Raw genomic sequence first — 222,905 nt, forward strand, 5'->3', positions numbered from 1 at the left:
AAGTAAATATCCATTCAGGGATAAAATGTAATGGTTTAGATCAAAGCATAATCATTTAGTAAAATGGTCCAGTTAAAAACCCACATTTGGCAAGACTTGAAAAGTGTTGTTCATATCCCGTCTTCATCCGTTCTGACTGAGCTTGAGATGTTTATGCCAGCAAAAAAGAAAAGAAAAATTGGGATGCATTTCAATCTACACTAAGTCAAATCTGACACAAACTCACCGTTTAACATTTTCAGCTTTAACTGCAGCAAAAGGTACTGTAGTTGTATAGAACATGAAGATAAATGCATGCCACAACATTCAGGTAAAGAAGTTTTGCAAAAAAAAATCTTTTACTTCATTTAATGCAACGATCTGTGTTGACCGGTCATAAAAAAAAATAAAATAAAAATCCCAATAAAATACACAGAACTATATGAATGTAACATGACAACATACGGAAACATTTACCCTAATGCTTACAAATACTTGTTATTATGAATAGCTTTGCAAGATATTGATTGATGGCTCATTAAATTTAAAATAATTCATTCTTTTTTATAAGCTGCTAGTAGCAGGACTTCAAACCCCATAAATCAGGTGAAAAATAAAATGATAAAATTAATGGAGTGGGGGGGAAGGCCCTTTGATTAAATAGCAATACATTTCTCTGACACAACTTTATGCCAAAACTATATAAACTATAGGAAATTTACAAGCTGAGAAAGCAAAGAGAGGAAATTAGAGCCAGCATGTTACATGTTGGGATCCTGATGGACAGCCCTGCTGTGGTGTAATTGCATGCCTGCTGCCAAAATGTCTCTGCCTTTATTCTGGTAATGAGGCCAGACAGCAGGAACACACCATTTTCTACGCAGCTTTTTTGACAGCCCATGGAGAGCAATGGATTTATTACAGCTTAAAATTGACACATTAATTACAAAGTGCTAATGAAGCACTAATATCAGACTTTGATGTGGCTATAACCCAAGGTGCCACCTTCTGCCAAGAATTTTTACCAGCGGGATCAAGTGAAATCACGAGGCTTTACAGCACAAAGTCAAAACAGTTTAAGAAAGTTGAAGTCTGTCCCAGGTTTCACCAAGGCGGAGACAGGATGCACACACTACAGACAGTCCTTCAGAAACCGAGCCTGGACTTTTCTGAGCAATTAACAGCGTATTTGCTGTAGATAAACTCTCTTGATGTGATTTGGTAAAAACAGAATCTTCTGGTTAGTGAAAGCTGGAGCCTTACAGTATTCGTTTATTCATCTATTTGTGACACCAAATTGTGTCCATTTTATTTTTGATGTTTGTTTTTCACATTTTTATTTTGCTTCTGTTCGAAATTCAAGAAAATGAGCAGAGACTTTCACAAAGATCTGGAGTTTTAAAAAAACACACAGTCATAGCATGACTGTGTGCTCTGTGACAGTAGCTGTAAATAAGTAGGATGTACATAAAGAAGTTAATTTTAATGCAATTTTCTGACTGTGCTAAGTGACCAGCTGTTCCACACAGGATTCTGAAGCACTTTGATCCAGATGGACATTTTACCTCAGAATATTACTTTCAAGATGTGAAAGTAATGTTGATCTTTTTACACCAAATTATTTTTCAAATTTTTAAAAAGGAAAAAAAACTTCTGATAAATTATTTAATAATAATAATAATAATAATAATAATAATAATAATAATAATAATAATAAAAACCCCGTAGACCCTTCAATTCATCAGAGACCAACTCTATCAGTCTCCAGAGGATGAGAACCAGGCAGGATTTAAACTCTATGCTCCACAGCTCTGGAATCAATTCCCTGAAAACTTGAGCTCTACAGAAATATTTGTTTCCTTTGAATCCAAACTGAAAACATCACTGTTTTCACGAACATTTCCATAAAGATTAAAAGATAGTGTTATGGGTTCGTTTTTATCATCACTTATTCCTGCCTTCACCTTTCATAATTAAATTAACGTTTCAGAGTGTGAAGCTCTAAACGTTAGGCTTCATGCTGCAGGGGTTAAACACTAGCTGCTGTTCATGGATCCTCCACATGGATTCCAGCGCCTGTGTGATCTCCTGTAGCCTTGGGCCCGCTCCAGTCAAGCTGGCCTACTCATCCTTTAGAGGTGGACTCCAAATAAAACAGCGCGGCTCGGCCAAGCAAAACCCACTACAGAGCTATTTTCCACCGTCTGTGTGGCCAGGCAAAACACGAGGAGACCGTTTTACCCCGCTCCTTCCCCAGATCAAAAAATACTAGATCAGTGAGACTGACAAAAAGGTCCAATCAACACACTGTCGGGCCTTTCCTAAAGCCTCCCACTTCCTCCGTGGCTGTAGGTGAGGAGCTTTACCCAGTCCTGCTCCTCTCTGAGCGAGACCGCCTCGGCGCAGACAGGGTGTGTCGGGTGCGAGCCGCCCGAACTGAAAACATTTGCTTTTCAGCTCGTGTATTTTATTTCTTCCCACCGTCTCAGTCGGACACATTTCCTCCATATTGACAACATCCTGTGTTCCCACATGGTGTCAAGACGTTCCGAGGAACTTGCCAGACGTTCTCCTTCGCTCTGGCGCTGCACTGACCTGTTGCCAGTATCGCACAGGGGCCTCTACTGCTCATCCAGGGTGACTTTTTAAACGAGGACATCTTGGTAGCGGGGTCCTCAGGGCCTCATGGAGGGTCTCAACTTGACTATCTTCTTTCAGAGAGGACTGAAGGAGGCGGCCGATGACCCTCACCCAGCTGCTGGCACTCAAAACCCCACACCAGCTGGGTGCTGTGAGAGCACAGGAAAGCCGTGGATTAAAACACCGGCAGTGCAGAGTTCTCTGTGACTTTCAGGCCACCTATGCTGAAAGAAGAACTCCTCCGCAAAAAAGTGGCATAATGATGAACTTTATGTAATATAAAGAACATACTGTATTTTAAACCCCTGGGTCACCCCATAAACAATAACCAGAAACATCTATTTGTACAACATAGTGGATTATTATAATGTGAAAGAAAAAATATAGCAGTTTATTTAAACTTATGTGGGGCATAACAAGTAGCGAAGTAATTCAGATTTACCTCAAAATCACAATAAAATTTTTCATTACACTTTATATTAAAACATTACAGCAGGCTCAGTTCACTAAAAGACTTGCTGCCTGAAAGCTGCAGTATGTAACTTTTATAAAACAAAATGTTTTTTTTACATATTTGTTGAAACTATCACTGTGTTGTGACAGTATGAGACAGACGGTCTGTGAAAAAAGAAAATCTAACTCCTGTCCCTATACGGTCCTGCTGTCATCTGGGCAAATACACTGCTCTGTCAGAAACAACCAATCAGAGCCAGGAGGAGGGTCTTATCGCTATCATTCAACCTTGTGTATATGCTGCTCCCTCCCTCCCCTTTGCACTTTGGTACTCTGCAGCTGGTCCACTACAATGGAACTTGTCATGAATGCTCAGGCAAGTTAGCATGGCCACCTGTAATAAAGAGAGCTTCATTACTGGGACTATTTTTACTTAAGTCACTGTATCGCACTTTAAAAGCACTTTTTGCACTTTTTTCATGGATCTTTTATAAAGTGCTTTATTAACAAGCACTTTATTTAGCACTGCACTTCAAGCAGAGATTTGCACATAAATAACAATTTGCACACGAGAAGTCTTAATTGTATTTATTGAGTATTTTAGTAATTAGCATGTAGTCTTTTGTTCTGGGTTCAGCACAGCTGCTCCTCATTGAGAAGTGAGGTGGTTGCCTGTGAAGGGAGGATAATTGTTACTCAGAGCAATGAGCTACTGGTGGGTAAGATGGAGCAAATGTTTGTGCATAATCTGTTAGGTGTGGAGTGCTGATATGAAGTGACTCACTTGTCTTTTCTGTGTCCTCTCCAGGGTGTTTGGACAAATAACACCCCGGGGGTCCAGACACCATTTATAGGTTCCGGGAGAGGCCATTGAAAGTGGGGCGGGGAGAATTGTTTATGGGTTTTTGTGGTGTTTCATTTGGTGTAAGATAGAACATAAAATATTTATAAAAAGTAAATTTAAATGTTTACATTTAGTAAAATGTATTTATTTAAATAGGTGGCGATTGGTTAAGTGAGATCCCCCTGTGAATTGGAGGTAGTTGGGTCCATCACAACTGGGACTCTTTAAGCCTGCAGTTTCACCTGTGAAATGTGATTGTGTGTGTGTTGCTGCTGTGAGAAGAATAAACCCACTGCTGTTTCCACCTGACTCTGCCTCAACTAGTCTTCCTCACTGTAAAATCCAGCCGCAAAAGGCTGCCTTGTTACACCGCCGATGACGGTGGATAAATGCTAAGTTATTTCTCCACTAGGGCTGAAACGATTCCTCGAGTGATTCGAGTACCTCGATTATTAAAATTCCTAGAGGAAAATTGACCTGCCTCGAAGCTTCGTTAATTTATGTTTTATCATTTAGCGCACCGTGTTTCAGCCGGAACATTATTTGCGTTGCGCGAAGCTCTGACTTCCGCCTCTGAGTTGTTGACGGAAGCTACGTGTTAGCGGCACAACGTCCAATCTTCAAGTTCGGCCCGCGGGGATTTTACTGATTGGTGATAATTGCGGGTTTTCATCGTTTTTGTGGGACCAATAAACATCCTTAAAATGACCGGCGCGATGCCGGGAGTTCGGCAGCCTTTCTGCTCCGGAGCTGCTGGTTGAACGGCGGGAAGAAGCTGAGGAGTATTTATACAAGTGAGCGGAGAGACTGAACACGGCGGGCGGCTGAGGGTTGATGCTTACAGGGTAAGAGCAGCTTTACGGACGAACCGCACAATAAACTTGTATCATCCCGGTCTGAACAAACGGGAGGCGGAACATGGCTGGTAGATGAGTTTCTGAACGGAGGAGCCGTAAATATCCCGTATTGCTCCCCCGGTCTACAAAAAAGTAACTGGTAGGGAAGCACAAATGTGGAAAAAATAGACTGATGTTGATATCCGATAGTAACACTGGTGTTATGGAAGATTTACCAATATTTTATTTCATAATTGTTTTTATCCGATTACTCGATTAATCGTAAGAAAAATCTATAGATTACTCGATTACTAAAATAATCGTTTAGAACAGCCCTATTCTCCACTATCAGCACATTGATCAGTGGGTACATGAGACAGTGCTAAGACCCTCCTTCTGGTTTTGGTTGGTTGTTTTTTGACCGGGAGTGATGCATTTCTGTAGACGGCAAGAGTAGCTCACTGAGGATGCAGAGGAGCTTTATTATTTTTTATTCATTTATTTTTTGGTCACAAATTATGTCTCAAATATGTAAAAAAAAAAAAAAATTGATATTTTTGTAAAAGTTTGACGCTACAGCTTTAATGCTATTTCTTGAAGGCAAACTTAATAAAAAGTGTTTGTTCATCATCTTCCGGACCTAATTTAAAAATCAGATTTGGACTTGTAAACAGAAAACTTGAACAACCTGTTTTAGAGCAAGGCATTTTCATGTGTCAAAACGGCCCAGTCCACAGTTGCTCAAAATTTATTCTGATTTACCTTGAGCTATTCTGGAAAGAAGAATGGGAAACACCTGCAGCCTGGATGCGCCCAGTTGGTAGAGACTCGCCTTTAAAGACTTGAAGCTGTAAATGAACAGCAATACACAACATACCTCCAGATGTTTTTAACAGCTCTAAAAGTTGTCCCTATTCCTTGTAGTATTTCACAATTGTAGTGTTTATTAAATCCCGATTAAAATACGTGCCGTTTAATAAATTGTTGACTTGCATTGTACTTCCACATGTGGTCTCAGACTTTCAGTCTTTGCTTAGATTTCAAAACAGCCACACAAACCCAAGACTGAGCAGAGGAGTCTTTCAGAGCATATTCTGCTGTTCAGTGGCAAATGTTATTCAGAGTTTCATTCTGGAAATTCTTTCCACGCTATATTTTCATTCAGGCATGGCGGGTACGGCTCTGCCTTAAAAACTCATGCAGGCCCCGCTCCACTGCCCCAGTGTGTGCAATGAAAAGAGTCTTTATGTGCCACTGACGCTGACTCATTCTTGAGAACGTCAGCAACACCCAAACAAACAAACAATTTTAAATGTGTGTGTACATTATCCACCACAAAAGATGCCTTTTTTATCTTTCTTTTTCTTTTTTTTTTTTTTTTTGGTTTTCCATCTTCCTGTCATTCTGGTGGAGTGTGCAGCAGATTCCACAGAGGCAGTAAATTTCTTTAGAGATTCCATTTAATTTTCCTCACTAATAAACACACCTTGAACATAAATCACTTTTCTACTTTTCTTCCTGAAGCAATGGGGCTCTTAATGAATCAAGGGCCTGGCAACATCTCTGGGGCTTGATAGCGGTACGGTGAAATGACGCATTGTTCTGACTTGCACCTCAAAATGCCCCACAGTCATTTACTAATCCAAATGCATGAACTTTGAGGTGTGCAGGAAGCAGGAGTTGGCAAACAGTGCAACCGCAGCAGGGTGCATAATTTGGTTGCAAAGCGAGTCCAGCTATGGAGTGAAATAGTACAAATCGCTCCACAAAGTGCAGAACTGTGACTCTCTGTGACCGCACATCTGCTAGCTGAGGTGTTTGATGAGGGAAATTACGCTGACAAACGTGGCATGCATGAAATATACTGCAAACAGTTGATGGAGGGAGAAACTGGAGTTGGGGAGGGCTGTGTAAACTAAACTGGTGTTGGCTCTCCAGTCAGCGAGAGGGTGACAAGCCTTCTGAGGGAATAGTAAGGGGCAAAAATAACAATATATACTGACACAGGTTCCACTGCAAGAACAGAAACTGGAGAAGGAGCGCAAGTCTGAGTTGACGTTTAACAACCCTACTTCAAAAACTATTCAAATAAAATTATTTCTCAGAAATTGGCATGATGAAAGGATATCAAAATTGACCAAATTGGAGATGTTTAAATCGTATAACATATTTATTTGTTTATTTTCAAATGTGTATTTTAAAGGGGAAGTATCGTGCATTTTCCTGGCACATAGTGCCATTTTAAACACAATCAAGGAACTGTGTTAGTGTCAGTTATATAAATGCTCTATATATCAAATATGATGTAAAAGAAATTTGACTTCATAATTTAACACCTGGAAATTTGGCATCTGTCTCTTTAAGAAAGTCTGGCTATTTCTGACATTCCACCTCTAGGAAGACGTCACAACATGGCTCCTCTATTAACCCTTTAACATTTTTACCAGCATTTCTCTGAGAAGTAGCTCCTAATGAGCTCAGCAGATGTGCAGTTCCACCAGGTGTTTGCTAATTGCTGCTGGCTAGTCTGAAGGAGCTGAGTGTGAGTCATGGGTTCTCTGTGAGGTGGAAGCTTGAAAGCTGCAGCTCCCAGGAGGAGCTGTGCCTTGAAGGCGGAGCTAGATCCAACCAGGCGTTTTGCACAGCTGAATGGTTACCATGGAGATTAAAAGATTTCTCTAACGTAAATGAAAGAATCAAGGCAACACTCCAGGTATGTTTTTGATGAGGGAATAACATTATAGCATGATGTAAAGCTCAAAAAGAGTCAACTTTACAAAACACAGCCCCACTAGAACAAGTTAAGGAGAAATTTTAAAGAGAAATTTTGTCATTGTTTGCGGTAATGTTTGCCCTAAATGTTGTTGGAGGTTTTCAGAAAAAAACAATTTGTGGTACAGATTTTACACGGGGCTACCCATACTATATTTTTCAACTGCAATCTCCAGATTTTTCTAGACTCAGGATGACTTGAGCTCAGACACAAACAGCGGAAATTAGTAGAAACAATAAATTATGACTGCTGAAATAAATAAGTAGAAGTATTGTTTTGTGCAAATCGTTGTTCTCTTGTTGTTGTTGTTGTCACTTCATTCAATTGTACAGACCACTGGTCAACATCTGATGGTTTTGTGCACATGAATGCATTGACATCGACGAGTGAAACTGACAAATTGGTAAGAAAAAAAATTTGATTTAAAAAAAATATTAAATTTGCCCTTGAAGGGAATTTAAAAGTTGACTGAAAGGTTGCTCCCTCATCTTCCCTCTCATTTTCCACTCTGCCTTTTGTGTGAACCTGCCTCAGTTAATACACAAAAAAGCTGAATTAGCTGAGAAAATTAATCACACGCAGTAGTGAAAGCAACATTTGTTTCTTATTTCATAATATAGCCCAAACTAGAAGTTGTTTTTGCACACTGCACCAGAAACGTCTGTGAGCATCTGCTTTGTGGATGTTATGGACCGAGGCTGACAGACTGATTCCTTGTCTTTCCACTCTATATGCCAAATTATGCAAACCAAGAGCTTGATTCAGCGAACAGATTTTACAGTGTAGCTCTCTTCAAATAAATCTTGGCCTAATTTAATTATATGTATCCTTCCCCGTGTCTATCACCACCTCTTTGGGGAGTTGGAGTCAAAAATCTTAGCCTAAAGTAAAATAGGGCATTAGGAATATTAGACCCTTCTTTCAAATGCACTTGTTAGATGAGATGCGTTTATTGTCTTGGATTTCTCTCCTTCTCCCTCCCCATCCAAATATTTTTTTGATGCCACCAAAAGAATTTGTCAATGTTTGTAAAAGAAGTGGAGCGCTCCTACTCAATGAGCAGGATCGCTATTTTCTCCCTCTGGCAGATTCGTCACGCTCAGTCAATCATTTCCCTGCTCCTAATCCCACCAGTAATCACTAAGAACTCTGGGAGATTCACTCCTGGTGGTTTAATGTTACGCACGCCTCGCTGGACAACATGAAGGCACAAAAGGTAGCATAAAGACATATAAATAATTTAAAACAGCTCCATGATTAATGAGAAACAGGAGTTTAGTGTTATTTAGTGTTCTGCGTTCACCTGCTGGTGGGCTTGAATTTTCAAACAGAGACAGAAATCATTCAGACTGCAAAGGTGTGAAGTGTATAATCTCAGAGTCGTAAAAAGCCCACACAGAAGTTCAGTATACCTCTTAATTCAAACTTGAAGTGGAAGATGTTCGGTTTCTAAATGAGAGAAGTAACCGGAGAAAGGCAGCCACGGGGCATGATGCCGTCATCGCCGTGCCGATCTTTTGAAAATGCTCGGTGTTGCTTTTGTGTGTGACTTTCCCTGAAGGATTAAGCTTCGGTTTCGTCAGACGAAAACACATTCTCTCATTAAGGTTTCAAAGATTTTAGCAAAGCCTAAATGTTTTGCTTGGAAGAAAAGGGTTTTGTCTCGTAAACCTTACTCGTCCGTGGAGGGTAAACAAGAAACGTCAAGTTAAAATGTAACCAGCATTTAACTGAAATGGCCAGAAATTCCTGCAGCCTTTTCAGTGTTGGTCTCTCAGCCTCTTGGCAGCAGGCCTGACCAACTTCCGTCATCAACGATGAAGGACTTTCCAGTTCTTAATTACTCTGCCCTAATCTCTCCACTCATTCTCATTGACTGTCTTTATTATGCCATACAGTCTACAGTCATGTGAAAAACTTTGAATACTCCAATCAAACATTCAGTGTTCTCAAAAGAAATGTTCACATGTCAACGACTAATCTTTATTTATCCTTTTAGGGGGGAGGAGGGACTGATTTATTCGTAGATAAACACAAAAACGTAACCTGGATTTTTCTTTATTAAGCAAAAGATACCAATGAAAATGTATATTTTTAACTGACACTTTACTCTTGTTTGGTTGAAACAACTTCAGAAAGTTGTTACTTGCAGCCATGAACCAGTCTGAGGAAAGTTGGTCCACCTTCTTACTTTTAGCTTTGAGAAGTCTCTGACTCGGCCAAGGAATTTACTTCTTTTTTTTTTTAATGCTTAGCCATTTGTGGATTTCTTTATGCCTATTTCTTCTTCAGCTCAATTTTTTTCACAGTTCCTCTCACATTTTCTTCAAGCTCCCTCTGAAAAAGGACCAGCTCTTTGTTGCAGAAAAAGAAAAAAAAATCCCCAAATCATGACACTTCCACCTCAATGATTCACTGTTGTTAAGAAGTTCCTTCCCAGAATGCTGTAGTAGGTTCATTCCAAACACGTCTTCTGTTTTTGTGTCCAAATACTTCAGTTTTACACCGATCTGTCCAAAAAAAATAAAACAACATTCAAAATGTCCCGACCTTTGGACACATTTTCTGTCGACATTCTTTCTGTCAAACTTTATGGCCATTTAGTTGAGCCTATGATGTCCTGCGGCTTCTCAGAGAAAGAGAAGAAGAAAATAACTAAAAATAAATAAATGATTATAGAAAAACACAGATATTGTTTAAGTGACTGAAAGTACTTTCACTGTTCTGCATTTGATTCATATGCTTTTAGTAATCTCTGCTTCAACATTCATTGTTTGTTTTAATTGACTTTCTTCAGCACTTTTCTACTTGTAAAATTGGATTGTTTAATTCCTCTCAGATGTAGCTCAGATATTTCCATTTTTTCCCGCACACCAAGTCAGTCTCCGAACCAGCAGAGACAGAAAGGACACATCTGCAGCAGACATGCAGACGCAGAGCTGATGATTACAGCAAGTAAAATCACTTATTACTGTGCTGAAAATGTGCAGCTGCAGCAGGGACAACAGTATTTTACCAGGACGTGTTCTTTCTTTTTTTTTTTTTTTTCCTGTGACTGGAACTGTCCAAACGTTTCTCCAGGTCAGCATATTGATTGTTCTTTATGCAAAAAAAATACACAACTGGCACTTTTGGTCTAAGTCTGCAAAATGTAACAAGCTTCACTTTTCGGTAAACCGCTTTTTGACCAAAAAACAAATAAAAAAGGTGTCTGTCCTAGAGAGTTTCCAACTAAGCCAACCTCTTTAAATGAGGTATTTACCTTTCACTCTAAAAACAGGGGGGGTGGGGAAACTGGGGAAAAAACAAGCCCAACACCCGCCTGTTTGCTCTGCAGCTGTTTAGTCAGGTGCATAAGCTCTAATTAGGTCTTTTTCTGCTTAGTCTGTGTGTTATTTGTACTATAATAGAGCTATAAACTGTTTAAAGCTGTAGGAATATCACACTGCCTGTGCTCCCAACAAGAAAAAGATGTGACTTCAAATTGGATGCCAACTAATTTGCAAAGCTGACTGGTGGTCTGACGGATTTTGAAAAGATGCAGAGTCAGAATCTTCTCTTAATAATTAAAGCTCCCTAATCAACTGGTTGCCATAAAGACTTTTAATGAACCACTTTACAGTAATTTCACTTTACAAGTTTGCCTCAATGAGCAGAGATGTCGAGACAGGCCTACCCGTCCGGTCACGGGAAAAAAATCCCGCAGAAATAAAGGCACGTTTTATGAGAACAAGCTGAGTCTTAACAGGCGAGCTGTCAGGGACGTTTCCCACCCAACGCACGAAGCAAAACTCACAATGAGCATCGCGACAGCTGGTAGAGTTTTTGGAGGCCAGCAGCAATTTATTCATATGTTAAAAGACAGAAATTTCGACTGGAGATCAGAGGGGGGACATGCTCTCAGTGCAGAGGGCAGACGTGGGGGAGAGACAGTCGGGAAGCCACCTTTTAATATTTGAGGTCCCGGCGGATCAGAGAAGCAGCGGCAACTTGTAAAAAAAAAAAAAAAAACATTTTACATGCTGGTGCAAAAGTTGTTTTTGAACTGAAAGGCACCATTAGTTCATTCACAAATCTCTTGCTGAGAGAAAAAAACAAAGCCAGCACTGAGACGGCCTGAGTCACAGCAAGCGGACTGGTTACAGTCCCTCTCTGGCTCCAGGACTGATGTTCAGAGAGATGCTGCGTTCAGAGATGCTGCTGCAGACTGACCAACACGACCTTCTCTCTCTCATTTGATCTTCTCCAGACTCACAGGCTTGACAGCAACGCCCGGGTGTTTCTTGCTGGGGTCTGGAAGCCATCAAGAGCAGTTCTGTTTGGGTTACCTTCTGCATTTGCCTTTCTTGTGATCCTGTATAAAACCACGGGAAATAAAAAGTTCAATCTAATTCTGTAACGAAACACTCATAGGTGCACAGCCTATATTGGGACAAAGTTGTGCACAGACAGAAAACGTGTAATATTATTTGTCTGTCATCTTAAGGTCCCTTGCAGAAGTGTTAATGGCTCTTGAATTATTTCACCACAAACGTCAAAGTATTTCAATAGAATTTTATGTTACGGACTAATACAAAGGAATTATTAACTGTGAAGTGGAAAAGAAAAATGGATTTTAAGTTTGTGCTTTTGTAATCAATCTCTTGCACTCTGATTCCCCTAAATAAAATCCACTGCAACCAACTGACCTTATTAAAGTCACGTAATTAGATTGAAGTGCCATTAAGGACACAGTTGGACTAACCTTACAGATGTTTCCTACTGGTCACAAGAAGACGTGCGACTGGGGTGGAAATTCAACTTTTCAGCAGAACAACAACTCTTAACATCCAACCAGAGCTTCAAAAGTGTTGTTATTTTTCAATAAATGGTGGACAAGATGTAATTTTGTAGAGGCTCAAAAGCCATGCAGCTGAAGTTGCATTGCAAGGTGTTTTTTTTTTTCCGTGAAGTTTTTGATCATAATGAAACAGAGGATTTTAAAAAGTACAAAGGGCATGGACATGTTTGGAAGTTACTGTACTGTTTGCATTGAAACGCTTCTTTTCATCAACTATGAAGCGAGATAATTTTGCTAATTCAGCACCAGCCTCCACATCACGCAGAAACAAAGCATTCCAGGGCTCAGCTCCAGCCTCACAGGGGTTTTCTGCTACGTCTGTCAGATCTTAAGTTGCTTTTACCCACTTTGCTCTGGAAGAACATACTTCCAAGCAAGTTGATTCTTGTTGGTTGAGCAACAAACACTTTCTTTTATTTTCATAATTATTTTCCCTTTGTGCCCTGCCAAGCAGGCCTAATGAGTCACTCAGGAAACAACACCTGCCATTTGGCTGCGGCTTGCTTCCCTTTGAACGAGTCCCCAAACGGCTGATTCACACAAACGCTTTAATGAACCTTCAAAAGTAATGGCTGAACCTATGAACAGTTCGACACAAAGAGGCCAATAAAATATCTTGCCGCAGCGTTGGCTTTAATGCAGTCCTTGTTCAGACTCGGGTAATAGCGAACACGGACAGCTATGTAAAATATAAACAGAAATGTAATAATTTATAGATTTTTTTTTTTTACAGCTTTCATAGTATGAATTGTGCGAGGGTTTTTGTGTGCCAAATGAAAGTTGCTCAGTTGGTCATGGGGGAGCTTTATTCTTAACTAGATGCTTATTTTTTGTGTGTGTGTGTGTGTGTGTGTGTGCGTGTGTGTGTGTGTGTGTGCGTGTGTGTGTGTGTGTGTGAGAATACAAATTGGGAAGGTGTTGCCTTTACTGCTCTCTGCAGTTTTCTTTCTCCCCTGTATGTTTGTCCAGGTGCACACGAGGTGTACGTGTTAAAGCCACTTTTATGACTCAACCAGTTTCGGTTCTTGGCTCACCAGCGCTGCCGCCTCTGTGCTGAGCAGAAAAAGTTTGGAACGGAAAACAAACCAAAAAAAAGGGTTCTGAGCAGCAAACTGAGTCAGTGAGAAACTCAAACGATGGTTTTCAGCTCGACTGGAGTGTTACTAAGTAACTGTGCCATGTGTTGCAACATCGAAACATCATTTCATTTAGAGCATATAATTGAATTTGCAGCAGATGTTTTGCTGTTTTAATTTGTGGAGTGAACTAATTACTACTTGATAACAACAATTACAGTGTCTTGCAAAATAACTAATACTTTGCATTGTATATTTTACACAACCACAGACTTCACTGAATTTTTGTGAGATTTTAACTCTTTAACCCTTAGACTGAGGCAAACGTAGAGGACTGTGACTAATGATAAAAGTTTTATGGGTGTGGGGTCAGTTGGACCCCATTTCTAAACACAAGAGTTAAGGGATGCAACAGCTTAAAGACCGTCAGATGAGATGGAGTGCTTTTGTGAACAGCCATTTTCAAGTCTTGACCCAGGTTGAGCTGAACTTTGACTGGGCCATTAATGATGATCATGCATTGATCTAAACCATTTCACCCCCCACAGCATGGTGCTTCTACTACCATGTTTCACTGTAGAAATGGTATGTTCAGAGCAAAAAAGTATATATATATATATATATATATATATATATATATATATATTATTTTTTTTGCCACACATAGATCTCTGAAAGTTCAGCTTTAGTTTCATCAGACCAGATTGTCATCTTTCACATGGTTGCTGTGTCTCTAAACAGCTCATGGTAAACTACAATCTGAGCTGTACATGGCTTTCTTTGCAAGACTAATGTCTCAGCAACAGATTCTCTCACTTGGGTTGTAGATATTTGTTGCCCTTGACAAAGTTATGAGCATCCTGTCTGAATATTTGTCAGACGTTCTTTCCCGTTTAAGGCGAGTAAACAGTCTTTTGCAAAGTGTTCAATCCTTGGGATATTGTTTTATAACCTAATACTGCTTTGTGTATTTCTTGGTTGGTTCGTTATTGTTCTCTGCCAAACAGTTATACGGTTTGGGTTTGCAGTTGGATCAAAGTACAGACAAAAAGTTGGAATTATCATTGAACACATATTTAATAGAAATGAGGAACGTGGAGCTGCAGCAAACAGGCCAAATGATGGATGGAAATCACAGAGTAGATCACTGAATACCATGGAGAATAATCCAAACGGAAGAGCTTACATAGTGTGGGAGAGGTTGAAGTGACAAAGGAACCAGAAGAGCTAATTATAGGTGAGTAGGGGCAGCTGGGGAAGATAACAGGCAGAGCGAAATTGGGAGATATAGACCAGGTAAGAAAGCAGGCTAACTGGTGAAGATAGAGGAATGAGAGTAATGAGCATAAAAGATCTGAAACTAACAAACTAGAACTAGAAGGAACAGCAATAAAAGGAACCAAGAATCAACCAAATACAGAAAAGAACTGATCTAAGAGAAATCTTGAAACTTTAGCATTATAGCACTCTCATAGAAAAAAAATTATAAAATTTCTTACACCTTTTAATTAAGGCAGCTGGTCGCACTATAGATTTCATTTTAAGGTGTCTCTGTTAAGCGGGCTGACTGGAAATGCATATACTTTTCAGATTTATTGATAACACGCATTGATAATTTGCGTCTGTAACGTGACCAAAAAATAAATAAAAAACACAATCTGAAAAAGTTGGGGTGTTTTGTCAAAACGCAAGAAATGCTGACAGAAACCATCGGGTTGGTGACTGTCTGCGTGAACGGGTCTGGTGAGAAGGTGAACAGAGGCGGCCTCTCAGGAGGGTAATAAAACCCGACCTGTGGGCCCAGCTGGGGAGCCTCTGTGCCAATCCAAACATATTCACTTCTAGAAGTGTGTCAGCAGGTTTGTAGGACACCTTCGCTACGCCGCATTCCTGTTGTAAACGAGCTTAAAGCTGAGGATGTCGACTTATCTTGTAAATTTTAAGTATAATATTGTCAGCAGGTAATGATTTTTTTTTTTATTGTTTATATTTCAATAAAGTTGTACACAGGGGATATCCGAGCATGCCAACCCAAACACCAACCAGCGGAGCTCCTGTTTTAGTAAAGGTCTACTGGAGAAAGCAGAACATGGTTTCAAGAGTAAACATAATTAAATCTGAAGCCTCCGAGACGAGACTACGAGGACAGGAGGCGAGAAACGAGGAGGAGAAACTTAAACTGACTCCTAGAGGTCAGAGCAACATGCAGGAGGTGCACACATCTTTTGCAAGTTTAATTAATTTAATTTCTTTGTTCTGTGGTGACTGGAGTTCAAGCGATGAATCCAAACTGGCCACTAGATGTCTCCTGTCACTGCTGACTTCCACAGAAAGAAACGCTTGATAATTCTGCCAAGACTTAAAGTGCCCCAAAGTGCAGTTTGACAGACGAATGAGAGACAGAGATGCATGCAAAACTTAGAAAGGCTTGAAAAAAGGCAAAAAAATAAAGAAACAAAGAAATTATCCTAAAATTATGAAGTAAATTCTTTTAAATTTGTGGGGAAAATAAAACGTCTGCTTTTCCTAAATTAACAAAACAGCCATGGTCTTCAAAAGACTTTCCATATCTCTTTGTGCAGTTGTTTCCAAACTGTTGATTGGTTTGAACTGTTGTTATGTGCAGCACCACATTCATCCTTCATCTAATTACATTTTGATAGTCACATAAAATATGAAACATGGCAGAAAAACCAGAGAGCCTACAGCAAATAAAAATAAATATATATATATATTTTTGTACTATTCTTCTGTGTGGTATAAAGCTGAGATTTTATTTTTGTCCATATGTCAGTTAAATGAGTGTTTTTGTATGACTGCATGAGTTTATATTTAAAAAATCATTTGTTGTAGGCGTATGCCGCTGATACTGACAGACGTGACCAAATGTAGCAGAAAAGTACAAAAACAACAGTTTTGTTTGACAAGTTCAGACCAGTTAGCAGCATTTCTCTATCCAACCCCACCAGTCCTCTTATTGACAGTTTTTAATCAGGATTGTGCTTTGTGTGACAATCGAAATAATGAATTGAATGTCTTTCTCATGTCCTCTTGTCCCGTTCTTTCTTTTAGTGCTGCTCTGCGCAGCCATGTATAGTAAAAAGCCATCTTTTTCACTGCAGCCAATCCTTCTACTCGTTCCGCTGCCAGGTCTTAAACAAAGTTAAGGAAATACCAAAACCTCCAGCTCTGCCAGTCGGGATTCTGTTTCATGCCTATCCAGTTATTCCTGAGTACATTTCTGTGCAAATGTCACTGGCAAACACAAACTCACAGGAGTCAGTTCATATTTTGATGTCTGACCCACTCAGACACAAGCCAGGTGAGGTGACTTTCAGAAACGAGTCCGGGCCGTGATCCACCTCCCCCCTCCTTCTGGACGGAAAATGTCAGGGCGTGGTGTGAGAACCTGTCGTCCTGCCAGCCTGCAGCCGCTTTGCACGGCTCCTACATCTTAATGGTCTAAATTACAGCTCCGTGCCTCATGCCTGCTTTAGCAGATGAGGGCAGGGTGGCCTTAGACACCTGAGGGAGGCTGATTACTCCTGGCTGCAGTTAAACCGCTGGGTAGAGAAACAATCCTTCTTCTTTCGGGGGACTGCTTTGTTCACAAATACCAGCACCGCTGTCATCTCTGGAACCGGGCCAAGCATTTAGGGTGTGGACTTGTTTTCATGGCACTAAATAGCTTTATTCTGACAATCTGGCATGTCTACCCTAAACAAAGATGGCGATGAGCTCATAAAATGGTTGGTGAGGGGCGGTGGGGGGGTGCTAGGTTTTTAGTTACCTCCCTTTAGGCAACGAGTAAAGTCATCAGACTTCTAGATCAGGGTGGTAGTGACACTGGGTGGTGAGTAGAGGTGGTTTTTACATTAGTGGTGCTGTGGGCAAACCACTTGTTCTTCAACCCCCCCCCCCCCCCCCTCACCTCAAGGAAGCCCCACCCTCTGCCGACCCACGCATAACCAAACACACACACACTCCATTGACAAAGTGTGTTTTGAAATAAAAACTGTTTTTTTGCATTTATGAGTAACTCACCAGGGACATTAAGAGACCAGACAGAGAGACAGGCCAACGACTCACTCCATCGATTAGTCAATTAGTCAACCTGGTCGTACCTCGGCCTCAGTCGGCGCTTGTCCAGTCTAAGAATTTTTGATTTTGAAACAGACGTGATTAAAAATACTCAAAATTATTTTAGAAGAGTAATAACCCCCTGTTTAAGTGGATCATATCCTAACCTCATTGTGTAGAGCCAAATAAAGTACTAAATCGGATAGACATCCACTCCCTATTGACTCAACAGCATGACTTGAAAATGACTTCTTTTTTTTTTTTCGAGCGCTCTTGGTCTCCCTCCATGCTGTGCTGCCTTGGGTGAAGAGCCTTATGACGCACCACAAGCCACCAATTTTGTTAGTACATTTTGTGTATCTGTCAACACATTTGGGTAACATCAAGATCATGAATGCAGTCAAAGGGCTGCCTTGAAACAGAATGTATTGACAAAACTACCCATTAAAATCCTGTTAAAATATGAATAAAAAGCTGTCTGCATTTGGTGAGTACTTCTTGAAATTAGATATTGAACATCTTTCCATATTGAAGTAATTTGGCAGCATACAGAAAAATATCCCTCTTCATTTATTTAAGTTTATTTGATAGGGACATAGACAAACTGAACAGAACAGCAGCTCCATGTTTGGTCATAGTGCTTATGGCAACAGCTAATTGTCCCTAGATGAGCTTTTAAACTGACTAATAAAACCATATTTAAGCACACAGATGTTATCTTGTTACATGTTCCTCTAGAGTCTAGAGGGCCACATAAAAAGCTATGATGGGGCCGGATTTGGCCCTCGGGCCTTGAGTTTGACATCTCATGTAATGGGTCGGTGGAATAGATTTTTTTTTGTTTGTTTGTTTGTTTGAGTAAGTGGTACTGCTTCAGCCTTTAACAAAGGGTTAGGGTTAGTAAACCCTCCTCATGAATGAATAAAATAAAAATAAAATGCATATTTCTCATGCCTGGTTGTATTTTACTGACCTTGTTCAGCATCCTTGACCATTTCCCACAAACACGTGATGAAAACACCTGGAAAAGACGACACTGCCTGTGATGTGGATAAAAAGAGGGTTGAAACGTTTTGGGCCCAGACAATATGTATGTTTAGACTAAATCTGTTCAGGACGCGTGTATTGCTCTCAAATCTCATCATCACCCCAGTCTTTTGGTTCAGCATTTATATGAGTTCAATCTGGAAGACACTCCAAATTCTTTGTCTAAATTAGGTTTTGCATGTCGCGACAGCTACTCCTTCTGTAGTCCTGCAGCAGATGGCCATCTGCACCGTCCCACATGCAAGATGCCCAGGAAAATTGGCAGCAGCTGTTCAGATCCTCACCAATCTGGAGCAGATCTCACACACTGACTGGGTTTTATTTTTTGTTTTGTTTTTGGTGTTTCAGTAGTCATTGCTCAATTTGTCTTTAAACATGATCTGTCTCTTCGTCACTGCGTCACTTTGGAGAGGAATACGGACGACTGGTGTGGCTTAAAGATTGCATGTTGGACCACAAGCAGGCCTTCTTCCTGCCTCTTACAGGATGTTGGTTGTCCTGTGTGGAAGCAGCTGAGAGGGGTGCTGGGCTTCAAAGGCAGGGGGAAGAGGCGAGGGGATGGACAGAAGTCAGCAGGACGGGAGGGGGCTCACCAGACTCTAGAACGAACGGCCTTTCTGACATATCAAACCCTGTAAGGCCTATAGATGCTAATGAATCATTTTTCACAGACCTCTGCAGACAGGAGTAAAAAAAGATTGTAATTTCAGAAATTCAATGGACATGCACAAAGGGCAATTCTTTACTCTTCTGAATGTCGAGTGGGTTCAGTCTCCTCCCTACAGAGCGTTGTTCTGTTCACAAGGGTGGGAGCTGAGAGACATTTGCAAATCTTGACTTGAGAAGTATGTGCAGTTGTTTGTGGGAGACGTCCCCTGTTCCGCTGGCATCTGAGTCACGGCATAGTGAGGGGCAAATGTGTCAAGAGGCATGCATGCAGCACACACGCGCTCACGCAACGAGCACCCAGACAAAGAAGCCAAACAGATCGAGCCAAATAGACGGGGAGATTAAACAGCTCAAAGTCAAGCGTGCATCTGTGTGAAAGTAAAAGAAAAGTTCAGAGAGGAGAAACCTGGTAATTATTGCTTCAGAAGAAAAGACGTCTTTGCATGTAGTGCAGGAAAGTCCTTTCCTGTCGTCCACATGTGTTTGACATTAGCCACCCTGTTGCTAACGTTGGTGGAGACTTTCAGAGACCACTTTTGGGGCCTTGTTGAAAGAAGCTCGAGGCACAAGAAAGTCTATTTATAGACCCCGGATCACAGCAGGCTGCTGCTTATTAGTTGGGTTCATTATGAGAGGGACAACATGAGAGGAGGACACGGTGCTCTAAAGTAAAACCACCCACACTTTCTGTTCACGCGAAGGGCTCCAGTCTAAGTTAGGCACAGCAACCTGGTTAAAAATGATTTTATTAATTAGGCAGATTTTTGTTTTAACATGTTACTCTTGCTTTCTAGCCATAAACGATTGAAATTAAAGTTGATTTTGGTGCTGTAAAGTTTGTTGCTAAGTTTTGTATGATCAATGGAGATATTTTAAAATGATCGGTATCATCTCTGACTAAACTTCTCGATTCCTGCTTGTCATTTTGCCGTACGTGCCTCAAACTGTGGAGTTGCAATTTGCAATGTAAATATTGCCTGCCTTTTGTGACCACTACGGTTTGCAAAATTGTATTGTAGTTGGTGCACATTGTTTTGTTCAGCTAACAACTCTTCTTGTGGGAGAGAAACACAGCAGATGTGGTTTTTTATTCTAAAAACCACATCTAATTTATCTCTCACATAACATTAGAAATCACCCAACATCATTCTGGAATAAAAATATCCACTGTAATTCAATACCTTTCAAATAATTTTTGATAATAGTACATGCATATTCATATAGTTGAGTGAATAAATGACTGGTGTAATTTGTATGAGTGTAATACAGTACAGATGCATTATCACAGCAAACAGGATTTTCTAGATTAACCTGAACTATATGATCATAGTAATAGCTAACAGATACTTTTCAAACATTTATTGCTCTAATAAAGCTAAACAGGCTATATCAGCCATGTCAGCTGTAAGTTAATATTTAAAATAAGCTAAAGAAGAATGTGTTGTGGGGATTAAGGTGCTAAATAGTCTGCCATGAATCGGTCTGTACAATGCCAGATTAAAATATGCAGTAATAACATGTAATACGTTTTTGTGATTTCAGATCCAAAATTTACCGATGTGATGTGGTGTAGCTGAAATATTTGAACTGTAATTTGTCTGTGGCTCCAACATGGAGGAATACTCTTTCCAGCAAAAACCAAAGAATAACAAAATGCTCCTGGTGTCAGAATCTCCTCGCAATCTAGATCCTTCAAGGATGTCAATATGGCTCACAAAAATGTGCTGAGCTCCGCTCTGGCCAATGAAAGTGGAGGGAGGAGGGTGGATGTGTCTATGTGTGGTGAAACATTTTCTGTGTGAACATGTTTCCATCTGTGGGAATCTCTATCTGTGTCACAGTGGGGGCTTAGGATGAGTCAGTGAGGCCAGAATGTGAAGAAAGGTTGGAGACAAAACAGGAAGAGTTCAGTCTGAGCAGGCTTTCCCCAGGAAGCATATAAGTCTGTTATATTTTCATTCAGGGCTGCAGGATTTATCTGCCTACTCATGCAGCAAAATGAGACCATTTTAAGCCGTTATATTTGCTCTGCTTTGTGCAGGTCACCCATCAGTCCGCCTTAGGGTTAGGGTTAGGGTGACTGTGTAATATTTCCTCTGGATCAAAATAAATGCATTTATTTGCATTATGTAAATCACTTCTGAGTCCTGTCCCTGAGACCTGGGAGTGGAGATTAATAACCCCAGTTTGGTTTTGCAGGTTTTACTCAGAGCAGCAGTAGTTCCTGCCCAAGGTTTCTCCAAAACCAGAAATGTACCAAAACAAAGAAAGTACAACAAATAAACCCCCAATAACTCCAATTAGAGAACTCACCATACCTAGGTACAGCCAAGTTGCTATTACTGAGGAAAAAAGTCTCAAATTAAGCTTTAAATAGCTGCTTAAACATTTTCAACAACATGTCAAAACATGATAAGAGACTGAGAGAGAATCTGACCTTCAGAGGATAACAGAAAGGCTAATAGTGTTACTGCAGAGCTATCATAGAGGTCCTGTATTTAAGAATATTGGGAAAATTTTAAATGGAAAATGGCCTTTACTTGAAAAGCCCTCTATCAAGTCCAGAGGACTCCAAAGCACTTTACCCATTCACACACATATTCACACTCCAGGAGTTTTATATCTAACTGTAATAATTGCTAACATCAAAGATAGTTTCACATTTCAACTCTGTAATCATTTTGCCCTTTTTCTTACAGAAGTAAAATCCTATTTTACAGCATTGACTGTATTTTACTTTGTGACATCATTCTGCTTATTGTAAAAAAAATTTGAATTGCTAGAGCAATGTTTTGCATGCTGTTCTTAAAAAAGAATCAAGGTCCTCTGCCTTCTCATTATGGACCTGCTCTACCAGAAACAACCAATCAGAGCCAGGACGAGAGTCCTGTCAGTCATCTTTGTGTACAAGCTGTTCACACTCTCCCTCTTGCACTCTGCTATGCTATCGTTAGACCTACACAATGGAGTGTGTCATGTCTTCTCAGGCTAGCTAGCATGGGCAGTGATCACTGAGGATAAGCAGTTTTCCTGAAATGGTAAGTTGTTTCCTTGTTGCTGAAAGGTGCTATACAAATGAAGTTTGATTGATTCTCTGCCATTAGCACATTTTGCAGCACATACACGATATGATTGACAACTGCTAAGACTCTCCTCCTGGAGGAGGTTGTTTCTGGTTGTTTCTGACCAGGCACGATGCATTTCTTCAGTCAGCAATAGTAGTACTGGAAGGAGGAGCTCGACCTTTTCACAGATTATCTGTCTCATATTAAACTGTCACAACCTGATGACAGTTTTAACAAATATGTAAAACAACATATTTTTCTAAAAGTTACATTGTGCAGCTTTAGAATTAAAGAGGAATCTGCTATGATGCTTCAAAACAGACATGGATCTCTACCAAAAACCACATCAACCTTCACCTGTAGGGAGGCTGATGAGGTAAACTCTACAGCCATAATGCCCCATTGCAACGACAACAGAAAAATGTTGACTTTTTCAGTAAGAGAAAAAAAACTTGTTTGCGTGTAATTCTTAACGCTCACCGATGCTCATAGCATGTCCGTCTCATTAAATGTCAAGGAGCTTTCATTCACGCGGAAATACAAGACAAGGTCAGTTTTTGTCTCAAGAGGAAAAAAGAAAAAAAAAAAACAGCAACTGCAATCAGGGATGCTGCCGAAAGACACAAAGACGGATTCACGGGACGAACGGGAACATGTGCGCAACACATGGTGGAGCTTGAACAAAGTGAGAGCCACGGGCTGGAGAGGCCCACTGAGACTTGGCTACAAACAACCACCACACATCACTTACATACAAGCACACCAGGTTCCTTGTATTCTCGCCCCAACCCTTCGAAGATTCACACTATAATTTTTTACAGGTGCTCCTCGATGCGCACCCCTGATTGAGTGCATGTGCCTGATGTGGTGATAAGGTATATCCGGCGCCTGCGTGTGAAAGTGCCTGCAGAACACCCAGAGAGCTCAGAGGACCCATTACAGCTAATTGCCTAAATAAAGCACAAACAACAGGAACTGCATAGCTGTCATTCAAAGACAGCAAACACGGAAACGACTCTTTCTGCGCGGCAGCCTCGCTCCGCTCCCTCCTTGCACCTCATTCTTTGTTCCTCTCTGATCGCTCAAATGTTTAAAAAGGCTTTCTCTGGATCTCTGGGCTCCTTGTAAGATGACAGAGAGACTGTTGGAGTTGATTTAAGCTGGCCTGAAGTCAGACTGCTGAGGCTGCTTTTTTCAGCTGCAGGGTTTCCCCTCCACCCCGGCTCTTGCTGTGGTATTGATGGAATCTTAAAGATGCTTAGAGCCAGATGTCTCAAACACAGATGGGAAGAAAGCAGAGAGGAAAAGGCAGACTGAAGGCCCACACAGGGCCTTTAACATGCTTCAGCTCTCTTCAGGCTCGCAAAGCTGGGACGCATGTGTCCTGCTTATCAGGGAGCTGAAGCTGAGCTCAGGTCCATCCAGGCAAGAAAGAAAATCTGGATGTTGTAGAGCCTAAATCTGGCATTTTGCAGTTTGGGATACAGTGATTTAGTTAACACACTCACACACACACAAAAAAAAAATCAGTGTTTGTTTTGTTTACTTGCAGGGTTTGCAAAGGCTTTCCATAAGGTACCAAAAGGCTTTTTATATTTTCATTGGAGTTTGAATGTAGGAAATCAATTTAAACTAGTTTATATATGTGAAGTGGAAGTGAAGTGGGACTTGGTTTTGATTCCCCCCCAAAAAAATAACTCACAAAAAAAATAATAAAAAAAAGTTAAAGTGTGGTATGTAATTATTGCATGCCTGTTACTCTGATACCCTTAAATAAAATCCAGAGCAACCAACTCCCTTACACATCACATAGTTAACAAATGGAGTCCACCTGTGTGTGACATAATCTCAATATGAATCCAGCTGTTGAGGCATCAGAGGTTTGTTAGAGAACATCAGAGAACAAACGCCACCATAAAAACAGGAAAACAGCGAACCCGTCAGGAATAAAGTTGAGGAGTTGCTAGGCTGTGAAAAGAATGTCCAAAGTTAGTATTAAATCTATAACCTGAAAATGGAAAATGAATGGCATTACTGCAAACCTACTGAAAAACCAGCCTTCCTCCTGCACTGACAGACCTGGCAAGGGAAGCATTTGTCTGAGAAGAAGCCAAAAGAAAATCATGTTAAATGCAGAGGAGGTGGACCAGACACGTGTAAGCTGTGCTCCTTAAAAATCTGATCTTTATAGACAGGAAGCAAGATGAAAACTATTGCTGGATAAAAAAAATAAATAATAATAAAAAAAAACATTTTTGGAGTTTGCCAGAAAACATGCAGGTGAAAGAAAAATCGTGTAGAAGAAGATGCTCCTTTAAAATTAGACAAAAATGTTGCTTTTCGGCTTCCAAACATGTTGTGTGTTTCAGAAAGCAACATTCATTGAGATTCTTTTCTTCAGCAGGAACAAAGAAGCTGGTCAAAGTAGATGAGTTGGGTTGGAGCTCCATGCATGGCAATCCTGGATGAAAATATGTTAGAGGATAAGAAATGTAAGAGTGTCACCTGCAAGGCAATGACTCTAAATATGCAAACAGAGCTACATTTTTCTGACAAGTATTTGATGGGCTACATTGGCCTAGTCAAAGTCCAGATCAAAATCCAAGTGAGAATCTGTGACACAACTTGAAAACTGAATTCTAAGACAAGCAAAACTGATTCTACAAAATGCAGACTGAACACACATGTAGACCAATAAAACCTTAAAATCCTTTTAAGTTTCCATCTACATTAAGAATATGCACTACTTTGTGTTTGTCCACCACATAAAATCCTATTATAACACATTTTGCACTTGCAGTTCATTTCAAGTAGAAGTCTAATCTTCCTGCTCACCCAAATCTTTCCCAGTGTCTGAAAATGTTCATAACATAATCTGGATATTTTAAGGTTTTAAGGGAGCAAAAACACAATCCAAGTAAAACACAAGATTTTTTGTTGTCTTCTGAGACTACACCTTCTGAGTCTCCTCTGATCTTTTCCTCCCTACTTTTCCTTTTCCTCCCTGCTTTGATTGTACAGGAAGTGCAGCTTTCTTCGGATTGGCCTAACATGAAGGTGTTTATTGTCCTAACCTTAAAAGAATCAGCATTGTAGACACTGAGGAGGACAAAGTCCAGGGCGTCGGACCTAGGGGACATGGGAAGCAAAACAGAACCGGAGTGGGTTGTATATTTGTTTAGTGTGGGATGTAAGGCTGCAGAACGAGACGATCAGACGGGCTGAAGGGAAGGAGACTGGTTCCAGTGGACGGATGGTCCTCCACTCATGCCTGGGCACCTCATCATGCTTCTCCCAACACTAGACTTCCTCCCCTAATTTAGGAAGTATCTGGCTGGGGTTTTGCGCAGGCATTCCAATGGCTTTCACACACAATGCAACATAAAATCTGCTCAGTGCTAAATTCTCTGAATTGCTTCGCCATATGTGTAAAATCAGTTGGCACGCAGAATGAAAAGAGCCCGCACATGGCACCTTCCTTGCTTTCGTACTGGAGCAATAAAAAGGAAAGTTAACAGCAAATAGTGTGTGTTCCTCTTCTGTAAAATATCTTGCAGGGCTGTTAAAGTTCTCTTCCTCCTCCGCGGCAGCGGGGAGCAGAGGGCTGCAGGAATGTGCTCTGTGCACACACAGGCACAGAAAGGAAAACTCAGACGCATGCAAAAATATAATAAAAGAAAAAGCTCAATATTTTAATTACATTTTTGTGCACAGACAACACATTTGTACATTTATGTTCTCAGAAATGAGAGTGCACCTGCCAAGATACACTGTGCTGCTTTTGACCACAGTTTAAAACAGCAACCTACATGCAGACTGTGATAGTTTGTATTATCTCTGTAAAACTTGCGCTTACTTGGGCTTTTTGAGCAATAAATCTAAATTCTTCAATCTAAATTCTTAGTGATATTTATCTTATACTAAGCGCTCTTATTTCTTACATCTCAGCTTTCAATAATTAAAAACCCTGCAAATAAAAACAATGAATTTCACATTTTTGCATGCCAGCCAATGTGCAATTAAATGTATGCAATCACAGTTTGCATAAACATCTGAATATCATTGTATAATGTTATATTTTGAGTGCATCATATGACTCAGGTTGTGCTGTTTACGCTTGCTTTGTTAAAGTTGCATGGAGTCAGATGTGCTGCACAGAAAGAGCGGATACGTGGAGGATGTTGAATGAGGTGAAGTTGAGGGGAAGTGTGGTGTTGGGTGACGAAGACCCTGCCGACGTCTCGTGTTACTCAGAGCGCTTTGATGCAGAGTAATATTTGGTCTGTAAGGAATTTGCTCATTTGTCTTTCGTTACTGTTTTAATTGCTGTGCCTCACAGGCTTTGTGTAGCATGTATCAGGACAGTGTAACGCCAGTCTGCAGGCTTTCCTACAGCAACAGCAGACAGTCAACTGACAGAGGAAACAGATTTGGAAACAAGAACAACAAACGGGATTGATCAGATCTTAATATAGCAAGATTCATGTGTGAGTGAAGGATGGAACTTGTCTCAGACAGAACTAGCGCTGATGACGTCAGGTCTAGTTTTCTAAGGTGTTCCACAAGGATCTGTTCTTCAGCCCTATATATTAAACAGTTATTTCCATTTTTATGCTGTTGGCATTTCATGTACTCCATTTTATCTACACATAGTCATGCACTTTGTCAGATCTAACAATCTTTTATCAATGTTTAAACCCTTGGACGTTATTAAGATAACCACTCTTTATTGTTTTCCAACTCAAAATTAAAGTCTTTGCGTCTCCCATCTGTAATTGTTTGTCGATGACACAATAAAATACACACCGTTCTTTTAACTGTGTAATTTTTTTTGTGTTGTATTTGTTGATACCTCTGTTAAAATAAAGGATGAAAAGGAAGTTAGAGCAATTGATTTTCACAAAATGACCTAATGATACCAAAGATGCATCATTTACCTTCTGGTGTTGAAATATTGAAACTGAAAGGGAAACTCATGGCTTCACTTACTTTCTAAGTAATACAGCTGATAATTCACTTGAAGGCTCTCATAGAATATTGAAATTTAATTCGGAGATAATTCACAGATTTTACAGAGTGGATCTTTTCATACAAAGTAAATAAATCACTGCAGAACTTTGTGAGTTGAACACCGCTGACGTCAAGATAGCTGCACTATTCAGAGTAAAAGCCCATCAGAAGTGATGCACACACTCCAAAGACAGGACAAACATTGATGTTCTGAAATAATCCTCCTTCCATTCTCCACATCAAAGCTTTGGCATCCACAGTAGTTTGGAAAGATGCACTGTCATACAATTGCACATCTGTTTTGCAGAAAAGTGACAATGGCTGTAAAGCAACTCGTTCTGAAATCAGCTCAACACGGCCAGAACTGAGCAGGTGAAATCTCATTATCTGAGAAGGATTTTTTTTGTTGTTTTTTGTGCAAAAAAAAAAAAAAAAAAAAACGATCCTTACTTGTTTAAAAGAAAGCATAGTAGGATCCCCTTTAATTAAAATAAATGAAATTCAAACCCACTCTGTAAATAAAAGCGCTGTGCTGAGTCGCTGCAGGTGGAATTAATTGTAATTATTTTGAGACCATATTCAGCCCGAGCTAAGGAATGATCTGTCTCATTAAGCGCATAAAGGCCTCACTTAGTGACCGAGTACAGTAACGACTTGAAAGAAAGAAAAAAACCTCAATGGACCGAGCTCCTGTGTTGCTCTCCTGCTTTTCTCTCAAATTAAAGCCATTTGTCTTCCTGAAGAGAACCAGAGTAAGATTGACAGAGCTGAGTGTTGGAACAACAGCCGTGCCCAGATTTGTTTCGCAGGCCACGGCCAAAAAGAGAGTTAGACTTTTAATGGGAAAATTCTCCCTGTTAAATTGAAGTGGATTACAAGTGAAGCCAATGGGATAATGACTCTTTAATATATTTATCGTCCATGTCCAGAATAAGATGGAAAAGGGGAACATAAATAAATGGATTTACGAGGTGAATTAAAAAGTCTCAACAGTGCTCCGCCGTGAACATGTGTTTTGGTCAGCGTCGAAGGAAACGGGGCACATAAATTCCCCCGGGCTGCTGTCCAACTCAGATATAAACTGACGATTCATGCGTTTGCCTCCAAAGTTGCTCTAAACACAAGCAGGGCTACAAAACACGAGCACAATCAAACTTCAGGAAGAGAAAGCTCGCTGTGTGGCACTGACGGAGACTCGCTGCTCGAAGATTAGAGCCGTGGCCGCTGATGAGGAGCACAGCGAGGGGAGCCATGCATGACGAATCCTGAAAGCAAGGAAGATGGACAACCAGGAGGATTTAGCTGCTCTGGAGCAAAACAGTCTGAGAGGAAAGAGGTGGGCGGGAGGGGACTTCACAATCCACTCACTTCTGTTACATTAATCAGGAAGATCTTGAATTTCAGAACTTGAGCTCAAGCCACGGCCTTTCTGATGAGGTAAACCAAGGTGAGGATTTAATTAGACCTGGGACTGACAGTAGGAATGACAGACTTCTCCAGATAAAGGACCTTTTACTCCCTCTATCTGATCAATCAGTCCATGTTGCTACATGAGCTTGTGTGAGTTTCCAGCTTTCGACCCGGCTGCCCCACCGCTCTCAAATCTCTACTGAATTCGGGCTCCGGATTGAGCTGACGTTTCTCGAAGCTTTCATGTCGGAGCTTGGAGACCGCAGTGGAAGTATTAAAGCTATTCAAAACATGACCCCAATTTATTATAAGTCATCTGTTTCCTATAAGAGCGAGGTAATTAATGGCTGTAGCTGGGGGAAATGAGAGGCTGAGCAGATGAGAGGCAGAGAGAAAACGGGGAAAGCGGAGAAGCGTTAGTGCGGCTTAGGCAATTAGAGGCTGGAAGGGAAGGAATACCTACTGGGACTTGTTTCACATGGGATTACCGCTCTAATCAGATAAGGCAGCCGCCTTCGAAAATCGTTTGCACTTTCGCGATGTTTTGCATTTAGATCAATTTGTGGCATTTGTTTGGTGACGGGGACGAGAGGGAGCTCTCTCTGTGTTTACTGCAACCTGGGAAGAAGAGCATGTGTCTGTGTGCCTCTTATGACGGTAATTTTCCTCAATCTCTGCGAGATGCATGGAAATGATTAAAGGAAAACTGGCCTCTGTGGTAGCAATCAGCAGGAGGAGGTCTCAACTTTCTTCGCCTGACATTTTTTCTGGCACCTGGTGCATTTTGGGAGCAATTTTAGACAACAAAGATGTGCAGTGAGGGACATGTGCAGCACTCCGTCTTTATTCGTATATTTTGTACATACATGTTTAAGCTGAACATGAAGATAAAGAGGAAATACAGTGGCTTCGAAAGTACTTGTTGAGTTTCTAATTAGAGATGGAAGATGTTTTAGAAAATGTAAATCTGAAAAGTGTGGCACGGTCAGACAGGATTAGCCTATTTCTTTTTTAGTAAATTATTTGTTTGTAAAATAGTATTTTGCTTTGTTTTCTTCTTTTTTTCTGTAATGTTGTTAATTTACTAGAATATAATTAATCTGACGTAAGATGGTTTTCTGCCAGAGTTTCACATGCAGGCCAATAACTTCAATTTTGGTCTCATCGTGTCAAAAACCTTCCATGTTGGCTTAACTGCGACCAAGATGTTTTGTGACTTCTTCGGGGAATGTTTCTAAAAACAATAAATAGTCTTTCTTCCAATTCGCTACTTTGTATTACATTGTGTTACTATTTCACGTAGAAGTGCAAACCTTAAGAACTTTAAGAAGCTCAAGGGCTATTAAGATATTTGCAAATCACAAGAGCTGAATCCAATTATGCAAAGAAAAGTGTGTCATACCTGGAGACTTTGGTTCAGCAAACAATCCGCCAGCTCTCTGGAGGAAGTCTTTATTCTCCAACGATTTGTTCACCAGCTAGAGTTCAGAGGAGCTCATAATCAGTAGAGAGCGTTAGGGAGCAAAAAGAAAATTATCTAATCTTTGTCCACGTTTTCCTCAACAGACCTTTAAAAACCCACAAGCTGCACAGCTTTTCGCAGCTGCAGCTTTGTCAGCTATGAATGCTGCCTTCCAGGTACTGCAGCCAGTCTTTGGTTGTGGCGAACAAAGAGGCCGACATCCCAGATGACGACTGATTTACCGACCGAACAGCCAAACATCCGTTTTTACAGCTGGATCGGACAGAGGTGGAAAACTACAATAAATTTGGATGTTTGGTGAAACTGTTTATTAAAGAAGTCTGAGGGCGTTCTTGCTAAAATAACATCAAAGTTCTTTGAAGTTTTGATGATTTCTTACGTCCCCCGCCAGATGATTTATTATTCTTGATGTCAGACTTAGTAAATTTCCACTGAAGAGCAGAAAGTTAATGCTGCTGCCTTGATGCATGATGTGGTAACGTATCTGAAAGTCAGTGCACTTATCAAGAGGTACAATTTCAAATTTTCAATTTGTCGTAAATTTTTTAAACTTTCTAGACTCTATTTGAAATATATCTACGTTATTAAAAAAAAGTATCCTCATTTGAAAAACATGCTTTGTAATCTGATAGTCTGGGCATTTTTATGGCAGTTCACTATGAATGAATATATGGTGTACAGCAAAAGTATTCAAACCCCTCAAATTTGACACAAACTATGCAGAAGACTTTGCAACTTGTGGACGTCAGTACTCTGGTCAGACCTGACCAGAAACATAACACTTTTGGCATAGATGCAAAACACTATGTGTGGTGGTGGGAAACCAACAATAAAAATCACCCACAGTGAAACACGGTGGTGGAAAAAAAACAGGATTTGGGAATGTTTATGGGAAGTTTTGTCCATTCTTCCAGAAGCACATTTGTGAGGTCAGACACCGATGTTGGATGAGAAGACCCGGCTCAAAGTCTTTGCTCTAAATTATCTCAAAAGCTGTTCAGTTTGGATAACAGTCAGCCCAGTCAAGTTATTTCTCTGCAAACTCTCTCATCCATGCTTCTCCATTTTATGTCGAGGTTTGAATGCTGCTGCTCTGCCATGGAAACCCATTCCACACCCGACAGGAAACAGGAAATTTTGTTTGTGAGATATGTGTCCTATAAGGAAGAAACATTTAAATATAAAGATTTCTTCCAGTTTCTGTCAGGAGCAATTAGTCTCACCGAACGCAGGACGTCTCATGTCCGGGTTGTTGGTTTCAATGCAACCACAGAAAACTTGAGTGTGACGTATCCATCCATCCATTTTCTTGACACCCTTGTCCCTCAGTGCGGTCTGGAGGGTTGCTGGTGCCCATCTCCAGCTAACGTTGACATATCACATGTTTAAATCAATTTAATATTTCAACACATCCAATATAGAATGTGTTTTTGGAACTACTCTGCAATAAATAAATAAATAAATAAATAAATAAATATGAAGGTCAATTAAAGTTGGAAGCATGAAGTAAAGCTCTGCTTTTATAAATTCACTGGTGCATTTTAACTATATTTATTTATTTATTGGGCCATTTATATATTTCTGTCAGTTTTGGTCCTCCATATCCACATGCTTTAATGCTTCAGCATAGACTTTTTTTTGTCATTTAAAACATATTTAAAAAGCCAAAGTTTTACACTCTCATTTCAGTAAATCCCACATGTCAGTTCCAATTCTTTTTTTTAATATTTAAAAAATTTTTGGACATCAAAAATACAAAAAAGATCACTTTGGTATCAATTGTCTTCACTAGAAATCAAAAACAGGCATATTTAAGAGCTGCTGAAGCTGTCAGGGTTGGGTTAGTTTGTTTATTTCGTCACACACAGATTCAAGGTCACAGTGAGATTCGGTTTCTCTAACAGTCGACACTGTTGATAAGAAATCTGGGAAATGCAAACAGAGTTTCACTCCTACCCTCACCTTTTAGTCACATATACACAGAAACCCTCACACCTCAACAGCAGCACTACCACCACAGCCGCCACTATACACTGTTTCTACAAGTTAGATGAGCTGTGAAATTGTTATGAGGTTTGATTTATTGTCTGTGTAAATGGCGGATTCCCATGTTTGCTCAGAGCTCCAGAGTCTCTTATCGCAGAACGGAGGCGGTTACACATCCGTACCCACCCAAAACACAAAGTCACGCTTATAGCAACCCGCTGCCCCCTCTCACGCCGCGTGTGTAAAGTATTTTTGGTGAGAGCCTCTGGGTTTACAGTTGATGCACATGCAGGATATTTTTTGCACAGGTTCCCCGTCGGGATTTTTTGTTTTGAGCCTCTGGCACCAGCATGTGCCAGTCAGTCTCTGGCTCTCTGGTGTCTGTTGCTTTTGGTTTGGCTGCACCCACTGACAGCCACATGGGTGTGGTAATAAAAGTCCAAAATTCACGGCAGACTGGGAGCTAATTTTAGCCCTCTCGAGTTGGCAACCAGTAGGGAGGCCCAGCAACAAACATATAGAAGGAAATGAACGTTACAAAGCAAGCCAGCATTTGTCTCGTGTGTGATAGACACTGTGTTAACACTTCCTCGCAAAAGCATTTTGCGATTGTGGCGGCCATCTTTAACATGTTCACATTTTGATCCGTGTCAACTATTTGATGTAATTGAACAAAACAAAGTGGTGCTTAATTGTGAAATGGGAAAAGAGAAAGGAGATACAATTTTTGAAAGATTTTTTTACAAGTCAAGAGCTAAAAGGTGTTTTCAAACCCCTTTAAAGTGACACTCCTAAATAAATAGCACATTCATTTGCTTTTAAATGTCACCTAATTTGTAAGTAAAGTACACCTGCGACTATATAAACTTTTCTTCAGATTGTTAGCAACACTGATGAACAAACTCTGGAGAAATCGACCAGGCAAACTAGTAATCATGGATTCACAGATCTGCCCTTTATGGAAGAAAGCAGAAAGTTTTTAGAAGCTACATTAGCCATGGAGGTGGATCAGACAATGCGACTAAAAGATGCTCTGAGACCATTTGGGTTGAACTCTACATGCAAAAGATTATGTTGGATGGAAAGTTAATGTTCCTCATCCTGAGCACACCACGTACAGGAAGAAACATGGTGGTGGTAGCATCATGCTGTGGGGCATGCTGTTCCTCATCAGGAACAGGGAATCTGGTTAAAGTTGATCTGAAGATGGATGGAGCAAAAATCAAGTGAATAGTGGAAGTTGGTTTTTCAAAATGTGTGCCCAAAGCTACATTAGATGCATTAGGTTTAAATTTAAGTTTATGCATGTGTTTGTATGTCCTAGTTAAAGTCCACACTTAAATCCAGTCATTTATCTGTGGCAAGACAGATACAAATTGGATTTGTCTGTCTTCTCTGAGTGTCCATTCATAGTCAGACATTATGCATCCAATGTGACAGAGCTTGAGATATTTTGTAGAAATAATTTTTTTATTTTTTTCAAAAATGGCTTCCAGTTGTAACTTCAGAAAAATGTGCTTTTGCAAAATTATTGACTCACAGAGGCTGAAAACAAATGCGCACCCCACATTTCAGAACTTACTTGTTAAAAATGTTGAAAACTTCAATATTTTCTTTGCACATGGTGTGTCACTGTGAGTTTCACTGTGAGTTGTTCGATCTCATAAAATCTCAATAAAACACACAAATATTGGTGGTTGCAAAGAAAACTGGGGGGGAAATTTATCAGGAAGAGACATGCAACAAAATCCATTCATCCATTTTCTTTTACCCTTGTCCCTCAGTGGGGTTGGGAGTGGTGCTGGTGCCTATCTCCAGCTGGCGTGCTGGGCGAGAGGCGGGGTCACCCTGGACAGGTCTCCAGTCTGTCACAGAGCAACACAGAGACACACAGGACACACAACCATGCACACGCACACACACACACACACACACCTAGGGGCAATTTGGAGAGGCCTATTAACCTGACAGTCATGTTTTTGGACTGTGGGAGGAAACCGGAGTACCCGGAGAAAACCCACGCATGCACAGGGAGAACATGCAAACTCCATGCAGAAAGACTGGGGCCGGGAATCGAACCCAGAACCTTCTTGCTGCAAGGCAACAACTCTACCAACTGCGCCACTGTGCAGCCCATGCAACAAAATACTTCAAACATTTCCAGCTTTATTTACAGCAAAGTGTAGTTGCAATAAAGTTGTTCCAGAAAGTATTGACTCTATTTTGGACACCATGGTTCTGATGGTATCACAGTGCATATCTTCAACAAAATGCTAAAAATGTTAATTTTACTGCACAATAGAGATAAATATTAGCCTGTTTGAGTTCAAAGTCTGCCGTTTTCTTTCATTTTACCAGGGTAGCTTCACGTTTTGGTTTCTGTATCTGTGTTAGACTGCAGTCAATCTCCCAACTGTGATCTAGAATTGGACAGCCCAATGTCTGCTGACTGCCATGTTGATCCCATTTCGTCTCAGTGGGAGTTGCTTTAGCAATTTTAGCGGTGACTAAACTTTCACTGACTTACATTTAGCACCCCTCTTCTGGTATTTTGACACCAGATAACACGGATCGGTCTGAACAAACTTTGTACTCCTTAACGTCTTTTGATAATCTGTTGCAGGTTTGCAGCTTTCAGCGTTTCTGTCCATCTTCCATTAACACGTCAGTCGCTTGATCAAAGAAACTTGCGCTGAAAGTGCAGCAATCTCTTCGCATGTATGAGTGGCAGAGGCTCATTTCTGGTGGCTTATAGGCGCCAGTCCTACAGCCACGTGCAAACCGTTAAGATTTTCTCCCCCTGCAGCAGCCTAACCCAAGCTCGTGCGGTGAAAAAGCCGAGAGCCAATATTTAATAACAAGTTATGTACAGAGATGGAATAAATACAATTTTGAGATTTAGCTCCAGAAACCATCATGGCCCCGAAACGAAGCATTCCTCTCACTGTTTTGGTTTGTGGGCTGTCAGCGGCGGTGGGGATCGGAGCTCTCTGGTGAAGCCCACTGATTCCCATGATGCATAGCAGTGGTGAGGATGTTTACAAAGCTGGTGTTTCTCTTTCCTTACCCCTTTTCTTTTCAATATCTCTGTGTCACACTCTTTCACTTTCTTCCTATCGTCTACCACCCCCACACACCCTCCCTCCATTTCTCTATCGTTGAGCTGACAGAATGCAAAGTCTCTGCCTCTGACTTTGCGGTTCTGCTCTGAAACCCAACACTGGCACCAGGTGTCACTTTCCACATGGCTCCAGTGCCCACCAACATCTCTGAGCCGTGCAGTCACGGGGCCGGGGTGAGTCGGGAGGTCAGGGTTTGATGGCAGAGCTGTAGCTGGGGGCCGTGAGGTGGACCCCCCACTCGTGATGCTTACATAACTTAAGAGATTGTAAGTACAAACTGGAAGTGGTTGACGTATCCCAGGGCAGGCGATCAAAAGGCGTCTCATTCTGTTTGATCAGGGTTTGGTCTGTCAGGTGAACCCTATCATGAACCGACGTGACCTCCTTCGAGCCCTGCTCTCCAACTCCCCGCTGCAAGGATTCGATTTCAGAGAAGCCCCTGGTGTCGATTCGTGTTAAACACACAGGGGCCTATTAGAGAAACGGTGGGGGACCTGGGAGGGGGAGGAATGGCAGCAACGAAGGACTGCATGAGTGAGAAGAGAGGGAGTAAAACGATGTCAATCAGGGGACGAAGTGAGTGTGAAGATGCCATTCAGTCCGCGTGCTGCTCCTTGTTGGAGCTACAGATCAAAAAAAGTGATATTCTTATGGTTAATATGTTGAAAGCTGATCTTGCAACAAGATACAGATCCATATAAGGTAATGCATAAAGCCTTCACCTGTCAGAGAGATGCCCTCATGATAGAGCCGAGCTGCAGGTGGTTAAATAAAATATCTTCAGAAAATACACAGAAAACTGTGAGTACTTCAACAGTGGTATTCTGTTGTGATTCTAGCCATTTCTACGCTGTTTTTTAGTATAACAAAAAAGTTACTCTACCAGCAGAATCGGCTCAATCGAGCATGTTAATGTGAGCTAAACAATCACAGTAGTTTCACCAAGCTGAACCAGAAAAATGCTCCCAAATGTAGCTCGGATAAAAGTTGTTTGATTCCAGCTTCCTCCTGTCACATGTTGATGTGCCTCCAGGCAAGGTAATTCACCCCAAGTCACCTATCTGTCTCTGTTCTGCAAACACTGACTAAAGGGGACTAAATATGCACATTGCTGAATGTTTTTGTAAGAAAAAAAAAAAACCTCCAACTTCTAAATTATTGACCGGTATGTTGTTTTGGTTAATGTCATGTAATCCAAATATAATATATTAAACTTGCGGTTGTGTGGTGACAAAATATGGAAAGGTTCAAGGCGCATAAATGCTTTAAACAAACACAGATCATACATAACCCACTGTTTAAAACTTCAAAATACATAAATAGTCAAACTGTGAGGAATAAACAGAGTGTACACTTGCACATTTAGATGAACAGACACATGAGAAGAAAGAGAGGCCTCCTTGCTTGGAGTCCCAGAGTGCCAGGGTGTTGAAATGCTTTGCTAAACCCGGCTAATAGCAGACTGGTCTGAGCAGCAGTCTGTCCTCAGCTTGGAGCTGCTGCACTGCTGCTCACTTCTTACCACCACCAACATTTTGGAGCCAGTGGGAAATTTCTCACATCGTACGAAGCGCATATGTATAAAGGACGGAAGAAGACAAAATCATACAATAAATACTGTATCTTTATAGGCTCTTGTCCATTTACAACAGGTCTTACCCACACTTTCACAAAAGGAAAATCAATTGCCATTGTGATGCTTTCAATTGAGTTTGTTCTCTTGACAGAAAAAAATGTTTGGAAAGCCTTCAGAAGGCCTTCATTGCTCAAAGATCCTGTTGAAGTCCAGACAGTGACGTTGTTAAAACAAAGGTGAGGTGGAGTGATATTGGTGAGATTGCAGTCAAAACGTTGAAAGTAGGTGAAAAAAGTGTCTTTTTATTTAAGAGGTGTGAGTCCGCTATAAAACATTGATACATAATGTAGCAATGCAGTCTCTGACACTTTTGTCAACCAATCTTTTTGCTTTTTCTTTAATTTTCTACTTGTTTAATTAGTTATTATTTGTTTAGTGTATTTAGCAGTGAAAAAATGCAGTAATTATTTTGTGGTTTTAGAAATGTTTTGGGCCTTTGAGAACTTTTGACGTGATGACGTTGACCGACATGCCAAAAAGCTTGAACACCACTGGTCTGGTGTGTCCTCTGCTGCAGGTAACAGTGAAAATATGCATCATCAAGATCATCCAATGAACAGACTGCAAGGATTGACATTACTCAACAGGGTTGCACAATTACTAACACAGCCCAGGGGAAGAATACAAAGAACGTCAACAACCTGCTCAGCGTTTACTTCATAGGAATTGTTTTTGTTGGGAAGAGTAATGATTAAATGATCCAATGCTACTGCAGCAGTTCATCAAACCCGATAGAGAGAGGCCTCTCCTTCTTCAAAAGAGAAGAAAGATAATGTATTTCAAAAAGAAAAGATAAGGTTCTGATGTCTTGTCTGTGGAGCTTCCAGTCTGGCAATTACAGAACAGAACAGCCGGTTCAACCAGTAATATGTTTTATCTCACTTTTCTCAGATCAAAAGAAAAAATTTACTTTTTCCTCTGGGTTTGAAAAAGTTATCAAAATAAATGGAATGACTTACAAACTTTTTCTGATCTGAGTTTTTTTGTCCTTAATATGGATCAGAGTGACTTAAGGCAAGACATTTGTGGATGAAAGTCTTGTTCAAATGTTTAATTGTTGATGTCAATGGACAATTGAAACCATGAATTAAAGAGACATGTAAACTTTTTGTCTCTCTGGTTTGATAATAAATCACAACGATCATTTCTGGGTTTAGGTCAGGGGTGGGCAACTCCAGGCCTCGAGGGCCGGTCTTTTGCAACTTTTAGATGTGTCTCAACTTCAACACACCCAAGTCAAATAATAAGGTTGTTAGCAGGACTCTGGAGAACTTGACTGCACGTAGGAGGTGATTCAAGTGTGTTGGACCAGGGAGATGACTAAGAGTTGCAGGACACCGACCCTCGAAGACCAGGATTGCCCACCCCTGGTCTAGGTTCTGCGTTATTATAACCAACCTTATTTAAATTTTCTATTTGGATCCCAGTGTTGAAAAAGTTCAGAACGGCGGCTTCATGTTTGTGTATATCTGAGCCACGTATTTTGTGAAACACAGACATCGCGTAACCTGCATGGGCCTCACTGTCACAAATGACAAACATGGCACCGTTCTGTGTTGTTTGTGGGGGTTTTGAGTCGTTCTGCAGGTTGGCAGAGTTACAGAGCCACCAACTGGCCCAGTTTATCTTCCACAGCGTTTTATGTGGTGTTGCATCCTGTTGCGTTGATGCACAAAAATGTGCAAAAATCGATTACAAAAATGTACCATGTCTGTCTCTGCGTGGGCGTGGCTTCAGTGTCTCACCTGTTAATGAATGCACCTGTAATTCCAGTAATCAACCTCCTCAGCATAAATGCTACTTTTCCTCAGTCATTGTCAGAGTAGCTGACAACTCATGCTCCTCTCATGATTTCTTGTTTTTAGCAAGTTTTTGGTTTTCCTCTTTTCAGGGAAAACTGCCTTGTTTTTCTTGGACGACCACAGATTAAAGACGACTATGATTCTAACTGGGTGGTACATTTACGTGTTGTGAAGTGTTTTTACTGACCTATAGACATTTTTCCCTTTTTAATCTCAAGCAACTGAAAGCCACAGGCTGTTTTTCTCCCTCAACATAGACTCGAATCCAGAGGAATATCATGTCCGATGGTTCATTTGAGGCAACGTGGCAAGACAACAGCAGCATATGACATGTGCTATTAAACCTATGGCTTGGATCCAAATTTTCTGAATAACTATGTTTCAGAAAGGTGATAACAGTTGCGCCCCCCAGCATCAGGAGTGACACCCCCCTCCACCCCCCACGCTCAGCAGTGCTAGTTGTGTCGGCAAAGTTCACCTCCCCTCAACTCCAAACACAGCAGCCACATCAAAGCAGCCGGGCCGGGCCACTGCGGCCCCGTGTGCTGGTTTGTTATTCTCCTCCTAAGGTTAATTACAGCTGGGACTCAGGGGCTGCCCGACCATCTGCAGGGAGTTTGAAAGCTAAAGTTTAAAATTCCTGCCAGGCAAAATGAAAAAATAAACAGACCAATCAATCAGCGCGCTGCTAAATTACACATCCCTGTGGTGTGGTTTGCCGAGGCCAAAGGTGAGTTAATGTCTTCCCCAGAAACTAGCCTGACTCCGTCAAGGAGCGCCTCCGACGCACCTCCAGACTCCAACCTGGCCACGCTTTTTTTTTTTTTGTTTAACGCCATAAGGTTATGCAAGGCCAATTTCACTGTATGCATGGAGAAATGCCGCAGCATATATCTTCGTCACCTATTATTTTGACTTTGCAGATCTGATGGATGGTGAAGAGATTTACTTTACAGGGTAGAGAAAAGCAGGAGAAGAAAAGGACTGAGCCGTTTAGTAAAAAGATTTTAAAAAGCACTCAATGAGAAGGTGTGACAAAGAAGGAAAAGACGGAGAATGGAGGGGGTATGGAGGAATGCGCTTTACCTCCCAGGCTTGCTTTCTATACCCTGAGTCGTGCCATTAGTCTGCAAGTGGCGACAGCGCTAGGTTTGGTGTCTGTGGAGGCTCTCATTGGGGCTAAGAATAGACTGCTATTTGTGTTTGTGTAACTGAACTGCAGACCTTTTTTTTGGGCGGGGGGTCTGTTTACCAAGGATGGGACTTATGGTGAGAGCACAAATAAATAGCACAAGTAAATAATATTCACTGCCACTGCTAGGTTGAGTTATTTCTTCAAACATGTCTTTGTCCGCCCTTCCCCTTAAATCCTCTGTTAAACAAAATGCAGCATTTCGTCGTTCTGGTGCCCCATACATACATTACCTTCGCCATCTGAAATCTCCAATGAAATATCTTCTCCCGGTTTGGCGCTCTTGTACTGTATAAAACTCAAGCTGTTTTGGAGTTAAACCAACCACAAGAAGTGTGTGTGTTGTGTGTGTGTGTGTGTGTGGGGGGGGGGGGGTGGTTTGCATGTGTGTGTGCATGCGTGAATCACTCTGAAGCTTGTGGGTCTGTGTGCCACTCTTCAACTTTCCCAAACCACCTCTGTTTATTCTAATAAGGCACAGCGAACCAAAAGAGAAGCATTAACAGGGTACAGCGCTGAAGTACCCCTCAGTCTGTATTTATCGTTCCAATATGGAGAACAGGCGTGTCTAATTGCTTGAACAGCTATGTGTGTGTGCGTGTGTGTATGTTCCCGTCTTGGGTCTGTGAGTACACTGGCTGAATTGAGAAGCGAGTCCCTTGCAGAGCACCAAAACCAGCCTCACATGGTTTTAATGCTTCCTGCTTGTTGTTTTATGTGTCTGCAATAAATGGAGCCATATGCTATCACTAGACCTGTATGCATGTGAAGAAAGTATTTGTCCCCCCGATCAAGCTGGGCTTATTTGGATTGACTCACGACCAGAAAGATCAGTTAATGAATCAGTGGAAACAGAGGCATCATCCCTGCAGCCACTGGACCTCCTGGGAGCCTCGTTGGACCAAAAGGTCTCTCGGCGCCTTCAGGAGTTTGGGACCAGGATTCACTTCGAGTCTTGACGTCAGAAGCGGAGTGTTTCTTTGGGGGGGGTTTTCTGACGCAAAACGGGGAGTGCCTCGGTGACACTGGCTGCTGCAGGTGTCACGGTAGCATCGTGAGTCACAGTCTGCGTCCTTTTCCAGTTAGACTCCCAAAACCCTGCGGCTCAGCTGGGCTGTGTTTGTGTGTCGAGCTCCCGTCAACAGGCATCAGGCTCGCTGAGTTGCCAAAACTCCCTCTGTTCTTGTGCAGACATGTTTAATTTTGCATACTAAGAGTGCATTCACACCAGCCCCGATTAGTCCGCTTTAATCAAACACTGGTTTTGTTTGTTTGGGGAGGTGTGAATGTGTCATCAAACTCTCGTACGCCTACAAATCTAGGTCTCGGAGACAAAAAGCAGGACTCTCTTACGAGGTATTCTGGGTAAATATGACCAAAACAAATGAGTGAGTCTAGAGCAGGAGAAACGGCTCATAGTCTTTTACCAACGACAAAAGAGAAATCCTACAATCGCGAAAATTTGTCTCACCTGTACTCAGTGTCTTCTTCAGAGGTTTTTATGTTGCTTCCTTCAGTGGTTCTTAGTGCAGCGCCTCCACAGGCCAGGGGGGAAACAGGTTTTCAAACCGAACCAGCTGAAACTGTAACAAATCTTGCAACTTTGGTCCCCAATCAAACTACTTGGTGTGAAAACTCTCTATAGTACCTTCAAATATCTGCACAGACAACCCATCCAACTGAACCACCAACAGTAAAGGAAATCATAAATAACTGGAAGAAACACATTTAGAGAATAGACGCTGTGTGACGGTTCTCTCCGGGTACTCCGGTTTCCTCCCACAGTCCAAAAACATGACTGTCAGGTTGATTGGCCTCTCCAAATTGCCCCTATGTGTGAGTGTGTGTGTGTGTGTGTGTGTGTGTGTGTGTGCGTGTGTGCGTGTGTGAGTGTGTGTGTGTGTGTGTGTGTGTGTGCGTGTGTGTGTGTGTGTGTGTGCGTGTGTGTGTGTGTGTGCGTGTGTGTGTGTGTGTGTGTGTGTGTGTGTGTGTGTGTGTGTGTGTGTGTGTGCATGATTGTGTGTCTCTGTGTTGCCCTGTGACAGACTGTGACCTGTCCAGGGTGAACCCCGCCTTTTGCCTGGAACGTTAGCTGGAGATAGACACCAGCACCCCTCCCGTCCCATTTAAGGGGCGAGGGTGTAAAGAAAATGGATGGATGGATGTTGTGTGACTGCCTAAAACTGAAGGGATGGATTTAAATCGGCTGAAGTGAATCAGATATATTTTCAAGTTTTTACTGTAAAATATTGAGAAGAAGAAGAAATAGTTTGCTTTCATCAAGACTTCGAGTTATTTAAAATCGTCCATCGCTAATTTATACCCTACAAGAATGATTGCATAAAGTTTCCCGTTTTAAAAAGAAGGTGTACAACTCATGTTTTAAAATCTGAAGTCGTAGCTGTCATGTGAAAGCTGAAAAAGCTAGCCATTTGTAATTTTAGAGTGGATGAACTAGCACAAAGAATTATTTTATTTTATTTTTCAGAGTGCAAGGCAGCTACTTCCACGGGTCTTTGGTTGACTTCTCTTACACAAGGCGCTCCTGCTACTCCCGCTTTTCAGAAAAAAAAAAACTTTGATTTGTCCTGACAAGTTTATTATGGTCTGATACTTTTGCTAAATGCTTTTGGGACCAGTCGTTTCATGCATGTAAGCGCTTCGCAGTATGGTATTCTACTGATTGCAAGAGTTGTGTACCAAGAACGATAAGATAAATCTGTGGCAGACAGTCGTTCTGCTCTCTGTGGACCCTTCGTCAATCATCGCGTTGTGGGCTCAGTTCAGATGAATCACCACACACCCGCACGCACGCACATACACACACACGCACGCACACACACGACATCCGACTCACTCAGCTGCACCCCAAGGAAGAGACTCCAGTGTCTTGGCAACAGCAGAGTGATGGCTTTAAATATATCCATCAGTAGCATCAGTAGTAAATTCTCATCATGTTTATTGCCTGTGAGTGTCGAAGGAGCAGACAGCTAAGAATGCGTCTTTCGAAACTCCTTGACTCATCAGTTTCCCACCACGTTGCTCTCCTGCTCTGCCAAAAACTAATAAAAGTTGAAGTAAAATAAAACACCGACCTGTGTCACCTGAAGGCTTGGGAGCCGCTCTTCTCGTGGTTGTTTTATGTGACGATGAATTACGGCGCTTTTCAGTATTTAAACCCCTTGAAATTTATCACATTTCAAACTGATTGTATTTTATTGGGTTTTTGCATGACAAGGACTGCAAAGTGGGAAGTAGATGGTGGTCAACACATTTTACAAAGAACCTGAAAGGTGTGGCATGTGCTTACTTTTAGCCCCATTTACTCTGACACTCCCAAATACAATCCATTGCAACAGTGTGTGTATAATATCCTCATAAACAGAGCTGCTGTAAAGGCTTCACACTGATGACTTTTGGCATTAATGTACACCATTAAACGTAGCAGGTGTGAAGGCCGCGTAGTTATGCTTATGAAATGTTATGTCTCGTCATAAAATATATTTTTCTGTTTGTCTCGAATTTATAAAAAATCAATCTGAAGAATTATTTTATTAATTATTTTAAAATCCCCTAAGTCCTAATTAGATTTAGAACCAAAATGGGAAGTGATACTCTTTGCAGAAGAATGAGCAAAATAAACATTACAAAGTGTCATTTAAAACTGAATTGATTTGAATTTATTTCTAATAATATTACATTTCAATGATAAACTACTGTATGTAACAAAACAAAAAGTAAAATAAAAACCCCAAACATAAAACTTAAGGCTAAATTATGAAGGGAATAGAATGAATTTTCAGTAATAGCTGATTCTGGTTGCTTTCTCTGAACCAGCTTAAGCTTCTGATTCTTGTTGTGCCATTTGTCTCTCGTTCTTTGGCTGCCTGGATCGTCCATTTCAACTTCAGTGCATGTTCTTGTCTGCCTGGAGACACTGGAGTCTGCAGAGTTTTAACATCTTGGTGATTCAGAGCCAGAGGAACAATTTCACTGGATAAACTGGAGTCTGGTCTCTGTTGCAAGTGTAGAAAGGCAAAACCAGCTTAGCTGTTTTGCTTGCTGAGAGTTGCAGTGAAGTGGCTGTTAAGCATGAGCAGAGAAAGGAGATGACTGTAGTTGCTTAGCTAGAGAAGCCAGTAACGTGTGTGTGTGTATGTGTATGTGTGTGTGTATGTGTGTGTGTGTGTGTGTGTGTGTGTGTGTGTGTGTGTGTGTGTGTGTGTGTGTGTGTGTGTGTGTGTGTGTGTGTGTGTGTGTGTGTGTGCGTGTGTGTGTGTGTGGCAGCGACTCTTTTTGGGGAATCTGTAATCCAAAGATTCTGTCTGCAGAATTTCAAGGGTCAAGGCTTATTCTGCTGGAACACAATGACCGATTTTCCAGACGGTCTACTGATTGCAAGACCGACTATTTCCTTTGGATCCAGGGGTTCTTCAAAGATGCAGTACCTCACTTCTCTGGGGGACAAAGGTGGTCCCTTCTTCGTCTAATGTCATTCCAAAGAATTTTTCCACAGTGTTGGTCAGAGAAAATTAATAAATGTGCATACATGTGCATTTGTACCCAGGTGAAAAAAAAGTACACCTTCGTATACTTCAAACATACTTAAATTTGTGAAAGGACACTTTAAGTATACTAAATATTAAGTGTACTACCTATAAGTATATCTGAAGTATACTAAAAATACACTTGTACCAATTTCGAAATTAGAACTTTAAACATACTTAAAGATAATTGTACCAAAATACACTTTTAATATATTAAATAAAAGTATACTTTAAGTGAACAAAATATGAATGAATATGTATGAATTTTTAAGTGCCTTAATAATCTTTTACTATTTATTAAAATTGCATACAATAAAAAAGGATAATCATGATGTAATTTTTAAGAAAGTACCCAATCAATTTTCAGATATATGTAATACCTTATAATCAACGGCATTAGCTCCAGTTCATACTCCAGACCAGATGGTGGCGGTATTGCACACTTTCATTTATTTAAAAAAAACGCCACAAAGAGAAGAACAAACTTGAAGCAGGGAAGATAACAGACGTTGTTCAAATTCGCCATTTTTACTCGCATGATATTGCCTTAAAAGTAGAGAAGGCCTTGACAATAGTTACTAATTTTGGTAAATTCAAGCTGGTGACGTCCTAGTCCGAGTTAGACGACAACACAACGGGACAACAACCGATGGAAATGGAATGTGTGTCACAAAAGGAGCCCGAAGGAACGAAGGCTGCTAAGTGTTGCTAGCTGGTGGTAAGTTTGCTTATTAATTATCTTCATTTAATTATAAACAGTGCAGTAAAGATATATAACTTACGCTGGTTTCTTAAATAATTATTTTATTGTGACTTGTATGATTATTACAATAGGAATCATTCAGTTTCATGTTATTACTGCATGGAGGTTGTTTATTGCGACTTATACTTTAATTCATAAACTAGCCTGGTTTTAATTAAGCTCCATAAGACAAAGAGGTGGGGTGAGGTGGTTGTTGTTCTAACTCGTTCATCAATGATTTTATCTTCAACATATGTTTGCAGTCTAACTAAGCAAATGAAGATGAAAGAGGAAGCCAGGGAAATCAGGTGTTAGGAAACCTAAAGACTTTCCTGTCTCAGAAGAAGCTCTGACTCCACCAGCTCACCAACCAGCTCTAAGAATGAACCTTCACATCATCTTCATGATGTAAGTTTGTTTTTGTTTTTTCAATGAGGAGCTAGCTACATTTTCAACAACAAAAACTGGTGTTATCAACACCAAGTGCTTAATAAACATGATTTGATTTAAAGGTAACTGGAAAGAATTTTTCTCTTCTTGTTGATCTAACATTTATCTTTCTTTTTTTTTTATTTGTTGTTGACTTTCAGGGCCCTGTGATGGACTGGTGACCTGTCCAGGGTGAACCCTGCCTCTCATCTGATGGCTGCTGGAGATGGGCACCACCAGCCCCCCTCACCATCCTGCAAGGATCAGTGTGTTCAGATTATGGATGGAAAGATTTTAAGGTAGTTTGTCTCCTTAAGTCCACACTTAAAACAGCTTCATAGTTAATGCCAACATCAACTGATTCTATGACATTGCTGACATTTTTTTTCTACTTCTACTTGTAATATAAACAGGCAAAGAAGACGCCCAGAAATGTTTTTCCACCCCAGGCATCTGGTCCCAATGATCATCAGTTCTTATGATGTCACATACATGGCGAGTACACAATGTTTTAAAATTTTATTATTTTTTTATTTGCCATTTTTCTGTTCTCTTTAAATACAAATACTTTCTCTGTTTAATTGCTCTATTGTTCTTTTTTGTAGGATTTTGTAAGGTGCAGTGAACGGGAATGTTCTGTCGTTGATCCTCACTGTCATGTTTTATTGTCACACTTAAATTTTCATGTTCATGTGTTCACTTTTGATGTGTAAACTGATCATTTATGTAATGTTCAATTGGACAATTTTAAAATGTCAGTAATAAAACAAAATGTTTGAATTACCTTGGGCATCTTGTTGTAATTAATCTTTCCATGTAATTTTAGCCTAAAACAATGTAAGTACTGTAGTGTAGTTATGCATGTCATGTACAAAATAGGTACGTAGGAATAAAGACTTTCACAAGTAATTAAAATTGTAGTTTATTATCTATAGCAGGAAATCAAAACATTACTAATATATTAATAGTATATTTAAAATATATATATATAATATAATTCTGAGACAGAATTATTACACTCAAAATATAATTATATCAAAATATAATAATAAAGCTCTGAAATATTATATTTAAAAATATTATATTTAAGTACACTTGAAGTTGTTCCAAAAAAGTATGTATAGTATACTAAAATATACTATTAGTGGTAATTTAATACTATTTAAATACTACTAAAGTATACTAAGCACAAAATTAGTTGTTCCAAAATAGTACAGTTTCAGTACATTGATACTTTGGTATACTAAAGTATGTTAAAATTTAGTATACTAAAGTATACTTTTTTTTCACCTGGGTATGCATAAGGTCACTTTTCTACCAGTCACTGAATGTAAGAATGGCTCATGACGCATGAGTTGTTAAGGTGAACTAAAAGCATTTAAGTGTTAATTGAATTATTAGAACTTTGTGTACTAGTTCCTATGAGACTAAGCTCAGGTGCAACGTGTTCCCGTTTTTAATCTTTTTACAATCGTGAGGTACCTGGACCTAAATGGGACCACCAGTAGAGATAAGTGGTACCACATCCTTTACTTCTCTCCGCAAAAGCATATACATAAACCTCAAATTACACGCAGGTTACAAATGAAGCATAAAATGTCGAAAAAGCCAGCCTCTAGGCTACTGTAGCTTTTTCGACATTTTATGATGCCATACCTATAAACGGTGCATGAATGTAAAGAAAACCCAAGATGAGGGGAAAAAATAATAAAAAAAAGTGTTGACCTTTGACTTGCTGGGGTCTGTCTCTCGTTTCTGCCTCCAAGTGTCGCCCCATAAAGTGCGCTCCGCTGGAACTCAGTGCCTCGCGGAAAATTTCTCTGAGAGAAAGTTCCTGAATAGTCGCGGGGAGGCAGAGTTAAGCAACAAAATGTCCGCATACATCTCTCATCTCAAAGGCCCCGCGCTCTGCCACGATAGCTCTCAATCTGTCAGCGGTCGGCCCGCGGCTCCGGCGGCTTCAGGTTACCCGCTGAAATGCAGGATTTCACCAGCAGCACTGCAGCTGTAAATTAATGCAGATGGGAGGCAGACAAGAGAAACTAAAAATCATAATAAGATGCCCACATGACAAAACAACCCACACTCCCTCTGCAGCTATAAGTCACTTTACTTTTTAATCAACCATAGAGAGGGAAGGGGGTAAAAAATGGACGTCCTACGCCAAAAGCTGCACATTAAATTCATTAGCTGAGCTCTTTGAGCATTTCAGTGCATTCGGAGTGGTATTTAAAAAGTCATTTCTCATTGAGTCGAACATAAAACTTGAGGGCTGTCGTTTGAACTCCGCCCCATCCCCATTTTCTCTGTGGTATTTGGGCTTTGTGGAGGATAAAAGCGCCCTGTGAAAACGGATCGAGGAAAATGGACCACTTGGCTCACAGCTCAGAGCGGCGAATAGCAACGCATCCCTCAGAATGCCTCCTCTCCAACTCAAACAGAGCTCCCGGTCGAGCGGCAGAGCTTCGCTTGCCAGAACATGCAGGGCGCTTTTATAGCTTACATATGCAAAATTCTCACCACAAATTCCATGTCTGGATGCTTAAGGGCTAACCTGAAAATATTAGCATTTGTTGAGCAAAAAAGGCCCTTCGAGTGGCCTCTTCTCCCTCTCCCTGCGCCGCTGTACCTGTCTGGCCACTCTGAGTGGGCTGAAGGAGGCACAATGTGTTTGCTCTGCGTGTTGAAGCCTCCCCGCATGTCACAGTGGACCGGTGGGACAATGGTCAGACACCGACCTCAGCTCCAGGCCCACCCAGCTGAACAAACCTGCCGCACAAATCCAAGCTGAAGTTCCAGTTTGGGTTCTGTTCAGCGTCTCCTTTAATCGCAGCTGGAAGGATTCTAGGAAACAAAAGTGCAGCAGCTTGCCTGCACAGAACTCCACTGGGTAAACAGTATTTTTGGCTTTTCACATCGAGTACAGCTGAAGGGTGTGCTACTGTGTGCGAAATGTGTTATACTTTAAAGGGATAGTTTGACTTTCTGAGGGAAGTTCTGTTAAAACCTCATGAGAGGGAATTACCTCGTAGGGAACGGTTCTCTTAGCACATTCCCTCAGTGTAAATTCAGATTAGTAGGTCAATCTACAGCTAGATTTAAAGGGAACGGTAACCCCAGTCCATAAACCACAGTAAACCTTTGTCACTCTAAAACAACTCTAATATCAAAAATGCAATTTTTCTACTTTCTGCTATCACCATATTTAATTTGGACAAAAATATAAAAAGAAACGAATTATGGTTTACATGGAAAATGGTGGATGTAGGAGGTAGAAGTTCACTTAAACTTTGTGTATATATATATATATATATATATATATATATATATATATATATATATATATATATATATATATATACACACACACACACACACTGTATTTTAAATATACAATGGGATATTAGAGCGGGGCTAAGAAAGTAAAAAAAATTAAATTATGAGAATAAAGTCATAAAATTACAAGAACAAAGTCATAGCATTACGATAATAAAGTTATAAGAGAATGAAGTCAAAAATAATACAGAATAAAGTAATTATATGAGGATTTTATTCTCACAATAATATTTTATTCTCTATGACTTTTTTCTCATACTACTACAACTTTACTCTAATATTATTTTGGCTGTATTATTGTAATTTTATTACTTTATTCTCTAAATGAAATGGGTAATTCAGATGTTTTGAAGGAAAGTTCCTTTAGGTTATTAGAAGTATTCACACGCTTCTCTGTAAGAAAACTGAGCCACATTAAGCCACAGTGAAGACATTTATTATCGACTAATATTAGCATCTTATCCCAGTTTAATTTGCAAATATGGCAGGGTTTTAGACTTCCATCATCCTAAGGATTTATCCACCTTTCTATACACTTACTGCTAGATGACATGTTTCTCTGTGGTTAAAGGAACTTTACTTATAATAACTTACTTATAAGCTCACTTCAGTGTATTTGAACTGATAAGGGGCAGAACGTCTTTGTCAACATACTTGTCTGGTAAAACAAGCACTTCCTTTGTGTCCAAAACAAATCAAAGTTGGGAACCGGATCATTTCTTCAATCAGAGTGAGTCAGAGGACTCCATCACAAATGTTGTGGTTGCACTGGTTGACCTGCTTTTTTGGAAATACCTTCCTGGGACGTGATGTGTTTGTGGAATAAGTTTCACCAGATTATTGTCTTCCATCCTGAAAATCCTCAGCTATCACTACTTACCACCAGAGACACCTTTCGCTGCTGGCAGAATGAAGTCAAACTGCGGTGAACAAAATAATTCCAGTCAAAGTAGTGTGCAAACATTAAAGGTGTTAACCATTAGTGCTTAACTGAGCTGTGTGTAGTCATTTGGGAACTACGCAGTTGCCTTCCAGCGAGAAGGTCCGTGTCCAGCACGCACCCCGCCTCTTTTAAAACACATCTGTTGGTATGACTGAAAGAATTTTTTTTTTTCTTGTAATCTGACTCAGCATGAAACTGAACTCAAGCTGAAAATCCCTTTACGATTTCAGCTTCAGCATCCAGCTCACTCAGTGAGCTGCACTGCTTCCCGGCTCCTGCTCGTCTTTTTTCTTTTATGCAGAACAGTAAGTGCACGTGTTACCTTTCCATACTTACACCAACACACTTGCATGACTAAGCTAAAAGCTACAGAGGTGCCTTCATGTTGTTACACTGAATGGGAGTGCAACAGAGCAATTTCACTCAATCGAACAAGTCGGGGCAAGAGGGCTTTTTTTGGATTTTCTTTTTGGTGTGGCACTGCTAATACACCCATTCCACACATCCCAGTTTGTTTCTTTGCTGCAAGTGTGTCCCTGTGTGTGTACAGGTTGAGACACGGGGATCTAAACACAGCCTGTTTATCTACAGCTGTGTTGAGCAACAGCTCAAAGATGCATGGCTCTGAAGGCCTGAGGCCAGACACCAGCTGCACAAAACAACAGCGTGTGTCACTGCAGACGTGTCTGACTAACAAGCCTCCGTCAACGGGAACCAGAAAGCTCTGTCAGCACTCTGAGATTCTCGAATCATTTTTACAGTCCAGACTTATTGCGGACGCTCGTTCTAAAATGAAGCGCTTTCGAATGGGACAGTAGGATGAATACCCCCCCCAAATGTCTGAAATGTGTTTTTGTGGATTTTACTGGGCAGGTTTCTTGCATATGTCTGTGCAGCAGTAAAATCCAACGTTGTTGACGCAACGTTAATTAGCTTAACGGGAACTGGAGCCCACTGGTGGACAACTGACAAGACCGTCTCCTGAAAGCCTAATCCTCCTCTTTCAGTTTAGTACTTAATAAAAGCTTCCACTTGTTAAGTAGAAGTTAGCTGCATGGCTGACTTTGAAATGAAGACAAAATCCATCTCTTATCTTTAAAATCCAGCAGGACTTTCATTCAAAGGTATTAGATAAACACAGTTTGGTGATGCACTCTATGTTTGCTGCTTAAAACTGCCCCTGCACTTGACCCAGTTACCCAGTTATCCACTATTGCTCTGTGTTTTTCAAACGCAAATGTTCAAGTTTCTAAGAAATTCACCTAGTCAATAAGTAATTGTGTGCCTGTCCAAAGATGTGCTTTGACATGTTGACTTTAAAAGCTGTTTACATGCAGAAACAAGGAACAGAATTCCAAGAATTTATCTGTTTTGGTCTGTCAGCTGCTGTTTCACATTTCTTAAAATCTAGCTTCGCATATTACGAGAATTGTTTTTTTTTTTGCGAAAAGGTAAAGCGCACGGCCGTCATGGGGTCGAGGGGCAGCTTGAACCTGCTTTCCAGTCTGATAACTGTTAAGTGAAGCCCACTAATGCTGACAAAACCTTTAAAAAATAATTATTTCTTTTGCTGAGTTTAATCAGTAAACAGGTTGAAGTGGCTTGCAGCTGCAGCCACTTCAAACAATTGGGAGGTGAGTGATTCTTCGTCGGTGTGAACAGAGTGTCTGCATAGAGAGGCAGTTGATTTAGTAGTTTTGGAAAATGCTGTGACGTTTCTGTTTATTTGAATGAATTTTTAAAACAGGGCTGTCTGTTAAGAAGCTAAGTGTAAAAAAACAAACAAAAAAAGCTTCTTTAAATCAGATTTTGTAAGTTACAGCATCAAATGCCAAGAAAGGAAATGATGGCACCTTATTTACGTAAATCTGACTCTCTCTGCATGTCGTTGAAATGCAAATTAGATGCATAACAGTGTGAAAACAAAAATCATTGTTGATTTGTTGTTTAAAGAAGAAGTGAATGCATCCAGAAGATCATGCCATCCATCTATTTAAAGTGACGAAGCTGCAGCGACGCGGGACGGAGTCGAGTACAAGTTCTGTCACCAGAGTGCATCTCGTTGCGGTTCTTCTGCTTCCTGGGCAATGATTAGTTTAAGAATAACTGTCCACATGAACTTTACAACCACAGGCTCAACCTGGATCTCATGTACTCTGTTTTTATTGTTCTACATTTTAGAGAAAAAGGGAACTGCAGAAATGCTGATTGCTCATGACGGATGGCAGATCCTCGATGCAGCATCTAACGCTGCACCCAGTCAGTGAAGAGAATTCAGCAAGACTTTGTCTACACGCACAGATCAAACTTGCACAGTTAATCCACAACAAGTTGGGAAATTCCTCCTTAAAAAGATCCAATCAGGTAAGTGATGGTTAAATAGATTAAGCAGCAGAGCTGACTCACTCAGGCAGACCTTTTAGAAGATTAAGTCGAAGGAGTAAAATAACTTTTTGACTTTTTGCCTGCGGCCTTTTCCAACATCTCTTGAATAAATATTTGTTTAAGGTAAGGGGAAAAAATGGAGTCAATTATCACTTATTAAGACGTCAACCTGTCAGAATTTGGCTCATCACGCTGGCAAGCATGCATTTGTAAACAAGAGCTTGTGATTTTACACACATGTTGAAGCTGGAGAGGTTTTTTTTGTTGTTGTTTTTTTCCATCCCCGTTGAAGGCAAAAGCAGACATGGGTGGTCCACACTTGTCATTCCATCCCCAAAAGGCAAAAAAGCAAACACAAAGCACTATGGGAAATATAACCCTCGCTGATGGGAGAGCACAAGGGGTGCTGTCTGCTTGGCAGCAGCACAAATCACTTTGGATGTGGGAGTTTAAAGTGTTTCCAAAGCAAGAGAAAAGATACTGCAGGGAATAAATCCCCGTGTCACTCAAGAGGAAATCCCGGTTTGCTTGATATTCCTGTAACCGGGTCCCAATCGCAGCGGTTCAGTCCCAGGGTAATAAATATCGCGTCTCTGTGGTGAGCTGCTGTCATGTTTACATTCCCCTCAGATTTGTTGGATCAGATTTGGTGCCCTTAGCTACCTGCGCAGAGCTAACACTCACAGCCTGAGCAAACACGCAGAGAGCAAACAGGCTGGGCTGCTCCCAGGAATAGAGTGCGGGGCTTGTTGACACCGCAGGAGCACAAAGAGCGCGGGGGGAAAGGCAGCAGCGTGTGGAGACGAGAGCATCAGAAGGAAGACGAATGGGACAGAAACATAAACAGCAGGTGTCTCTCTGTCCTCTGACCTCGCTGTGACCTTTCCTCCGCTCTGCGTTTGTCCGTCCGGCTTCTCAGCGTGACCGCCGCGCACCTCCAGCGGTCAATAAATAACACAGAGGATCAACACTCTCACAAAGCACAGATTACATCTCCGTCCCTGTTTCTGTTTTATGGTTTGGACACCAGCGACACTCCCCGCACACTGGTATCTGTTTGACAGGACGGTGACTCATGTGCGTTAGGCGTATCTCTAAGCGGAGACAGACTATTGACTGTCTCTCCCCGAGTTTCCCCGCAGAGTATGGATTGGCATGTGAAACCGTATCGCTTCGACAATCGCATATCTCACTGCTGTGCGTTAAGTGGAGCAGGTGTTGCGTGTACCTATCGACCGCTTCGCAGAAAGTTGCATGTGAGCGCAAATGTCAGAGGAAGTGGCACGCAGGTGAATCACCCTGATTACAGCTGAGAGTCAACGAGCTGCTAGCATGCAAAGCCAGCAGCTGTGGAGCCTGAGGGGCGGCTGCTGTTAGGAGGTCACCGTGTGCTGTGCGCTGATACACATGCGAACCGGTCCCCTCAGAAAGCCGAGAGGATGCGGCTCCGGAAAATGTTTCTCACTGAAAACAAAGCAAATTTCAAAGTTCAGCAAAGCTGGGGGATGATCAATAAACCCCGTTGTTTTTCCTGAATGATGACATTTTTCTTCCACATGTCACGGTACACGTGGTGGGGGATTTCTAAATTTCCTTTTACTAAAGTTTTTTATGAAAATTGAACTCCCAACATCAACGTCTATTTCAACAACTTACTTATTGTTACATATAATATTGACAGATCAAGAAAAATCCTGCTCTGACTAGATGACTGTAGAGCCACATTGCTGAGAAACCTTATACATGAAGCACAATCTACACAGTAAAAATGCCAGTGTTGAATTAACACCCAAAAGTGTCTATATGTGTCCAAGTCAGCAGGTGTAAAAGTAACACTTTTGAAAGTGTTAAAAGATTGACACCCATTATTTTGTTCAATTAACATTGGTCTATAATACTGAAATGGGTATAAGAAAAGTTAAACTTTCCATTTCTGTGTATTGTTTTGAATATTTTCCACTGGATTTGATTGATATTGGCACCTCGTGGGTCAATTATGTACTTTTTTAACACCACATTATGTTTTGTGATCAACACTACACTGGTGTTACTTTTAATATATTTTAACACTAACAGGGTTGTAATGTTAATGTGACACTCTGCATTGTTGAATTTAACACCAGCTGACTTGGACACATAGACACTTTGGGTGTTAATTCAACACTGGCTTTTTTACTGTGTATTTCTAACTCCCAAAATATGATTTAATTAATCTGATTGATTGTCTTATAATTAGATTTTATGAAATTACATTGTGAATCTCACTCAGTATTCACGGGAGCTAGTGACCACAGCAAAACCTTAAGAAACTGAAATACCTGAATATCTAAAAATGCTTAACTGCCTATTTTAGTACTTCAAACATCAGGTAAAGCTTAATACGCATTAAAACCCACAGTAGAAACAGCCCTAGCATTACTGCAGAAGCTAATATCTGCATTCTTCCTTATTTATGCTCAAGGGGGATCAGCCAATCAGTGCCACAGAAAATGAGCTGGCGTTCCTGGATTGCCAGCCAGTTACATGTCAAGTTGCATTGCACCAAGGCATTTCCGCTTCCTAATCTTTTGAATTTTCTTTTGATTGCTCTAGATACCTTCTACATAATAAAATCTGTGAATAGTCAAAGTCTCTGCAAAAAATTTGGAGTCACGCTCCACAGAAAAATCCCAGGTGAATCCACGAACACTGAGCCGTGAATAAGCAGAGGCCCACTGAGTATCGACGAGAGCTGATTATGCATTAAGCTAACTGATTTGGACTGAACTGAACAGTGCCGCTGAAAATGTTTCTAATGATCCTAATGACTTGTGACGTTGTGATGGATCAACCTTTAGATCACAACCGACTAAAGGGGAGAAACCTTGACGGTGACTGAGAAAGCAACATGGTGCAGACCGTCTTCTCCATTTGGGAAGCATCTAAAAAACATTAAAACCAGATGTTACCGAAACCCCACAGATGTGAGGATTCAAGGCTGAGATCTGGAGGGCATATTTGAAATTTGCCGCCCCCGGCCACCACGTAGCTAAAAGCTTCCTCTTCTGCTGAGCAACCTTTAGCTCAGTAGAACAGGAGTGCAGCTTGTTTTTTATGAGTGCATTGTGTGAAAACAGCATGGAGAACGGACACCTATGTGAGACGGGGAGGACTCATGGCTTAGAGAGCGAGTGTGTGTGGAAACCACAGTGACGTTCCCCGGCAGATCAAAACAACTGTCCTGCCAGGACGGGCCTCTTTGTGGTTTGTTTACAATAAGAACTTTTCCAGACAGCAGGTGCGCACGCCTACGTGCGCCGAGAGCAACACGCCTCCAGAAAGAATGTGGACTGCGCTTTGAAAATGTGGACGTGAAAAACCGAGGACCGATTCCAGCGCACGTCCGTTTTTCAGCTGTGGCCAGCAAATAGGCCTGGCACACCTGTGACCTGCCACCCGGCCTCAGCAGCGTCGCAGCAGAACAGGAACCACGAGCCAGGCGTTTTTATGTCAGTATGACACGTTTTAAAAAGCAAAACGTCTAGGAGATCAAATAATAGGAAGGGTTCTTTTTTTTTTTTTTGCGTCGGTCCTGGTTCTGCCTGTGTGTGTGTGCAGGCAGGACAGCTCTGAGACGGGAAAGGATGATGGAGCGCTGCAAAATGATTCATCAGCAGACAACTTGGCTGTCCTCCCTTCGACTCTGTCTCCGTCCCGATCTCTCCTGGGATCTGAAACCCTCGACTGAAGAAGTCTGATTGCAAAGCTCCTCAATCATCTCCCGCAAAAACGCTAAAAGGTGTCTGCTCAAAAATGCAGCGGGTTTGGCAGCCGCGGCGGAAAGGTCACGGGTCTGAGGAACTTTTAACTGGAGGAATGAGAAGTACAAAACAGATATCCAGGCTGTTATCCTGAAAAATGATTGATCGCGGCCTTTCAAAGAGTAATCCAGCAGCCTGATGAATGAAGGCACATGGAGAAGACATTGAGCAGGCTCTGTCACAGCGAATACCTTTTTTTCTTGCCTGTGACCCGTTAAGCTGACTCCTCCTTCGTGTAACATTCAGTAAGCAAACACATCAAAAGTTTTGTTTTTACAAGTCGCCTCATTACAGTGAAGTCTTGAAGCAAAAGTAAAATTTAAAAATACAGTCACTCTTAGTAACGTTTCAGCTAAACGTTACTAGCTTTTTTTTTTTTTTCCAAATGTTGGTAAGGCTTTAGTTTGTATAGATAAAAGCTTTGGTATATATATGTTAAGTTCTGACTTTAGACCTAAATGGAGCATCACCATAATTTGTTCTTGGTTCATTGTTCTCCAGCACTTTTCCAGAATGTTAGGTTGTTATTATTCATTTTGGAAAGATTAACAACACGTTTCCACCCCCCAAGAACCAGAGGTAGTTCAGAACCATAGCTTTGGTTACATCCGTCCACAGCAGTGTGAAGAGACTAACGTTCATGTAACACTGCATCCAAACCCAGCAGAGTCACTGCAGCCTCCTCCTGAGGTTTCACAACTTCTTCATCTGCAGCTCAGACGTGCTAGCAAACACACTTTCTCCCACAAAGAGCACGCTCATCATCTGGGTCCAAGTGTGCCGAGGCTAATCTGTACCAGATCTCCGCGCTAATCCTCCAAATGCCTGAGGATCGACATGATGGCTTGTTTAAGATGGAGCCGATGACACAAACACACACCTGACTCGCAGGGAACGGCAGTAAAAACCTCGCTGTGCCGTTTCCTGCTGAGGGCTCCCAGTCGCCGGCGCAGAGGAGGCAAAACAGTTCCCTCCGAACATGATTGCAGCTGCACATGCTTATGAAGGATGCCATTAAGCATACGCACAACCCAGACAACACACGGACAAACAAAGAGGTCGAAGTTTATATAGGATGCTGGAGGAAGCATCACACACGATCTCCCTGGAAGGTTGTGGTGATCACCATGGAGAGCTGGCAGACCATCAAAAAGCTCAGTCAGCTGCTTCTCTGCATTTCTATGCTGCCTTTCATTTTTGTTCTGCTTTAGAGCGGCAGCAGGTACAAGTGGGAGCAAACCTGCGACAAAAGGTTGAGATTTTTGTCCCGTAGAAACGGGACTGCTCAGCTGCTCAGCTCTGTTTTCACTGCCCTGCCTGCCTGTGTGTGTGTGTGTGTGTGTGTGTGTGTGTGTGTGTGTGTGTGTGTGTGTGTGTGTGTGTGTGTGTGTGTGTGTGTGTGTGTGTGTGTGTGTGTGTGCGTGTGTGTGTGTGTGTGTGCGTGTGCGTGTGTGATTTTCTGTGAGTGGTGTGCAGCACAACCTATTTGGTTACTGGTGGATGAAGCGTTCCCACCCATCTCCACCCAATCCTGAAATACACCAGTCTGCATAGTCAGAAACACACACACACACACGCACACACACACACACACACACACACACGCACACACACACACACACACACACATAGAGGAACTTCTTAACCTTCCTCCTATTGACTTAATACAGAGAAGATAAAATAAATGTCCAGCAATAATCGCCTTTTTGAAGGAGCTGCGATTCGATTGGATTATAAGCTAATAAGAAAGCGTTCCACATCAGATGTTCTGAATGTGTCCACATTTTAATTATTTGATGAACCTACAGTGAGTTTTTAAATCCAGGCTTGGATAGAAATGACTTTGAGTGATAAAGAACGTGAGTCTCATGTTAATCCATTTGCAGAGGATCCTTCTTTGCACAGGTGCATCTTCATAAAGCAGAGAATAATTGGAAAGTTCATTTGTGTACATTTAAATTAGAATGATACACTTTTATATGATATAGATGCACTGAACAGAGTGAGATATTTCATGCATTTATCCAGTTCATTTTTTATTTCCTAGAAGAATGTATTTTGTAGGAACACAGTTCTTCATACAATGCTATCGGGCTTATATAAACACAAAATCCTGACTCAATGGTTGTCCAACACAGAAACCCTGGTGAAGCTGGTGTGTCCACAAAAAAATGTATCCAGGCACATTAGGGGAAAGTTGAGTGGAAGGAAAAGTCCAATAGAATAAGTCATACAGTGAATTGTAATCTCATCCATGGTAAGAAACTCTGTAGCTCTGTGTGTTAGATTTTTTATTTTGTCTTTCGATGACATGTTTATCAAAGTTTACTTTTAATTTAAAAAAAAAAGAAAAAGAAAAAAGAAATCAAACAGCCTGACTAGATCTGCTGATATACATAGCTGATAGATAGATAGATAGATAGATAGATAGATAGATAGATAGATAGATAGATAGATAGATAGATAGATAGATAGATAGATAGATAGATAGATAGATAGATAGATAGATAGATAGATAGATAGATAGATAGATAGATAGATAGATAGATAGATAGATAGATAGATAGATAAAAAATGTAGGCTAATAGCTTGTTATTATTTAATAAGAAGCCTATAAATGTGGGGTAGCTAATCAACAGCCACCTGGTTCAATTGTTTACAGCCTCCAAACTGCACAGCGGGAGACGCGCTCCCCCCTGTCGGTGGTGCGTGGAACTGATCCAGATCATGAGGGGCTGGACTGGATCCAGGTAAGAAAGAAAGAAAGAAAGAGAGAGAGAGAGAGAGAGAGAGAGAGAGAGAGAGAGAGAGAGAGAGAGAGAGAGAGAGAGAGAGAGAGAGTGAGTGTTAAGCTGGCAGGCTGATCAAGAGGGAGCTCTCCTCCTGAGAGCACACAGTCCGCAGAAACACTGAATCAGTCCGGAGCGAATGAGAGGAGCTCATCCAGATCGGTGCCAGACGCACGCTTGGATTTTTTTTTTCCTAAGAGTTTGTTGTTGTTGTTTTTTTTTTATGAAGAAAAGCGACATTAAAATTACGTCTCCTGGTTTATTTTCCAAAATTTGGAATATTCTTCTGGATTAAACTCGAGTATTCTCGACGCGCAGGTAGGCGCTATAATTTGATGAGAAATAAATGCAGTTTAATAACTGGTTGAATCTCCTCTGATGTTTGAATCTCACTTTCTTCATGCAGAAACCTTATTCAGAAGTTAAAAGGGATTATTTCTTCTCAGCGCGCCAGTTTGGGGGAGATTTTCACAATAAAAGAAGAAGAAAAAGAGGAAACCTGCAGGTCGACTTTGTCTAGGAGCTTTTTCCAACTCTGCTGTCCCAGAAATGGTGGGGCACCTACATTTACAAGAGATGGATGAGAGCCTCAAAGGAAAGAACCGTGAAGGGCTGCTCGACAGTCCGGACTCGGGCTTGCCCCCCAGCCCCAGTCCGCCTTTCTGCTCGCTGTCTCCGGCTCTCATCGAGTCGCGCTCCGGCGGCTGCGCGACGCCCGTCGACAGCAATCATGGATGTTACAGAAAGGAGAGCAGAGAGGGCAAGCTGGTAAGAAACCACTCTACTGTCTCATCTGTGAGCTGGTTATTTATTTTTATTTTACAGACACCGAAATGCAATTTTACTGTGATTTACCTCATGACAATCATGATCATGACAGGGCTGACGGGGGACAAAGTGAAAATGTGAGAGGATTTTAGCGTTTGAGCAAAAACAGACTTTCAGATCAGTTCCCTCTCTCACATCTGGAAGCTCTCTCTCTCTCTCTGTTTCTCTTTCTCTCTCTCTCTCTGAATTCCTCAGTTGCAAACCTCTGATGTGGCTCTCACGGTGGAGATGCCACCGGCCCCTCATTAGGAGGCATCAGGGACATGGGGTCCGGGGCCTCCAAGGTGTCCCCTCCAGATGAGACTTCCATTGCTTTTTTTTAATTTTTATTATTTCGTAGCAGACTGACATAAAGCTCCAGTTAAAGCTGAACAGAAAGTGAATTTAACACCAACCAGTGATTACTAGAGATCTTTGCTTGTGTTTTTCTGATGAATCAGATGCAGTCAGTGGGCCGTGCGTTCTCCTGCATCTGTACACAAACCCCTCAGGGGATTTCTGTTGAAACCTGTTCCTACAGGCTAATTGCTTGTAAAACAGATCTGGACCTCCCCAACCTGTTTGAAGAGAAGCAGCTGTGCACCCCCTTTAACATTTCCAGGCTTATTCTGACTGATCCGTTTAACCAGAAATGATTTGTTCCTCCTCTTTGACGTCATTAAGTAGAAAAATAATAACAATAATAATAATAATAATAAAATAGTTGCAGGAAATTACAGCTTAAAATTTTTAATCACATCCTTCCTAATGTTTATGGTTCTTTTAACGAGAGACCAGAGAGTTTGAGAGAAACCCTCCTCTACCTGTTGCTGCTCAACTGGCTCAGAGAAGTCTGTTGCAGAGAGAAATTTAGCTAAAAGTGAAAAAAATAAATAACATGCATGCAGCACAACATCATAGAGGTGTGCTGCATATTTTGGTTTTGAAACGATACCAGAACAGAGCCAGTATTGATGATACCGATACAGATACCGATACTTTTTAAGTTTGAGACATTATCAAACTTCTGACATGTAGGTGTTTTAGTGGTTTTCTCTTTGAATTATTTTTGTTGAAACTGAGGACAGAATTTGAACAAAGCTTATAGGTGTCTACAAAATACAGATTTGTGTGCATCTTTTCCTCAATAAGCAAAGTGGAAAAATAAATGATCTTTTGAGAGAAAATAAAAAATATATACTTTGTTTTTTTAGGTGGAGTTGAGAAACTGAACCGCAAACTCTGAAACTAAAGTACTGATGTTACCACGCTATTATCAATCCAATACCGATACTGACTTGGGATCGATATTATCAAAACTTTTGACAATTTATGTCAAACATTGTTTCTTTAGTTAAGCCATGATAATAATGCGAGTGAAATCAAAGTAACCAAACATGCTCTAATCATCTGATAATCTTATGCTCCAGACACGCCTTATTTGGGAGTAAACAACTTCTCATTTGGCTCTGCGATCAGCCAGCAATGCTTCAGAAAAGCAAAAAGACGCTGCATTTGGTTTGTACTTCTAATCCTCTGAATGCTGCTGACGCTCTCTGCACCGGCAGACATTTCACGTGCACAAATCGATGTTACTCTCCCAGAGATGTTTGCTATCAATTATCCACAAAGTCGGTGCATGTTGAAGCACTTATTCAGCTGAGGACGGTCGCCCTCTACAGCCCCCTCCCTCCCCCACCAAAAAGAAATGACAGGATTTGATTAATGGCAACTGCAAACGTTTTCTCGTCTTCCAAAGTGAACGAGAATGAATTTTAACGAGGCGTCCCGCAGTGGCCCGTGTGTCACACGCCGCCCCTCGGGGCGGATGGTGAGGGAAAGTTTAATGCAGGTCACTCCCGGTTCCTGAAGCCTCCCGGAACATGCCTGCGCAGGTCCCGGTGACGGCTGAAGTGTGTGAAGGAGGCAACAGAAAAGCAGAGTTTCTGCAGCGGAGCGTCCGTCTGCTGGAGCCTGACAGGAAACTCTGAATCCTCTGGAAGCTCGGATCAGTCCGGCTCTTCCAAACGTCCGCCTCTACTGGACTTGGCTCCCTTTGTGTGTGTGTGTGTGTGTGTGTGTGTGTGTGTGTGTGTGTGTGTGTGTGTGTGTGTGTGTGTGTGTGTGTGTGTGTGTGTGTGTGTGTGTGTGTGCGTGCGTGCGTGTGTGTGTGTGCAGTACACGTTTTACACATTTCCTGGTGTGTTTTTGTGTTGTTTTCACATGCCGCAGAAGAACAATCCCCTTTCTCCCCCATTAGCTCTATTTTGGGGTGCAGGGGTTTGTCAGAGCAGCAGCAGCCTGTTGCATAAGTGTTTGATGACCTCCAGCTTCTAAACACGGATGAATGTTCAGACAGCCTGTCTGTTTACTAACCTGGCTGACGTTCAAGATGTGTAGATACCAAACAGCTTTCCGTTTTTCCCAAAAAAAAGATGTTCATAACTTCAGATGCATAGACAATGTGTGATGATCTGGTCAACTTGGAGCCAGATAAACACGTTTTACTGCACAGATTTCAGATATTTCTAGACTTCTCAGTCAGTTATGTTGATTTTACATAAAACATAATAAAGTTCACTATGAGTATATGGAAGACATTTCTATAGTAGGCAGGGAGGAAGGAAGGTAGTGAGAAAGGCAGGAAGGAAAGTCACAAGGATGGAATGAAGGAAGAAAAGAAGGATGGAATGAATGAATGAAGGAAGGAAGGAAGGAAGGAAGGAAGGAAGGAAGGAAGGAAGGAAGGAAGGAAGGAAGGAAGGAAGGAAGGAAGGAAGGAAGGATGGATGGATGGATGGATGGATGGATGGATGGATGGATGGATGGATGGATGGATGGATGGATGGAAGGAAGGAAGTAAGAAAGTAAGTAAGTAAGTAAGTAAGTAAGTAAGTAAGTAAGTAAGGAAGGAAGGAAGGAAGGAAGGAAGGAAGGAAGGACGGACAGAATTAAGGGAAGAAGAAAAGCAAGGAAGTCGGAGAAAGGTTGGAGGAAGAACACAGGGAAGGAAAGAAGTAATGGCACGAGAAAGGAAGGAGAGAACATTTAGAGAGGAGGATCAGGAACATAACCTGGAAATACAAACAATTTTCCAAATTCCTGTTTCCCTTCTCCATTCTTCTCAGAAAACTGCTGAAATCAGACTGCAGCCTTTTCCAGACGGCGTGGAAGCGGCACTGCTCTGAGTTTCGCTCCAGGCCGAAGGAGAGCCCTGAGCTAGCGTCGAGTTTCACTACTGCTCCTAAATAGTTTCACGCACTTCCATCAAATTCAGAGCAAACACAGGATGTAAAGTCAGAGGCTTTTGCCGTAAAGAACAGCCGGCAGCTGGAAATCTGTGTTTTGCTTGGCGCCGCTCCGCCCTCAGCGGCCGGCTCTGCATTGTGCTTTGTGCATTGTGTGAACTGTGGACTGCTCAGCTGCAGACCATTTCTTCTGGGCTTCCAGGCGGGGTTTCTGCTTTGTCGAGGTGACACGCTGCCTTTAGAGGTGACTGCCCTCCTTTCACCAGTGTTTGCTTCGCCAGAACTCTCTGCGGAGAAACGGCCGCACCGGAAGGCCCCTCTGCTCGTGCTCGTGCTCGTGCGTGTCGCAGGGCAGCGGCAGAGGGAAAGCCGATCGCACACACCCGTACAGCGTGTTCAGGTCACGGCAGAAAATGAGCCGCCTGTCGACTCGCTTCGTTCGGGCCTCAGCGGCGAGTTCAGCAGCTGCGCCGCAGCTCAGCGAGGGAGCGCTGCCGCCCTTGGCCTGCTCTTGCTCGTCTCTTCTGGGGGCATGCGAGGCCGGGCCACGGCATGTGACGGCCTCCTCTGCGTGTAACCCGAGAGCTGCAGAGAGGCAGATCCCCACCAACCAGAGCGCTTGTACCTACGCGACAATGTGGGACAATGTCAGAGAAATACTTGACTTCTTACATCGGCTTGTCGCAATAAGCAATACACCGATTAATCGCACAATAAATTAAAACGAGCTTAACAATTTCCTTTTCCATGATTTACTGTTTCGTTCTCTTTTCTCTTCTTCTACCAAAAGCTGGATGTTAAAAGTCTTCAGTCTGATGCTTTGGTCTCAACTAGCCCCTTGTTTTTGAAGGACAATTTTGTTTACAGAGACTTTATAATTCATTTTATTTGTTGCTTCTGTATCTTGTTTATTTCTTTTGGATATTTAAAATGTCTTCCAGTTCAAGTCTTCAATGTTCATTAGAATGTAACGTTTATTGATCTTTAACAATGTGTTCTTGCATTAATGTATCATTTCTCGTCTCAAAACAACAATATTTATCGTTTATCGCAATAACGTCCGGGACAATTTATTGTCCAGCAAAATTTGTTGTTGTGACCTCGCCTGCGGTCTTAATGTAGCTCGCAAAATTTTCCCCTTTAACCTCTTCACGTTCCCACTTCAAACTACAACCGCCAAGATTAAGGTATTCTGTTGAGATTAGTATTCACCTCCCTTTGCGTTGCTACCCCTAAATAAAATCCAGTGTAGCTGGTCGCCTTTAGGAGTCTCCTCAGCAGTAAACAGGGTGCTCCTCCTTTGTGTGATTTAATCTCGGCATAATGGAGCTGTTCTGATGGTTCAAACGGCGTCACAAAGCAGACAGGTCAGGCAGATAAGCTGAGGAGAAATATATGACAGGGTTAGGTCATAAAACAATGTACCCAGCTTTGTGTGGAACGCTGTTTGATCCATCACCTCGAAAAGAGCAAGAGAAAGGTACAGCTGCAAAACGTTCACCTGATGGGACAAGCTGGGCAGGGAGCGCATTCGTCAGGAGAGCAGGCCAAAGGTCAGTGGTGACTCTGGTGGAGCTGCAGAGACATAAAGCTCAGGTGGGAGTACCGACTGAAAAAAAGAATATATACATTTTTTCATTTACCGTGAAGAATTTATCATAATAATTGTTGATTTGTTGTCGTCCTGACAAATTTCAGTTGTTGATGGTAAATAAGATAAAAACTAAAACAGACATCATGATCGAAAATGTTATTTTTGGTTTCTTCGCTGTTTGTTCCATGAAAGCATCAGTAAATATCAGTGAATGTGGAAACAGGATTAAATGCAGTTACTGTGTGCAGTTTAGAGATATAAATCACACTTTTTTAAAGTAAATTGCAGCCTGAAGAAGCATGTTGTAAATGTACGTATTTTTCAAGAACATTATTCATGTTTGTGGATGCTGTGCCATGCAGTCACAGACAAACTGTTACTTAAAAAACAGGTCATAAATAGGGATTTTATCATAATCTTTATCATGATCACAATAGTACCACAAAATATCACGCTAAGATCCATGTCGCCCACCTCTGGTCCAGTCAAAGCCCAGACCTAAATCCAGTTGAGAGTAGGGCTGCAGGACATCAGAAAAAAAAAATTGCAATGGCGATAATATTGGTAAATATTGCCATGGCGATATCAGTGTGATACACGCCTGTTTTATTCTTTCGTCTCTTTCTAATCTGTGCTGCCTACTTTATGTGACCTTCAGCATTTTTAGCAATGTCATCTGCGTTCGTACTTAAGAACTATTAAAAATAGTATCGTACTCTGAGTAGTCCTTTGTGATGTGAATATTGCAGACACTGATACCCCGATACTCACAATATATTGTGCAGCTTTAACCGAGAGTCTGTGCAAAGACATGGGAATCGATGCACACAGACACTTTCCTCACAATCTGACTGAGCTTGATCTATTTTGCAAAGAAGAAAGGTCCAATATTTTTGACCTCTGGAGCAAAAGCAAGATCAGAATAAAGTACAATCTAATTCGTATCTGTTAGGATGAAATTTGAGGTTCAAAATATATGAACATGTTTGGATCTGTAGAACTGGTTCTTGTCCACAGTCTGATATAATCTGCTGCTACCTTTATCTGTCTGGTAGCAATGCAGCTAGCATTCGTCTTGTTTCCTGTCTGCCTGTTAGCCCTGCATGAAATTCTGGAGAAATATGCACAGTTTACATTGCAATTTTGTGGTTTCTTCAAATGTTCCCCACTGGGCGTAACTAGGAGCAGAGAGGGTGACAGGTTAAGCCACACGCTGAGCTGCATGTGGACAGTTTGACTGACGTTAAACACAACCCTTCTAACAGAAGCCTTCCCTGCTTTCTTTGCACCAAGTGGATTGAAAATAAATCTTAAAAAGAGATTGTTGAATCTGAGATGAAAAAAACAAAAACCCTGGAACTTCATTTTTTTTCAGTCTGCTGCTTTGTACGTGTGTGTGTGTGTGTGTGCGTGTGTGTGTGTGTGTTCAAAGACTCAGTGATCCAGTAAAGACATTTTCAATACTTTACTCCACCTCAAACTTAAGTTCTGACTGTATTTAACTATTTACAGCTAATAAGATATATGTAAAGGCCGTCGTTTTGATCCACTTTTTTGAAGTCACGTCCGATCAGTCTGTCATTAAAATCATTAGAGGCAGCCAGAGCAGCCATTAAAGGAAGGCCAGGTTAAGAAAACAGAAAAATAATCTCCAAGCGAATGAGCAAAGTGAAACGGAGCAGCGCGCGGCGTCTCCACCGCTGGCGCGGTTGTTGTTTTAAACTTTAGCGTTGACCTTCCCTGCTGATCTTTGCTGTGTCACTTCTCTATCACCTCATTACCCGTTTCCTTCACTCCACTGGGCTCCGAGCGGCACCACAGACATGCTCTCTTACTTTTCTTGACATTTTTTCCTCTAATTTTATATTAGGCAAAGGCTAGTTTGAAATTCTCAAAGTGTTACCTTAAATAATAGCAACCGGGTTTCATGATGGTAAGAAATATCAATATCAAACACCAATCGCTTGAGTTTCAAACAGAAAAGCATCAATTATTCCTTCTGCTGGTAATATGAAATATGGTAATAATTATTACAGTTATAGTCATGCTATGTCCATCTGTGGAGGAATCCAGATATTTGCATACACTGTAATAAGAAACATAACCTTTTGTGGTAACACTTTATTTGAAGGGGTGTGCATAAGACTGACATGACACTGTCATAAACATGTCATAACATCTGTCATGAACATAAAGGAGTCTTTATGAATGTTTATGACAGATGTCATGAAGTGTCATTCGGTAAATAATGACACTTTTAATGCAAAGTTGCTCTAAAAGTTGCATTAAAAGTCCATTAAAATTGCCAACTTTGCATAATTTAGTAAATTATGATAATTTATTGCAAAGTTGGCCTTTTTAATGGACTTTCAATGCAACTTTTAGAGCAACTTTGCATTAAAAGTGTCATTATTTACCGAATGACACTTCATGACAACAGTCAAACATTCATAAAGTCTTCTTTATGTTCATGACAGTGTCATGTCAGTCTTATGCACACCCCTTCAAATAAAGTGTTACCCATTTTGTTTTCTCTCCGTCTGATGTTGGAGTAAACTTTATCTGATTTAGGTCAGGTAAAATTACCAACATTATCACAGTTTACTATATCAGAATATTAAGAGATGGAACTTTTTTTTTTTTTTTACTATTTAATTACTTTCTTCAAAGTCAGAAGTTTACAGACATAAATATTACTATGCCTTTAAACAAACTGGGAGAACCCAGATGATCCTGCTTTGGAAGCCTCTCTCATTTACCACTTGAGCAAATATATAAACACGGACTGAAATGTCACGCAGAGAGGAAGAGGTTATTGCTCCAATAGTGTCATAAAAAGTCAGATCAAAGTTTTGCAAATCCATCCAGGGACAGATATGAAGATTTTTCTTCCTGTCTTGGTGCTGGATGGATTGGTTTTTTTCAAAATGGCATATATGCCATGCACAGATATTAGAGATTAAATTTGAGGTTCAAATTTGCTATTTTAAACATTAAAGTGCAATTAAAGAAAAACTGGGAAAATAACCAGATCAATGAACAAACACCCTGAATATAATCACCTTACTAAAATAAAATAAGTACATTTTTGCCAAAAGACAATTTAGGCAAGCAAGTCATTTTTTGGGGGGGGAAAAAATCACTTAGGCCATTGTTTAGGAAAGATGATGATATGCAGTATCATCATCATGCAGTATCAGTTCTTTGTAATAACTCAAAGAACTCATGCTGATTTAAAAGAAAGGAATCATGAACAGAAGTTTGAAGTTGTTTCCAAGTTTAAAACTGGAGAGATTTTACAACCAACTGAATTCACCTTTCTTAAGAACATATTTAAAAAAAAGTATACCAGGCTTCCTTCCAGCAACAGGTGGGGGATGTGCAGTACTTTGAGTAACCCAGTAATTGTCTCTGGGACCTCATTGAAAGTCTTTAAAATGTGGGAATATAACAGAAAGTTTGATTAGTTTGGTAGTCTGCTAACGCTACTGCCACCTGCTGGCAGAATAAAAGTTTTTTGTGGCGTTTAAAAGGAAGAAATATTAGCTTGAAAATATAAGGGCAAACTTGCTGGATGAGTGCTATGACAGTTCTCCCCTGGGACTGTTTGCGGAGTGAGGGTGGGGTCAACGAGGTTGTTAACCTGGGTAGTTTACTCTGTTGAAACCCATCAACAAGGCCGCATTTCTCTTCTTTCTTTCTTTTTTACAAGAATTTCTACATAAAAAGTAGTTCAACAGGTCTTACATGGAGCTGTGAGAAAGTGAGTCATATTTTATTTTTTTTCCCCCCCTTCCCACAGCTGCCCTACCTCCTGCTGAACTGTGCAGGAACAGACCCAAAGACTCGCATGCACCCGGTGTTCTACGGAGAGAGCATCGAGGTCAACACCAAACCGGAGCAGGAAATCAAGTTAGTCATTTTACAGTTGGTTCTCTCTCGCTCACGTAACCGCCGACACGTTCCTAAACGGCCCTCTCTTTCCCCCCCCCATCTCCCTTTCAGGTGCACGTCTGCGGTCAAGTACGACTCCGACAAGCACTACCGAGACCGGGTGGTGTGCGCCCCGGTTCCCATGCCCACTTCCTTCAGCGAGACGGTGGTGGCGGTGCAGAACTGCACTTGGAGAAGCTACAAGTCGCAGGTGTACCTGGAGCCGCGGCAGAAGCCCGTCAGCTATCAGAGCACCACCATCATCTACCCAAAACACGCCAAGAACACTTACCGCACCACCCTCAACTACAATCCCACGGGCGCCCGCCGCTGGTTCGTGTCCACGGTGCAGCTGGAATCCAGCGAGGACACGAGCCCCTGCGTCATCTACACAGAGGACCTGTAGGGCTACATGGCGCCATCAAGGGGACTTCATACTTTATTTGAACTTTTACCTTTTTAAAAAAAACAACAAAAAAAACCCCAACAAAAAATAGTGTGTTTTTCTCACGATAAAGAATTTGGACAAATCCACACCGAAAGAGAAGTGCCTGGAGTTTTAAACCCCCGCTCTTAATCTGGGAGTCAGAGTATTTTTGATTGTCTGCTGCGGCAGTCTTGAATGGGGCCGTCGGTGCTCTGCAGCTGCCCTGCAGTGACTAATGTCTTATTTAACAAGAGAGCTAACAAGGGCCCGTGCTCCCCCTTCTGGTGGGACAGGAGCCTTGGTGACGGTAACCTTCAGATTCCTGGTGTCTGTATATAGAGAAAAGGGAAGAAAAAAAAAAATTATCGACACGTGCTGTGGATTTTTACCCAGTCACACCGATGCAAAGTGTTCTGAATATGGCTCTATTGCACTTGTTTTCTACATGTCGCAGTTCCCTCAGAGGACCTGGCGTAGTGGTGGGGAATTTCTGTGTTGCCTCTGAAAAGTGGACCAAAAATAGTTTATTTCCTTTGATTAACTCCATACGCTGGAGACCAAAAACTCCACAAGCGACTCCGAGCAGCATCTCTTCTCGTCAGCCGAGGTTAGACTGAGGACATGAGCACAGGGTGATCTGAAAACCACGCCAGATAATCACCAACTCAGCTTACTATTTTGAACTTGGTAGACAGGATCCCATCTTGTTGGCGCTGACGGGCTGCGATGAAAACGGTGGTCACAGAAATTAGGCCGACTTAGTTTTATTTATTAAAATGTAGAAGCTAGAATTACTTGGGACTGTGTGGCCGTAAGACTACATTGTCTGAACTTAAAGGAAAAGTGGAGGAAAGGGCCATTTAGGAAAGGTGAGCTTATTTCACACAGGAAATAAAAACTAAAGACAAGGGAGCAAATTTATTTAGTATAAATCCAGAACAGTTGGGCACAGAGGCTAGCATCTAGTTTGAGAGGAGCTGAGACCAAAGCTAATTTCTTCCATTTTAAAACAAATTCGACAACAGATCATAGCGGCCAATGCAAAAGCTCATTTATAAACTATTTAAAACATGTCACGTTTGAATCGGGCACTTATTCACATCAATGGTTGTTCGGTCGGTGGAAGTGCAACACCAACAAGCTTCCTGTGGAAAACAGATCTGAATGGAACGCGGCTCATCTTTAGTAATAATAACACTAAATTTAAACTTAAACGCTAATTTAGTGATCTTGACTCTGCTTTATTTTTGTGCCGTACAGTTACTCTGACCTGAACATGCTCTCTGCTCAGCACATGTTTCATACAGGAAGATCACTGGTAACGGACCGCCTCCAACGAGCCTCGTCACGTGAAGAACCACCCATCGCAGTCGGGACAATGTTGCTGTTAGCTTCGGCCTTCAGGACCAACTAGCCTGAGAGTATACTAAATAAAGGCACCAAGAGAGTTAAATACATTTAAGACAATCATTTACATATATGTAAAAACTCCCTGATGTAATATGTAAAATAAATGTTGAGGTTTTTGAAACCAGAAAGAACTTAATTGGATGTTAAAACTAATATTAATTGCAAATCTTATTTTATATTCCATGAAATTATCGTGTGGAGAAATTTCTGATCCAGTGTGTATATGTATTTTTTGTCTCCACATCCAGTGTGTCCAAACAGAGCCATGAAACCACATGAGATCACCCTAGTGAAGAAATTAGGGGTTTCTCTGTTCCTCATGTGTGTCTCAAATCTATATATATATATATATATATATATATATATATATATATATATATATATAGGTTGCTGAATAGGACAACTATTCAGACTTTACCTCAAATTTCCCGTGGTATTTTATTACAAATATGTATTCCTCTTTTCTGGTGAGGTTTGGAGTTTGTCTTTTTTGTTGCTTTTGTAGGATTATTATTATTTGAAGTGGGCATGAGATGCCAGAGAAAGTGCTGCAGCTACCAGAAGGTGCTGCACACTGCCACACAGCAGCTTGAAAGAAGGCCAAAAAAGAAAAAAAAAAGACAAGTTTGGCTGCTTGGAAACTTGGGTGTGGAAACAAAGGAGTGGCACAGATCACTTGTGTTCACACAACATCATTTGGGAAATTAGCATATATAAATCTAGGTGCTGTCGCCGTGGTAGCATCACATTTTAACGTCCTGGCCCATGCCTAGTTTGAGGGAACCTCCAGGTCAGTGTGGAGGCAGACCAACAGGAGGACGCAACGCTGAGGCAATGCAGTGAGACGGATGGCACTGAGGGGACAACAGTAAGTGTAGACAGAAAGAGCTGAGAAAGAAGGAATATTTGCAAAGAACGAATATGTAAGAAAAGAGAAATAGTTCTCGCTGAGGTTTTTGTTTTTGTCCTACCAAGCCAGAAGTTCCTGGGGGGTTTGAGTTAGCCTTGAGTTGACGGTCTGTGAGAAGTTTGGTTCTGATGGAAGAAAGCCGACAGATCTTATATTTAATACCTTGGTGGTTTTATGTGTGATCATTTTTTATTTTTTTTGTCTAACACTTGACATAACATTTGATACTGTAAAAAATTGTCCTATTGTATATGTGGCATCGAGGCACTTCATAATTCTCTTTATATTTTTGTACGTCAATCATTGTTCCAGTTCCAATGAGAGGTATTATTTAAGAAGATGTATAACCTTAATGAATAATAATAAAAAAACAAGCCAATTCCCAAACGGTTCCAGCTGTTTGAGTATTTGTTTTTGAAACGTGGAGCTCTTGCTTTTTTTCAGCTTTTAAGCAAGACGTTCTAAAAACTGATGAGCTCCTATCAGTTTCACCCAAAATAAATAACTTATGTCAGTTCAGCAAGTTAATACAGAATAGTAACATATTTTAAGTGTAGGGGATATTTTGTTGATTCACGTTGATTTTCCACAATCGTAGGGTTCTCCACACTTCAGAAGTGTGGACCCAGAGTCTGTAAATCGAGGTGTCAGTGGTACTGAGTGCACAGGCGTTAATATCAGACTGTAACTAAAACAGCAGCAGCTCCTGCAGCAGAGCAGTGACGCAGTTTTGGACCAGCGCCTCGGGTCTTTCTCCACAGACGATCACAGAATTTTGAAAGTTAAACAGGACTGAGGCGCCCTCTGGTGGAGCGGCGAGGAACATCAGAAAGCATGATTCTCTATTCAGGAACAAACAGTTCAATTTTCCGAAAGAATGACATATATAATCCACTTATTACACTATAACAATTTTATTTGTCGTTTTGGTTTAAGTATATACATAGCATTTGTTCACCTTCTTGATTTCTGATGTGCCAGATGCTTTTCTTGCTTTATTATTTGTAGGCCCAGTGATTCTTGAGAATAGGGACAAAACAAGTCCTATGGATAAAGCACAAAATTTGAATAAAATATACACAAAATGTAATTCTTTCAAATATCTGACTAAACTAACCTGGGTCATGTGAGCACAACAATGTATATTTTCCAGGTATTTGCTGAATATTTTTTTATTTTAAACATTGTAGTCGGTGGATGATGCCTGTAAAAGAGCCCTTGTCCAGGAGCAGAACTCAATACATTATAATAGTTTAAAATAATTAAAGAAATACTAAAATTATATGACAAGTACAAGTAGTCATATAAATAATTATAAAGGTATCAATAAATTTAATTAAAAATAATTTTTATATATTTTCCAACTCCATGGAAATTTGTCCCTAGTTTTTGTCAACACCGTCATAAATTAAGAATGTAAAAAAATCAAGCATTATTGGGGGGCACCAGAACTTCTGAGGACCCCACGGCCTCTTCCTTTGCTAAGAGGGCTAGTTAGCTCTGGTTAGCTAATGTTATTCTTTAGTTTTTTCTTCTTTTTATTCCCAAGTTGCTTGTCACAACCATGATGTGTCAACACAATAACTGACAATTTACAAAACTTTGATGAAATTTTGTGAAATAAAAGCTTAATTTTGGTATATTGTAAATATTTCATGGACCTGATGAGCTACAATATGGCCTCCTTCAGAATAACATCATATAAATTGAGGTAGTTTGGCATTTCGTCAACTCCATCAGATGTCAACTCCATCAGTTTTTCTGACTCTTTCAGTGAAATTGTCAAATCTCACTTAAATGTGCAATTAATTCATTTTAATGTATTTTACATAAATTGCATTACTTCACATGTACCAAGTTTTTCATTTTACTCACTAGTTTGTCATCACCTTCAGTTCTGTGTCAACTCCGTCATGCAGTGTCAACTCCGTCAGATGGACTTTTTGTTGTTTTTTGTTTAAATAATATTTATTTTGTTTCTTGAGAAGCATTTGTCTGTAAAATGTCAGATGGAGATGACAACGTTCTGGGTCAGGTCGATAAAAAATGTAATTTAAAAAAAAATTTTGCAACTTTGAGCCTGTACCTTAGCATCTTTACATTTCCAAAACATTATTTGTCATATTTGCATACATCAGGTTGAGAAATAAAAAAAATTATGGGAAAATTAAAACCCATTTTGTCCCTATTCTCAAGAATCACTGAGGTCCTAAAATATGGACTAGGATAGCTGGAGGAAAACGGAGGACGCTTGACTGCCTTCTTAACTGGGAACTTTGAGTGGCAGCATCAGGACTCAACATTATGTGGAAATAATGGCAACATCTTAAGACATCAGCTAGCATGCTAAGGTGTGGGAGAAAATGGCGCTATGGAAATGACGGCGACAGTTAGGATAAAGCTAACTTGGTTACAAAATTGCTTTAAAAAGACTATACGGTAATTTAAATTTGCCGTGCCCATCACAAAATAATATTAAGTTGAAAAGGTGCGTATGAGCGAGGCGGCCGACAAACCCGGCTCAGTTGTACCGGTTCTGTCAGGAGAAATGGGTCACAATTCAAACAAGCTAATGTAGCAATCTTGTGGAAACACCCAAAGACATGTGACCCAAATCTTAAAGTTTCAAAGGCATTTCTGATTACTGTTAAATATACGTCTTCGAAGTAAAAATAAAAACTTATTTTAGCATTTCTAACTAACCTAAAATAGTTAAAGTTTAGTCTTATTTAATGACAATGAGGGGGAAAACGGGTTGTATTTTTATAGAGTATGTAAATATCTTGTTTAAATATCTGGTTTCAAATTCACCGTTCAGGCTCTTCTGCACCCGGCTGACATGGGAAGTGTTGTATTTTGGTCCCATGTGATGCTTTAAAAAAAAAAAGATCAGTTAGATTTTAGCCTACCATGTACGTTTTTTCAATATGCAAAATGTTGCAACATTTATAACACGACTAGAATACAGTTGGATAATCAATTCCACACTTTATAAACAGTTTCCTTATAATAGCTCAGGAGTTTCATCTGCTTCAATAAAAGAGGATCCCCCAGAATAATTCGCTTTTCAAATATGACCTGACTGAAAGATTTGCTTGCACCGCCCCCTGCTGGCACTTAGCCGTCATTACTCCAGACCTTCCCCGTTGAGCCAAACTCAACTAACCCAAGTGGTGAGAAGAGAACAATGAGCCTAAATCCACGTAATGCAGCTCTGACACCATGACTGGCAATAAGCTTTTTATTTAAACATTAAGGCAGTGTCTTTTTTTTGTGTGTTTTTCATTTTTACACTGCTATCCACAAAGCTTGCTGGTGGGCATGTAGAATTTAACCATGTGAATATTTCTTTTCATAATACCACCCTTGAAGCAAGCCACATAAATATTTACATCTCTTCAATTCTATATACAATCCTTGATATTATACAGTGGGTTATAATAAAAAAAAAAAAATGCACAAAATGGTTGAACAATGTACTGTTTGTCAATCATCCCCCCGCCCCCCTTCTCCTACGATTGGACAGTCCAGATTTCGTCCTTTTAGGTTTTCAATGATTCATTTCATTTCTGCGAACACAAGTGTGCAATGACAAAAAAACTAAAATAAAAAGTAAGAATAAACAATATAAATGGATGCATGTTAAAAAGTCATTTCAGTGTACTTTTAAAAACAACACGTTAGTCATCGCTTTAGGGAACAGCTGGATATGGCTTCGTCTGGTTTTAGCGTCACATTCCAACGTTTCAGCAGTGGCAACGATGAGGACACACACACACACGCACACAGAGGGAGCGACAACGTGTTTCTGCCTCTACTGGCCTCAGTAGGAGGAGCTAAAGCACGGCTGAGAAGATGGGCGAGGAAGAGGAGGCGGTCCTATAACAGTCGGGTCTGCGCTGAGATGAGCTAAAAAACAAACAAAAGAATAATAATTAAAAAAAAAAAAGACGCCAGGGAATCTTCTTGAACGCCTCGCACAGAAATACTGCCTTGAAACGGTGAGACTAATTTAGCAGAACCGCCTTCCCCTCCGCTTCCTCCGACGCGTACAGAGAAGGGAGGTGCAATGAAGTACACTTAAAGTAGTTTACAGGTTTAAAAGTGAAGAAAAACTTCAGATGGAGGTCCACGTAAGCGGTGCAGGATGACTGAGTAAAACCATTAAAGCTAAGGCAGTGGGGGCAGGGGGATGAAGGGGAGAAAGAAAAAAAAGCAAATACATTAAAAAGGATAGCAGGACGTTTGATTCAAATCCGTTTGAACCTTTGCGAAGCATTCTGCGAGGGGGGGGGGACAAAAGAAAACTTGTGCGTCACTTAAAGAACTTCAGCACTAGAATTTGTAAAATAAATGGCACTTAACACTAAGAATATCTCTTAACTGTACAAAATCTGCCCGGATGTGGAGATGTATCCACGCACCCCCCACGAGGCAGTAAAAGCTCCGAGACGGGACTCCAGCGGGCCGGCGGAGGCCGGCATGGGGGGGGGGAAGTCACAGAAAGATGGCTTTGTATTTCTTTTTTTTAATCTCCTCTTTAATGCAAGGGAACTCCAAATTCAGAGCTTTTAAACTTGTTCTCCACTCCGACGTGATTTGTTTTTCTTTTCTTACTGTGAGCGGAACAAGAAGCAGCGAGACGCCTCCGCAGTGGGACTTCTGCGCCGCCTCTTTTAAAAAAGAAAAAAGCAAAATGCCATCGTGATCACCTCGACAACTAAGTGCTTTATATGCAAAGAACTGTTCCGACAAACACAGACATGGTTAATATAAAAACAAAAAAAACAGCAAGAAAGTGTCACTTGCTTCAGTGCCATTCATCTGGCAGCTCCTCCCAGTTCCCCCAACACACACAGATTCATGACATCAGCAACGAACCGCTTAGTTTACCCTGTAAACCTCTGATATGATCCCACCCCACCTGCATCAAACCCAACACCCCCGCCCCAATACATCTTTGCAGATAACAGACGACAAATGACACCATCAAAAAAAAGTTCACCATCAAAAATGTACTAAAAAAGTCGCAGCTCACGAAACACAGGACTGGACTGACAGTTCCAGAAAGAGAAACGAAAAGAACCAAAAGCGAGGGGGGGAAAAAAAAAGAAGAAACCAAGATGCTGATTCTCCTCCTGTGTCCTTTTTGCTTGTGTTCTTGTAGTGGTAGCGGACCGCCGGCACACGGAGCTCGCCAGGAACAAAACAAGAGGGTTCCCCCGCTGTGAGAGTCGGGTCCAACATGGCGCCGTTACAGCCGTGTGCGTAGGCGTGAGCACGGAACGGCGGCACACGCCGAGCTCACGATGCGTCTGTGTTGATAAGGCCAGTGAGGAATAGTAGTAAAAAAAATAAAGAAGAAGAAGTGATTTGTCCTTCAGAGTAGTACTGGAGTGAATGCATAACACGTAAGTGCGAACGGACACACAGAGCCACAAAGATTCGTCCTCGTCGTCCAGGGAGGAGGACTGCTTCACGGCGAACAGCGGCGGTGGAGGGGGGCGGGGGAGACGAGGCGCAGGACTGTCCTCTGAGTGTTTTTCTGTGTGTGTGAAGCAGTGCGTTTTCTGGTCACTCGCTGTCAGACAGGGTTTCATACTGAGAAACAAGCAGAGGCTTGGGCTCCTCCTCCCAGGGGCGGCCCTGGCCGGGTCCGGGCCCCGGGCCGCCCTGCTGGCCAGACGAAGGGGAATGGGCTGAAACTGTCCCGCTGGGGAAACGCATGATGAGCGGGCTGTATGGAAACGGGGTCGGAGTTGAACCTGGGTGAGAGGGGGCAAAATACATTTTAAAAAATGGCTTGAAGGTGACATCAATGTGAGTACCGCTGTAAAACAGGATTTTAATTGTATTTTTAAAACAAATTAAACTTTAGGTTTTAAGCCGCCATTAGCAAGGCTAGCATAATTAAGTCTATGTGGTTTTTCTACAGAATATAATGCAAACCATTCATTTTAACTTGAGATTTTCAAAATGGCTGATAACATTTTCAATTACATTGAGTTTAATGGAAAACAAAAGGCTCAAAATGATAAAACAGAGCAAAGCTGCTGTTCTCCGATCAGCCTTCCTGCTACCTGCTGAGAGTCAAACTCTCTCTCAGACATGTCTCAAGATACGCAGCAGTTTCCTTTTAAATTGGCTTTTCAAGTGAATTCAGAGAGGTTAAAAACAACATATTCTTAGCTCAGTATCTACATAAACCAGCAACTTTTACCGTTTAAATAGCCACTTTTGTCCCCATTGCTACAAAATAAAACTCACCCAGAACCACAAAACTGATTTTCTAAATATGTACCACTTAAAATGTTTTATTATAAAAGCTAACAAAATTAAAATAAGATTTATTTATATTTTCAGATTTATTACCAATGAAAAAAAAACGTTTTGTGTGTGTGAGGCGAGCCTTTTCTAAAAATATGAAAAATAAATAAAGTAGCATCGTTTGAAGCTAGTCACTTTTACAAGCCTGTTGTAGATGTTAAAAGCAGATTTTTGTATTTTGCCATAATAAAACAAAACATTTTGATTAAAATCGTATGATATAGTTGCGTCAGTAAAACCTCTAAGTCTGAATGAAGATTAACCATTAAGGTTCGCGACTCCTATCTGGAAGTGGCGCGCATCGTACCTGCAGACAGAGGCCGGTCTTCCCACACCCGGTTGGTGAGGGGCGTCCGCCGGTTGCAGTCTCCCTCTGAGTGGACAGACGACACGGACGAGGGACGCTCGCTGCCGGACAGACCCGGGCCCGGGGACTTGGCCTTGCGTCCGTTAGAGCGCCCGCTGCTCTTTGAGGACTTGGAGCCGCCTGCAAACAGAGGAGGAGAAACTCTGATGGTCTTTGGATGAGTTAACATTTAACTATTTTAATACATTTGCTAAGTTACATTTTTTTTTCTTACAAAGCTGATTAAATTATATATCCAGTTACCAATAATGTGTATTACAGATACAAAAATAATGGTCAAGTTAAAGTAATAAATTCTAAGAAGATCTTTGACGTCTTCAAACTAAATTATTCCACGAGGAAAAACAACAAACTTGGACAGAAATAGGTCATGGATGAAAGTCCCTTGTGCATTTAAAGAAATTTTTAATGTTATCACAGAAAAGGATGAATAAATGGTTCAGAGTCAAGAAGTCCCATTTTAAATTGTTCAATTTAAAAAGTGAAATCTGTTGACTCTACATTTTGATTACACACCGATAAATTTAGGGCTTTAGATCTGTTAAATGATAGCTATGGCTTACAGCTAATAAAAACCAAATAATCTCACATTCTCAAAAAAGATCAATAATAAAAAAAGGATTTTTAACAGAAATGTCAGCCTCCTAAAAACCAAAACCCAGGTTCTCCACATTATATGTATATATAAATTGAGTTAACAGGGTGTCTGCTTTTCATTAAAAGGTCATAAAAAGGTCTTCATTTCCTGCATCTAAAATTAACAAATTAAAATGTCTTGAATTCATTAGAAAAGAAACTTAAGTTGGACTTTAATATGTTCATAACAGGTCTTAAACTTTGCCTTGACAGATCATTAAATATTGTATATTCTATGTATTTCTGTCAGGCAAAAGTTTGAGTCGCGCTCACGACGCATTCATTGCGACTCAAGACGGTTGAGGCTACTGCTAACTAGCAGCTAACATGCACTTGCCATCTAGCAAGCTTGATTTTTGCCATCTGACATTGGTAAGTTTTGCGATGCAGGTCTTAACTTCCACTCACAATGGTCTTAAAAATTAGTACGTTCGAGTTGGTGAAACCTGCAGAAGCCCTGGTTTAAAAACAGCGGCCAAAGCGTGAAGCGTCGACTATAAAACAAGTAAAGAGTGGCACCTTGTGAGAAGGAGTCGTCAACCCGGCCGTCTGCAGACATGGCGGGACCCGTCGGATTAGCAGCGCTGGACGGGGAGCGCTCCTCCGATGAGTCATCGTACTTTCCCATCAAGGCCTTTCTGATTATGGCCTCCAGGCCGATGGAGTTGCCAGATGCTTCTGGAGCCGGGTGGCTGCGCACACTCACAGGCCCTGGACGGGAACGCAGACTCGGGTTTTTAAAGCGAAGAAGCAGTTTTTAACTAAAACCAAACCGAGCTCGCTTTATTTTCGTCAGAACACAGTGGAGTCTGAAAACACTTTAGTGTGAGTCAGTCTTCCTATTACACAGCGTACCTGCAGTAGTGGAGGCTGGCATATTAAAGATTTCCGTTCCTGGCTGACCGGCATCTGGAATCACAGAGGAATCGGAGGTTAAGATCGACTGGTTCTGGTTTTTAATGGGTTTCATCCGTACGCCGAGGCGAGGCTCACTGAATTCGGCATCGTTTCCATCGCCCGTCCTCTTCTTGATCATCTCCTGCTTCTTGGACTTCACGATAGCCGACGTGTTCTCCGTCAGCTTGCTGAAGAAAGCCGGAGGCTGGGAGGTGTTGGGTGGAGAGCGGGAGCCGAGCCTGGCAGTGGAAAACCAGCAGGAAATTCAGACACTTAGAATCACTTAGTTTAATTTCCCTCTCTGTTTTTTTTTTTTGCTGATGACCTGAAGCTCAGAAATCAAATCTTTTTTCTGTATAGTGAAGGCACCATACTAAGTGCTTTTACACAAAATACTGCAAATCTATTGTTTTTGCTTTATGACAGCATAAAATATGCAATGTGCTTCTGACAGAAGAAGCCTCAAAATGACTCATTTTCAATATCAGTGATGTGTTGAAATATGTATTTAGGGAAAAGCAGATCTACAGAAGAAGCCATTTAAGAGCAAACAGAATTTTCTAAGATAGATAAGACTTTCAGCAGATAAAAGCAATAAAGGAAAAGTTGCTCCGTTTTCTCCTGTTGAGTTTTCAACAATTTCTTTATAATGAAAGATGTTGCAAATGTGTCTACATAGCAGGGACACAAAAAAGAGACTTTTCAAAACCGTTTGTTTTGAAGTCTCACACACTCACCCTATACATCCACTGGTCTGAAAATAAAATTATTTGAGCAGAAAAACCAACAAACCCACTTTCAATAACCTTTATTTAACATATAAAAAATAAGACAACCTTCATTTCAATCACACAGATCAAAAACTGTGTAACTCAACAGACCTAAATGAACATTCAAGCCTTTTCAAGGATGTCCCTTACCCTTGTTCCCCCTGCTCGTTGGGGTAGGAAGCCCCTCCCTGAACGTCGGGCTCAGAGTTGGATGCGGGAGGAGACACCGGCTCAATGCAGTCATTGGAAACGGGGGACAACTTCTGCTGCTGCGGAGATCTACAAACAACACGATTACTACATGTGATGCCGTGTTTTTAAAAAAATTATTGTCAAAGTCCGGCCCACGTTTCCTACCTCTCTCGGTTACATTCCCCACTAAAGCCCTGTGAGTAGCGGGACGCCTGAGCGGACTCCTGTGACGTGGGCGGGGCCTGGGAGGCACTGGATGGACGGGTCAGGTCCAGAACCGGAGAGCCGTGGTAGCTCTGTTGCTGCTGCTGCTGGCTGTCCCTGTAGTCTTTAACTATCACCTCCTGGACAGAAACATTAACATGGAAAACATTAAGGTGATGTTTTTATTTCATTCCTGGTTACGGTTCTTCGCCGCGGCCTTACGCTGATGTGCTGCGCCAAAGTGACCACTCTCTGGCTGCCTTTGACACATGGGGATGGGGGCTGTTGGCCTGGAGACAGTCTCTCCTCTGACGGGGGTCGATAGAGTCCTTGTGGTGCTGCAGAGGAACAAATGCACACACGTTAAGATCCAAAAAGGATTCAGTGAAACAAACCTGAAATTCATGTCAGAATTTGTTTATTCCTGCTTGGTCAAGTGGAAATAATGTCGTAATATGGATCCAGCACAGTTTTTAGAAAACATGCACTGATTAGAGTTTTCTGGCCGATCACTGATCTTTAAAAGTCACTAAATATAGATAGCACAGACGTGGCATGGTGAGCTTCATTGCTCACTATGTTTTTCTTTTTCCGATATTCCAGCTGGACCAACCAAACCCAAGCCTTCGATATGACCTGTGCCTCTCAACTGCCTTTCCCATGAGTCTGTGAATGCATCCCAACAGCAGTGGGATCATCTACGTCCCTATAAACTGATGTGAATAAACAGAGACCGCTTAAAACAACTCTTTGAGTTCAGCCATGAAGAGTTAAAGCCCCAAGTGCCGTCCATGTAGTCCGAATGACAGAAAACTACCAAGTGTAAAGGAGAGTTTGAGATGTGTGGTCAAAAACCAGGAAGAAGCTGCCATTGGTAGTTTGCAAGTCTGAACAAAACTCAAACCATTTAGTAAAAAATGCTTGTGAATTTAGTCGATTTGATTTTAGTTGCGATTCAATTCACCATATAATTTATATTAGTTTTATACTGATAAAGTGTGTAACAGAAACAAAGTTAATGATTCAATCACCACTGCAGGAGCAGGGCTCCTTCGTATCTCGGGCGACACCAAACAGGTTTCAAGGCATTCCCATTAAACAAGAAACCTGAAGCACACAAAGCCGGCTGCAGCTCTTACCAAGCGTTCTGATGTCTTGTTCCTGAACAGACATGGGTTTGTTTTGAGTCTTTTCTCTACTTGGTGTGCCGCTGTCCTCGCGGCCGGACAGGTTGTCCGAATGGGAGGGCAGCAGACGGCCTGTGGGCGGGGGGTAGGAGCCGGGGTAAATTCCTCCTGGGCTGGGACTGCAAAGCTTGGTGTCAGATTTGCTGGAGGCGCCGTGCTGCTCCTGCAAGTGTTTGGGCAGACCGCCCCTGGATTTGCCTCCATCGCGATTCTGCTCTTTGGCTACGCTCGAGTCCATGGCAGATTGGTAGCCGTCAGGCGGCACACCTGTTTTTTGGAAGGAGCCATGGAAACCTGGGTAGCGGGATGCTGAGGGGATGGTCCTGGTAGAAAATAAAACAAAACAAACCACATATTTTTGCATTTTATTGGTAGAAAATGTTGTTATAGTTTTAGGAAGCACAACTCCGGCTTACCGTAACACAGACGAGTGTTCAAGACTTTTGCCTCCGGTGTTGTGCAGCACGCTCGGCCTCTGCTGCACGTTGTCCTGGGTGCGGGGAGACACCGGGGAATGCTGGTGGCTGTAGGGTTGAGATGCAGGTCTGCTGCCGCCGCCGCCGCTGCTGCTGGACAGGCTGTGTTCTGTACCTGAGGGACACACATTCATGTTACTGTACAAACATCTTCCCTTAAGATTCAACCATTAACACCCCCTTTTACTTATGCACATTTTGTTACAATCACCCAACTTCAATGTTTTTTACTAGAAATTTATCTGATGGATGTAAATATTGCTTAAGTGTGAAGTGTGGAAGGAAACAGGCATTTGTCTTTCAAATCCCCCCCCCCCTTTTACAGATAAATCTAAATCTGCGATTTCAATTTACTTTTACATTATGTCATTTAATACTGTTACTATTAATGTCGTGTGATGGTTCTTGACATTCTACAGCAAGGACAAGGTAAACCAAAGTATAACAAGTAATTTTGGTCATTTTAACTGACCTGACAAGAGAAGCTTGGTCTGATTTAACTTCAGACAGTGAGAAAAAAATATATGTTAATAGGTTTGTGAAAATATCTGGTTTCAGCTGTAAATAACATTTTCCAAATGTATGCTTTGGATCAAATATTAGATTGTAATTTAATACAAAGCTGTGCAGTTTTAATATCAAACATTTTCAAGGACTTTATGCAGGAGTCAAGCACTTTCCAAACCTTGAAAACACTTTGAATTGAAATTCAAGAATCCTCCAGGTTTTCAAGCACCAATACAATCCCGGGTTCTGTATTCAGCCATCTGTCCTCTGACACTCAGAGAAGCAGTTGTGGTTTGATGAGACCAACATTTTACTACAGTACACTGAACATAATCCCCAAAGTCATTTTCCTTTTACTTCACAACTGTGTGCATCTGTGGTCTGATCCGCCAGATAATACCTCCATTAAACACATTTTGTGTTTGGAACGTGAGCAAACACAAACTACGGTTTTAAACACAGACTAAGGCAGAAAAGCAGAATCGTTCAGGTACCTGGACGCCAGATGGGGGCGTGCTCCACATTTCCCAAAGACCCTCCCCTGTCTCTGTCTCTTTCCCTGTCCCGATCTCTGTCCCGTTCCCGATCCCGATCTCTCTCTCGTTCCCGCTCCCGGTTTTCCCGCTCCCGGTTTTCCCGCTCCCGTTCTCGGTCTCTTTCCCGCTCCGACGACGACGCGCTCTGCATTTTGCTCATGTGTGAGGGGCCGACTGAAACGACAAAAAAAAAAAGATGGGGGAAAAAGTAATTTTAAACGGATAAAAACATATTATTTTGTCAGGGAGAAACTCGTAATAAAATGGAGGCGTACCGGGGGAGATGGATGAGCTGGTGTAATTTCTGGGAGGGAATGCGGCGTTTGTCCCAGGGATGTAGGTGATGCGATCCATCGGGGAGCCGGTCGCCCCTGCAGACGGAGGGACCAGGACGGGTAAGTGCACCTGAGAAAGATCAATGATCCCTGAGGAGAGGAGGAGAGATGAGAGCCAAATCAAGATGCAGTTTAATGAACAACAAACATACAAAGTCTGAACAAACTTCATGTAGTGACAGTCCAACAGGCTGATTTCTTTATTATAAAATTTTGTAATGAAAGAAGAGTAAAACACAGTTTGTTTTTTTTAGGTACAAGAAAGTTAGTTTAACCAGCGCTGCACTGGGAGGTCTGTGGTGGCTCTTTGGACCTTCTGCTCTGATTCTTAATAATAAAAAATAGTTAAGAACCAAATATTGTTCATGTAACAAATGTATTGAATTTCAACATTAAAAAAATCCACAAAGTACCTGTAATATATTTTTAGATATTTTTTCTTGCAATTAAGGTGGAAACCATATGGTTTTTTAGAATTATTTTTTACATGATTTCCACAAATAATGCCAAGTAGACTAAAATGTATTCATCCTGTTTTAGCAAAGGTTTTAGACCTTTCCTAAAGGTCTAAAACCTATTTTTAGGTTTTTTCAAAACCTAAAAATAGGAATAAAATGGTGGTTCTTTAAAAATAACATTTCCTACAGCAGATAAGTTGTTTGTTTTCCCTATTTGTGGCTCCAAACAAGTTTCATTTAGCTGGACAGAGGATAGTAAAGAGTGCAGACTCTGGAAGAATGCAACAAATAAAAAATAAAAAAATCTAAAAAAAAGCATTGCAGCATCTGTAATGCAGCAACACAACAATTGTTACAGAACCACTCAAATAATTTAAATAGTGCCGTTCAAAATACCAATAAACAAAAGCTAAATTAAATGTACTCCTAACTTCTCCTTTGCTGAGGAAAATGTTTTCTCGTTGCAAAAATACAAACGATTAGGCGAGTCTCCTTTAGTTTTAAGTTATAGCTGGATAATCACATCATCGTTTTAGATTCATCAGTGAAACTGCAAAATGAATATGAATATTCTCCAATGCAGGCGTAAGTGGACCTCATTGTAATAACATCTTATTTACCAATGCATGTTGCATCACAAGCTCTCACGAGGTTTATTTAACACGCCAAGTGCAGCCAAGATTGTTGATAAGTGGCACTGCTAGATGGCTAATTTTACAGTAAGGAGGCTCAGCTCTGCTCCAGACTGGAGGTGCAACACGTCACTGCAACACGAATGAATAAACTAAACTAAATCTGTTAGGAGATGAATTATCCATAAGTGATATCAACAAGAGAGTTCTGCAAACTTTCTCTTATGCAAAGATTCTCAGCAACAGTGATGACATTTGAAGATTTTAAATTCATATCTTTGCATTGGACTGTCCTTTCATCTTCCCTCTCTCCCTTGCGTGATTTCATGACATCAGAAGCCAATAAATGTTTAAATGAGCATAATAAACATAAAACAAAGGCAGACAAATTCAAAAGGTGGTTAACCTTGGCACAATATCCGCATTACATCAGCAGCTCTGCTCTCTTGGTAATTATTAACCACTCAAATGGTCATATTTGTCGATCATTTGCCAGTGCAAAGGAATCAGCTATTTAAACAATGAGAAAGTAAAACGATTTACTTATGCAACCGTGCAGCTGACCGACGGAGGCTGCTGTCAGGTCTCATGTAAAATGATCCGGTTTGGGTCTGATTTCTACGATTTGTTCTCTTGTAGAGCAGCAGCTCGTGTTCCCTTACAACAACAAAGGTCGCCTCGTCTCTTTCAGTCAAGCAGGGGGGATGAGCGCCAGCTTGTTTGCATCCCCGACTATCAGATCAAACTCAGGCTGAATGGACATCGCTGTTGTTCGGTAAAAGGTAACCCTACCCTGTGTCTGTAAGTGTAGAACGCCAAATTCGGGTTTCAATTTGCCATACAACCTAAAAATAGTCCAAGTGCGAGTCAGAGCGCGGACGGGACTGGGAGCAGCGCTGGCCTTACCGCGCTGAGCACCAGCAGAGTAGGGCAGAGGAAGCGCCTGGTCTCGAGGAGCGAGGCCTCTGAGCAGGTCTGAGCGCTGCGCGGCCATGGCGGCGGCTGCGGGCCACTGGTGCATCTGCTGCGAGGTGATGTAGTCGTTTATCAGGGTCTGACGGTTCTCCAGGGCCGTCGTGTCGGGGAAGCCGCGGATGAGGTAGGGGTACGGGTGAGGGTACGCCGGGTTGGGAGCCAAGTGGGAGCGAGGCAAGTAGTAAGCTCCTGCGAATAAAGAACAGGAAATGCTGAAAATCATTGATAGTCATTTAAAGTCAGAGATGAGATATAAACTGATTATTTTCTCGGGTTGCATTCAAGTGTTTTTGCAGGTTTCACCAAGTCAAGTTTAAGGCTTTGTGAGCCTTAAACTTCAATGAAGACCTGCATCGCGACAGAAATGCACAAAAGAATACTGGCTTTTTTGCACAGAATGTGCGTAACATCATGTAGGTCACAATGTTAGACGCCAGTGGCAAAAACAAATGTCCAGCCGACTGGTGATACATTTACACTTACATATGATGGACAAAAAAACCCCCCTGTGATTTACCTGGGTCGATGGCGATCCCACGAGGCAGCGCCGCGGGGTCAAAGGTCAAGGGGATGCGGTACATGTCTGAAGCTCCCAGGCCGGGCAGCAACCGTTCGTAGGCCTGCTGATCTGCAACGCCGGTGAGTGGCGACTTGGTGGCCCTCATCTCTCTGGGAGTCGGTGTGGCTTTTCGCTCCTGGGAAGAATTCTTTCCAGACCCTGAATCAACAGGAAAAAAATAAGAAAAAAGTTTGGAATCTGGATTTTATCAACAATAAAAAGTGACATATTTGACTGTGGTCTCATTCACTGCCTGTTACAAATAAAACCTTCGTTAAAAAACAAATAAAGTCATTGTTCCGTCTCTGTGTTGGATATGCAGAGTTCACACACTTTCCTCACAGGAACATTCAAACATTTTCAACCTAAGATTTCCAGCAGCACATTTTGGACAATAAAAAGACAATACAAAACAATACAAACGATCTAAAAAAAAAAAAGAAAGAAAAAAAGACAGTTTCACTTTATTATATGATGTCAATTATTACTGCTTATAGTGTCTTGTGATAGTTTTTTATATCCTACAAACAAGAAAAACTACAACAAAACGTTATGTTTTAAATACATCTCCTACACACCCAATATACTCTGACAGTGCAAGAATAAAAACCCTTCAATTTTATTAACGTTGTTTAGTGTGCTTAGTATAAACCAACCTTTATTTAAAAACACAGATAAATTAAGTCATTGATAAATTAGGAATGATAAATAATCATTACACCAAAACAATCCAAACAAATTGTGTTAGGGCAAAAGACAGATCAAATGTTTGAAAACACACAAAGAAAGTTACAACAAAAATGTTCCTGCTGCGTTCTTTGGCTTTTAGCAAGTAGAAATATTTTTGTTGATTCCAACTAATCTAAAACAAGAAAAGTTCAGTCTTATTTAACTTCAGACAGTGAGAAAAAAAAGTCTGTCCTTTTTATTAGCTGTATGAAAATATCTGGTTTCTACTGTAAATAACACTTTCCAAATTTAAGCTTTAAATCAGACATTAGATTGAACTTTATTGCCAAACTGTGCAGTTTGAATATCAAGCACTTTGAAAACACCAAACTGAAAAAGAAGCCTGGATGTTCCCACCTTCGTGTTGCCTTTGACTGGCTTCCCTGGGCAGCGGGGATCCACGATGCGACGGTCCAGGGTAGGGGGTCCGTATAGCACCTTTTTCCTCGTACCCCATGGGACTGTGGTGCGCCTTGCCTCCCTGCTCAGAGCCCAGTGTGAGCGGAGAAGAGCGCGGTATGGGGCTGGCCGTGCTGACCACCGCACTGGGCCGGCCCTTGGGCCCCTCCTCATACCGACTTCTGTCGGGACGCATTTCCAGGTGGGAGGCTGCGTTGTGGTAGGAGCGCGGCGAGCTGGCGATGATAGAGCGGACATCGTGGCGTTTCCCAGAGCCAGCAGCGTCCGGCTTTCCAGCTGCGCCCTGCAAGAAACAAACCAGCTTAGGACCGCATCCATCTTTACTGGTCTACTGTAACTTCAGACGACAACGAAAAAACTGAGAAATACATTTCAAATTTCTAGTTAAAGCTCAAAATCAACTTCAGTTTTGCTGCAATACATACATTTTTTATGTTCTGCAAAATATTTGGGAGCAAGAAAATAGCTGTTAAGATTATTTAATCATTCATTTACTCCGTGTTAAATAAGGACAGCCACACACCAGTTTGATATTCATTCAATAAAACTATATGATTGCACATCACCTCATATTTATACGCGCATTTGTTCCCCGGGTTCAAATTACAGGTCTCATAAAGTTAGTTTGACCTACATGTGTCAGAAGCATTCCAGCAGCCATTAAGAGAGCAGCAGATACGCGGGCCATTAAAATTCAGCTGAAGGCGTATTTTAACTACGGGTTCCTGAAAGTTGTTCTCCAGAACCTGACTTCCTGGAACCTTTTATCTATGCATGCTGTTCTTTGTTTTATGTGTGTTTCAATTGTCGAGTCTAAAACTGGGGCCGTTTATGGAGATCAGGGTTTCCTGATGCTGAGCGGGAGCGGCGCTGGGGTCCGACGCCGCGGCAACATCAGAGTTCAGAACATGATTGAAACTACTGACGTTGAGCTAATACAGCATTATTACATCTGAGATCGTTTCATAGAGGTCATACTTTAAATCCTGCTACATCAAACTGTGTGAAAATTTAGATTTTAAATAAACATACAGGAAGAAGCGACGGACTTTACAGGTTAAATTCCAGACTAAAGGCTTTGATGAGAGCGTAACTCTCCATTCCTGTGGAGATTCTGAACGGATATAGAAGTCTGCACTTTGTTTAAATACAAAATTGCCACGCTTAGTAAAAATATTTAAACTTATTCAGCATGAGTATCTGGGTTTAAATGTGAATAGAGTAGTTATTCACATTTTACAGCAGCAAAGCAAACAAAATGTACCCTGTTGCATATAAAAGTATCCAAAGTTTTATATTAATAAAGTATCTACAGATAAAATCAAATTAAATTTATTAGAAACCTAAAAATCTGAGATTTCCAAGTACAGAATACGAATTGTATATACAGTATATTAATATACATGACCAGCTGAGGGAGGAGGAGATTCTTGCAATTAAACGCAGGATATTTTGAGCCAGTGAGAACGGTTCTGTCTCTCCCTCTGTTCTATTTATAAACAGTTCAACACGATAAGCAGTTCATTTCAAGCTTTCTTGCCTTAGTAAGAGTTAGCCATGACTGGGTCGTAGCCCAGTGGGTGTGGGTGGATTTTTCAGCTCTCAGTAATGGCGCGTTCAGAGCCGAAAGAATCCAACTGATGTTTGGTTGGGCTGGTCGCTGATAAAGCCGATCCAGCTGATGAATCAGCCCCCAAAAAAGAACAACGAACACATTCCTAGCCAACTGTGGAATGATGCGTTTCACCGTCAGGCACATACCTGCGATATGATGCCCTCCTTGGATGATTGTCTGCCCTCGTCTCTTGGAATGAGGTGGATGGAGCGTCCAGGCTCCTTCACCGTGGGCACGATGCCCTCTCTGCCCTTCATTGGGTCAGAGAGGGAGCCGGCACCACGGGGCGGGGACGCCTCTCGCCTCATCTGCTTGGCTTCCCTCCTCATGTAGGCATCCTGAGCGTCGAGATGGCGGGGTATACCTGGAATCAGAAGGTTATGTTCAACCCATTTCTCACGTAGAAACAACGGACGGTATGCTTGGAGTGCATTTCAAAGCATCCTACCTTGAGAAATGGAGCCTCGGATATGATGCGCGTCCTTGTAAGACGCGTGGTGAGGGCTGTCTCTGTCGTAAGGCATGGCACGTCCGATGAGACCTGAGGCAAAGGTGGAACAAAGCACAGCAGCAAAGGACTTAGACGCTTTTTTTCACTGTGCTGTTAAAGGACCTTTTAATAAGACTCCAGAGAAAGAGTCAGTGATTGGAGGGGATTTTTCCAGCCGTCTGGTTCGCAGAGAACATTGCAGTGGATGAAAACTTTTTTGATCCCATGTGTGTGTGATACTTTTAGAAGTGATGCGTCGGACATAGTTATTTATGCAGGCTAAAATTGTATGTGTCTCAAGTGTGTTTATCAACAGAATGAATGTTTTAAGTAGAAATATTTCAGTCATGTTGGATATTTTTCTTTTTTTTGTATGAACACAATGTTAAACTCATACTGGCTAGTTAACATGTCTTACTGCTGAATGCTATATCTGTCAGAATTAAAGTCAAATGAGGCGTTTGAGCTCACTCCCGCCTTACCTTCACAATTGGTAGCAGACAGAGCGTCTCTCATCGGCAGCCCTCTGCCTCCTTCCATGACATCATAGGATCGCTTCAGACCCAGGATTTCTCCAGGCAGACCTGAGCCTCGGCCGTCTTCTTTGGGAGTCTGAGACTGCGGCCCTGTGATGTTCGTTCACACGGATCCGGTGTTTTATATAAACAGCTGAACACCTAGTGTGCTACCTGCCAGGTCAGTAATCTTGTTACTTAAAGCTCGTGTACTCACGGTCATACGAGAGGATCTGCCCGCTGATGCCCTCGTAAAGGATCTGCCCTTTAGATGGCGCCTCGTCCCGCTCCCTATCGGCTCGGCTGGAACTGTCCTCTGAGATCAGACGTGATATGGTTTCTCTATACAGCACATCTGCTGGTGTCCCCTGGGGTAAAGAGACAAAAAAAAAAAAAAAGAGGCATAAACTGTGCCGTCTCTGCAAAAAGCAGCAGCCGCAGTCTGCCTATGACTTTGGTTAGGGTTAGTTATTATGCCGGTGCAGAAGGAACCACCGAACAACAAGCGACCATGAATAGTTTGGTTTATTACTCTCAGACTCGTTTCTTTGTATGGTACCGATCTTTAACCCTTTCATGCATAGTGGTCACTACAGTTTACAGCTGTCTAAAAGCCATTTTCTTGTGCTTCTTGTGGATTTGTATGTTATAAATGCACACAGACCACTGAAGTGGACACTGATGCACCATAAAATACACCACCAACTATTGGCCATCAGCTGCAAATGCAAGAAATTATTTTTATTGAATCCAATACGGCCGACAGACAAAAAAGCACGCCAACCGACCCGGTCCCTCCTTCTACTGTAGATGACTCTTCCAGGTAAAAAAAAAAAATATTGTGACATCAGATAAGCCCTAAAGAACAATACTACTGATTGATTTTTCAAACTTTGTATTTGGAGAAATTTTTTTTTACAAATTTTTTTCAGTTTGTCAGTAACAATGTGACTGATAGAGATTTTTTGGTATTATCATTTTGTTGTTACTTTCAGGTTAAAGTGTTCTCTTGTTTAAACTGTATGTGTGAACTGACCTGGAAGTCACAGCTGCCTGTTATCTTCATGTGAAACAGTTTGACCGAGATTTGAACCGGGCTCAGATCAGGGGCCAGATGTTAAATTGGTTTACGACCTTTGCTTTGTTTAGGTAAAATGTTTTACGACCTTTGCTGTTTTTCCTCTGCTGTCTATCTTGCCTATCCTCCCTCTTTGAAGTTTGAGAATAAAAGACAAGCTGTATCCAAAGAGAAGCAGAACGCTCTGTGAACAGCTCTGAGAAGCAGTTGACAGAGTCTTCTCCTTTTGCTTGCAGAAGTTTAGTCATAAATTCATATACGTTGTCTGTGGTTCTTTTATGTAGGTTCTAGGAAAATACCTATCATTTTGGTGCCGAAACCCGGGATCTCTCATACCGACCGCTGTCAGGCAGAGGAAGACGCGCTGAATCCATGCATGGCCAGAAGTCATTTGGACCTGGAAAGAAAGACCCAGGAAGTAGAATTCTTCGCTGGGCCAGCGCCGTAGGTCCGACTTTGTCTGCCAACGGCGGAGTGACGAGATCCGACTGGACAACCCGAAAACTACAGAAACGTAGGTGAATTTTAAAATGGCTATTTTAGTGGTTTGAGTTCCCTTGTATGATGTCGCTCTGCTAAAACTCTGTGGTTTGAGAATCCTTGTATGATGTCGCTCTGCTAAAACTCTGTGGTTTGAGAATCCTTGTATGATGTCGCTCTGCTAAAACTCTGAGGTCTGAGAATCCTTGTATGATGTCGCTCTGCTAAAACTCTGTTCGAGGAGACCCCATAAGGGCACGTCCTCAGGCGGATAGGAAGCTTGTCATTGCTGTGTGGTTTTGATTTTTTGATGGGTAAAACATGACTGGTGCTGAGTTTTCTGACAAGGCAAAAACAGATAATGTTGCGCTAAATCATAGAGTCATTACTGTGCTTATATTGCTGGTTTGCTACTGCTGCTTTGTGTGTGTGAGAGTGATTGGAGGTTTAAATACCGCTCTGTATTTTACCTCATATAAAACAGTGGAATTAAACAGCAAACCTCTTGTGGATGCAATAGGCAAGATTCTCCCACTCGAAAGAGTCGAAGCGGGGAATACCACAACAAGGTATTTTAATTGCTGACCCACTGAAAAGATCTCCAGTTCATAGGACTCCCTAGGAGTCAACGAACCTGGACCAAATTTAAATAATTTCAAATAAATAATATTTTTAAGCTGAAATTGCAAGTGTTTTAAATATGGGAAATAAACATTCTTGTAATTCATCACTCGGTAAGGGCGCCGATGGGGATGAAAAGTACATGCTGTCCAGGTTTCCTGGTAGCACTGTACACATGAAAAAATGGAGAAAGAAATATAAAATAGATGGAAAGCTAAAAATTGATCAATGGCAAACAATTGTGGGAATTTTGGAGAGTAGTGTAGAAAGAAAAATGGGAATAAAAAAAAAAAATCTAAAAAGGAGAATGAGCTGAGGTGTGCTAAATTATGGTTAAATGAATCTAAAAACTTAATTATAGAGAAGGAAGAAAATAAAGTAATTCCAAGCACACGGAATGCTGCAGCGGTGCAGGGAGAGCAAGCTCCTGCAGCCACCTCTCCCCTGGCTGCTTCAGCAGCTCCGTCTGCCCCAGTATCAGCCGCTGCTGTTCCAGCAACACGACTGTATCCTTCCCTAAAGGAAGGGACACAAAACTTATATATCTTTAGACCCTGTACCTTAGAAGAGGTCAGGAAAGCTGTGAAAGGATCAGATGTTTTTCACCTGGAGAAATTTGGAGGTTTATATACCTCTGCCTTTTCCAACGACCGGACAAAAGGCCGTGGAAGAGGCAGAGGCAGAGGAGGTCACGATAGGCGAAGACCCCAAAATAACACCCCACAAAATCTACGGTATTCAAAAGGCTGCTGGATTTGTGGCAATATTGGTCACTGGGCAAGAAACTGCCCTTCAAAGAATGTTGCACGGGGCGACAAGAGGGGTGGTGGAGTGAGGAGACCACAAATAGGAGAAATCCTCAGCATAATCAGACTCTACCACACCCCAAAAACACAAACCCCCAGTCCAAATTGATGAAATGCTAGAGACATGTGCATGCAGTTTAAGACGTTAAGTAAAACCATAAAAGAAATTGAATTCCTGCAAGAAATCAGTGTATGCAAAATAATTTTTAATGTTACTACAAAATTTGGTTTAAACCTCACAAGTGAGAAATAATTTGTTTTAAGAAATACTGATGTTTGTTTTGTTTTTCTTTTTTTTGAGCATTCCTACACCTTTGAAGAAAAACCAGTAAAGAGAGGTCTCACTGAAATAAAGCATGGGAACAACTTCTTTGTATGCTAAAAGTGGAATCATGAAGGAGGAGAAGCAGGAAAAATAAAACTAAATAATAAAATTGTCCTCAGAGAACAATGTTTAATGTATTGTGTAATATTATAACACCAAATTGGTGAAATGATTCTTAGCTGTCTATCTGGAGGGGTCAGCGGTCAGAGTAAGGTACCGACCTGGACATTAAACCAGCCTCGTAAACTCTCTTAGGCCTTGAGAGGAGGGCTGCCCGCTGACTTCACAGTCTGCAGCACTGAGATCAACAAATTTAGAGAAATCCATTGTTCTCTGGTGAGACGTGTCTTAGATGAAGTTAACTTAAACTTACATTCTACATTTTACAAGTTAATGGTGAACATGATGAAAGAGACTACAGCTTTTAACATGTTTCATGTTTATATGTGTTTGAATAAGGAAATGGTTTATGACTTCTTAAAAAGTTGGATAATAAGTGGCTAAAAGCTATACGATGAAAAGTAAAGAAAGTTATAATTGACTCTTATTTGCTTCTTTCCTTTTCCTCTGTCTGAGCCTCGCTGCGCTGCGTCTGACCTCTGACCTCAGCTCAGATCTGTCCTGCCAATCAGATGACTCCCTCCTTTATCACCAGCCAGTTGATAAAGAAGCGAAAAAGGACAGGACGATTTCTACCAACTGGACACTGAAGGCAATAAAGTGTCCACTGGTCCTAATTCCTTGACATCTGGGAACTGCCATGCAGCAAAACTACTGTATGGAGTCCTGCTAGACGTTTGGAAAAAGAAAGCAAACTGAACTGTTTGCCGCTTGTTTCATTGGTGGACAAAGGGACGGTCTGGACAACTTATAAATAATCCAACACCAGAGCCAGTTGGACTGACAGGGAGCTGGAGAAGAGACAGAGGGAGGACCAGCTGCAGTGACGCTAGCAGCAGGAGGGGGAAGCGAGAAGCAAGACAGAAAGGAGAAATGCAGATAAGTAATACACACACCGCTGTGATAAGAGAATGTGCTTACTAATCCTGTTTGCATATAGGAATTATCTATTTAGAAAAGAACATTTTGAAGGTTTTAAGGTACAATGTTAAATAAAAATCTTTCATTTTGTACCCATTAACTCAGTCCTTAACAGAAGGACCAGTGATCCTTTTAGGGCCCACGAGCCATAGATTGGGAAACTGTGAAGGAAAAAACTGTAATGGTTACAAGTTAAGAAAGGAAAAAAAAACTGAGTGTGATACGGCTAAATTACACCAACTAAAATTATTAGATTCAAAACTAATAATGATTTGCAAATGTTTTATTTTCTTTGAAATAAATATACAAGTTTGGAACTAAATTAAACATATCTAAGTGTTGAACTTAATTGATATTGCAGTGTTGAAATACTATGGAGTATTTCTTTGCATTTAACTGAAACGCTTAACTTAGAGTTTAATTATATAAAGAATCTATAAATTGATTGGGATTGTGTTTGTGTGTTTTATATTGGGATGAATGACAATTGTTTTGAGAAGAGAGAAATTTTACTGCTAAATTGAGTAACGGATAAAATTATTGACCATTTAATTTAAAATATAAAAACCATTGTTAACTGGTCTGAAATGCGAGGTTAAGAGAAAGTCTGAGACTTTAAGCAACCTTGTAAACGGCTACTAAAACCTGATGATTGTGATTAAAAGCAACATTTTCTAGACTTCAGTCTAGAACATTTTAATCCAGATTTGATTGATAGTCAATAAATTCAAAAAGAAATGGAAAATTAGAGGATTTGAGGTTTTGGTTTAATTTCAGGATGGTCATTTTTATTTAGGAAGAGTTATGCTTTGATGAATTTGATAACATCTACAGGGAAACCAGTCACCCATGCATCCTTGCTTAAGAATCTTTTGCAGGCCATACATTTACCAGCTGAACTAGCAGTTTGTAAGTGTGCAGCGCACACCACGGAACAGGATGAGGTTTCAAATGGCAATAGATTAGCTGATAAAGTAGCAAAGGAAGCTGCAACTGGGAAGCATGGGGGAGACAATTTCTCAATACAGATAGAAGATCCTCAAGTAATAGACAAAGCTGTGTTAAAAGACATGCAAGATAATGCTCCAAACGCAGAAAAACAAATGTGGATAACTAAAGGGGCGACACTGAATGATGATAACATTTTTTCAGTAAATAGAAGTCGGTCCTTCCAAAATCTCTATTTAGAGCGGCAGCAATTTTGACACATGGACATTGTCATGTGTCAACAGGGGGGATGGTCTCTATGCTACAACAGCATTTTACCACATTACCACATATGGATTAAATTCTTACTTAAAAAAATCTTTTGTACTGCATGTCCAGTTTGTGTCAGAAACAATCCTCAAGGAAACATTAGACCAAGAAGAGGAAGTTTCCCAAAACCCTCATCCATTTCAAACAACGCATATGGACTTTATTGAACTCACACAAAGTGGACCACATAAATATTGTTTGGTGATGATTGATGCTTTTTCTAAAAGAGTTGAAGTAGTTCCAGCAAAGCCTGCTTTTGACAAAATTTATGGGAGAGCTTACATATTGCCTCTGTTTGCTCCAGACTTACAGAAAGCTGATGAAGAACAAACATTGGTAGATTATATGATCAGGATCCTGAAACAGAAAGAGGTGTTAAATGCAAATTTACTGCCGTCTGACTGTTCTCCTCTACAGGAAATAAATAAAACCACCCCCATCCAGCCAGGAAACTGGGTCTACATAAAGGTCACCAACAGTCGTAAAGACCCAGCTGGATACATCTCAGTCCCTGCAAGCTGCAGAGAGTGTTTGAACCCCTAAGTAGGCGGAGGGAGGAAGGCCGGACTTCAAAGGGGGGCTATTTTTTAGGGTAGCTCGTCTCAAACCCGGTGAAGAAACGCTTAAGATTCCCCCGTCTTTAGTATGGGGGTTCTGACATCTCTGTGCGCCGAGCAGCAATGGGGACTCCATATGCCAGATGGATCTTCTACTGCGCTGTGACTGCAGCATCAACCTGTGGTGGAAACTAATGAATAGAACCGCGTACGAGGGACATGCTGTGAACTGCTATGTGTGTGCGCAGCTGCCAATCGCCACACACAACTCAGGTCTGCGTGTAGGACACATCACGGATGACAAACAGATGTGTCTCTATGGCCTGAGCACACAACCACGACTAAGCGTCCCCATGCCAAAGGGATGCAAATGGTGTAAAAATGACTATTCTGTTCTACTTCAGATAGGAGATGCCGTGAAGGAACTTTTTGGATCTATGAACTGTTCCTTTAATGCTGACGTATTTCCATTTCCACTAACCGCATGGAAAATACCAGAGACCATTTCTTTAGCAGGAGCTAAACCCGGGTCTCTGAGGAGCTGCGTGTTCAACAACGGACACGTTTCTCTTGGAATGTTACCTTGGAACTTGTGTAACAGAGTTTACACCCACTGCGAAACGACACCGGATTACATCAACTGCATCGCCTGTAGGGGTCAAAGGATGACTCCACACTGCAAAGTCTGGAAGGACAACCCAGACTGTGACAACATGCTTCAGGAGAGGAGTTTCAACATCACAGATCGGACATTGGACGACAGGAGACAACGCTGTGCAGTACCATAGTGCCAGGAGACTATGGTTCACGGGTGATTGCAGACTGGTACTTCCTGTACCTGATTGTACTCATCAGGAAAGGACGACACATTCTGGCTGTCTGCTCCAAGCGTGATGCCTGAGGTCAAACGCTGGGGAGGCCTCACTACGGACACTGGAGTTCCATGGGAAATTCAAGATCTGGACCGGAGGTGAAAAGTTCATGCAGAGCATGTTCCCAGGAGTTGGATTAGGAGAAGTTCAGGACCACGTTGAAATCAACAGATATGGATTACTGCAACTCATCAACAGCGCACACCGGCTGGCAAACGGCTCCATGAGAGGGCTGACTGAACTGAGAAACATGGTTTTGCAAAATCGTATTGTGCTGGACCTGCTCACAGCCTCTCAGGGAGGTGTTTGTAAAATCATTGGCCCAGCGTGTTCCTGACGAAACAGGAACTGGTGGAACTATTTCTGATGCTCTACATGGCCTGGAGGAACTTAAACATTGTGTAGACGGTGCTACGCGAGGATCACATTTTTCCTTTTGATTTGTTTTCATGGTTCATGTCTGGTCCATGGTGGACTTTACTGTTAAAGCTCGTGACACCTATTCTGATTGTTTCGGTTCTGTTCTGTCCTTTTAAGGTTTGCATTATTCCATACCTACGAAGTATGATGTTTAAGACAAGTAACACAACTGTTGTCAGTTATCAGCTAGCAAAGGCATCCTATGAGACGAATGAAGATGACTTGTTTTGAGATTCTGACGATTTTCTGAACAATGATGGTGTTCTGTAATCAATAAACAGATTAATTCATTTGCTGAATGATTCCTACACCAAAAATGTGAAAACAAGTGGTGTTAGGGATGAGAAAACTGCGTTTGATTTTTTGCTGTTTCTTTCTTTTGTTTTTGTTTATTTCATTTATTCATTATGATCATTGTGTAATTTTTATGTTTAGACTAGGACAAAAGATGTATATATTTTGCATTTCTTGGTTCTATTTTATTTCTTTTCTTTTCTATGCTTGGCTTTTGAATAAGGTTTACACACATGGTGAAATGATAAAAAGGGGGGAATGATAGAGATTTTTTGGTATTATCATTTTGTTGTTACTTTCAGGTTAAAGTGTTCTCTTGTTTAAACTGTATGTGTGAACTGACCTGGAAGTCACAGCTGCCTGTTATCTTCATGTGAAACAGTTTGACCGAGATTTGAACCGGGCTCAGATCAGGGGCCAGATGTTAAATTGGTTTACGACCTTTGCTTTGTTTAGGTAAAATGTTTTACGACCTTTGCTGTTTTTCCTCTGCTGTCTATCTTGCCTATCCTCCCTCTTTGAAGTTTGAGAATAAAAGACAAGCTGTATCCAAAGAGAAGCAGAACGCTCTGTGAACAGCTCTGAGAAGCAGTTGACAGAGTCTTCTCCTTTTGCTTGCAGAAGTTTAGTCATAAATTCATATACGTTGTCTGTGGTTCTTTTATGTAGGTTCTAGGAAAATACCTATCAGTGACGACTCTTCATCTAATAAAAATCATTTATCTTAAGGGAAAAATCAGAGATCAGAAAACGATTCATCTCTGGAACCATCTCTGGAACCATCACTGGAGCCATCACTGGAGATGATTATGGGCTTTAAAAGCAAGAGGAATTAGATGAACACCATCCTGATGCGAAAAGCAGGCGCTGGAGGAAAGTAACTGTGTTTTCAAAACACAGGAAGGAACTCACCATCAGAGTCATTGACTTAAAGAAGCCAAACAATTGATACAGAAGCCTGGCACTCCACTGAGACCTGCTCTGGACAACATGGAGCCGTCTTCAGAAACCTTGCTAAACATAGTAGTTTATATTGTACAAATCTATGTATCATGTTTAAGCAGTTTCAGACTTCTACAACTACGCTGCTACAACAATCAGTATAGGAGGCTCATTTCTTCCTGCAGCAAATATCTTGCACATCGTTTTAACCAGACAATGTGTTCAATCAAAACATAAAAATGAGCACGAATCTCTGAAGCAAAGCTCCAGAGCTTCTAAACGAAGAAAAGGTGAAGCGGCTTGAAAACAGAACAAAACATTCGTGGGTCTAAACTAAACCTTGAATAACATCACTTGTGCTTGGCATGAGTCATATATCCCCACGCACTGATTGGTCAAGAGATGATTGCATGAGTGGATGGTGAAAAGGAGAGACAGCAGTTACTGGGAGAGGCCTTGTAATCTGCTGGCTGCAGCTTTTCCAAGAAGTGTTTACCAAAAGAGGGGGGAGAGGGGATGGATGTCTGTTTACAAGGTAGTAATGACCAAAGCAGTCCTCACCTGCTCTCCAAGAAAACCTCAAACACACACACACACATCCACCTACTAATCCGTCAAGAGTCGCACTAAACAAGAGGATGAATTTTCATTTTCGCTTTTTTTTTTTTTTTTTGCCTTTAATGTTGGCGGATGACGGCCTCCTCTGCGCTTGTTTGCTCTCCAGTGCCAGTTGGACGCGGCACCGGAGTGGGCCTATCAGTGACCAGGTTTAGCCAGCATCGAAAGTACACGGATAAATAAAAGAGGGAACAGATGCAGCACAGCGTGTACCCGTTGCCACGGCTACGGATCCATTCAGAGCTGCGGTTATGTCACAGCGCGGCGGAAATCCAGCAGCAGCCACCGCCGCACATGGTTTGCCGTTTGACCTCTCACCAACTCTCGTCTGTTTCTCTTGCATCACAGGAGCAAACGTTGAGAAAAAAAAAAAGAAGAAAAAAACGCACAGAAGCCGCTTCGTGTTTGACAGCAGCTTGTGTGTTCAGAGGGCAAAAAGCTGCATTGGATTTTTTATTTTTATTTTTTTTGTATGTGCTTTTTTTAAGAAGTAGCGTAAACGATCAGAGGATGTGGGCGGAGTGCGAGCTTGTCTGTGGCGTGAACCTTAACACGGTTTTACAGTGTTGGTTTCAATTGGCATCGACTGTAGGTCTCAGGTAAATCACATTAACCTCAGCAAAGCTCTCTGAACTTCAGAGTCAAAGAACAAACAGGACAAAGTGTGGCGCACAACATGTGCTCTCATTTTTAAACGCTATTTCACGTTATGTTGGGAGGTTTTCAAAAAGAGGAAGAGGACAGTCGGCCACAGGACCAAAATGAAACTCAAGCTTGTACTGTGTCAGCACAATATTTATAATGCGCAATCGTGAGGCTGGTTGCTTTAGAAATGGCGTCAGTAATCCTTAGACCTAAAGAGACATTCTTGCTCTCATGCCAGCCAAATAAAACTTAAGAGTCGCAAACGTCACACGACTTTTTGAAAAAAAAAAGAAAAGAAAAAAAAAAAAAAGACAACTTTATGATACACATTATATTAATTTAAATAAAGATAATCATAAAGTCTAGCAAGAAAGGACTTTTTTTTTCTGTGGGACAGAAAGTTGTACATAAAAAAGTGCATTGTTTCCAACTTAAAGACAAGAAAATCTGATCCAAAAACAAATTACCAGTGCTTTTATTGTCATACTTTGTGAAAATTCAGATGAAATATTTCAGGAATAAAATGAAGAACTGCTAAAAACCTTCATTTGTTGTTACATCTAGCTTTTAAAATACTAACTGGGTCTTTTTAATTTTTTGCCAAACTTTTTAACAGCCACTGTAGAAGGTCCAAAGTGTCACTTGTGGCTCAGGAGGTCCCTGATTTAGACCGTTTCTGTGAGACCAGGTTTATGTTACTCCTCTTTTTCATGCGAATAGTTTTAAATAGTCTGGCTTGCTGGTCTGAGCTCACCTGTGTGATGGAGCCCCCTCGGTAGGAAACCACAGACTCTGGGGGTATTCTGGTCCCAGGAAGACCTTTGGTGATGCTGCCTCCTTGGACACCTGGAGAAGAGAAAGATTTCATAATAGCTGAAGGCATTTTTTTTTACTCTAGAAAAAAAAAAATACATTGAAAAGGTTAATGAAATACTGTGAAAGTACAGTTAGAACCTCCTCAAATAGGTCCTTATTAAATTACTAAATTATATACATATAAATTTGACAGCTTGAAATTGGTCCCTGTCTCTTTAAGAAGTTCCCGCTCTCTACATCGTGCCGTTTACAACCGTTCTTAAGAACATTGCACTGAGAAGGAACTTGATGAGCTCAGCAGATGTGCATTTAGTCCAGGTGTTTGTTAATTGCTGCGACAGCTAGTCTGGGGGAGCCGAGTAGGGAAGGCGGGGGAGGGGAGCTCTGTGAGGCGGAAGCTCTGTGAGGCGGAAGCCCTGCTGGCGACTGCAGCTCTGAGAAGCGTTAGCTGGCTAGCTAAACAAAGTGCACCACTATCACATGTCCAAGCCTCTCCCTTCCAGAAACACAAACAAACGGCAACAAGATGAGAATAAAAATCTGTTCCAATATTGGCTCAGCTTCACTTATTGGATTGATTCTGATACGTTATAAAATGACAAACACTGGCCGATTCTGATGCTAACATAGATGTATTGTGCATTTCTAGCAAAAATATTTTTCTACAATTTCTGGATGGGATGTTATTCCTACAAAACCACAAGTATAAAAGCACAGCTCCAGGACCAATCAGTTGTCTATGAATGCATAATAAAGTTAGGAAGCATTTGCACCCACCACGAGCAGAGGAGTTATCATGAGGCGGCCCTGGGTTTGATAAGTTATCAGGCTGGGAGGAGCTGTGAGGAGACAACTGCTCCTGCTTCACCACTGGGAAAGGACCTGCTGCGTAATGATGAGCAAAGTCAGTCAGATCACAATGTCAAAAAATAGAAAAGTATGTAAAACTATTTAAAAAGGAAAAAAAAAGTGAACGCAGTTGAACTCAGTTTTGGTTTTACTCACCAACTTTCTTCTCGATCCAAGACAACCCCATTGGTGCGGGAGGCAGCTTTGTGTGATCCAGCCCGTGGGCCGCTCCATGCAACTGCACAGGCGTACCCTGAACACAAACACAAACACACACACACACACACACACACACACACACACACACACACACACACACACACACACACACACACACACACATTAGGTCATCAGTGTAAAATACACCAATTACTAGACATGTCAGGGTAACGAATTTAATTGGACGATAAATTCTCCCAAAAGTTATTGCGATAAACGATAATATTGTTGTTTTGGGGCCATTGTCAAGTGATATAAAGGGAATGGTATAATAAAACAAGAAAAGATGCTTAAAGATGAGTAACCTTTCAATTCCAATGAACATTTAACAGTGGAGCTGGAAGACATTTTAAATACCCAAAATAAATAAACAAAACAGAAACAACAGATAAAATTAATTATAAAATCTCTAACGAAAACTGTAATCCAAAAAAACAAAAGGGCTAGTTGAGACCAAAGCTTTTGTCATACAAGTTTTTGGTAGAAAGAGAGAGACAAGAAAAACGAAAAATCATGCGAATGGAAATTATTGAGCTCGTTTTATTTTATTGCTTATTGCAACAGGCCTATCAATTACATCATCACTGCTCTTCCTTTTAAAAAATGTTAATATCTCAAAAAAATAATTGTTCGAAACATCAAAACTGAGTGTACACCGTATTTGTTTCTGCAAATCGACTATAAAACTGCTTAGCTCATCGTTGTGGTGACGTACCTGCGTGATGGAGCCTCCAGGCTTGTTAGAGGAAATGAGCGGTGGCGGGTCAGGCATGGAGAGGGGTCTCACTGCCGCTAACCGCACGCTGTCCTGTGGCAGACCAGCGAGCGAGGGGAGGCCTACCTGTGGGAACGCTGGGAGACAAAACGATAAAAGTTATCCTCTGCTGGTGAAACAGAGCAGCAGAAGCAGACGGAGAAGATTCCTCACGGTTGAAGTGGAGCAGGTGTTGGTCGTGGCTGATCTTGGCCATGTCCCGCGGGGCCATGGGATACGGCGAGAGAACCGGGCGACCCAGGCTGGAGGTCCTGAGGTCGTCCGGACCCAGCGCCTGCTTCTTGGCGTCGCCGTGTGGAGAGAAGGCTCGGGACTTTTCTAAAACACCATCACATTGAGGGAGTCAGCACCAAAGTAAAACAGGAAGCTGGACTACATCTAGTCTAAGAGGCCCTCCTCTGTGCTGCTAAACCGTCACTGCACGTGTGAACTACTACTACTGCTGCTGCTGCTCTGAGGACAGTTTCTTCTGTTTATATAATGAACTGAAATCTTTGCCACTGATAAAGGTAATACAACCCTTGATGCCACCTCATTCCCACAGTGTCTCACCTCTGAATTAGCAGACGTGCATGCAGAAAAAAATAAAAATAAAAACGCTACAACCAAAACCTTGAGCTAAAGAGTTGTAGAAAAACACATCCAGGAGTCATGACAGGGACGTGGGGCAGGTGAACCTGATCGCCTAAAAAGCCTTTGAAGGGAAAAGTGCAGCGCTGCAGCCTCTTAGCATCTTTCTGTTGCATGCAAACGCATCTGCACAAACTGCATTCACCACGTAATGTTTAGACATGAGCTGGTATGAGATTCATCTGACGCCAGTTAAAATCAGACAATTTCACAGAATTGTGTCATTAAAACTTCAAAGCAAAAATGTACAACATGATCAAATTGATTTTATTTACAACTGAGCAGCAGATGGAGTTTGCAGTCATTTGGTCTTAAAGTAGTTTCAGAGTTTGGGTGTGATAGTTGCAAATTTTAAAGGATTTTAAATATATGCAGGCTGATAGCTACATATTTCTCTTCATTTTATAAGTTAAAAACACAGTTTGAAATATATTTTTACTGAATAAAAAAAAAACCTGAAGTGCTAATACTAAAACTTTATTTGCCTTTTTCCAGTCAAACGTTTCAGAAAACGTTTGTGTCGTTGCCGACAACCTTAGAGAGCACACTAGTAGCTACCGAACAGATGTGTTGCTACCAAGTAGTTGACTGTATTTTTTTTAAAGCTGCATTAATAATGGGTGGCATTTATTTAGTTTCCATACAATGACTGAGCTTTTCTTTCAACCAAAAATTGTAACAGGGAGCCAAATTTATTATGCCTGAAAGTGAGGAAGAAAAAAAAAAAAAAGAGTGCAGGATCAGTCTTTTCAGCCAGTTGACTGTCAGGTCGGAAAATGGCAGAGCTGTGTTCCCTTATAATTCAATTAGCTGGAGAAATCCCAGTCATTCCAGCATTTTCTCTGGAATTTTATTAAAATGACTTGAAACTGCAAAAGAAGGATGATAGAAAACATTAAAGGTATGAACGGCTGAACTTTTCAAACCTCGGTACTGATTACAAACGTTTTCTGTCCTGAGATTACAAAAAAAAGAAGAAGAAAACATGCAATAACTTTGAGTCAACATTTGAACGGTTGGGTAGAAAACGCCTTCATTTATCTGAACTAATCTTCCACAGAGTTGCACAAGAGCCTGACTGTAAGCTTGCTGAATTAAACTATATTCCCTTCTGGGTCAGTAGCAGCATCAGATCATTCATCAGACCCCCTCTGTCCAGGAGTGTCCCAGAAACGGTTAAAGGCCCTAAACAGTGGAGAACAGACTCAAGGTCAAAGCCTCTAGAACAGACCTACTTAAAAAAAGTAGATTAGATCAAAAGCCACTAGAGCTGCACGCTGAGCAGGATTTTAATGTACCCAGTTTTTTTCTTTTATTCAGCATATTTATAAATGTGTACCTCTATAAATAAATGTGTGAATACCTGAGTGTAGCAGGTCATGCAGACTAGGCTTTGAGCATTTAGCTGTAGGGAGGAACACTAAGGTCTTAAAAAGTTACCGATATCAACAATGTGGAAATGGTCTGTCATACTTTTTCCAACAAAAAATCAAAGAAAATCCAAAAGAACAAGTGCGTACGGCCAGGACTTTAACACGTTACAATATAGATTATATATATTGTAAAGCTTTAGAATGTTTTATGCAAACGATCCTAAAACACATGCAAACCGAATTCGTACAAGCATTTGGCACCAGTCTGAACAGGTTATAATAAAAACAAATATCTTTGTTGTTGAGCTCGTGTGTCTATTTAGTCAATAATGTAGCAACAAATGAGGATTCTGAATTGAAAATGTTGCTTATTTTGTCGATATATAGAAAATTAGATTAATCTCATACGATGCAATTAACCCAGGTTAAACATTTTAATGGAGTCTCAAGACTGCAAATGGTGGTCATGATATGGAAGCCCAGAGAGTCCAAACAGCCACCTTCATCGAGGTCAGAGCTAGCAAGTTGAGAACAGCAGGCCAGCTACAGGAGCAGATAGCCCGGCTAACTGATCAGCTAAAATAAGCTTGGTCTCTTTTGTCCAATATAACTCTGTTGTTTACAAATAAATGTATTCAAACGTTCTTTATTATGTCAACATTCAGAGACGGATAAATAAATATGAATAACATTGTTATAAGCTCGTTATTTTTAGCAGCCTGGGGAATAAGAGTTGCTTTTGTGGTTGAAATAGGGGTGATTAGATTGTGTTACGCGTTTCGGTTTACTTGACTTTTATGATCCTATGGTGTTGTTTTCACTCAAAGTTGTCATGCTATAAAAATCTCATACCAGTCCATGACTAACACAGAGAGAAATTGGGGAAAAAATCCCAACAAATATGTTTGTGGGCTCGTGCAAGTGAGCCCACATTTCACTCAGTGCGAAAACAAACTGTTCCAAGGCGCGTACCGTCTTTTTCACTGGTGGAGGGGCTTCGAGGGCGAACTCGGGGGCTGCTGGTGAGAAGACCCTCTCGCTCTCTGTCTGCCTGAGGGGCGTAAGGCTGTGGTTTGCCTGCTTGGCCAGAAGGCTGCTGCTGTTTGACTTCCTGAGAGGACTCTCCGTGAGCCATGGTGATCTGCTCCTGGTACAGAGCCAAGGCGTGGGGGGGCTGCACTGCTTTCCCACTCCGCGGAGTGCCCTGCACAGAGGCCTCTGGCATCTTCACAACGAGAGAACACAGAAATAAGACGGTTACATACAAGCGCCAGCTCCTCCCAGGCACCGACATATGGCTGGGCTGCTTACAGTATCTGATCAACGTGATAGTAAAAACTCATCTCTTATTTCTTGGCGAGCTAAAGTTTCACTAATCCCTGGCATCTCGTTTCTGCCCCACAAAGCAATCTATCCCATCATCGTCCATCTGGCTGCCTTATCTTAAACAAATATGACTTCACCATTTCACCTGCTGTAACCGCTTGATTCTGCAAGTTGAGAAATGAGGACAGCGCAGATACAGCTGCAGAGATAAACCGAGCTGTTTTTAGGTACAGGACACAATCTTGCGTCTAAGTCCCAAAGTCGTAAAGGCTGAGATTTTCTGCAATCATTAACCTATTAATGGAAGAAAAAAATGAATAAAAATACGAGAACAAGACCCTGCAGAGTAACTCACAATAGGTGGTATAGCTGCAGCCCTCTGTTTGAGCTGCTTCAGGTCCATGGGCTTCTGCAGAGACGATATGACCCCGTCGTGGGAGAAGTTCAGCAAACTGGGGCGTGGAGACGTCATCCTGTAAAACACACAGACAGAAAGTATTAACAGGCCGACGGGGGATGCAACGTTTCCTGTTTACTGAGCTTGCAAACAGATGACGAGCGCCATAATTTGAAGTGCCTGGTTCTGCTTGTTTTAAACATCTGCAACTGAATTAAGAGTATAGAGTCTGAATAATTTAAGAGCTTCTGAAGCTCAAAAACCAATAAAGTTTAAAGATACTTTGAAGTAGGCAGGTTTTAAATGGATTTAACTTTAAAACTTGTTTCTTGGAAGACTGTTAAGTTAGATAACCTGGAGGATGCGTGAGCGCTTGTGTCCGTGAAACGTCCCGACTACTGTCATTTATACAAGCTGAGAAACACAACAGCGTAGGAACAGTCGATTATTAGACCCGGCACAATAATATATCGGCAACTGAGGAACGCACAGACAGAAGAAGGAAATAACACACCAATTAATTAGCCAGAGATAGAAATGGGACAATTTTCCTTTTATTGGCACTCACCAATCAAAATGCTTAAAATAAATAAAAATCTGACTCTTTTCACTAAATACATGAAAATTCAAGCACATCAACAGACAACATGTTCTTGAATGTGCTTGTTTAGAGTTGAGCAAAATTTAAAGGTTTAAATAAAGGTTAGAGATGTTTAACCCTGTATGTTCACAGCATAGAACTAAATCAGATACGTATCCAACGGTTTTAAAAGCATCTGCAGTCTGACTTTTTTCAGACTGCATCAACGGCACAACATGCATTATTATTCTGCACCAGAAGAAGCCAGATGAGGTAAATCTGAATGTAAACAATGGCTGGAGTGAGCAGTGTCAACTCAGTTTTCTGTTTTCTTAGCTTCCTAGCGTCTTGTTTTGATCTCGTCACAAAACCTTCGGTTCCCATTGCTAAAAAAAAAGTAAAATAGATCCACAGGCAGGGGCAACCATTATTACCTCTGTAACCAGTGCGCTGCTGTGTGACGTCTACATTTCTCTTCAGTGCATCCGTGTCGCTAAGAGGTTGTAAAGAGTTCACACAGAAGTCTGATTGCGGTCGCACTTCATTCAACCAGGCAAAAAAATAAAGTAAATAAGAAAAAAAATCGGATTTCAGCAAAAATAAAAATTGGAATTGCGAATCAAGACCAGCCATGTGTCAGTCAGTGGTTGAGGTTTCACTGCGATTAACTGTATGCGCTCTCTCTCACCCTGAAAACCGACTCATCTGCTTGTCTGTGTTTCTAAAGGAGAGCCGACTGCCCATAACTTTTTATTTATCTCCAACATAGAAAGAACGACTGGATCAGTGCTTCTGTTTCTTCTTGTGTGTGCAGGGTTTGCTCCGTCTTCTCAAACTCCAGTCGATCCTTCTTCCTGCTAAACGGGAGTTTTCCTTTCCGCTGTCGCTACATACAAGTTCATTTTGAGAAATTGCTACAGAGCTAACGACTCCTGCAATCGAATGTCCGCAGTCGCTAGATGCTCATCCAGGAGAAACGTTTTCTTAAATCTGAATAAATCAATCGGAATGTATTTACTTGATTCTGAAACGGTATGATTCAGTTTGACTTTTTATTGTAAAGACGACATATGTTGTGAATTGGTGCTACATGTTGGTCAGATTTGCCTGATTACTTAAAGCTTAAAAGCATTACTTAAACATAAAAGCAAAGATTGATATGGGAGTTTTCTGTTCAAGCCGTCAGGATGTTCATCACGGCCTTCTTTGGGAGGTATTTTAGTGCTGAGGAAGAAAATACAAGGCTGCTATTTGTTATTTATTTTTGAACCAACATAAATGGCGGTGAAAATTGTCGGATTGTTGCAGTAATGAGGATTTAGGAGAAAACTCCAGGCAACAACACTCGGTGTGCTCAGTAAACATTAGAAAGGGTAAATTGGTTAAACAAAGCTGCTGGGTTTTATGAGCTCTTAACCATTATGCTTCATGAAAACGTAGGAATCAGAAATGTTGGAAAAGTTTGACCTGAGCCAGAAAATATTTACAATCTTGGACATTTTACAGAAAGCACTCACATGCATCGATGCTAGCTGTGCTGCTGCTCTCACCAATTGATAAAAAAATATATATATATTAGAAAGTCAAAAAAGATATGCAACGTCAATCCGATTTTAACTCATCATTTTGCATTGAGCCATTAAATTTACACATGGTGTAACATGGCCTCTGCCTATAAATGATGAATGACCGTTCACAGCAGAGAGAGTACATCTGCAGAGCTGCCAATCAATTTCTACTGTCTGAAACAACCTATCAGAGTGTTTTACCATCATTTTCCTCAACAAAACCACAGTCAACAGCAGAAACTTATCTTAAAATCACCATTACAATCTGAAACTCCAAGCCTCCAAAAGCCACAAGTTGTAGCAGGATAACAGATGGTGGCTGTGTAGTTTATTCATATTACCTCTGACAACACAATGGCTTAAAACAACACTAAGGGTATCTTCAAACCATATTGTCCGATAAACTCGGTTCGATTGGGGATAAAAATTGCAACATTTGTTACACTTTCAGCTGGTGTGGTTTGCACTTTATCAAACTAACCAAATCTTTAGAAAAACCTGTTACCCTCTCGCCTGTAGAGACGCTACACTGAGAGCAACTTCCTTCTTCAATGTGAACAAAATTGGAGTAGTGGTTGTAGGATTTCTCTTGTCTTTGGTAAAAGACCACAAGTCGTTTCTCCCACTGGCGCTGGACACCCGTATCTGTTTTGGTTGTGTTTACCCAGAATGCACTGCGCTGCAGTTTGCTTCCTGCTTTTCCAGGCAAATGACCTAGGTTTTGACTAAAGCAGACTAAACAGGGCTGGTGTGAATGCTGCCTTAATGTTCAAGAGAAGGATTTCTGGATCGAAAACTAGCACACGTCTGAATTCAGAAAATCGGGATTGGACAAAGACCCAATGAGCATCTAAGCATCTCAAAAATTGAGATGAGTAAAGTCAAAATGAAACCTCAAAGAAAACTGCACTCCATACTCTGCCAGAAAAAGACTACTGATCCCTTGCATCTGTGGGGAAATAAGTGTATTATTACTGCCATTTCTCAACCAAAAGGCAAACTCATTCCATTTCACAGAAGCCAGAAGAGAAAATTTGACTTCCAAGTGATTTTTCTGAGTGTGCAAATGAATACAGAGATTATTGGAAAGCCAGCTCAGATTTGGTGTACATCAATAAACTGATCATAGCAGCTTTTTCCACTGTAAGGATTTTTTATACAGTAAAGCGCCACTGAGCCTTTCTAAAGCAGTGATGATATAGATCCTTATTGCACCAGCAGTAAGCAACGTATGGTAAAGATCTAAAGTGTATGACACATCCACAAACATCTGAACACAACAAACTGATTTAATGACACACTTTTAAGCTCACAGCACAAGATTACTAAGGCAAACACACACACACACGCACACACACGCAGACACACGAGCCCGCACAAACACATTCCCTCCCTCCTATTGTTTGCTTTGGCAGAGAGGGCAACATTTCCCTCAGCTCTGCCAGTACACGCAGTCTGCTGTCATGGAAAAAAAAAATTGAACAAACACTGCGCTGACAGGACTAATCATTCCTCCCACGAACTTTGACACCCATTTGTTCTGGCCTCATTCACAGACTCACACACACATCATATATTCACGGTACGTACATATATATATAATATATATAAAATAAAATACTACAAAAAAAATTATATATATATATATATATACACTTTTTTTTTTCATTCATTCAAAGTGGAAATAAAATCCGTAGTTGATAGGAAGGAACAACCTGTGGCACACACGCACACACACACACACACACCCACACCCACACACACACACACAAGTGGCTGGACAAATATGGTTCCCCTGCCGTACATTGTAGCTAGGCAACTAATACCACTTCAAAACCCTCGCTGCTTTGTTTTCTAGTGTTTGCCGTGGTAGACCGGAGAAGTAGGACACCCAGAAAGATACCTCAAAATCAGCCGCCCTTTGCCTAAAATAATAAATGAAGGAATCTAAAAAGGTTGTATAATCAAGCTTTCTAAATCCAGTCCTAAGGGAGTCTCACCTTTTCTTATCTGTGTTATCCGTCTCCTCCACCTCATCGGCGCTACAAGTGGCACTAGAGTCACTGTCCCCATGCAGACCTGCTTTGGTCAGGTGCTCCTTCTTGGAGCTCTTGGAGGTTTTGACTTCCTCCTTCTCGACTCTTGGAGGTTTTTTATCCGTGGCATCGCTGGGCGGTACGGGCTGCGGCTGTTCCTTGTTGGGATCCCCTGTTTCGGTCTTTATCTCCTGCTTGATGGTCGACTCTGCCTCCTCCTTGACGGGAGGTTTCTCGTCGCCTGCCTGGTCGTCCTTCCTGTCCTCGGTGTTGGAGTTGCCCTTCGGCCTGCTGGTCCCTTCCTCTTTGGCCTTGCTGTCCTCAGAGGAGTGCGGAGAGGGCAGGCTCTCTGTGTCCGAGCTGTTGTTTGCTCCACCTGGGAGACAGTGGACAAAAAGATGAACAGATTAGGATTTATACTGTAAATCATTTTATGTCCCTCTAACCCTTTTCTCTTCCATCCTCCCCCCCATCTCCATCTGCTAGACCAGATTCTTCACAATGCCAGTCTTCTGACTAATCAGGTTTCAGGGTACAATAAAGGGGGAACATAAAACCATTTGTGGCGATGGATGCAATCTCCTGAGCATTCACCACTTTGCTGTGGAAATACAGCACATCCAGCATGTTTCCATAAACAACTGGATTTGCTTTCTATTGTTGTAGCTGCTGAAACTGATTAGTCATACAAAGGTACTCAGTAAGTTTAGCTGATAAATTCTGCACCGTTAACAATTCACACGCCTCTGCTGTCATGAACACGTTTAGCTTAAAGTGTTTCTGTAATTTTGCTAGTTTTACTTCCACAGAAATGCAGATTGTAAGCAAACACCTGACACTATATAAAACTACTGTTCACGCTAAATGACGTACCGGTGTTGGGCATCGCTAACTAAAAGGTTAGTTGCGCTAACCCTGAAGCTCTTATCATAAACATTAGCTCTGCTAACGCTAAAGCGATACATCCAAATGAAATTTAAAGGAAGCTAATGCTGAAGCACCAACTTTAACTCAATTTATAGCTACCCATGAAAGATCACAACCCTTAAACACCATTTTAATTTGATATTATATGTTTGATTACATGAATTTTATGCTCTGTAGTGCGCTTAGATATTGTATTTACGTTAATATCTTGTTTTCCAAAGTCCATCTGTTATTTTGTTACAGTATATATGAATAAAGTTATTGGGGGAAAAAGAGAGAAACTAACTGTGAGGAGAGGAAACAGAACTGCTAACCCTTCACCTCCTTCAAAATAAAACGATCAACATCCAACTACTTGAAGAAACCATAACAGTTGATAACAAAAACTTCAACACAACTGTTGAACTTTACTCAACTAAAATTTTGCAACACAGTCAACTAAATTTGCACTTTAGAATTTATCTGTAATAATTAACTTAGGGGAAACTAAGTGCACTAAATGTTTTCAAAGTTAGCTAAAAGCACTAAATAAAAAAATTAGCTCTGGTATTGGAAGAGTCCCCATAAAGGCCAAAATCATTCATGTCAATGAAACCATTTAATCTGAAATACTCCTGACTATTGTCACTAGCTTTGTAAAAAATACAAAACAGATCTACTGTGCAAAGCGTAAGAGCAAAAACTGATGAGTAAGCTGAATTCTGCCTATTCACACTAATTTATGGTAACATTTTAGGTTTTGTTAAAATAGCAACACAAAAAATGTAATTCTTGAAAAATACTAATTTACATCAAAAACAAACCATATGCAATTATCCTTAGCCAACAAGCTAACAGCAGCAGCATTGTTTGGTTAAACTTCCCTATGAGACCAACAGAAAGGGAAAAAGAGAAGGCTGAAGGATGCCACATGCTAGCTAACACTACTACACAAATGTTGGGAGCAACATAAGAAGGTCAGCGAAACTCCTGTACCTGCAGCACTGAAGTAGTAAACCTTCTGGAGGCCAGAAGCTAATGCTAACTGTTTAAATATTAGCTTCACGGACACAGACAACCCAATGACTGTGTTCTGTCAAGATGCGTCTCTCAGTGTCAAAGTTCTGAACCACGACACTCTCCGTTCTACTGCGGTACAAATTAACACAAGAAAGCAGGCGGCTCAGTCTGCTACTAAATAACAGTAGCAACAAAACAAGCCAGTGTGCCCCTGTCCATTACTCCTCCATTTAGTTGTAAAGGCATTGGAGGCTAATGTGGCTAATAATAACACAGGTTATGTCTGAGCCAGACTGAAGCTGACAATTAGAGCAGAAAAAAGTAGAAACCCGTAGCAACCAAACCTGCTGCAGCACTTAATCACTGAAGAAAATATTCTGAAAAATTACCAGATTATACAGCGTCTACTACTGAACAAATGTGCATAGACCAAATCCTTGCTTACACTATATTAAAAAAAAATATTTGCATGCACCAGTTGGTTTTGAACACAATTTGTTTTAGCGTGAAGTGATCCTTTTTGTCACTCAGTGGTGAAATTTATTCACATCAACAGCAAATTGAAAGGCAAATGGAAGCACAGAATAGAACGCTACTAAGATAAAATAAAAGTGTGATTGAATCAAAGGCACATAGGATATAAACAATTATACTGTTATCTCGTCTACCACTTTGCAAAACTCAAAGACAGTTTCAATTTCTGTTTGTTTAAAAATGAGGACTGAATTGTCCCGTACTGCTGAAACTTAAAATACTGACATATTGCAATTAATCACATTATAGAGTATGAAACTTCAGCATTGTGACAACTCAACTATACTTATTAATACTCACAATCAAAAGAAAGTTTTGGGAAGGATCTTGAATGTGTTTTTTCCCAATTGCATGATGTTCCTAGGAATGATGTACCTTCTCCATCTTCAGGTGCTTCCTCTTCGTTGCAGCTGGCTCCTGAACCCTCGATCTCCTCCTCCTCTGCAGGATACGTAGCGCTCGCCTCTTCGTTCTGCGAGGCTTTCCCCCTTCGACGGGCCTTTCGCTCCTTCTCCTGGGTTGAAACAAGAACACACTTCACATGCAACCCCAGAGACGCAGTCAAAGTACAAACATCAGCACTATGGGAAGCAGGTATGGCTTCCTTACCGATTTCATTTTATGCTGCTGCAGAATCTCATCCAGTTTCTGCCTCTTCTTGTAATTGAAGTAGAAGTTTTTGCACTGCGACACGGTTTTCGATCCCACCATCTTGGAGATGGCGGACCAATTCCTACCATACTGGAGAAGGCCTGGAACCAACAAGTGGACAAGTGACGAGATTAGAGAAGGGACTTTGTAGTTAGTATTGCCAGCTAAAAATCTGCAACAGTAGAGAAAAGAAAGGAGATTCTCTCTATGAGGAGGCAAAGCCATCCCTGTAAGAAATGTACCACACAGGAGGCCAGTTTTGGGTAATCCATCATCAGTAATAAGTCCAGATGGCTTAAACTTTCTAAGCATAGAAGTCTGCATCCACAAAGTCTAAACGATTAGGGCGTAATGTGGTAGGTGGGCCATCAGTCACACCAGCAACTCTCCCCACTGGGGTCACTTTGTGTCATATTTCTAACTGACTTTGATGTGACCCAATTCCAAGAAACCCAAGTCCTTTACCCAGTCAAGCACATGATTGTGTCTTACACAAGAGTCAACAGGCACCCGCTGGGCCTGAGCTGTGATGGATCAACCTGTCAGGAAACACACAAGCTCCCTTACGCGCACACGTAAACAATCAGGGAGCATACATGCTAAAAAGGAGCTACGGCAAGCGGTCGCAGCGTGCAAGTCCCAGTGAGAAAGACCGTGCAGAATTTGCTCCACTGGCCCTCCCTTTTAGAGTCTGCAGTTAGCCAAAGGCAGCTCATTAACTGTGTGTGTTGTAAGAGGCTTAGTTTACACCACCCACTTGCTTCCTGTGCCAGCCTGACAGGTCTTGGCAACAGGACAGGATTCTTGAAAGGTTGTTGGGGCGGTGTGAGGGAGGAGGCGGCGGCGGTGGTGGGGGGGTGTTATTAACAGGCACGCAGCCAGCACATCTTGGGATAACCTTGGACATGGGTTCAGAGGTCTCTGCATCTCATCGCTTAATGGAGCCGGTAAGGCCAGAGGAAGCTGCAGGAGAGGGAAGGACAGCTGTTTACAGCCCTGTCACTTCACTTTGTCAATCTGTCACAGACGCTGTAGCTCGCTCAAACTAATCAGCACTAAGATTATTACTAACAGCTGGCTAAAGAGTTGGACTACTGTTTGCTCGGAATTTCCGCAAAGAAGGTTGTTGGTAAATTTTTGTTCCAAAGCGAATTTACGACTAGAGATGCACTGAGAAATTGGTTGCCGATCGGTTTAGCAATTCACCGGCCAGCCGAAAACTCGATAAGATTTAAACTCAGGCTATCTCGCTTTGACAATCGAGGATTAAAAGTAGCTTTCTATTTTCTGAAAGCTGATGCTTATGCCATTCCAATAAATAATTTCCAACAGCAGGAAGTCGTGTAAACTTATTTTGGAGTCACACTAAGTCAAAACTGGGCCAAACATGGTTCAGTTGAAAATACTTTCCTACAAAAGTGAAATAATCGTATTAAGTGTTATAACTTAATAATTTGAGTACGAATGAGTTTACTACTATTATGAAATGGTATTATGTAGAAACAAAATGGGTACGCAAATTAGCAAATGGGTGAAACAACCTGAAGTCTTATGGGTTGCACTGACAGTAACGCTCTTCAGTGTTGACACTGTTACTGAGTGAGGAAGAATCGAAGCAGGATATTTTTAGTGCCAAGGTTACAAATTAAGTCAGAGGAAGCACAGCCTTGTAGAAAACAAATCTGTATTTTATACATTTAAAAGATAACAGGAAGTCTTTCTATTGCAATGTATCTGTTGCAAGCATTGGAACTTTGTCATGGAGCCCATCTATATTCAAAAACGTTGGCTGCCATTTGGATGTCTCAGAGTTAAAATAAGGATCTATATCATCAACTCCAGCTCTGAAGAGGTGCCATCTTGCAACATTTATATGCATCAATGCTCGAACACACCTTAAATCAATAGTTTTCCAGTATCTCGCCAAGATCTGCAGAGGCCATTCAGGTGTGTTGAATCAGGGATGCATCTAAAAGTTGGAGGACAGGACCTCTCAAGATCAGTTTTAATTATCAACTCTAATTATTTTGTGTTTTAATTAAGAGAAGCCCTGTTTAAGAGCCACTGCTCCCAATGCAAATAATCACATAAATAAAAAAACTACTTATGTCAGGGTGTCTAGAACACATTTTGAATGATGTTCATGTATCATATTATGATATACTTTTTAAGTACATCATAATATACTTAAAAAGTTTATTTTTAAGGTATCACAAAAGCCAGAGATCGGCAAACAGCTGGAGTCTTATCGGTGCATCTTCATACAAAACTGAATTTTTTTTCTATTCTGTCTGCAGGGGCATTAGATATAAACAGATCTGAGCAATAAAAGCAAAAGCAAGTGTTTACTGTCAATTTTCCTATTAATGTTAATTTTAAAAAAAAACTATCAATAAGCATGTGCAATGTTCCAGTTTGAAGTAGAACAACCTTTCTAGCAAAGAAGAGAAATCAAACCAGTTGCTCTAACTCTCTCCATGAGGACCAAGACATGTGACAAACACACATTAACCTTTTACAGCCGTCCCACAAGCAGATAGCAGGGGGGATTCCTTTTCCCTAAAAGTACCTCGTTATCCAACATGCTCAAAGGCACCATTAGCCACCAAATATGCATATTTAAACAAGTGAGAAACTCTTTGCAGCAGCATGCATTAAAGCTAAAACAGAAAGCAAAGTTCATTTACAGAAAGCAAAAGGTCACTTTGTCCTGACACCCTCGCTGCACACAGTTGATTTAATCATAAGCCAGCACACAATACAAATCAGCTCTGGTCGACTCAGAAACTTAGCTGCCGCAGGAGCACACATGGCACAAACATCCAATAAGCGGCAGCCATGCTGAAACAGGTGGTGTCTTCACACCCAATCACAACACTCGACTTCCAGTAGCTCCTCCCCGAGAAAGTCCAATCAACACCTGGTGCGGCCAGAAAGTTGTTGTTCCTGTCTGTCACATGCCCTGTCCCTTGCCTCAGTCGTGGATTTTGCGGCCCAGCGACGGAGCAGCTCTGTCAGACGCTCTGGTCTCTCTAGAGCCCCGGCTGGGAGGCTCTTCTGGGGTTGGGCCTTCCGATCCAGAGCAGAGGAGATGAAAACAGCTCGGTCGCTGCGCTCTTCCTGGCAGCTGGCTGGAAACTTGAGCCGGTGTCAAGTTGACATGCTCCGAAATGGCACATGCTCCTCTCTCTCTCTCGCACTCTCCTTTTTCCTCCCGCTAATGTCGTCCCAGCGCTCCGGTGAGTGCTGCTGTGCTCTGCTGCGTCTCTTCCCCCAATGGCGGTCGTCTGAGAAGACTTCCACAGGAAAGTGGGACTGTGGGGCGGCGCTCTATGCTCAGCCTTTCTCTCCCTCATCTGATCTCTCCTATCTTTTTTTTTTTCTCTCCCTCCCTCCCTCTTTCCGTCGGTCTGTCCCGCCCCCTGCCTTGCTCTGCCAGCAGGCGCGCCGGCACGCACGCACACACTGGAACAGACAAACGCATGAGTGAGTACAAACTCGCTAGAACTCCCCCACCGCCGCCGCCGCCCCCACCCTCCCTCCGTCTCTCTTGTTAATACTCTTGCACACAGACACAAACACACATTCAGGCAGTCCAAGAGTAAACAGAGAGCAGCGAGGGAGAGGAAAGAGCTAGAGAGGGAGCCCAGCCACGGAGCCAGAGAGACAATGGAGAAAGGGAAAGGAAAGAATACAGAAGTGGAGAGTAAAAGGGGCACACAGGCAGGAGAGAGAGAGGAAGAGAGAGAGAAAGAGGAGTTGATGTTGATACCATGAGAAAGCATAAAGGCTTTCACATTTTTCCTGACTGACCTGCTTTTCATCTTGAATGTGACCTCTTCAGTTTATAACAACACAGAGTGAGGGGGAGAGGGAGGAAGGGAGGGCGGAGGAGGGAGAGAAAAGAGGTGTTTGCCAAATCTTCCACAGCTCTTGCCAATCTGGGCTGCTGCCATCTTCTGATCCAGAGACAGGAGCGAGAGACGAGAGCGGCGGCGGCGCAATAAAGAGAGGAGAGATAGCGTGGCCTTCCCTGCCTGCTGCTCCTTTAAATGGGTTCCTCCTGCACCAGATTAGTGCACCTACATAAACCCCCGACCAAGACGGCTGCACATGAGGCCGAGAGAATGCAGACACAACGGTCGCCAAGGGTTTATAGTGACCAGAGGTCAGAATAGGCCAGTTTTTCCCCTTGAAGGGCAAGTAAATTACTGAAAAACTGAGAACTCCCATCATCTGCATTACATAAAAACAACCAACTGCATGCATTTTGACGAGCTTTCTTGAGTTTAACAAAAACTACTGAAGGTCAGGGAGACGTATTTTATTTAGGGGTGTCCTGATGCAACTCTTTCACTTCTGATAAAGAAGTGAATATTGCAGCTTTGAATATTGGCCAATACCGATAATTACACGATTAGATATCGACACGAATCAAATATACTTTTGTAATTTATATTGTAGTGGAAAATGTTAGAAAAGGCTTGATCAAGTGATATCAGTGTAACAGAGCACAATAGTCAACAACAGGAATGAGAACAACTGATTCATTCATTATTAACCATTTGGTCTGCATGCTTGTGTCCAAGATTTTAGATACAGGACAATATATTCAGAAACTCGTTTTTGGCCGATAACTGATTTTGATATCAATATAGAATTGGGACACCTCTAGTTTTAATAGTTCTATCATAGAACAACCTGCACATTTTGGACTCTTATTTGCACTTTTCCTATATAAAACAAAAGCCAAAATCTGAATAATCAGTCCTTAATGAAAATCTGAAACCGGTATCGGCCAGGAAAAATCTGATCAGTGCAAACCATCCAAGTAGTGTGGCAGAGTCGTTGCTTAAGGCTAAACTGGCTGGCAACAACACGCCGGAGCGCTGATGTTCTGCCAAGAACAGTAATGTCATTATTCAGATCTGGTTAGCTCAAGGGGATAAATACAATAGCATCAGGACACCTAAGCCTCTTTAAAACATATACATATCAAGCACATGACTTGGAAGAGCTTAATTCAACACTGTGCAGAAACAGGCCGAGGAAGGCAGCGACGTTCAGCGTCTCGGAGCGACGCAATCCCTGTGGGCGGGTTAGAGGATGGTTGGTAGAACTGATGAAAAACATTAAGAGCAGCTCCTCCTCTCTGGCTCTACTGAACTGTAGCTGGAGTCCTGTGTTTGTGGTTACATAAGCCCTTCATAGAAGCTCTGCTTCGACTGAGCTGCCAGGCTAATCCTCTGGGATGGAGTGCCCCACTAATCCCACGGCAGGAGAATGGAACTGAAGACATTAACCAGGATTACTACACAGGACCGTGTTCAAGCAAGGCCAGCGGCAGTTATCACTAAATAACCTCGTAACTCACAGAAAGAAAAAACACACACACACACACTTAGTAGGAGACACTACCTAAAGCTGAGCAGATTTAAAGTCAGTTTTGGTTGATTTAAAATGGAGGACAAGGACTAGTAGTAAGAAGCAGAAAGGGGTCACACCAGACAACCTCAGGGTATCTGCAAGTCAAATTTCAGACTTTTTAATGCCACCTTGAATAAAATGCATGACTTGTAAACTATAAATATAAAAGATGATTCAAGGATCCTGCTGTATTTCAACCAAGCATTGCAAAATCCTCTGCAGTGCCAAGCTTAAAACTTATTTTTTTTGTTGCATTGTATTGGTTGGCAACAGAAGTAAGCCAGTGGTGAAAAATTAATGTTGTCCAGCCAACTGGTGATAAATTTGCACTTACCCATGGCAGACACAGGAAAGCTAGCCAGCTAGCGAGGGTACATTAGCAGCTAATTACCGGTAGCCTCAACCACCTCAAACCACAGAATGCAATGAAGATGTCTGCATGAGACTCAAACTTTTACCAGACAGAACAGCCTGGTACAATTTAAGATCATCATACAAGGACAACTTACAATTTATAAAACAAATTCAAGACATTTTAAGGAATTAACTTTAAATGCATGAATTTAGGACTTTTTTAGTCTAACCAACTACATGCGAACGGCACCAAAATAGCTGCCTACTCAGGAAATCCTGACAGATGTCAAAATTTAGAACATTAAAAGTCTGACATAAAAAACGAGATGACCAACCCATCGCAAACTTTATATTGGCTAAAAAAAAAAAGACCTTTCCCCGCTAAGTGCTAACAGGTAGAGCTAATCCCAATTCTTCAGTGCGTATGGATTTTGATTTTCCTCTGTAAACAAAACTATGTTGGCCAGCTTCTGCATCAATAACATATCTTAAGAAAAAACCCTAATAGATGTAAGAAGCAATTTAAACTGTATCATTTGCAGCAGTAGCTTCTAATGTTGATCCTCAGAATCCACTGTCCTTCATGATTTAAATGTGTAGCAAATGTTAGTGGAGTACAGAGAAATTATGATACTTGGTACCATGTTACCAAGTATCGTGTTTTGGATGCTTAAGACAGCGCAAAATGTCAACTTAGTAATAATTTTGTCCTTGTTTTAAAAAAAAAAATCAATAACATTATAAATAAATAATTATTGGTGACTTGATATTGTTCAAATCTTCATATAATTCTTGAAGAAAAATGATCTCAGCCATAGTTTATGTAACAAAAACCAGATATCTGAGATGAAATATTCTAACTGGTGCATCTCTAGATTAAGACAGACATTTATTCCACATAGAATGGTGAAAACTTACTAATGCAAAAAGTCAAAATTAAATTAAATTTTTAAATTCAACATAACTAAACATATTTGAGGGAAATCATCAGTGAAGATCAAAGAATCCCACATAGAAAAGCTGTATGCAGAAGAGCTCGCTGAATTCAAGAAGCTCGATCAATCAGTAACTGAGGTTCAACCAATATACAAATCAAATACGCGCGCACGCACGAGCACGCACACGCACGCACACAGTGACCTCTGCAAATCAGCCATAGGCTTTTGGGTAATCTTCAGTCAGGGACAATAAACAGCCCGAGTTAATGACTGCTGCATTCGCAGGGGTTTTGCTGATAAGGGACAGACTTTACAGCCTCCCTGATAAAAGCCGAACCGCCTTGACCCACAGAGAAAGGGAAACGGCTCCAAAGAGCAACAAACGCCTTTTCAGGCAGACTGAGAAGCACACGCACAGACACAACCTCGCAGCACGTGGCAGCTGCCGCCTCTCCAACAGGAAGTCACACCCGCGTCGGTCGGCAATGCTTTCAAACGGCGCTCGGGCGGCTAATGCTCATTGATCCGACAACCACGTTGCAACGCACAGCGAAGCTGCCAGAACAAGAAGACAAAAAGTTTGATCTGCATTACCTTTTTTGGCTGTTTCCATCTCTTCTTCAGTCCAGCGAGAGCTCTCATTCATTTCCAGATTGGCTGTCAAAAAATAAATAAAAAAAAATAGAGAAGCAGCGAGTTAGAGAAGGCGGGAGGAGGCGGGGGAGCGGGCAGTTGTCATAAAGTCAGTTAGGGAGTGACTGACATTAGGAAAGGAAGAAGAGAAATGAATTGAAGAAGGAGAAAAAAACACAATAAAAGGGTGGGGGAAGGAAGGGGGAGGGCAGCTTGCACTGAAGCACTGCAGCTTTGGTTGCTAAGGACTATTTGTTTTAGATGGAGGAAGCAGGAAATCCAAGGAGAGAAGTCAGTTAATGATTATAGACATAACAACTGGCTGCTTTCCCTGCATAGGCTGCAAGCCAGGCTGTCAGGAGGGCTGCAGCCTGCACTTATAAGTCCTCTGTATGGACTTGTGAAGGGCACAGTGGGCCAGTTGGCAACGCTAACCAGCAGAAGACCAAACAGTGGCAAGGGCGGGGCAGCTTCCTGCCAGCGGACCCCCACTCCTCTCCTCCACCCTTCGTCACCTGGGGAATCCCTGTGACTGAACCTGTGCCGCGGGAACGACTGAGGCATGCACACACAACTGCTGAAACATCACAAATCCTGTACTAGCCCGGAGCTAAAGCGTTACATGACTGAATTACTATCTGAGGGGGCGGGAGGGGGGTGGGAAGGAAATCTAAGCAGGAAAACACTGCTGAGCACGACTATTTGTTCTTAAGTAATACTTCTGCTTTTGAGGCAAGAAAACTTCAGACGGATTTAATTTGAGTTATGCCAATTATGCGGGTCCCTTTTGCTAAAGAGTTTGCAAAAGAAAACAATGAGAACGGAGGAACAACAGTACACTCTGGTGGTTCAGAACGTGAGGCTACAAGTAGATCAAAGGTCACCCTGTCTGTCTAGTACCACTGGCGGTAGAACTTCTACGAAATTTTATTTAATAATTAAAAAATACAAACTTTTATTTTTTGCCATTTATTCTTAATGATTAGCCTCTAGCTAAAGACTTCACAAATTGTTCTCTGGGGAAACATCGTCATTGATTTGTCCTACACTTTCAGGATTTCGTGTTTTTCTGAAGCAACTTTTCAAATGGCAACATTCATGAGTTTTAGTAAAGGTAAAAAAAAAAGAAAAGAAAATGAGAGTAGGCTCATTTGTGCTAACCTAGCTCGTTGCTGAGCGGCGGAGTGGTGGTCTCCTCTCCTTCGCTGTTCATGGAGCGAGTATCGCGGCCTTTGCGGCGGCCCTGACTGTTCGCTGTTCGTCTTCCCTTGAAAGCCACAGTGGGCTCCTTGTCCTCGGCATCTTCTCCAGAAGTGTCATCCCTGCATTGTAGAGACGGCGACAGAGTCAGAAATGCTGCAAACTAATAAAAGTCACAAACAAGCACAAATATTTTTAAATTCTGGACATTTAAATAGTTTCATTTTCAATGTAGCAATTTTCCCAAAATGAAGAAAATCCATACAGGTCGAAATAAAATTTACATAAACAAAGATATACAAATACTTGCACATGTATATGGTTGAATCTTAAGCAGAAATCAGAAGCTTTTTGGATCCATAATTATGTTTCTGGCTGGATATGGGACCACTCCTCTGTATCAGAATACGTATAGTTAATTTAAACTAGTATGGTCTGGCAGGTCATATAATATCGATTTAATTATCTTCTTTTTCTACTATTAAAGCCAGTTTCATAATAGGATGTGGTTGGGATCCTTGTCCTGTCAGAACACCCATTGCTGCCATATTTCCAGCCATTTGTCCCAAACCATAATGTCCAACACAGAAGGATAGACAAATCGGTGGCATCAGTCAGAATCAGAAGGTCAGGCTTTAAAAAGATCTGTGTTCAACCAGAAAGCTACAATTAGTGCAAAATTGTTTTAAAATGGACAAAATTTGAGGCTTCAACAGTACAACGGTGCCAGGAACATCAAAACTGTTGTTTGAGGGGATAAAAAAGGCCAGACTAACTACCTACGGTTAAGACTTTAACCTTAGTTATGGATAATCCCTAAAACAAAGGTCCTCTGCCAGAAATGCAAAAAAAACAAAAAAACACCATCAGTTCTGCCAAGAAGTTTGCTCAAATATCGATACAATAAAAATAATTCTAGGCATTTAAATCTAGGTCTGTTTGAAAGATTCAAGCCTTTTGTGGACTGGAGAAAACAAAATAAATTAAAGCAATAAATTCAAACTAGCGAACCCAATTCTTTTCTTTTTTTATTTTAAGTTATCAAATTGAAGTTAAACTAAACATATTTCTGGGCAATTTGAAAAGACTGAAATCTTGCTCAGCAAGAGACGATGGGGAGCAAAATGTGATTGTGTACGATATGCCTACACTGCTCTTTCATTCTTTTTTACTCTCAGGATAATTTATCGCATGTCGCCACAATGGCATGGAGGAGATGGCAACAAAGCTTCAACCTCCTGCTCCTCCATTCATCTTCCTCCTACTCCATTAATCTTGCCAAAGGGAGCTAGTAGCGCTCTAAATATAGGCGAGCCAGCTGTGCCAGGGGTGACAGGCAGGCAGCAGGGTGTGCAAAGAGCCACAGAGTCCCCAGGCCTTTCCTCAGAGCAGGGAAGCAATGGCCACTGGTTCATCAACATCACCATCATCATCTTCTTTTTCAGCCCAGATGCTTATAAATATGGGCTGGCATTGCTTGAAACAAACTGCAGGATACAACCTCAGCTGACAGCATAATAAACAACCTAACCGCAGACACAGAGATTTTAGTTCTCAGGCAACAGAAAGCCGTGATATTCCATCTGTTGTTTTTCATCCTCTGCAGGAACCCAGCCAGAAAACATTCGCTCGTTGATCACTGCATCCACCTGTCCACCCACCCAGTGCCACAAAACACACACATGCACACACACGCACAGGGATACCCGCAACATGCAGCACACAGTGTGTCAAAGTGACACCTGGTTTAATTATGGAGATTATTTTTCACAAAAAAATAAAACAGAATCCAGGATTTAAAAAAATAAAACAACAAAGAAAAAAGAGACAAGTTTCAAACTTGTGGGAGAAAGAAGATCTGGCATCACGATAAGAACCAGGAAAAGAAGCAGATAAGAAAACATTTGCCAGGGGAGAATAACCTGGCAGTAGGTTTTGAAATAAATAGATTTTAAAATTCACTCTAGCTTTCCAAAATATATCCTTTCAATGCTCCATCATATCTGAAAAATATGTGGCATGTGATTACATTATTTGGGTATTTATGGGTTAAGGTGAATAAAATCTGACTCAAAAAATAACATTGTAACAACTGACATGATACAAAGATATGCAGTGTTATTTATTTCACCTGTCAGTGGTCATAATGTTGTGCTTAATCAGTGTACACCGTTATTGTCCTTCTGCTTTCACACAAACCCCAAATAGTGAGATGTGTAGGACTGTGACTAACTATTTAGCAATCAATTATTCTGACAATTAATCGGATTTAAAAAAGTAAAAAAGTACAGATTTTTTTTATTTAACTTCTCAAGCTATTTTTTTATACAATATTAGAAATACATTTTGAAAAATGCAAATAAATAACATTTCTTTCTAAAGAAAATAAGCATTTTGCTGTTTAAAATGCAATAATATAGCTTTCCTTTGGTGAACTTCAAGCATGTGAAGCTAAAACTATGAAATTTGAGAAGATCTTAGTAGAACATATTCACAGATTAAAAGTTTTCTTTTTCATCTTAAATGAATTATTTTTGCAGTTTTGGCAAAATTACTTTTCTGAATATGGTGCTTTTTCGGTAAATGGCCCTTTCGTGTACTCCAGTTAATGATTAATCAATTACTGAGTTAGTTGATGATTATTTCAATAATCGATTAATCGTTTCAGCACTAGAGTTGTGTATGTAAATACTGCTCAGTACTACAGTTCATTCTGCCCACTTCAACAATGTGAACTATTAAAAATTATGCATCAGGCTACAGATGATCTGTGGGTAACAGCAGCATATGCAAACCAACAGTGACTTTAGAAAATCACTTAAAAGTCACCAGGAAACATTTTCTGGTGACGACAGTGGGGGAAAAAAAACATATAACCTCAGAGAGCAACTACTCAATACTTACTGCTATCCAATCAGTTAGCGGTAGATTTTTTTTATTCATTATACAGCTCTAACTCAAACTTTAGTTTTTGACTAAGTGCATGTCAGGAAATGAACAAATTTCATAACTTTAACACGGTTTTTCAGTGCCGGACAGCTTTCATTTCAGACATGATTCAGAAGAATTCAAAAGTGGCTCACTTCATTCCATCCTCCTTGTCTTCAGCTTCATTTTTCTCTTCGTCTCTCTCCCCCTCCTTCTCTTTTTCCTCCTTCTCCTTGTCGTCCTGGCTGTTCCGGTTCACTTGTTGCTGTTGTTGCTGCTGCTGCTGCTGTTGCTGCTGCTGCTGCTGTTGTTGTTGTTGCTGCTGTTGTTGTTGCTGCTGCTGCTGCTGCTGTTGCTGGCCGTGCTGCAATTAAACAACAAACATCGGAGTGCTCCAGTAAATTTCACATCTCCAAAACATTTCACGGCTGAGCGGTAGTTCATTTTAGCTGTTCGGATTCATTTTAGAGTGAATTCTGTAAAAAGCTTCGGGTTATAAATATCCAACGCGCCGGTCGCCTGAAGGGAAAAAAATATATAATAACGCGTCTCGTTAAACATCTTGGACCACCTTCAGCTTGACAGCGCGAATCATTTAGAGTAAACTTGTTTCATAAGCGAAGAGAAAAACAATTGTTTTGATGGATAAACACTTTAGACCCTCAGATCATAACACCTCGTCGAAACAATTATACCCATAAGTATTTAAATAATGATTGCATCCATTTCCACCGCTGCTTTGGCCCTGATGAGCCCATCACTCTGAAACAGAATTAATCTGGACTAATCAGGCTGCCTGACCTTTTCTAGATTGCCGCTTAGCCTCATACTTGTGCTCTCTAATAAACCGAAGCCTTTTTTTTATTAGCCTCACTAGTAAGGGGGTTTTCTTAAGGCTAGAGAGATTCATCACCTTGAATTATATTCCTATCAGCTAAAATTATCCTCATGATTAATCGTTGCAAGATCTCTGCTTGATTTAAATATTTAATATCTAAAGCGGCATTTTTTTTCACCCCAACCACATTTTTCACAATCTATTTATGAGCAAACTTCAAGTCACATCATAAGTTAAGGTGCAACAACATCTCAATTCTCTTACCCACAAATATTTTTCAAAACTTCAATTCTTCAGCAAAGATGCAATGTTTAATACTTTACCTCCACACGTCACAAGCTCCGGTCGACTGGCACTTAGATGAAACAACTTCCCCAAAGTAAGTTTCTGAACAACATAGGAACAAGAAAAACAGCCTTTTCTCTCTCACGCTTATGTGTAGAATCTTGGTTTCGCTTCGATTCAGCTATAGAATGACCGCTAACCTTCAAGCAAAATCTACAAAATGTCATAAGAAGTAAAACAAAACAGGATATGAGAGTTCCGAAATTATAGCAAGAGCATTTCTGCTGTATAACTGCACCCAGAACCACTTCCTCACCAGCTTCCTGCCTGTCTGGGCTTTCGGGGTTAGAGTTCAGACTACTACAGCTGCGCACTCAGACCAGAGAACCTTCTATGCTGCATTATCTTATTAAATTCACAATTGGTCTCTGCTAATAGCCGTCTTTGCATTAGCTGCTTCATCCAGGGAAAAACAAGCCGCCACAGTCTACCGGCACCAATACATAGACCGACTCATAGATGTTTAATGGTACGTGAACGTTAAGTGGAACAAAAGTCTCTCTCTTCCTCTGTCATCACTGAGGCCCAGAAACCCCATGAAATAATCTCCCCAGGGCTGATCTAGTGACCGCCCATAGAGAGGGACTGAGCACTTTGACTCAGTTTCTCTCCGGCTCATGCAATCTACAGCAATGCACTTTCACTTCCTCCTCTGAGCACACCTTTTCCGTCACAGTGAGCTCATTAGATGTGACAAAACATGTGGAGCGAACGTCAAAGTTCAGACTTCATCAGGAAGGCCAGGAGACGTCACAATACACCCAGAACGAAAAGGTCGTGAGCAAATTAAAATGTAGCCGTTGCCACTGCGTCTGATGAATGGCTTCAGATGAACAGGCACACAATGTGGACGGTTTAAGGAGAAAAAAAAAAGTGTAGAAATGCAATTGGCAAAAAATAATGAGCTTTGACAGAATACCTCAAAATTTCGAAGTCTTCTCAGACCAGCTTACCTTGTTTTAGGTCCGTCAGAATAAGCAATGCTAACGTCACAGTAAGTACAGAAGTAATGTGTCGAAAATGTATTTATTGATGTCTTCAAAATCAAAAGTTTACATAAATGTTCTCACTGGTATGCTTTTTCAGATCTGTCCACAAATTATCTAGAGGACTGATAGGAGTTTTGTGATGGCCACAACAAAATATTGACTTTATTGACCTTAAGCCACTTTGTAACCACCATGGCTGTGTGCCGAGGTCAATTTCCTGTTTGCGTCTCAACTTTAACATCCAGGCTGATGTGTGTAAATGTTACTTCAATATTTCCACCATAATGTTCTTTCTTCACAATGCAGGATTTCCCCCAGTGTATTATAAGCCTGGCGGCCCGCCATGTTTTACTAGCCCTGCCGCCAGGCTAAGCGTTGCTTGTTTACGTTACTAGGAAAATAAAAATAAAATTAAAAAATCTTTTTTTTCTTTTAAAGCCGGGCTTCAAGCGTCCATTTTGCTCTTAGCATTTCACCAGCAGAGCAGATTTATTCCTAAATGATAGGTTTATAGTTTATGCATTTAAACCCGAAAGCACACGGAACAATCACACAGCTGGCGCCTCTGCGCTTTACCTCGTGTGCTGCTGTTGCTTTACCTCAGCGGGATCGCGCGCGCCTCCTTTCACTCAAACTGGACACAGGCTGACCTGTATGGATATTTACATAAACCTACTGTGAGGAATTATGATCCTTTGGAGAACTCTAGGTAAGAGTTTAAACCAGCCGCGTTAGCCCTGGTTGTGCAGCTCTATGTGAACCACAGGAATAACTTGTAGCGAATTCAGAGGTCGCATTGTGGAGGGGTGAGAATGATTCATCTTTGTGAACGAACAATTATATGCTGCGTTTACATCTCAACGCGCTGCCCAGCGTGGGGCTCTGTGTCTGTCTTCCCTGTAAAGTTTATGTCTATGATCCCGGTTTGCTGGAGAGTTTGTGGATAACGAGCAGCGCTAACCTCATCATGCAGGTTCAGCCTGATGAGGAGCTTTCGCGCTCTCCTCGGAGTCACGCATCACGCTGATTTTATATTATTTTATTATTATTTTTAGTATTATTTTTCCGGTTACACGATGCATCAAACCATATCAAATGCGCTGTCTACTTAGAGTTAATACGCGCGGCCACACGGAGATCTGAAAAACTCGTCCCAAAAACTCGACCAACCAGAATAGTCTCTGTGACGCTTATTAAAAATTCAACAGACACAAAATGAAAGAGCTACTAAAGCCACATTAGCAGCATTGAATTAAATCTCCCGTTTGTTGCACAGTGCAGCGGATTACCTCATCATGCAGGGCCGGTCCAAGGCTCTATGAGGCCTTGAGCAGAATCTGACTTAGGGGCCCCTTTTGTTGCTAAAAACATCAGCACCTCTAACAGCTTTTGTGTTAGATTTTGTGAAATATAGGAGAAGGGAGTAGTTTAATTGGTCAGTCTAAAAAGCAATAAGTTATCGCAGTTTACCAATTTGTATTTGTAAATTCAAAGATTAAACTCACAGCATCAGATTGTTGCTATGGTAACAAAACAATTTATAACTATGAATATTGTTATTTGAAGTTTTACAAAGCAAACTTGCCAGCTTCTTAAAATCTTGTATTTAAATGTTAAACAATTTAAAATCATTTAATGTATGTATGCCTAAACAATTTAATACAATTTAACAGCATTGATAATCTCAATAAACAAGTGTTACATTAAATGTATCTGTGGTCTGTTTTAAAATTTTAGCGTTTATGGGGCCCCTGAAGCCCTTGGGGGCCTGGTGGACCTGCTGACTTAATTTGGATTAAACAGAAGTGCAAATTTGTTATTTTTAGACTAGTTGTGGGTTTAAATGGCATTTCACTGGAGATCTTTTCCCATAACATATAATTTACACAGTAATACTTTTACATTTCCTGTCAACTTAACTTCTTTTAATACAAAAACGCGGTGGACCGCCGGTGGACCGCCTTGACGCCCCGACCACCGGGCTTAGCAAGTTTTCTGGGGTAAACCCTGCAATGCTTTCTATTTTATGAAGCGTACCAGTTCCTCCTGCAGCAAACTAATCCAACACAAATGCTGCTGGCACTCTGATACTTCACCGCTGAGAGGTGTTCTCCTTTTTTGTTTTTCTTTTTTTTTACAAATATAACAATGGTCCTTATGCCCCAACAGTTGCACTTTAGTTTCATCAGACCACATGACGTGTCCAAAAATTAAGATCTTTGTTGCAAACTGCAATCTGGGCTTTTTGCGTTTCTCCTGGGTCAATGGCTTCCTCCTGGTTGAGTGACCTTTCAGCCCATGTCGGTTCACTGTGAATAGTGACACCGTCTTACCAGCCTCTTCACCGGGTCTTTGGCTTTTATTCTGGGGCCAATTCCCACATTTTGGACCAAAATACTTTAATCTCAGTGACACAGAACTCGTCTTCTTCCTGATATGATGGTTGGTTAGTCCCATCATGTCTTGACTACAACGTATAATTGTTTGAACAGATGAACGTGGCACCTTCAAGCGTCTGGAAAATCCTCCTAAGCATGAACCAGACTGGTCCAATCTGCTTCCTGATATCTCAGCTGATTTCTTTTGACTTTCCCATTGTGTCAAGCATGAAGGTAGCATTTTGAGGTGAGGCTTTAAAGTACATCCACAGGTGCGACTCCAAGGAACTCAGATGTGTCAGTTTCTAAAGCCATGACATCATCATCTGGGCTTTCCCTCGTTGGTTGGTTAAAGAGGCCGTTATCATTCTTGAAGACATTCATAAATACATATGTGACGTATTCTTTCCCTCGTTATTTTTGGTGTTTAGTAAATGAAGATTATTTTTGGTGGTTCAAGAGGAATTTGGCCTGATAATTTTCCTTCCAGTTTACAGTTTTGCCCTACATTGCATCAGTCTGTCACATAGAGTCCAATAAAGTCCACTGAATTCTGTGATTGTGGCATGACAATCTGTGAAAAAGCTCCAAGAATATAGTTCATATTTCAAAATCCGGTGTTTTTGACTAAACTCCCAGAGGGTTAGTGTCCCAGTTAAATGATGTTTAACTGAAGTCCTAAAAGGGGTGCGGGTTTTATGTTTTTATGTTTTGTTTTTTTTTTTAAATCTCTCTCACTGTTTATTCAATGTCACATGCTGTTTTTATTTTAATTATGTAAAGCACTTTGAAATGCCTTGCTGCTGAAATGTGTTATACAAATAAAATTTGATTGATTGATTCTGTAGCTCAATATTTTACAACACACCAAAAAAAGGTGTTTTCGCAAATGTTTAAGAAGGTTGTAAATGATTCGAAACATTTTCCATCCTGTTCCTTTGCATATAAATGCAGTCCAGCTTTCTGTTAGTAAAAAAAAAAATCATCAAATATGTTGCTAATTTTTGCCAAGTGTGTTTAAGAACAGGGAATATCATGACTTTCAGAGTAGTAAGTTACATAGTAAATAAGCTTCATATCCACCAGCTAATGACCAGCGACAGCAGTATATGAATTTATTTTCAGCCTCAGGAAACCTGTACATGTACGCAATATTAACATAATGCTTCCCAGTCGGATGAAAATGTGATTTTAAGAGGTGATAGTACCAGAGATCTCCCTCGGCGTCGATTCCTCCGCACTATGTTCTTGTAGTTTTCATTCTTTTTGGTCAGGTAGTAAAAGAGCACACACTCTGCCACCGTCTGAAATGCAAATGTAAAGGTTTTCACTTCCTCTGAACACAAAATCACTCCAAAAATAGCAAAAAAGAAAAAAATTAAGAAAAAGGCATTTCATACCTTTCTCTCTAGAAAAGAAGCGATCAGGCCAAAGTTTTTGGGATGCTGGATGAACCTTTAACAGGAGAACAAAGCTGATCAGATTTAAATCGTCTGAGCTTCCAGAGTAAGACAACAAAAAAAATCCACAACATAAAAAAAAGAGAAACATAAAAGTTCATTTAAATTATCTTAGATGCGGAAAGAAACATCCCAGATGACAGTTACTGGTGAAGGCAGTAAGAGTTTGTTTTTGGCGAGTGTGACCCAAAGAGGAAACTAGAGCTCTTTGTATGTGGGTAACTTAAAAGTCACCAGTTTTACTGTGTGGTCTTGATTTGATTTGGTAGCTCCAAGCCTCCTCTCAGTTCTCACGAAAGGGGAAGATTCACTTCCTTAGCAAAAAAAACAAAAAAACAACAACAACAAAAACCCTCACTGACCCATTATTGGTTACGCAAATTTTATAGGGAGTATGGCACGTTAAAACCTGTGGCGTAAGACGCCGCTGCCAAGAACTTTGTGTAAGGAGCTTAAGTCGACTCATGTGGCATCTGACCAGAGAGAAAAGATTTTACCGGTAATAATTATAATAACTGGGGGTGGGGGGGGGAGATTTTTCTCACTTCTCTCGGAAAGTGTCCCTCTCCTGCTCGCTCCACATGTTCATGACCTGCCGGTCCTTGTAAACCTTCATGGGGTCGTCCATCAGCCCATTCATGTTGATGAACTTGATGCGCTGCTGCTCGGCGTCGAACAGCATAGGGGGGATGACGGCCAGCTGCCGCATTTGCTTCTCCGTGTTCTGCACGTGCCACATAGACGGGAAAGAGAAAGCAAAGAAAATCCTGGAGTAAACAGACTGCTGCTGAAAGAGAAACCACTTCTGTTTTTGTAAAGACATGGCCCCTTTTAAAACCAATGAATTAATAGGAGAAAAGCCATTGATTTATTTTCTGTTTATAATTTAGTCATCAGCACAACCCTGTAGGAGTAGAGATTTTTTCTTTAAAATAAGCTTTCTTAGATGTTTTTTTTCTTTAAACCTGAGCATAATAAATGCAGAAAGGAAGAATGTTCACATATTTATTTGCACAGTTGTGGTTTCTAGTGTCAAGGAGAAAAACAGAAGTTTATAAAGATGTTTTTTTTATATATTTTCAGTTAAACACTGTTATGTACTGTAGAGTTAAAAAACATAACAGAACCACTAAGTTCCCATTATGACCAGTCAGCTCTACTGCTGACTAAGCAGGTTGTGAAATGCACTGTGATCGATATCAGGGCTTGAAAAGAACAACGAAATGATGCAACACTACAGTCTAAGCAGTTTGATAAACTTAAGCAATAAAAAATCTTTAACATGAGGCTGGATCTTAGATGGTAAATGAGAGTAAAGATGTTAAATTGGGAAGACATTCAGCTTTACATTTCCACCCCAAAATGTTAGAAAACGAACGTGAATCAACTTGAAACCTCAAGAAATTTTGGATTTATTGACATTAATTGTGTGTAGTGGTTACAAAAACTCTCCTTTTGAAAACTCCACAGTTTCCCCAGTCAGATTTTCTCAAATCATATTTTGGACACAAGAACAGCTAGCCGTAGATAAACTCTTAAATTCCTTTGATTAATTGCAATCCTTTAGAGAGCTTAGAGGAAACCAATGATTAGGGTGATGCAATGAGGCCTTCCAAACTTAAACACGTGGAGCTCAAAAAACAAAGATAAAGCCATCAAAAACCAAAGTGGGAACAAAGAAAAAAGCTGGTCAGTAATAAGAATATGAGGAAGATTTAATTGCTGCAATGCCAACAAAGTTTTTTTTTCTTTTTTTCCAATGACTGATTTATTATTGAACCAGCCATTATTAGTACATTGTAGACAAAAGCCTAGCTTTTTCTCACAAAATTGAGAGCAAGTCTGTGTTTCTTATACTTAATTTATTAATATTTACATAAAAGTTAGATGACTTCATTTGTGTATTTGAATGTAAGTACGGTGAAACAATGAGTCAGCTTGAGTGAGTGGGTTTAAACTGAGATGAGTTGCATCAAAATGCTGGAAATGTCTGGCAGCCTGCCATCAGAAATCTCCATCACTGCTTCCTGCCGCATTAAAGAGAACTATCTGTTTACAAGCCTGTTTCCTAAGGTAGAGCTCTGCCTTGCTAAATTAATCTTCCTGCAGTAAAAATGAGAAATATTCTTGTGAAAACTCATCCTTTGATTTATTTTATCAAATATTTTTTACAAAATTACAGTTTTACAAAATTATTTTTGCAATTTAGACTCTTAGCAGCAAACTGGTTCAAACTATATTATAACAATTAAATAAATAGTGTTTTAACTCAGTTAGGGTAGGGCAATTTGGCTTAAAAATAAAATCCCCAATTTTTTTTTTTTTTTACACTAAAATCTCAATTTTAGATTTTAGTTATAAAAAAAACAAATTCTTTGCTTCGCTTCTGAAAAAGAAATTACAAATAACAGAAAATATTTTCAATCTTCCAGATAAATAGAAGCTGTCAAACAGGCTTGCTTGACAAGACGTGTGGGCTTTGGATCCTGATAGTATGAACTATGAAATCCCAAAATATCCAGATTTTCCCAAAATTAAAATTTCAAAAACAAAAAATTTGATCAATAAATTCAATTTCTTGCCCGGTTCCACTGTCAGCTTAACAAACTTGAGGTTTAGATCATATTTCAAGGAGAACTCTACCAACAACAAGAACTTTGAAGCACAACATGGAAACTAGAGAGAAACTGATCGTTATGGGTGAGAAAATGTATAAATGGTTTAAAGTCACACAGTCTGGTCTCCAATGATTGTAAAAAAAAGAAAGAAAAAAAAATTAAAAACAGGATGTCTGAAAACTTCAAAAATAAGTTACAAGTTTGTAACTGAGTATAAGGACTCCAAAACTTCAACTGCCTACGGATTAGGCAAAGTGAGCATTCTGAACAAAACTTACCTTTCTCTTGCAGAGTCGCATTTCAACCCAAACAGTTGCCAAAGGGCAATTTCAGGTGGAGGTCAAACCAACTTTAACAGAAAGAGCTTACCTCATGCTCTGATATTCCATCAATGATTTCGGAGACTTCATGTTCGCTGCGGGCTGCGGATGAGGTGAGGCCACCTCCTCGCTGCCCAACGCGGCTGCAGACACACAAACACAGAAATCCTGTTGGTGATTCTTCAGAACGGCGGCCATAGCAGAGCACCTGTAGGCGGTTGCGCTCTGCTGCGCGTCTAGAACGAAATCCCACCTCTGCATTCGTTCCTGCATCTCTCTCTGCTTGCGGATCTCTGGGAACTGCTTTTCGTAGTACTCCCGCACCTTGCTCTCCTTGGCCCGGCGCCGCGGGTTGTTTTCAATGCGCTCCACTTTCTTCTCCCAGGCCTCCATTAGCTGGTCATACCGCTGGCAGAACTTCTGCTCCTGCAAGATTGGATCGAGAAAATAACTCTGAGGAAGCAGAGCGACACGCTGAATGTTCCAGGCCAAAAACGATTGATCAAATTCATTTAATTAATTGTGATTAATTAATTTTGTTTAATTCTGATTGTTTATTGAAATAATCGTCAAGTAATTTGGTAACTTGACGATTAATTTGGTTAACTGAAGTATCCAGATTTTTTATTTTTTTTAAATGCCGTTTCATTAAAGAACATACTGGGAGCAGTAGATAAGCTAAAACGATTCAAAAAATTGGAATTTAAGACAAAAACTCTTTGGAAATATGCTCCATTAAAAAATCCTTAAGTGGCATAGTTTCAGCTTAAGTTAATTTAAATTCTGTTAAAAAAAACACTCCTTCTAAGGCCCGTTTACTTTTACTAAAAAAATTACAAACAGCATTTCTTTAGCTGTAGATACATCCTTTGTGACAAATGATCAATAGTACACTAATGGAATGCTCTTTTATTTTATTTTTTTAAGGAATTGAATTAGTTGCCTCTTTGCATCACTTAATGTATTAAAAAGGTGTAAAAAAGCTTAAGTGGTGAAATGAAAAATCTGCAGAATGTGCCAATTTTATTTATCCGTCAGAATAAGCAACAAAATAATTGATCACTGAAATAATCATTAGTTTGCAGCCCTAAAATGTTTAATGCAGAGTGAGGATTTGGAGCAGAGGTCTGGCAGACAGAAGGTGCAGTTTTCCTGCCTCCATCACAGACAACCTATTAACCCTGGTGGAGACGTGACCCTCGGAGGGCCCATAAACTACACGGCGATATCTCTGCACATACAGCTGCCTCCCCCACAACATGAGAGGAGAGCAGACACTTACCCATGGCTCAGACTTTCATTCTGTCTTGCATCAAATACGTTTAAAAGAGGAAAAGCATCAATTTAGCAGACATTTGACGACTGATTCGCAAAAATCCTTTATTTTTTTAGCCATGCTTTTTGGATTTCATTTACCGACGACGCCAATCAAAAAACATCAACGTTTCAAAAAGCTCACTACGGAGTTTGGCTGAAAATTAATTCAAAAGACATGGGGAAATCTTTTTCTATTCATTTTCTGCTTTCCCAGAGACCTGAAGAGAGCGTTTTATCTTTTTTTTTTTTTTTCTCTTTCACTCTTCGGCAGGTCTAAAATGGCCACTCACTTCGAGGAGCAGCTGGCCCGGTTTCACACCAGTCATTTGTCATTGGCCGAGTCCCAGCTGAGTCACAAACGGAGTTTTCTACTTACCCACTGCTTACGAGCGTGGTTTCTCCTTTTGAAATATAAGATGAGCTTCTTCCTCATGGCGTGGTTTCTAAATGGATAAAAGAGGAAAGTTAGGAATACACCACATGACACTGAAACAGAAACAGTCTATATGTCAACGGCTGGACTTTACATTCGTCACATCTTCCTCTTCCATGTCTATTGAAGTTTTCCCAATTGATTTTATTAAGAGATTTCATGTGACAAACAAACACAAAGCAACATGCTGGTAGATGATAAATGATTTTCAAGGTTTTGCTAATAAAATCTGAAAGGTGTGGAAATTAGCGAGGTCAAATTTATCATGATGTCAATAGATTTATTGCGACAAGCTTAACTGCAACATCCCGAAATAAAACAAATGCAGGCAGTATGTTTTGTTTTAGTAAAAACTATCAGCAATTTTTGTTCCACTTCTCAATTAAACTAACTTTATCTAGCTCGTACAAAACCACAATGAAAAAAATATATATTTCATTGCTCCTTCCAAATATAGTGTGAAGCATTTTGACTGCTGTGAGGCAGCATATTTGCACGTTTCAACCTCAGTTCTTTGCAGCATGAATGGTAAAAAAAAAAAAAAAAAAACAATCTTACAATACACTTTCACATGAACAGAAACGACGCTGGTCCTCGAGTGCAGCCGCTCGATAAACTCAATCTTGCTCCTGGGTGGAAGGGACAGCGAGGGGAGCCAAACTTATAAAACTTGTCTGCATTTGGAACGGCAGACTCGCAGCTTCAAATAAAGGTCAAGGCCAGTAATCTCCTTAGGCAGCTGCTCGGTTTGTCTCTTTCTTCGCTGCAAGACAAGGTTTTATTCCTGACACTTAATCTGTCACTTGTAAGGTCATGCTCTCCACTGATTAATGTAATCTTAGTCTATGTTAGACACTTCGGCTGAGCTGCTGGTTCCCGCTGGACCGAGACAAGGACACATGACTTACAAAAAAAAAAAAAAAGGGTGCCATCCATCGGTGTATGAGGAAATTTCAACATAATATGGCTTTTATGAAGGGGAATGAGCATGCAAAGACTTGCCTCATCTAAAAAAAAAAAATCTGATTTCTAGAAATAATTACATATGCTGAGCCATGCATGAATTTGCAGCAGGAAAAATAACTAATTGCAGCTGCATAGAGGTGATATACCCATGAGCGCGCGCGCGCACACACACGCACGCACAAAAATTAAATCCAACCCTGATAAAGTACATCTTCTCAAAAGACAGAGATGGTATTGTCCTCCCTCTGCACAACAGATGGCAAAAGACGAGATTAGCAGCCCCGTAACTCTGCAAAAAGGTTCCCTTTGTCCCGCTCTAAGCCCGGGTGCTTTCTAAGATATCGGAGAACTCTGTAATTTGGCATAATACTTAAAAAAAAACACAAAAGCTGATGAAAGATTCTTTATATGCAGGCTTGCGATAGATGTTTTGCAGTTGTTTTTGCTCAGGCTTGCTAGATAAGCAAAAAAAAAGGAAAAAAAAAAAAGGCTTGAACTTCAAAGTTCTGTCCTCAGCGTGTGCAGTTACGCAGGGATGTCGGTCTACTTTTCATCAGCTGACTGTGAGTGTGTGTGTGCGGCAAGCGAACCGGGAGGAGGGGTTTGGGCTCGCAGAGATCCACAGAGATATCGGTAGCCATCGCTGCCGGCGGGGATCAATGCCAAACTTATCAAACCGGTTAACAAAACAAAGAAGCTAATTGTGCTCAGTCAAACTGACACGCTGGGATTTAATAACGCGCGCACAAAGACGGAGTGAAAGCGGTTTTCAGTTAATTGCTTTGAGGCAATAATACTGATCAAACGGCACGGGGATCAAAAGGAGTGAAGACGGCAGTGAGCGGTTAATAGTTCAGGATTGTCTTGTGGTATGCCGCTGTGCCCGAGCTGCACTGTCAGTGGTGGAAGAGAAACCCCATGACAACCTTCAGATGTGTCTACATGAGTTAAAGTATTCTTAAAAAACTTCACATGGATGAAACTTTTAGTCACCGATGCTGAGAAAAAAAGCATCCTGCTTTTAAATCAAATTTTTTTTTAGTCACCAGATAAAAATGTGACATTTTCCATCAAATTAGGCTTTTTTGTTGTTTTTTAAAAAAAAATAATTTGTAATTCTGTAACACAAAAAAAGAACGTCCATGTCTGCAGTCTCATGCAAGAATAGAGTTTAGGAGAACTCCAAGGCTTCGTTCACGGCAGGTGTTGATGCTCAATTCTGATTTTTGGCTGAAATCCTTTTTTCTCATCATTGATTCTACCAATTAAACTCCACTGCAATAGACGTCACATAGCAGCGTACCGTTTACGGAAGTAGCAATGGGTGGATCCATTTATGGAATGATTTTAAAGTTTATTCACCAATGGGAGCAGACGGCATCGTCACAAGATCATAAGGCGAGGGAAGCTACTAAGAAAGAAAGCAAAACTAATAGCAATGTATTTTTGTGGAGCAGCAACTGCAACTTCTATAGAAAAGTCTGTTTGGATGTGTCGTCAGAGCCAAGAGTGGTGGGGTTGTGACGTGATGTGCTTCACCGGCACACTTCCTTCATAAGCTCATAATTATCGTTTACATCTGGGTTTACAGTGCAACTTCTTCTGGTGCAGAATTATGACGCAGGTCTCACAATAATGACAAACAAAACGCGACATGATCGTTCAGACTGCAGGTCAAATACACATCCGATTTACTACCACATATGGAAATGGCACAGATTAGATTTTTTTATGGATGAAAAGATCACAATTAGGTCGTTCAGAGTGCCGTGAAAAATTCTGATATGAACCAAAAAAAACGAGTGAATTTGCCTCACATTTACCTACTGTGAGAACGCAGGCTAAGTCACTGCAAAGTAAGATTGGCCTATCACAAAAAGACATGTTGCTGGACAATAAACTGTCCCAGAAGTTATTGCAATAAATGATAATGTTGTTTGAGACAATTTCCAAGCAATATAATGTAATGGCATAATAATGCAAGAGTACATTTTCAAAGATCAATACATTTTACACTCTTATGAACATTTAACACTGGAAACCTTTTAAAAATATCCGATATAAACAAACCAACAGAAACAACAAATAAAGTGAATGATTAAGTCTGTCAACAAAATTGTCCTCCAAAAAACAAACCAAAAAAAGGGCTAATTGAGATCTTGAGAGTTTTGTCATTCAGTTTTTGGTAGAAAGAGAGAGAGAGGGTAAAACGATAAATCATGCAAATAGAAATGATTGAGCTTGTTTTAATTTATCATGCGATTAATTGATTTACTGCTTATTGCGACAGGCCTAAGATGACTAAACAGTCGACTAGATAGAAATCTGACAGAGCAATCAATGACTAAAATAATCATTAATTACAGCCCGAGTCACGCCCACATGTAATCCTGACTGATGCTTTTTGTTAGTAATCATGGCCACGAACACACAGGAACTGCTCGAGTTATTCTGACATGCTGTAGTTGATTATCTGGACATCAGAATACGACGGTCGTCCCTAATTTTGATATTTCTTAAACAGTCCAGCTGTTTCCTCCCTCAGTCACATGTCGTCATGTTAAACAGTCTCATGTGGTCTGTTGTCTGCTGCTCCTCATCTCTTGTCCTGAGATCACATCGTTTTCTGAAAATCTATCAAAATTTCAGAGAGTCAGCGGTAAACACATGCAGACGCTGGCCACGGTATGACAAATGTATTTGTTATACTTCATTTAACACCCAAGTGTAAATTAAATAAGTGTTAGTCTGGCCCATAACTTTGAAAATAAACGACTGAAAAATGTGTCCCGTTATTAACACTGCAGCTTTAAGTGATAATCATAATCACAAGCCAACAAAATACACACTGTTGTCAAAACGGGGAAAGTTTCTGCAGCCTTAAGTTACATTTTAAAGGTCATCAAAACATGAGAGCGAGCCCTTCTTCGCATCACATGATCATTCTTTAAACCCCGGCTAAAACAAGGGTAGACCACACAGTGCATTTGTTTCAATAAATCCTTCCTCATACTAAATCAACACATAATCGTGTAAAACTCTAAATATGAACATCCAACATGTTTGTAGAAAACGGAAAAGCCACCAGGAGACAAGAGTTCAATAGCCCACCCAGTTCTTTATTATAAACCCCAGTTATGTAGCCCTACAGACCTAATTACATCACAGCTGTGTTGTCTGAATGAACAAGATGTTGCACATTTGACACTAAAGGGAGGAGTGGGACACATGAGCATGATTGGACATTAAACAGGCAGCTGAAATATGATTATTCCCACAAGTTTTACAGTACAACATGGGCAAGCCCTACATGATGGGCTCCAAATGTCAGAGAGACAGAGTAACCAAGCAACAAAGCAACAAATTTTTCAACAACGCCGAGTGAGCGTCTTCGTGGGAAAGCTTCTCTCTGTCCTTGAAGTGAACATCGGAAATTGGCCAACGTCTTACCCAAGGACACAGTGACACAGAGGGACAAGATGCACAGCAGGCACAGAGGCAACCAAACAGGCACCAAGAGTTGTTAGAAACAACAAAACCAAACTTAAAAAAAAACACTATTGTTAACTTAATTGTGGATATTAAATTATTAGGGATGCATGACACCCCAAATTAAAGTCACCTTCATCAACCAATGTTAGTAATTTTTTTTTTGACATATCAATATTAATGTGATTTCTAAAACTGGGCTAATATTAATAGCAGATATCTGCTTCCATCTTACTGCCATTTGTGTGTGTATTTTGGGAGGGGGAGGAGTTTGGTAATGTGGGATTTGTTTGAGCATATAAAAGTGATGGTGATGCAGCACAAGATTGTGGGGATTTTAAGCAGAAGGAGAGAATTGTTGTTTTTGGGTTTTAAAAAAAAATACAAATCCAGGAATCTTTATGCATTACAACAGATCCTTCCTCCCTGCATCACTGCTCCCAACAATATGTGTTTACATCCCTGCTGTCATTTGCAGTTTTTCTCATTTAAAATAAAATTTCTGCTGATATTTGCACTTTTCTGTTTGTAGTATTTTCATTTATTCCAATAGTTTTTTTTAGCACAAATACACATGTACATTTTGCAATGTTTTTTTTTTAAATTACCCTACTCAGCTGCACAGAGCCTGCAGTTTTCACAGCTACACTCATAAATTTACAAGTCCTTACTGCACAGTAAGTTGTTCTTAATTCAGCATATATATACACACACACACACACACACACACACACACACCCACACCCACACACACACACACGTTTTCCTCACAATATTGCTAAATTTAGCAGAAATTTAGCAAAATACATTGTTTTGCTGTTCTGTAAAATGTAACAATGGAAAAACAAACTGATAGTAGCTAGCTAGTCAAGCTATCTGCTCAGGTAGCCAGTCTGTAGTCAGCTGCTTAATAAACATGTTGCCAGCAGCTTCTAAACTATTATCTTGAAATAGTATTACCTTCATAAGAGGGATAGGTGGCGCTATCCTGCCTAGATCTGATCAACAACATGCAACAAGTGAAGGAAGGTGGGAGTGCTACCTTACGAAAGGGAGAACACAAATTACAGCACTTTCTCTGCCATGTCTTCTAAAATAGAAAAAAAAACTTCAAAATATACGAAGAGTATGCTAAAAGTGTTAATGCTCTTGAAACCATTACTTGCCATAGTTGTACTACGACACAGCTAGTCGGCTGATTTCAGATGTCTTCAATGTATAGTTGAGGATGCAATTCTCTTTTTAAATGAACCCAACATTAGATAAATACTGTAAATATGACAAATGTGGAGTAAGACTTACATCTTGATGTTCTCATGGTATTGTTTGGTATCAGATGGCTGATTGTACAGAGGCTGCAACAACAGGACAAAAAATAAAAAATAAAACAATTAAAGAGGTTACAAAATGGAAAAAAGGCCTAAATTAGGTTCCTCAGTCATTTTTAAAAAAAATAATTAAACATGTCATCAATTAGAGAAGCAATGCAAAACTTTGGAACTAATGAAAAGAGGTCAAATAATTGGATCTATTTTTAAGCTGATGTTTCACAGAATGAACGCCCCCTGAGGCAGAGCCGAGCTCTGCAGCAGCCGATTCGCTGCTCTATGTTTAAAAATTTAAGGAGAGAAGAGCACACAAAGACGAGAAGAAAAGTCCACGCAAAGTAAAAGTGGCTACTCACCAGTTCCACTCTGGGTCCCAGCCCCTCCAGTATCCTATGAGCCTCTTCTGCCTTTTTCTGATGAGAAAAGACAAACAGAAGTAGCACATTAGCCATCTACCATCACCACGGCAACACGGGGAACACGCTCACTAGATCACCAAGGAAAAAAAAAAAAAAAAAACACCACTTGCTACAAAGGGTGGACGGGGCTGGATGCATGGATAGATGGAGAGCTGGACCCACTGCCTATTATTAGAGCTTTTAACTCAAGCTGGGCCACAGTTCCTTGCCTCAGCTCTCTCTCTCCTCTCTCTCTCTCTCTTTCCCTCTCCATCTTCTCCAGTAAGAAAAAAAAAAAGAGAGATTACTCACCTCCCCTGAGCAGAGAAAGGTTAGCGAGAAAGAGCAGGCAGGCATGAAAGCAAGTGGGAGTAGATTAAAAAAGTGGGAGAGAAAGAGGGGGGAAAAAGAGTGGAGCTGGAGAAGTGGAGGGGGGCACTTCAGAGCTGGAGAACAGAGATGTTTGACCAGTAAGGAAAAAGTCAATCTAAGACGGGTCTTCTCTGCTTGTCCTTACATAAATATTTGGCTCCAGCAGACAAATGTGTACGTCTTTCCAAAACTCCAAAGCAATATTCTTGCTGCACTCTTCTCCTTCATTTGTCATGTGCAGATGCCTTGGTGCATGTAGTGAAATTTCACAGCTGATGACAGTGACGGAGCGGGCCGGGCCACATTTCAGTGGCAGCTTTTATTTCTTTATATGAGGTTAGACTCTTTAACCTAATGCTGCTTAACTATCCTCAGCAGACTGAAAACAAGTTGAACTCTAAAAGTTAGACAACCATCATGTTCAGAGAACATACTATAACCTTATTTTCATGTAGCAGGGAAAAAAACCTTCATGGTTTTAAATGATTATGTTGTAAAATTTTGTACGAAAATGCTAATATTGATGCCAAAATTTTCCACGACAAGACATTTCTGCATTACTGCCATTGCTTCATGTCTAGAATCAGCAGCAAAAATGGGTGCGCATTTATCATATCTTTTATCATTTATTGTGGCAAACTTCTTAGAGGAATTTAGATTTATCATTGTCTTGAATAATTTGAATCAATGACATTAAATAAAAAAAAAACTATTATCAGAAATATTATTTTTATTATTCTTCACTGTTTCACGGAAGCATAAAAAAATATCAGTAAGTTCGAAAACACTGTGTGCAGTTTAAACTTATAAATCTTAAAAATAAAAATCTTAAAAATTACTTGCATCAAGAGTGAACACAAGCTAGTTACAACTGCGTCAAAAGTGAGGCGAAGCTTTTTGAATAAAAGCCTTGTGCATCCACCGAACAAGGAAAGAAAAGAGCCACAGCCTTACACAATGCACATGTTGTACATATCAATTAAATGCAAATGTTGCTTCCTCATCATCAGTGAGTAGGTGTAACAGGCTGCAGAGTATTGCCTCAGAGAGCACGCTCACAGCAGCAGCACTTAATGAGCAGCAATTATTAAAAGGAGACTTTCATCCTCCGAGAGTGGAGGGAGGGAGGCTGGGGGAATTCTCTTCATTTCCGAACTGTGATACTTCCAGCTAATTTGAAAACAAAGCTGTGAGATACTGAAGTAGCTTCAGAAGAAGAAAAGAAACAAGAAAAAATAAACTATCGATGGAACTAAAGTGGAGAGGGGAAATGTGAGGCAAAACATTGTGGTTTTCCGTAAGAGTGTAATTAATTAAAGTGCTGGTGCTTCGTTAACATCATTCATGTTTGTAAGCAGACAGAAGTGAAGAGGCTGAATTTAGCATTTCAATCATGGCCCCCGGTGGTGGCACACAGATTCACCACAGCGGCGCTCGCATTATCGCCGCTCATAAAGTTAGGAGCCGACGGAACATTTTCTGCAGGTCACATAATCCGACGCCAGCAAACGTGAAACCAAATTTCTGGGATTGATTCTATGGCTTCCCTGAGTGATAATAATCCCAAACCCCCACCAAAGGGAATCCTGAGAACAAAAACCAGGAAAAGGGATAAATGCAAGGGGAAAAATACCAAAAAAACCAGCAACATTAGTTTTACTTCGAAAAGACAAACGCAACACAGTCACAGGAGGTCCGTGTCTTTTCACATCCCCATGTCTGTGAGAGGATTGGTCTTCAAATACAGGGAGAATGAACATGAACTGAGTTGTCTCTGGGGGGTCTGATGATGGGGCTGAAAGAGCCTGTGACTGTGAGCCCCAAAGGGACAGATGACAGTGTGGAGATGGGGAGAGCTGAGGCTGAAGTAATTCTATTTACAACACAATATGCCCCCCCGCGCACCCCTCCTCCCTTAAAGACAACTCAAATTTAGCATATCGGCTGGCGACAATTAAACAGCAGTGCGAGCGCAGTTGTAAATACCAGAAATGCAGAAGCGATGAGCAAAGCAGGAGCGTGTGACTTAGAATAGAAGCAGCTCGAGCCTGGTTTGACTGCCACAATGAGGCTGGATGGCAGCAGGCCAGGGTGCATCATGTAAGTCAGAGGGAAGTGTTACAGAGGTTAGACCGCACGCTCGAGTCACTCTATAACTTGCGCCATCTGCCGTGTCCTCCTGTTCCACGGAAGGGCTGCGCTTAACTGACCACGGAAACAATCAAAGTCGCGCGCTGCGCTTCTTCCTAAAGGGTTTTCGACGGCATTTCGGCGGTTATCCGCCATTTCTCTGAGATACACAGCAATGCAAAGTATGTTTTATTACACACAGCGAATGCCAGAGTTTGGGCTGAACTATAATTGTCCATTTTGAGTGAATTGCCTGCACACTGCACTGCTGCCCAGCATAGATGTGCAAAATTACCCAGCTTAAAATATATGCTGGATATTAAAAAAAAAAAAAAAAAAAAAATCACAAGAGGCTCTTCAGAGTTTCAGTTTTGAACTCGCAATTCCTACAAAAAGTGAAACCCCAGCTTTTAACCACAAGAGGGACTGAGAGCACTGAGAATCACTGCAATGCTCCGTGGTTCATCTTCTGCACACATCTCAACTTCCTGCGGCGAACATTTCCTGCTAGCTTTTACGAGGCACTGCTCCATGAAGAGGCTGATTAATCCGAAATATTTTAGAGCAAAGATCAAGGGTTGTGTCAGTGCAAACGTGAGTCACCTTCTACTGTGTGTGCGCCTCTCGGAGTCAACACGTCTGATTCATCATGTTTGCCATGTTGACCTTTAGTAGCATATTCTTTCAGGCAACATTCCTACCTTGCACGGCAGTAACAAGTAAGAGGGGTTAGGTATGACATGAATACATTTTGACAAGCTTTGAGATTTGTTTTTCTTTTTTTTTTCTTTTTTAGATTTATCTCACAGAATGAAAAAAAAGTATGACAGACTGCTGCTTTTCTGGGGAGGCAGCATGTACAGACAGTACTTACTGTGCAACCAGTCACGAGGCAGCCGTGAAAACCAATATTACGGCCCCACCTTTCAACGTAATGAATACGCTGCAAATGTGATCGAGTGTGGCCATATTGAAATACCAAGGAATATGGGTCAAAGGGGCAAGGCAGCAGATTAAGCACGCCTGTTGGAGTGTTTATCTTCCACTTACTCGGTTCTCATCGTAGATGATCTGCACCAGGCTGCGGTGCTTGGCCTCACTGGGTGGCGGCGAGATGGGCCTCTCGGGTTCGTGAGGCTTAGCGGCTTCCTCCTCCAGCTGTTGCTGCAGCACACACAAAAAAAGATCAGATAAATTTTCCATTATACGTAATGGGGAAAATGTTGAAAGCCGGCGGTTTCTGTTTACAGATATTCCTGTCACAACAACAACTGTCGCTGGATGACAAATTGTCCCGGAAATCGTTGCGATAAACGATTGGCATCTTGAGACAATTTTCAACTAAGATAATATTACTTTCTTTAATTTCTAAAGAGCATTTAGCATTGAGACTGGAAAATATCTAAAAGATCCAAAATAAATCAACAAAACAGGTGAAACAACAAGAATCTAAATGGATTATGAGGTCTTTGTAACCAAAATGCTGAGGGGAGCATCTCTAACGACTGTTGTCCACATAGAAATGTTTGATCTCATTTTAATTCATCATGCGATTAACTGATTTATTATTGCTTATTGTGACATACATGAAAATGTGACGCTTACAGAATGTAGGTTATGGTTACATATAAAGAGCCAAGACTATTCTTTCAAATAACTAAAGCAACAACACAACATTAAAGCTTTGGAGATAAATCTTTCATGGGATGGTTCAACTCAATGGCAGACGCGTTTCATCGGTGCCGCTATTCGCGTGGCCCTGCACACTGCCACTTAAAATTATGTGTGATCAAGAAAGGGGGAAAAAGAAACTGAAGAACGAGACCAAACATGCCACATTTATGGAGCTACATCAAACAATGAGTTAATGTACTTTGCAGCAAAACTGAATTTGATTAGCACAACAAGACTGCACAAACAGAAGGCAGACGTATACCTGATTCAAATGGCTTTTCGAGCAAATAAAATCGATGTTTGCAGTGGGAGCGTAGGACGAGTGGCACCGCATGTGCATAAACAAAAAGGTACGGAGGGAGAAAAATATCAAACGGGGAACTGTGATAATGGAAAGATGAAACAACATGGTGGCTCTGAATGTGCACTTTGGCTTTGGAGGAAGAAAAAAACAATACATAAAAATAAAACAAAATACTTAATTGATCAATGGGTCCAAACAAAACTATAATAATTAAAATAATAATTAACTGAATGAAAATGATTAAATACTAAGAAAATATTTAATAGCTACAGCCCTATGTGTATTAAAGGACATATTCACCAGCTTGTGAGAGTGATCAGTTTGTATTGCTGCGAGTCACAAAGTCATGACTTTAAAACCGGGGGGATTGAAATACATTTACATCATCTAAACGAGCCCATAAAGTCGTCTCCTTATGCAAGTATTATTATGTTTACCCAGAGCACCATTACAGCTACAAACTCAGAAGATTTATGTCAAATTATTTCCATTACCTCTAACAGATAAGGTCTGGCAGCTGTGTTGGTGTAAGAGAATGACATACTGCAACCGGGAAGGTTTTAATAGTGATTTGAGAAAATTAGGTTAGGTGGTTATTTTTGACTGGACAACCGATGTGACATTAGAGGTCATTTTTACCCCAGTGAGGGTAAGAACCGCAAATCCAGTTCAACTTGAAGTTAAAGTTCTCTAAAGACAATAAAAGGCAGTGAAGTTACATGTTTACGGGATTATGCGTTTAGCCACTAAGTGAAAGGACTACAGGTGCACCAAATGCAGTTTTCTGACCGATCACAGATCTTTAAAAAGCCCAATCTGCTGATTCCAATTTTGACAGATGTCTAATGCTTTTATAACTGACCCTGTTAGATGCTATAAGATCTCACAGATCAATACACTTTCAATGTTCCAACCTTATTTTACTGAAAAACACCGGAGAAAAAAACCCCTTGAAACAACTATATGCGAGTTGTTAATTTATATTTTTCTCAGAGGAAAATGAAAAGTTTATACGCATATGCAAGTCTGTCGGTCAGCCCTCAGAGAAAAAGTAGACAATGGCTGATTTTCAGACGGTTGCAAAGATAGACAAGTTTGGTGGATATGATCGAAATTGGTCTATCACCAGTTACAAAACATTATGGAAATTGGAGCTGACCCCTTGGTGAACACTATAAAAAATAAATTAATTACTGGTAAAAATATTGCAATCCAGGTGTGGAGCTGCTAGTTTCAAATCCAATACTGAAGTGCAATATCAAAACTGCAAAGGATTGCATAGATGTAATATTTGGTAGTCCAAAACATTACAGCTGCCATGCATTCAAACTCTGGAAAACTACAATATGGAAACCTTCAACTACATGAACATTTAATCGAACGTACTGTAAAGGTGTAAAATAAAACTGATTTACTTAACTAAACACTGAATGAAAAGTGACCTTCAGAAATACTCAGGAAATATTTGGATAAATTTACTGTAAGCTGTGAGTTGGGGGGTACAAGCAGCAAAGTGTATGTATTCAGCTGTGACCAGCAATGTGGAAGCTGAGTTTGGGTGTCAAATGCCTCGTTTCCATTGAGCGGTACGGCACGGGTCGGGCCATTTTATCCGTTTCCATCGTAAAAAACGCTGCACACCGTTTCTGGGTTCCCTTCAGTTGTAGGAACGGTGAGGTTAGGGTGAAGCTACTGGCGTCACACAGCACAGTTCATTGATTGGTGGACATCAAAACAAGACATACTAGGGTGTCATAGTTGCCGTCGCGCTAGTATGACGCCATGTTAGCCGTTTGGGTTTAACCACGTCTGAAAGCAAGAGTTCAATTAGTGGCGGAAATGCTCTTGGGAATACGCCGTATTGAACTGACCAGTGGAAACGAGGCAAAAGGGCGCTGCAAAAACAGCTAATCTACACAAGCCTTCAGAGCAGGGTGGAGCAATGGTGGCCTCAAGATGGTCCACACATGAGCAAAGTAGGTTGGCTCATCTTGTGCCATGATTTCCCTAGTTAAGCATCTGGTCAAACAAATTCAGGCATTCCCATGAAGACACCCCCGTTCCCTTTCCAAGCCCACCTCATAGTAAATTAAAATAAACCAACCATCATGACTTTGGCTGACACACTGGCTGAAACCTAACCTCTGCCTCCTGCCCATTCACTTAATCTGCCAGAACTCTTTAAAAAATAGTTTATCATGCCGCTTAATTAGTGCAGATGTTTTAACGCTCAGCCCGAGCCGGACTGTAACAATATCCGGAAAAACATTCTCCATTACGGGAACCTAAGAGGGGGTTGCAGATTTGTTCTGAGAGCAGCTTTTAATCATTCAAAAGCTTCCATAATCAAAAGTTTCTTCTATTCACCGAAGAGAAAAGGATTCCTTGTTTTATCTTTTTGGTTAAAGCATAAATATTCTTAAACAACCTAATATTTTCCTGTTGGTGTGTTCCTAAAATCCATTCTTGAACTGAAGGACTCAACATTAACTTTGAAATTAGCAGTTCTATCAAATCATTTCCAAACAATAAGAGAAATGCAGGCAGAGACAGTGCTTCCAACAGCGACCAAGGCAGAATGTCTCAGGTCAAGTTTGGCCCTCTGCAGTGGGGGCCCTGCGGCTTTCAAGTGTCTGAAGAGTTCCTCCTGGCTTAGTCCAAGTCCTGCCTGGCTTCTGCTTTCCTCCACCAAGCTTTGATGAACCTCTCCACAGGGCTTACTTGCTCTTCCATCTCAGGTGTTCCTCTCTGTGCTCGGAATAATTAACTGTGAAGCCAGACTTCAAAACGGGGCGGTCGGCATACAGCGTACGTGCTGTTTAACTTGGTAACGTTGTGAAAATGTAGGTGGTATCCTTGAATGTGAGCGAAACCCACCAACCAGAGCAGATAGATTTTTCTTGTGAAATCTTTGGAATGCAGCACTTTGAATAGGTGTAATCACATCTATATCCGTCGTTCCTCGAGGTGCCAAAAGCTGCATTTGAAGGATTAACTGGACTTTTTTTACCCTAATGAGTGTATTAAGCAGTTTTCCTCCACATACATTTACTTTTTTAAAGTAATCACCGATACCGATCACATAATTAATTTTTTTTTAAATCATAAGCACTACCGGTTACATTATGTGGAAAAAGGAACCATAAATTCACCTTAATCTAGACAAAAACTTGTTTTTAATAACTTTTTCCAAGAAAAAAACAAAACAGGCATTGTGCAAATTGTACTGCTAACTGTAATACTCTTTAACAGACTGAAAACATATGAAGGCTCTGAAGAGGCTAAATAATGCAAAAAGTCAAAATAAAACCTCTCAACATTGCCAAAGAAATTCAAGTATAAAACTTAACATTCAAAGGCAAATACAGGTTCCATTACAATGAAGACCCACCTTAAGCCACCTGAGTTACTGAATGAAAACTTCCTGATAGCATGGCGGCTAGCTGATTACTGCTAGTTCTGATTGGCTGTTTCTGACTGAGCGGAGTAATTATGCAGAACAGGGAGGAGGCAGAAAAGATCAATTATTTTTTCAGAGATTATTTGTCTCATGTTAGGACAGCGAAAGTTTTCATACGTATGTGAAATAAATGTTTTTTAAGTTAGATGCTGCCGCTTTAAACAGAGGTTCGGTGTGAGAGTCACTACCAGGTGGAGCAGAAGCGGCGCTCCGTCTGTGAAATATCACTACCTGTAGCGCATAGCAGCGGTTCAATAGAGAGAACAGAACCAGCGTCTTACATCGCAGCTCGAAGACTTAAATAATTTTGTGGGGTATTTGTTTAGTTTTCCGACAGTAATGCTAATCCGGATGAATGTTTGTAGCTGCGCGCTGCTTTACCTGCTATCTGATCGCTCCGTATGTCTTTTTTTACTGCAGTGAGCCTCGATGTAGTCAAACTCCGTCAAGTATGGTATTGTTTTGATGCCATATTAGATTTGTTGTGTTGATGTATTTTGACGTGCTTCAATTTTCTGCCGCAACACGCAAACGTCCTCAATCACTCAGTGTGTTATAGTTACACATCACTTAGGATTTGTTGCTGCGTGCTTGCGCAGTGTGAAGGAAAGAGGAGACCAGCTGCACAGGCAGGCTGCGAAATGAGATGCAGGTGATCGGTTTGTGTGATCGGCAACAAGAGACCGTGATCGGCGATCACCGATCATACACTTTTTTACAGAAATCGGCCGATTATGATCGGTGGCCGATTGATCGGCACACCTCTAGTTATAATGATTTTCATTCAGTCAGAACTTTACGCGGACTCTAGCCACATGCATCACAGGTAGATTCTAGTAAAGCATTGATTAATGCCTGATTTTAAAATTAGTTAACTTGACTTGTAGCCATTATTTTGTGCCCATGTGGCTGGACACCACATGACGAACTTAATCAAACCGCTATACCTAGGATTTCTGTCGGCTAATGTGTCGTGGGTTTTGAAAATGGGCCGACAGTCGGCCTACAACTCGTGTAGTGTGCGCTGGACATTAGACTAAGGAAATGAGGAAGGGAGGGTCAGTGGAGAGCACTGTCATCAACAGAAAAAAAGACAGGAAGAGACGACAAAGCCGATAATTAAAATGAGGTCGATAGGTTTAATTTACTGTGCAATTAATTGATTTATTGTTTATCGTGACAGGCCTAGTAGTAGTCTGATGTAACAGCATGCTTGATGGATGAAAGCCAGTTTATTCATACTACAGCTTCTTTAGAAAACACTACGCAGCCCGCTGAGAGTCAGCGTGGCAGGACTGGCGGGATATGAGCGGTTTCACAGTAACAAAATGTTCACCATGCTTTGGCTCCCTGAAGGAAGCCGTTATTTATAGCGTCATATATATTTAACTGATTTTTCTCCGTAGCAAAAAGAAAAAAAAGCAAAAGAGAGGGAAGAAAAGCAGATGCCGAAAATTGTTCAGCATAATCAAAGTACGGCAAGCAACAAACCACAGAAGCTTGAATGCAGAAATTCACTCTGCAGTTTTTTGCAAAAGTATTCACACCCTTTAAACTTTTCCCCATCTTGTCATAAAGTCCAATCTAGATCCTACAATCACACCTACAGAGTGACATTTTGGTCTATTCCTCTTTCCAAAATCACTCAAACTGAACATTGTGCTGGAGTTAGGTGACCTTCTTGCCCAGGTTTCAAGTCTTTTGCAACCTTTAACTAGATTGCTTCCTTGATTTTCCACCTATCTTCCCATCAACTCTAATCAGCTTAAATGTCCCCCCATTGGGGGAGGAAAAAAAGCATTTCCACAGTGTGACTCTGCCAGTTCTAATAGGTTGTTCAGGTTGTCAAGTTTTCCGTCATAAATAGTGTTTAGGATAAACTGCAGCCTAATTTAGGTTGATCGAACACATAAAATCATAATGGATCCAAATGGCGGTTAATGGCTGAAAGGGCAATCACAATGGAATGAGAATTCACTTTAAAAAAAGATGTCAAGACAGAGAGTTCACATGGGAAATAAATACTCAGAAACCCAGCTCAGAAATAGCAAATGGTATAAAAAATAAAAATCTATTCAACTCACAGGCTTTACTCCAAATCAAAAATAATATCACATTTTAAAACACGACTATATCTTCTGATTTAGGAACGCCTACCAAGGCCATAATTATAAAAAATGAATAAGACAGACAATAGATACTGTCAGTATTTCAACAAATTTTCTGCTTTCAAGTTGCTAACAAAAAAAAAAAACAATCACGAAAATAACTCGTATTCATGAATATTAAAACTAGACGAAAAGAAGACAATATCAACACTATGGCTGAGACAGAGATGAAATTGAGTTGGGTGAGAACCTCCTGGAACCACAAAGCAATCAGAAATTATCTCCAACCAGATCGAACGGAGCACCCACCTGCTTTTTGCGAAGCTTGCAGATCTGCTGCTCCACCATGGTGATCTCCCTGTCCACGCGTTCCATGTTCTGAATCAGCTCCTCCTTGGAGAACCGAGCCGGAACCAGATCCAAGTCGGTGTCCATGTGGACTGGGCTCACCGGTGAGATGGGCTCCAGCTTCCCGATAGCACTTCCACGCTCCTGTGAATGTAGCAAAGGTAAACATTACATCGAGCTCAAGAGAGATTTTCACAAGTAGAGAAACCGGAAGATATGTTTGAAAGAATCTGTAGTCAGTGTTGAATAATTGAGTCAAGGTTTGGAGGAAAAGTTCTCACATTTGTTTTTAAACCAATAACGCTCATTAAAAATCTGCATAATGTGCCATTTTTTACTGATTAATCATCAGAATAATCAATAGAATAATTGATTACCAAAACAAATCGTTAGTTGCAGCCCTACTCTCAAACTGTGTTACGAAGATTTAATTAAGATGTGTAACATAGCATTAATTCATGAAAGCTGATAACAATATTAGTTAGTGAATGGACAAAATGCAAAACAACGTAATGGGCACGCTTGTGCAGGAGGGGAAGAATCCATTTGTTCCCGATGAACGACTGTGTTTGTTCTGATGTTATAAATATATGAGGCCACGATGGAGCCAGTCCTCCGTACGTGTGTGTGTGTGTGTGTGTGTGTGTGTGTGTGTGTGTGTGTGTGTGTGTGTGTGTGTGTGTGTGTGTGTGTGTGTGTGTGTGTGTGTGCGCGCGTAGGAGTGAGAGCCATCCAGCTTGGGTTTTGTTCTGCGTTATTTTTAAACATCTGAAATGAAGGTTATGTAAGTGGGCTAATCTGGACTAGGCAGGCAGCATTACAGCCTTGTAGACCTGCTGTGATTGAAAATGTCAGAGCCAGAGGATGTTGAGCGGCTGTCCTAGATTAAGAAGCCCACAGTTGCCAAAGCCAGTGAGTCAGAAACAAACAAACACACACAAAAAAGAAGGAAAAAAAAAAGTCAAACTAGGAAAAGGCACTCGCGGGATGTTTTGACTTTGTCTAATCTGACAACCCCGAGTGTGAATCAAGGCACCATTCTCGTAACCCGTGTTAAAACTCAGCATCCCGGAAAACATCTGAGGACAGATTAGAAATCCTAAAACGTTTCATTTCTGCTTATAATTCCAGCCTTGACTAGTTTTTTTTTGAATTAAGGAGATTAAAATGTATCTAAGGATAAACAATAAAAGTTATCCGCTTTTTGTTGACTGGTATGTTCAGCCAAAGAGGGAGCAAAATGTTTACCTGTGTATCTGAGCCATGTTCTGAATTCAAAGTGCAACAACTTAATGTGAAGCAGTCAGCAGGGAGTCCAGGCAACATCTCTACCTCATCCTCACCTTTTTTCTCAGTTGAGATTATTTGAAAAGCAATAATAATAATAATAAAAAACAGGTTTGAAACTTGAAGTGTAAATAGCAGCAGACCGTCTCCGCCTGTAGATTCTGGCGTACAGCAACAGAGCTGTTGCTTCTGGCCGCCTGTTTCCCATTCTATATGAGTCATGCTCCAGGCATTAGCTTTGTCAGATACTACTGGCTCACTCCCTCTTTTCCTGTCAGTCTCCAAGTCCTCCCTTTCCCCTTCCCTCATCATCTATGCCTCTCTACCCTTGCCCTTTGCCACTTCTTTACATTGCTTCCTGCATTCTATCAAGCTATTGTATTGCGCTCTTGTTCCAAGCAGTGATTGCATCTGACTACACTTATGTAACAGGTTTACAGCTCTTGCTGCTTTAAGGGAAAGCACAAGGATTCCTGAATACTCTCCCCTCCCGTTCGTCCTCCTCCTCCTGTGTTATTACTGTATCTGTTTACCATTCTCTGGCGGTCTGCCTCTCCTGGCAGTTTGAGGCACTCTGTCATGTCAGGGACGCTTCACAATCAGCAGCTCCGCACGGCAAGCAAGTTGTTCTGATCTGCTGCTCGCAGCTTCATCCCCTTCAGTCTTTTGAAATCTAGGTCAGCTCTATTATTTATTAATTGCCGTTTCACAACTCCCTTGGTTTTTCTCCTCTGCTACTCCAAAGATTCATCTCTGATCTAGAGCAGAATCCTCTTCTGCATCCCCTGCTGCGACAAGTTTAATGAAATCCTTTAGGTTTCTTAAAGAGTCTAGTCGGATTATCCAAATAAGTTAAATCTTAAACAGATACGGTATTATATTTCGGGGGGGGCAGAATCTAAATTTTGTATTATCACTTCTAAGGATCGTCTTATAGGGTGTTTTCAGACCCAATAGTCTGGTAGACGCAGTTCGACTGGTGGCCAAAATTGCAATATTTCTTACATGGTGCGGTTAATTTTCACAATGCACTGTGTCAAATGATCCAAACCCCTTTGAGAAACCTGTTCCTATCCTCGCCTGTGGTGGCGCTGCACCAAGAACCGCTGAAGGAAACGACACAAAAACCTCAGAAGACACGAACGCGACTTCTTCGCAAAATGTAACGGAGTAGCATCAGATTTTAGTGGGTGTAGAATTCCTCTTTTGTTCTGGTAAAAAAAAATCACGAGCCATTTGTCTCAATAGCGCTCGACTCTTGTGATGGTTTCGTTGCATTTACCCATAATGCCCTTTTTGGCGCGGTTTCTAGTCCGCTTGGCGTCTAAATATGGGCCAGAGTTCACTTCAACCAAAACGAGACCGAGGTTTGCATTTTTGGAGTTCGATTAGATATTCACACCTGTCAAAACGTACCAGACTTTCTAGGCACATGAGCTAGAGTTCGATTAAAGAAAACTAAACAGGGCTGTTGTGAATGCACCCGTAAATCCCAAATCCTCCAAATTAATAGAATATTAATTATTAATATAAATTCTTACAGGTGAATTCAGTATGACACACTAAATTGATACCGTTGGGTTACTTAACGTAATCCCTGGTTCTTTGATAACAGAGTGAGGTGTTTCACTATGGGAATCGCCTCAGCGTGACCCAACTACGGAAGCTCCAATGACATCACGTCTGTCTGCGACAGACAGGTTGAGCCGTGACTGTGGCTCCACCCACCATCCAATATCACGGCCAACCTACCCCTCTCAACTCATTCTAAGCAGGTTTCTTTCCGTGCCCATGCAAGAAGGGATGTGTTGGTGAAACACCTCACTCTGTTATCAAAGAACCAGGGATTACGTTAAGTAACCCAACGTTCTTTTTCTAACTTCGCTCGGTGTTTCACTATGGGAGATATGGCCAACTCCCGAATTGCATGCTGACCCCGAAGCAATGCTTGGCAGCAATTAATATTCAGGACTCAGGTGCAGCCTGAAGAGCCAACCCCAAGCACTGTGTGCGCCAATGATGATTGGGCCACATCCAGCCTGTAAAACCTCACAAACGTGTGTGGTGTAGCCCAACTGGCTGCAGTACAGATGTCTTGGACAGACACACCCCGGAACAGAGCCCAAGAGGTGGCCATGCTCCTGGTAGAATGGGCCCTCACCCCTTCAGGTGGCTTTGACCCTGAGCATCTATATGCCAGAGATATAGTCTCCACAATCCAGTGTGCTAACCTTTGGCGAGAGATAGGTTTGCCCTTATGAGAAGTGGCCCAAGACACAAACAGGTGATCAGCTCTTCTAAAGTCAGCTGTCCTGTCAACATAAGCCCTCAAAGTTCTCACTGGACATAAGCAATTAAGCCTCTTTTCTTCTGCTGAAGAGAAAGGAGGTGGATGGAATGCCAGCAGTTCCACCATTGAGCACCTGTATGATGTTTCCATCACCTTGGGCACAAAAGCAGGATTGGGTCTCAAGCACACTTTAGAAAGCCCTGGTGCCCACTGTAGGCAAGTAGGACTGACAGACAGTGCGTGTAATTCACCTACTCTCTTAGCAGTAGTTAAAGCTAAGAGCAGTGCAGTTTTCAATGTAAGCAATTTCATACCAATACCCTCCAAAGGTTCAAAGGGATGATGGCAAAGGGCCTCCAGTACCAGAGTGAGGTCCCATAATGGCATGAAGAGCCTAGAGGTGGGCAGCTTACGCCGCGCCCCCCTCATGAAACGGCACACCAAAGGGTGCTGCCCCACAGGTTTATCACCAAAACCCACATGACAAGCTGAGATTGCAGCTAAATAAACCTTAATAGTTGAAAAGGCCTTGCCCTTTTCCAACAAGCTCTGTAGAAAGCAGAGGACCTCCACCACAGAACACTGAAAAGGAATAGCCTGTCTCTCCACACACCACTCCTCAAAAACTCGCCATTTACCACTGTAAAGCAAACGAGTTGATGGAGCCCTTGAATTCTGGATGGTGTCGATGACCTCTGGGGGGAGACCTGTTGCATTTAGGTTCCACCTTTCACGGGCCAGGCCCAGAGAGCCAGACGATCTGGATGTGGATGATAAATCTCCCCCTGAGCTTGAGACAGAAGGTCCCTGCGAATGGGAAGGGGCCATGGTTGTGCTGACAGAACTTGGATTATTTCTGCCACCCAGGGCTTCGATGGCCACCATGGGGCCACCAGAATTAAGGACAGGCCCTGTTCCCTCACTCTGACTAGAGTTGGGGATATCAGGCTCAGAGGTGGGAACGCATAGAGCAACACATTCGGCCATGAGTGAGCCAGCGCGTCCATGCCCAGAGGTGCGTCTCGGTTCGACAGGGAGAAGAACAGTGGACAATGAGCGTTTTCCCATGAGGCGAAGAGATCTACGGCAGCCCGTCCGTATCTCTGCCATATCTGCTCCACCACTTGAGGGTGCAGCTTCCACTCTCCGTAAAGGGGGCTGCCTCTGGATAACAGATCGGCCCCTCTGTTCAGAATTCCTGGTACATGCGTTGCACGAACCGACAGAAATCTGGTGCTGCTCCACATAATTATTTCCCTGGCCAATCTGTGAAGCTGAATGGATCGGGTCCCGCCCTGACGATTGATGTACGCCACCACTGTGGAGTTGTCCGTCTTTACTAAGACGTGGCGGCCAACCATCAAAGGCATGAAATGCTTCAAAGCTAGGAATACGGCGCGTAGTTCTAGCATGTTGATGTGGAGCCGTGACATCTTTTCCGACCATACACCGTTCACAGCTCTGCCCATCATAGTTGCACCCCAGCCCGTCATAGACGCATCCGTAGTCAGAGTAACCCTGGACGATACCGCACCCAGGGGCATCCCCACTGCGAAGATCGCTGGGTCTCCCCATTGTCGGAGAGCCGCCACGCACGCAGGTGTTATTCTCACCCTGCGGTAAAGATGACGGCGGGGACATAGACGTAGTGAAGCGACCCACCGCTGAAAATCCCTCATCCGTAACAGTCCCAGATGGACAACGGAAATCACTGACGCCATGAGGCCGAGGAGCCGTAGGCAAAGTCTGAATGGAACGACTTTCCCCAGCCGGAAATGCGCCATGCACTGAGCGAATGACAGGGTTCTCCCCTCTGATAACGTAACGCGGTAGGAGAGGGAGTTTATTTTGAGACCCAAATACTCCGTGCATTGCACAGGAATTAAGCGACTCTTCGTCTGGTTTATTCTGAACCCCAGGTTGATGAGGTGGGTTAACACCACCCGAGAGTCGCTGATTGCCTGATTTCTCGAACGAGAGCAAATGAGGTAATCGTCTATGTACGAAAAAACTCTGATGCCGCTCGATCTCAGCGGAGACAGCGCCGCCTCCACACACCTGCTGAACACCCTCGGGGCTAATGACAGCCCGAACGGGACCGTTTGATACTCGTAGGCAGTGCCTTGATAAGCAAACCTGAGAAACTTTCTGTGTGGGGGGTAAATGGCTATGTGGAAATATGCATCGGAGAGGTCGATGGTTACAAACCAATCCTCCGGACGAATGGAGCGACATAGCGTCTTGTGTGTTAACATTCTGAATGCATACTTGCGTAAGTGTTTGTTTAACACACGCAGGTCCAGTATGGGCCGTAATGACACGCCGTCTTTCTTTGGAATGAGAAAATAGCGTGAGTAGAAGCCCTGAAGAACCTCTTCTTCCGGCACTATTCTGATTGCTTGTTTGGCTAGCAGGGATGCGATCTCGTCCTCCAGGACGTGGGCCGAATCCCCGCTGGCCACCGAAACGAGCACTCCGTTGAATCTCGGAGGTCTCACAGCGAACTGCAGTCTGTACCCCCTGGAAATTGTCGTCAAAACCCATGGGGAGACTGCGCATGCGCGCCATTCCTCTGCCTGAGCAGAGAGGGGGCCCGCCATGATGGGTGACGTCATCCCCTCTGCACTGCTGAGCTCTGCTGACATGCAGAGAGCGCCAGCTCCCTCTGTTGGGTACAGAGGGGTATGACATGGATTTATTTTTGCAATTTTCTTCTTTTTTTGTGGGGGCTTCCTGCCCTCGGCAACATGCCTGGATGCAGAAAAGCTTCTTTTATTTCCTTTGATTCCCCCAGAACAGAAAAATGTGTGAGGGGGCACTGGTGAGTGCTTGGTGACACTGACAAAGTGCTGTGAAGTGTTACATGACAGTTTTGAAGTGCTGGAAAACACTGTGTTGTCTGTCTCAAAATTTCCTCTCTCTGAACACGAGGAGGAGAATTTAACAGGACTCCTGATGAACTGAGAACCACAGGAGAATTTGAACACTGGGCAGAGAGGTTTGCTCTGCTGTCTGAAAACCCTCTCTTCCGAGGAAGAAGTTGTGGAAAAAAGACAGGGGCTAGGTGGCCCGCTTCTTTTTCCCCTCCATGGGGTAAGATGGACGATTTTTTGCAGCAGCCGCTGCAAAAGAATGCTTACCCCATGGTTTTGGGTTCTCAGATTTACTTTGCTGGGGAGGTTGTGCGGCAGGCCTTCTTGGAGCCCTAGGTCCACCCTGCCGTCCTCTCACTGCAGCAGCTGCAAAGCCAGGTCTCGGTCCTGGTGGAGGAGTTTGGCTAGGTTTACGAGGCAAACAAAGGTTGAAGGCCTCTCCCTCCTGTTTTCTGAGGGTACTTATTTCCCTCATTTTCTCCAGGGAGGGGCCAAATAGACCTTTTGAGGGGTCATAGGTCGAGTCCATAATTTCAGCCTTTTGGGAGTCACTCAGACCTGACAGGTTTAGCCATAAGGCCCTCTCCCCTGAGACTGCCAGTCCCATGACACGACCACAGCCTTGAACGGCACCTCTAGAGGAACGTAGAATAAGATCGTTCACCACACATATCTCATCCCAAAGGGTGGGGTTTGGTACCCCGAGTCCAGCAGACGACCCATCTCCTCCAAGATTTCACCTTGATAGGCTGACAACAGTGTAACTGCATTAAGCGAGCACACTGATTGTGCAGCATATTTGTACATCCGCTGGTAAATAGATGCAGTGAGGCGATCTATTTTACCTGGAAGCGAGATGCTTGAAGATGCTGACACAGATCTGCGGTTAGGGTGAAGGTGGTAAGCCACTGAAGGCTCCACTGTTGGAGGTTCGACCAGCCCCAACTCACCCATGCCCTGAACCTCCAGTTTAGAGAAGCCCTTGGTGGGGAGCTTGCTCTTAAATGGGCTAGACCAGAAACGGCTCATTTCTCTCATGCAGGCAGGAACAGCTGGTAAAAGCTGTTTAGCCGATGGCAAGACTGGTTGCAGTCTCTTCCCATCATACAAGTCGCGTTCTGTACCGCCTGCGTCCTGGGCTGCTGGCCAGGGGATGTTCAGCTTTAAAGCAGCCCGTCTGCACACATCATACAGGTCACTGTCCCAGGGGAGGCGATTTCCGCTCCGCTGGGCGGCCTGGACAGTTGAGTCGGGAAGACGTCATCTTCCTCTTCTTCCATGTCTTCCAGATCGAGGAGGTCGGAGTTTGCGTCACACTCCGTCTCCTCCAAGCCTGTTTCGAGTTCCCCACTCCCCATTAGACCCTCAAACAGAGGGGGCATGGGCGAGGACTCTTCCTCCATCATGTCCGCCCAGCTCTTAGAGGCTCGCGGTTGATGCTTATCACCCGCCGCAACAGCTGAAGGTGATGAGAGGCACGGGTCCTGGCCGTTAGCTACAGCTACTCTCAGACGCCTTTCCAGGATTTTTTCTGGCATCGACGAGCAATGCTGGCACCCCTGAGGGTCGGCCAGCGACGCCTGAGCGTGTTTAGCGCCCATACAAACGATGCACATAGGGTGCGGGTCCCTGCCCGAAATAAAGGCACCGCATGACGCAGGGCACGAGCGGGATACACCCTCTTTAACCGTCGGTTCCGACCCTTTGGTGGGGGCGGGAGCCGTAGCCATGCCGAAAGCTTATTATGGCCCGTCGTAACACGTTAGCTATAAAGCTGAAGATAAAAGTCCGCTCGCCACGACACGTTAGCTGAACTTTAACAACTGTTTATGCTAGCGATGTACCGCTAAGCTGCTACCAAGCCCGCCTTGACGCGTTAGCTTAGCCAACAGTTACTCTGTTAATTAAAACAGTAGCTATAAAAGCAGCCCGCCTTGACGCGACAGCTGCTTCAAACGAAGAAATAAAATGCTTCTATGGAAGCACTTACCCAGCACAGTCCAGGCCTGTCCTGGTACTGCGTTCAGCGGCGTCTTCCTTTACGGAACGCCTAAGAACGGTTAAGCAGAGCCAAGCTAGCCTGAATGTGCTGAGGGAGCTTTGTTGTAGTTCTTCACACGGGAAGAAAGCGAGAATGAGTTGAGAGGGGTAGGTTGGCCGTGATATTGGATGGTGGGTGGAGCCACAGTCACGGCTCAACCTGTCTGTCGCAGACAGACGTGATGTCATTGGAGCTTCCGTAGTTGGGTCACGCTGAGGCGATTCCCATAGTGAAACACCGAGCGAAGTTAGAAAAAGAACATGCGTTTTACACGTCTCTCACCTTCGTCATGTCCTCAGCCCCTCCGAGAGATAACGGCTGACGGTGGGACAGAGGCCTCATCAGAGAGTCCGATCCCATCTCCAAACGAGGACGTTTGATCTCTGCGTAGTCCACCTCTGATTGGCTGGGGGCCTCCGGCAGGTAGATGTGCTCGTAACGGATGTGCTGCTCTTGTCCTCTGAAAGGAAGATAAGATAGTTGTAGCAAAAAGGTTTTTGTGCTTGGTTATTGCTTTTTACTAATTAACGCCTAATAGGCGCTGGACACAAGCTGCGCAGAACATTTGCGTTGCCATAGAGATGCAGTTATATTTGTGGAAGAGTATTCTTTCTGAATACAGTCAGACATGTTTTGCAGCTTAAACTACAATAAAAAGAAACACCACATAAGTGAGCTGGATGGCATTTCATGATAGACTTATGTTAAAAAAAATAAAATAAAATAAATAATCATGGCCCACTGTACCGAACTGACATGCCGTTTGTGAAAAAAGGGAACAAATGGTGATCTAGCCTGATGTAAACAGTGTTTCGTTTATGTTGTTGTTCATCCAGACTGGCTTCTCAGGAGAAAAGTTCTTTTGTTGTACTCTGCAGCAGAAAGATCATAAATCCAACTCGTCTTTTGGGCAACTTTTCTTGTCATGAAATGACAAGATTCATGGCTGGGAGCTTTTGTTGCCATTCGTTCTCAACGTCAGCTTAGCATGTTGAGCAGGGACGTACCAGAGTGCATTCAATTATATTTTTTTAAATGACTGGTATTAGAGTTAGAACACCTGGTTTAAAAAAAAAAGCATATACTTAGTGTTTATTTGAATGATTTAACCGACCAGGACTCTGCATCAGAAAATGCCTTCTCTTAGACGAAACCCTTGTAATGTAGTCATGACTCCCAGTGAGACGGCTACTTTAGTTAAATTACAGCCACGGCACACATTCAAATCAACAGGAACCAGGTGAAAAACAAAACAAATTAAAATAAGCAATGGAAAGGAGTTCTACGCAGATGTTAAAATTCACTTGATAAATAGATGCTGATACTTTCATTAAGCCACTTGTTAAACGGCTTTTTGTTCTTTCGAACCAAATGTTTTTTTCCCCCCTGACCCTACCCAGGAGACAGAAGCCACAAGGTCAAAGCCCTTGCTGTCAGTGTCAAATTGGAGGCGGCTTGTAAAAAGAAGAGAAGGAACACAACCGTAATTGCTGGACCACGCACACAGTGGTCTGGTCTGTGGTTTTATTCTTTCTGTGGAGTTCAGTTATTGAAGGGAATGTGCAATAATCAATAACAACTAAAAACTGGGAGACATTTACAAAGAACGTGCAACCAAAGGGACTGTGAAAGTGTTTACTGTGTGTATTAATTAAAGCATCATTTTATTAAAGCATCAGTGGGTGACATTAGTAAAAAAATAAAATATCCGATTTTTTTTTGTTTTGTTTTTTACATATTTGCTAAAACTATCACCGTGTCATGATAGTTTAGTATGACACCCATAATCTGTGGGAGGAAGAAAAAACATTGAGCTCCTCTGACTTCTCCCAGTGCGAACTAAAAACAACCAATCAAAGCCAGGAGGAGGGTTTTAGCGCTGTCAATCATGGCCATGTGCGTGCTGCTCGTCTCGTCCTCCTGTCTCTTCTTTTCTATCTGCTAACACATGAATGCTAAGACTAGTCAGCATGGTAACCAGCGAGGTTTTCCTGTAAGAGTAAGTTGTTTCTCTGTCATTAGCACATTTGGCAGTGTGTACACAAGGTTGATTGACAGCACCAAAACCCTCCTCCTGGCTCCGTTTGGTTGTTTGTGGTCAGGAGCGGTCCATTTCTTCAGACAACAACACTAGCTCAGGAAGGAAGTGGAGGAGATCGATCTTCTCACAGATTACATGGTGACACTTAATATATATGTAAAAAGCATATTTTTTATAAAAGCTAAATACTGCCACTTTAAGCCCAAAGATAAAAATCTTCCAAGATCTGGCCCATGTCCGACACCAACATGGTGTGTAATTGCCTTCCTGCTTTTGACTGTCATTTCTCACTCATTTGCTGGAACACTTCTGCATCTCCATATGAGGTTTGGCACTTACATAACCACATCACCCGACTCCAGCCCCCCTGACGGATCCCCCTCTACCTCCTGTGAGCATGCAGAATAATCTCGCCCCCGGGGAGGATTTGTCTGGAGGACGAGACAAAGATGTGTGTGGAAGCGGGGGGCAAAGCTTGAGGAGGGGGGGAGCTCATCACAACTTCCCTCAACAGCTCCATTACTTTCCTACTGGTTTGGGCCACGCTACGACAAGAGCAGAGATGGTGTGTATAGACAGCAGCCTGTTGTTGTGAGAGCCTTAAAGTGTTTGTGTGGTGGCTGGTCTCTTCACTGCTCCCCAGAGGAGCAGCTCTGCAGCTGTGTGTAAAGCCAGGGATGGTTGAGAGAGAGATATATATATATATATATATATATATATATATATATATATATATATATGCCTGGCTGAGGTAGCCACAGCTGGAATGAATGAAACCTTACAAAGAAAGAACAGGAAAGTACCAAATGGCCCAATAGCCTACTACCAGAGGACAATAACCGTTTCAGGTCCTGTGTGGTAATAAAAACTAAATAAAGGAATAAATTATGTATGTTTTTGTGGAAATCAATCTGATTTTGGGATGCTTTGTGGTTTATGGGGAGAGATGGAGAAAGGAAATGAAGCCTCGATGGATCATTAGGATTGGACCAGTTACCGATCTCGAGGTATCCTGAGGTTTCAGCTAGTTACTGCTTCAAAAAGCTCTCAGGTTTTCCATCATGCTGCTTCGACGACTTAAAAGTCTACTTATTAATGTGACAGAGGCATTTGCTACAGTAATATGGAGAACAAAGTTACAGCATGTACCTTCCCCAGCTGCTGCCGGCCAGCTGGCTACAAAAAAAAAAAAAAAAAGGTTTCTACACATTTCCCACACTTATAAAGAAATTAGATCAGGTTGTTTGGAAATACGTCTGGTTGCAAAAAACAGATGCGGCCGAAAGCCGTATAATAGAAACTCAAAGAGCCACTCCCATTACTCTTACAAAGATAGCCACGTCTCTGACTAATGCACGTCTGCTCAGCCATTGACTGTAGGTCATTAGTCAGCAGACAGTCTGGCTAATGAACCATGCTAATATCAGTTTCTAATACTAGCAGTGTTGATCTTTATACCAACAAAAAAGATATAATATTCTGTACAATAAATGCCTTAACAGGTGTTTTAACCATGTTTTTTTTTTAAAGAAAAACATATTAAAAACTAATAGTCAATATACTGTAATGATTTTGCAGCAGCAGAAATAAGTGTTTTAAGTTATAACTAACTGTAAAACTGTGACAAGATTACCGTTAATGCTGCATGATATGCCGCAAATATATGTGTTCATCTAGATACTAATATCATTAGATATTAGTCATTTCAGTTAGAAATGCCTGGAGTATAATAATTGTAGGCTAATGTATTTCAAGTGTTATGCTAAAGTAACTTTTAGTCAATGATCACAGAGTGATTGAAGCACAGAAGAAGAAAATAATATATTCTCCCAGATATTGTGGCAATATCTACAAAAATCGTCATGACAAATTTCAAATATCATGCAGAACGATTTATTGTACCGTAAAAATATCATTTGGGCAAATGCCTAGTGTGTAATATTTTACATATTTTCCACACAGCTTTAGAAAACTCAGATACTGATAATAGCTAAGCCCAGCTTAGCTAAATTAGATTTTTAAAGATAACAGTGTTGTAGAAACGGACGACATAGGGACGGATGGTTGATAATGGAGGACCAAAGAGCAGAAAGAGAAGGAGGAAGTTCAAGCCATCCACTGATCATAAGGGCGAAAGATCATATTCCTGACTCACAACAACTCTCAGGCTGGCTTTCTAGTCATACGGCAATTTAAAGTGTAGCAAAAGCAAATGAGGGGGATCAGCAGAGCTTTCTGTGGAATGTCTTGTTTGCTGGCCCGGAAATTGTGCCGTCATACAGCAACAGTCTTTTAAGCCACATTGGACAGGTCTGTTGTGTACGTATGTAAGCTGTGAAATATGTGGACACACCCAACTGAAAAAGTCAAGTGCACCACTGAGTCTGAACCTGGGATCATACCACAATTTTAAAGATTTTTATTGTGGTAACTGAGCATTTAAATGCAATCAGAAATAAAAAAGTTAAGCAAAACAACAAATTAAATTAGTTACAAAAATGTTACAAGTTCCAGGATTCATTAAAAAGTGGCATCTCTTTGGTTTAAGAAGGAAATTTGTTTACAAGATAGCCCTAGTTACTACAAGAGAACTAGCAAAAAAAGAGAGAAAAAGCTCTCCCTCTTTTCAGGAGCCAGGGATGATATTCACTGGATATGAAGAGGTTGTCATGAATGTTGCCTGGAGTGAGGATGAAGATGAAACACATCAAGGAGCACTACAGAGATTATTCTGTTGTGGGTTTCTAGCCTATAATTAGCTTACATTTCAAACATTAGCAACATAGCACATTGCTGCTTTGCATTCTGCGCACGACGAGCAGGAAGGAGGTGAAAATCCTCACAGAGAAAAACCCAGACCAAGATCTTTGAAAGTTCTATGTGAACAACAATCAGAGTAGTTCAAGTAGAGAGAGAGACAGACAGAGAGAGACTTACTGAGATGTATAAAAAAGACAAGCACACATCTAAGCAAAGCAAAGTCTAAAGGATTGCCATGGCCAGAATTATAGCAGAATTCAGAGTCTGAATGAAAACGCAGAATGTGGCCTTCAGTTTGGATACTAAGCCTTCTGAAGGAATGAGAGAGCCTTAGACATTCTTCTGAAAGACTGCCCACCCCCTGATGCCTGCCAGCATATAACTGAGGTTCTTTTTCACAGATTCTACAAAGAAAAAAAAAAAAATAAAATATATATATATATATATATATATATATATATATATATATATAATATGATGGTTTCCATCTTAAAAAAAAAAGGTAATTCCGTGCTTCACTGAAGAAGTTACAGGAAGGCATCTGTAGTGCAGAAAAATGGACCAACTCATTTCTGGGAGGCTGCCAAAGCACAAGTGACTGAATGAAGTGTGTCAGTGAATCAGAAGCTGGTGGGTAGCATTTGAAGTATGGTGTGCTTATTTCCCTGCAGGGGCCGAGACCCAGCGTTAGCATGCTGACGGGCTAGGCTAATAGCATCACCGGTGTACAGATTTGTGTATTAAAATTCAGATTATAATCCCATCTGATGCTCAAAGACATCAACACAACAGCCCTACGTTGCTACAGAGTCCCTCTACCGTCTGCTGCTACCACTGCTGTCAATCCTGGAGGACCCGGTCCTGAAAAGCTGCCACTGTTCCAACACCTGGACGTGAAAACAATACTCGGAGCTCATTGCTTGCTGAACACCTTGCATCTTTTGATGCATGCAAGAAAATATTAAGAGGGAAAGACAAACTGATCCGAGGAGACATTTTCTTGTGACGCGTTTCTCTGCGAGTCATGCAAAATTCACATCCTGCACATGAATCATTCATAGGTGCTCATCAAGTCTTGCCCTCGAAAACCCATCTCTATTTAAACAGTGGAGAACACTGCCAGGTACAAGCCCCGGGAATGCAGAAACAAACTACTAGTCATTCGCGATTTACAGTTGGTTTACTGAAGATGGAAAATCTCTTCAGGCCCCCATTGCCCTGCAGAAGCGTTTGACACAACATTATGAAAGGAGAACAGCTCGCGGCTACCAATTACATAAGGATTACTCTGGGGGAGGCGGGGGGTTAACGAGCAGAGGCTTTGGTAGAACAATGCTGCAGAAAAATGCAGATGGGATGGGATGAGGCTCTCCGTTCAGCAGGCAAACCTAAACATGAACTGATTTGATAAAAATAAATCAAAGCAAACCGCAACATATTAGCACAGACAAGTTGATTTCTGACCAGCTACATCAACGTTGTGTAAAAAAAAAACTCATTTCTCTTCAGAACAATTACTGATGGATAAAAAAAATATGGTGCCACAAACTCGGTGGGAACAGAAATAAACACCACAAACACCCTAAATTAATGGATATTTGAAACAGTGAAGATGCAGTCAGTTTCATAAATTACATATCAAATATGGATCAATCAGTAAAGTACTTTTAGAGACTTGCCCTCCCTATGGAGAGTGTCAATGGCTGGACATGTGTCCAGTTTTCCCCAGATTATTTAGAGGCGCAGGAAAACTTTGCAGGCGTTTTCAGTTAACTAGCTGACGACACCACAAGTTTCCAATTAAACTTTTTTTTTTTACAATATTGTTATTTTCTGAAGGTTTTTATTTTCTCCAAGCCATAATCATCAAAATTTCAGGAATTAAAAGACTTGAAATATTTCACCCGATGCGCGATGTTTCTGTATAATATACAAATTTCACTTGCTGAAATAACTGACCATATATTTATCATGACATTAAAACTTTTTGACATGTATCTGTAATCACAGCCATTGTACTTTACCACTTGTTGCTTTACAACATCTGCAAACTTCTTACTAAAACTTCAGCTGACGTACACAAACAGAATTGTGACATGGGAGCCATCATGCATGATTTTCTAAAACAAAACTTTTCACTGCAATTACAGCTTAAAGTCTTTTGGGGAACGTCTCTACTATCTTTGTGCTTTTCTAAGAAATGGATATGCATTGATCTAAGCAAGGGGTGCACAACTCTAGTCTGGACTCTGCCTGCCAACACATAGAAATTTGTGGTTGTAAAATACAAGGAGTATGAATACATTTCAATGAACTTAACAAGTAAACCGCTTCTACCTTTCATTCCCAGGCTGGAACTCTGAAAGTAAGGAAGGCCGACGGCGATGCGGCTGGGCCAGATGAGAGCTGTAGTCCCTGGCATGATGGGAGTGGTAGTCGACCAGCCCCACTTCCTGGAACACATGAAGAATTAACACAGTTTACAACTTTATTAAAATCATCCCATTTACATATATTTCTTTCTGTAACCCCTTACATGCTTTATGGCATATATTCTCAAGCCAGACATATTTGTCGCGCAGCGTTTAGCCATTCGATATTCTCTTTTATCCACTGGCTTCTTAGATAAATAGGGAGAAACATGCAGCTACAGTAAACCTGTGCCTTTGCCATTCGGGAGCTGCAGGACACAGCCCATCAACCCACATCTGGTTGCGAATGTGATGACAAGTGGGAGCGGTGGGATTAGCAACAGGTGTAACTGTGGGAATCCCGGGGGATAAAGATTTGAATTCTCCAGTCATGCAACAACAAAGCGAGTTTCGGCAACAGTGGAGCTCATGAATGCGTTCACCGCTCAACAAGAGGCACGATCGTTTGAAGCTGGTCCGCACATAATCCTGATAATTAGGACATGTTTGCGAAAACATAGAGAAAGGCTTTTACGCGACTCCACAACATGAACTTTAAACCCAAAACATTTAATGAGGGGAAACCGTTCCGGTGTGCCGCCTTCTAAACTTAGCAATGTTTCTGTTGGACTGAAGCCCTCTCCGGTTTAGAGAACCACTTTGCTCTCTAGATTTTCAATGCGGGGAGGGAGGGAGAGAGGGAGAGAGAGCGAGAGAGAGCGAGAGAGAGCTGCTCTACAACTGTTTCCAACTGCTGGAGGTGGGTGAAAAGCCCCTTACCGTGTGTGGCCGCTGCAGCTGCAGGGACAGCGTGGCAGGGTTGTGCAGGTGCCGTGAGTCCACAGTTCTCCGGCCTGGCGGCACAGACTGGGGATGAGAGGACATGCTGGCACCGCCGCTTCCTCTACAAGCAGGGAGAAGGTGAGGCTGTCAAGAAAGTGCCATGCATTATGGGCCGTATCTTTTAGCCTGCAACCTGTGGTGAGAAGGACAAAAAAAAACAGAATTGAGAAACCAGAAGAAGTCTCAGATAAAGCATTGTGGACAATAACATGAAAGGAATAAAGCTATTAAACTTTCTGTTGAAGTTGAGCAAGATCTTAGTGCGACCTGGCAAGTACCAGCTGACCACCTTGAAGGTTAAGTGTGCGTGACTATCTACACCGAATATCAGAGAATCATCGGCTTCCTACCACAGCTGCTTCCCCCTTCCACCGCTTCGAAGATAGAGGACTAAGTCCCTGCACCTGCTACGCTCAGCCCCTCCGCTACTGCCCGATGAATGGCCCACTGTCCTGAAACTGCACTCGCATGCAAAGATCACTTGGGTCACCCAGATACCGTGCAAAAATACAGACAGCAATCAGAGGAAATAAAAAAAACAAAAAAACTCCTGGTAGATAAGAGACATGCCCTGAATAAAGAAAAAGCTACTTTTTTGTTTTTTTGTTACACATTATCTAAACCACTGAACCAAGCTGAATGCACACATCAAGCAGTGTGCAAGATAAACATCCAGGCTCTGACCTTTAACACATTCAGAACTACATGCTTAAGAAAAGGTGCATTAGTGAGAAGGATCTCAGTGGCAAAACTTAAAAAGACTAAAACGTATGATTTTACTGTGTCAAGCACACAATGTAGGTGATTGCATCTCACCTACGTGATTCTGCCGAGATGCAGAAAAAGGTCCTTACAAAGTGTGCAGACTTAAAAAAGAGAGATACCGTGTAACAAAGATGTACATGTTATGGAAAAACATCAAAGCTCTCTTAGTAAATTTGGAAAAAACAAAAAAATCAACTAAATTGTCAATGCGAGAAATTGTAATTGTTTTCTAAACGTGTAAACTCTTATTGACTGTAGGTTTGTAGTTCATGCGCCTGTCTGTGTTCCCTACAAATTCACATTTAGCTACACAATATATTGCTAACAAATATACCCTCAAGGCAATAGTCACTGTGTATTATTATTTCAATGGCGTCTTCGCTGCAGTAGACGCAAACACAAACATTGATTACAATAATAGATCTACCGACCAACTGCAGACCTAACATGTATTCAGTGATTTAACCCATACAGAAGTAAGGTATCTAAAAACACATGTATTCCATGAACTAATTTGCACTCACACACAAAACGACAGCAGTGAACTAATTGCCTTAACTTGTCGTCTTCACAAACAATCTCCACTCTTGTAACACTGAACAATATGTTTGTACGTTCAACCAGATATCCAGTTTCTAAATGCCTTTTGGCTTTTGACTAAAACTGAAACAAGATGCATGCAAATATCAGGAAACTTGATTTATGTCCATATTTCAATGTCTGTAGTTGCAACACTTATAAGGTTAATAGAAACTCAAGGAGAAATCAGCTGGTGGCAGTATTCAGCAGATTGTCTGTTTCCGACTGGTGACCAGACCTTTTGACACTCTAAATTTCAACCTTTTTTATCGATAAATGTACTAAATATTAACAGGTCGAGATAGCTATTCAATGTGGAAGTTGTTGAGCAGCATTTTCTATGATATAATTAGATACGTCTGTGGTTAATTCAGGCTGCGTGACGGTGAGAGAGAGACATTTTCAAGCGGTAGCAAAAAGGCTGTATTGAAAGTTGCCTGAATTTTCTCCTTCTCAACTGCCAACCTATGTCAGCTATGCTGGATTGAGAAATGTTGGCAGGAAAGTTGGACGTTAGTTGTATCGTTTATCATGATAAATTTCTTTTAAGAATTTTGATTCTTCGCTATCACAATAAATGTAAATTGATGTTTGAACCACCCCCAAAACTGTCTGTATTATTGAGACAGTTAGTTTTACTATTGTCTCCACTCTCTCTTTATTGAGGATATCAATAAATAATACATTTTACAGTATTATTAAATGCAGTTACTGTGAGCAGTTTTGCAATACAAATCACAGTTTATGTGACTGGTGTCCTAAAGAAGCGCATTACAAGCCAGTATGTTTTTCAAGAGCAGCTCTGTGTTTGTGGTGCAATGATTGGTATGACAACATGTAGTCACAGTGATATAATTGCCTACAAAAGCAGTAATAAATAGCTCATATTATCACTTTTATCATTATCACAATAGTACCACAGAATGTATAATAAGTCCATATCGCTCACCCCTAATTGGCAGCCATTCAAAAATGTCGGAGTTAAGATAATAACATTCCACAAGCTGTTTCACATAGACCGTTTAAGTAACGCTAGCTATGCTAATCCCTCTTGCTAGTAAAAATGCCACCTCCAAATACATTTTCACTGTTTTAAAATACAATATTAGTCAAACGTGCTGCACTAAAGTGAGCTGCTTCCACTTCAAATATTACATTGGACACAACCATTTTTAACAGTGTTCTTAAATCCCCTAGTGTTTTCTAAAGAGAAACTAACATAGTGCAAAAAGAAATGAATGTTGTCCATTCAAAGCCTTAGAAAAAGAATTAAAATCATTAACAACATTCTGTTTGGTATGTCTGTGTAGGTAAATCAGGTTAGATAGTATGATTTTACTGTGTAGAAGTCTTGCACATTACATCATCCCTATTATCTCAAAATGGAGTTATATAGTGATGGTGCTGCAGTGAATATTTCAAGAAAAAAATTCTTACAATGTTTTCAGGTTTAAGAAAATACACAAGAATTTAAAATAAACGGAAGGAGAGTCGTTGTGCAGAGTGCACAAAAAGATTTAATTCATAGCTAGCTCTCAAAACAAAATTAAAAAAAAGAACCTATAAAAAATGTTGAAATATGTAAAGAACTGAACTGAACTGCTGAACTTAAATTCAGCAATGTGAATCAACATTTTAGACAGAATAAACCAGATACTGAATCCTATTTGTCCTTCATCCAACAGCTATTATTTTTGCTAGCATAAGTAAAACGTTTGTCCCTGCTCTACAGTTTCAAATTACCATCTATATTCTGTAATATAAGGAATTTCAAACCATTATTAACCTAATTGAACAATTTATTCCAATATACCCAATTTTCAGAGCAGGAGACCGGTCACCTTTCTATAGCGTAGTCCAACCGTACTTCCTGAAAATCACTGATACATCCTGCCACTGAACATTTCACGCTTTAAGAAATCTTCATGCTTTGCTTTTGCATCTTCCCTGAATAGAAACAATATGTGCTCAATAATAGGGATCAGATACCCTGAGTAATGGTTTTAAAAACTTCAATAAACTGAAGATAATTTCAACTCTAGGCAACCTTTAAAACAAATGTTCTTTGGGTTCATTTTCACTAACAGCACAATCTTCAGAGTCGTCCAGCTTGTGGCCGTGACGCTCTCAAGCAGACATACATGCATGTAGTAGTACTACCAGGCTGACTAAGGCTTGTGACGTGTCCCTGCCGCTCTTGCCAACAAAGAAATAAGGACTCCTGCCATTTCTTTCAGCCTCTGACGAGTGACGCCTCGCTCCCTCTTCAGGTTTCGTTGCCATGCGAGGCGCACAACAGGAGGCAGAGTGACAGAAATATGGACCAAAAGACTAACTCCCTGAAGTCTTGACAGCACAGTCAAGTGTTCTGAGTGGACTGCAATTTTGCCCAGTGACAGAAAAGCTGCTACTCCCAACTCAGCCTTCACTGCCTTGCTAGATGACTATTTCAACCCAGGGCACTATAAAACCGACATTATTCTACGCAGACTAAAACCAAAAAGTATTCTCACGCCTGTGTTTTTCAAATCATGAAACTAAAGGTGTCGCTGCAACTCTATGCTCAACATGGCCTCTACAACCACGTTTGACATAGCACAGAGAAAACAAGAAGGTTCTGAATTTTCTGGTTGCTGCAGAAGCTTCCTACAAAACAATCAACACCCAGATAGAGGTTCATCGATTTCAGCTTTTTCACAATGGCACACAACTACTGGCCTCTCTTTGACCTACTTGACAATTTGCCCCTTGGCCACGAGAAATCCAATCTTTTTGCAACTTGTTAATGCACCACAGCCAGGCAGTAGTAGCATGTGGTAACACCAAAACTCCTCAGTGTGGAAGTTGCTGCCGAGAGAAGAGGATTCAATGCAATTCATCATCGGTTCCATAAAAAAGCAAATCAAAGACTGAGACCCAGAAATTTATTTTGAGAGAAACCGTATTTCCGAAGAGATGTTGTAACTTTATCTGTGGTTCAATCAGGATGCAGGAGAGTGAGACCCTAAAGGAGATAACAGTAAGGCTAAACGGAGTGCAGCAAATCTGCCAATTTAGATGTTGCGGTATTCTTCTACTTCAGGGTAAGACGACGACTTGCTCCAGGCTAAAGCATGTCAGACAAAACCTGTTAAATCTGTCAGCTATGTGAAGAAGCAGTTGCTGAGAAACACCGAGTCACTATGAAACGGTTTCACCTTCTAAACAGCGTTGCTGTTTGCAGACATTCTACTTTCTAGGCAGGCACACAAGGGAGATCACTGTTGGGTTCGAAAGAGTGCCAGCATGGCCGCTATGAGAAGAATGCATCGTTCTTCTCCATGACAACAGACAAATGGAGCATAATGGAGGCCTGTCACAATAACTTTTGATGGACGATAAATTATTTCGAGAAACGGTAATATTATGAAGACCCTTTTCAAGTGATATGTCAATAATGGCATAATAATGCAAGTTCACACTCAAAGACCAGTAAGTTGTAAAGAACACTCCAAACTGAAAATGGAAGATATCTTCAATAGCCTAAATAAAATATAACAAAAAACAATAAATAAAATTAAACTAAAGTATTTTCAGCCACAACCATCAACAAAATTGATTATGATGTCTCTAAACAAAATTGCCATTCAGTAGCTCATTTTAATTTATTATGAGATTAATTGATTGCTTAATGCTTAGTATAATGTGACCCACAAACATTACTCCCATTTTAGGCGACAGGTTTTGCATTTTGCAGCAGACAAATTCAAATATTCTTTGCTAGAATAATTTTCATATTTGAATTTTCAAAAACCTCCGAGGATTTTTCCCCCTCCCCCCACGATTCTGCATGAGACATCCTTCATGTTGATTAAGTTGGGTGAGAAACCTCAAACCCAATCAGTACTGTGTGCTTTGGCTGCCGGTTTGCTGATGTAATATGGACTTTGTGGGGATCCTGGACTTGGATAAGAACATGCCCTCTTCAGAACAGTTTGATCACTGGTTTCAGAGACTGAGAGGTCTCCCCCATTTGGGTTTGTCCGGTTTTCTTCATTACTGCCATTCTGAAGAAAAAGGTTGTTTTCCATTCCACTTTGAACAAAATTATACCAAACATCCTCTCCCTGCTGCTGATGGACCGTGTCAGCCTACACACGGCTCACAGCATCAGCACTTGCATTGAAGAGTATCCAGTATCAACGCTGGGTTAATACTGGCACACGCTGCCAGCGGGTGACCCTTGGACACCGCTGGCAGTCAACTCGCTGAAAATTCAAATATCCAGGCGTTTCAATTACTGAGTCCAGAGAGATTCAATGCCACTGATATTATTGAATGGACTCCCTGCTTTCTACTATTCCCCATGCTTTGATAGCCAAATAGATCATCAGAAGAGATGAGGACTTTTCCATGGGAGGTTGAGAAAATTTTTTTTTTGAAAACTCTTCAAGAGTCTGAACTGGTTGAGTAAGTAGCCGATAGTTCATTCATTTTTCTTGCCAAAGGCTTTTTAAACAATGGAAGCAAATTATCCATTTTTGTGGCTTGTTATTCTCGGTTTGGGCTTATGGAACTCGTCAGTCAATACATGCTAATATGAATTAGTTTCATATTAATAAATCGATTCAAGCAGTAAATTTGAGTGGTTTCTCCTTAGAGGTTGAGCAATGTGTTCTCATCTCTGATAAACATTGAAGTGTTGAGAAATAGATCAACTCATTGCTTTACATGTAGGAAGGAAAGGAAAAGTGAACGTTGAAGAACAACCAAAGATAGAAATGCAGTAAAAATGTTCCTATCAACTTGCCTAATCTAATAGCAGTTCATATTCAAAGTACGTAAACTGCAATAATGGAGAAGGGGGAAAAAAGTGGTATTTATTAGTGGATTACTCAATTCAAAGACCCATTTAACATTTTAAAAACGAATCTCTAGAAAAATGCTGATCTTTTCTTATTTATTTTTATGTACTAATGCAAGGTCAGCAACTTCCACAGTAGGTCAGAGTTCCTCACAGTGATTTCTTTTAAAGTTTCCCAACTAAGACACACTGAATAATACCCTCTACAAGATGTTTTTATAGTGCAAGATCAGATAAGATGCAAAGGTTAGGGTGCAAATGTGCAAGTTGCCATTGTCTCAGCCTAACTTAGTTTTTTTGTTGTTGTTTTTTTTGGGGGGGGAGGGGTGTTGAGGCACAAAGAGGGGCTCTATATGCCCTTCCTTCCTGCTCAACTGTCACAGACACAAAGTGTCACTTGATTGCCGTTACGCAAAGAGCTCCATTACGAAAGGCTGAACATGGTTCTGGCTTTAAGACACAGAGGAGCTCTGTAAACATGGGCTCGTAGAGGCCGCGAGACAGGAGAAACACTACTCAAAGTCTCACACAGACTAAAGAAAGAGAACATCCTTTGTGCTTAGTCTAAACTCGGCTTCAAATATTTTGGGAAACGCTTACGCTTCTTTAGAGCCTCTCAGAGCTGAGAAAGTAAAACAAAAAAAGCAGGATATGCTGATGCAAAATGCATCATTTCTAGAGGGAAAAACAAAATAAAGAAAACGTGAGGAGCAAAAAAAATAAAAAATAGAAAGAAAAGAAAAGGAAAATCTGTGTCAAAAGCTGCTCTTTGATGACAATCCAGTTCAGAGAAGTTCCCTAAAGGAAGAAAACAAGCCCTAATGCAGTCACAAGATCTACACAAGACCGAAGGATGGAAAACTGAGACACAATGAGAGAAATTTGACATCCACTTTGAGGTGGAATGGGACCTTCCAGACAAGAGGCTAAACACATGCACTGGCACTGCTACAGACACCCACAGGCAAGTCGATGGCTCCCAGCCAGCACAGCGAATGAACCCAGTCACCTCACTCCGCTGCTCTGCTCTCTTCTCTTCCACATAGCGGAGGGCCTCAGCCTTCAGCGGTGCGAGCCAATATTTCATCCGCTTACCTCCCCACCCCCTCTCTACGCCCCGCCACCCTCCCGCTCCATTTTAGGAATGGCTGTGGAAATACTAGCACGGAGCACACAGACAGCTTCCAGCCTGCCAAGAAGAGCAGGAGGCAGACTTCAAACAACAGTTTAATTCCACTGACATAAACACTAAATCAAATCTCCGTCTAGAGCGACCTGGTAGCTTCGCAGCTCTAAAAGCTGCACCTCAAAAAGCTGCACCTCAGAAAACGTTTGTTTTTTTGTTTTTGTTTTTAAAACAAAGTCCAATATCTAGAAATATGATCTTGTTGAACATAAATTACCTTCAAAACGGGTTTCAACGCTCTTTGGGATTTTCAGTTTGCCTGCTACGATAGCTCCAGTTCAAATTGAATCGTCAATAAAGTGTCAGTCACGAAAGACTGCTTTAAAGCAAACAAGTTAGCCTGGTGATTATGCGATTTTCCTTGTTACCACTAAAGTGATGGATGGTATACGAGACATTTATGCAGTGGTCGTGAACACTGGCATAAAGAGTTGGAACTGCAAAACATGGCCTGGCAGTATTAGTCATACCTCTGTGTGTGTAAAGTAATATTATTTCAGAAAAACCTGACGACTTTAATCTGCACTTGTATAACTGGCCTAAATCCATGGACTGCAGAAGACTGTAGGCTGCATTCTTTGAATTTTGTCACGTCATTCATTTCACACCTTTGTTTTTTTTTTTTTTTTTTTTTAAATCTGTGTTGTTCCATTTTTGCCAAACATTTTCCATGTATTGTTCTTGCCTTTTGCAGTCCTGTAAATGAGATGCCAGAAAAGGTTTTCTCTGCCTGTATGAGTGATGCGTTACTCCGCTTTTCCCACCTTTGCCTCGCTTACAAGAAAAATAACTTTAGTTTGGAAACATTTCCTATGACAAAAAATAAATAAAAATAAAAATTGCTTTTCTTGTACGGAATGTAAAGCAACAATTCTGCCCCTCCCCCACTTGTTTCAGCACACTGGAGAAAAACACATCTAGGGGTTTAGAAATACTTCTGCTGCCACTAATAGTTTTGAAGGGGGAGTATTACGCAGAGAGAAAACTCGTCAGAGCAACAGAGTGTTTTGTCTAATTGCACAAATTAAAATCCAACTCCTTGTATTCCGATTTGTCATTTTTCCCTCACTTGCCTCGTAAATGTCGCTGTCGCCATCACCAAGCGTATTAAACATTTGTTCGTCCATGTTGCTGACTACAGATGAAAAGTCGCTGACAGATGCAGGCGTGCTAACGAAAGCTAATGCAGCAGTTTTAGGTCTGAGGCTGTCGGCTGTGCGCTCTTTAGCCTTAAGAAAAATCTTGTGGTGAACCAGGTTCTTTCTCAAGCAGATGCGTTTTCTCCGCCGCCACTGAACTTCGCGTCGCAAATATTGCAACGGGCATAATCTGCTTCGCATTTTGAAAAGTGGAGCCATAACTTTGAGCATTTTCCATCGGCCATGCTTACTTTGTTTACTGAACTAGCGGCTGCTAATGTCATTACGCTCTTGCGTGTGCTACGTTGCATTCAGGACAAGCATGGAAAATCCCCCGTTCTTCCTCCATACTGTCACAATGATGTACTTATAAAAGTACTGACCTTATTCGGTTCCCCATTAACTGCAGGCTGGTCTACCTGAGCAGACAGCCCGACTAATTAATCAAGTAATATCAGTTAGTAATAATCATATCACTCTATATAAAGTTGAATAAAGACATTTTGTTTTTTAGGGCATTTTTATTACTATAATAAAAATGCCATTTTAGCTGCAGCATAAACAATTGCTTTTCTGTCCCAAAAGCCATTAGATCATGCTTAACATTTTTATTCTCTTGCATAAATCCTTTGACCCCCCGAAACCATTTCAACTTTCTCAAGATTATTACACGCCAAGTCTTGCGGTCATTCATGCTTCCCATTGCGTGCGTAAAGCCAAACTATTTAGCACACAATGATCTGTCAGATTTTTCTTACAAGCAAAAAAATTTTCCCACATTACTACACATCCATCTTCAATGAGTGCATTGAAGATTGATATTACAACCCTGGCAGAAATAGATGAAGTCAAAACTTTGACAATGCGTAGCCAGTAGTTGTTTTTTTTTACTTTGTTGCAAAAAGAGAGGGGAAAAAAGAGAAAAAGAAACAGGTGTGACAATGAATCACCATGCATGGAATCAGCCTGTAATTTGCATTTCTAAAACAAATACATGTAAAAGTCAAATGATGAAGATGAATGAAGACATAAAGGTCTCAGGAAAGAAATCTGAACACAATATGGAGAATAAAAGAAATGAAAGACAATGGGCAGAAAAAGGGAAAGACATAACTGAAAATACAAATAGGGTGGAGGCAAGATTTACAGACTGACAAAAAGTCAAACATCAAACATTATCAAAACCCTAAACATAAAAAGTTAAGAGTGCTAAGTGTAGATGGTAGATGCCTGGAAGAAAGGAATTTTCAAAAATCAATCTTGAATATGAATTGGCAAAAAAGAACAAAAAGACATAAATGTCGACAGTTATTGATTATCTGAAGCCAACACCTCAGATCAGCACAGAAAGCTGGAAAGTATACACCTGTCATTCTTTCAGGTCAAAGTTTGATGATAAAGTCTCGGAGTGATGATGAAAATTTTCCAGAGTAGTACAACTTTTGACAATTAAAGAAAATATTTACCACTTCCAGGGCAAATGTATGACTCACTTCAAATCCCTGCAGACAGATGCCAAACACAGCTCTTTAAAAAAAAAAACATGTTAAAATGTTAAAGTTACCTAAAACTTATGATTTCTACCAGTAAGCTGACCACAGTAGCTGTGTTTAATCATATCTCTGATTCTGCTCATTTCTACTGATGTTCTCATGTTGTGAAAAGTAACAACACTAAGGTTTTGGGGGGTTTCCAGTCATCTTTAGAGAGACTTTTCTAGTTACCACGATAACAAAATGTTTTTTGATAAATTCCCCTTACGACATCCGGCCAACAGCTGGAGCTAAATTCAACTGAAACTGTATGGTGCAGATTAAAAAGATAGTTTAATATCTTCTAACCTGATCTATCAATCGCTGCACCAGGATGTTAGAAGCTGATTGGTGAATACTGTGTTGCTCATAATCCAAAAACAAATTCTTCAATAGGATTTCTTTTTTTTATATTATTAAATCTTCACATTACATCCACCCACATGTGCAGGTTAATCCGGTTTCCTAGATGTATAATCCATAACGACTGCTGCGTTATATATAAAACAGACTTCCAGAAAACTGGAAATCCTTCCCCATTTTCAAACCGTCACAGGGTCTATTTTTTGCTTTACTTCTCAGTCAAACTGTCACATTGTTCTCTGTTACAAGTTGTACCCCCAAAGATTAGACTTGATATCCCTCCTAAGGACGAACATTAGATGTGAAAAAGGGAAGAATTATGAAGTGATTGAAGTGAAATGGGCTACAAGATTCAGGAGCATAAAAAAAATAAAAGGAAAAAAGATTTGAGGAGAAACATTTGAAGTTTATAAAGCGGTGCCCTAGAGAGCAGAGCTCATGAGCGGAGGGGGCTTCCAGGAATCAGCCCAGGAATGTGGCACCCTGTCAGGTCTCGTAAGGATTTATCTCCCTGGAGCCTCATTACAGAAGGGCCCTGGCAAAGGAGGCTCAGGCTCGCTTACCCTTTTCTTTTACTCAGCCCAGAGCTCAGCAGATAAACAGTCACAGGCATTAAACATGCATAACCACTTGTTAACGGACTTGATTTTTAATACTTTCAGAAAAACACTTTCTCTTTTTTCCTCCTTTAGCCATAAAAAGATAAGGGTCCTGTTTTCCATCACATTGAAAAAGTAAACACTTGTCTGCTCTCACCCAAAGATCTTATCAGGATAAAGGAAGGAGAAAAAATAGATTCATATATTACAGCTTGTACAGTTTCAGCACACCTGATTTCAATTCATCAAATTGATTAACACTAAAGGTGCACCGACTGCAGTTTTCTGGCCGATCGCCGATTACTGATCTTTTAATTCCGATCGAAACCAAATTTTTTTGACTGAAATGTTGCTCAATGTAGCAAGAAAATTGTTGAGTTGGCAACAGTGAGGTCACTATTTTTAATTATAAATGTGCAGACATAACTTGGAGGGCCGGTCTGTCAATGTCAAGAAAAATCAAAGTGCTGGGGACTTTTTCGCCAGTAGACAGTTTCAGCTGGTCTGATGAGCAGCAGGTTTCCACAAACGACGTTTTCTTTTTACAAATTAGTCAATTAGGCATATTCAATTTACTGGTACCAAAGTTCAAAAGGCTCTAAAGGGGAAAAAAATAAAAACATTTCCTTTAAACAGTCGTAATTAAATACTTTTGATGAGATAGGGGGAGTTGAGTGCCCAGAGTTTTACTGGAGCACATTTCACAACCCCTGTCCCAAACTCCTAACATTTATTGCTGCACACCACCAGCCAGCTGACTGAAAGAAAACCTCTGTGTGTTTCCTTTGTTCAGAAAAAAAGGAAAAAACATCTGGTTGGATACATTTCTATTCACAAACACTTACAAACTAAAAGAGCATCTGCCATCATTCCTGTTAACACAACGTTGTTTTAAAAGCTTATGTTATTCTACAGACACCAGAATAAAGTTTGCTATTCTGTAAAATGAGTGTTTGAAAGCTAGTTTCAAAATGAGTGGATGATTAGTCTACCTTGTGCAAGACAATAACTTCAATAGCTCATCAAAAAACAGAAAATATTAATAGCATAAAAGGCTGAACTAAAAACTCAAAAAGGCAGGGACAGAGAAATTTTTTAAAACTTTTATAACATTTTTCCTATCCATCCATCCATTTTCTGCCACTGATCCGGGGTCGGGTCGCGGGGGCAGCAGCTTCAGAAAGGAGGCCCAGACTTCCCTCTCCCCAGCCACTTCTTCCAGCTCCTCCGGGGGAACCCAAAGGCGTTCCCAGGGCAGCCGAGAGACAGTCCCTCCAGCGTGTCCTGGGTCTTCCCCGAGGCCTCCTCCCGGCGGGACGTGCCCGGAACACCTCACCAGGGAGGCGTCCAGGAGGCATCCTGGCCAGATGCCCGAGCCACCTCAACTGGCTCCTCTCGACAAAATTTTGAAAAGAAAATTTTTCCTAGTTGTATTTAAATGCATTTACATTCATAAATTGTACTGTAATTAGGGTATATACATCAGTATATAAACAGGGCGCATCAATAGTGTCAAATATGTAAAAAAAAAACAAAAAAAAAAAAACAAACATTAAGTTCTGTAAATCATAAGCGTATTCAACATCTAGCTAATATTAATCTCTGGGGGAGGGTATAAAAAAAATGAATCAATAAGCCTGCTCTTTATTTTACATTTTATGCCAAATGCAGAGTTTTCAAACACAGAAAAAGGTTATCGCAGTTTAAAGTTTATACCATCATTCATGGCCTCATAAAAACACAGGAGACAAACAGTTCAGTATCAGGTCAGTGGCTTTTAACATCATCAAACTGTAACAAATATCATTATACATGTCACCCAACCCCAACTATGTTTTTCCTCAGGAAGAGGCTGCTGTCATGTGGCACCGTTGACCCAGTTTCAAATTTAAGATTTACGTGACATGACACACCATTTCCAGATAAATCATGGTGTGATGAACTCGTATTCAACATTTAGCACTATTCGCAGCAGCAGAAGCTAAACTACACAAAACACAATGAAAAGAGAGGAAGTTTAAGTACAACAGCCGGTGAAATTGGGAAAGTAGCACAGTTCATTTACAAGCAGAAGGAAGTAACATCCACTGCTTTCTGGTAAACCTACGAATACTGACGGCACAGAATGTTTCCTACACACGCTGGTTACCGAAGGGAGGGGTGTGTGTTCAGGTTCCAAGAAGAACGCAGAAACCAACTTAAAATCAAATCCAATCAAATCACGATTTAAAGTAAAGTAGACTTCCGTCCCCACCCAAATGAAGTGCAAAATTAGGTGACGGAGAGTCTGTAAAAACGCAGCAGGTGACATAATTATTGGCTGTTTCAGCTTGATATATAGCGCAGCTGCAAGCATGCAGGTGGCTGGCGCATTACCATTAGGGCCAAACATTTGACAGAACATCCTCACACCTCTAGGCTGATCTAGCTTTTACCTTTGCTCAACTTTCACAAAGGAAACCTGTGGTCACAACAAACAAATTGGCAACTCAAGACCTGTTGTGGGAAAGGTGAACAGCCACAGTTAACTCTGACACGGACAAAACCCGTCTGTTAGACAGAGGCACGGTCGACGCTTTAAAAACCGCAACCTGTCTCACCGTTTGTAGTTCAATCTGTTCCAACGCAACTTCCTCTGCACAAACATCACAGGCACTGGCAGTGAGGACGCCGAGCATTTCTAGACATGATTCTGAAACCGATACTTCAACGACAGGTAGAGGTTTGACAGTTAGGTTTGGAAAGACGTGTAGAAAAACTGGTGTCAACTTCAAAAATGGGGCATTTCGATTACGCAATATATGTATGTGTAAGCCTGTCGCAATAAGCAATAAAAATCAATCACATGATGAATAGTAATAATAACATCCATTTCCATGACTGTTTTATTTGCGTCTTTCTCTCTTCCTACTAAAGGCTGGATGACAAAAGGTTTCAGCCAGAAGTCTTCGTCTAAAGCCCCTTTTGTGAAATTTTGTTTACAAGAACTTTAGTACCCGTTTTATTAGAAGTTAAATGTCTTATAGTTTCAGTGTTAAATGTTTGTTAGGAATTAAAATGTATTGATCTGAGAGAGGATTATTATGCCGTTACCATTGTGGATTCAAAAACAATTTTATCGTTTATCGCATTAATTTCTGGTACATTTTATCATCTGACATAATTTATGGTGCAGTAATAGATGGTTTAATAAAACAAGTTTCTTTCTCTAATGAGATTCCATGATGAAATAGGTGAAAGGTAACTGTAAGTAGGTCACATAATTTGTTTTAAATGGATTAGATAAGTAGCACATTAAATATTACACAATAGTCCTAAAATATGTTCAACTATGAGAAAAGGAAATAATTCAAGTTCATTAAAGTTTGTGTTATAGGGTAGCATAGCATTTACAATTTTTCTATCAATAAAAAAGCAATACAGTAAGTTAGAAAGATTCTATAGATTAAAAAAAATGCAATCATGAAAGAACCCTTGAGACATATGACCATATGCTTTCATCAAGTTGACAACAGATTTATGGCGGTGTGTTGAGGGTGTAGCGGTTTGTAAACGAAAACTCCATTTGCACGCCTCAGAGCTTTTCACCAAATGAAAAGCAAGAAAAGGGAAACGCAAAAGAGGATTTGGTTTTATGGAGCAAAAAAATTTAGGTTTTTAGTGGATGGGGGGTTTAAAACTGCGTGTATTTTTCTGCTGTGTGCATTTTATTTTATTTTATTTTTTTTATTAAGATGTGTTGGATTAGTGGACCATATAGCATTAAGCTTAGAGCTGCACAACATTAGAAAATGATCAATACTGTTACTGTCTGCATTGGATTAATTGCAGATATAGACCCTGGATAGTGACGAGTCCATCCTGCTTCTGGGAAAATAATCAAATTCATTGCTTTTATTTCAACAGCAGTGTTTTATAGAATCAGCTGCAGCCAACTGGATTTGTTGATTTGGCAAAGAAACAAAGTAATTGTAGTTTCTGACTGACTTTATTAAAACATCACAAAAAATATTACCACCTTGATTACAGCACTTCTATAAACAGCCAACATTTATTGCAGTCCACACAGTTCTTGGCTATATTGATTTTGGGCCTGGGGAGAGTTAAAGGAAGGCACTTTTTAAACAAGTTACCAGGGTCATACTGAGGTTTTAAAAAGTTGTGGTCTCAAAATTGCTAAATAAATTACCATCCAATAAAATGTCTTTAACGAGATTCAAGGCCAGGTGAGTTTATGTTTACAGCATCATTCATACACCGGGCAGTCCAAAGTGAGTTACACTAAATCAAATGAGACGCATAAAAATAAGAAGGAATAAAAAGAACACTTTGAAAAACATTGGATAAAAGTAAACAAATATTAAAATGCCTTTAAGTGTTGAATCTCACGCTTCAATCACCCAGTGATTGTGCAAGCAGTTCATTATCGAGACTATTTGATCAAAAGCCGCAGTAAACAATGTTTACAGTCCTTATTTAAAGGGAACCAACAGTTTCTTCACAATTAATTCAATTGAAAAATACATAATTTAATCCCAAATGGGGGATTAAATGTCATCATCAAAGTATCTTCAAAGAATCATTGTGGATGGTGATGCTGAGGGCAGGAAGATATTCCACAGTAACATGCCCTGGCTGACACCGTACGCAGTTGGCAAGCTATGCTAACTGGAGATGCTAGTCTGCCAGTGTCTCGCAAATCGAGTAAATTCCGATTTTTAGAGTCATGATCAAATTCATTAGTGGTTTTCAATGAATAAACAATTTTTAATTCAGAAACCTGTTTTTCCATTCAGACAGTTTAGAGATTCTGCTTTATTATGACGGACAAGACTGTTTATTTAAATCAATTTGATAATATTGCACACTGCAGTTAATTGCATAAGATTATATTTAAACAAAAATAGGTTCGTGCATAGAACTCTAACATAAACTACCAGCATAGGTTAGCTTAGCTCACTGTTTTTTTTTTGTTTTGTTTTTTTTAACAAAATAAACATATTTTAGCATCAAAGTGAAGGTGTGGGAAAAAAACAACTAGAAGTTTCTTTAAAAAACAAAGTTGTCAACAATGTTGGCTAATTAAAATATCCAGAAAAAGAATCGATTCCAAGTAACAGGGCTCCCAATTGAAAACACGCCAGCAGAGTTTCCATTTGCGACATTAACTAGCTCACCACTCTGGGCTGTATCTCACACTGGGTGTCTGGGTGTTCCCAGTTCACTGAAGAGCTACCAGCTGGAAGTCACTGAAGCATGTCTGTGACCACCACAACACTCATCGCCCTCGGTGCAAAGAGAATGTATGTTGTGGGAATTCCTCCCTGGAAAGTGAAAGCTTGTAGGATCAAGATTTTGTGGATACCACAAGAAAAAAAAAAGGTGTAATGTTTTTCTTTTTAAATGCTGTATAAATCTCAATCCAGCTTGCTTCAGCACAAACATAAAGTGCAAAGAATTTTCTTTTCTTTTGGGACTAATGAACAGGGACATTGGCGGTCTGGCTGTACAGTACCTACCAACGCAGTTGTCAAGCTGTATCTGTGATGTACACCAGACCCCCAAACTGTGTTTCCTGCACAACCTACATTCCCTTCCCACCTCAATAACACTGCGTGATGGCACATACAGTTAAAAATAACGTCTGTTATTGCAAGATTTAAGCCAGCGTCTAAAACGAATAGCATGTTTTCTGAATGTAACCATTTATTAGAAGCCATTAGCAGTAAATTATGACTTTTACAACATTTTGAACAAACTTTTAGCTTTAAATAACTTATTCAACAAAAAGAAAGTTATGCTGAGCTTCTCGTTGAATAAGTAACAATACCGCGGTATTTAAAACCAAAAACTATTATAGACAATGTTTATATAAGAGTTATTCCTACTACTTCAAGAAAAAATGTTAACTACAGCATTGTAATCAAGAGTTCGACACAAACTTAAGCCAGGACACAGAACAAACAATCCCATAATTTGGTTGTAATTTTCAAGTAATTATTGTGGAGAATACGCTACCATTTTGGCTCCTTAGAGAGCAACAAAAGCACAAGAAGCTAATATTAGTCTGATTAATTCATTAAGCCATTTGCTCCCATAGTCAGCCTGCAGTTGGCTGCTTAACAGACGTGCAGTTTCTAGCTTGCCAGCAATAATTTTAAAATAGTGTTGCCTTCAGAATAAATACAACTTCTTTAGTTAGCAAACCAAAACTTCCACTTAACTGATTCTTCCACTCATGTAGGCAAGAAATAGCCACATAAAGCAGTAGGTGGAGGAGGGGCAATGCTGCCGTACCTTCTCTGACATCTCAAAAGTATAATATAGTCACGATAACAAGCAATTTGGGACAATAATTCTGTTTGTATGAAGTGATACCAGCACTTAGTCTATGCATAACTCAGTGCCTTCGCTTCCCATAATCATGAGGGAACAGTATCAAAACACCTGTTCACACCGACAGCAGGAAAACACTTTGACCCTGACAAGGGTACCTGTAGGGCTACCACAGGTACCACCAACTCAACTTTAAGACTTTTTAAAGACCATTATGAACTGAAATTAAGACCAATATCTGCACAGAAATGTGCAAACTTTGTCTTGCAAAAAGGTGAAAAGAAATTACATTTACTCAGGACAGACGCAAAAAAAAAGCTAGCTAGCGAGCAAGAGAAGTTATCTTAGAAGCTAGTAAGCGGTAGCCTCAACTTCTCAAGTCGAGATGTCTGAGTGCAACTCAAACTTTCGTCTGACAAAAAAGTCCAGCGAGAGAAAATAAATAAAAAGCCTACACAAGATTAGCCCTGTCAAGACAAAATTTAAGACCTGTGATAACGGCCAACTTACTTTTTTTAAATTAACTTAAGGTATTTTAAGGACTTAATTTTAGATGCATGAAATCAAGACTATTTATCATTTGAAATAATTGCCAGCTGATAACTAAATCCATAAGATTATGTTTACTGTGAACCTGTTCCATGACTGCTGTAGTTAAAACTAGCTCTGGCTGTCTGTCCTTCCAGCATGTTCTGCAGTGAGGCGATACCCTTGACATGAAGCGCCGATGTCCTCGTTACATCCTAGGCCTGGGCTTCACAGTTGGTAAACACACTTTAGGATGACTGAGGTTTCTGCCCCAATATTACCAGTGAGCCACAATGTCAAAACTAAGGTGTTAACTGCATAGGTTTTTCCCCCTTGTTTGAAAAAACACATTGCTTAACCTCTAATTAATTAAAATGAATACATTGAATTTCTAGACCAATCTTTTGGTCTCAAATTTTAAGGGTGGCTGTGTGATAATTCTGAATACATTTAATGTTGAGTTCAAAGTATTTTTATTTTTTAAGCATTTCACTATAGAGGTGTGCAGACAGATTCATCTCTCTTCCTCTTAACACATTGACGGAAAACTTATCTACGAGCCTGTCCTCTCAGTCCGAGCATTAAATCAAAGCATAATCACTTCCTGGATAATTGACTTTTCCCCTTGCCTAGTGAGCAAGGGGAAACGCGACTTATTTGATTTGTAAGCCACTTAAAGTGCTTACTTCTCACAAAGAGCCTCGAATAATAAATGGAGCGACTTTCCGAATGTCGCACATTTATTCCTAAATCGAACTGTACGTTCTATGCAGATATTCTAAGCATAATCCCTGCAATAAACACCGAGCAGAGTCTGTGTGCTGAAACAAACTGTGCGGTGGCCACTGAAAGCAGATCTCTACAGATCACCTAACAGCATTCTCATCATACTACCTCAACACACAAATCCTCAAACTGACACCTAGTTATGCAAAGCAAGCAGACAAGTTTCAACATCAATCAAACTCAAGAGTCTTCCAGTGATATCCTTGTGTAGACACAAAAAAATTGGTGTGAAAGTTTGCATTACAAGCATGAGGAAAGAACACAAAGTATACAGGAAACAAGGTCGTATTTAAAAAGTGCTTGCTATTATACTGAAAGGGAGTTGAACTGATCAAGTTATTTTGGTAAATCATTGAGCTAACATTAGCTTAAGGAAACATCCATCAATCCCTCTAAAAAAAAAAAAAAAAAGGAAAGGTGAGAAATACCACCGGGTGCTCACACAATCTTCGTCTTTAAACAGAGCAGACCAAAACAAATATTGCCAAAATAAAGTTATGCTGACAACAGGACCATTTTTACAGCCTGTTTGCTGCAAGTGATGGAAGTAAAAGTGTGAACGATTGGGTCCAGGGGAAAAGTTACGACCTCCTGTAACGATAAACTTGCACAGCAACATCCAGTGGACAACAATGAAAGAAAAAGCTGAACTGACTGGTTATTAAGGGGATTTTGTAGTTGACGGAAATGACAAAAGAACATCGCTCGCTTTCAATGTGTTAAAACCAAACTCTGAAGTTGCTCCTCAGACCTGAGAGCTATATGGTCCTCTTCAGTTAATTTTATAAACTTTTGTCGTTTGCTTTTATCTATAAAATAGATTTTATGGGAACAAAAGGCAATCCTGTGGCCTACTTTAATATAAAAAGTAGCATTAACATCATTAGAAAGCTTTTGATTGTCCTATTCATGTATATGAAAATACATACGTCTGTATTTATTTTAATTTACCACCTAATCATGTTAGGATTGAAACGATACAGTCAGATTCCAATGCAGGTTTCAGCTGAAATTTACAGGATCTCTTATTGTTTATAAAGAGTTGGTGTAAAATACTCTCTCTAAAGAACAAAAACACTTAAAATGTCGATTTGCTGTTAGAATAAAAGTTTCCTGAACTTCAAAATGGGATTTAAAGACTCAGGATAAAATTATCTCAATTCACTTTATTCTATCAAAGCAGCTTATAAAACTCAGCCCAGACTCACTAAAAGCTGTAAAATGGTTTCACAAGATGTCGTACCACAAGGTTTTGTTACATTCCTAGCCTCAGCATCAAGGGTGATATCATTACCGCCACAAATGAGAATTTCTATTTCATTCTTGCTGTATTTTTTGTTCTTTCTGAAACTTAACAGTTTGAAACTCATAACAGAAGAGGCAAAAGAACAGGCTAAAATCTTAGCTTCACACCATGACACTCCAGCTGCAAAATAGAAATTAGATTAGATTGAAAAAAAAAATATGTTGTAGCATGGAAAATGGGAGTGTCCTCCAAGACTGAGGGAGCGGCAGTCACAACCTTAGCAGGTATGTATTTCAGCAGCTCTTGTGGTATTGAGAAACCAACTTTATCGCAGCCCCATGAGTTCTGACTTGTGGGATTCTCAATACTTCTAAGTGTAGCTGGAGTCTTCACCAGCTCATATTTCTGTCGCTCTCCATTCACCTTAGAATCATTAGAAACACGTGGCATAGGAGTTGCCAACACAAGTCACAAATCAATACACAAAAACGGCATAATTACGACATAGACCCAATCAAACGTTGACTGATATTACGCCCCCGTCCAAAGACATTTCTGGAAATAACCATTAAGGCTCCGATGTTCGCCTCCTGATATCTGCTGACCATCTTGTCGATGTAGCCCCGACATTCAGCTCCTCCATTCTTGGCGCCAAGAAATAAAACTGAAGAGTGTACTAGTCTACTGTGGTGACCTACTTCCTCTGCACTGCTACTTAATTATTCAAGAGCTTTGAAATGTTCTTCTGTATGGCAGCATGCAACCCGAGTGCCTCTGTTTGTCGCCCATGAAAGCGGCAGCACAGATCTTTCCATTTGTGCATGAGAGGATGCCAGGCAGCGTGTACATTGCGACCGAGTGCGTAATCAAGCTTTATTGCCCGGATACCTACAAGTATCGCTCCCGGTTCGATTTGATTCAGAAGGCTCAATGATGAATTCTGGTTGAATTATTGACAAAATGGCTCAGACAGGTAGACGTTATGAAATTTGGGCCAGGGTTGATGCCAACGGGATGCAGAGAACCAAACCGAAACGTCACTGATCAAGTCTGCATGTTACACCTCCCAACAAAAGCGCACAAGTCTGTAATTAAACCTTGACATATTTCATCGTCATCCATACTTTCTCTGCAAGCTCAGCAGCCCTGAGGCGCATGCCCTTGGCTGCCACTACTAGCACAATTTAATATGAAAAGAAATTAACGCGTTCTTAATAAAAACCTGAAATAGGAGACAGAAATGGGGCCCATAGCTGTAGCCTAATCACAAACAAGAGTAATGTCCTATAGCATGCTGTCATCTGCATTGCGTAACAGAGTCGAGTAAATCACTTACCACAGAGCCATTTCTAATCTCTGCTAAGCTGGTATTTGGCACTCATTTGCACGGTTCGAATATGGGTGACTGGTTTTAATAGCAACTTCTCTTCATCGCAAAAGAACTCAAAACCTTATGTGTAAAATAAGACTTGCTTCAAATGACACAACTAAGGACACACTGCATTAATTGAACAGGAGAAGTTTAAAAAAATTGTCTCAGAGCAGCAAGGTTTCTAATCTGGCTTTATGAAGCAAAATCTTACAGTCAGCCAGAGAGAATTGTCTAATGGTTTTATAACTTTAAAAAGGTGAAACCAAGAGCCTGATTGAACTGAACTTCAAGTAAGCACTGCTGCAATCTGTGTCCCACATAGAGACAGCAATTTCTCTAGTACAGCTTCTGATGGATGCTTTTCTGGTCCAGCAGGTCTGTGTGTACTACCTTATCAGTGCAAAAATATTGACACAAGACAACCACAATTAAAAAAAAAAAAAAAAAAAACCAGAAGTAATTCAAAATATCTGAATTTGCCTTGCTGTACGAGTACAAGCCTTTTCTAAAGCTGCAGTATGAAACCTTTATAAAAAATTATGGTTTTTACAGAGTTGAAACCATCACTACATTCAATGCATTTTTTCACAGACAAATCTGTGAAAAATTGTCCTCCTTTGTCTAAAATAACTTTTCCACAGGTTGTCTGGTGGCAGCTTTAAATTTTATGTTAAAAAAAAAACTATGTTGTTTATAAAAGTTATATACTGGAACTTTAAACCAGCTGACCAGAAGAGCGGCAAACAGAAAACATTTGATCTAAAATCCCTATCAAAATGAGAGAAAACCTCTGCTGTTTTAAAACCACACCTTTTTTTTTTTTTTACAACTTTGCTACCAGCAAATAATAATTTAGAGAAAAATAATGGGTACGGGGGAAAACTAGACCATGGTACAGCTTCATGTTCTTTGAAATTCTGGTCTGCTTTACTACTAGCGTGTTGAATTGAGTTTTCTGGAGGAACAGATAAATTCTCGGCTGCTTTTGAGATCAACACCATGACAGATGTAAAACCACTCTGACCTCCAAACCCCATTAACCCGACATGCCCCGCCCCTCTGAGGGCTCCTTCCTAACTATAAGAACAGTGTTGAGGCTGGAGGCTGGTCGGCCCACACTGGGGACGACGTGGATTATGCATTAACCAGTACGAAAGATGATTAGTTATCTGGTCAGAACCACAGCCTTTCCATTTTGCCACAACACAAAATAACACACCTGCTCATCTTCAGCCCACTTGTTACCACCAGAGCTCATCTAGCGTCGTGTGCATTTCAATAGCCCTTCGACTACGAGTAATATGAGATGCAGCAACAGCCCTGTTTGATCATAATGTGCTACCACATTGAGTCACACACACACACAACATTCCTCAGAAACAGAACCTCCCAGGTGCATCCCACTAATGAGCAAGATCCATGCTCAATTCATAACTGAAGTGTGGATTTCACACACATGCGGTTACAGGAGGTCAGCCTGCTTTGTGACAGTGGGAAAGACACTATATCTATAGATACATTAGGATTACGACGGATAGCATGTAACTGAAGCAAACTCCAAATATGAGAAGATTAACGCCTCTAATTAAAAGCAAGATTGAGATTGGAAAAACCTTTGTAAAATATTTGCTGAACTAAAGAAAAGACTTGGAATTGCGCTTTGGTTCCAAATCCGTTTTAATTAGAAAATAAAATGATCGAACAGTTCAGTTACTGACGACCTATTCACATTTTTTTAAATGAGAAAACGTGGAGGTCTCGCAGAAAGCATGAAGCAACAATTCTTATCCCTCTTCATCTCAAACACTCGCGCAAAGTTTACACTTGCTTGCATACACCAGGTGAACCTGAATCTTTATAAAAACCAAATAGAAACCAATGCCAGTTTATCCTTCACCAGGGTTATAGTCTTAATAACTATTTAGAATGTAACAGCTTCAAATGTAGAAGGGAAAAAAAAGGCTCAAGAAACCATAAGAAAAAGAATATTTCCTTTGGAAGAAGAGCTGTACGAACAAACCCTCAATACACAACATTTTCATACAGTTTTTACCCCCTTTGGATTTCAACAGCTCTGGGTCGACTCACCCATGTGGAAAACGCATCGACTGTAAATTGAAAATAAAGATTTACTAAACAAAATTTAGCAATTTGGTATAAATATTAGGACCAGAAACAATCCTCATAAGCAAACCATTCAATAAGCAATCATATTGCATCATTTTTTCCCCCCCAAAGTTGAGTATTTTAATAAATAGCGGAGTTAAATAACCATAAAATACACATCTCAAACACAAGTCAATTCAACTATATTCAACTACCATTGACTGTGAGCAAGCTGGCTCCCCCGATTAGACCAAACCTCCTAGTTATTGCAGTTCTACATGACATATTCACACACCAAACTATACGTATTTAGAGATGGAGAATTACTTGAAATTGTCAGTTGTCAAAATAACATTTTAGTTTTTACAAATAGCTCATTTCTAACTATTCTGAGTAAACGCAGTGGGTGACTTGCCCAAGACATCATACTGTGAAAAATAGTTGCCGACTTGAGTCAAGCAAGTATGTGACCTAAAAGAAGCTGAAAACAGCAAATACATGACACACACGAGCGTGATCTCATTTTGTGGTTCCTCCTTTCCCATCACAGCTGTTGGGCTGTCGTCATCTTCATTACAGCGGCGCAGATGGAACGACCCAGAAAAGCCAACATGGTAAAATGAGGTGAGGAGACTTCTTGATAACTCTATATGCCTCAAAATAACAGTTTATCGTGTCGTTTTTTGCCCACAAAAAACTTCTGTTCCCCAGCATCATCGATAGTGTGGGAAAAGCAACAACAAAAGAATGATTTACAAAACAAAACCTAGCAATTTGGTATAAATATTAGGGCCATAAACAGGCGCTGCCATTTTTCAAACAGTGCACCTGGTTCATGTTTCAGGCCCGTTTATGCAGGAGCCAAAAACATGTGTGGCCATAATGATTTCGTTTGTAGGTTTCTTCGTCAAATGTTTAAAAATGAAATCTAAATGATAGATTTGGTTGTTCCTTTGTGTGAGGATTTGTTGCTCGGAAAGGGAAACAAAATCCGCTTTGCGTCACATTTTGGCACAGAAAACAATTCATGCGTGTGACTGATCGTGTGTTTCTGGTTACGGTGGAGGAAAGGGGGGAAAAAAATGTATATATAAATTATTGGCCAATAATTGCAAAACCAAAATAATTCAGTTGTTAGGCAACAACAGGAAGTGCTTCGGCTGAGCAGTTTTGCTGTCAGTGTTTAAAGCATTACTTGATGCAATGACATTTACCCCACAACTAGACACCAGCTGTTTATTGGTATCAGTGGACCCCTTTAAAAAACTGTAAGAACAAACTGTTCTTACAGTGTAAACTTTTTTTAATGATGTTCCAGAGAAAGTGTTGGAGTGAACAGACTTCTCTTTAGCTGTATGGAGCACAGAGTAGAGCAGCAACGCTACTCCCACACTTGCACATTTTAAACTAAAAGAGCACCACACATTACTCTTACCAAGATGACATTTGGCTACGACTGGCTTCAACCGTCAGCAGACAGCCCAACTAATTAATCGGCCAACGACAGCTCGGTAAACTCCCAGTTTTAATCGAAACAGAAACTTAAAAATATTACGGTTTGCACATTTCCTGGAAACTTAATGCTGGATTATATTTTCTGGCTTCTTATTCTATGTCTTCCCAAGTCAAAATATTAAAATAAATGTCATAGCATGGTAATAATCCACATGTTAAATTGTGTTATCCATTTTCGCGGGTCAATACTATGAAGTGTCAGTATTTTTACTCCGGTCATCAAACAGAAGAGTCTCTTTCCGCCTCATGCTTCCCAAAACACAACTCGGTTATCCCCACTGTGCTGGCTCTACTTGTCTCATTAGTTGCTAAGAAAAGTATTTTTTGTGTGGAGTATTTATTTTCCCTTTAACAAACACTAACAACTGGTCTTACTGTTCCAGTTCAGCCATGTTTTTTTTTCTTTGATTAGTGGCTTGAACTATGAATGGATGCTATAAATGTCAGAGACAAAAAAGCGCACTGATCAAACCTGACATTCCAAGCTGCCGTGAATAAACGTTATGTCAATACATTTTTAAAAACTCACTGTCTAGTGTCTCACAACATGGGATTTAGTCAAAGTTCTGTTGTTTAGCAGGTCTCACAAGCTGCTGCTGCCATGCTCACACTGTCACACAACAACACTGTGTTGTACAGGCTTGCTAAAAGGACGTGCTGCAATGTATTACAAACTAGTGATAACCAATTAAATACATTGTAGAAATCAAGTCAACATGAACATTTTCAGCAGACAAGGGAATTTGGTACGTCAGGAAGGTTCGGCTGCCATCAGTGGTGAACTCCAGACGAGCTGTACGTTTGAGACAACAACAGCGGATAAAGTGTTTTATTTGTGACAAATTACACAAATTGGAACAGGGATTTAAAAAGTTCAACGTTTTAAACTGAGTGGGTGTTCATTTCTCAATGAACAGCCTTTAAACACAGAAAAACTGTGTTTAAATTTAGAAATTTGAACAAAATTCCTAAATTACACTAAATTTATACAGTATTCATAATTGTTTGTTTCCCTTTGTAGCTGCAGTCACAATTTAAATTCTCTGGGTTTTTTGCCTTATATCTTCCACTTACAACATGCTGAATAGCCTTTTATATAAATAAATAAAGACTTCTTTTGATTTATTTACGTCATGTTCGCAAGACAGACCTCTATGTTAATTCATACTTTGACCCACATCTAATCTTTCCTTTTACACACCTTTTAATTTTGTGACATGTAAGAAATGCCTAGATTTGCCAGTTCAAAAGAAATTCCCAAAAATACACCTATTTTTTTATTTTTGGATTCAACAAAAAAAAATTAGACAAAATATTAAGGTGAAAAGTATGATGATTTATGACGGCTCTATAATTAGGTGTTTTGCTAGGAGCAAATCTGCAGCTGCTGTTTACACTCAGCTGCAGTGATTGCGCTACTGATTGCTCCATGCCCTCAAAAAGATTTTTTGATTTGCGACCGCAGGTTGCATTCTCAAGAGTTTCCAGCGGCAACGCACAGTAAGTATAACCAGAATACCATTGATTATCTTCTGCTTTTTCTTCCCCCTCATTCCTGTTAGTAGCACAGCTAGGGATTACCGTTTGAAGTTTCACTCTGATAGCACCATGAAGGTTTTTCCAGAAGATCTGCTAAATGATTTAAACTCAAGAAAATGTGCAAGCTAGTTGAAAATCTGTTGATTTAATATGAGAACAAGCTTAGAAAATTGGAAATAGTATTCGATCTATATTTTGGAGTATTTTCGTAATGTTTATGTTGGATGGGGGGAGGGGGACTTTTGGATCAAAGCAGAAACTGAAGATGTTTTTGTTTAAAAAGGGCGACTAAACTGACATTTATCATAAATCACAACAGGGGCAGGACATTCATGATAAGATGTGCCATGATCACACGTTTAACATTTTGCTGCAAATCAGACTGCCTCAGAATTTCAGTTCTTTAAACCGCTGTAGCCATCATAACCTTTGCTCTTTTACAAATATATTCCTGGTGTAATGTAAAAAAATATATATCTTTTTCCAAGTGAAATCGTTCGTTTTGACATGAAGGTCTTCTGAAAACTGTTGTAGCATGCCCACTAAGAGGTATTATGTAACTAGTGTCCAGCAAGTGCAATAATAACTGCTGCTTGAATGAGAGCCAGAATGTTGACAACAGTGTCCATGCAGCTAAATCAAAACATATTCTTTTTCACATTTCACTCCAAGCAATAGAGAACAGCATCTGTGATTCCTATTGCGGCTCGACGTTAGCATGTCAGCATTAAATCGGTTTTGAAAACCACAGTACATTTCCGACAGCCATCCAGTGTACGCGTTTAGGCATCAAATCTGAGATAACCACTCAACTGATGTCTACTTCTATCTTACGTCACTATATTTACAATTTACTACAGCCATAAATCCAAACTTATTACCTGCTAAGTAAATTTTAAAAAATAAACTGAATTCGCCTTCGACCACACACGAAAGACAAAGTTCATTGGGTGAACTCGTGTGGATTCTTTGTTTACAAACTCGCACTCAACGTTATTTTGTACATCCTAGATAGCAAGCTAAGCTATTTAACCAAACACAAATACAAACTGGGGCATGTTGGAAAGTTGACAGTACTTTTTTACGGTGAATATTACAATTGTTGTTTGCGGGGTGGTGTTTTTAAAGAAACAAATGCAGCTGTTTAATTATTTCTTTTCAAGAACAGAGGCGCTAGCTCCTCGGCTGCTCTGACAGCTAGCCTGCCTGGCTAGCACTTTAGCTATTTGCTAGCTTAGCCTAGCCATGTAGCACGTGTTTGTGATTTATAAAATAATTAACGAGCTGACGGTGATCAGCTAAACGAGAAGACTGTTAGTGTCCGAGGACCCAGCTGATTTAGCACTTTGTAGACGCTTCAATTCCACTCGGTTTAATGCAAGGCGCGGTTATAGCGCAACGCACAGACTCAGAAAAAGGTCAATAATGCTATGTATGTTTGTTCTCCAAAGAATAGCCGGACCCCGTCATCCAACAACAGAGCAGACCCCCAAACCAATGGACAGCCAGCAATGGAAGCTAACTAACCTTAGCGGCGGGGCAGGAGACACCATTCGGTGGTAACGACGTTCAGTAGGTAACGTCCCAATCCTCGTCAATCGATCCAAAGTGGCTTAGAGGTACACTTGCTTCGACGGAAAGTCTCGCCCCAGAATTAATCCACAAGAAAGTGTTGTTTTCGTTTTCATTTGCTCCGTTAGCGGATTTCTACGGTGTCGAGCCAGTTCCTGCACACAAGTAATGCTACTCCCTGAACCGCTGCTGCTCAGACCATTGCGGGGCTGAACCGCCTCTCTGGTTCTCAATAGGTCCACGGGCTCCATCGCTCCTCCTCCTCACTAGAGGATCACGAATTCCCATTCCGACAACAAATTCACCCATCAATATGCGCGCAGTTAAAGCAAGTGATTATTATTATTTTTATTTTTTTTTACAATAAAAAATTCAAAATGCTTATTTCTCTGAACTCATTGTTTTGTGCATCTTAATTTTTTTATTTTTTTGGGGGGGGGTTGTCTTTGAATAAATAATAAATGTTGTATACTGTTTTATTTCAGATGTGTGCGACGTGATTTGAGTACACAGTTACATAACAATTGAACCAGAAATTGTTTCATGAGATGCTCACAATTTGGTAACCTGCAGAAATAGTCACTTTATTGACCAAAAATCTTAAACAAAACTTTATTGCATGATCTTTTACTTAAAAGAGAAAAGCAAAAATTATTCCTATTTCTGATTAACAGATATAGTATGGATATTAACAGTTACCATGTCCGCCAAGATAATTATTTGTTGTTTAGAATAGCATGCAAAACTATAGAATACATAATTCAAGCACATATTTGCCACAGCCAAATCTTTTTTTTTTTTTTTTTTGTGAGAGAGCCTTGTTTCACCCATCAGGGTGAGGGTCAGAACGGGTGTTATCTACACCACAACGCTGCATATAACAGAGTTTAAGTGAAAAAATATCATATTAAATATTAACATTATTTTAACTGTAGGGGACCTTTAACATACATAATATTTACTTTTACCACAAACTGTATCGTTCAATTTTACAACTTAACACCTTATTAAGAGGTGTTATAACCTCTTAAGTTGTTAGCATTTCTAACTATAAGATTGTGGTTCCTTGAAAAAAAAAAGGTCAGAGTCTTACAGAATACAGAAACTCTACGGTGTGCAGATGACCTGAAGTGTTTTATCTCAGAATTCACAAATGGCTGGTAAAGGAATTACAAAGATCACCAAGGATTAGGGAGCATCTACTACAGCATTGTTGGGAAGATGATGCCAAATGTCATGAATTCTCGGTGAAGAATGCCATCTCAGAATAAGGTAAAGTCATTTTAGAAAGACGGGGCAGGGACGTGTGGTGGCGCATTTAGTAGCACTGTGGCCTTGAAGCAAGAAAGTGATGGGTTTGGATCCTGGACTGGGTCGTTCTGCATCAACTTCTCCCTGTGCGTGCATGGATTCTCCCCAGGTACTCCATCTTCCTCTCATTGCCCAACAGCATGAATGTTAGACTGATTGCTCTATCTAAATTTTGAGTATGAACACGATTGTTTGACACAAACTAAAATCTCTCCTTATTCAAACTTCTATGAGCCAACTAAGGTAGTTCGGACAATTTTTACCTCCATTCGTAGGTGATGTCCAGACTCCTCAGTCACCGATTCACTCTTGGAGGTAGTTGTCGATCCCCCGCATTTGAACTGCAGCTCCTCTCGTTAGGACTGCACAATCTGGCAAACAAATGAGTGGACGCCATATTAAACAAAATTTATTTTGTTAGACTGTCCCCACTATGACGCAAGAACAACCCCCGCCTCTGCTCCAACATGAACTCTGGGTCAACTCAAGCACAGACTTGCCAGGAACTCTACATCTGTGCGCCTTGACTCCCATGGAGAAGTACAAGCTGTGAATACACCAGCTTAACATTGAAGGATAGTTCTCCGGTGATCCCAGCATCTCCTGCTGCGTACATGGTTGATGACTGTACCCAAGCTAGTGGCCTGCAAATGATCTGAAACCTTTCAATCGGCTTCATGCGGCTACGATAGCTGCTAAAACCACCACCCATGCTGCAGCATTTGCTGTCAGTCAATCTTTTGCGTAAAGAAAAAAAAATGGACGTCCGTGAAAAACAGTGATTAAACAAAGAAATGCACAGTTGTGTAACATTCTGACATGTTTTGACAGACTGCAGCAATCAGCTTCAATTCATTTTGTGCTTTAAAATGTTTGATTTCAATTGGTATTTGGCACACAAGTAACTGGAACACTTCAGACACGCAGTATCTTGAGCTAAATCTGAGAAAAAGCATTCCCTATTATGTCAGATGGGATTGTTTTCCTTCCCTGTCTTTTTCTTTCAGCTCTGTGGGTTTGGGAGCGCTCCCCCCTCAAACCATCTGTAAAACCACCATCTCCTCACTCAACTATCAGAGCAGGAAAGATAACTGTTTGTTTCAGCTGTGTTATCTGGACATAGGCGGGTGCCTGAATAATGCATCCGCCTATCTCTGCCCCGGTTTGCAGCTCAATGATAAAACACAAACGCTTCTCACTCGCCAGTTTCGATATTCACAGCTGTGGTCAACTGCAGCCAGATGAACAGAATAACCACCTCAAGATCTAGTAAATATTTGGACACATTTTCACGATTGCTAAAAGTGCATTTTGCAACCCACTTCAGTGGAGGGGGGTGAGGTTGGAGACCTGAAATATCTCTTTCCACTAGTTACAGGAATAACTGGAGTGGGTTGTTTTAACAGATCCAGGAGCCACATGAAAGGCAGCGCTGAGAGTGACTGCATCAATTAACGGACTTTGAAGATTTCAAAGGGCGTCAGCTGTAGGATGCGATGCAGACAGAGGTTGTAGTTATGAATTAAAAGATGAGCAAAATATCCTGAAGGAAAACTAATTATGGTGGAGCAAAACAGGCATTATAAAAGATACTGTAGATTGGTGGTTCTAAGAGTTGTTCTTCACTGCCGGTGCACGGAAAAGCATTTCTACGGTGCTCTCAGCTATTCTGGCTTACCTTTGGAAAAATTTATAAAAAGCCTGAAAATATGTTCATCTTTTGTTGCTGTTGCATAAGCCCTCACTGAAAACTGTTTATGCATTTCTGCCTACAGGTAATCACTTAAGTCCTTCTGCTCTCTTTGGCTAAACATTTTGGATCATCAATGTTGACCTGAAAGACCCCAAAATGATTTATTTTTGACCCTTTTTTAAAAAAGCTCAAACATGTCAAATACTTCCTGAAAATGCTGTAATGCAAATACCTGTGGAACTAGTGATGTTTTTTAAAATAAAGAGAATTGGTTAATATAGGCTCAATAAATAGACTCAAATAAGGTTAGATTTAACTAGATTATAAGAGTTAATTTTAGCTGATAACTAAACATAGCTGCAGCTAATCTACTAGTTTAGACAGCTAGCAGCTAGCTAAATCAGTTAGCTGTGAACGAGCTAGCAGCTAACCAGGTGTTTTTCTGTACAAGGGATGTCGGTAATTGTGTCAGTATACGAGAGCTTTTTGTTTTGCTGTCGTGGATAGTACGAGGATATCTTTTGGTTCAAATACTCATAGACATACTTCCCCCAAAACAGTACATATTTAATCTATAATTGCATTTTCAGATGAAAGCGATACTATGTGTCGCAATCTGTTACAGCCGTATAGAGAGATAGCGGCTTTGCTGTGCTGTATCATTTTTGCAGGGTCCTAATCCATTTTGCCTCTGCTGGCATTTATTATCGGAAGTTGAGTCAAATGGCCCTGGGAAAACAATCTTTTGTTTTAAAGATTGTGTCAGAGGGGAAAGCGAGGAAGGAACCTGCTTGCTTTTCTTTCACAGTTTGCAACATCAATGTCCTCATCATATCAGTCATCGGCCCGGGTTTACGTTTCACAATCAAATATCAGATTCGCAGCCCACAGGACTTCACCTGACTGCCTCTTAACTCGCCACAACAAAGAGAGCGCTGCGAGCAGAAATGGCAGCACCTCACAGAAGAGCACAGAGACTGCCTGCATTGTTGGAATTCCGGCTCGACTTCCTGAGTCTCGCTGCACCTGGTCAACTGCCAACACGCGGTTTTCTCTCTTTTCCCTTCCTTCTCTCCTGCAAAGATCACATGTTGGCTAAATGTTGCTGTTAGGACATGAACCGCTCCAGCTTCACATTCTTCATCTATTAAATACGTTGCATCTCAGAGCTTACCATCTTTTTTCTATCACAGATAGTGAATGATATTTAGTTTTAAAACTGAAAAGAAAAAAAAAACAAATTGGAATCTGTTCTGTTGTGCTTTTAATTTGCCCTTCAGATGATTAGTGTCAGTTGTCACTCTCTCCTGTGATGCTTATCCTTTAGTGATAGATTTAGATAATGATGTGCGTCTCACGGTTTCACGCATTGTCGTTAATTGTTGCTTGAATTTCCTTTTTTTTCTTTTGTTGTCCATGGCTGCCGGGAGCATGACAGACATATTCACACTTGTTCAATATCCAAGCGCACCCCTGTAATGAAGCTGGCATCGGCACTGCCGTTCTGGAGCTCAGTCAACCATCTGTTAGCCTGCATGGATTCACGCAGTGTTCAGTAAAGTGGACATTGTATGGATGCGTTCCAACATGAATGTCACGCAATCAGTGTTCACCAGCAAATGAGCAAAAAAAAAAAAAAGAAAAGAAATATAAAAGTCACTTCCATCTGTTTTTAATGGGAAACACCTTTAAGCAGACAATGCCTCACCACATTTCATATCAGATCCACGCTACATACCGTATGGTACATTTCATGCACAGAAGAGTTACGTGGATTTTTGTGTGATGAACCAACAAAAAGCAGCTTATAATTGAGAATGGGGAAAAATGATACAGGTAAAATAAGAAGTTTTTTTTTTTTTTTTTGTAATAAGCTCCCTACCAATCTGTGTTGTTGATCCACCGTTTGGTGGAGGGAATATTTTGGGGGGTTTTATTACATTTATCCTCCTTCTTTTTCTAGCAAAAAGAGTGTACACATACATTTTTAAGTTTTGTATTGGATTCAGGCTAGAACTTTCACTAGAACATTTTAAAACATTAATGTTTTTTGATCTGATCCATTCGATTGTAGCTCCAAGGTCAGCTGGAGTATGCAGCTCTGTCTAGTCTCACTTCTTTTGGATCTCTAACATATTTTATTCAAGAATTACACTTTAACTCCATTTATCTTCATCTCATCTCTGACCTGCTTTTTCCTGCCCCTGGTGCACAAACGCACCACCACAGAATGATACTGCCACTACCATATTTCACCAGGATGACAGTGTCTTCAGGATTGGGTGCAGTGATATTTTTCCTCTGCACACACCTTTTTTAAAATGAAGGTCAAAAAGTGTAATTTTGGTGGCATCTGGCCAGAGCACATTCTTTCCTGTGTTTGCTATGGGGCTTCCAGCAGGCTACAAACACAACCTCTTAAACCATTTTTAAATAATGAGTTTCTTCTTGCCATTCTTCCATTAAGGGCTAATTTGTATTTCCTGTCAATAGTTTCTCCCACCTAAACTGAGGATCTCTCCGGCTTTTTAGTGACTTGTCTAATTAATGCTCTCCTTGTCTGGACTGTTAGTTTAGGTGTCACGTCTTGGCACAGTTGTAGTTGTTCCATACTTTGGCCTTCACAGAACAGTGGATTTACAAAAAGATTAAGTTATGCATAAGTCAAGTCAGGTCAAGTCGAGTTTATTTGCGTGCCACGCTTCGGCAACAAGGCAGCTCAAAGTGCTTTACATGATAAAAACACAACACGATAACCAGTTATGTTGGGAACTGCAAACAAGCGACAAACATCACATTTTGCCAAATGCCATCATCAAAATCATCAAGCGTAATCACCATCAAATATATTAATGAATGTTCCAGTTGCTGTTAATCAAAGGCAGCTCTAGACAATTGGGGTTTTAGCCTTCCAGAACTTCCAGAACTCAGAGTGTTCTGGAAGTTTGTTCCAGGTAAATACATGGAAAAAGTCAAATCTGGGATTGAACCAATGCATACACATTTTATTCTTTTTTTTGTACAAAAACGTGGGAAACCGTATCATTTTTCTGCTACTCGATTTTTATGCACTACTTCGTGTGGGTCTGCTCCATAAAATATATTGAAATCTGTGGTTTTAATGGAATAAAATGTGAATTCTCTGGAGAGGCACAGTTTCCCTAGATGTTTCACTGTTCGCCAAAACATGATCAGAAAGCACAAATAGTGAGGACGCCAGTGCCTTGCTCAAACTAAAACAGGACAAGGTGTTGCAAACCTTCCCAGAAAGTCTACAGAGGCAAAACGAACCTTGACAGATGAGATATTAAAATGATAAAAGAGCTAAAAATCTGATAAAAATAAACCTGAAAAGAATCTGAATATTGATGATCTAGAAACCATCTCCAAAAGCAGAGAAGCTGAGCATTGATGCTTTATTGATGATACAAGTTCAAGCAACTGCAAATAAAGAATTCCTCCCGGTTTTCTCAAGGACAGATCCAGTTTTAGCCGCGACTTTCTCGCTGAGTGGCTAAGCTGTGAGCCACTCAGCCACTGTGAAGCTGTGAGCCCAGAGGTGAATTGTTGCTGATCAACCAGCTCAAACATGGCTCAGCAGGAAGTGCTGAGCTGGATGGACCGGCATCAAATGTTAAAAGCCAGCCAGTGCTGAGTCCCCTCACCGCTTCAGAGCACAGAGCTACCTCCGCAGCCCTTTGTCCATCTCAAGATAACCGGCACAGCCTCACATCCTGACCCTGACTAGGTTGAGTTGCCTAGAACTTGACAAGGTCCAGTCCCAGGGAAGTTACGCTGACAGTACACCTAATAATTTCCAGGGAAAAAAGAAGGGAGTGGGGTGGTGGGGAGGACTGACTGAGGTGTACATGGGTTGCCATGGCATTTTAGAACAAGGAGAAAGGGGGAAAAAAACAGCATTTCCAGAGGGAGGACAAAAAGACGGGGGTTCGGAAGGGCAGAAAACCCCCATAAATAAAGCTAATGAAATGGTAGTTGAGTCTGAAGAGAGGTAGAATGGCTGGTTGGCTCTTACCCAGAGTCTGATTTATCCTCAGTGTCCATGTGAGCACAGTGGGGCAACCCATTACCTCACCCCATCAATAACATCGCACGGACAGGGAAAAAGGTCTGCTTTCCACACCAACACCCACCCCGGGGACCTGATCAGTGGGCTCTCCTGGCGGGGGTGGGGGAGAAGGGGTGTAATGTAGTCACACACATAGAGAAAAAAATATCTCAGTTTGGAGGGGCGAGAGAGGAGGGGTCCACCCAGGCAAGTGGTGCAGAGGCAGAGGGGTGGATCAACATATTGCACAGAACGCACTCAGCACTTCGCCGCCACCGCTCATGATCACACGCGTGTGTTTTATGGGCCGAGGAAACCGACGCATTCTGTCTTTTCCCACGTGGACACGCTGTCTTTGCTCTCGTGGCGTGGGCGGATAAATCCACATTCTGTGAGTCGGATGACACAGGCAGCCATCATCTGAGAGAATGACAGCACACTTGTAAATGGTGGGCTAAGGTTCACCTCATTCATAAGCAACGCCATGGATAAATCAGAACGGTGCAGGTGTGTGCCTGCTCAGGACATTAATGTGCTATAAACAGTGGAGGATTTTCTTTTTTATAGAATCCTATTTAAAGGATGGGGGGTGGCGGGACCAGACTTTTTTATAGCTACATAGAGTAAGAATAAGAAGATAGTAAAGCTTTAGAAGTGCTTTACCAGAAATTGGGTGAAATGTCAATTGAGCTCACAGTCTAGCGAGAGCAAACAGTGCAGTGATAAGAATAGAGCTCAGTAGTACCGAAGTAATCTCTGCAACTCATCTCTTCCCCCGCCCTCCGCCCAATGCGTGGGTGTATTTGAGAGTGATCTTTCATGTGCTTTTTTATTTTTTCTCTCAGTGATATCACAAGACTGTGGCAGAATGTGTGTGCAGAGTTCCCGAAGAAGAGGCTTTTCAGCATCACAGCTTCACAAGAGGAAGTCCCGCACTCAAACTAAAATTCACATCAATCACTCCCCACCTTTCAATCTTTAAAAATTTTACTTCTTCCCCCCCGCTGCTCTTTCGCTTAGCGATATGCAAATGTTTGAGCTTGATCACAGATTTGAGAATTTTACTTCCTGAATTAAGCCAAGATTTCAGATGAGCTCCTGGAAAAAAAAAAAAATTGCCAGACTTTCAAGGCTTTACAGTGTTTAACCTGAGAGAACATCGTGTTGAGTTTATAGAAAATAAAGGAAGGATGCTGAGTCTCTCTTTGAAGAAGTGCTTATCAAAGCATTTTTTCAAAGGCAGGTGAAAAGCGAAAGTAGTCGCACCCCTTCAGCTTCCCCATGTTTTTCACACTTTGTTCATACATTAGAACAAGGGTCTGCATTATTATTATTATTATTTATTATGACATTCACAGGTATACGAGTAACAGGCAGCCAATAATTAACAAAATTCTAAATAATATTGAGAATATATTATTTTCAATATTCTCAATATTATATATAATATTCTCAATATTCTGTGTGTGTATATATATATATACACACACACTATATATATATATATATATATATATATATATATATATATATATATATATATATATATATATATATATATATATATACACAAATAATGTAATATTATTTGTGTGTGTATATATCAGTGACGTGCGGTGAGGTTCATAGCTGGTGAGGCACCGATTTAATTATAATCGGATTTACAAATCTAGACCCCTGCATATTATTGTTTACATAAGAAAATTCCGAGCATGCGTACAATGCTGGAGGGCAAAAAGACTATTCCTTAACATGTGATGCTTAGCCGCGCCGCCGCTGCAGAATAATTCCGTTATCTCAATCAAACTTAGCCAGGCAGATATTATTAATTTCGTGCTGTGCTTAACAGCAAAGGGAGAAACCGTTAAAGTACAACTCAAAACCACGTCTTTCTCGCTCTCTGTATCAGTGCAGCTTCTGTATGGCTAGATCGCTGTTACTGTCTCTTACTCTGCAGTTGTGGAGTCACAACGTCTGGGTTCATGAGCGCCCCCTGCCATGAGGCACAAGCACACACACACACACACATATATATATATATCAAGTTCTGCAGAGCTCTGAGAATTACTCATGTATGTATGAGTATATTCATATCAGGTGTTGAATCAGGGAAACATCTAAAGCACCCACATGTGGAGGGCTCGAGTTGGATAACTAAATTATTTAAATAAAAAAAAAAAACAATATCCAATATCTCAAAGCCTATTCAGCAGCCAACATCCTGTTAGTGTTGTTTTATTTTCCCCATCACCTTTTACAGTAAAGGTAATTAGCATATCTGTAAAATATACAGGGCAAGGTCATATGCGCTCCAGCTTTTGTGAACAACAAAAACCCGATAGCCAGTGTTGTATTTGTCTAATATGACACTGGCTATTGTTACATAGTGCAAGTTAGGGTTTGAATTACGGCATATGACTGAATAGGAGCTTTGTTTCTCATGATCTAAGGTTTCGGGTTTTGCTCTTTCTTTCTTCTCATCTGGAGCCTTGAACCGGTTCACTTCTATCAAACTTGCCTGTTGCGCGTTGAGAGTTGATACATTCAGTCCATTCTCCTCACAAAGGAGAACATGCCCCATCCAAGGCTTTGTTTCATGTTTGAGAGGGAATGTAGATCAGTCCTAAAGATATCATTGAAGTTGTTAAGAAATACTTTACTTTGGGTATGGAGTTAAGGGAGGCGGGGTCTCAAAGTTTGGGAAAAGGGAAAATCTGTCATCACGGCAGAATTTGCGGAGTTAGGTAAAAGGTTGAACACCTGGAATGGGTAAGATTCTTCCCAAAATGCCAACAGCCCTGCACATTATGCAGTTATCATGGTTTATGCTCTTCCAAATGGAGAACAAGGTTCACACCTGTGGACGGGCAGACCTATGTTGTTGGTATCAATCTTTAAGAAGAAGGAACAGAGATTATAACTGAGGGATCACCTACATACTCTTCCTTGGGCAGTGTTGAGTGTTGTACCTCAGAACCAGGAAGAGTAGCGTGGCTTTCATCCGTGCCATAGAACAGAGCAGATGATATCATGGGAGTTTGGTTGTCCAGTCCAGGCGTTTGGTGGATCCGAGAAAGGTTTACATTCGTGTCTCTTGAGGTATTTTATGGAATAGTGATTGTTGAGTTTCTAAGACACTTTTTAAGGGCTATACTTTCCTTTTACTCCAAAATTAAGAGCTATTCTCTCAGGACAAAGTTGACCAATATGTTGTGTTGTACTCCCTCAAGCTATTCCTTGTCTGATGATCCTGTTTGTTTTGATCCCAAGATGGAGTGACAAAGAGTGTGTGTGGTTTAAAAAAACCTCATGGCCCTTGCAGATGTACCTGTTGGCATTTTCAGGGACTGGGGCAGTTCATTGGGATGGAGCAGGAGATATATAGATAAATTAGGACATTATCTGCCATAACTGCCATCAGGGCTCTGTTTCCTTTTCAACCAACGAAAGAGCTGTGCTACAATGCAAAGTTCTATATTTTCAATGTAAACTATGGTCATGAAATCTGACTTTGACTGGAAAGGAGGTGACCCTTTATGTAAGCGACTGAAATGACCTTACGCCATAAGATGACCCTAAACTGAGGTGCTCCATCATTAGGTGGAAGCTCTTTAGTCTTCGCTTCTCTGCAACAAAATGAGTGAGTATCAGATCAAGATTCTTCCTGGGAGTCTCCTTTTGAAAGGTCTCTGGACACTCTGCACCAGGAGGAGACCCAGGAGCTGACCCAGAACCCTCTAGAGCAGTGTTTTTCAACCACTGTGCCGCGGCACACTAGTGTACCGTGAGCGATCGTCAGGTGTGCCATGGAAATGATCAAATTTCACCTACCGTATTTTCCAGACTATGAGCTGCTACTTTTTTCCTACACTGAACATGCAGCTTTTCTGTGGATTTCTCTTCAGCCACCAGGGGGCTCTTTAGCAGGAAGTGAATCATTGGGAGTCAAAATTGGAAATCAAAGAAGAACGTGCTAATTTTAATTTAGAACAAGCACATGCTAGCAGCATGCACGACAGAGAAATGTTTTCAAACTCATATGATGTAGCTTCTAAGTTGAGGAGTATCGATCTGGCAGTACAGGAGGGAAATAAAGCCGCTGCAGGTAAACTCTGGCGTGAACACCACCGGATTTGGAGATGGAGAACTGCGTCCTTAATATATCCAGCAGTTATTAGGACGCTGCCCTCTGCTGGGTCCTTATGGGAAACCGAGAGCGGCAGAGATACCAGCGGCCTGTAGCCCGGTGCGGCTGATATATGTAAGTTTCCAGGGGGGCGTTCAAAAAATTTGAAGGTACGGTTTATAGTATGGTGCGCTCATAGTCCGGAAAATACGGTAATTACTCTTAAAAGATTTTTTGAAAATTAATTATCTGCCAATAATGCCATCTTTGAGTGTCTCTGATGTAGTAATGACTAGCAGCGTAATCATGTAATTTTATCACTAGATGGCAGTAGGTACAGAGCACTTTACATTAAAACAAGAGAATTAGTGATGCATGAATGTTGCTATATTCATGCATCACACACCACAGAGTTGTGGCAATGTTCAGGTGTATTTTTCAAGTGGACATGTTAAGTGCAATTTGAAATAAGAAATGTAAAATATGATAAAAATAAATTTTTGTGTTCATTTGATTCCTATTCAAGACACTTTGATAAGAATGACTGTAATATAGGCGGCTACAGAGTATCTTTGTTTACATTTTTGGTTGGTGGTGTGCCTCGTGATTTTTCAATTAAAACAGTGTACCTTGGCTCAAAAAAGGTTGAAAAACACTGCTCTAGAGGAACTATATTTCCCCTCCAGGGTGTGAGGGACTATTTATCCCTTTTAGGCCAGAAGGGATATGTTATCCTTCCAGAACCCACTAAAATGACCAAATATCCCTTCTGGCCTGGGAGAACCTTAATGTCTCCCAGAATGAGCTGGAGAACGTCACTGGGAAGTGAAATATGGGATTCCCTCCTGGACCTGATCTCGGATAAGCAGATGAGAATGAAAGGATGGATAAATTGTCCCACGTGTCCGTTACTCTTAAGTTATTTAAACCGATGGAGACATTCAAACATCTTTTCAGGCCAGAGAGGATTGTACTTTGGGCTGAACAGTGCCTCAGTTGTTAGCAATGCTGCCTTACAGGATCATGGGTTCCAAAGTTTGCATGTTCTCTCTATGCACAGTTGTTTTTTCCTCCCCTACGGTCTAAAAACATGACTGTGAGGTTCATCTCTCTCTTGCCCGTTGGTGTGTGTTTGTGCGTGGTTGTGTGTCTCTGTATTACCCCGTCATGGACCGGTAATCTGTAGGTTGTACTCTGCCTCTCATTCAATGACAGCTGGAGAAAAGCCACCCCTTGATCCTGCAAGGATAAGCAGTTATAGATGAACAGTGGGACGATTGAAATTCTTTTCATTACTTGTGTTTCGGATAGGAGTAGTGAACTATATTTTCCACAAACATGCTACGACAATAGGAAAATACACAATTTAAAATATCTACAGTATGTTTCTCATCGTGAACACGACAACAGACTCCTGGATTTGCCTTTCAGTCGCTGTCCTGTTCAGGAAGAAAAAGAGCAAAGTCTGTGTTGCTGGTTGCTGATTGTCTCCTTGAGGAAGAGAGAGACATGCTATTCAGCAGGTTTAGACTGGCTGTGCTGACACCAAGGTCAAAATGTGCAAACCTCTGTTTGAGAAAGAGAGAAAATAGCCCATCAAACAAGCAGCGAAGCAAGTGCCTGCGTCCTGGAAACCGTTGATGCAGGAATACAGGGTCCTCTGAGAATAAATGCTGCTCTGTAAGCACCTACAGCCTTCCCAGAGCATGTTCTTTTTTGTTTCCCTGACCTCAACTTCTGCTCAGCAGCACAGAGCGAAATAAAAACCCTCAATGTGTGTCTTAGAAATGTCTTTTTCTTTTTATTATTACTTCTTTCAGCCAAGCTGAATCTAAGCAGATTAGATAATCCACCACGCATATCAAAGATTTACTCTAAGAAAAACCCAGTGCCAGAGCTGTCAGACCGCGTTCACGAGAGTGTAATCAAACCCTTATTTTGACAGTATGTAAATTCTCCTAAAACCATGTGGTCCCTAAGTACCACCTCGCAAATCAGAGGGTCGAAGTCCATTGCGGTTAACTGTAAGAGCTGCAGAAAAGAAAGGCGGTGGAAAAAATCATCATATGGGAGTAATAGATGAAGAATTTAGCATTCCACTACCAGAGCTAGTGAGTCACATCCGATCTGAGAGAGACATGTCAGAAGTGGGAGAGTGGGAGGCGTGTGTGGGCTGCAGAAATATGATATAGAAGTGCAGATCCAGCGTGTGAGCGCTCTCTCTGGAACACGCAGAAATGAATCCGTCCACCTTGGAGCGTCCTCAAGGATTTTCACACGAAGGCCGTAATGTGCTGGGAAGACACTTGCAAAGGGCCTCGTGTGACTGAGAGGAGACTGTGACTGACTGTATTCCTTGGTACACCAGGGCGCTTGTGTGAGATGCGTACTGAATGTTAATGCAGTGTTTGACTTGGACTTTTGGGGCTCACGCATCATCATGGGACTCCCAACAGAAATGATCAAGAATTACCATTGCCACTGCAGGTGTGCTTTCATCACAGTCCTCATGCACTTTTTTATAAATGTTCTTTTCCGCCTCATCCCTTAACCGTCCCCGAATTTGATCCTCGGAGTGATCGGTGCCCAGCCAGGTGGCAAAAATGTGCTCATTCTACTGTGTTTCCATCCAGAGGTCAGGGGTTCTGGGTGATTAACACACAGGATGTGACCTTTAATCCAATGGCAGCTCCTTTCACCATTAATCTCCCTCAGCCAGCATTCGGCTCTGATAATAGCGCGCTAATTAATGACGCTCTTTTGAGGCGGCATGAGCCAGTGTTGGAAGTTTCAAGAGAGAGAGCTGGTTATCGCTTCATACGTTTTCTCAAGACATTTCTCGAGGGAACGGCCGACGCAGACACATCATAAGACCCATTTGACAAAGTGTGCCACTGCCTGCTTTGGTGGCACACGAAAAAAGTTGCTGCAAAGCTTGTTCGGCGTTCTGTGTCTTTGATAGGGACATCAACGCATGTGATTTGACGCCGCGTGTACCGTGAAGGCATGTTCTCATGAGCAAAATGTCAGCTGTTCTATCTCATTTCTCTGCGTATCACTCGCTGCGGCTCATGCATGTTTAATCGCGTATTTACATTCGCTTGCACTCCGTTCCCACAAAGATTTTCGAAGGAGGAGATCGGTGCTCAGCTGCAGTTTTTGTGTACACTGAATGAGTCAGAGTAATATAGAAGGGAGGCAAAGGCCAGGCTTGTCTTTGTCTGGAAACTGTGACAGGATTTATGGATATCTGCCTCGGAGGGGAGGCTCCATCTTGGTGTGTGTGTGTGTGTGTGTGTGTGTGTGTGTGTGTGTGTGTGTGTGTGTGTGTGTGTGTGTGTGTGTGTGTGTGTGTGTGTGTGTGTGTGTGCGTGTGTGTGTGTGTGTGTGCGCGCGGTGAGAGGGAAGGCAAGGTGATGTCTGCAGAACCCTTTGTCTCATTTTCCTTGTAAAGTTCAGGCACTAAATGGTAATCAACACTGCCTTCTCTGGCCCCAAAACATTATTATTATTATTATTTAGATTTAATGTATCGAATCATTTCTTTTCACTGAAACATATTCAGTGAGACGTGAAGAGATTTGCCTCCAACAAAATAAAGCTCCTTTATTGTTTCGTGACCAAAAGCAAAATGACTCAAAGCTCAAGTCTTTTATAAATGTGGCTCTTTTTCTCATGTGGATGGCAACTGTGAATTTTGCGCAAATTTTCTTGGAAAAAATATCAAAAGCCCGTGTCTACTTGCCTTAATAACCTGGCCAGTCATCAGAAAAAAAGAAAGGATTGGAGGAGCGCACTTTGAAGAATTCCCAACAGGTGAGTGTGCATACTTCTACAAGTTGCTTCTTATTCTTTTCAGACTGCCATTACTTGACTGAGATTATGATGGCATAATAACTTCGAGCAAAAACACAAAGGTCCTGCAGTATCACGACATCGACTCATATGATTTAAGTAGGTGTTGCTCCTTTCCACAAAAACACTCCTCTTTCCTTCTTCAGCAGACATTTTCCAGACAAATTTGCGCTTCTTGTGAGCAAGTGGGAATAGTTGGAGCAATTTCTCAGCCAGACAAAAATCAGATTATAAAGAATCACATTTTTCGACGTAATTGTGTCAGTGAACACATGGCAGCTTGTGATTTGTATTCTGTCCTCTAGCAAAGACAAATGATTGTTCTGACACTCATCACTTCATCCCCGGTGTTGGATCCACTCTTCTTTCAAGATTTCCATCTCAGTGGTTTTGGAGAACGTTGCCTTGTGTTTCTCCTCTAAGCTTGGCCTGTCTGCTTGGATTATGGCCTGAAGAATTGATGTCATCCAAGACTGGCCGTGGTTTCTGAGTGTTGTCTGGGTTTATGGTTGGCGAGCAGAGAAACTCTAAGAGGTTGCTAAGGACTAGTTGGAAAAGAAATGATCAAAAACTGTTTTGCCAGATTTTGCTCCAAGCCGCAGTGAAGGTGATTGGGTAAGCCTAAAGATGCTTGACATGTTATAAAAAAATGAGGAGAAAAAGTTGAGAGACCTGTTAAAAACGGTCCATAAAGGAGGTGATCAATCTGCAGGATCATTTTCTTGAAGAGAATCTTCAAAGAGAATGCTACTTACTTGTAGTTTGGATATTTTGTTTCATAGTTGGTAGCACCGTCGTCTTGCAGCAAGAAGGTCCTGGGATCGAACCCTGGTTTGGAGACATTCTGCACCATGTTTGCATGTTGTCTTTGTGCATTTGTGGGTTCTCTCCAGCTTCCTCCCACATTCCAGAAACATGATGACTCTTAGGTTAATTAGTCTCTCTAAATTTGAATGTAATGGTTGTTTGTCCTGTGAAGTTACTGGCAACCTGTCCAGGTTTTACCCCACCTCTCACCCAAAGACAGCTGGAGCTAGGCACCTGTGACACCGCAGGTATCAGCAGATAAATGAATGATGATGATTGGGTAATGGATCGACCAATGGATGACATGTTTGTACAGACTGCGGAGAGAAGTGGTGGTATGGATTAATTTCACCAAACCCACACAAGAGACATGGTGCCATTTGATACACAGTTGTACCTTTAGAAAGTGCCACTTGTCCTGTATTCTCTGCCCTTCACGGCTGACTGGGGTATGAATCATTTAGTGCAAAAGAAAGGAGAGCAAACTGAAAGAAATGATCATGTTATCGTGACAATGAGACATGAGTATGGTCTGGGTTCTGTCACAAATGACACGACCCACCTAATGGATGTTGGGTCTTAAAAGACAATCAGAATAAAGTGTATTGCTTTGCAGAGGTTTTCCTACCCAGTTGAAGTCGGGCCTTAACTCGTTTACAGAGGTTACATTCAAACAGTTATGATGAAACCTTATTCGAGTGCTAGAAAGACCCAAGGAAAGTCCAGACGCAAATCCATTAGAGAATGTGTGACAAAAAGTAGAAACTGATGTTCAGAGACACTCGGCATCCGATTTGACTTCTATGCAGAGAAGCTATAATTACAATAAAAGGTCGTCACTCAAGGTGGCTGAAAACAAATGCACGCCACAATTTTGGGATTTTTGCTTTCATTTTCATTCCACTTCACAATTTCTTGAGTCGTCCTGTGACACAGAATCCCTAAGAAACACATCATTAGAGTCGGTCATTGTATTGTTACAAAATATGAAAAGCTTTGAGAAGTTTTTCATATATAAAAAAAAAAATGATGAAGACCAGGTGGAGCAATCACCTACCACAAGTGGTCTTTTGGAGCTAGTTTTCCCACATGCTCTCCAATTTTGCTCATAACGTCACTAAAACAAGATAAACTTATTTTCTAACTGTTAGTGCTACTGATCATTATCAACCAGAGTGTGATCATGTTTAATACCTGAGTTAAATTATTGCCTTTTGTGCAACATCACATGTGGTCGCGAGATGCTATTTCAGTTTTCACATTTCTGTGAAACCATCCTGCAAATAGCTAAAGGTAATGCTAACTGCTCTCCCCTCATATTTACAAAGAGCTTTAGCTGGTTTTGTCATAGGCTAGCATCCCTAAAGTCTTCTGTCACTTTGTGCAATCACACGTTCCTCTGGATCTCTTCTAAGCTTAAATGTGCAACAGGGCCATTGGTCAGTCACAGTCATGGCAGGAATAGGTATACATGCCTGACCTACAGCTTAATGCTGCTAAACATTAGCTAAGTGGGCGTCTTAAGTGAGTTAACACTGACATATCCGTACAGCTTTTCAATGTTCGTGCAAGTGAACGATCGGCTTTTCAACACTTGTCTGGACTCATTCAAGAAGTTCACTCACAAGATGCCACCAAACATTCCATTTGTTTGTTGTGAGTTATTAAAGATAAGCTTAAAAATTGTTTTGTCTTCGGAAAATAATACAGTCCTACTATTAGGGCCAGTACAGCACTATTAGTGTGACTGAAACGTCTTCAAGGAACAAGAGTAAAATTCCGGTTGACTCGTACATTTAATCTGTTACATCCCTTGAAATGGGGGTAAAGTCATTTTATAGTACTCTCCAGTGTTTTTTAGCGTAGTGCTGGCGTACAATTGCAGGCCAATCTGAGGCAAGCTGTTAGACAAAGAAGCAACTAAAAGAAGCCAAAAACTGGGCCACAAATAATCTGGCAAAACAAATGAGAAAAAAATGGAGCTGGCAGGCAGAAAAGATAAGAACCGGGCAAATAACACTAACGCTAAAATTACTACTACTTCTGCTACTGTTTCTGCAAATAATTCAGGAAACAAATAAGAATTTGCATATTTTATATTGTGAGCACACCAGCTTTTCAGGTTGAATACGCCTATATCATCATCCTCATTATTATTATTATTACTATTATTATTATAGCTATGGAATGGGTTGCCTCTACATATTAGATTTGAATAAAAAGAAAGCGTATAACCTTTAAATCCTTTACCATTCACTTAACAATTATGTGCTACTGGTCTATTACATAAAGTCTAAATAAAGATATTTAATTTGCAATAGGACAAAAACTGAAAGGTTCAACAGATATAAATTTTTTTAAGCATTGTTTCTGCTGTTTCAGTGCAAAAGCCTCACCAGTGGTTCTCTTCTCCTGCACAGATATGCTGCAACGTTAATTGTCCTTTCCAAATGTGTTTCTGTGCTCATCTGTATGCAACGCAGAGCTACTGACTATTGATGTCCCACTCAAGAGAAAGTGAGGGAACGGTAACACTGTTACAACAGTTTTTCTCTCTATTTGCTTTTCACAAGCCCTTGTGAATTTGAGGAGGAACCCCCCCCCAAAAAAAACCCAAACCCAGATGTCATAGTGTGCCATTCAAAAATAGACAGCACAGGAATTCAATAGGGAAATCAAAGTTGCTGTAATATTTCCGTCTGGACAACAGAGACAAACTTATTGACCCCATCAATCTATAAAATCAATGACAGCCTCGCCACAGGCTAGAAGTAACACTCAAAGCATTGTGCGTTTCTAACCGTCAAAATGTAGCAGTCTTCTGTGAAACATCATGTTTGTTGTTTTTTTTTGTTTGCTTTTTTTTATATATACGCAAACCACCATATTTGGCAGCTTTAATAAAACTTGAGCTTGTAGAAGCTGATGCGATTCTTCAAACCAGTCTATAAAGATCACATAAAGTCACATAATCACAGTGTGGGGGCAGATGATTGCACTCAATTTACCTCTGACGCCTGGGCTGAATAAAACGTCCACATACTAGAGCAGAACAGTTGTCCTAAACGCCGAGGTTGTGATTGTTTGCATTGGATGGCTGACTGGTATTCTTTGGCAGCATGAATTACGAGTTATGACAACATGTCTACCCCTGACAGACTTCTTCTGCTTTTGGTATTTTGTTATCCTGAAGAGTTTTGCATAAAAAAAAAATATATATATATATATATATATATATATATATATATATATATATATATATATATATATATATCAGTATCAGACTAATTCAATCTGAGTGAAAACAAAATGCTGTTTTCTAATTATGATTACATTCATTAATGAAAAAAAGCAATAAAAATCAAGGACGCCCTATGCTAAAAAGTACTGACTTACCTAATAATGTGACATGCTTGGCAGCCGTATAAACTTTGGAGAAAATTTCATGTACTCCTTTTTGCAGAATTGTTTCAATTATGCCACTTTACAGGGGTTTGGAATATTAACAGGCTGTTTAAGTCCAGACTTTGACTGGGCCACTCCAAAACCTTTATTTTATTGCTTTATTTTTCAAAAACTATTCAGAGGTGCACTTCCTGGTGTGTTTGGAATCTCTATCCTCCTACAAAATAGCAAATACACTAAGAGTAATTGAGCCTTGGAGCAGTTCGTGGTTCCAATAGTCATGGTGTATCATCCAGATGCTGAAGACCAGACCATCATACCATCACCAACATGTCCGACTGTGACCAGGATGTTCGTTCTCTGAAAGTGTGTTATTTTTGTGCCAGATGCAACACTTATTTTCTGTAATGTCTCTTGGGGATCATCTGGATGTTATTTAGGAGAGGGGAGACAGTCCTTGGAGCAGTTTTCTGTCAGCAATGGCTTTTGCTTCGCAACCCTCTGATTCCCCGCCCACCCAGTCTCGGTCTGTTGAATCACGAATAATGACCCTAACTGAAGCAAGTGAGGCTTGCAGAGCTCTTAATGATGTTCTGAGTTTTCCTGAATGAGTCACTAAGTAAATTTCCTGGGAAGGTTCACCACTGCTTCATGCTCTCTCTGTTAGGGGATAATGGCTCTCACTTGGATTCACTGGAGTCCCAAAGTCTTAGAACTGGGCATGAAGCATTTTCCGGAGCGATAGATGTCAGGGACCTTGTTTCTAATCAGTTTATAGCTTAAGGTTAGTCGCAGTTAATTTGTGATTTGAAAGGGCAGGACAATTACTTTTTGAAATAGGAGCAGACTGCTTTCAATTGCTTTTTTCCTTCACCATGATGAAGACTGCGTTTTGTATTCATGCCCTCTGAAGAAGGCTCATGTGGGAAAAATAAAAATAAACTTCATCTAGTTTATAAACGAATGGAGTGGTTCACCATTCCAATACGTCCCTGAAATCGAGACGGTGTTAATGTGGTAATATTCACAAATGGTGCATTCAATTCCTGGATGATTTAAGTTGAATGGCATCATGTTTAAGATCCAGATGTTATGGAAAGTCTGCAACCAAAGAAAGGCTCTTGTGCTTCTGACATAGCCGTGTACTTTTCATCCATGTTGATATTCCAAAGCCTGCAACCTCCGGACTGGGTGAGTCTTAAAATCTAGATTTAAATGTTTTCTTTAATCCATGCACTTCTTTAAAAACGCAGGACTGCAGAGTGTGCCAGATGAGAAGACTAGACGTATTGGAGCTAAATATTCTCACTCCAACAATCTAAATCAGTAAATAAATAAAGGTTTAAATGTAAACTGTGAAGCTGAGTAATTTCTCGAGTGAGATTCGAAAGTTTTGCAACAGTCTTGGGGGGGGGGGGGGTGGTGAAACAAAGGCATGAATTACTTTTGCTGTTTCTATTGAGAACCAAACATCACGTCAAGATTTGCAAAAGCTTTTCTTGCTATCTAAAATTCCAAGTGAACAGTATTACTGGCAGGCTGCTATGGGGGGAAAAATAATGCCAAACTGTTTATTGTGATTTAATAACAATAAAGAAAAAGCCATCCATGTACTAACCTCAGCGAAGCATTGGTGCGGAACTGTAAGATCATCAGCTTTCAGTATCATGCAGTCCTCTGTATTATCAGCATTGCATGGAGCAAAGTTCCTCTTGTGCTCAAAGATACACACAGCTGGCACAAAAAAAAGAGTTTGATAAGCAAAAGATGACAGAACTTTTTATACAGTGGGCCACAGACTCTGGAGCTGTCTTCCTTTGGACTTGAGATTGGTGGTCTCTGTGGTTTCCTTAGGAAATCTGATTACAGATGTACCTTTGTAATCAGATTTTGACAAAATGCTCAGCTTTTAACGTATTCTTATGTCTTGGGTTGTTGTGTAAGTGTGGTATTATGAAGTACTCTGTGTTTTTAAAATCTTAAAAGGTTTATTGCCTTAATTTCACATGAATTTGATAGAACAAGTTATATTCATCTTTTTTTTTTGTAACTATGACCTTGTGGTTTTGTTTTAAGCTAGCAGCTTTTAGCCTAACAAAGGGAGCGAAAGCTACAATCTCCTCTTTTGGAATTCTTTTAATCAACTCAGATTTGCAGCTCCTCTTTGACATTTCCATTTCTTTTTTTGTCTTGCATCTGAATATAAGCCATTAGAGAGGTCTATCTTTGTTCAGTCTGGATGTACTTTGTACATTATACATTTTTGTGGGGGCGGGGGTGCAATGCCTGGAATGTTACAGCCATGACAGGAAACATGTGTGTTGAGGATGAGGGGGTCGGTTCGTGCAAGATCCTGGAATTTGCTGCCGCATGCATGTGCGTGCATGGCAGCAAATTTCTTATACTGCAAATTTTTGGCAGCATGGATCATTTTTGCACAATGATCCAAATAGCTTCACAGTGCAAAAACAGAGCGGATTGTTTAAAAATAAAACACTCAGGTCATAAAAGTCATCTGCCTCTGCTTTATTCCCTCCTCTGAGTAAATATCACAGGGAAACCAACCAGGGCCGGGTGAGGCAGAGGGATCACTTCGGCGTTGCACCTATTTCGGCACAGAACAGCCACATGAGCTAAATGCAAACATTCCAACCACAAATACTTGTGAAATCTGAATGTGAGCCTGAGTGACGCAGAGGTCGTTAACCTGAGAAAACGTTCTGCTGGTCTAACTGCCTCAGCCGGAACAGTCTGCCGAGGTGCAGACTGGACCCTTGTTTCGAAACACTGGAAGGCATGTGCACGCATTCGAGTAGCTCCAGGCAAGGTAGGGTGTGTTGTTTTTTTTTTGTAGTTTTTTTTTTTTTTTTACTGGAGCGGGCTAGGAACCAGCAGTTGTCTTAAAAACAGTTTTGACACATGGAAGAGGGTTAGTCCATTTGGGTCCAGATTAAGCAAGCTGTAGGATGGACCACATCACACTCTGTTTTTCCCATTTATTTCAGTTTCAGGCCAAATATACACATGAGGTAAAGCTCAAAAGTATTGATTTTTACATAATACTACTCCCTGAACTCGTGTAGTCCCTGCTTTTCCAAGCGCTTTGCAAAAGTATTGATCTAGTCAACTTTCTCAAATGTTGTCACTATTCAACAACAAACATTTCAACAAAATTTTATGTGATAGACCAACACAAAGTTTTGCTTATATAGAGACAAAAGATTTTCTTACTTCTGCGTCGCTAAACAGCTCAAGCTCACACAGTCTGGACAGAGGCCATCTGTGAACTGGTAAACCTTCACGCTAGTCGCAACTCTTTTGCAGACTAACAGGTTTTCTTCCAGAGTGTCGTCACAGCTTAGTGCTGCCTCCAAATGGTTTTACAGTGGAAAGGATGTTGTGGAAAGGAGCAGAGTTTTAGCTGCTACTGCTTTTGATAGTTATGTTCTTCATTAGCTGTTTTTACTATTTGTGCTTTGACGCTTTCTAAACTAAACAAATGCATTTCTGCTTGCCGGGTCCCTCTTGAAAAAAAGGTTGTAGATCTCAACAAGGTTTTTATCTGGTTAAATAAATATTATTAATATTATTAAGTTCATCTTCCACAACATCTACAACACATATCAGTTTGAATATAGGTCAAAGCGTTCGCTTTTGGTATTGTCTGACTAGAGCAGCTTCTTCCACATGTTTGTCATTTTCCCTACATGGCTTGCGGTGAATCGTGGCTCTGTTTCAACAATGTCTTTCTGTAAGCCTCTCTTCCGTGAAGGCCAGATTTGTGGAGTGCACAACTGCTAGTTGTCATCCTCTCAACAGATTCTCCCACCTGTGCATTACATAGTATGTTTCCAGTTACCATCGGATTGGCCTCTTGTCTGTGTCAAGAGCTTACAGTCTCTTTCCTCAATCTTTCAATTTCGGTGACTGGGTTGACTGGCCGCACTAAGATTTTATTCGGCGAAAGGGAGGAGCGTTCAAATTCGCATCACACTTTCCACATGTTTGTTTTTACAAAGGAAAACCATTCATCTACTTGCTTCCCCTTTGCAATCATTTGCTCTGTTGAATAAAACCCCAATAAAATGCAGCAAAGTTTGTTGTCCAAGCTGTACAAATACTCTTGAAAAGCACTTTACGTTCAAATCATTACAAATCGCTCTGCTACAGTGGGTCTTTTTCCTGGATTGCTATGTTACTGTACGTGCTGCTGCAGCCAATCTATAATGTTCTCTGCCCTCCATGGCCATCGGGTGGCAGAGGCTGTGAGCGAGAGCTGGCTGCCGAGAGCGCCTGCAAGCATGTCGATAACGAGCCCCAGCCTCTCTAACAGAATCATTTACTGCCCGCGGGGCTTGAAGACGAAAGTGGAGTGTGCATGCCTGCCTCTAACCTACTTAAGCCGCTCACTGCACAAATGGAAGTGTTGATCTGCAACATGAGAGGCCCTGGTGAATTCCTGCCTGTAAGCAGACTGACCAGAATAAATGTATGAGATTAATGCCAGAGGAAGTAATGATGGCGCTACAGTCTGTGCCTCATGCTTTGCGTCATTATTTGCTTATGTCAGCATGCGAGTCTCAGAGACATAATATTTAAGAGAACGGTTCCAGCTGTCAGCGATGCGTTCTTGGTGTGTTTAGTCTTGGGCCGCGGGATGATCCAATCTGTTGCTTTTAATGCTCAGAAGGCGGCGTTGTGGAAAAAGTGGAAACATGACAAAGAACAGTAAAAAAACAAATGCTTCACTGGCTTGGGTGTATGCTGCTGCTGTACTGTTAGCTGAGGAAGCTATAGCATAGTTTCAGTGTCTTGAGTTGGCTCCTTAATTCTATTTGTCTCAGAGGAAAACCTCCCCCCCAAATCTCTGACACACATTTTTAAAGAGCTTTGTTGAGCAAGTAAGGGAGGATGGAAGAGGGGCGGCAGGGTGTATGGGCTTGTACTCCCAACTCTGAGTCCGGACAAGACACATAAATCACAGGAACATATACACAGACACACATATGAGCGCAAGTGCTGCTATGTCAGTACTTGAGCCCAGGTGTCTGTTTTAACCTTCCCTGGTTGGAAAACAAATGATAAAAAGAGTTGTGGGGTGGATGAGAACGAATAGGAATGGACACAGTTATTAAAGGAGTACCGTATTTAAACGTCTTCCGCAACACTGATGCCAGTGTTGTGGATGACTTCATTTTCTTGTAAGACACTGTCAATCTACTGTAAATGATAATTTGTTGAATAAAGGCATTCTGTAGCACAGCTGCCTTGCATTACACTGGTGCAGAAAGAAAAGCTTCCATATTATATTAAATATCCTTTGACTAAGGTGGCATGTTGACATGTTGAAAAATAAGTTAATAAGCTCTCAGAGCACACATATGCTGAGTGACCCATCAATAACACCACTCATTTTCTAACAACGCTACAAAGTACTTCTGTCTGCACCAATGAAAATTCACTCGCCTCTGGATGCTGAAAGCTTGAAGTGGCTCCAAAGAATAGCAGTCCTACTACTTTCAGAGGATTTTCTGCGAGGTCTGCCGATGATGTCGCAGAAACTCGACATCACTGTTCACAACTCCTTCTTATTGCCGATTGGCCAGGATAAAATGCATCCTGAGAAATCGAGCTCAATGGGATAAATTCCAGATGGAGGACTGAAAGGAGATGAGAATCAAGTTAATTTCTATAGGAATGTAAATCTTTTTTCAGAGATTTACATTCCTATACAATTTAAAGCATGAGACTTTATCCTAGATTGTCTTCAGTCTACTTCGCCCATGTCTTCTTTCACATGAGCTAGTCGTTTGCGACTAGCTCATGTGCAGCTTGTTTCTGCCACACAACTTATCGCAGAAATGGATTGCGCTTTAGCAAAAAGTCCAAAAGTGGTCTGCAAAAGGAGGAGGGTTGCTGCTCTGCCAAGGGGACCAGAACCAGGAAACTGGTGAAACAATATGAGGAACCATATGGATTTAATCAAACAGTGGTTACTCTTGTTCCAGTGCAGTACAAAAGTGTGAATTCTACACACTTCATCTCAATACACGCGCAAAATACAAAACAGATCCGCAGCAAAAGAGACGTACAAATGTCACCAAATTGCACTTTACTCAGTCATTCTTAGGCCCATGTCATGTTTGTGGAATGACCAAAAAATAGTCTTTCAACATTCGAAATTCAGAAGCTGTCTGTGAAATATTGAGTAGATTTAAAAACAGCTTTATTAACAATAATAAGTATTCATTGTTCACATCATTTCTATGAAATTAGTGGTGAATTTTGGCAATATATTATTTACGAGGTGGCCAAATGTTTTGACCTCAGTCTGGGTAAAACATCTGAACGTTTGACATGCTTTTCTCTTTTGGCCATTTGGAAGCAGATTTTTATCGTCCCATGACCTAATTTTAGTCGCTTCTGCTGTCAGACAAATTGACTCTGGCAAGACTTAATGATCAACTTTGTGACCAGCTGTCCATGCGTGGCCTGTGGCTGTACACAACTCCAAATCACCAGCTCTCCACCTCGGTGCCTGATAGCGATCCATTAATGCTCTTGTTTGTTCAGATGAAGCTTCTTAAAATGTAACCATGTTGCCAAGTTGTTGTTTTTTATTGTTT

The 222,905-nt window shown here is 41.0% G+C and overlaps 2 protein-coding genes and 4 long non-coding RNA genes across 9 annotated transcripts; 3 read left to right on the top strand and 3 right to left on the bottom strand.

Moving 5' to 3' along the window:
• The first annotated feature begins 44,876 nt into the window (after positions 1-44,876).
• LOC145552992 (uncharacterized) lies at positions 44,877-46,445 on the top strand. Its single transcript, XR_014089159.1, has 5 exons — positions 44,877-45,208; positions 45,496-45,640; positions 45,823-45,960; positions 46,075-46,156; positions 46,267-46,445. It is a non-coding gene; the product is annotated as an uncharacterized LOC145552992 (long non-coding RNA).
• Positions 46,446-58,880: 12,435 nt separating this feature from the next.
• rflna (refilin A) lies at positions 58,881-75,164 on the top strand. Of its 2 annotated transcripts, none has more exons than XM_081610511.1 (4): positions 58,881-59,232; positions 59,361-59,682; positions 68,366-68,475; positions 68,569-75,164. In XM_081610511.1, the coding sequence occupies exons 2-4, from the start codon at positions 59,464-59,466 to the stop codon at positions 68,900-68,902; spliced, it is 663 nt and encodes a 220-aa protein (XP_081466637.1). In that variant the 5' UTR covers positions 58,881-59,232; positions 59,361-59,463; the 3' UTR covers positions 68,903-75,164. The 2 variants fall into 2 exon arrangements, with proteins under 2 accessions (XP_081466637.1, XP_008415721.1); XM_008417499.3 differs by having other exon boundaries at positions 58,882-59,232; positions 59,321-59,682.
• On the bottom strand, positions 63,456-64,597 carry LOC145552766 (uncharacterized). The gene is made up of 3 exons (XR_014088862.1): positions 64,471-64,597; positions 64,182-64,350; positions 63,456-63,594 (listed from the first exon to the last, which is right to left on the bottom strand). It is a non-coding gene; the product is annotated as an uncharacterized LOC145552766 (long non-coding RNA).
• Positions 74,464-197,215, bottom strand: ncor2 (nuclear receptor corepressor 2). Of its 3 annotated transcripts, none has more exons than XM_081610510.1 (46): positions 196,969-197,215; positions 168,945-169,140; positions 168,091-168,206; positions 161,235-161,412; positions 152,423-152,605; positions 145,618-145,731; positions 142,024-142,080; positions 141,642-141,694; positions 135,828-135,894; positions 134,388-134,560; positions 134,184-134,277; positions 131,742-131,920; positions 131,137-131,191; positions 130,945-131,040; positions 125,342-125,550; positions 122,220-122,380; positions 121,020-121,082; positions 113,665-113,807; positions 113,431-113,569; positions 110,560-110,971; positions 106,370-106,487; positions 105,661-105,913; positions 102,839-103,003; positions 102,626-102,762; positions 101,848-101,944; positions 101,620-101,727; positions 100,781-100,872; positions 90,288-90,438; positions 90,038-90,181; positions 89,514-89,606; positions 89,212-89,429; positions 87,388-87,733; positions 86,260-86,460; positions 85,674-85,931; positions 83,618-83,767; positions 83,297-83,516; positions 82,240-82,410; positions 81,776-82,146; positions 80,859-80,974; positions 80,598-80,776; positions 80,391-80,519; positions 79,567-79,709; positions 79,429-79,482; positions 79,093-79,284; positions 77,878-78,057; positions 74,464-77,008 (listed from the first exon to the last, which is right to left on the bottom strand). In XM_081610510.1, the coding sequence occupies exons 2-46, from the start codon at positions 169,047-169,049 to the stop codon at positions 76,818-76,820; spliced, it is 7,074 nt and encodes a 2,357-aa protein (XP_081466636.1). In that variant the 5' UTR covers positions 169,050-169,140; positions 196,969-197,215; the 3' UTR covers positions 74,464-76,817. The 3 variants fall into 3 exon arrangements, with proteins under 3 accessions (XP_081466636.1, XP_081466635.1, XP_081466634.1); XM_081610509.1 differs by having other exon boundaries at positions 101,620-101,724; positions 113,356-113,569; XM_081610508.1 differs by having other exon boundaries at positions 113,356-113,569.
• LOC145552768 (uncharacterized) lies at positions 195,288-197,397 on the top strand. The gene is made up of 2 exons (XR_014088864.1): positions 195,288-195,402; positions 196,893-197,397. It is a non-coding gene; the product is annotated as an uncharacterized LOC145552768 (long non-coding RNA).
• A 75-nt stretch (positions 197,398-197,472) lies between these two features.
• On the bottom strand, positions 197,473-221,515 carry LOC145552767 (uncharacterized). The gene is made up of 4 exons (XR_014088863.1): positions 219,511-221,515; positions 217,898-218,013; positions 209,374-209,451; positions 197,473-198,695 (listed from the first exon to the last, which is right to left on the bottom strand). It is a non-coding gene; the product is annotated as an uncharacterized LOC145552767 (long non-coding RNA).
• Between the last annotated feature and the right edge of the window lie 1,390 nt (positions 221,516-222,905).

This window comes from Poecilia reticulata, chromosome 9 (genome assembly GCF_904066995.2).
Source record: "Poecilia reticulata chromosome 9, P_reticulata-male-v2, whole genome shotgun sequence".
In the NCBI taxonomy this organism is placed as follows: Eukaryota; Metazoa; Chordata; class Actinopteri; order Cyprinodontiformes; family Poeciliidae; genus Poecilia; species Poecilia reticulata.

Excerpts from the sequence above, each read along its gene's own strand:
- rflna (XM_081610511.1), top strand. The coding sequence starts at position 59,464 with ATGGTGGGGCACCTACATTTACAAGAGATGGATGAGAGCCTCAAAGGA. Across the intron at positions 59,683-68,365 it reads AGAGCAGAGAGGGCAAGCTG|CTGCCCTACCTCCTGCTGAA; the intron begins GTAAGAAACCAC and ends CCCTTCCCACAG. Across the intron at positions 68,476-68,568 it reads AAACCGGAGCAGGAAATCAA|GTGCACGTCTGCGGTCAAGT; the intron begins GTTAGTCATTTT and ends TCTCCCTTTCAG.
- ncor2 (XM_081610508.1), bottom strand. The coding sequence starts at position 169,049 with ATGTCCTCTCATCCCCAGTCTGTGCCGCCAGGCCGGAGAACTGTGGAC. Across the intron at positions 113,808-121,019 it reads GATGGAAACAGCCAAAAAAG|GCCTTCTCCAGTATGGTAGG; the intron begins GTAATGCAGATC and ends TGTTGGTTCCAG. Across the intron at positions 89,430-89,513 it reads CCGAGGCTCCATTTCTCAAG|GTATACCCCGCCATCTCGAC; the intron begins GTAGGATGCTTT and ends TTCTGATTCCAG.